The sequence below is a fragment of the Hippoglossus hippoglossus genome, chromosome 22, assembly GCF_009819705.1.
Source record: "Hippoglossus hippoglossus isolate fHipHip1 chromosome 22, fHipHip1.pri, whole genome shotgun sequence".
Lineage (NCBI taxonomy): Eukaryota > Metazoa > Chordata > Actinopteri > Pleuronectiformes > Pleuronectidae > Hippoglossus > Hippoglossus hippoglossus.
In genome coordinates, this window is record NC_047172.1 from 15,398,473 (window position 1) to 15,681,743 (window position 283,271).

General features: G+C 43.0%; 20 protein-coding genes and 2 long non-coding RNA genes across 33 annotated transcripts in view; 11 read left to right on the forward strand and 11 right to left on the reverse strand.

Annotated features, from left to right (window-relative positions):
• Window positions 1-3,942: 3,942 nt before the first annotated feature.
• On the reverse strand, window positions 3,943-13,434 carry zbtb42 (zinc finger and BTB domain containing 42). Of its 2 annotated transcripts, XM_034575616.1 has the most exons (3): window positions 13,240-13,434; window positions 10,995-11,336; window positions 3,943-9,682 (listed from the first exon to the last, which is right to left on the reverse strand). In XM_034575616.1, the coding sequence occupies exon 3, from the start codon at window positions 9,666-9,668 to the stop codon at window positions 8,073-8,075; it is 1,596 nt and encodes a 531-aa protein (XP_034431507.1). In that variant the 5' UTR covers window positions 9,669-9,682; window positions 10,995-11,336; window positions 13,240-13,434; the 3' UTR covers window positions 3,943-8,072. The 2 variants fall into 2 exon arrangements, with proteins under 2 accessions (XP_034431507.1, XP_034431506.1); XM_034575615.1 differs by lacking the exons at window positions 10,995-11,336; window positions 13,240-13,434 and adding an exon at window positions 9,991-10,980.
• A 94-nt stretch (window positions 13,435-13,528) lies between these two features.
• LOC117755642 lies at window positions 13,529-18,721 on the reverse strand. The gene is made up of 3 exons (XR_004612637.1): window positions 18,300-18,721; window positions 16,034-16,125; window positions 13,529-13,887 (listed from the first exon to the last, which is right to left on the reverse strand). It is a non-coding gene; the product is annotated as an uncharacterized LOC117755642 (long non-coding RNA).
• Window positions 17,925-53,322, forward strand: akt1 (v-akt murine thymoma viral oncogene homolog 1). The gene is made up of 13 exons (XM_034575617.1): window positions 17,925-18,193; window positions 23,597-23,773; window positions 37,977-38,105; window positions 40,107-40,218; window positions 40,543-40,669; window positions 41,590-41,721; window positions 41,851-41,916; window positions 43,203-43,271; window positions 43,392-43,517; window positions 49,227-49,441; window positions 49,541-49,628; window positions 49,837-49,939; window positions 51,302-53,322. Exons 2-13 carry the CDS (start codon window positions 23,728-23,730, stop codon window positions 51,379-51,381), a joined length of 1,293 nt encoding a protein of 430 aa, XP_034431508.1. The 5' UTR covers window positions 17,925-18,193; window positions 23,597-23,727; the 3' UTR covers window positions 51,382-53,322.
• Window positions 53,323-56,317: 2,995 nt separating this feature from the next.
• On the forward strand, window positions 56,318-76,451 carry cep170b (centrosomal protein 170B). Of its 3 annotated transcripts, none has more exons than XM_034575998.1 (19): window positions 56,338-56,610; window positions 57,938-58,075; window positions 59,889-59,978; window positions 60,804-60,882; window positions 61,588-61,646; window positions 62,535-62,691; window positions 65,716-65,844; window positions 66,628-67,122; window positions 67,782-68,698; window positions 68,909-69,028; window positions 69,500-69,638; window positions 69,757-71,391; window positions 72,100-72,346; window positions 72,891-73,023; window positions 73,365-73,499; window positions 73,602-73,690; window positions 74,184-74,277; window positions 74,381-74,432; window positions 74,699-76,451. In XM_034575998.1, the coding sequence occupies exons 2-19, from the start codon at window positions 57,971-57,973 to the stop codon at window positions 74,908-74,910; spliced, it is 4,887 nt and encodes a 1,628-aa protein (XP_034431889.1). In that variant the 5' UTR covers window positions 56,338-56,610; window positions 57,938-57,970; the 3' UTR covers window positions 74,911-76,451. The 3 variants fall into 3 exon arrangements, with proteins under 3 accessions (XP_034431891.1, XP_034431889.1, XP_034431890.1); XM_034575999.1 differs by having other exon boundaries at window positions 72,205-72,346; XM_034576000.1 differs by lacking the exon at window positions 68,909-69,028 and having other exon boundaries at window positions 56,318-56,610.
• Window positions 76,452-76,824: 373 nt separating this feature from the next.
• Window positions 76,825-80,881, forward strand: LOC117755859 (5'-3' exonuclease PLD4). Of its 2 annotated transcripts, none has more exons than XM_034576001.1 (11): window positions 76,825-76,956; window positions 77,089-77,169; window positions 77,265-77,425; window positions 78,012-78,195; window positions 78,288-78,408; window positions 78,498-78,625; window positions 79,308-79,508; window positions 79,677-79,816; window positions 79,889-80,054; window positions 80,151-80,247; window positions 80,398-80,881. In XM_034576001.1, exons 2-11 carry the CDS (start codon window positions 77,122-77,124, stop codon window positions 80,598-80,600), a joined length of 1,449 nt encoding a protein of 482 aa, XP_034431892.1. In that variant the 5' UTR covers window positions 76,825-76,956; window positions 77,089-77,121; the 3' UTR covers window positions 80,601-80,881. The 2 variants fall into 2 exon arrangements, with proteins under 2 accessions (XP_034431892.1, XP_034431893.1); XM_034576002.1 differs by having other exon boundaries at window positions 76,863-76,956; window positions 77,099-77,169.
• A 941-nt stretch (window positions 80,882-81,822) lies between these two features.
• Window positions 81,823-84,136, forward strand: srp14 (signal recognition particle 14). The gene is made up of 5 exons (XM_034576883.1): window positions 81,823-81,963; window positions 82,696-82,768; window positions 82,871-82,983; window positions 83,092-83,124; window positions 83,298-84,136. The coding sequence occupies exons 1-5, from the start codon at window positions 81,940-81,942 to the stop codon at window positions 83,385-83,387; spliced, it is 333 nt and encodes a 110-aa protein (XP_034432774.1). The 5' UTR covers window positions 81,823-81,939; the 3' UTR covers window positions 83,388-84,136.
• Window positions 84,031-93,385, reverse strand: xgb (x globin). Its single transcript, XM_034576882.1, has 5 exons — window positions 93,044-93,385; window positions 89,310-89,417; window positions 86,716-86,836; window positions 86,434-86,514; window positions 84,031-84,636 (listed from the first exon to the last, which is right to left on the reverse strand). The coding sequence occupies exons 1-5, from the start codon at window positions 93,226-93,228 to the stop codon at window positions 84,517-84,519; spliced, it is 615 nt and encodes a 204-aa protein (XP_034432773.1). The 5' UTR covers window positions 93,229-93,385; the 3' UTR covers window positions 84,031-84,516.
• A 725-nt stretch (window positions 93,386-94,110) lies between these two features.
• LOC117756617 (pleckstrin homology domain-containing family G member 3) lies at window positions 94,111-128,182 on the reverse strand. The gene is given in 20 exon segments (XM_034577201.1): window positions 94,111-95,032; window positions 95,034-95,548; window positions 95,697-97,149; window positions 98,529-98,633; window positions 99,329-99,706; window positions 100,046-100,056; window positions 101,091-101,123; window positions 101,265-101,366; window positions 101,600-101,630; window positions 101,731-101,817; window positions 102,427-102,519; window positions 102,728-102,910; window positions 103,494-103,625; window positions 104,019-104,169; window positions 104,273-104,319; window positions 104,498-104,567; window positions 106,170-106,270; window positions 109,619-110,160; window positions 122,266-122,333; window positions 127,755-128,182. Coding segments are annotated over 20 exon segments (4,308 nt in total). The 5' UTR covers window positions 127,868-128,182; the 3' UTR covers window positions 94,111-94,939.
• Window positions 128,183-132,897: 4,715 nt separating this feature from the next.
• Window positions 132,898-140,173, reverse strand: spint1a (serine peptidase inhibitor, Kunitz type 1 a). Its single transcript, XM_034577206.1, has 10 exons — window positions 139,318-140,173; window positions 138,641-138,798; window positions 138,404-138,545; window positions 135,994-136,161; window positions 135,231-135,278; window positions 134,747-134,878; window positions 134,583-134,633; window positions 134,258-134,428; window positions 133,396-133,455; window positions 132,898-133,132 (listed from the first exon to the last, which is right to left on the reverse strand). The coding sequence occupies exons 1-10, from the start codon at window positions 139,727-139,729 to the stop codon at window positions 132,945-132,947; spliced, it is 1,530 nt and encodes a 509-aa protein (XP_034433097.1). The 5' UTR covers window positions 139,730-140,173; the 3' UTR covers window positions 132,898-132,944.
• Window positions 140,174-141,879: 1,706 nt separating this feature from the next.
• zgc:162989 (uncharacterized protein LOC100037351 homolog) lies at window positions 141,880-149,791 on the forward strand. Its single transcript, XM_034577210.1, has 4 exons — window positions 141,880-142,910; window positions 148,348-148,428; window positions 149,112-149,144; window positions 149,234-149,791. Exons 1-4 carry the CDS (start codon window positions 142,731-142,733, stop codon window positions 149,300-149,302), a joined length of 363 nt encoding a protein of 120 aa, XP_034433101.1. The 5' UTR covers window positions 141,880-142,730; the 3' UTR covers window positions 149,303-149,791.
• Window positions 149,792-150,878: 1,087 nt separating this feature from the next.
• On the reverse strand, window positions 150,879-154,527 carry zfyve19 (zinc finger, FYVE domain containing 19). 2 transcript variants are annotated; one of them, XM_034577208.1, is made up of 11 exons: window positions 154,316-154,527; window positions 154,102-154,223; window positions 153,955-154,008; window positions 153,694-153,860; window positions 153,444-153,586; window positions 152,793-152,898; window positions 152,369-152,599; window positions 152,140-152,216; window positions 151,819-151,920; window positions 151,571-151,728; window positions 150,879-151,352 (listed from the first exon to the last, which is right to left on the reverse strand). In XM_034577208.1, exons 1-11 carry the CDS (start codon window positions 154,367-154,369, stop codon window positions 151,274-151,276), a joined length of 1,293 nt encoding a protein of 430 aa, XP_034433099.1. In that variant the 5' UTR covers window positions 154,370-154,527; the 3' UTR covers window positions 150,879-151,273. The 2 variants fall into 2 exon arrangements, with proteins under 2 accessions (XP_034433099.1, XP_034433098.1); XM_034577207.1 differs by having other exon boundaries at window positions 152,790-152,898; window positions 154,316-154,516.
• Window positions 154,528-154,606: 79 nt separating this feature from the next.
• bub1bb (BUB1 mitotic checkpoint serine/threonine kinase Bb) lies at window positions 154,607-159,104 on the forward strand. Its single transcript, XM_034577209.1, has 9 exons — window positions 154,607-154,715; window positions 155,662-155,826; window positions 155,942-156,001; window positions 156,097-156,241; window positions 156,350-156,546; window positions 156,666-156,829; window positions 156,920-157,113; window positions 157,206-157,306; window positions 158,209-159,104. Exons 2-9 carry the CDS (start codon window positions 155,684-155,686, stop codon window positions 158,495-158,497), a joined length of 1,293 nt encoding a protein of 430 aa, XP_034433100.1. The 5' UTR covers window positions 154,607-154,715; window positions 155,662-155,683; the 3' UTR covers window positions 158,498-159,104.
• Window positions 159,105-164,119: 5,015 nt separating this feature from the next.
• Window positions 164,120-182,401, forward strand: LOC117756618 (serine/threonine-protein kinase PAK 6). 2 transcript variants are annotated; one of them, XM_034577203.1, is made up of 9 exons: window positions 164,120-164,592; window positions 173,547-173,794; window positions 175,552-176,208; window positions 176,711-177,244; window positions 177,617-177,750; window positions 178,723-178,849; window positions 179,213-179,338; window positions 179,461-179,595; window positions 180,904-181,128. In XM_034577203.1, exons 2-9 carry the CDS (start codon window positions 173,591-173,593, stop codon window positions 181,069-181,071), a joined length of 2,085 nt encoding a protein of 694 aa, XP_034433094.1. In that variant the 5' UTR covers window positions 164,120-164,592; window positions 173,547-173,590; the 3' UTR covers window positions 181,072-181,128. The 2 variants fall into 2 exon arrangements, with proteins under 2 accessions (XP_034433094.1, XP_034433095.1); XM_034577204.1 differs by lacking the exon at window positions 164,120-164,592 and having other exon boundaries at window positions 173,591-173,794; window positions 180,904-182,401.
• A 91-nt stretch (window positions 182,402-182,492) lies between these two features.
• LOC117756619 lies at window positions 182,493-184,645 on the reverse strand. Its single transcript, XM_034577205.1, has one exon. It carries the CDS (start codon window positions 184,516-184,518, stop codon window positions 182,923-182,925), a length of 1,596 nt encoding a protein of 531 aa, XP_034433096.1. The 5' UTR covers window positions 184,519-184,645; the 3' UTR covers window positions 182,493-182,922.
• Window positions 184,646-197,809: 13,164 nt separating this feature from the next.
• plcb2 (phospholipase C, beta 2) lies at window positions 197,810-218,659 on the reverse strand. Its single transcript, XM_034576986.1, has 32 exons — window positions 218,576-218,659; window positions 218,235-218,312; window positions 216,869-216,937; window positions 215,705-215,845; window positions 215,170-215,249; window positions 214,970-215,023; window positions 214,782-214,857; window positions 214,532-214,632; window positions 213,601-213,761; window positions 213,350-213,496; window positions 213,031-213,188; window positions 211,801-211,883; window positions 211,568-211,652; window positions 211,020-211,224; window positions 210,838-210,920; window positions 210,643-210,739; window positions 210,433-210,517; window positions 210,136-210,260; window positions 209,731-209,882; window positions 209,060-209,224; window positions 208,421-208,520; window positions 208,135-208,239; window positions 207,843-207,907; window positions 207,657-207,747; window positions 206,468-206,905; window positions 205,513-205,696; window positions 204,840-204,981; window positions 203,556-203,620; window positions 202,886-202,945; window positions 202,593-202,650; window positions 200,142-200,225; window positions 197,810-198,737 (listed from the first exon to the last, which is right to left on the reverse strand). Exons 1-32 carry the CDS (start codon window positions 218,657-218,659, stop codon window positions 198,567-198,569), a joined length of 3,792 nt encoding a protein of 1,263 aa, XP_034432877.1. The 3' UTR covers window positions 197,810-198,566.
• A 2,580-nt stretch (window positions 218,660-221,239) lies between these two features.
• On the forward strand, window positions 221,240-222,638 carry LOC117756435. The gene is made up of 2 exons (XM_034576949.1): window positions 221,240-222,502; window positions 222,548-222,638. The coding sequence occupies exon 1, from the start codon at window positions 221,686-221,688 to the stop codon at window positions 222,394-222,396; it is 711 nt and encodes a 236-aa protein (XP_034432840.1). The 5' UTR covers window positions 221,240-221,685; the 3' UTR covers window positions 222,397-222,502; window positions 222,548-222,638.
• Window positions 222,639-227,337: 4,699 nt separating this feature from the next.
• LOC117755497 (coiled-coil domain-containing protein 9B) lies at window positions 227,338-247,027 on the reverse strand. Of its 4 annotated transcripts, none has more exons than XM_034575337.1 (13): window positions 246,759-247,027; window positions 242,592-242,699; window positions 242,357-242,461; window positions 242,052-242,210; window positions 240,811-240,963; window positions 235,222-235,400; window positions 233,536-233,585; window positions 233,383-233,433; window positions 232,495-232,591; window positions 231,079-231,112; window positions 230,365-230,977; window positions 230,194-230,276; window positions 227,338-229,850 (listed from the first exon to the last, which is right to left on the reverse strand). In XM_034575337.1, the coding sequence occupies exons 1-13, from the start codon at window positions 246,768-246,770 to the stop codon at window positions 229,824-229,826; spliced, it is 1,671 nt and encodes a 556-aa protein (XP_034431228.1). In that variant the 5' UTR covers window positions 246,771-247,027; the 3' UTR covers window positions 227,338-229,823. The 4 variants fall into 4 exon arrangements, with proteins under 4 accessions (XP_034431228.1, XP_034431227.1, XP_034431230.1 ...); XM_034575336.1 differs by having other exon boundaries at window positions 242,336-242,461; XM_034575339.1 differs by having other exon boundaries at window positions 242,052-242,207; window positions 246,759-246,931.
• Window positions 247,028-249,257: 2,230 nt separating this feature from the next.
• LOC117755499 (TATA box-binding protein-like protein 1) lies at window positions 249,258-250,282 on the forward strand. Its single transcript, XM_034575342.1, has one exon. The coding sequence runs from the start codon at window positions 249,559-249,561 to the stop codon at window positions 250,117-250,119; it is 561 nt and encodes a 186-aa protein (XP_034431233.1). The 5' UTR covers window positions 249,258-249,558; the 3' UTR covers window positions 250,120-250,282.
• A 2,022-nt stretch (window positions 250,283-252,304) lies between these two features.
• Window positions 252,305-270,359, reverse strand: mthfd1b (methylenetetrahydrofolate dehydrogenase (NADP+ dependent) 1b). Of its 2 annotated transcripts, none has more exons than XM_034575334.1 (28): window positions 270,119-270,359; window positions 268,185-268,269; window positions 267,895-267,954; window positions 267,734-267,787; window positions 267,518-267,654; window positions 267,230-267,330; window positions 266,862-266,998; window positions 265,531-265,642; window positions 265,310-265,437; window positions 264,735-264,832; window positions 264,373-264,546; window positions 263,997-264,133; window positions 262,625-262,671; window positions 262,424-262,531; window positions 262,261-262,335; window positions 262,068-262,170; window positions 261,738-261,814; window positions 261,259-261,399; window positions 261,090-261,158; window positions 260,735-260,846; window positions 260,423-260,562; window positions 260,048-260,089; window positions 259,567-259,667; window positions 258,873-259,050; window positions 258,503-258,610; window positions 258,235-258,387; window positions 257,534-257,640; window positions 252,305-252,353 (listed from the first exon to the last, which is right to left on the reverse strand). In XM_034575334.1, exons 1-27 carry the CDS (start codon window positions 270,154-270,156, stop codon window positions 257,551-257,553), a joined length of 2,805 nt encoding a protein of 934 aa, XP_034431225.1. In that variant the 5' UTR covers window positions 270,157-270,359; the 3' UTR covers window positions 252,305-252,353; window positions 257,534-257,550. The 2 variants fall into 2 exon arrangements, with proteins under 2 accessions (XP_034431225.1, XP_034431224.1); XM_034575333.1 differs by lacking the exon at window positions 252,305-252,353 and adding an exon at window positions 256,928-257,433.
• Window positions 254,556-255,627, forward strand: LOC117755500. Its single transcript, XR_004612603.1, has 3 exons — window positions 254,556-254,678; window positions 254,743-255,350; window positions 255,436-255,627. It is a non-coding gene; the product is annotated as an uncharacterized LOC117755500 (long non-coding RNA).
• An 800-nt stretch (window positions 270,360-271,159) lies between the features above and the next one.
• The window catches only part of LOC117755496 (kelch-like protein 28), a 14,046-nt gene continuing 1,934 nt past the window's right edge, over window positions 271,160-283,271 (reverse strand). The window contains exons 4-7 of one of the 2 annotated variants that reach the window (XR_004612602.1): window positions 282,716-283,159; window positions 280,697-280,905; window positions 280,214-280,560; window positions 271,160-271,182 (exon numbers count right to left, since the gene is read on the reverse strand). Coding sequence is in view for 1 of the 2 variants with exons in the window: in XM_034575335.1 (XP_034431226.1) it covers window positions 280,397-280,560; window positions 280,697-280,905; window positions 282,716-283,159 (817 nt within the window). In the remaining variant the exon portion in view is untranslated. Of the gene's footprint in view, window positions 271,183-277,070; window positions 280,561-280,696; window positions 280,906-282,715; window positions 283,160-283,271 lie in introns of those variants that run through there. The other variant, XM_034575335.1, reaches the window with a different exon arrangement.
• On the forward strand, window positions 271,271-277,011 carry c22h14orf28 (chromosome 22 C14orf28 homolog). Its single transcript, XM_034575341.1, has 5 exons — window positions 271,271-271,577; window positions 271,834-272,358; window positions 274,130-274,219; window positions 274,307-274,441; window positions 275,904-277,011. The coding sequence occupies exons 1-5, from the start codon at window positions 271,498-271,500 to the stop codon at window positions 276,085-276,087; spliced, it is 1,014 nt and encodes a 337-aa protein (XP_034431232.1). The 5' UTR covers window positions 271,271-271,497; the 3' UTR covers window positions 276,088-277,011.

Here is a 283,271-nt window from a genome sequence, read left to right on the forward strand (position 1 = left end):
CATGCTGTTATAGATATTAGCATGGATGAGTACACTTCCTGGAGCTTATTGCATATGCGCCTGTGAGCTGTTGAGTCACAGCCCCGGCGCAGCGGGCCAGTTGTGGCTCTGTCGGCCTTTGGGGAGCTCTGCAGTTGGTGTCCGAGGGCACCACTTGATTTCTGGCTCAGCGAGCAAGACAGCTGCTGGCAAGCGAGGCGTCAAGTTGTCTGCACATTTCTTGATAAGGCTTTAAGGAACATGGAGGTGAACATTAAACACTTATAAGGAAGACACTTTTTAAATTGCAAGCCAATTTGGCCTTTGGAGCCACTTTTTAAAAGGATATGAGTTATTGGCTGAAATCAATAGCTGATACGCAGAATATTAATCTGGAGCAGATTTGTTGGATTAGACTATCAATGGTTCTTTTTGGGTTAAATCACTGTAACCTAAAAATCTCTCTTAAACAGTTGGATCATACAAAATAAGATATTTGGAGATGTTATTCTGGGCTCTTTGAACTTGTAATAGGCATTGTTATTTTGAGTCATTTTTTTTTACTAGGGCTTGTCAGTTGTAAAGAATATCAATAGACTAACGGGTAATGGGAAAAAATAGACAGTATGTGCAGCCCCATTACAAAAGTTCCATAAAACTAGATGATTTACAAAAATGTGTCTTTATGTGGCCCTCCAAGTAATACCACTTCCAACATAGTGTTTACCTATAGGCTACTTATTATCCTATTTGCCAAGTATATTTCATATGAAATTTTCATGTGATATACTGTATATGCTTTTAATTTATCCTGCCCAGGATTTGCAGATGCATTGCAAGATCTGGCCGTTGTGTTGTGCATGTCACGTGTTAAGTAAACTAATAAACCAAATTAACAAGATGAAATTACAAGGAAATGTTGGAAATATCTGATGATCCGTCTTCAGTGGTGGATCTGGGATTTTTCAGCAAATTCTCTTATTCATTGTTAGTATTGTTAGTGAGTGACTAGTTTGTTTAATAAAAAAAAAAGAATACTGGCAGTACAGGGGCCAATTACATTTCAGCTAGGGCCAGTGCCCCCCTGGCTCTGCACTTGGATCTGTATTTTAATCCATTATTCCAGAATCACCTAATAATTAAGTAAAACATGAACAGATCACTTTTTAAAAAAAACTGTTTCACCAAATTAGGCTCGTAAACCGGTTAAAAGTTTTGTGCGTGAGTGCATATGTGAACAGAAAGAAACGAGTCGTCACTATTCTCTGCACCGGAGTCAGATGGAGCATCCTTCAAGTGCTTTTCAACTGTTTGTTGTAATGGTCTGAGTCACATACTGTGAATCTCGCTTTTGACGGTCTAACCGTTCAACTAGTTTCCTGTGACCCGTCGTTGTATCAGACCTCACATTATTACTCTTTGGGAAAGTAATTTACAGAATGTCAATGGAGAAAAGCCTGCTCCGATCCCAACCTCATGAATCACTCTTCCATTCATCCTCTTTTCCTTCAACTTAATCAATCAAGGCCATTGCATTAAAGCAGCAAATATCAGTGTCATGACTCCACTGTCTTGAGCCTCTCCTTATTCTGAAAGCAAACCGTTTGAAATTAGACTCTAGATGCAGGACATTGCACAGGTGACATTGCAGTATGTCATCCAAAATGTTCACTATATTAATTGTGGACTTATTAGAGTAAAGGATGCTGATGCGCAGCCTCTCCTCCCCCTCTGCTCTCGCTTAATAAGGATGTGATGTGTTTATGCACCTTCAGAAACAAGACAGCTGCAGCTGCCAAGGTTTTTCACCACATCCCCATCCCTGACACCCAAAGAAGAGAGAAAGAAAAAAAGGTCATGGTGTGCTTTCTCTCACCCCCCGCCCCATGAATGGGCCCTCCTCATCCTCTCCCTGCTGCATGCATGGCCCGCATGTCTGCGAGGAGAAGGGGGCCACATAATCGCCCACAGCGCTCCAGACAGGACCAACTGCGGCCGGCCAGCGGGAGCACGTGGCTTTGTCTTTCACCCATTCTTTTGGGGACCAGCTGTGGTCTGAGCGTGGCGAGCGTCAGGCCCAGTGATGCTGCTGCTATAAATATGCGTCAACGAGTGCGAGTAAGTGACAGCTGTACAGTGGACCAAGGACACACTGTCTTGGCACTGTCAGGGCGAGCCGCTCCAAAAAAGGCAAAACCCAGTATACGAGGGCACCAGTTGATATGTATTTATGCACATGTAGAAATTCAGACACAGTTCAGATGTGGCTTGCAGGTTGGGATTAAGGGCGTAAACGCTGCTTTACGTGTATGATTTGTAAAAGCTGGCTGTAATGGACGCTGGCTGAGATTTATTTTTACTCCAGACTATTAGTTTATTCATTGAGAATCCAATTATTATTGTTTGTTCTGGGCAGCAGCGTGATTTTCTGAAAGTCATAAGAATGGCTCCTGCAAAATTAAGTGGATGATAACGTATGCATGTGTTAATACACAGACAAACCACCCCTGTGTGTGTGTGTGTGTGTGTGTGTGTGTGTGCACGCGCATCGTCTGTGCACAGGCGCGCGTGTGACTGTGTTTGTGTGCCCTTTTCAAGTGTGACCACCTGTCTTTTGTTAAGAAATAAATAAATAAACACAGGCCACACCAGCTGTCCCTGGCAGTCCGTCCCTTCAGAGGTCAAGGGCTCCCACCGCTGGCCCTGTTGAGGTGGTGGACACTTACAACTTTCCTCTCAACTTCTCTCGAGTGCCCCTAAACGCACGCACACACACACGCACACACAAAATCACTCAAAGCCAAAGGAGCCCGGCTTTGAGCCTCAGAAAAGGAATGTTTTATTACACCATCGTGTTACACTGCACATATCCCAGCTCGTCACCCTGCAGCTAAGCTCTATCACATGGCCCAGACTTTCCATGTGAAGGTTTTGGTCCATAGCTAACACACACACACGCACACACACACACCAGGCCCCTGGATCCTGTAAGGCAGATGTGAGATGTTGCTGTGGATGTGTACAGTGTGAGGTGTCCACAGCACTGCGGAGTGGCCCTTATTTATCGTGGGCGAAGCTGTTGCCAGGGCTGCTCGGGGTGTTTATGAATGATCTTGGGAGGACATTGTTTTCTTTATGTTGGAGCTGCCTGGCCAGCGCCGCTGTGTCGTCTGTTTGTGCATAAAGTACGTGCTGGGGAGCCGCGCCAGACAATAGCCTGGCTGAACTACTACCCATGCACACAATGGAGTGGTGGGATGAGGCCGAGGTTTGGGGCCATGGTTTTGGGGGCTGTGGGGGTGGAGGTAGGATGGATGGGGGCAGGGGCAGTTGGATGTGGCCCATGTCTATATGGCGTTCCCAGAATGGGTGAGCTGGGCCTAGGGGGGAGGGTGGTGGGAACCCGAGCACATCCCCATTGGGATCACGTCGCGGAGCAGCTGGATTTCTTTCATGGTGCAGCGGGGAAATAATTAAAACTTCTCCCTATTGAAAATGTCCAGTGAATTGGCATCAATTAGACCAGCACCTTTCTAACATGTCTCTTTACGTACAGATAACACAAATCGTGTGTAGTTTAGTTGCTATAAGTTGAGTTTAAGTAATAATTACATTACAAAAGGCAGCTCTGTTATCCCCGGTTTATCTCTACTACTGGCATCAGCTATGGAACAATGGGAGCTCATCTTGAAATCACTCCGTCCTTGAGCTCAGTTTATGGTTTCAGAGGGATACGGCCTGCAACACCAGCAGTATTATCACATTCTGTTGTCTCTGTACACATTGCTGTGCTGCACGCACACACGCACACAGTCTGCCTGATTGTTGCTGCTGTGTGTCAGACTAGTCTCCTCTTAAGTATTTATGAGCGTAAGAACATGCTTCTCTTGTACCGATCATCATGTGTCGTAGCAGGTGTGAAAAGGAGGTTGGAATTGAATGAATGGAGTCCACACAAAGAAAGAAAGTTGTTCCATTTAATTCTATGCATAATCTTAATAAAGACCTAAATCAAGATTGTCACATTTCCACAGCACACACACACACACACACACACACACACACACACACATACATACACACACACAAGCACACTCCAAAAGCGCAAACAAAGAAAATGCACATACAGTTATAGATCAAATTAAATTGCCTCAATATCTAAGCAATGTCAATTCTGCATAAAGATTGTCCTCTAATCTCTACACCACTAACACTGAAGCAATTGATTACTATAAAATATACCTTTCTTATTAAAAAAATTATATTAAAATCTAATGGCACTTCTACAAATTCTATTAAAAAGATTTTTCGTTTGACATTTAGAAGCTGTTTGTCTTTTTTTTTTTTTTTTTAAACCAAATTAAAACGGAAACAGTCAAATGTTGCACAAGAAGCAAAATGCAATAATAAATATTTCTCATGATTATACACAATTTCACAGTTGTATCCTGCAGAGGACAAAATTCCAGTATCGGTAAAGTCATTTTTTTTTTTTTTTTACTTAAAAAGATCATACAGCATGAGTTAGGAGAGCACGGCCCTCAGTCGAGAGAGGCACCGTCTCCACAAAAGTCAACAATCAAATCTCAGTGTTTCACATTCAACAGTGACATTAACTCAGGAACATACTGTTAGTTCCCACTAGCACTGGCTTCTAAAGAGCCAAAACACAAATGCTTGTCTTCAGTTTAACAAAAATCCAAAACAGATTTAGTCAGACAAAAAAAAAAAAAAAAAGGTGAAATGAATCTCTAAACGTCGATGTAATCTCTCTCAAAGCAGCAAAAATAAATGGACTTCAAACTTTCAGTTTGTCAGGATTTACATTTTTTTGATATGATAGAATTGAAAAACAGGAACAACAGCTGCGAAGGGTTTCACATTAGTGGGCGAGCCACTGTAGCTGTAATGTGAACGTTGACACCGCCGTCTAGGGCAAAAATGTACAGTATTGAAAAAGGCCTTCTCCAGATGCAACACCTATCCGTGTGTCTACAAGGCACATGTGGCGATCATCCTGGAGGTATAAATAAAGACGGCAAAGAATAAAAAGAAAGAAAAGACCCTTTCACGTGTCATTAGTTTGTCTGATCAGCTACCTCTGTACACATGTACATTAGAGAATCAAGTGATTTTTAACTTGCACTTTAGAAGAAAGGAAACAGTGACAATCTACATTCCTGCGATTGGATTGAAATATACATTATTAACACTAATGCGGCATCTATGTATCCGACACAAGTCTATTGTTCTGATGAATAACCAAAGTCATAAATGTGTCGTGCGAACAACAGGAGTGTCTGTGCAAATAAACCAGGAGGAGTCAAATAACAACCTCCCTGACCGGTGATGGCAAGTCAGGTGGGCTGCGTGTAATAAAAAAAAAAGGGTCTGATTTCTTCTCGACTTGGGTTTCTCCGCTTGAAACCTTTGCAGACGCTCAGGAATCACATGTGAATTTATGTTTTTGTGTCCTGAAAGAAACCTTGAAGAAAAACAACACCTCAGGGTGTCTCTGCTGAAATGGACAGGTTAAGAGCACCTCCGTCTGACCTCTACCACCAGATATTCCGCGTATTCAGTCTCGGCAACTTTTCTTGAAAACAATGCTCTGATATTCTCTTGATAGATGTGTGCAATCAAATCACCGTGGTACTTCTGCATGTAGGGGAACAATGAAGCGTTTATCTACTACGTGCTGGGACGGGGGGGGGGGGGGGGGGGGGGGGGTGGGGGCGGGGGTCTGTTCTTTGATGCCTCCGAACAATACACCTGTTTACAGTCTCCTTGGTCTCCCTTTGCCAAATACATTTCTCACATTCCAAGGGCTCCATTCAATACAGAAAAGTGCAAAGAGAGACTTGCGCTGGCTTTTCTCCCCACAGCTCCGAGAGAGAGATACACAATGATCCCTTGAGAACTACCTGGGACTTGGTAGGGAGGGAGGTGGTGGTGGTGGGGGGGGGGGGGGGGACAATGCCTGTATTGTCTCGTTTCTATAGGTAGCCGATGCCGTATCAATGTGGCTGTGCTTGTGAACCGCTGTTTCCTGTGGCCGAACAGCAGCCGGAGCGCTTACTCACTGCTCTGATTTGTAGCGAGGCGGAGTCCAATCAAGTCTTTAAAAAATGGAGGAAAAAGAAAGAAGGAACCAAACCCCCTCTGGAAGACGTGACACTTTTAAGAGGCCGTGTCGCCTCGATAAGACACCTGACTCTCCTCGACGCGTGATGTCACACGGAAAAACAAACAAAGTCTGATAAATAGAATATATATTTACATTAAATATACAAACAGTAAGAAATAGCAGCCTAGACAATAGTGTTGAAACTATATGCATGCTAAAAACAAGTGCTTCTCTATGTTCCATGTGACACATCATAAACACTCGACAGAGGTTTCTACATGGTGTATTAAAAATACAATTACAGTAACTTGATTTGCACAGAGAAAATAAACAGACAGCCCCCAAATACCAGTTAATGAGTACCAAGATCGCTATAGGCAAGACGTGGCGTCTCTCAAGCTCATAGAAACAAGAACTACAGCTACAGTAAACCCTGAACCAAACTAATAAATAAAATTCTGATCAAGTCTTCTCAGGACAGAATAGACAAATATCAGGAACTTTTAGCGCCACACCTCCTCTCGAGAACGGACGGAAGAAAAATCCACTTCCCGCCCAAAAGATTCTTTCGAGGACGAGCGCCGCTAAAGGCTCCAACTTCATCAGTAGTAATTTAGACACACGTACAGTAAGAATAAATGTGGAGAAAGTTAATTTCGGAGAAAGAAAGGTCAGTAGGTTTCGGCCAAATGGCACATCTTTGACGAACAGACGGCGCCAACAACTGACAAAAGCACCGAACATCCACCTGTCTCCGTCTTTCCCCGCCCTGCCTGCGGAGGGTTGGCCTCAAACACCACATCAGCGTGCCCTTTAGATGCCATACCAGGAAATAACAAGGTAATTTACTGGCAAAAATTTGCTTTTAACCCAAACACGCCAATAAACATTTAACTGACAGGAGCTTGATTTACTTTTATTACATTCTTGTAAAAAAAAAAAAAAAGATTTAATTAAAGGACACGCTTGGATCATTCCAGAGCAGACGATTACCTTTGTTATGACCTGGTATAGGGAGTGTGATCCAGATTTGAAGGCATGATAATATATATATCATTCTTGTTTTTAGGTTGAGGACATCAGTAGGCACCAGTGTTACAGGCATCAGCTCCCAACTAGTTCTCCATCCCTCCGCTGCTTATACAACTTTTTCTTTTTAAGTAGCAATTACAAGGCCGTGTCATCGATATGTGCTCGCTTACATTAGTAACTAAAAGAGCTGTTAACTCTCCCCAATGCAAAAAAAGAAACATGATGATGTAATGGTCTGGGCCTCTTGTTCTAAACAACATAAAACTGTAGTTGACTTCATTTCAACCAAACATTAACTGTGAACAATAATATTAATCATACTTCCAGTAGTCAGACTTCATTAGTTTTGCTGCCTTATGATAGTTTACTTGTTAGAGGACTAAACAAATCCCAAATAATAAATAATAATAATAATAATAATAATAAATGTAGAAGCTTTAAAAACAAATCATATATTGCTACTCACGGACGGTTCTGATCTCCCATGTGCACAAAAGTCTCACCTACTCTAAAGATTGTATTAACATATGTTAGCATTAGACATCATTACCCAGAGGGTAAAAACATAGGATGTTTTTTTTTTCTTTCCTCTCACTAAATAAACTCAACAGATTGACTTAAACAGGGCAGAAATAAACAAGTGCATCGTCTGATTTGTTCATCGTCGCTCACACAGATCCAGCTTGAATTTCACAGCACCCATGTTGATCTGAGCAGCCTGTGCACCTTCAACATCGTCGGCACAGTAAACAGCTCCAGTCTCAGAAGTTGCTACATCTTTTCAGACTTGAGACATGGGGTTAGAATCCAAAAGATATGTCTCCGACAGACGGCCACAAACGTGTGTATACTAACAGGAGAATGGTTCAGTAATTGTATTCAGTGTATGAAAAGACATTTTCTGTCTTATGCCATGGCACTGGTGAGAGGTGTTTTATCCGATGGCGAGAGTCTTGACAAGGCCACAGTGAAACTTCCTGATGTGGCGGTAGAGGTCCCCGGACTGGGTGAAGCGCCGCTCACACCACTTGCAAGCGTGAGGCTTCTCACGTGTGTGCACTACAGCATGCCGACTCAAGTTATGAGAGTATTGGAAGCTCTTGCCACACTGGCCACAGGTGTATGGCTTCTCGCCAGAGTGTGTGCGCTCGTGGCGCTTAAGGGTGTACATGCAGGAGAAGGTCTTGTTGCACTGCATGCAGGTGGGGACCGAACCGTCCGGGGACAGTTTGGAGCGAGCGCCTTCCTTCTCGCGGAAGTGTGAGCTGAGGTGCAGTTGCAGCACATGGGGGCTGGGGAAGACTTTGCTGCAGAGGGGGCACACACACACCTGTTGCCCCGGGGGCAGGAGCACGCCGCTGGAGGTGGAGATGTCTGAAGAGGCCAAGTCGTCCTCCTCCTCCTCCTCGCTGTCCCCCAGCAGTCTGCCCCTCCGCTCCTCCAACGCCCTGCCCGGGGCGCCCTCCCTCCCTCTGCAGGCCTCCCCCTCCTCGTCCATCAGGTCCTCCTCCTGGGAGAGCAGGGCGGCTGTAGAGCCGTTGTTGCCTGGGAAGAGGGCAGCGAACCCTGTCACCACCGAGCTCCTGGCACTATTCCCAAAGCGCTGGCTCTCAGGGCTCATCGGCTCACTGTCCTCCTGCTCTGACAGCAAGTCGTGTTCGTCTTTAACAAGTGGCTCAATGCCCTGCTGCTGGCTGTCGAGGGCCAGCTGTCCCGAGACGTAGGAGGGGTGTAAGGGATCTCTGCTAGACAGAGGCTTGAAAGACAAATCCAGTGCACAGTCCATGTCATCTGAAGCCCGGGACCTCTGGGACAGCAATACGGTGGAACTACTGACATCAGCTTTTGTTTTTCCAGCTGTTTGGACGCAGGGCTCGGCCTCTGCTGACACATAATTGACACTTACAAGGTCCGGGGACCTGCCAGAGTGACCGTTCGCCTTCTGCCTGCTCCGTGTAGACCTATCACAATCTGTGACAGCCAGCCTGAGTTCGCTGTTGTCCATGTCAAACTCTTCTGCCGGGGGGGCCCTGTGAAGCCCCAGAGACTGTGACTGGAGCTGTCGCCGGAGTAGCTGCTTACTGTGCAGCTCGCCATCCGAGGAATTTTCCCTGTCCAGGCAGCTGAGTCCCAAACCCTCGCCCAACTTCTCGTCCAGGCACGAAACTTCCTTATCCTTAAGCTTGCCTTTACACACTTTCACTATATCATACATGTGGAGGTAGCTGGCTGCTGCCAGGACATCCTCCACTGGCAGAGTGTTGAACTCCAGCTTCCCCTCATACATAAATTCAAGGAGCAGACTGAAAGCAGGGGCTGTCACAATGTCACTGTTGAGATGCACAACGTCCCTTTTGTCTAGCTGGTCCCTGTAGAAGAGATGGAAGTACATGCTGCAGGAGGCCAGCACGGCTCTGTGCGCTCTGAATCGAGCCTCGCCGACAAGAACAGTGCAGTCACAGAGGAAACCTTGGTGACGCTGCTGACTCAGACACTGCAGCAACTGGCGGCTATGGTCTGGGAACTCCATTCTTCCTTCATAACCTGGTGAAAAACAGGAAAAACAGGATGGTGGATGAAGGAAATGGAGCCGATCGGAGGAGCTCATACATCGGACACGAAAACAAGCTCGAAGTATAAAAAACCAGAGAAATGAACTTCATCCGAAATTACGCGTGATTTTAAAAGTACCGGAAAACACAGACGGCATGCTTTAGATACAACTTCAGAAAACCCTTCACAATTTTAAAACTTGATCCAGAAATATATTTAAGAAATGTCTACATCAACAACTTTATCCAACTTGAGTATCCCCACAGTGATGCGGGGCACTCCGCGCTGCGCTCACCCACCCATGGACCACGGCTGCAGACGGATCCGCTGATCCAAGTCGGATTGGCCGTGGAGGCAGTCAGCCACACTTCTTGCGCTGCGCCTTCAAAAAATGTGATCGGATAGTGACGCACCGGTGCGTCTCCGAGCGCACACAAAACAGCGGTGTTTACAGAACAAGCAAGAAGCGGGACTGGGAATGATCCGACTCGTCCATCGCGGGGGGGGAGGGAGGAGGGAGGCCGGCGTGAAGAACAGGAGGAAAAAAAAAAATAAGAGCAGCGCAGAGTGAGTGAGTAAACTGCTGCTCTGTTTGCTAATTACACTGCAAGCTGTGGAGTCAGCTGCTCTGACATCACCGCAATGGAAACGCTACCTCCAGCTGTGCTCCCCTTTATGCCATATGTTAAACTCCGGAGCCGTGCGCAGTCCAAAAAGGACACACAACTCTCCAAACGGAGCGAGATCTGTGAGTGATAACACCGCCAACTTTAAAAATTATAATAATCCAACCGGGTCGTTTATTTATCAGCTGGGAAAAGCTGCACTTCGATGGTCGCGGATGAGAATAGAAAGAAGAAAAAAAATCGAGCCGCGGGGCCTTTTTACGCACCGCTCGGACACACGCACACAGCTGTGGGTGTTTCTTTAAAAGGGGCTAATTCAAAACAGAAAGGGCAGATGGTGAGAAGACAAATAAATAGTGGATTTGAGTGATTATTAAAAGTTTGATGGCACACACACGGCGCGGGTCGTGTTGCCGTGCGGCGATTTTTACGCACAGAAGTTGGATTATTTTTGAAAAGAACCAAAAAAGAAAAGTTGGTGGACGGAGGGGTCCGAGGGCGCAGTACACCGAGCTCCGTGTCCGTGTCTGGGGAAACGCATTGCTGGGATCCTTTTTCTAAAAAAGCAGCGGAGGAACTCCCAGCAAAGCCCAACTGCGCCGAACGAAGCGACGAGGCTTACACTTTAACTTTCGCTTCCTGCGTTTTAAAAGCGCAAAAAACCGCACCGTACTCACATGTATCTCCGCCCGATCCGTCGTGCTGTTCCCCCACCTACAAGCCCCGGTCTCCTCTCATGATGTGCGGTCCAGATGTTTTCGCTGCTCCTTGTCGTTTCTTGAAGCTTCGGTCCTAACCCTGGCAAGGCAGGCTGCACTCAGCGCTGCTGTGTGTCAAGCAGGTTGATAATGGCACAAGTCTCGCGATAACGCGCGGCCACAATAAAGTTCGGTGGCGGCGGTGGTGGTGTCGCTCCGTGAATTCACACAGCAGCAGATCACTGGGAACATCTATTGGCTCTTATCAAAACACCTGTCCCTCCATCGGGGGGTGGGGGGGGGGGGGGAGTGTGGTCAACCCTGAAGTGTGGCAAAGTAAGGGAGGAACACATGTGGAGCAATGATAAACAGAGTCAATCTTATCCTTCCTTTTATTTGATCTATTTATCGTATTACTCATTGTATTGCAGTATTTTTAAACAACTTGTACTGGAACTTTGCATGAAATGTGTTATTGATATAAAGTCTGAAATCATTTGAGAGATTTTAGAACAAAGACAGGTCGTTTTTTAATAGCGTAAATAGTTAAAATTGCAAGTTAAATATGACTTTTCCCTTTTCTTCAGATCTGTTTGAAGATAATTGGATATTCAAAGTCCACATCCAAGTTCGATTACTTTAAAAATCCCCTCAAAAATATAGTTTTTTTTGTCTTAAAATGGCTTTAATCCAGACTGATAAAAGAGCCATAAATCATGCTTTGTAAATTGGAGGGCGTCTCTTGGTAACTTTTTAAGGCCTCTAATCCTGCTTTGGGTTGTGGAATTCCCTGGTACCAAATCACCCAGTGCCTTTGTGTTTTTTTTTTGTCTTGAGACAGGGAGGGTGATTTCTGAGAACAGACAAAAAAGGGCACACATTTTGCACATTTTTGAGACTTTATTCAGAAAAAAAAAAAGAAAAAACCACACACGGTCCTCAGAGTGTGTTCTGCGATTGTTAAAGCCAGGGATGGTGGCACGGTGGAGAAACAGGGGCTCGGGGCTGCAGCTGCTCATCTCGTGCCCCCCCCCCCCCCCAATCACCCTCCCCACTCCCCCTTCAAACCCCCCCCTTTCCCTCCCAACTGCCTGGGTCACCTTTGCCCTGTGTTCCAGCTGTCGTGTGTTTTGAAAGGGCCATTTGCAGCTCCTCACAGCCTTCTGACACAGAGGGGAATGAGCAATGTGACGGGAGGCGGCAGACACTGGTCAGAAGGGGCCACCGGCTAGATTCTTATCCACTTACTGCTTTATTCCATTTTTAGGCCGGTGCTGTTATACTCTCACAGAGGTTGGATATCTGCACCCTGGTCATGTCCAGATGATCATGACCAAGACTCGGTGTCATGCTCTGAAAATAAAAACTCTCTTTATTTGGTCTAAACGCTGGATGCAAGGAGATAATAGTGTCTTCCTGTAAACTAAAATAAATACACAAGTGTCCGATGTGTGTGTCACATAAAAAAGCAAATTACCATTCAGCACTGACACACATACACTATCCATGCAGGAGCGCCGATGTGGATAAGAATAGGAGCAGTGGCCCTGTGTTTCACTGGCCCTGGCAAACGTAGGCGCCCAGTAGAGGAGGGGTGTGTGTTCACAGGGCAAGACAAAGCAGTGGTTGTGCCTGGGGACCGTGGCCTCAGAGAGAGAGGCTCGGCACGGTGAAGGTTCTCACACGCAGAAAAAGATAGAGGAAGAGAGAGACGGAGAGAGAGACAGAGAGAGAATGAGAGTGGGAGAGTGGGGGAGCGGGGAGAGAGAGAGAACACTTCCTGGAGGTTCATTCTTCCTCTCTGCAATCATCAATGGCATTCTCCCCCTGACCCACTCCTCTCTCAGACAAACAAAAGAGCCCGCATTCCAGTGTAGCCTGACCGGCCAACCGGCCAGCCATCCAACCACAGTCGAACCACATCACTCTCCCCAACAGGACCCAAGTCTCATCATGGGGACGGGCTTAGACTTTTGTCTGAGGACACTTGCCAAGCATCCTGATGCTTTCAAAATCAAAGGAATCATCTTCCACAAGTGTAACCCACAGCAGATGTTCAAATAAAGTATCCCTGTGTGTTTGTCCTTTAATAGTTATTGTCGCTTACACATCTGAAGATGCTGTATGTCACTGTCACATTCCTTTATTTGCACAATAGTTTGGATTTGGAAAAATACATGTATCAACCAACTCATTAAAAAATTAATTTATCTATAACACTCACATCTGAGCAGAGAACATGCAGGTGGACCCAGCAGATGATTAGCGTAGCCTAGCAATAAGACTGGAAACAGGGGAAATAAACAGCTTGTCATTTTTACACTTTGCCTTTTGTGCAGGTAAAACAAACAAGAAATAACATCTTAATTAATGAAGTTCATGCTAACTGTTTCGTGTCTTATTAAACTAGGCAAACTGGCAGCTGGTTTCATATATATATAGATATATATTTATATCTATATATATATTTGTTTTTCCCCTCATTATGAAGTGATCTCTATTTATTTAAGTTGAACTTTGCACAAATTGTTGTTGACTTTGTCTTCATGTATAAAAAGTATCTTTACTCCTCTTTCAGGTATTTGTTCTCTACATGAGACATAAAGAATGTAATTGCACGAAGATGCTCATTCTGTGTGCATCTGAGTCTTGAATCTTTCATGCTGCCGCTGCAGAACAGCTGGACAACACATCCTGGGAATTAATGTGACATACAATCAACATTTTTGCTCTGCAGTTTCTGCAGAGCAAAAAATCCACCGCAGCCTCCTCTTCCCTATTATGGCCCCTCTGTGTCTAATTGTTGCGACTGCATGTCATCTGCTCTCCTTCAACATCCCCCTGTTCAGCTCGGCCATATTCTGGACAGATGCTGCAAGTAGACAAGAAAAGAGATCAGATAAGTGCACGACAAGAAAGACATTATCTCTTCACTTTGACCCTTTGAGCCTGTTACTTTTGCTTTGAACCTGAAAGACAACAGGGCAGGCGTTCCCGTCACCGGACCAGAGACAGTTGAGGGGGAGGAGGGATCCCCTCACTCAGCCCTGGTTGTATGACAGTAGCAGCTCGGCGAGGCTGACGCATAGTAGCAGTGAGGAACACGTCACAGTGTGAGTGACAAAGAGGGGAAACAACAGCAGCGGAGGCTGAGCGAGACAGAGGGCAGGGGCCTAAATGTTTTTCATCACGGTGGGAGCGCTGCAGCTGTCCTCCTGCCTTCCGGTTCTCCTGACATTATTCTTTTGTTGTTGTGCAACTTTTCACAACAATGGTCTTGCATTTTTCATGTTTGACACGTTTGCAGATCACTGCACAACACTGATTAACCTGATGAACTGGACTGTCACGCTCACAGATGACATTTTATTCCGAAATCTTATCTACTATCTAATATTTACAACCTCGCAAAGCGTGACATATCTTGCAAGTTGATAGCAGTGATATGGAAATATGAGGGTTTCCAGAACCTGTTATGTGAAGGACCTCCCAGTTAGATTTTTTTTTTTTTTTAAACACATTGGCCTAATGATCTGAGGGCTTCATTTGATACGGAGGATCTCTGACTGAGCCGGCCTGTCTGTACCTGTCCTGAACTGGTTTAATCCTGCCTCTCTGCCAGGAAGTCTGTGGCTGTAGATGACTGTTTATCTCAAAATAATCTGGTATAACCAGCAGAGTTATAATCTGATATAACCTGATATTAATCTTAATGCTTTTACATTTCCTTTTACTGTTTAATCAGGACCCAAGCTACATTCTTAATATCTGTCCTGGCTCTTTGTACCTTTGTGTTGCCGCATTTCATCTTGCGTCAACTGTCGTGACCCATTAACATTAAGCAGGGAAATTAATTATTGACCCTGGGAACAATACTTTGACAAAACAATGTCTACTCAAAGTCCACTTACTACTCTCTTTAGATTTTTTGGGGCTTATCACAGTGATTGATCTGTTATCGCTGTAGTGATTTTATTCCATCTCCTGATTAAGGCAGTGTGTTGGAAACCTCTCGAAAAAAAAACACTCCACCAAGATTAAACAGAGGTAGAAATCTAAAGGTTTGTAGATTACATGGTTTTCATTGGAAATGTCAATGACCCTTGTAATGTTCTTCAGTCAGGTGTCACAAATAAAGCAGCAGAAACATGCAGCCAAGTGCTAACGACATGCAGCATCACACCCATGACTGCACCATTGACAATGGTTACTTGTCAGTTTCTTAAATACATTTTAACACCATTTAACTAGCCTATACAGGGCTGTATGCCAGGTCCTGTAGTGACTTCAGTGTTTTCAAAGTGCGAGACAAAAACCTTTGCTCCTTGACAGCTGAGCAGCTTTGATATGAGTTTAAGGTTCATGCTTTAGTCCAACATTTACTTTTTTATTTGAGTAGTTTACAATGTTTTATTCTTTACTTACAGTTTTAATCTTAATTTTTGTAATGCGAGCCACTTGGAATGGTTTCATGGTGAATGTTATATATATATATATATATATATTTTTTTTTAGATCTCAAGTAGTCTGTAACTTTAACTGTTTTATTGTTCTCATCTAAAGAGTCAGCAATCGTCATTGTTCTCGTCATTAGTCAACAATTATCAAGTGCCTTTACTTAATTTAATTTATACATTTGCTCTGCTGTATTTTTGAGTGAAATATTACACATTTTCTCCATAATATTCATGTGCAATTATTACTAGATTATTTGCAGATACTATCACTATCAATGATTAGATGACTTTTGCTAGTGTGTTAGATATAATGTAATTTGTAAGGGTTATTCATTTAATAGTCACTGATTCCAGCTCCTTGAAGGTAGATATTGTTGGTTTACTTAGTCTTATCTAATTGTAAACTGAATATTTTGGGATTTAGGACAACTGATCAAACGTAACAAGAAATATCAAGTGAACTTGGGCACTAAGGAATTTGTTCCTATTTTCTGACATCTTGGAGACTTCTGTGTTGGTTTGCGCAGCCTACAAAAGAGCTTTAGGCGTGTTTCCTCATACCTGCGGAATCTTGGTTTACAGGAGCTGCTTTAGCGAGAACATTCATCATGACGGCTGCAAGGTAGCTTTACTCGGATACTGTGATGGAACTACTGTGGGCAAAACAAAAAACCTAGCTCCGGAAGTGTCACTCAACAGGAGCCCCATAGGACGTCCAGATCTGAATGGCTCATTTGAGCACACATTTTCAGAAAGGTGGAGCAAGCAAAAGAGAGGGTCTGTGTCAGAAATCACTCACTTATCACTATACAGTCCACTATAAAGTGAATTTGCCATTTTGAAAGTGCTATACGGATATTTAGTGAAACTTTTATACCCTATACCGTGCACTCATTGTTTCCCACAATGCATCAATGGTCACTAACCGAGCAACATATACCATAATGCATTGTGCCCGTGGCAGAGAGATAAGGGGAGAGAGGGCAGCAGGAACAGCCCAACATGTCGTACTTATGTAAATACGAGCAGGGCAACACATCAGAGCACAAAATGAGACAAACATGTTTATTTCTCCATTTAGAGATGGTCATCCACCATGTTTTATTTAAGTATTTATACCAAGTAGCAGAGAAAACTTATTTTCCTTTGCTGATGAGCTCACTATTGCCGCATTCCATTACACATCGACCCTCGGAATGACGTCACACCCGAGTAACCCGAGTTGATAGCGTTCCAGTTGCACAAGAACAATGTGTACGTTAGCCAGCTAGCCATTGTTAGCAAAAACAGTTCATAATAACGCACTACGTGGCATTTAACGCATACTAACACTGTAGTAAAGTGTCATCAGACAGTAATTGGACTGTACTATGCATTCGACACATGACACACGTCACATATTTATGTTTAAAAACCATAAACATTTTTTGGAATAAAATCGAAACAATTAAGAACTAGAATCAGAAAGTAGACTTGCAGCCAGACGAACCCTTAAAGGGATGATTCCCACAAAAATGAAAATTCACTCATTATCTACTCACCACTATGCTGATGGAGGGGTGGGTAAAGTGTTTGAGTCCACAAAACACTTTTGGAGTTTCAGGGGTAAACAGCATTGCAGCCAAATCCAATTCAATTGAAGTAACTGGGGATCAATTCTTCAAAACAGAAAAATACAACAGAAAAAAACAGTAAATGTCCTGTTATCCTCACATTTAGGCTGAAAACATGGTGTAAATGGCGCCGTTTCGAGTCGAATCTGAATGCCGGGGTCTTGGATGACACCACAAGAACAGTATGGAGACATTTTGTGTTTTTTTCTGTTGTTTTTTTACATTTGAAGTAGTGGTCCCCAGTTACTTCTATTGTATTGGATTTGGCTGCAACGCTGTTTACCCCTGAAACTCCAAAGGTGTTTAGTGGACTGAAACAATTCAATCGTGGTGAGTAGATAATGAGTGAATTTTCATGTTCGTGTGAAGAATCTCTTTAATGGAACACTGCATATATAGTCGTCTACATAGAAGACAGTGCTATGTGGTAAAGTAGGGTTTAGTGGATGAGTGGCTGATTTCAGACACAGCCAGTGGGTCTCATATTTATGTTTAAAAACCATGAACACTGTTTGAATAGAAGTGGACCCAAACAATTAAGAACAAGAATCAGACAGTGAACTTGCAGCCAGGCGAACCCTTAATGAAAACAACCAGTGGTTGCATCTCTCCACTTCCAGCATTGACTTTTTAAAAACAAGTCTATGACCTCATGTGATTGAGGAATTGTAAAAAAAAAATTAAAAAAAAAAAAAAAAAAGTAGAGAGGATCCCCCTGGAAACCACACAGGAGTGGCTCCCCGGACGCCATTGTGGCTCCAGATAAAACAGCGCGGGGTTCAACGGGGCCAAGTGCAGAATGGGCGCCTATAGAAACACTGCAGGGCTGGGTTGTTGTTTTTTTCAATGGGGGGCCGCATGAAAAGCCTCCACTACTACACCAGAGCGAGCGGCGGTGAACAGGGAGGGCGCTAGGACCCGGGAGAGCCGCGGGCGCCACAGAGGCATCGCAAGCCGGAGCGTTAGGGAGGTGTAGTGGAAGAAAGGCGAGAGAAACGGAGTCAATGAGAGCACTTTTGTCCAGGTTGTTGAAGGACCGACCGACTCCCAATACCGACACAACCGCTCCTATAATGACACGGACGCACTGTTGAGCCCCCCCGCGCAGGTAAACACGTCCGCGTTCTCCTTCGCATGGTTCACCACGAGAGAGGTCGACAGCTAAGACAGGGTAGGTCCCCATTGTGCTTAACATGGGATGCGGTTATTCTCACCCGAGCTGCCCTGCTAGGCCCCATATCCTTTTCTCTGTCGCTAGAGCCCGAAACGAGGCGCTTTGCTCACCTCGCTCCGCCGCAGAAGGAGGAGAAGAAGAAGTTGTTGTTGCTTTTCTCTCTCTCTCTCTCTCTCTCTCCCACACACACACACACACACACACACACACACTCACACGCGCGCGCGTCCCTCGTAGTGAGTTATCGTAACGCGTTGTTTTTGTTTCTCTCCCCCCCCCCCCCCTCTCTCCGCCACACAAACAAACATGTACATGCTAACCGTCATTAGCTAACCATCATTGTTTTTGAGGGGAGGGGGGGGGGGGCTATCACCACCACTTCTAGGGCAACACAGACCCCCCCGCCCGCCCGCCCCCCCCAGGCCATAATATCTGCAGTCCTGCTACTTTAATCCATGCTAGTTGTTTTTGATTCATGGAGCCGGGAGGTGAATGAAAACAAACAGATGAGCTCAACTTCAATTACTGTTGTCATCTACCGCAGCGTTTGTTTACTGGTTCGAGTGAGTAGATGTGAGAAGCAGTCACTCAGTTTACGCTTCTGCTTCTCTGCCTGTTGCTGTAACACTGCTGCACCCACACACACACACACACACACACAGTGACACACATCTGTTGTTGTGACTTGTTGTATCACTCCCTTTAAAAAAACCTCTTTTCACGCACTAGGGAGGTCATAAGGGGAAAGAAAACGTCACATTAGTGCTATTTTGAGTCCATTTGGACCGATCATGTGGTTTCCAGTTGTTGTGATAAGGCTCACCCTCTTCACTGTGATCGTCCCACTTCCAGTGATGACAGTTATGCATGTAAGCGCTAAATCAGGTTAGCTACAGTGGTTCTTTATAAAGTGGCTTCGTTTTTCGCTGGAATCTTATGAAATAGGCGCCTGTTACGTAAAAGTATACTCATGTGGTAAGAAAAAAGAGCTGACATCTCACCAGAGCAGTTGAGATAAACCCCCCCCCTGTTATTACTTATGTTATTGCCTGTTTGTCTCCATCTCTCAGAGATTGCATCTGCATGTACAGTATGGGAAAGGGAACATTGTCCCCAGGCATATTGTACCGGTTACGCCTTTACTGTCAAACTGTTTATCGGTCATGAGACTACATCTGTCCAGTGTGTGTATGCAGGGGGACTTGCCATGTGACCCGTGGAAGACGCAACAGGGCTGGCGTAATGATGCAGCCAGTGACTGCTTGGCTGTCCCTGTTCTATTTAGAAAATACCAGTCGCCTCCCACCCAATCCCCTCGCAGCTCCATTGACGCAAATGTGCCACCAGTTGCATGCAGTATCTGAGGAATGTTGTTTGAAAGTTTGTCCCTGTACACAGGCAGACTTATGGTGACCACCAGCAGCCCCCCAGCCCTCTGCGTGTGCCTCAGGAGTTTAGATTGTCACTGAAAGGCATGCGCTTCCGATGACGGTAACCCACCGCGTCACCATCGCATCACGGTTGTGTTCTCGGCCTGTCTCACGAAGCTGAGGAGACGTAAATACTTTTTATTTCATTCATCTTGTTTACTGGTTGCTCCACGCTGCTAAACGACCAAGTGATTTAATTTGCAACAGAGCAGGACTTCAAAGTCTCTGGAGACAGAAGGAGGTTGTTACGACTGGTGTATATTCATATAAGTCCGACTCTAGCTTGTCTGAACAGCTTGGAAACAAATACATTGACATGATTCGTGTTTGGGTTTCTGTTCGTGTCATCACAGGATTAAAGCAGTGAGCCCTCTTGGCTTTCAAGGTTACAAGAGCCGTGGTCTGGTTTTTTAGCTGCACCTACCCACAATATTCTTATCATTGGTGATGTGTTTTCAGGGAACTTGAAAGAGGAACTTGGCAGTGAGTAGTAGATCTCACTAGTAGTGGTTCCATTGTCTCATTACGACACAAACCAAATGTGGCTTCAGGAACCGTTTTACAGCAACAGGTGAACAAGTTTGATGCTCCTGTTTCCTCGAATCTTAAATATCTGAGTGTAATGTTCTACCTTTTATAGCCTCAAGCCAGCTGCTGATGTGGTTGTTTAGAGCGCCTGCAGAAAATAGAGCAAAAACTGTCTTGTATCTTATTGATCTGCAATGAAGGAAGTGTGGGGATGTTGACCTGAATTTCTGCTTCCTGCCCTAAACTCAATGGGACTGTCTGCTCTGGTCCAATGACAGGCTCAGTGTGTGGCATCTTTTCTGCATGACACTGATTTGCATTGAATGGGGTGGCCCCTGGAGCTGGAGCCAGAAAGATGAATGATTGAGAGCTGCACTGACAGCAGGGCGGGCAGGCAGGCGGGCAGGCAGGCGGTGGCCCAGAGGCCTGAGGACCATGTGACCCGCTGTCAGGGTATTGGGTTCATTCAGTGGCTGCTGGCTGCAGCGCTGGCAGCGGCCCAGCTTTTCCACACAGGCCGCAGTAGCAACAGGTCGCTCCCATTAAAACAGCAGTGCTCTGTTGTGGCTCCAGAGCCGGTCTTGTGCATGTGTTGCTTTTTTGGCTGTGGTGCGCGTGCTTAGGTTTGTTTGTGTGATGTGTCCCAATGTGTATATTATGTGTGTGTGCCTGTGTCACAGAGTACACACCAAGATGCCGAACGGATCCAACAGTTTGTGTGATCCTTGGTTTGAATTGCATTCAGTTTGCTTTTGCTTTTTTTCAAATCCCTCGCTCCAAGATCCTTCCAACGTCGAATGTGTGACACAAGCACCACGACCCCAGTGCAATAAGCAAAAACAGTGAGCAAAAATAAACCCCTGCTCTCCTAAACTCACTTTTGCTCATTGATAGAAGCGGGCAGAGGCAGAAAAAGACGTGTTGATCGCACACTCGCAGACAGACACACTCGAGCCTGGAGCTGTACTGATATGACTCGCAGCCTGTCAATAGTCACATCCACTTCCTGTTGTTGTCCCCACCAGTAGGCTGGATGGGGGTCACTCAAACAGAGCTCCCTTTTGATGGCTTTACTCTGACGGAGCAGCGGCAGGCAAATTGATTTCAGTTGATGGTCAGAGATTGCCTGGTGCAGTATGTGACATTTGTGTGAACAAGCGGGGCAATTGATCATTCTCCTGCTTCCCTCCTGCTCTGAAAGCTGTATTTATATCATAAAGAAGCACTGAATTACTGAAAAGGTCGAGTGTTTTGGTTACAATAGCCTGCAGGTTTCTTCGTATGTGCTGCTGCTGCTGCTGATGGAATTCCGCCCTGTTTGGTTTACCAGATGACTGTCATTCCAGTGTCATCCCGTCTTATATCATACACTCTAACAAGAGTGTGAGCAGGTATACAGATGAGACGGCTGTAGTTTTTCATTTGTCTCTCTGAAGACCTTTTGACACAGTCACTATAATGTGACGGCAGCTTTTTTCACGTCTGTTTTGTGTGAGAAGATGAGCCCAAGTTGTTGTTCTGGACGCAAACTTCCGCACCACTTCCACCACAGGTCATGCAGGTGTGAATGAAAACCCCAACACTCAGGGTTTGCGGTGTGTAAAAGAGCAGTAAACAGTGCACTATCTACACACAACTTCTTTAAATCATTACTCGAAAATCACACATTCAGGCCCATTTAGTTGCTGTTCTGGAGCTTTTTATCATGTGATCTTTTGCCTGGTTGAAAAAACAAAAATTTGTGATGTAAACTCATTATGTCCATTTTACAATTAACAGAACAATCTCTTCTCATTTAGCAGCACTTCTGGAGGTCTTGATTTGGGTTTTAAAAAATTCCCCAGGTCAGTGGTAGTACACATAATCTCCTGAAATTATCCAGAGGAGCTGTATGTGACAATGTAAATGTCCGAGTTAGAGTTTCTGGCCAATATTTTGAAGTTTTTCCTGCCTGCCCCCTGGTAAAAACTCTGGAGAGTCTCTGAGCAAACCCATGTGAGAATACAGTAGGAGATAACTCGGAGGATTCAGCATGAGCGAGTGGCGTGTTGATGGCGGTTTTTTTTTCTTCTAACATGTGATGGATGTGAAACTGAAAAAAGACAGAAATACAAACCTTTCAGAATGTGAAAGAGGTGTCAGAAGACACTGACGAATGACGCCTGCATTGATGTGCTGTAAACAAAAACACATGATCTCTGCAGCATAATTTATGTCCTGCAACCTGCACGCTGAGCCACCCGTCACCCGGAGATTTCTCTAATGTTGTCAACGCGTCTAATTAGAGAATACCTGCTGCATTCTTCATATTTGAAAAGCAAACTCCAGAGATTGTCTGGACATTTTCCAGTGTTCATAGAGACTCATGACAGCAGCATTCCTAGTAATCTATAATGTGTTTCATTATCAAGTAATTGTTATGCACATGGAAATTCAAATCTTAATTAACATGACTTAAGTGATCAAGTAATATGAATAACTTCATTTGAAACTCCATTTCATAATTACAGAAACATCTGTATCTTTACTAAAATATATATTCTGAGCAATATGTAGAAGCACAGGTTGACGAGGTTTTATGTTTGGAGGCTGCTGAGCTCTATCATAAAGATTAAATATGGTCATAGGGAAGTTAATCAAAAAATGTGGAATTTCGCTTTGCGGTGGAACACTTGAGTGTTGCTCTGATCAGGAAAAAGAGCGATTGGAAAATCCTTTTGTGTTCAAACATTTTACGTCTCTCGTCCAGTCTCGTTTGAGTTTTAGCCAAAACAAAAGTCTACAAAGTCTGCTGCCCCCCCTTAGAAACTCGTATACCTATAGCAGAGACATCACATTCATCAAACTTTTCCAAATCCCTTACATTTTGAACATTCTTGCCACTTATACCTATAGTATAAAAACGCAGGAAAAAGGATTTAGTTACAGAATCAACATGGCAACATTTGTATATGATTTTAGGATAGGATCCAACCATAAGCTGTGCAACTGCAAAATAACTTCAATCATTTTGACATTATTGGATGACTTTATTTTCTAACTCACTGCTGTTCTCATCATGAGTAGAAAAAAAAAAGCTCAGTCTTTCAGAAATGGTTGTGTTTTGTGAGAACAGCATGGAATTTTCCAATACGGGAAACTTTATTGTAAATGCCAAAAACCGCGGCCTTACACAGATATTTGACCTTGCAGTGGTGCAGGTTTCACATCTGAAAGGGACGGCGCTGTGGTTTTAGCATGTACTCCCCTTACTGGGCCATAAAGCATGAGGATCTTCTTAATTCCACTGCCTGTTGACCCGAGGGTTAATATTCAGACAAGTGGAAAGAAATCTTTTACCTCAATACGGGGCTAATTTTTACTCCTCTTCAACTAATAGGTTACCACCATTGAGAAGTCGGCTATAAACCCCAGGACCCCGTCTCCAGGCTCCTGCACAGGGCTGCGTGAAGGAAGCGAAGCTGTGTCTCTTCCTGTGGGAAACCTGGATCCTCAACCCTGCCCACCAACATGACCAATGTGGTGATCGTCAAGGAGGGATGGCTCCATAAAAGAGGTAAATAGACAGATAGATAAATCTTTTGCGATGCAGTTTGATTTAATATCTGCTGTTAAGTCTTGAGTGTTTGGTGTTTTGGAATACAGCTGCACTCGAACCTTGAAAAGATAACTGAATGCACCTCATAATTTGAAGTACTTTATGTGATCTGCTTTCTTTTGTGTTGTTTACAATTCAATCAAGATGTTTTAGAGTCATAATCACCCTTTGCACATGAAACCACAACTCAGAAATCTTCCGGGCTGACTGCAGACAAAGAAAGACCCCGAAATACGTTAATAATGTAAATTCTTTTTTAATTCCTTGTCAATACCTGTCTGACTAATGTATTTAACCGATTCTACTTGGTTTATGCATTCAGCACATGCATGGAAGGTTTTATCTACAGCGCTTTTGGGGCGTTAATTGGAATACAGTATAATGATTAAAATGTTTCGACTAGTTTATCTTCATTCCTGGCATTCTTGGATTAAGCAGCAGTTTACTGTAGTGTGTATTATATCAAAATAAAAGCTGCAGAAATGCCTGAGCTCAATCACATATGTCCAAGGGGATTGATTACTAGTTGAACCATATTTTAACAGCCATAGATCTAAAGAGCCATCCAGTTGTGGAGACCCCAGCGGGCCCCATTCAGCTGCTCTGACAGTGCTTGTGTGGCGTGGTGTGGCTCTGTGTCGGGCGTGAGTCCTGTTGTTTGGACGAAGAGGCATTCCTCACATACCTGCTGGCTTTGAGCAGCTTAATGTGTTCATACTAACTCTGCCTTTCGAACTGCGACTGCCTCACGGAGCCCCACACCACCACCACCACCACCACCACCAGGGGCAAAATAGGATCAGGAATTTCTCCAAAACCGCTGAAGGCGCCCAGGCCCAGTGCCAGAGATCCAGGCTTTTACTGGAAGAGGGGAAACCGAGGCTCTGACTGAGGGGATAAGGTGATGGGAGCAGGTCACCAGGAGAGTTCCTTGGGACTCTATGGGGGAACAGAGTTCTGCTGTGGTGTGTTAGCCACCCACCCACCCCCTCCCTCCTTGAGGCCTGGGCTAAGAGCATAACAGTCTGCTGTTTTAGGAAAGGGTCAGTCAGCCTGGTTCGACTCAGTCGGTCGTAGGCAGACACACCCTGGTCATTCCAGTGAGCGTACGGACTAAACATTGGTTGCTGTTTGTGTCTTATCAGCAAAAGTTCTATTTAGTGTTGACCAATGATGCAAAGGTAGAAACCTTATTTAGAGCTTTATCAAATCAATAATCCTGGATTAATGATAAAACATCTGCATCTACCACTAGAGCGAAAAACTCTCAAAATGTGTGTTCTGTACCTGAGGCAGACTCTGTTATTACATCCACCAAGGAGGTTATGTTTTTGTCTGCGTTAGTTAGTTAACAGGATTATGCAAAATCTTGGGGAGGGGCTGGGCACTACCCCAGGAAGAACACATTACATTTTAGTTTTTCACTTCCTTTAACATAGTGAGATAATGTGTTTTTCAACCGTTTCTTTGTATTCTCAGAGAATGATCCATGGATCTTGTTTTTTAAAAAAAGCTCAGGTGACTGATATTCCTGAGTGTGTAAAATGTGGTGCAATCAAAATCCGGATCTGGTGAATTTAAATGAGGTTTCATAAGGAGACTGTTGGGCCTTGGTGGAGGTTCGCACTCTACTGAGTGTCATTGTGTTGAAAGGGGAACCATCACTTCTCTGGAAGAAAACATGTAACATTTTATTCGTTTTGCATTACAGTTGAAGGTTTAGGCTCAAATGTCATTCATTCTTTCTGTTTTCTATACCAACAAAATTGTCACTTTTCCTCATTTTCAGCCGATAAAAGAATTTTGATAGAGCGCCTGTGTTAAATGTAACTATACCAGAAGTCAAATTGTGACCGTTAGAAAAACAGTTGTTGGCTTGTGTGGAAGTACATGTGCGTACACACACACATACATACACACACGAACTGCTAGCAGTGATAGCCTTCTAGTTGTGTCACACACACACATACACACACTAAACAAACAACCCTTCAGGAATAGTGAGTTGGCATGCTGTCGCAGCCCAGCAGCTGTGCCCTGTGAAATGTCACCCAGAGCCGCAGTGTTTTGATTGGAGGGCGTCCGCCTGCCTCCTTGACAGGAAGGCTTTTAGTGTCGCGTCACTGTCACGCAGTCTTTGCCCCAGAGTCACTGCACAGAAGGTGAACCTGCAAGTAGCCCTGTCTCTGTGTCCATCACCTCAGCCAGGCAGCCCCCGCGCAACTGCTATCATCCCATGTTGAACCTTTAGTGGGATTTTGTGTGCGTGCGCGCGTGTGCGTGTGATGCTTGTGTGTTTGTGTGTGATGGCGCCACCCAAGTGACTCACATCACCATGTGGGCGTAATAATAAATGGCTTATACCACTTCCAAGTGTGTTCAGCATGCTCATTACTCCCATGTGTGCACTCAAAACACAAATTTAACGTTTTAAAAAGGATGTCCCTCCATATTTCCATCAACATTGTACGTGCGCTCCATGGCGATGGTCTCGCTCCAAACCATGACTTAACAAAAGCGAGCACAGTTGAAGTGTTACGTCGTCCTCGAGTGATGCCTCGTTTAATGGTTTTATGGTGAGCTTGTCACCGGCACAGAGCGCTGCAGCCCTGGTGCCACAGCTGAGCACATCCGTGCCACACACACATACACACACACTCTCACTTTCGCTCTTTGATTCCTGTCTGATTAATCATGTTCAGAATGCTCGATAAAGAATCCGTAGCAACCATTGTGCCTCATTATTCCTGTTAACCCCCCCAGTGGAGCGACTGTCATTAGAGCTGCAGATTCTTGGCCTCCGAGTGCTCCGTACATTTGTTCCAGACAGACTGCACTCAGTGAAATGATCTCATTCTGAAGGACACACCTTGATATTTTCTCTTTAAGCCTATGTGCTGCAGTAATGTGTCTGGCTCATGGACACTGTCTGGGATGTGTTGTTGTGACGGTTATCTTGGTTATCTGTTTTGGAAGGACAATTTTTGGAATGCAAGACAAAGCCGCTGAGTAGGACGGGAGATGTGTGTGTGTGTGTGTGTGTGTGTGTGTGTGTGTGTGTGTGTGTGTGTGTGTGTGTGTGTGTGTGTGTGTGTGTGTGTGTGTGTGTGTGTGTGTGTGTGTGTGTGTGTGTGTGTGTGTGTGTGTGTGTGTGTGTGTCTAGAAATGCATATGCAAATAAGTGACTGTGTATTGACAGTGCAAAGCATATTTATTCAGACGTTACGCTGCCAGCAGGACGTTACCCAGTGCCCTTTTACGCACAGACCACATCGCAAGTACAGCCCTGCATAAACACTGTAACTCTGTTGTTACTATCACAACCAGTTGTTATATGTCCCCAAATGATACTTCCCTTTTAGATCCGTCACAGTGCACCCACACGCTTTGAATGTGCCTACGGCCTCTAGTGGCCACAGAGGCCGAGTAGCATGTTATTTCTTTTTGCTAGTGTGTTTTTCCATCAAAGCCTGAGCATCATCAGACATCAAAGAGGCAGATTGTGGGTTCCCTAGTTTCCAGGGAAGCGCTGCGGCCAAGAACCCAGTGAAGCTCGACAGAACAGCGCTCGCTTGTCCTCCCCTCTTCCCTGGCCCTTGTTTGTTTGACTCATTTGCTCCCTGACAAGTATAAAGAGCCGGCCCCCTCGTTAGGCTAACGAAGGCCACAACAACTGTTGGATTTGGGTAGCACGCTCAGCTGGCTCTGACTCATGAGAGGAGGGGTGCGGTGAGAGAGGGAGGGGAAGCGGAGAACACAGCAGTATGAGATAGCGAGTGGGAGATAAAGGTGGTGGTGGGGGGCAGACACAGAGCGACAGAAGTTGAGCAGCGACTTTGTGATATTCCCAGAACATTGCTCAGTGACCCTGTCGGCCTCAGCAGAGTGGATGGATGCTGTGTGCGACACGCTGCACAGACCCTCTCGTGGTTTGGTTTGGAGTGCATTCGCTGATTTGCTCCTTCGCTGGTCATGCGACTGAAGGACACCCCATGCTCTGCTCCTCCAAGCAAGACCTTGTTGGTGGTCCAGGAAAGTGCATGAGACGCAAAGCGGGAACAAGAGAGTAGGCCGGGGGGTGCATTGGTTCTGTGAAACACCAGACACAGTGGTCGATGTAGGTGAAAAAAAATTTCTTTCAGCTTTTGAATATTTGTGCCTTGTGTAGTTTTGTGTGGGACGTCTCCGTAAGGGAATATGTTGCGTGTTTCAAAGTAACAGACCCACCAGATTAAAAATGTCTCATGATGCTGCAATGCTGACGGTCTCAGGATCTCAGCACTTTGACTGGCTGCCAGCTCTGCTGCTGGGCTCGCCCAGGCTCCTACACATCCCCTCATTATGGCTGTCATGGGCCACACACTGCTGCAATACACAGACACACATACACACATGATATACTGTGGAAGTGGAGCAGTAGCTCATCCCTTTTGCTGATATTTTCAACTGCAATGTCACAAAGTGCACTTCAAATAACACAATCCTTTTATATAATACAAAAATGTTTGTTATTTATCATCTAAATTTGTGAACTAAATGTTAGAGTAATTACAAACAAAGTTCATTAGTTATTTTTAGTCATTTATGTTTTTAGTCCATATAGGCAACACCACCAGGCCGTTATTTTGGGCAAACATGACCAATTCTCTGTGTAAATGAAGGGGGAGAGAATCATAACCAGTTCTATACTGGACTTAATCCCCAAATAAAGGTCAAAACCCTTAATACTTATACTACACATGCACAAGGTTTCAATTGCATCAAGGCATGTAAAGATGTACACATGACGACTCCCAAAAAGTGAAACCGCAGCCTCTTGATTGCCACCGGGTGGCTAGCTGCAGTATAAGTAACAAATTCGGTCTCCTCCATGTTAATAGAGGGGATATAGTTGTAGAAGAAATATTTCTGTACTTTGCACGTTCTTTGAATGGCCACTAAATATTATATACATTGTGCCCAACTTTTCAAAATAAACAAATAACACAACTTATGAAACTACATTTAGCCAACGTTTCATCTTTCATTTTCATGTTACTGCAGTCAATCATTTATTCAGCGATTCTTCCCTTTACAAGCTGCTACTAAAACATGTAGAATCAAACAATTAAAGAACAAGAAGGGTATTTAATGTTCTTTTATCTACATGTACAGTGAATACATCTATTAACATCAGAGCTTACGAAAGAGAATTTGAAGAGATCAAGTAAACAGGTAAATTAGGATTTAGTAATCATTTTCATTAAAGTAAAAAGTGAAACCTTCCTGGAATTTCTATTTTTATTTTTAATAAACAGCCAAAACGTTTATGGAAAACAAATCAGATGTTGGTAGCAAAGTAAACTGAGCAAACTTGGTGATGAAAGTTAATTTAATAGTTTGACCAAAACCAACAGACGAAGCATGTTTTACTTTTTACAAAAGATAACTTTTCAACAGTTAACCCCAAATTTTCTGGTGAAAATTTCATCTAACACCAAACTGAATAACAGCAGTGGAGGCTGAAATGCTAGACAGCTTCGGTGATGGAGCCCCTGTAGGCAGCGTCCAGCAGCAGAGGGTGTCACACCGGGACGCCAGTGCTCTGGTTGGGTGTCTGGCCGTCAGCACAGACCCCCTGCTCTGGGTAATGGGAAGCAGTCTTCCTGCTAAATGTGGTGGAGAGAAGTAAATTACTGGGGTGCAGCTGTCGGCAGGCAGGCTGGCTGGCAGCGCCGACGGGACCAGGAGGCTGAGGGAGGTGGCACCTTCACCGCTCGTCTCCTCTAGCGGCAAGCCCGCTGTGTGCTTACTTTGCTGTGCAGAGTCCGCCTGTTCGCCACAACTGTGGTGCAGTCTCGGTCACTGTCCTCCCCTCTTTTTGTCTCTGTTGTTTCATCTCTGTCCTTCCTCTTGTTCTTGTCCATTCTTAACTCCTACATTCTTCCTCTTCTCCTCATCCCTATTAACTCCCCCCTTCCCTCCCTGCCTGCCCCCAACAGCTCACCCACTTTCGATCCTCCCCCACTTCCAGCGCACGCTCCCCACCCACCACCCTGTTGCTAGGATAATGACCCCGCTGACAACTCAAACCCACGGCGGAAGCAGCTATGGACCAGCGAAAAGCTCCCAGTCTCCGACATCAATCACATCACTGGCTCCTCTTGCCGGTTTAGGGCGGGTAGGGGAGATGGAGATGAAGGGGATGCTCAGTCTGCAGACTGAGAGCTGACTGTATGTTAATTTATGTGATATATATCCTCCACATCAGCTTTCTCTGGCACTGAACATTGTTTATTCAGAGGTCATATAGAAAGTTTCATCATGCTTTAAAGAGGAAGTTGGTCTTTACATATTTGAGCAGCTGGAGATTGTCTTCCTCTACAAAAATAAACAGGATCCTTTATTTATTCTTTTTTGTTCGAGAGTGTTAGATCTTACACTGGTCATTGAGAGTTCATTGGCACTAATTTGCTCTAAATAATGTGTGTTTATTTGTTTGCCATGCAGTAACCCAGTTAACTAATCCATGGACTGCTTGTTTACCCAGGGAGAGGGGGCAAATCTCAGCCCCAGTGTGGCAGGGGGGAACTTCCCACAGTGTCTCTATGGTAATCAGCAGGTGTCACTCACCACGGAGAAGAAGTGAGGGCTTTCTTATGAGCGTGAGAAAGAGGGGCAGCCTCAACCGTGCCCCCCCATCCCCCTTACTTTTTTTTTTTCCTGTTGGGGTAGCAGCAACAACCGCAGTGACAGAGAGAAAGAGCGAGGGATAAGGGCAAGAGACAGAGAGGGCTACATTGGAGGCCAGGGTGGCCCTTCCCCGCAACCTGTTGATGCCGCTGCCAAAGCCCTGGCAATGTCGTCCCCCATCCAGCTGCATGGAAGAGAGAGGGGCTAACAAAAGAGGGTTGGACAGGAGGGGAGGAGGGTGCTGGAAGACATAAAGAGACTTGGAAAAAAATTAAGGAGGCCGAAGTCCCAGACAGTTTAGGATGGCATGTCAGCCTGATGTCGCCTTATATGGTCACAGCGAAATGGGGCAAATGGGTAGTTTTGGTGCCCGGGATGCACGGGAAGCCCAGCTCTGAGCTCTTGCGGCTCATAGTAGGGGGTTTGGTGTGGGGCGGAGTTTGTGGTTGCTGGGGCTCAGCAGTGACCCCCTGCATCAGGGAGCCCCCTCTCCTCTGGAGCGGGCGGACTGTGGCTCATTGAGATGCAGGGCACAGGGTGGCAGGCCACAGCTGCAGCCTACAGGCAGAGCGCGGCAGAAAAGGGCCGAAGGGATGGCGGGGGCGGCTGAGGAAAAACCAACAAAAGGCGCAGCCCCCCACTCCCCTCCTCCCTCGCTTTGGAGTTCAGATTCCCTAATCCTCAACCTCCGTCTAACCCCCCCCCCCCCTTCTCATCCGATTCTCACCACTCACATGCACAGTTCACGCAGTTACCACTCGCTCCCTTCCTCTCATCCCCAAGCTATGAATGGCCAGACAGGGACAAAACCCAACAGCAGCCCCCGCAGGAAGTCCAACCACTGGGTGTAGGCACTGAGAGACGCGTTTTGTCTGACCCTCTCACTGTGTGTGTGTGTGTGTGTGTGTGTGTGTGTGTGTGTGTGTGTGTGTGTGTGTGTGTGTGTGTGAGACAAGGTGCGTGACGACTAAGGTGCAATACTAAGGGGGGGGGCCGAGATGCAACAGAGCTGTTGGTTTGTCAAGACACTGTGATGATGAATGTTGAATGATGTGTGTTATTAAATCCAACAACCTACAGCAGCTGGGACCTCAGCATTCCCGACGTTGTCATGTAGAGACGGACAGAACGAAACGCTTCTCGGAAACAGCCACTAACCTCTGGCATTCTCTGTCGTCTTTCTCTCTCTCTCCCCGATGTCTAAAGCATTCCACGTTTTTCTCCCTTTTGTTTATTGACTCCTCAATGAGGCTGCCTCGCCAGCCCGTACTGTTAAAGCCTCTTAAACCAAGTTGACTTGCAAATGGCTTCAGTGTCAAAAGGAAGCCCAAATATAAATTTGCATTGGATGTTTTTCTAGCTATTTTCTCTTTCATCAGGTAAAACTCGTAGGTTAAGCTAGTTTCACAAACCTTAAAGACACATACCTGAGATAAAATGATTAAACTAAAGCTAGGGTTTGTAATCCTGGAAAAGCTGTCAAGAGCAGGCTACACTTTGAAAATATGCAACCGATACATCCCACACTCGCTCGCTAACTTCTGGCTATCGTCTCTGCTTCAGCAGCCTATGTCCCTCAAACGGCAGAAGACTCCGGTCATACACAGTGAGAGCGCAGGTAGGGTGTTCGCAGGCAGGTCGGTGTGTGACAGGTACACCAACTGATCATTTAATTCGGTCCAAGTGAAATGATTGGTTGTGTTTATTACAGTCCTATGAAGGCCAGACACCAGCATTTATTCTTTTTTTTCTTCAATAGACCTTTTTTATCGAGGTCTTATCAGGATATGGAGAGGATTTCAACGAACCAGATAAATAGTGTTTAAGAAATCACTTACAAACCCAACCTTTAAACACAGTTCTACAAACAAATCTGATATTAAAACCTCTCTGGGGGATACCATTTCTGATCACACACCAGTATTTTTACAAATAGTGCTCATGCATACGTAAACAGACATGCTCCACTGTGTACAGCTGTGGTTGAACCTGTTCTCTCAGCGTGTGTGTTAAGGGTATAGAGGGCGCGTCGACGGCGTGCTGGAGCTGTCCACACATAGGGCCCATGCAGCAGTTGGCAAATAAAGATGAATTCTGTTGTGTTTGGCAGCGGTTCTCCGTTCATTATTTTCCACTTTGCCCAGCGCGCATCCCAGACCTCAGCAGCTGCTTGTCATGTAAAGACACTCTATCAGGCCCTGACAGCTCCTCCCATACACACACATATGCACGCACACACATTATGCATTGCTCATACACACTTCACTTGCGCTCGCACCCCCCACGCGCAGTCGTACATATGTGGGGAACATATGTAGTGATCTGTCTCACTACCGCTCCACTCAGCACAACTCTTTGCACACTGTGTAGCTTTCTCATCCCCTCGAGTTCTCTCATCTCTCATCTGGTGTCAAATCAGTCTTCCCGCTCCGCCGTCCTTCCCCTAATTTGGTTGAGTTGAGTCACATGTGCGCTGTCACACTTTACATGTATTAGAAAAGCATTTGATTCAGGGACACACCTCATTTAGTGGATGCTTCCTCGCAGCAGAGTGAGTTGACTCTGTTGCAGTCGAACCCGACACTTGAAGCAGGTTTTATCTTATCTAGGTTGTGGTCAGTCTGTCTGTTGGCTAGTTTCCTGTTTTGGAGAACACGTTGACATCAAAAGAGTTTAGTTTACTGGAACGCAGTGTTGATGAACTGACTTAAAAGCAGAAGGCTCTCCTCTGTTGTTTTGTGGCCCCATTGTCTTTTGTCAGCAGTCTGCACTGTTTCTCACTGTTCACAGGATGCATTGGAGTCTATTCTCCAAAGCGTCAAAGTCAAGTCGTATCGCCTGTCTATCTACTTGGAGCTACTATAAGGACTGGAGTTTTGAAAAATATTTAGTGAATAGATTGATTTATTATTTGTGCATAATTACCTTAATAATAAATTCTGTGCTCACATTTAATCTCCTGTTCTAGTCATTAATAGAAAATTACAGAACGCAAATCTGTCAGTTGTGGGTTCTTGTCTTGTTGGCACTTATGAAAGACAGAATAAAAGGAGAAGAAGGGGGAAATCGGTGTAAATGGGAAGCTGACAAAGGTCATCTTTGTTGCTTACTCTCTAAGGGTAAACTGTTTGTGTGGGGGGTTGAGCTTCAGAGTGGTGGAGACAAACACACACACACACATACACACAGACAACCGGATATAGCTGCTTCCACTGTTGTCATGTGACCAGTTTGTGGTCGCAGACGAGGAAGTTGCAGTGTCTAGAAAGAGGAGGCACTAGCTAAGAATTTAAGTTGCAGAAGTGGATTTACATATCTGTGGCTGTCATTTATTTTCAGATGTCTGTCACAGTGCTGAAAAGGCAGAAGACACACAAACATTTTTTTTTACAACCACATGTGAAAAATGTGTGTTTATATCACAGTGGGGATGAAACGGTTACCGGTTTCACATGATCCCTGACTGTTAGTTTAACAGTTCCAGTCTTTAATTACCGTGGTGATTTGGTTGATACTGTAACAGCACAAGCTAGCAACCGTTGGCACCCACTGCCACCAAATTGCGAACCTTTTAACGAACGCTGATATTTTGTCCTGAATCAAGTGTGAGCTATCAGAGTGGTGAGCTATCATTGTCATCTCCCCCGGCATCCATTTGCCAGAGGCCGCCTCAGTTTGGAAAACGTCTACCAGCACAGTACATGTCACACCATGCGCTGCTGCGTCACAAATGAACACCCATGCTAATTGTGATGGGTGCTGTGCGTCACTGGAGCTGGCAGGCAAAGCTCACCGACTTCCAAACTGGATGTTGATTTAATCTATTTTACACACAAACACCTCTCAGTTCCTACTAGGCGCGCACACACACACACACACACACACACACACACACACACACACACACACACACACACACACACACACACACACACACACACACACACACACACACACACACACACACACACACACACACACACACATTTATGGACACACAAGCACATACATGCATACACATCTCTTGAGATCAGGATCTGCTATAAAGAACATGAGGTCTTTGCTCAGTCTGGAAGTGATTTGCTGCATTCCTGCTGAAACCAAACCAAAACTCGAGTTTCTCGTCTCTCAACCGATGAGAGTGCACGCTGGAGCCCTTTGTGTGGTGTCATGGTGTCAGGTAGGGGCCTCATTATGCTGCCTCTGCATTGTGCACATACTGTCCTTTAGTGTGTGCTGGCATGAACTATAGCTGGGGGATATGGGTCAGCCAAAACCTGACCACAGAGCGAGGCACCAGCTGGGGCCAAGCTGAGGAGAACAAGGCTCAGTTTGTAGACTTTCTAGCTTCACCCGGAAGGATTTAGGCAGTTTGTGATTGTGTCAAACAGGCTGTTGGTTTAATTCCTACCTTGCTGTTGTATGACTGCATTTGCTCTTAAATATACAACATGTAACAGGTCTCCATAAAAATGTCTAAAAACGACCTATGACATATATTTTATCGACTTGTGAACTTACATTATCCAAACTGTTTCTAACAATGTTCAAACCCAGAGAAATCCCCAATTTTATTCAAGGCTTTAAAATCAGTCATATCCGCTTTGCCCGTTTCTTCCATAACTTCCGGGGAAAAGAGGAGGAAGGGAAAACACACTCTGCGAGCCAGTGAGCCAGTCAGCTGTTTTTTCCCTCCACTGTGTTGGTCACTTGTAATGGATCACGATTATTCATTTACCGTTTGCTGCAAAACATGGATAAAACTTGAATCCGTTACCTCATCAGCGAAGGTAGAATCCCACGACCCCACGCTGCTTCACGACATCATCAAACTAGGTCTTTTGTTATTGTTTTGATTGAGAGTCCCCCCCAATGCCCAAAGTTACATATCCTACTTTTAAAATGAACCTCTTTTGTGCTTTGATTATTCTGTTTTTTGCACCAATGATGTCTGGAAGCTTCCACTTTGCTGAAGTGATGAAGTCTGGTTCCCTTGAAGGCTTGGGATAAATAACACTAAGCATGTGGATTCTCTGGAGACCGGCGTGCACGTGTGGGTGACTGATGTGTAAGTTTATTGGTGAGGCTCGTAGTTTTAAACGGACAAACAACTCATCACGATAATTACATTACATTGAAACAGGCGTGAGGGAAATGCACCAAACGTACTGCTGCCTGTGTGTATTTTTTTCAATTAGGAAGGTACATCCAGTTGATGGGAGGTAGCAAGAGTGGCAATCCCACGGCTGAGGAAGTTGAGCTACTTACTAAATGAGCTCTGTTGTGTGTGTGAAAATACTTAGTCTGCAGATAAGTAGATGAAAAATCTACTCCAATGCCATGATGAAAAATGTAATAACACATCAGACATCTGCTGTGGATTGAAGACTGTATAGTATATTGTTCTCTGGGGCAGATGTTTCCTACTACTGTGGCAATCGTAGCCAGCACCTTGCCAGTCACGGTAAATCAGGTATTTTTTACACTTTGGAGTTTGCTATGGGTTTAATGGCTTGATGCCCCGCTGGAACGGGATGTACAAACAGCCTGGTTCATGCTGCTGCTGTGTGTGGTCAAGTTTGCCAGAATGAGGGTGCTTTTCTAAAGCGTCCTTTTCCTTTTCTTCCTGCCTTTTTATCTCAACTGAGAAAAGCCATATGGAGGATGTCCCATTAGAGAGCAGGAAGGGGAAGTTCATAATTCTGACATGTCTGGAGTGACAAATATTGAAAAGTGACAATGTAAAAAATTTGCCATCACTTTAAATATTTTATAGTAACATACACTAAGCTGCTGTTTGGTCAGACTGATCTGTTATCAGTTTCATCAGTCACAAGTGAATGTTTGAAGGAGGGTAACAGAAGCTCATATTGACACCTCTCCCCTACACACACATCACACACACATCACACTTCTGTGTTGGAGGAAATGGGGCAATTAAGGACAGCTTGCCACGACTCTGCATGGGGTTAATATGCAGCTCCGTGATTAAAAATAAATTACACTTTTCCTGTATAAATATTCAAGTCCCACTCCGCTGTGTGCCACTGCCTTGTTATGGTATGTAAGCTATTTTTTTCTCCCCCTCGTCTGCACAACATCTGGCACAACATTTCCTGAAGCATCACCGGAATAAATTGGGTTTCGTCTGCCTAGGAGAGTTTTATTTGTGTGATGCTGGTTTGTGTAAGTGAACGGGACGGACATGCGTGGCTTGAGGTTATGGGTGTTGTCTGGAAAATGGGAAATTGTGGAAAGTTTTATTGGAAAAAATCGATGCAACTTTGGCAAACATGATGGTGGTGGTACAAAATAATTGATAGGGAAGAGACAGAGAAGCAGTTGTGGTGGATAAAAGTACATTTACAGTTCTAGCATCTGTATTGTAAAAGGGGGAACTCAACCAAATACTCCTGCATAAATGGAAAATAGTGTTATAAAGCCTTTTGTTGCACCAGCTGTGTGAAGTCTGATAAATTGGCCTCAAGTGGTGTCACTTGAGTCAGCATTGCTTGGGGCTGAAGACTACAAACTTGAAAATTAAAAGAAAAATCTGTGGGTGTGGAATTAGAAAAAGTGATTTTAACAGACTTTTTAAAAGATATTTTCAGGATATGGAATGGGGGTCCCACCAATACGTGCATTTGACCAATCCTGAGCCAGTCTCAGTTGTCTATCATGACAGTTCACCCTATTTTAAGAACTACCTAAAATAAAAAAACTTATTTGGCATATAGTTAGACTTTTTTTAAATGTCTATGTCCCGTCCACTAACATGAAGAAGGCTGTTCATATGACCTATACTGCAGCCAGCCACTAGGCGGTTAGGTTGATGCTTTGGCTTCACTTTTGGGGAGCTGGCATGTCGTCCATCTTTAAGACACCCAAATATCAGACTGAACTGTCTGCAGGCTAGTTGCATTGTGAGTAACCTAGACACCAGGAAGAAGAATGTGTGGAATTAAGAAAAACACTTTTTTTTTCATTGTTTGTCTCTAGTTCAACAATGTAATAGAAAGATGATGCTTAATTGTTGTAATAAGACTTTTTTTAGTAGAACTTTTCTTTTTTCCTAGGAACCTTCATTAACTTGGATCTTAAATTTGAATTCACCAGTTCAAGGAAATGTTCTGAGAAAATTTTCAGACAGTTTGAATGTTACCCGAGAGTCTACTCTTTCAAGTGGCGACTCAACTCAACCAACCATTTGTCGTGCAGCTGACCTACACTAACAGAGACGGTGACAAGATGGTCATTTTAGGGAGCGCCACTGCACAGCATAGTAATTAGACTGCAGGAAATGGGTTGCAGCTCTGGGAATTAACACAGAAAGTAATGGAACGCCACCGCTTCGCCATTAATCATGAAACCACAATATAAACAAAGCAGTTGTGCATCGGTGTGAGGTCTCTCAATTACTGTGTGATGAGTTGTTTAATTTTGCCTCCTGTTTCTCAATGGTCCTTTCTCAATCTCTTTCTCATATCAGGAGAATACATCAAGACCTGGAGGCCAAGATATTTTCTCTTGAAGAGCGATGGTACGTTCATTGGCTACAAAGAGCGGCCGCAAGATGTTGACCAGCTGGAAACCCCCTTAAATAACTTCTCCGTAGCACGTGAGTATCTGCTTTGAAGAAACCTTTCTCCTCCTGTTTCTTGGCAGCTTGTTCAACTCTTGTTTTGATTGTTGCGTTCCGGTTTTTACCTGCATTGCGGTTAACAAATATGTTCACCTGCTTGTTTTGATTTCGTATGCCTCTTGCATCATTATTAACAGAAAAACAAAAGTCATGCCAATGAGGTAAAAGAATGAATGTGAATCACCTATAATATTATTTAATCACTCTATTATTCTATTACATTATGAATGAATATGAATGGTGACATTAGCGAAGTTATAGTTTTATCTCAGCAGCCTCACTATGGGTTTCTTTTAGCACCGCTCCAAGGCAAAGCTCTGTGCATGTAAAATGTCAGTGTCCTGACATTAATAAATTTGAATGTCATTCTTCTTAGTATAGCCGTTTTCAGAAATGCATAATTCCACATAATATCCGCATGATTTGATCCAGACTGTCTTTTTCGGGAGTTTCACTTTAACACATGAACAACGGAGCAGCAGAGTCTCTGCTCAGACGTGTTCACAACTAAACAGATATTTCAGAAGCGTTCAGTTGAGAGGTGACGCAGGACTTGACTTATTCATTCGACTGCGGAGATCACATGTTTTTGTTTAAATCACATCGACCGACTGTTATCACCAAAAGCTCTCTTGACATCTTCATCTGTGAGATGATTTGAGATATTTTTTTTTTTTTTTTTTTTTGCTTCAATCAAATGTTAGAAATGTCATCAACATGCCCACTCGCTGGCAGTGAATCGTGCGGAGGGTCTTTGGCTCTGTTCTTACATGGGCTCATTCGGACATCATCCAGAGTTTTTACTAGGGGGCTGGCCAAAGAATCTCAGGAGAATGTCCGGGGACTTCACTTGTACATTTGCGTTAGAGCACCTCTGGAGAATGTCTGGAGATTATCCGAAGTTCAGTGCAGGTCTGAAGCAGCTTTAGTCTTCCCCAAACTCTCTGTTTCTGCACTGTGACAGAAGAAATGCCCAGAGCAGCCGTGCCCACTCCGTCTTCACATCAGACAAAGTTGCTATGATAAGCTGTGCAGATGACTGAACACAGCAATTAGACGGCATACTGTTTTGTTTAACAAAACGTTTCCTCCCCGACACTCTTGAGTTATCGTGGTTATTAGCCGCCTCATTTCAAGTATTCATCTGGGCTGCGTTCTGAGCCTCTTTGCCTCCATCAGCAGTGGCTTTGGGTTCTTGTCACCACTACAACCCCGCCACAGAGGACGCACATGGCGCGTCAGCCGCTGACGGAGCCACTGCAGCTGGATTACATATTCACCCACAATGGAGCCATGTTGGATCTCAGTGGTGGTCCACTTGCCTGTCCTCCATCTATCAGACAGAGGCCATTTTGTGTCACGTTCTGACATATTTGCTGACATGTTTCATTTGGGAACAGATGTTAATGCGAAGGAGGTGCAGATGGAAATCTCTGCTTTCTAAATTCCATTATTAGACTGCTGTAAGGAATTGTTTCACGAAACTGATTACAAGACAATTATTTCCTGAGAAAAGTAAGATAATAAAATAAAATGTTATTTCAATAAGGAAAAGTAAAACTGTCACTCATTTGTAAAAAGTGTGACTTAAATAATTTGCAGGCTTTGCAAGTTTACCCATAATGTTTTAATAAAACAAAACTTCAATATGATAAATATTGTAAATTTGACTTATTTATTTAAATATAGTTTTATTTAGACATTGTGTCTAAGCATATTTGATATTTATTTAACATGACACAGATTTGATATTAAAAACCCATATTAGCAGATTTTATGTTTTAAAGAAGATGACAAGTTAAGGATCTGAGTTGTTTTCCTCCACCAAAGTGCACCTGTTCTTTTCCAAATTGGCCGACAGTGTCTGTTAGGGTGGCAATAAAGATAAATGGCTATAACTGTGGGTCTGTCTCTCCCTCTGCTCCCCTACACACTGGTCTTTCTCCCCCCCCTCCCTCCCTCCCCTGCTGTGGTCAGAGTGCCAGCTGATGAAGACGGAACGGCCCAAGCCCAACACATTTATCATCCGCTGCCTGCAGTGGACCACTGTCATCGAGCGCACCTTCCACGTGGAGACCCCTGAGGAGAGGCAAGCGAGGAGCACACACCTCTCAGCTCACAGAGCAGCAAAAACACAAATCATTTACACTTTCTCCTGTTGCTACAAAACAGTTTAGCATTTTAAGAGATTATCTGTTTTTTTCCCTAACATGTGGGTTTACACTCACAAACATACACATTTAATCATTGTTATGCACTCGCACAAGGTCTACTGGCTATTGGCAGAACTCACACACTTGAAATTGCCTTCCTGTTGATAAGAAGACAATTATGTGATTGGGCTGCGGGGCTCGCATGATGGCAAATGGGCTGATGTAATCTTTTTTTCTTCTACTGCCCGTGTCTCCCTCAGGGAAGAATGGACTAAAGCCATTCAGACAGTTGCTGAAGGTCTGCAGAAACAAGAGGAGGAGATGATGGACTCCTCTCCAGACCCCATGGACATGGAGGTCTACCTTACCAAACCTAGACTAAAAGTGGTACGGACCAATCATGCTTTCCTGTTTGTGTACTATGTTGTCCTCACACTGAAGCTTTTTTCAAACACAAACTCCTAAAAATGTCAATAAATTGAGTCTGGACTTTCTCCAGTTTGTCTTTCACATGTGAAAAACGTAGCAGGAGATTGTTTATGCCAGATGCGTTTCCAACAATAGGAACAGTCAGGTGAGAGTTGACACCTGGATAGAGCATGCAAGAGGCAGAGCTTATGAATTCCTCTGCAGAAATCACATGTTTTTCATCAAATTGACACCTGCGTCCCTTCTTTTCTGCAAAAGGTCCAACATTTCTCTCAGAATTTCTCCTTTTCATCCTGAGATTTTGGTATTGTTCCAGTTTCATGTTCGTTGCCTGATAAAAATGTCATCAAGATGAGATGAGATTACACTTTATTGTCAGAATTATGTTTCCCATAAATGAAAAGCTCCAACACCTTTATGCATCCTCTCCCTGAGTATGTCCTTCTCCCCCAGGTTGAGCATTTATCTTCTCCGCCACCCTACTCTGCTTTATTTGCATTTAAACCACTTCAGCCCACCAACTACCTTCTACTTCCCCAACATCAGCCGTGGGTGGCTTAGCACCAGATAGAATGTCCATCTTGTTTCACAACCCCCACACGTGTCATGACATAAAGGTCCAAGGCCACCGGATTGGATGTCCCTCGCACAACCATTTTCAACATTCTCCTGAGTGCCAGGGTCAGAGGTTAACTGAGACATAACCACATATAGGCCAAACCATTAGAGGAATGGAAATTGCATGGTAGGTGAAATAGTGCCTTAAACGCTTTTGTGTTGTTGTCAGTCGGATTATGTTTCCTGGCTAGTTAAAGGATGAGGTTTGTTCATGCTTCTGTTTGTAACCAGATGCCACTTTCTTTCCTCTTGCCTACCAGACTATGCACGACTTTGAATACCTCAAACTCCTGGGAAAAGGCACTTTTGGCAAAGTTATCCTGGTAAAGGAGAAGGCCACAGGACGCTACTACGCCATGAAGATCCTAAAGAAGGAGGTCATCGTAGCAAAAGTGAGTGGAGGCCATTGAGCAAGTTAAACACTATTGGGAGGGGGACATCAGTGGTGTGTGCTGTGACTGATAGCTAAATCTTTAGCCATTGTGGGAGTTGTACAAACACTGTGTGGCTTTTTTTTCCAGGATGAAGTGGCGCACACACTCACAGAGAACAGAGTCCTCCAGAATTCAAAGCATCCGTTCTTGACAGTAAGGAGCTCATCCATATACCTAAACCAAACCTTATTCTAACTCACAGAAATCCTCTGTAGCCTCTTCAACACAACCCAGCAGCATCCTTTAAGAAGAAAAAGGGCATTTTCACCAGGAATGTTGTGAAGAGCTGTTCTTACAAAGGCACTCTGCAACACTGGACGTTCTTTTCTATCTGTTAACCCTTACTCTAAGTCTTGAATTGAAAAGCTCCTCCAAAATGTTAGGTACAAGTGGTGGGGGGAGGCAACGCTTAATGCAATGTGCTCAGTGCAATGAAGTGGACCCGTGTTTGCAACACAGCAGTTGTTAAAAAGCCTCAGCACACTGGACGCACTCTGCTGAAGTTTTCATATTTCGCTATTCATTTGATGGTTGTGTTGAATTTGTAGCTAAAAGTGCTAAACAAGGATTGAAATGTTCCAAGTTACCTTTAACTCAGCTGTTTAAAGCAACACAATGCTAGATTTGCTCTCGGGTATACTCAAGCTCCCCCTACAGGTGGAATGCCTAATTCACCGTTTTAAACATGAGTAGCGATCTGAGTCTCCCCATACACACCAAGCTGTCAGAGAAGAAACCAGCATCTTCTGAGGCCAAAGAATCATGTTAATGAAGTAAGCATTTGTACATTCACCGCAATCAGTAGAACAGTAGCATACAAGCTAACACAGCAAGCAAGTAGCCGACGCAGTTATCCATGTCCGAGCACGATGAGTCTCAAATCGCATGGAATTATTTGGCTAAACCTCTATCGAAATGGAATTACCTGACTTCTGATGATAGACTAGCGAGTAGACAACTTGACTTACACAGCCAAACGTCAAGCAAGCAGATCAGCACAACATAGCAAACAAGCCAAAGTTGCCATTAGCTCTGATATTAATTATTTTTCAGTTTCTTACTCGCTCACTTTCTCTTTTCCTCCTCTATATTTCCTCTGACATTGTCCTCAGAGGTCTGCCATGATGTCCGCACTGAGAATGGCAACTAGGTTTTCTTATAGCTAGCTAGTGTGTGAATTATGCTGTAAAGCAGGTCGTATTGTTTCAGCACGGTACACCAGAGTTACATAGTGCAGCTCCAGCTGTCCAGGGAGCGCTCTAACAAAGACACATATGCCATTCTCCCTATTATACATGTGTGTACCATCAAATGATTTTGAAGCTGTTATTTTAAGGTATGAAAACTACCTATAGTGTTGCTTTAGAGGACATTACTCTTGACTTTGCTGGAAACATCGGCATGTTCCACTTAGAAAGTTTTTTTTTTTCTGTCGGCAGGGACTGAAATACTCCTTCCAGACACATGACCGCCTGTGCTTCGTCATGGAGTATGCAAATGGTGGCGAGGTAAACCATTTCAACCATTACTACATTCGCACATCTGCAAATAGTCTTGAACAGATTTTTCTCTCTTCATTGGTCCTCTTTATCGTTATTGTCAATCTCCCCTGTTTCTCTCTCTTACAGCTTTTCTTCCACCTGTCAAGAGACCGGGTATTCTCGGAGGAGCGGGCACGGTTTTACGGTGCAGAGATAGTGTCGGCCCTGGACTACCTTCATTCTGAAAGAAACGTGGTCTATCGAGATCTAAAGGTAGAAGGGACTTTCTCTCATCCTCGCTGTCAGCCTCTTTTGCTGCTGCACCCCCCAACACACATTCAACCTCAAACAAACATCACACACACACACACACACACACACACACACACACACACACACACACACACACACACACACACACACTTCCTTTCCTTCATTTCTCCCCTGGCAGGATATAAATAGGGTTTGCCTCCATCCAAAGCAGTTGCAGTGGCCAGGTCTTATTGATCTGCCTCCCCCAGATCGGTCTCCAGACCTCACTGCAGCTGGAGGGAGGCTCGGCCCGGACAACTCTAACTGCAGTTAGGCAGAAATAACCACCAGTCCTCTTGAAACAGATCGCCACGGCCTCCCTTTATAGTACGTCGGGGGGAGGGGGGGGTGGTATTTGTGAATGACGTCATGTTATAAGCTGGCAGTTAAACACTGTTAGTTGACTGGGAGTAAATGATATCAACATCTGCTAAGCATCAGAGAATAAAAGAGTTTCCAGGTTTCAGCTGCTTCTTTTTCAATATAAATCTATTTATATTCTCACATCAAGATGATATCAAAGATGGCTGCTGCAGACTGATAGGGCATGATTGGGTTTAGGAGGACTATAGGGGGTTATCAGTGTTGCAGTGGCATCTGTGGGCCTCCTACTTCCAGCTGATAAAACTATACCAGCCAGGTCAGCACAGCACTCGCTCCCTCCCTCTGTCCCTTGGGTTTACGAGGCAGGCTCCCAGCCTGCTTGGGTTCTCCTGAAAATGCCAGGGTAGCAGGAATGGAGGATGTGCTGACTCTAGCCGGGCGCTGCTGGCCACGTGTGAGCTACAGCTGCCAGGTGACTTTAACTGAGAGAGGGGGGGAGGGAGGACAAGCTGATATTAAAAGGCCATGCAGCCTCAAGTCATGACACTGCATGATGCACATCCTTTAGGCCATTAGGTCACATTGCCTGTACTTAAGTTCACTAGGCAGATTTCCATTTACTTGTGTAAATGCAAATTTTTTTATTTGTACATAAAGTGGAAGTGCCTGAAATACAGAAGGCAAAATAGGTTAAACAATTTTTTTAGATGGAGACAGAAAAGTTTGCATGTCGAAAAAGGCTGATAGAGTCAGACTTTTCTGATTGAACTCATGGTTCTTACATATGCTTTTAAGAATACTTTTAATGATGTTTTTTTTTTACATTGTTACATTTTTACACAACTGAAGAAATTCCCAGAAAATAAAGAGAAATAGATGGACTGGTTATTTAGGTTATTTGCACATGAAGATCACTTTCTTTATCTAACTATATATAAAGGAATCTCTGTCACTGTGTATTTATTGAGATTTTCTTGACAAATGCTTATCTGATTGGCTTCAAAGGTTGTGAGTGTATTAGTGAGGACCCACGGAAGTGCATTGTCTTCCTAGTTACCCTCTACGCTGTCACCCTGACACTATTAGTGCAGCAGAGAGGGGACATTCTTTGTAGATTAACAAATGTATATTCCCTTCACCTCCCACAATTATTTTCTTGTTAATTCCCATGAGCCACTGATTTTATTCTTCTTCCTGTTTTCTTCAGCTGGAAAACCTCATGCTGGACAAAGATGGACACATAAAGATCACAGACTTTGGTCTGTGTAAGGAGGGGATCAAAGATGGTGCCACCATGAAAACGTTCTGTGGGACGCCAGAGTACCTTCGCAACCTGAGGTAACCACAGAAGTGTTTCTTTCTCTATGAGAAATGATTATATATCTCTCTCTTACATCAAAGTCAGTTCTCTGTAGGTTTGAACAGATCAGTGACAAATCAAAGGGAAATTATACAAGCTAAGTGATTTGCCACCTTGAGCCAACAGAACAACTTAAAGGTCCCATATTCTACACTTTCTGGTGTTTTTGTTAGAGCCTGATAAATTTATCCTTGACTATTAAAATTTACTTATCAGTTTGGCATTTATGTTGCCAACATGCAATGATATGAAAACCATTATTTTACAGAAGAAGCAATACAGAAAAGATATGCATTTATTGTATGGTTATGTAATAATTCAATTTCTATATATTTGGTTGTATTTTTTTATTTTTTACTTATTTGAAAAATAACAGGAAAAAATCTAATATATATCGGCCGATGTATCGGAAATATTTTTCTCCCTAATAATGATATTGTCATCTTTAATTTTTTTAATATTTATGAGAAGATAGGGTACATTTTGCTTTGAAGTACCAAAAAACCATCTTAATGTAGCTTTACATGTCTCTCATGTGCAAATGTGTAGTGAATATCATGGGTCAAAGTTCACCGTAGTTGAGCTCCACGTGAAGCCATGCTGCGTTTCCTCTGCAAAAGAAACAAATGTTTTATTTGCCCCCTCGCTTGCACAGATTGTAAGTGAAGGAAAAGGTTTTCCACTGAAACATTTGCGTATGTGATACAGGTTCCTCATGCTTCTCTCTGTAGCTGTGGCAAGAACAGTTTAGTCAGCCAATCAGAGGAGAGGCTAAGATCGAATTAAAGGATTTGCAGATAAACACCCATAGAAAACCAAATTTTATAAAAAGTTGGATGGTGGGTCGGGATGAGCTGGGGGCATACCTGAGGCTGGTGACTATCACAGCTTTACAGAAGTTATTTAATATGGCATGTGTGTGTTCTACCTTGATTGAGCACTTTTATATTTTAACAGTATTTGCACAACACCTTGTCTAGCATGCAGTATGTGTTCTTGGACCACAGTGGATAAGAAGCATGTGGAAGAAAGGGCAGCTGTCCCAGAATGCCTTTCTAATCTCCATCTAAAGTCGAGTTAATGAGTGTGCCGTGTGCCGAGGGCAAGGCAGCCTGCTCTCGTGTTTGCTGTATGGGGATGGGTGTGGCGACTCCCTGTTGCGTGCAGGTATGACAAGTGTTGGAGTGGGCCGTGTAACACGATATTTCATTGTGAGTATGGTCGGTGTGTGTGTGTGTGTGAGTAAGTGCGTGAGTGTTTGTACGAGCCCCTTTGCCTGTTGCCATAAAAATGTTTTCCGGGAGAAGGGTGTCCGTGTTGACACAGTTGCCGCATCGTTGTTTTTAGCCTCCATTTGGAATTTTCAGTTTCTGAGAGGAGGGGTTATTGGTTGGCAGCGCCTCAGGAAATGTGAGCTTCTGCCCCTGGGGGGGGGGGGAAGAAAACAAACATTGCTTACAGCTGTTGTGTGGCACAAGGAGAGCCACAGCTCCCACTGCTGCCCAGGGGATGCTTCACCTGACCTGGGCAGAGCTAGAGCACACAATCCCACTTCCTCATAACACATACCTGTCCTTTTCATCAGTCAGTCATCAGCACCAGGCCATTAACGCTGGCCTAGTATGTGAATATTTATCTCCTCACACCTGGACAAACATAAAAAAAAGCAGTTTATTCTCTGCACTTGTATAAACCTTTTTTTATTTTTTATTCCTGAGTCCTCCACCTGTCCACGCCGCGCTCTCCCTAGCCCACTTTGCTCCTCCACAGAGAAGCACAGTCGATGACACCTCCAGCCTCCACAGCAGAGAGCAGGGAGACATCAGGGGGCGTTACCATGGCAACAGGGTCGCTGGCGAGCTTCTCTATGGAGTGCGGGCCAGGCAGTGTTACAGGTTGTTCTGCAGTAAACAATGACCTTGTTGTGTGTGCTGCACAGGAATGCTGTAACGTCTGGGAATATTCCACCCAGAGCAGGGGGGAGAGAGAGGGAGAGGGAGGAGAGACCCAATCTGCGAAAAAAGGCCAGACCAGTTTCCCTCTGGAGGAAGGAGAGGGACAAATTCACTTTGTCACATTTATTAAGCAGTTACAAGAAGAAACCCATTATTGGCTGAGCGAATTGGCTTTTAGGGAATATGTTAAAACAGGTTTAATCTAGCCACTGAAACTGATCTGGATTCACAAGCTTGGAAGATTAATGGCTGTCAGTGTGAGAAAAAAAGTGCAGTGTACGTAGTGGAGCTCTGGAGCAGCAGCAAGTGTTTGTGCTTTTATCCTCTCTTCTCTCCTCCCTCTCTCCTCCCCCTGTGTGTGCTCCTTTGGGGCAGTGTAACAGTATTTGGGGCTGGGGCCCAGGCAGACAGGGAGGCAGGCAGGGAGGCAAGCAGTCCTGGTTACGTATATGAGGGATGAGCTTGGCTCCTGCGCTCCTGGCAGCTTCACAGCTGTGGCGCTCTTCTACATATATGGGGCAGCTGCAGGCCCAGCTGTCGCACGGTGTGAATCACACGACAGCAGCGCTGGAAATAGAGCCGGCCCAGTAATCCTAGCCCCACACCGGCTTCACGTTACTCTCCCTGCCCTCCTAGTCCTCCTCCTTGATGCTCACCACTCACCGCAGCGCCAGGACAAGTGCCCACAGACACATGCACAGCTGCGTGCACATGCACACACAGTAGTTTTGTACCTTTTACGGACACGTCCATCTGTTTTCCAGGACCCTCTCTCAGCCTGTGCACTGTTGTGTCCATATCTCATTCTATTAATCCGCCCACGTCTTTTTGCCTAAGCGTCTATTTTTAGGTCTAAATTGCTTAGCATCACGCTGCTGGAGGTTTGAGAGAACAGACTGTTCTCCTTGTCTTGATTTCACCTTCAACATCCGCCTGGCAAGGTAGAATCCAGTACATGTCCCCAGAGACCTTGGGACAACTCAGCTCAGCAGCACATTAGTCATGCAACAGGTTGCACTGTTCAGTGAGCACAGCACCGGATAAGTTTTTCTCAGTAAGGACTGCCAAGAAAAGTCATCCTATGGAAATGATAAGACTAAATATTTTTCTGACTCTGGTTGTGTTCATGAAGTGGTTTGTTTCCAAGACCCCAGTGTGTGTTTGTTGCCACACTGTTGCTTATTGAAGTGACGCACACCTCTGCTGCTTGTTGATCTGTGTCTATGAATGTGTGGAGAGGCCTGCGGTGATTAAATATGCAGGGCTCCAGGGGAAACTCTATCCCAGCTCCTAATGTGAGATGTGAGTCAGTGCTGGCTGTGGCTGCCTCAAAAGACCAGACCAGTGGGGGAGAGCAGGTGATTCTGTTGGGTGGGTGGGGTGATGGGGCAAACCAGTTGCTTTAGGGTTTGTGTGTTCGGCCTAAAGAGCTGCTTGTCTGCACAACGTTATAATGCCCAAACACAAGCTTATTGCTTGAATCATATCAGCTTTTTCTTCACCTCACTTCGTATAATATTACTTCAAAAATTGTATTCAGGGTTAGAGATTTTCGCCACTGACAATGTTGCCTCAAGAAGGTTCCTGGTTCGAATTCTGGTTCAGCCTGGGTCCGTCTGTGTGGGGATTGCATGTTCTCCCCGTGTCTGCGTGGGTTTTCTGCAGGTACTGTGGCTCCTTCCCACAGTCCAAAGACATGCAGTTTGGAGTTAGGTTAAATGGAGATTCTGAATTGTCTGCAGGTGTTAATGTGAATGGTTGTTTGTACGTTTATATGTTAGCCCTTTGATGTGCCAGTGACTTGTCCAGGGTGTCCCCGCCTCTCGCCCAATGACAGCTGGGATTAGCTCAAGCTGCCCCCACAACCCTCAAAAGGACAAGAGTTATAGATATTGAATTAATGGATGGACTTGTGTATCATAAATAATTGAACACCTTCATTCTATTCCCCTTCAACAAGAAGTTAGAATAGCTCAAGAGCAAGCCAACTGCTGCACCGAATAAACTTTCACCCCCTTCCTTGTCCCCTAGGTGCTAGAAGACAATGACTACGGCCGTGCTGTGGACTGGTGGGGTCTGGGTGTGGTGATGTACGAGATGATGTGCGGCAGGCTGCCTTTCTACAACCAGGACCACGAGAAGCTGTTCGAGCTCATCCTCATGGAAGACATCCGCTTCCCACGGACGCTTGGACCCGAAGCGCGCTCGCTGCTCTCTGGCCTTCTCAAGAAAGACCCGATGCAGAGGTGAGGAACATCCGCCACGTTCCTCTCCTGTAGCAGATCACAAACCTGAGAGTCAGTGCAGTGGTTAAACAGATTTTTCCTTTTGTACGTGTCTTCCAGGTTAGGTGGAGGGTCTGACGATGCCAAGGAAATCATGCAGCACAAGTTTTTCGCGGGAATCGAATGGCAGGACGTTTACGAGAAGAAGGTCGGTTTCTCAAATCTTCGTGTCGCCATGTTTCTCACTCCTTGTCTTGTGATTGTCAGACTCCAAACTCAGATAGCCGCCGTCCCTCAAGGGATCAATAAAGTTACGTCACTCAGAGAGCCACAGCCGAGACAATACCGATTATCTTTGCCAAACTAAGGGACTGTGCAGATGTGCTGATATGTTTGTCTTGTCTCCTCTCCAACAGCTGGTCCCGCCATTTAAGCCCCAAGTTACCTCGGAAACAGACACGCGATATTTTGACGAGGAGTTCACAGCACAGACCATCACTATCACACCACCCGGACAAGGTAGCACCGCACTTCCTACTCAGACAAACAGAATATCAAACCATCAAGCGGTGCTTCATAGCAACATGTGACAGGGAGCCTGCTACATGGACTGAAGATGAATTGCCATCAAACTTGTATGATACATTTCCCTCCTCCTCCCCATGAGGCTTTATTAAAAATGAGAGATTACACTTTCAGTTCACTCAGACAGAACGCAGACTTTATTTTTGATACTCAACCACTGATCCTTGAAAAATTGCTTACTTTAGTCAGTGTCACTGAATTAGATCGTAGTTATTTTAAAACCGCCAAATTATATCCTTTAATTTCAATTTTACATTAAAATGTCAAGTGTCAGGTTCATGAGAGAAACAATTAAAACTCAGAAAGTTTGGGTTTTTCCCTCTGTTACAAAAATATTCCACTGAATGATTTTATCATGTGAGTAAAGAAAACATTCTGCTGGTTTACGTGACTCCCCTGAGAGCAGTCTGCCCTCTACTGGAGAGCCAGCGCCACAGACCTCACAATGTAACCAAATGCATGTGACAGCCACTATCTGTGGAGAATACATGGTTACAGTGAGATAGTAAAATATATTAAAAGTAGTGGGACTACGTGATATTGTTAAAAATATTATTCTTGAATGAATATTTTGATATCCTTAGAAAGTTATAGAAGTCACAGTAACCAATGTGGATATAACGACCAAGCACACCAAGCATTCACTGTTTAATTCTCAACTAAGATGGTCTTTGAATAAAACTAAAACTGTATAACATGCTGTTACGGTGGTTTCTAGCTGATTCAACAGTTTGTTCAAAACATTGCGTCTCCTGGGTCTAGAATGATCTAATTTAACAAGTGCTTAAACTCAGATTAGGATATATAGTTAAAACCTGTCCAGTTAAATCCAGTATCCCAGTTTGCATTCAATTACATTTAGTTTTATTTGTATAAAACCAAGCGCATCGTGTGTTATCTCAAAGCACTTTACATAGTAACAGGAATTCAAAAGAACCAGAGTTAGTGTGAGCAGCGTTGACGGGAGAGAAATGGGAGAGACCACGAACATCCGTGTACCTAAGATGACAAAACAAGTTATAGATATAATAATATTAATAATAATAACAGCAGCAATTATAGAATCATATATCAATAATTGTGATAATGATTTTCATTCTGATAAAGTCTCGAGTCAGCTGTACCTGCAGACCACAAGTTAATTAAACGCAGTACTTTGATATAAATACATTGGAGGGGGGGGGCTAAATCAATATATACTGTAATTATCCCCAAAATCAATTGAGAAGTTGGTTATGAATAAATTTCAGCCGCCCCTAAGTTCTGCTAACTGCTCTTCCTGTCTGTCCCGTACAGATGACAGTATGGAGTCCTTCGACAGCGAGCAGAGACCCCACTTCCCCCAGTTCTCCTACTCTGCCAGCGGGACGGCCTGAACAACTCTCAAAACATTCCTCTGGTCCCACCGTCGCCCAATCCCCACCCCCCCACCCCCATCAACCTCACCCAGCAACCCGCCCGACTGCACTCTCGAAAAACACCGGGGGGCACAAACACAGCCCGGCCCTCCCAGCGTTGTCTGCAGATGCCGTCGTTGGACGCAACACTTCCAGTCTGAAAGTTGTGTTATTTACAGAGGAGGAGATTGAAAAAACACCAATATTACTGTTGTTATTGTGCGTGGCCTCTGAAGACTGATCCCAGAGAGAGAGACAGAGTTAACACTATCCTGTATTTCCTGGTTGTTACGTTGTATACTGAGCAGGCGTCCATACACCATAATGACATGGGAAATGTAGTCATTATGCACAAATTAGGCCACTGCTATTAATTTTTGAGAAGGGCCATTTTATATCGAACACATTGAACAGTTTTAAATAGAAACAGGCATACTGTGGACCAAAACCACCATGTGAGCAGAGGGTTTGTGTGTGAGTGGGTAGTTTCCTCTTTGCGACTTCTGACCAATTCAAACACCATTCAAACAGACCGAGAACTTTCTGGTTTCTAACATGAATGTACCGTATCAAAATAAAGTCAACCTTTCTGCCGACACTTGCATGTTTGATTCTCCTAAAGAGAGGAGAGGATTTTTCTGTTTCTTTTTTACTTTTCTACTTATCCGATGCAAAACTCTTCCACCAGTCAGTCGGTCTGTTGTATTATCATCGATGGGTCTGATCAATCAATTGTGCAATACAGTCTGATGTGAGGAGCGACAGACACGCAGAGAATGCAGAGTGATTAATCATTAAGGTAGAAAGCCGGCCTGCAGTGGACGCCTGTTGTTACCTGTTCAAACATCAGAGTCCCTGAGAGACAGACCTCCCCCCTTCAGTTTCCTGGTCAGTGTAACAAATACACCCCCCCCCCTGAATTAAGTGCTTATAGTTCCTGATGCCTTTATATCTGGACGTTCTGCTGCAGACGGGGCCATCGCTCAGAAACTCTTCTCCTCTGGGTTTCTCCTCCATGTACAGAACAGTATTGGGTGTTTTTTTTTTTTTTTACTCTCCACCACCCAGTGCATTCGCTGCAGCCTCAGTGAGGTCACTTAAACAAAATACACTTCTTTAGGAATACTGTGCAAACAAACTGGGCTTTACGGGGGTAAACACACACACACACACACACACACAGTCATCTTTTTGAGTTGCTTCTTTTCGGGGGGGGATCGCCGCCCCCTTCACGAGCTTCTGAGTTTATTTATATGAGACCAGCATCGACTAAAATGAGTTTTACTGTGCCAATGATATGCACTTTGCTGCCCTAAAATGATTGTATTTGGACTCTTTATTTGTACTTTATGGTTGGTAAAGACTAAATTAGCTTCTTTTATAATGTAAATTCAAATGTGGATAAAAAACAAATAAAAACTTGTTTGTTTGAATGATTCTCCCCTTTTTACAGACGGCCCAGGCTAAACTGAGACTCATGGGAACTGAAACTGTTTTGGTTTTTTTATTATTATTATTATTTCAAAGTGTACTAGGAGGTTTCCAAAAGTGCTTCAGTATTTTTTACGATGACAGATAATCATTTTTCAAAAGTGCATCATACGTTATTGAATGTAATGGTTTTTACGATTTTTGTGTTCACTTTCAATCATTTTGCAAACATCTTGTTCAGTTTTATTTTATTTTATTTTTCAATCTGATTGTTACTTATTCCTATGCACACTCACCCTTTGCTGCCACCTTCTGAAAATAGGGAAATGCATTTTATACTTTTTATTTCAACCTTTTTTGTTTTGTACCTGCCCTCCCGTTTTTCCTGAGACTGAGGACACCAGCTTTAGTAAAACAAATAATATAAACTTTGTACACTGTTTTTACTTGTCTCTTTCAAATTGATGAAATAAAATGGTCTTAACAATACACTGCGTCCACTCATCTTTTACTGTGAAAGATGAAACCATTATCTTTACCACTTAGCCTGTAAGGGTCACAGGGGGGGCTGGAGCTGTGGGGTACACATTGAGCATTATCTCACCCATAATTTACTTTATATTATTATTTAGCTGAATGAGCAGCAGAGTGAGACTTTGATTAGATTCTGTAAATTAACATGTTTATTAGTTTATTATACAGCGATTGCAAGGAGTGATAGAAATATCCATCTCTTGTGCAGCCATGTATTCTTTTTCACACAAACTTCTTACACCTTCTTTACACCTCCTCCCACACTTCCTCTTTTTTTCCCCCTTGTTAGTACAACCCATCTCAACAACACCTTGAGGGAATTTCTTTAATTTATTTGGCCTAATAGAGGAACTGGTTATAATTTGGTGGTCAAAGGTCACGATGGCCTCACAAATCTCCTTTTTTGCATCGTGAATGCTTGAGAATGCATTTGGTACAGATGTTCACTGAGACTGGTGGATTAACTGATTATGTTTGGATGGTCAAAGGTCAAGGTCACAGTCGCCTCACAAAACACACAGCACTTTTTGACCAGAGTCACTCAAAGACGAAGTGATTAGAATATAGCGGTCAAAGGTCAAAGGTCACGGTGACCCCATATGAGTGGCATACAATTGCAGGGTGTTTTTTTATGCAACAATAATTTGAACTTTATTGTCTTGATATTTTATTTGAGTTTAAGCATGTAAACACGTCTTTGCAAAATACTTTACATCTGTAGCCTGGGCCTTTCCCCTCTCTCGTTAATGTGAGAGTCAACTTTGTTTCTCTAAACCAGACTGTGATCACACCCTGCAGACAAAACACAGCTAAGCGTGTGTGAGATGTGTTCCAGCATTCAGGGGCTCTGACTGTGTCTTGGCCCTGCTCTCCGCCTCTGCAGGACTGCTCAGGTCCACGTGTGGGGCCCTGCAGCTGGTCTGAGACGGGGAGAGATGTGTCCCCTGGGCCCTCGGGCAGATGGTACAGTCTCTGGAGCAGATGTTGACACCAGTCTGTCACTGGGCAAGCTGCAACGCACAGCGCCACACAGCGGGGCCGAGGTTTTTGGCTCACCTGACAACCATCCCTCACCTGACTCCAGCTGCACTGGCCAACACTCACCACAGAGCTGGGGCTGCAGATCTGCCACCGGCCTCCCGTGGGTGATCTTGTGTTGTGCTGCGTGGAGAAAGTGTCACTCACACGCAGCATGCAAGCCAGAGCACTTTTTCTTTTTTGCACTAGATGCATAAATATTTCCTGTTACAGTGTTACATCAAAATATAGAGTTATTTATATTTAAATATACAGTGGATAACACAAGTTAGGCACTAGTACTCCTGTTTCCAAAATCAAATATGCTTTTTGAATCTAAAGAAATCACAATAGACACATGAGATACTGTAATTATTATGTAAATGGAGCAACTCAAAATCATTAGCATCTCCCTTCTGTTTCCCTCTTTCAATGCTATATGATACTCTTGTTATCTTGTATATTTTTACATTAAACTATAGAGAAATATTCATCTTTGTTCTCTTCTGTCACAGATGTAAGAGTGCAGGATCAGCTGTAAGCAGACAGCTGTTGTGCTCATGGACTTTTCAGCTTGATTGATCCTCACTCACTGCACTTCCTTTCTGTGACTGCAAGAAAAATGCATTTACATGTCACGGAGGGGAATTTACAGGCAGAGGAGAAACAGAGATACAGTACAGAGCAAATTGTCTTTGTATTTCTTCACATCATTATACGCACAAAAACACATGCTGGAGGAAATGTTTTTTCTCCCTTTATTTATTTAATCTTTAACTAACTACTAAAGCAAAAACATTAAGGGTGATGAATAAGATGGGTGGGGGGATGAATGGGGACGATGGGAACCTAATATAAAAGACACTGTGGCTGAATTGAAATGACCCTCACTTTAAAAAATGTTACTTGTGCTGGCGATAAACGTGGTAAATCGGAACTAGAGCGCCATCCAGCGGTTATGTTGTGTGGATTCATGTAACATCCCACATCTGACAGTAGAGGTTTTGTTTGGCTGTAAATGGGAGCAGAGAATTAGACAGACTGAGCAGGCCTTGTGCAAGATGCATTTAAATATACATATAAACATATTTTAATATAATGTAACAACTGGTGTCAAACAACAATAAGTCAACACTATTTGAATCTCAAACTCACTCTAACCACTGTCTGGTTTCATTCAAAGGAGAAGTTCGATGAGTATACATTTGATTTCTCTAACTTTAATTTACACATGTTTCTGTCTGATGACATGAAGCGTGAAATAAAGATAAAACCCAAGATAGTCTATAGAGAAGATGAACCACCAGAGCAACCAATTCTTATACCAATAGTAATATGAATATTCATATATTCCAACTGCTATAGAAGACGTGTATCTATATATTTCACATGCCTCACATGTTTACTCTCTCTCTCTATATATATATTTTGTATGTATATGATTTTATATTTTTGTTGTATCGTTTTCCCCTTATAGCTTTCTCTTTTTGTCGTCAGTTTTCATAGAACAATGCCATTGCTTTTAACATGTGCTGTTTATTTCCCATAATTCATTTTTATTATTGTGTTTAAATATTTTTGTTTTGTTTATGTGTGTGTGTATGTGTGTCTTCTTGTATCTATTACTATTATTAGATATTGACTCTCAATGGGACCTACCTTGTTTTTAAAAAAGAGGAAAATAAAAGTAAAATAAAATATTTAGTACATTGTTTTTAACTTTTCTTTATCGTTATTCTTCCACTTACTATGTGACCTATGAAACAAACACACGGCAGATTCGCTGTTGTGTAAATATATATACGTGATTCTTTCTCGAGTTTTATTTTTTAAATGCACCGGGAAAACCAGTCAGAGTGAGACCTCTCGCCCCGCCTCCCTCCTCCACCACCTCTGTGAGCGGTCTGACAGGACATGTCGAAGTGACGTCATCGTGTCGGGAGGAGGCGACGGCGGAGTTACGGCCGCTTGACAGAAGAAGAAGAAGAAGAAGCAGCAGCAGCAGAAGAAGAAGAAGAAGAAGAAGATGATGATGAAGATGAAGAGGAGGAGGGTGTGAAACAGTCTATGGGTGTGACCAGCGTTTACCTGTCCGCTGTTTCACCTGGAGCCGTCGGTCGTGACTCTACCCGCCGCCCGTCGAGTGTCCTCCTCCGGCCGTGAGACGTGGAAGTGTGGCTTCCGTCCGGAGCGGAGCTGGACCTGGAGCTGAAGCTGAAGCTGAAGGTGCGTCCGAGCTTTTCTTGTTTGTTCAGCGAAACAACGTCACTGTCACCGACGTTTACAACAATACTGCTGCTACGTTCACGGGACGAGACGTAGCTTTGAGCCCGAGTCACCAAGTGTATTTGTTTCGGCTGCTGTGTCTCTGGAGGTAATGTCCAGGTGGCCAAGGTTACAGGAAGTAAAACCCTGTGGAAGTTTGGAGTTGTTAGCTAATGTAGTGTTGTGTGCTAGTCCCTGTTGACATGTAAACCTGTCTGTCTCTAACGTGGCTGACTCACCATCACAAACACACAATATCTCCAGAGGGGTTGTTTAGCTATATTACGTTAGCAGGAACTGAATTGGTTGGATAAACAGGTTTAACTGAGGTGACATCACGACTTCCCCTCTCTAATCCCAGCATTGAAGCACGGGGGAGGACACAGGTGTTGGACTTTGGTCACTAAAAACAATATTGAGGTTACTACTACATATATCCATCCATATGTTGCTTATGCATTGTGTAAACACAGTGAGGACGTGTGACACATAATTGATCTACTTCAGGTTTCGCTGTTTCTAAAACATGTATTTGCTCTGCTGATAAAGAAGAGTTTCAATCAATCAATCAATCAAATTGTATTTGTATAGCCCATATTCCTAAATCACAATTTCCCCCACTGGATTTTAACAAGGTGCGACATCCTTTGCACTTAACCCACAACATAAGTGAGAGAAACTACCTTATAATAGAGGAAAGAAATGTAGAAACCTCAAAGAGAGCCGCAAGTGAGGGATCCAATAGATTAAAACCACAACATTCACTCAGGAGCAAACATCCTCTTTTGGACTTAAAGGAAATAATAATGTGATATTTAGGAATGTCGACGGATATGAACGTTTATCTTTATTACATTTTTAGCCCTCAAGTCCAGCCTTTCATTCAGGTTTTTTAAATTTGACATCCATCCCTCTATTATCTGTATCACTTATCCTCTTGAGGGTCGCGGCTGGAGCAGGAGCCAATCCCAGCTGACACTGGGCAAGAGGCAGGGTACACCTGGGACAGGTCGCCAGTGTATCAGAGGGCCAACATACACAGACAAACAACCATTCACACTCAAATTCACAACTGTGGACAATTCAGAGTCTTTAACAAAACTAATCCCACTCTTTGTGTGTTTGGACTGCGGGAGAGAGCCAGGGTACCCAGAGAAAACCCACACAGACACAGGGAGAACATGCTAACTCCACACAGAAAGACTCCGGCTGAACCGAAGTGCAGTGCTGGCCACCACACCGCCCTTTAAATTTGTCTTTGAATATTATTATTACTGTCTTTTCCCAGGATGCTAAGAAGATCCTGACTTGTGGCCCCAACATGAGTGTGACGTCATGGTTCCTGGTGAGCAGCTCTGGCACACGTCACCGGTTGCCACGAGAGATGATCTTTGTCGGCCGGGATGACTGCGAGCTAATGCTGCAGGTTTGTGTGAATCTGTACTTTTAAGGCAGAGCGTGGAGGGAATGTGTGCGCTCACTTTCGTGAAGCCTGCGTTTACACAGCAAACAGCGGCACGCTGTCCTATGAACCCTAACAGGTCTTCGCTGTAATGTGTGAAAAGATGCCATGGATGTGTAGCATTGCTCCTCACTCATATCTGACAGGACAGCTCATCACATAAATAGGTGGAACACCAGTGGGAGGTTCATGGCATTCCTTGTGTGCATGCATTTCTCAGTGTGTAACCTGGTGACAGCTCCTCCACACAAAGTTGCTCCTGACAGCCTTTCAAGCAGGGACCTAAAACATAGCCAAAGTAGTCTTGTTCTTGTGTGTAGCCTTCCATGCTTTGTCAGTTATAAACACAATTACTTTGTGGTATTTGTATCAAACTCTCCCTCCCATTTTCTCCCCATGCTGCATTTAGGCCGGTGAAAGAGGAATGTTGCCTCAGAAGCGGTTGTTTATGCTCTCCTCATTCCGTGCGTTATGCTCAGAAAAGCCCTGCCAACCACAGCGGTTGGTCAGATTGAAAAGTTGCTCACGTCCTCAATAGGCGTCGCCGGATTCAGGAAAAAAACCTCAGCTTGTTCCAGTCTGAAATGATGATGCACTGTTGCTCTGCTCAAATGCTTAGGACAACTTCCTGACTAGGAACACTATTAGGTTTTGATCCAAAATAGTTTTTAACCCTTTAATTTGTAGGTTTCTCTCTGGTTTGTAGCTCTGTGCATTTTGGGTCCATTCAAACCACAGTTACATGTCTGTAACAAGAGAATCCTGCTTGGCTTGAAAAGCAGAGATTGAGTGTAAATTGAGTCATATCAAATGGCATAGCTATGGGCCTCCACTTAAATGTTTGGACTTTCCATGGCAACTGGTGCCGGATTAGTGTCTGTATCTCCATGACCAATATCTATTCTTTAGTTCAGTGGTGTATTTATTGTTTCCCAGTACCAGAGCCAATGTTTTCTTTCTGATAAAGGAGGCAAAACGCAGCTAAAGCCTGTCGAGTAAGGAATGTGGAATTCTAAAAAGCTGTCACTCAGTTGACCTTATCAGTTGAGTAAACAGATTGATAAATTCACCACTTCAGGCAGGGCAATATTCTCAAGAAGTTATTTGGAAGTCGACTGATTGACCAGGCCACTGCTAACATCATTGAACCATTGCTGAAGACCCACTTCTTCCCACTGGCTTTCAAATCGAGTTTGAGACCTTCATTTCATCTGTTATTGTCCAGTATTTGAATCCTCAATTATTCATTATGCTTGTTTTTTTTGCTTTTGTGTTTCTATTTGTTCTTTGTTTTTATATAAATGTTCTATTCTTTATACTTTGACTTGTTATACTAACAGTGCATACAGAGTAACAGTTGTAATTTAGTGAGTGAGTTAGGAGGTCACCTTCACTCTTTGTGATTCTGGTGTGTGACAAGGACACACTAATGAGCAGAGAGGAGAGAGTGAGTCAGCCTGAATCATTTGCTCGGTTTAACTGATATGAAAATTGGAAGTCCAGCATATTTTTCCTCTATTTAATGGCTTGGGCGTTAGTGGATAAGCACCATCCTCACCATCATCTCTTGCTTTGTTCAGACGTTTACATTGATCTCAAACAGAGAAGAGTAGTTCATTCCTACACTGGAGAAACAGACAGTGCTTGATGTTTTGCCTTGAAACATTATTTTAAACAAATCCAAAGAGAAGCCAATAGATTTTCTGTCCATCCACAAATAGATGAATTGACTAACTGTTCCAACTTTAATGACGTTTGCTTTACTCTTGTCTCTTAGTCTCGCAGTGTGGACAAGCAGCACGCTGTGATCAAGTATGACACGAACAACGATGAGCACATGGTGAAGGACCTGGGCAGTTTGAATGGGGTGAGTGAGTCCATCTCTAGTTTCAGACAGCCTGCCTCAGACCAGAGTGATAAAAGCTCCTGAGCTCCCTGAAGGCTCCAGTCTTTGTGCCAAAGACAAGAACGGTTGGTCAAACAGTAGAAATCAGGAGACTGGATTTTCCTGCCGGCCTGGATCCTCTTTTTTTTTTCTCTCTCTTTTTCTCCCTCACATTCTTCCTGTTCCATGCTGTAGCCCCCAATCCCTCCCTTCACCCCTCTGTTGCCACCTCATTGCACCATTATCCCAACGAAATCCAGAGTTGAGCAGTGGGAGAAACCGTGCATTGTTCCCACAGAGTGTTTCTTTTGGCCTCGGTCACTGCAGCCAAATTAATCAGAGCAGAACAGTGCACGGACCTGTAACTGAAATCCAACATGGGTGTGTTTTCTCCTCAATTATCTTCATTGAATCTGGGTACACAAAGTCTGTTCTTCAAACGTTCAGCTTTGTCTTTCTTGATGTTTACAGATCTGAAGATAAAACCTAGAATGCCTGTCCTACCAAATACAAGTTCAGGCAGAAGATGATCAGCACCGTTGCATGTTTATTTACACCTGGCCATTAAGCATTCTACAACAGCTGAGACAGCCATTACATAACAACTTAATCTCATCAGAGATTTAATGGGTTTGTGGATTAACTTTCAATGGGGAAAGGGCCAATTGCAAAGCACCTTATACCACAGTACGTGACTGCGTGCCACAAGGAATTAAGAGAGCCTGTCACCTGTGAGTCAACGCGTTTACTTCATTAACAAACAGTGAAAACGATTTTGGCTTCATGTTGTTTGTCTTTCTCTTGCAGACGTTCGTGAATGACCTAAGAATCCCTGACCAGACATGCATCACCTTGAAGCTCTCAGATGTGATTCGATTTGGTTACGATATCCTTCACATTTTATGATCATTAAAATTGTATTCACATATTTGGTTTAACTGTGAAATGATCTGTGTGTTTCATGTAAAACAGACGTTCTGCTCTTTTGGTTGAAACAGTTTTAGTTGGTGATTAGCAGCCCACACTGGAATGAGCCAGTGGTCAGCAGCTGTTTCACTCGCAAATGTTTTGCATTGTTTTCCTCCTCTGTGGTCTTTCAGTCCATTGGCATGTTAATCCCCTGTGGGTTTTCAGTCAGGGGTTTTAGATTATAGTCAATTGTGAACAGAAAATCTCCTGCACCCTTTGACCCCACGAAAGCAGAAAAAAAATGAATGGTGAAATGCAGGTTGGATAACAGGGGGAGAGCTGTTCAGACTGTTTTCAGGATAGTTTGTGATCAGAACTGAACACACAAATGTGGGTCGTGTCATGTGATGCTGCACATGTCAATGAGTTTGTGCCTTATTTGAAGTATAGCAGGTTTTTACTGGTTATCTTTTTTCCTCTCTTTCGGAGATGAACATTTGACCACCTTGGTAGAGAAGGAGTAGAGTAGACATCAACGCAGATTCAGTAAAAGAAAAACAAACTTCACAAGTCTCTTTGTCAACAATCTTCCCTTAACCAGATACAATGAACTGTGAATATATAAATAGACACATTATCACATTGTTTTATAAAAAATGGTGTTCTTTAACTCATCCTGCACATGCTCATGTATATATCCTGGAGAGGAGTCAACACAAGGTCCCAGAGGAAGCTCTTAAAGTAAGTATCACTGACAGTCTGTTCCTTTACTCTCGGCTGGCAGTGCCGTAATGCCTTTTAGGAGAAACACTTTCTATGGATCTCCGTTTAATGATAAAGTACAAGTCAATAAATCCCATCATTAACAATATCTTTCTTTAAAATCTTTCCCTCTTTGTCAGATAAATAGTCAAGAACACGAGGCCTTTAAATTCACAATGAATGAACAAAAACAAGCACATGCTTTAAAAACGTCATCGGGTAATCTGGGGACTTAATATTTCCGTGTTAAAAGCTTTTTTGATTAATTTTCCATTTATAATCGAATGATAGACATGTTATGTAATGTGTGTTGACCTCAGTTGGTTGAGCTTCTGTGCCGGCAGTCTTCACTCCTGTTGATGAGCTCTGTGCTTTAAAACTAACAGGAGAGCTGGAACAGATCTCATTTACTGTGACATCAATTTACCTATCTTGAATGTTTTTGTGTCCTCTCTGCAGTTCATTATTCTTCCTTGTGTGTTTGATAAAAAGTGTGTTTAAAAGCCAGATTTATCTATATATGACTACATCGTGATTTGTTTATCACTGCTAAAAAGTTAAAGTTCTTCTCATTTCTGTCAGTTGAAAACATGCTTGTTTTTACAAATTGAAAACAAAAAATATAATGCAATTGTTTCCATTGAACAGAAAACATTGAACATTTATAACTTCTCAATTAAAGGACAAAACACAGTAATTGACATGTCTGTCAATGTGCCAGTTGATTTTCAAATGCAGCTCACTTAGAGGTCCCTGTTGAAACGTCTTCCTCATACTGTGTATTGTGTGTCTGAGGGCAGTTCTATCTGTAGGGATTGTTGTCAGAGGGTCTCTCACTTCCTGCTTCCCTCCTGTGTCTTTGTGCAGCATGAGAAGTACACCAGCCAGTTGCAGATCGGTGTAAAGGACCTGGAGGCCAAGACGAAAGAAAAACAGCAGCTCCAGTCTTCAGAGAAGAGCAAACACTCTCTTTTCAATGTCAAACTGCAGGACAAGGCTGAGCGAAGAGCCCAATCACTCACAGGTAAACAGTTTCCATTCATACACAAGCAGACTCAATCAAAGCCAAAAAGAAAGTTTTCTGCTTGCACAAATACATTAATTGTTCTTGCAGCCTCAGAGGAACTGATTTAACCTAAGTGGATTTGAATTCCCTGTTCACACACACTGGGAAGAGTCTTTGTGGCTTCGTGTCCTGCATGACTTTGGCTGCAGATCTCTTGATAAGGCCCCTGTGGCTTCTTTTATTAAGAGCCTCCCTGGTGTGAGATTAAGACGCCATGTGAGCTGAGAGGCTAAAGGTACAAGCCTATGGAGTCAGTAAAGAAATAGATCTTGAAATCCCAGAGTTGGCAGGATGATTGCACATGACTAAGGGCTCGCCAGACAGGCTGAGGGGTGAGGAGTTAAGGACAAACGGTCTTATCTCTGTCAACCATTGCTGATTGCTGACATGAGGTGGGGTGCTGCTGACATTGGTCCACCACGTGTCGTGTGAGAATTAGAAAGGTGTGTGTGTGGGGGGGGTTGATGCCAACTTGGCACTTCTGTCCTTGTAGGCTGTGGTGGATTTGTTGCTGTTTATGTTTACAGTTGCTCTTTCACACTCTTTCTGCCCTGAGCTGTACTGAGTAAATCCTGTTTTACAGTTTAGGGGAACAGTCGGAGAATTGTTAGTCTGAGGGAAGCACTTTGTGAATGAAGCTCATTCACAGTTCCCATTCCAGCTGTTGTTGATTTAGCAATTCTCGAGTTTTCTTCTCCATAATCGCCCCTTGTGAGCTTAGAGGGAAAACCACAACTTGTGCTTAGAATAGGAGATTCACTGTACTCGGCTCTGACTGCCTTATAAATGTGTCTTTGAACTGTTGAAATAATTTGCCTTGTTTTTAGTAATGTGTTTCCTACTAGGATGGTTGTATCTCCTGCAGCTTAGAGCTAAACCACAGTGATCCACTAAACCTGTGACCGCAAACTCTTTGCTGGGCACAATCACGGCTGCAGCGTGACTGCAGCCTTGCCCTGTGTTGTTGTGACCCAGTCCACATGTGAGATGACGACACTACCCGCATGATAAATGTACAATGTCAACAAGATAAGGCAGTTTTCATAGTATGTGTGTGAAGATAAAACACGACTTGGTTTGCACACTTACAATAAGTGGGGTGTGTTGATTCTTTTTTGCAGATAACAAAAAATAGACGCTGTCCCTCACAACAGCAGCCTTTGCTCTCTGTCACTTTTTTTACGACTTCATATCTCTGTGGACTTCGTAAAAAAATGGATTCTCTTTGACTGAATTTGTTTGGCTGGTACCCTTGACATAAATGTTTTGTGTACTCTGGATTGGATGTTTTATGTTATTTAGATTTTGTATTTTTATATTTGTGACCTTTTATATTTGTACAGGGTTTACCCCTCATAATGTCAGGTGGAATTGGCTCCGGCCCACCAACCCTAACCCAAACCCCTCGATCCTCAAAGGATTAGTGGTGGAGATGATGAATGGATGGGTTGATTTATTTTTATATTTGTGCATGTTTTCTATTCCCAAACTACTATGCAATGGACGGTGCAAGGATTTTGAATAATACATAGAAAAAAATACCCACCAAGTTTATAACTGAACTCAAAGAATATCTTTTTCGGATTAATTTTATACCGAAATCTCCGAGTTTTTTTCTTCGAATATTTACCCCTCCCTCACCTCTGTAATTTTTTTGGTGTACACAGTCAGTGGCCCTAATGCTCGTATTTCTTTCATTTCCACAAAACATATACAATCCTATCACTGCTGCAAGTGCTGTGTATATCTCATTTTGTGCGATCTTGTTTTTCCCTGCAGCTGGACAGGATGTGGACTGAGTCCAGTCCTCCAGCTGTCCACAGGGCAGTGACACTTCACTTGTACAGAGTCTGACTCAGTCAGTTCCACCCAACTCTGCCAGGACCTGGGGCTATTCAGTATTTACTAAAGGGGCACTGAATGTATAGTTCAGTTTTCCATACATCAGGACTATATGACTTAAAATATCCCCTTTTTGAAGGAATTGCTCGCGTTGTCACCTACTGTACTTTCATAATATCAAGTTTCTGTACAAAGCTTACCCCAAAAATATCTAGTGTAGAATGGCCATGTATTCAGTAAAGATAACATATTGGTTAACTGGTATGTTGAGGAGTATGTCCCATAGTAAAAAGTACTCATGGTCATTTCACCTTGTTCCATCTTGGGTCCTTGTGGTCGTCTTTGCTCATTACCAAAACAATAAATTCAACATAAAGCGCTATCCTCAGTCCACTGACACTGTGACGCTCACTCGTGTTTTCCTAAGCTAAAAGCAGAGGCTTGGGTAAGGGGAAAGGAATTAGTAACGTGCCCTGCTGCTCGCCCCCGTCACTCTGTTGATGTCTTATTGTGTGTGTCCAAGGCAACAGTGGTGAAGTACTGCTGATGCTTAGGATTGTGGAGCGTCCACATTAAACTCAACAGATGTTGTTTAGCCGAGCTACCAGCAAACCAGCTGCTCGACACCAGTTCAGAAACCTTATCAGGGAAATGAGCCTTCATTACCCAGGTTGCACCTGTACAGGAAGTTGAGTATATACCGAGGTCAGTGCGCAAACTATGTGCAAACTACAGTATCACTGTCAACAAAAATCCTCAGGTTAGATTGCCTGGTTATCCTACTGTCTGTATTGTATTTTTTTTCTTTGAAGATTAGGATTAGCTTCATCCCGACCCACACAAGGAGGATTATGTTTTGGTGGTTTGCGTGATACAGTGTGTCCCTCACTACTCTCTCTGTGTCATGGGAATGTGTGGGAATTGTAAAAGGCCCAAAGGCTTTTGATAGTGTAACACTTTACTTTTGAGCTCCTGTGTTGTGTTGGGTTGTGTTTTTGCAAGACCAAACATAAACACAACAATGTTTTATCGTGTGATTTACATGTATTTACATACAGAATTCTGTATAGATCCAGTTCCTCCTTGCTTTTTGTCCCTCTGCCTAATGTCTGTTTGTCTGTTTTTGTGTTGGTCTGTTAGCTACCACCGATTCTCCGATATCCAAGCCCACTCCTCTGTATGGCCAGCCATCGTGGTGGGGGGAGGATGATGACCCTGCCAACAAAAAGCAAAGCAGAGGTGGAAAATTGCCAGAACAGGAGTCTCCAGGTTAGAGAATGTATCTTGTATTTCTACTGTTATGTGCACAAGCCCATTACTAAATTATGACATTTATAATAAAGTGTTTCAACCTTTAAATCAAAACTTGTAATACAGAGTTATTTTTCTATAATTGTTTCAGATATTCCCATGTCTATGAATTAGATTCTAATTTGTAGTGACATGCTTTTCTATGGCGCTGCTATTCGCTGCCCTTTGTGGGTCACTGAGAGATGGATGGTGTTAAGCCCAAGGCAGGTTTCTGGCTGCCAGTTGTGGATGCTTAGCCAGGCCATACCATACCAGGGCATTGCTGGTCTGCCTCATGATGGATTATGAACCTCTAAGCTGCTGTGTGGGTGTGTCTGCATGTGTGAGTGTTTGTCTCATGTTGCCCTGGTTGATACAGATTATTCCTGCTCAGCTACCCTCCACTGGACTCTGAGCTCATAGTGATATTTGGCCTCATAGACCAACTGGCAGATTTGTTTTTCAGTCTAACAGCTGGATACAAATTGTCTTATTTATGGTTCCCAGTTTCAGGGATTGTGTGACAGTATCATCCCAATTGAGCTTTAAGAATTTTGTTTGTGATGATTTAGAGATTTACTCTGTGTAGCTATAAATATCGGCTTGGAAAGGATCTCAAAAACAACTAGAATTCACCTATTGTACATCTGCACATATTAATTAATGCTAAAAGGGTCGTTTCTATAATTAGCAGAGAGTAGATTATGTAGAGCCATCACCAATGATTGCTGTGTGTCTTATATTTGTGTTTCTTTTCAACAGAGCATGGTAAAGATGTGACAAAATATGAGGTCAACGGTTCTCTGTCCGAGAGTCACGCCAAGTCCATCTTCTCCTACCGCCGGGAGCCCAGCTACTTTGAGATTCCTACGAAGGAGTTCCAGCAGCATCCTGCCAAAAAGCCTGAGTCGCAAGTGCACGAGGTTCCCACAAAGGACACCCCCGATCCCACCCAGTGTGTCCCTTCCACCCCCACACCTCCCGTGGTCCAGAGCCATGCTTCCTTCACCATCGAGTTCGATGAATGCACACCAGGTAAAATGAAGATCAAGGATCATGTGACAAAGTTTTCTTTCCGCCAGCAGAGAAAGCTGCCCTCTACGGAGGTTGTTACCACACCCACTGAGGTGATGTCAGTAGAAAGCAAAGTTGCTGATTGGCTGGTCCAAAGCAATGCTAGCATGATGAGGAGGAGGTCACAGGCTGAGGACATGTACAGCACAATCAGTGACCCGTCATTTCTGAAGAACACCAAGGGTGAGTCCCTTATACAGGCTGCATCCTTACTAATATATGTTTTAATTTTAAAACAACCTTTTATAACTAAAGAGATTTTCATCCAAAAGAGTGTTTTAGCTCTGTATCAGTAAAAATCCCTTGACACTGGGAATGTGCATGCTGGTGTACACAGGATGCAAATTGTCTACTCTGCAGCTGGTTGCTTACTTACAGGAGCAAATACTACAAACAAGAAACAATAATGGTGAAAAGTAAGACAAGGGATTCACTTTTTGGGACCAATGACGAGGTGGCACTCTGACTGACTGTAAGTGTTTGCAATGTTATGCCTTCACTACTAGTAGTCGAGACATGACTGAGAAAAAACAATCAGGAAGTGAAGGCAGGTGGCCGCGTCATTGTTTCCAAACATCTCTTTTTCTGTCCAGCCATACGACAACGCAGCCCTGGAGTTTTTAAACTCAACAGGGCCAGCAGCGTTTCCTAACTTCTTTGTTTTAGGCTCTCAAAATCTCTACATCAAGTAGTGTGGATGGTAGGCATAAACGTAGCAATAGTGATGTGTTTTAAAACTAAGACGTACTAGTATGGATGTAGCCACAGTTTGTGTTTCTGTTTACCAACACTTGCTGTAGTTTCTTAGTGGGTGAACTGACTTGTTGTCCTTCCATCATCAGCAAACCCCCGTGAAGATGGCACCCACAGTGATTCAGGGGATCCTATAATCAATGGGAATGATCTTTTCCCATCAGAAAATCAAACGGGGTCCCCGGTTTCTCCACAATCTAAGAGAAGCCCGACCCCACAACAGCTCACCACCCCTGACTCTGAGGAGCCTTTGTCCTCCTCTCCTCCAGAGTCACAGTCCCTCTCCAGTCTTGACAAGACTGAGCCACAACAGGCTTATGTCATTGAATTCTTAGATGAGAACCCAAGAAAAAAACGCTCCCAGTCGTTCACCAATAACTCTTCCCCGCCTGAGCCCTCAGGCCTCAGGGTGCAGCAGGAGAAAGGAAAGAAGAGCTTAAGCCCTTCTACGGAGAGACAAGTCTCCACCACCCCACCAACCCAACGATACACTGTCCCCCTGAAGGGTCTCGCTTCCACAGGTCCCCAAAGAGCTGGCTCATTACGAAGGGAGAAGACAGAAGACCGAATCAGCACCAACTTTTCCTCCCGCTCTTCGCCTTCTGTCCCTGCAAAGCCCTTCTGCAGTGTGGGCCGGAGATCCAAACTCGCCCAGGAATTCACAGCTGAATTGCACAAACAGGCAAAAAAGGTCCTTTCTTCCAGCTGGGAGAAAACTACGTCTAGTTCCCCTCCAGCAGCGAAAACAGAGGCAGTTGTAAAATCACAGGCCAGTCCCCCTCCACTCAATTCTACCTACCAGCCACAGACTTCCTCTCCTATCCACAAGCCTATTCCCCTCAAGGTCCCTGTGATGCCCCCAGCGTCTCACCTTGTGGAAGTCAAGAGCCCCCTTCTCAGCCCCAGAGCCGAAGAGGACGACTGTCTGAGTGATGCAGGAACTTACACCATCGAAGCAGATATCCAAGATAAAGAGCTGGAAGAGGCACGGAACAAGATTGACCAGGTCAGTCTTTCAATCTATTTTGTGTTCATTCTAAAAGCAAATTGCTGTGGCTAAAGATTGCATCATGTTCCCTGAAAGGTAATAAAAGCTGGTATTACAATTCACCAATGTCTCATGGAGAAAGTCCCACTCAGTGTGAGACATAGACATTGACAGTCCAACTTTCTCCGTTCATACACTTATCCACTTGCGATGCTTTGTTCCTGACAGGTGTTTGGTGTTGTTGAGAGCCCAGAGCGAACCAACCAGAGTGAAGCAGAAACATCATCAGCATTTAGGCCTGTTATTGGGCAGGGCAGGGAGCAGCATAGTCTGAGTAGCAGTGGGCAGGTGAGGCCAGCTCCAGAGCAGGGACAGAGTCTGGTGAACAGTCCTGCTCAGGGTGGGATCCAATGATAAATTATGTTAATGTCAGCTCTAAAGACAATGGTTCAATGCGTTTGGTCAGTAAATCATAACTGTTGCACAAATCAGCGTGCACTGCTGTCTTGATTCACCCTCTTGGAATTTCGGTTCTTTTTGGTTTCTCTGATATGATTTTGTGATACCTTGCAGTTTCTGGGTTCCCTCTTTGGTTTTTCTCTCTGACCAAATACAAGTTTAAAAAAAAAACATGATTTTATATCACTTGTACCTCATAATTTCTAACGACCCAGATTGATGTTTGATATCTTCTCTGCTCTTAATATTAACATTTTTTCCTACTCAGGGAATCATATGGTTTTACCTGCATTTTCTTCAAAATGTTGTTCCTTCCGTTTTATCAAACATCTTGAATAAGTTGACTGTTTTCTCATGCAGGTTCAGCAAGCAGCTGCAGTGTTACAGGGGGCTCCTAAGTGGATGTCTTGCTGGGCCAGCTTGGCAGACAGCTACACAGAGTCTGGCCCCTCGTCTGGCCTCTTTGACATCCCTTCCCAGATGGAGCTGTCAGGAGGGGGTAAGCGCCTGATAAGATACAATTCTATTTGAAATGATAATGAGAAAACCTGATAAATATGAATGATCTTCCGTTTCAATACATGTGGTTAATATGCATTAAAACTCTTCCACTTCAGCACGAGGTACAATCATCAGCCAGGCCTCTCTCAGCCGCAGCTATGACAGTACAGACTCAAGGGCTCGACGCATCCTGCCCCAGGTACCAGTGGGGGAGAAGAGTGACTTTACAACTCCCAGCATTCATGTTCATTATGACCCCCATTCAACATTCAATGTAGAAGAGAATAGCCTAGTGGGCCGCACGCCAGAGGATGGCATTCACAGGTTGTTAGTGCAGGACGAGGTAGAGCCTGACAGCCTGAGTGACGCCAGCAAGTCCAGTGATGGTTCCATCATAGAGCAGAGGAGGAGACAGCTGTCGGACTCAGAAGAGAAGAAACGTGACGAGAAGTCCAGACTCTCAACCAAGCCTACATCATTCTACATCGAGTCAGACGAAGCTCCGTCCAAACCAGAATATGGAGGCTTCAAACCCAGCACGCCTAAGGCTGAGAAGAAACTTGCAAACAAAACTTACTCAACAGTCACCATGACCAAACAGAGAGGTAACCAGGACTTTGGAAAAGTCAAACCCAGCGCATCGGCTCCTATCCTGAGCGAGAGTGCTCAGAGTCCAGAGTACAAAGAGGCCAGGGCAGTATCTCCATTAATCAGACAAGAGAGCTTCACCAAGGAGCGGCCTAGCAACCCCAGATTGCCCAACATTTCTAGCCAGTCTGCTCAGAAGGATCCCGACCCTGAATTATTCCCGAGAGCCTGCAATCAGGACACTCACTCTTACCTGAAAGAGACGGAGGATGTTCTGGCTGTTCTGGAGGCCAAACTTAAAGCAGGACAATCAGGAAGCACTCCCTCTCCAGTAATGGACTCTCTCTCTGCGGAGTCTGATGTGGATACCTCCAGCACAGTCAGCCAGCATAGCAATAAAACCAAGCAAAACACACTGGCGAAAAAACCCTCTGTTATTGGCCTCCATAGGGATAGGTCTTCAGCCAGTATAGCGAGTCAGGACGCAAACCATCAGTCCGTGTTGTCAGAAAGGCGTCGTCCTCAGCGAGCTGACAGCAGCAGTAAGACTGAGTCTTTCAGGAGGCCAGTTGGACTGAGACGTAGTGTTGGGAAATGTGGTTCCACAGACCTGAGTGATGACCCTCACAGCTTACCTTACTCTGATCAGGAGTCTAACAACTACCAAGCCCGCAAAAAATACACCATGACCCATCAGAAGGAGGACGCAAAGCCCACCAGAGTGTCTCAGACCTTGAGTCGTGCCAACAGTTTGACGGCTCCGAGACCCACCAGGGCATCCATGCTGCGTCGCGCTCGCTTGGGAGAGGCCTCAGACAACGAGGGCACGGAGACGGACAGGCTGTCCCAGGAGGCGGCCAACATCCTGGCTAAGCAGCCGCAGGAAACCAAGAAACTCACCAGGCTTGATAGGCTGGCGATGCCTCGTAAGCGGACGGGCTCATTCAACACGACCAGCGACACCGAGTCGTCCTCCGTCCCACAGGGGGTGGGCAGGAGCTCAGGATTCTCCAACCGCAGCACAGAGTCTGGCAGCAGCTCTGTTCGACGGGCCTCTACTTCGGGATTAAAATCCGTGGAAAGGCCGCAGAAAGCAGTGCTCAACAAGACTCCAATCACCCGCGGACGTTCAAGCAGTGCCAAATATGCCAGCAGCACAGCAAGTGAGTATAACACAGATCCTCACACATACCTGTCTCATTTAAAGTCAAATGTTTTGACTGTCATAACCACTGTGTGGTAGTATAACTCATATCATAGAACAGAGGTACAAGGTCTGTCAAACTGTGGCCGTGGTGAATGGGTTTAATAAACGTCCTTGATAAACTATATTTTGGGGAAATATATCCTAGACTTTCTATTTTCTATACTCTCTATTTTGTGAAAGTGGGAATTGATTCTGGACTTTAATTAATAACAATAATACTAACATTAATACAATACTTTCAAATAAACTTAAATATTTCCCCTTATCTCCACAGTGTTCTCATGCAGTTTATGGTAATATATGACCTCACCTTTATTTACAGTCATACCATGAGGATATTGTGGACATGTTGAAAACTACACTACTACTACTAGCCCTGTACAAAAGGAATTACTGTGTGGTCTGGTACTCAGCTGTAGTACTGTGGAAGTGAACTGCTCATTTCAGTTGTTAAATTATTTTTGAAACATTGAATTGGTCACACTTGTAGTGATGAGGACTTCCACAGCACCTTACCTGACTCTTCTGGGAAGTTTTTTGGTGACAACCTGAAATACCTGGTGGTGATTTTCTTGCCTTTATTCTTTGACTCTCGCCTGTTTTCTTCCTCTTTTTCTTCTTTACCCTCCCTCCTCTGTAACTCAAACCAAATCACGACGCCAAGGCTCCAGGATGCGACAGCAAGGCTCTGACTATACCTCTACCTCAGACGAGGAGTACGACTCAAACCAGAGCACCCCTAAACACAAACGCTCCCAACCTTCCTCAGCTTCCAACAGTCCACGCAATCAGCCTCGGTCCCAGCCGGTGGTCGCCCTGCATCCGAAAGCCAGCGGAAAAGATTCTGAGGGGGAGAACCACGAGGGAGACGCCCTCCAAACTTGGTCCACACACAGTGCTGAGATTGCACGGTAAGACAGAAGATAGATTTAATTTAGTATAACAAACCCTTTTTTCTGTTGTGGATACTAATATGTTTTCTAAAGGTTATATCAGTGTGTTCCTGACATGAAAGGGGATTTCACTGCTGCAGCCTTTACAGCTTCATGTTTGTGTCAAACAAATATTTTATTCTGTCAAAATCAAACTACACAGTTCACAACATACAAGTAAAACAGAAGAAACCAAAAAAACTGAATCAATTTAGGATTTCACCTATACATGCAAAAATAAAAATATATAAAATAATACTAACTTTATAATAGCATATAACACAAATAAGATTCTCTGCAGAAAATAGATTAACTGCTGATACATTACTGATACTGATATATTAAATTGGCAGAAATACAATTTAACAGATCCCTCTGATGTTCAGTGCCTCTACATTTCGGGCCAATTTCTTCTGTTCCTGATATGGAACATCTTTGTAAAGAAAGAAAAGCTTTTACATTCAGTGGAAAATGTTCTTATTTCCGGCAGCCATCTTTCTAATAAATGTTTGCTCCCTTCTAGGTTGAGTCAAGACCTTGCTAAAGACCTCGCTATCTTGGCCAGAGAGATCCATGACGTGGCGGGGGATGGTGAGCCACAGAGCGCTGGAGCGGAGAGCAGCACGCCCATGTCCACAGTGACTGCTCACGAACAGGTGCATCACAGTGGATATCTCATACTTGTTGCTGTTGCTGATTAATGTCACAGAGGCATTAAATCATTATTGTTTAATTAACTCAGAGGAGGATTCTCTTTCTATCACAAGCTACACTACAAAGAGGAAGTCTCTCTCACTGCTTCAGATGCAGGTTCCTAAATTGCTACCAATTGTTGCTACACTGTTCCCCAAAATGTTCACTAATCCGTCACTTAGTATAGAGCAGTACATCGTGGTTTTATCTCTTTGTTTATCGCTTTATTTATGCATCGGCCATGAAGTCTGTCTCTTTGTCTGTCTCTCTTACATCGTGACACTAATGCCTGATTGTGTCGCAGCTTGTTCAGCATATTCCAGAGGCTGGTTTGAACTATCAGAGAGTTCCACCAAGTTCTGCCTCGGCGAGGGAACCTGAGCAGAGCTCAAGGGACCTGGAGCAGAACGGCAGGCAGCGAGCTCAGAGCCGAGACGAGGTATGACCCAACATGCTGCTCTGCCTCGTTGTTACCACCACTGTGATGTGAGCATGGACAGATCATTCTTTATTACGTTTTTTTTTTCTTTTTTTCCTCTAGCTCGTTGTGGACAATCTGATGCTGAACCCAGTGACTCAGATCATCGTGGCCATCAGAGAAAACACTGAACAACTTGCTGATAAAATTAAGTAAGATGTAAACAAACATCACACACGAACATCCTTCAGTCCCATGCTTAGTCCAGGTTTGATGAAAAACCTTATTGACCTTGTCTAACAGCCAGATGGCACTGAGCCAATAATCTTATTAAATTAGTATAACTGGGTGAGTCCACATACAGACTTACAGTCTAACTGACAGAGACAACAGAGATTTAATCTTCTAAGTAGATTAGTTGCTAAATAAACATTTGTCTTAGAAAATTTCCATCGTTTGCTGTACCCTGTTTTTTTTTCACCGAGTCTTTATTTGATCAAAAAATAACCAGACCTCAAAGAAGACAAATATACTGTGTGTTAAAGTCCCCACCACTAAAATGCTCTTAGAAGGTCTTGTACTAAGAGCCAGTATTCCTAAAATGAAATCAATGTGTTGGACACAAAAATGTGGATTGTCCCTTTTTTTTTTTTTTAAGAACTCTGTAAAACAACAGCTTCCTAACAACTGCAATTGTACACACAGGGTACTGTTCCAGGACAGGGCGGATATCTGGGAGCAAATTGAGGCAAAGATGAACTCTGACAATGACGTCCCTGTCGTCAAAACCTCCAACAAGGTCAGTGATTTTTGGGGGGGGGGATTTCCTTAGTACATTTTCAAGCAAAAAGCTCTTTAAATAATACTTTGTGTTTGAGCTAAGTCAGACATTTGTATTTCAGGAAATCACATCAATCTTGAAAGAACTCAGGAGAGTTCAGCGACAACTTGAAGGTGAGTGACACCATTTATAGACAACATAAATGTATATACAGTACATATAATATACACATATTTTGTATTTCTCTGTCATGCCAATGCATATGGTCACCACTAATTTACAAATCAGTTAAACTTCTTCTAGTATTACATTTTTAAAATGTGGAGAAAAGAAATCCAATAATAGAAAGTTTACATATTACATTTAAGACGGAAATAATCTTTATCTGTGTAAAACTTCTGTATAATAATTTTTTTGTTTGTTGCATTTCTCTGTCCAGTCATCAACACAGTCATGGAGCCCGGTGGGCAGCCGGAAGCATCGAAGGCCTCTTCCTCCTCATCTGGAGTTCGCCTCTCCAGAACTCCTTCATCGCGAGACTGGAGAACCGTCCATTCCATCTCTAGAAGAGGCGGCGGCCCGAGGCCCAGTGAGAGCGTCAGGAGAGCAGCGGTGACACCAGACGATGTCAGACAGGGATATTTAGTCTGAGGTCGCACACGGCCCTGAACTTCAGCTGTGGCCTCGCACACACAGGTGTTGGACCATTGTGTTCAAAATGAAAACAGGGAGGATGTGAGACTAGATTCACGGAACCGTACCTTCCTGCACATGCACACATACACACTACTGCACTATGAGCACTTCACACCTACACAGCACTGTAACACACGGTGCCTAACGCCCTTAAAATCTGCTCATTTACAGGCTGACATATGCGGTGATGATTTGAGGAAGTATCATACTCCCCCCCCCCCCCCCCCCCCCCCATCTGAAAGTCCTTGAATATAGACTTGATTCTCTGTTAGAGATCGTCCTCATTATTTACCAATGATATGACCAACATGGCTGATTTTAAAAGCTCTATGTTATTACTTGGTGTAATTGAAAACCGACCTGAGCTAAATCAACTCAGGGAAAGTTATTATCAAATCATACATTTGTGTTTAGTGATATTTTGAGGAAATAGAACATCTTCGTCACAGATGTTAGTGAACTGTGTTTGTTTACTCCGTAAACCCATTGCATTTCCTTTATATATTTTCTCCATTGACTTTGTCTGTGTTTGCCAGTTTTCTCTTTATAGACCAGATTTGTGGAAGAATGTAAAAAGTATTTATTAGGGGTGTTCTGTGACACACTGGTATTTTGTAACCGAGTCAACATGATTTTGGGAGCGAGCTGGTAGACCAGCTCATCTTACACTACACCGTTAACACCAGACAATCTATTGTGTATTTATTCCGTTATTTCCCTGAACCATCTTCAGTACATTGGCATCATCTGTTTTTGCTCGACTGGGGGTGAAAATCCCTCACGAATGTGTCTCCATGTGGAGGCTGTGGCTGAGTCCGTGGTTCAGTCACCTGGCAACCACAAACTCAAGTGGCTGTAAATCACCAGTAGTCGTTTTTTAAGCCCTCAAGTGCTTCTGAAAAGTGTGTTTTTATTGAGTTAAAACACATTTGGGGGCTTGAAACTTGTGTGTTGTTGTGTTGTCTTCTGTGACTGAAGAGGACAGTTTCCTTTGACAATCATAAAACAACCTTCTTTGATCGAACTCATCATACACTACATCATACACTACATACACCAATCAGAAGTGACCTCGTGACTCCGAGGAAATGTCCCATCTCATTGGTCCTGTGACAAAAGTAATGTAATGACAACTTGTGTGTAAATCAGATCATTAGTTTTGTTCTGTATGTAAATATCTGAAGTTTTGTGTAGATCAGACAAAATTACCTCTCAGTCTTTTGCCGTTTGCACTAATGTAGAACAGCATCATCCCCTGGACCTGATGTTCTGCCAAAGCCTTTAACTCTCCTGTGTGTGACAGATTGTAAATATCTGGTGCTGTGGGGGTTGAAGGGAGGGGGAGAAGGGTGACCCAGTACACCAGCACGTTTTTTAACTTCCCTCTTCCCAGTCCAAACTCTACATGTGATTGTAATTGGGAAATACCCACAAGTGCCACAGAGCTGTGTGGGGACGACGTTTCATGCAGCCCAGCACAGTGGTTGTTTACAAGCTCCGGCGAAACTGAATGTTTGTCCTTCCTCGCTCCAAGTAATGCTGCTCTTCATCGGTGGGATGGTGTTTCCACTATGTTAAACTTCATCTAAGCCACAGAATGTCAAAGAGACAAAGATTAACTCTGGGTCTCATGTTTTGATAGTAACTTTCTGTTTCCCCTCCTCCTCCTCCTCCTCTCAGAATGATTTATTGTTAGATGGTATTTATGTTTGGATATTTGTGTCATTTGTTAGATGGTGATTGCAGGTTTGTTTCTTTGTTATTTGAAAATAAATTTGATGAGCAGAGCTGCTTTCTCCGACTCTTTCTCATCTCTTCTATTTACTCACAACACCTTTTTTTTTTATATATATATATACGTGAGCGTGTCTCAAAGCCAGAAATGAAAATGAAAACGGGAACTGTGCAGCAATATGCTGAACAACAAAGGCATCACTTCAGCTCAGTGTTGGCTGAAAGCCGAAGAGGGAATAAGCTTATTGTTTTCAGCATCTGCTTTGTGTAAGTTGTCTTTTCTTTAAATACTTAAAAAACTAAACTTCCACTGAGATTTAAAACCATTTAAACAGGCAGATGATAATTAAATCTCAATGTTTTTATTTCCTCTCTGACGTGATAATTTCCTGCTTTCGATCTTTAACAGACGAGCTGTGCATATAAAGAAAGATGTCAACGTACAGAAGAGTTGATGACAGTGATGTTCAGGACACCGGGGTAGGGCTCCATCAAACCATCACTAAACTCTTTACTGTTTCATGTGATACTTTTCTTACTTAGAAGTGTTGTTCTGTTTAACGCCGTGCTGTTAGAAGTCGACCAGCTGTGTGGTACTTGTTGTGCTCCTGGGCTGTTTGTCCGTCCTGGGGATTTTAATCGCCGTTGCCGTCCTGGAGAGACCCCGGCCGCCTAAAGATCACGAGACACTTCCTAAGGACACTGGTGGGAGCAATTCCTCCACAGACCAGTGCAGGTAATGATCCTAGTGAAGCTGCTGAGTTACTGCAAACATGGCTGAGCACCAAGAACAGCCACCAGGGGCTGATTAGAGGGAGAGCCAAGGGAAAATACATTTGAACAAAAATACTTCTTTAAAGTGAAAATATTTAAGTATTGAAATACTCCATATTATAAATGCTATACTACATTCATACTATAAATGTAATTGTATAATATTTATTGGATTAATATTATTGGATAGATGAGTTCAAATTACTTGCAGTAAGGATAAAGGTTAAGGTTAAAAAGAAATGAAAACAAATAGGATCTAATATTCCTGATAAAATTGCCAATATCTTTAATGAAATAAAATTAAACGACTTTAAAAAGGACTTTAAAAGAATATATTAAAAATATCTCAGGTTTCTTCACTTTTTTTGAGCCAGTAAGTTCAGAGCAAAGAAATCTCCAAGTGAACCCACTGAATACGCTGCAGCCACATCTGCTGACTTCATGAGTCAAGATTAGTTTCTCTAAGTTGAACCACAATTTTCTCCAGTTCAATTTCCTGAGGATTCAAGCAAACACACACACACACGTCCTTGTCTTATATCCCTCAGCATGGCCCTCGTGGAGAGCATTCCCCAACATGTGGAATATAAATCCAACGTGACGCGTGGGATCCCTCTGGAACAAGCCTGGAAAGATCTTATCTCCATGGCAACGGAAGAGGTTCTCGTGGTCTCCTTCTACTGGACTTTAACTGGGGAGGACATCAACATTAACTCCTCCTCTGACATTCCTGTGAGTAATCAAACAAAGGCCAAGAAACGTGAAAACATCGAACCTTCCCCCAGGTGAGTGTGTTTTTAATACGCTCACTTCGTCCTCGGCAGGGAAAGAACATCCTGAGAGACCTTGAGGAGTTGCCTTCCAGGAACGTGTCTGTCCGGGTGGTCACCAGTGTTCCCACAGTCAGTAACAACTCCACAGATTTAAAGGTCTTAAAAGCGAAAGGTTTGGACCCGATCCTTCTTGTTCTTCCACTCTACATTCATTGCATTATGTGTTTGAGTTACAAAGCATCAACTTGTTGATCTCTGTAGGGGTTCAGGTGAGGAGCGTGAACTTTGGCCGCCTGACAAAAGGCGTCCTCCACAGCAAGTTCTGGATCATTGACAGGAAACACGTGTTCATCGGCAGCGCCAACATGGACTGGAGGGCTCTCACTCAGGTGAAACAGAAGAAGACAAATGTGACACGCCTCGCTCTCCACAAGCCCACACACCCGCCCAGTGTGGTGGTCTATCTAAACCGCAAAGATTTCCCATCACTCCCATTGCTTGTCAGTGCCTCTGCTGCCAGTCCATTCAGCCCCTCCACCACCACATTATATCTGGGGAAGTCAGACATTGAACTCTATGTTCTGCTGCTGCAATAAACATTTCAGGCGTTAGTTATCTGACTGACATCCTGAAATGATGGGGGCCTCTTTGGAACTCTGAAACCAGTGATGGAGGAAGTACTGAAACAATTTACTTAAGTAAAAGTATGAATAAATAGACAAACACGCACTTAAGTAAAAGTACCACATTAACAATAGTGAGAAAGTACTTTCTTTTAAATATTCTTAAAGTAGAGTGTATACTTTTCACTGGTGTGAAACTGTGATGTTGCTGCTGTAGAAACACTTTGCTCTCGTTGATTATATTTAGAAAATATAAAAAACAATGTGAACATGAAATGTAATGCATTGTAAAACTGTAGTGTTGTAGAAAGAACAGGAATTTGCTTTGAGAAAAAACAAAATAAGACATACCGACACATCAAACGTGTACTTGAGTACAGTAAATGGAGTAAATGTACTTTGTCAGCACTGAAACATTAAAGTGACAGTTTACTGTTTGACTCTGCAGGTGAAGGAGCTCGGAGCGGTCATGTACAACTGCTCCAGTGTAGCTCGGGACCTGTATAAGATCTTCCAGTCTTACTGGGTGATGGGAGGATCCAACAGCTCCCTGCCTAGACGCTGGCCCTCAGAGTATGACACTGACATCAACAAATATCACCCCCTCCTGGTGGAAGCCGACAATGTCTCCAGCAGGATTTACCTCTCAGTGAGTTTCCCTTCCTTATTCCTGGATACTGTTGATCTGATGGTAGGTTACTATTTACAGTGAAGTGACCACTCAGCTAAAGTTTCAGCCAGCACCACTGCCAAGACTCAAACTGTTTCCCTTCTGAAATAATGTTCAATAAAGGGAATTTTTTTGTTTTCCCTCCAGGGTTCTCCACCATCATTCTGTCCTCCCTCGAGGACACAGGACCTGGAGGCTGTTCTCTCCATCATCACAGAGGCCCAGCACTATGTAGATGTAGCTGTCATGGAGTACTCCCCCACCACACGCTTTTTAAAGCCCAAGAGGTAAAACATAAAGGAGACATCTATTCTCCATGCAGCTCTTTTGCTTGATTTTGTCTCTCTGGATTCGAACAGATACTGGCCCTTCATCGATGAGGCCCTCAGGACGGCTGCATTCGAGAGGAGGGTTAAGATCCGGATGCTGATCAGCTGCGGACGTAACTCTGACCCGGCCATGCTGCCCTTCCTTCAGTCCCTGGCGGCAATGGACAGCCCTCGCCATGGCATCAGCATTCAAGTTGTAAGACACAACGTGACATAAATGCTGAGGGAAACACTAAATCCTCACCGCTGAATTTTCTCTATCTCTTTTGAATGTGGTTTTGTGTCTTTCCAGAAATTGTTCATACTGCCTGTGGGAAACCAGTCTGATATTCCCTATGCCAGAGTCAACCACAACAAATACATGGTGACAGATAAAGTCGCCTACATTGGTGAGTAACAGATTCACTTCCGAATTTCTATTTCGACACACTTGTATTTAAGTGACTGAGTTAAACTCTGGTGCACTTGTGTGTTTAGGTCGTTTTTTTGCATGTGAATCAGTTAATCATTGACCAGATAATGTTGTGTTGCTGCCGCAGGTACGTCCAACTGGTCAGGGGACTACTTTCTCACCACAGCTGGAGTGGGGCTGGTCATTTCCCAGCATGCTCCTCACGCTGTATGGAGGACCAAGGCCCTGCAGGGGCAGCTCAGGGCGGTTTTTGAGAGAGACTGGTCCTCTGCGTTCGCTGTGCACCTCGACGACCTGGGGAACCACACAGACTGTGCACTGTCAACATGACAGAAGATTGAAGCTCCAAACAATACAATCATTAATGTTGTATTTTAACAAATCGCTTGATGTCATATCATCTATGTATCCAACTGTATGACTTCATAAAATGATAGACTAATAACTGTTAACACGTTTTAATCACTTAGCACTGTTTTTTTATTCAGCAGTCCTCCAGTGTTAACTGATTGTTCAATGTATGATTACTAAATGTACTTTTTAATTATTAACATGTGTAAATATCTATATGTGATTTCTGCAAATAAACAAAATATATTTGAGTTTCCTTTTGCTGCTGGCTGCACCTCACTGTGTGCTGAATGGTAATGTTGACCATGACAGGACTTTAAAACCAGACAGTAACACTAGGATTTGAACCTGATGTACTCAGCTGCAGCTTGAAGCAGAAAACGTGGCATCTGTGTAGACAACAGGTTTTGCTAGTTACACAAAGAGACTCTGTTACACTTATTTTGCATTGTCCTCATGCAGAATTCCCAGGGAAAGAAAATCATAAGATTTATAATTTTAAAGTTTTGTTTAAAAAAAAATACAATTTGGTTTTGTTAATTACCTCCAGTGAGAAGGTTATGTTTTCACCCCTGTTCATTCGTTGGTTTGTTTGTTAATAACCAAGATTGCACAAACACAACCGAATTGATTACCACAAAACGTATTGGAAGTATGTGTATAGGTCAGGGAGGAACACATAAATGTTTGCTACAGATCCAAGTCAGGGGGTGGAACCAGGATTGTTTCATCATTTTCTTTAACTTTGTGAGATAGGGTGTTTGTTTTTTTTGACACATTCACAGCTTTGCCTCTTGATGAAAACAACATGCATGTTTAGGGAACTGATATCTAGTGTGTGAAGTTTGGTGCAGTTTGATTGACTGCTGGGCCTCAGTGGACGTATGTGCTCTACTAAGTGTCAATCTAGTTTTTTATTATAATCTCCAATAAAAAAAATGACTTTGACACAATATGATTAATATGTGCTTCTTTTTGATGCTGTAAAAAAACAACTACATAAAATGTTTTGATCAAACAACTTGTTCCTCTGTATTAATCGTAGTTATGTTGCAACCACATATAATAATGTATAATTATATAAAATAATGTCTATATTATTTGATGTTGAGTTCACTGTCAAAAATCCCCCTCAGCAGTATGAAGCAGTATGATTGAGGCGTGTGCTTATTGGTCTTCCTCCCAGGCAGCAGGTGGCGCTGTGACTAAACCCCCTCCCCCGCTGTGAGGGCGCGGGGCGGGGCTCCGGCTTGTGTAGTACGTGTGCTTCCCAGCAGTTAGCTTGCGGCTAAGCGAGGCTACAGCTGAAGTCAGAACCATGGTGCTGCTTGAAAACGACTCGGTAAGAACCTACAATTCCCTGTGTCGACTTCACTCTACTGTGTTGACTGAGGGCCTCATATACACGGTCCGTGTTAGCTGTCTAGCAGCTAGCCGGCTAATCCCATCAACGGTAGACGAGCTAGTCGTCAAACCGACTCATTAGCCAGGTTGCTAACGTTAGGCTGAGGCTAACGCTGCTTTAGAGTTGGGCTGGAATCTGTAATGTTGTTCGGTTACTTGACTTCCTTGTTTATTGATAGTCTCGCGCTGGTGTTTAATGCTTTAAAGCTCAGTAGAAACTGCTGAGTCTCGTTTAAAGCTACAGTTTAGTACGTGGACATAAATGTAGCCATCGTCAGTGAAACTTTGAGTTGGCACAGGGACGTCACGTCAGCCAACCTCAGGCAGATGTTGCTGACAGAATAACTGCTGGGTTGTGCTTTTCTAATTAGCTTTCTTAAATATCTTAAATCTGTCTAAAACTGATACCTTCCTGTAACCAGTTATTTGGGGTGACTGTGACACAGCTTGTTAATAAACCATCATTAAAACCCCTTAAAACAGGACTGAACAAAGGGCTGTTGTATTAGTTTTAACAAGGTGTAAAAAAACTGGGTGATAGATGATTAAACGTGTCCTCTCTTTGTTCAGAGATCAATCACAGTACATGTCATCATTTGTTATATCTATATTATATTTCTGAAATGAAACTGAAACATTAAGATGAGCCTTTTTTCTCTGTGTTCCTCAGTTCCTCACAGAGCTCACACGACTCTTCCAGAAGTGCAGAACATCTGGCAGTGTTGTCATCACACTAAAGAAATGTAAGTGTGCTCCTCCTGGCTGTTGTCATACACCATTCATGTTTATATGGGGAAGGAAGTGGGATGAGCTAATGTTGCGTGATGCTTGTCCACTATGACCAGATGACGGCAGGACCAAGCCAGTGCCCAGGAAAGGAAACACGGAGTCGTTTGAACCCTCAGACAACAAGTGTCTCATCCGAGCGTCTGAGGGCAAGAAGAAAATTAGCACAGTGGTGAGCGAATATGTTTTTCTCATGTTTGAATGTGAACGCTCTTCATCTGTTGCTCTTAATGGTTTCCACGAGGTGTTAATGCTGAATTTTCTTTTCTTGTGATTTCAGGTCAGCACCAAAGAAGTAATCAAGTTTCAAATGGTAGGTTGAGCTCGTGTCATGTTTTTATTGTTAAGAGGCTATTACCCCTTGACTCTGTTCTCCTGATGTTATAGAGAAATGTATTGATCGTCGTCTCTTGTCTCCTAATTGTTTATCTCGGATGAACGAGCCACTTGTGTGACTAAATCATCATCTCCCCCCTCCACCCTCAGGCATACTCCAATCTCCTTAGAGCTCACATGGATGGACTTAAGAAGAAAGACAAGAAAAGCAAAAGCAAGAAAACCAAAGCCACCCAATGAGCAACAGACTCTTTAAAACATGACCTTGGTTAACCTACACTGGCCTGTACGATCAGTCGGGGGAAATGGGAACAGCCTCATTCTACACGATCACCCAAGGCCTCAGAATCACTGTTCATCCACCCGGTGACTGCTTTGATAACACGCCATTGTTTGCATGGTAACGTCTCATCCCTGGCGGTTCAGTGCCATCGCTGATCTGGAACAGGATACGTAAGGATGTCTCGAAACTCATAGCAAGACGAAGCAGGTCAACCGTAGTGAATCTCCGCGGCTCCAGCTTCAGAAACCAGGTCATCAGCAGCCGTGTCACCTCTGGAGGCCAATCCACGGAGCCTAATGATTAACTGCCTTTCATACTATTTAATTGTAAAACGTCCCTATTTATGTTGTATTGCAGGCTCACCTGTGAGCTGCCTTGGCATGTTTCAATTCGACTATTTCTTGAGAAGGATTTTAGATTTTCACGTTATTTAGATTATGTTTTACATGCTTTGAAATTTCAGCATGGGTCCACAGCGATACAGAGCTAAATTTAATCAGGTTTGTTTTTATTTTGACAAACTGTATTTCATCTGGCTTGATTTTTTTTTTTTTTTGGGGAGATGAAATAGTATTTTACGTTTTTATTTCACTTGTAATCAACCATCTCATGCCAAGCTTTCAAACTGGAGGGAAATAAAACGTACAGTATAGCTTCAGTTAATCAGATTATTTGTATGTATAAGTGTATGATATCATTATTGAGTTAAATAGCACAAAAAACATAAAGTTGTAGGTTTACTGAAAGTCCTTTTTGAGTTATGAATACAGAGACACAGTACTGGCTGTAAATCTAATAATAATTTCAGTTCATCACAATTAACAAGGCAGGTTGAGCCGCAGCCATGACACTCTGTTGCCTCGCCCTGCTCCCGAGTCCAGGTATCATGGAAGAGGACCGCAGCAGAAGTTGCGTTCAGAAATAAAGTGCATTGTTAAAACTCAACGTGTGATTATTGTTTTTTGATCGAATAGCAAACAGTGACTGTGGTAAACATGAGCGACGTAGAAAACGAGACAGTAAATACAGTATGTACAGAGACACATTTCTGTGCTGTGCTGAGTTGTGGAGGGAAGCAGAAGAAGCTCATAGCGCTGTGTTGCTCCTCTCCGGTCTGTCCCGCGGGGACAGTGTGAGCTGGCGCTGCCGGCTGCTCTCCTCCTGGTAGCCCTGCTTCATTAGACTGGTCACATACTGGAACAGGGTCTGGATCACAAACAACACACATGCAAATGGATCAGGCTTCACATTAGGGGAAAGACGCTCCTTCTTAGTGAACACGGATTTTAATGGACACTCAGTGCTTGTCTGTGTCCTCTGCTCGATTAGTAGGGACAGTAGAAATATGTGAGTATATGGTCGAGGGATATCTAGTGGGAACCATACGAGACGTGTTTAAAGATACAATATGTTATGATCAATTGAAATAAACGAAACTAGGCTGACAACTTTTTTTATTTATGTGGGATTTAAAAAATGTGACTCCTGGACTAAAGCCATGTTCTAAAGCCATGATTTCAATGAGCCTTATTGATTAATTAAAAGAGTGAAGTGGATTAAATCAAAATTATGAGCATTGAAGATGAATTTTATGTTGATGCATAAAGTTGTGAGCACATTTCTTCTTCTAACCAGCTGAGATTTTGTATTTTACCTTTTAATCCTAAAACTCCCCATATGAGAGAAGACTTGATTTGTCTACTGTGCCATCCGAATGGTAAAGAACAGCGATTCTCCATCTGGGGGTCCCGACCACACTCGTGAGATAAGTTTGTTGGTCACCAGATAGTTGAATCGGAAAATAAATACATATTCAAAATACATTTAGACTGGTAATTGATGACCTCCACACAGGAGGTTAGGTTTGTCTGTGTTTGCTTGTTAGTTAGCAGGGTTATGCAAAAATTACTCAAGCAATTGATATTCAATTTTGTGGAGGGATGAGGTTTTAAATTCAAATAAAATTCCATATCGATTGAAGTTTCATAAAAAGACTGTTGGGCCTTGGCTGACATATTTTTACCAAGATAAAAACAAATTATAATTTTTTAAGTTATTTTCACAAATATTACCATAAATATATTATTTTAAAGTATATAGATGTGTGAATAACAAAACAACTGCTTTTATTTTTGTTTTATATACAGTTTTAAATTCCAAGATAGAGAAACCACTAGGGAGCAGTAGAGTCCATTAATGGAAACAAAGAACCAAGACATACAGAAATGTAACCTTAATTCTAAACGTTACACACACACACAAATATATATGTAAACACTATTTATAATTGATAAACAAATATATAGTCTCATTCACTTTATTTTTAAACTATATATACAAATCTTATTTGACTCTTAGTCTAAGGTTTTACTGTTGATTCCATGTATTTATTTATTTATTTCTACTTTGTGGTCTTAATTCGTGTGTGTGTGTCTCCGAATTCACATCCACACGCTTGTTCCACACAAAATTGTACTTGTGCAGTGACTGTAAAGATCTGTTGATGTCTCTCTGTTGAAACTGGTCTTATAAGACAATTATAGATTATATACTCTTATATGCGTTTTCCAACATGTAAATAATGTCTTAATCCTCTAACATGTTGTGACTCCAGTGTTGTCCATTGTCGTAAATGAAAAGGTACATATCTAATAGTTGTGTGGCAGCACTGAGGAGCAGCAGTGTTCTTCCAGTGCCTCTGTATTAATAACACAGGAGACGCTGCAGTGACATGACGTGATGTGACAGAGCCATGTTCCATTTTCTCAACATGCTCATGTGTGGTTCAGTGGGATGGGGACGTTCAGTCAAACTGGTGCTGCGCTGGTTCCCCATATTGACGTGTCACACGGTGCATTACAGGGACGTGCACGGCTCTGATGCTGATGTCTGACACGAGCCGTCGCTGCTGACGCGCCGGTTGCACACATCAAGCCCATTTACCCAGACGTGCCTTGCTGAGGAGCCTGCGTAAAGGAGATGCACGGCAACGCCTCCACTTACCTTCCACGCCTCCTCGAGCTCGGCTGTCCACCTCTCCTTCAGGATGGGCCGCACGGCACAGATGAATTCTGCTCCGACGTACTGGAAAACAATCATCGGAGACACGTGATGACATTGCTTGTGCCGTGGTTACTAGGGTAACATTCAGTTACTCCATGGCTGACACTGTTATTTGTAAGAGTGGAGTGGGTTTCATTCAGCTGCTGTTTGCTCCCAGTAAAATAACGAGCTGCAGGATCAGATGGAATTCGAACACGTGTACTCAGGGTATCAGGGTCTTACACTGTAGTACTTGGGAGGGGCGTTGTAGTGATAATGGCTTTTCCCCAGCTCCAGAGCCAGAGCCTCCAGTCGGTCCAGCTGGTCCAGTCTTGCCACGCTTTTCTCGATGAACGACATCACCCTGGAAGAAAAAAACCATTCACAGCCTGATTGATTCTCCAGTTCAGCATGAAGGAGCTCACACACCACCAGGACTCTGTGTTTGCAGCCTCACAAACTCAAATGCCAAGAAAAAGAAATGAAATTGATTGTATATCTATAAGTCATTCTCCCGCTTAAGGCAAAACCAACTGATTGCACGATAATTCTCCCCTGAAAACATTTTTCTCTGCACAAAACACCACAGGATCAATTTCCTTTGTTGCTTCCCAGGTGTCTCTGTCCTCTGTCGGGTGTGTGTGAGAGTTTTGAAGATGAATTATTGAACAAAGTACAGTTGGTTTTTATCTCCCTCTTCTCTCTGTCTCCCTTCCACCATCTGATCGTGGCTGAAGAGCCGCTTGGCCTCTGAGCCTTCAGGTCCTCGGGCAGTAATTGACTATTCTGTCCTTGTGTGTGGAGGAACACCGAGAGGCCCGGTGCACCCTGGGAAACATCAGATAAGTACGTGTGACACTTGCTATGACCTCTCTCTGCAGCGGAGTGGTAAATAATACCCAAATCACATGACTAGCTGAGGTGTTTGCTCTTCCGCCGTGTGCGACATGGTTTTATCATATTTTGTTGTTCCACTTGGATAAAAGCCTGATCAATAAACTCCATGAGAAGAGTCGGACGTTCTTTTGTGCCGTAGAGCTCCACAAAAAGTAAAAAGAGAAAATCACTTTGCTAATGCACTGCATTATGTTCCTTATAAAGTAGTAGAGTAAATCCTGTGTGCACTCTCCTGTATCACCAGTGATTCCCAACCAGCTCTACCGGTATCCCAGTGTGCACAGGCGCAAATTTATTTTACTGCCAGCGGGCGCTCTGAACAACTGAATGCCTGATCCCCACACCGGAAATAAACCTCGTGCAAAAACCATAGCCCACACTAACTCTAACCCATAGGCCAGACAACTGCAAATTATTCGTATTGGTTTTTACTCATCTTTATCATTACCTCTGCCAAGAAGGTTATGTTTTCGACCCTGTCTGTTTGTTAGTCAGCAAAGTTACGCAAAAAAACAACGGTACCGATTTCCTTGGTGTGGATCCAGATCAGGGGAAGATCCAGGACATTTTTAATATTGCATGATTGTTTTTCAACATATTGCATGATTGTTTTTCAAAAATGTATGGATTTTGAAAAAAATTAATCTAGCTAGTTTAAAGGACTGACACTTTTTTTGTGTGCAATTTGTTGCAGATCTGAATAAACTGTGGTTTTATAAGTGGACTGTTGTGCCTTGGCGAAGGTAAACGCTCTATTGAGGGCTATTCAAGTGACCTCTTTATGATAGTAGACTGGATCTATAATATGCCAACTCACATTACTGACAACATCCCCTCAATTCATTTGTCATTGCTGCTCCCTCTATCAGACATTTTCTTACGTACAAATACTTAAAACATAGACACACTTTTCATTATGTTACAAACTGTTTCTTCTCATCATTGCTGTAAATGCTGTTGTTTTGTTGATGTTCTCCGTTACACGCTGGGAGAGGGATCCCTCACATGTGGCTCTCTCTGAGGTTTCTACATTTCTTTCCCCTGCTAATAGTTTATTTTTCCCTTACTCTTGTTGAGGACAGAGGATGACGCACCTTGTTAAGCCCTAAGAGACAAATTGGGATTTGTGAATATGGGCTATACAAAGAAAAAAAGAAAACATCGTCCAGAGCGACATTCTGATTGGTGGTAAGGGTTTGGAGCAGGTGACTCCAGATATCAAATCAATGTACATTTAGCCTGGATTGAATGCAGGGCCACACAGGGGCGCTTGGTGTCATCTGTGGTGTCGCCTATGCCAAGGACAGTTCATGTCATATTATGCTGTGTGCCTATGCAGTATTTAGGAGGAAATGCCCCCCGTGATGCCCCCGACATAAAAAAACAAAGCAACACATAAAAAAACTGGTTATAATGTCCAACTCCAAGTCCTAATAAGACAAATGAAATGTTGGCCAAGTACAAACAACTCCAGGATCATTGTCCTCTATTGTAACAAAACCCAATTTTATATAGCTTACAGTGATAAGTCAGAAAAGTCAAATTAAAACGTGATTATGTTAATGGGCGAGTACTTGTTTTAATAATGTCTGTTAAAATCTACAGAGCCCACTTGTTAAGGGAAATTATTGCACCTTATTTAAAACTAACAGAATACGTGATTGCTTCTAAAGATTTACAGAAACAAAGTTTCTAAGAGACACATTAGAAAACTAAAACAAAGTTGTTTTAAAGGATTTGGTAACAATAAAGAAAACATAAGCCTTGCAGTTTAAAATGTGCGTAGGGGCTGGATGGTCATCGATGACTGACTGTGACACTTTGACCTTTCAGTGTGAACGGGACCACAGGGTATTGACACGCTCTCCTGCCCTGTGCTCCCCACAGAGCTGTGTTTTCACTGATTCATTATGTGCTGTGAAATGCAGTCGCTGACTGACCGTAGGCCGTGCGCCCTCAGCTCCCGGCTGGTCCGCAGCCTCTCCAGATCCTCCACACCTCGGAACAGGAAGAAGACGTCCTTGCACTCGGGATGGGTCTCAAACAACCTGTTGCCAAGACAACAGCAGCACATCAGGCAGCCATCCGTGAGCCTCTGGGAGAGAGCGGCCTGTCACAATCAGTCCCAGTCGGAACAACAAACCTCCCCAGCCGAGACGACACACACAACCCCGAGAGTTTCACTCACACAACTGTCATCCTGAGTGTGAGTGTGGATGTGCACATTTCAGCTCATTAACACTGCGACTGATGGCCTCTCTCTCACAGCCCCACACTCTGAATGGAAGATCTGATTGTGCCGTCCTGATCTGATTCTGTTTCTTCTATTCGTCCCTGCCCTCCTTCCGCACCCAGCGGCTGCCAAACACCACAGGGGCCTCGATGAGAGAGGGTCAGGAAATACACATCCTGGAGCTTTGCCCTGTCTGAGCCGGGATGGAAACGCCAGTGAGATGGAGCCACTGCGTCTGTGAGCGCTTTCCTGCTCTGATTCTAACCTCAATCAATCTCCTGCCATCCAATCAGAGAGCCTCGGCGTCTCCAGCTGTGGTACCTGTGATTAGTGGAGCCACCGGGATGCAGTCGCCTCCTGTGGATGATGTGAGCTGCATCAGGCTCCCACTGAGACACTGAGGGCTCCTGGTTTTTCAGCAGGATGACGGCGTTGGAGAGAAACAAACGGAGGATGACAGGTGTCGAAGGTTGTGATGTGAGAACATGAGCAGCTTCATAATTTCAACCTGAGCTGAGAGCTGCTGCTGATGGCACTCATCGATTGATTGATTATTTCCCGCAGAGCCTGGTGTACGAAGTCAGTCACATCCAACACACACAACCTGACCTGAGCACCCATGATGCTCGGCTGTAACACTGAGCTGAACTGATCCATAATAAATCAGGATTTAAATACTCCAGGGTGATGCAGCTCATACAGAGGCTTATATTGGATAGGTGGATGGATATAAAGATGAATACATCGATGGATGGATGGATGGATGGATATGTACAGTAGTTAGATAGATAGATAGATAGATAGATAGATGGATAGATGGATAGATAGATAGATGGATGGATGGATAGATAGATAGATAGATAGATAGATAGATAGATAGATAGATAGATAGATAGATAGATAGATGGATGGATGGATAGATAGATAGATAGATAGATAGATAGATAGATAGATAGATAGATAGATAGATAGATAGATGGATAAATAGATAGATAGATAGATAGATAGATAGATGGATGGATAGATAGATAGATAGATAGATAGATAGATAGATAGATAGATAGATAGATAGATAGATAGATAGATAGATAGATAGATAGATGGATGGATGGATAGATAGATAGATAGATAGATAGATAGATAGATAGATAGATAGATGGATAGATAGATAGATAGATAGATAGATGGATAGATGGATAGATGGATAGATAGATAGATAGATAGATAGATGGATAGATGGATAGATGGATAAATAGATAGATTATTGACTCTAACTCAACAGGGCGTCCTCACCACGTTTGCACCTCTTTTCAGGTTGACTGTGTCTTTCTTTTTCTTCTTGGGCACAATAGCTGTGAAATGTGCTTTCTCACTATTCATCCCCCTCGCTCAGCACCGGCTCCATTGATGAGACAGAGGGGGAAATTGGCTGCTCTCTCTCTCCCTCTCCCTTTTTGTCTCATCCACATCTCAACCACTCTCAGCACGGAGAGCTCAGCTGTTTTGTTCCTCTTTGTGCGCGCCTCTTGTCGACATGGGCGCACATGCAAGCATGCGTAACATACTGTATGCAGACAATGTAGCAGCCTATATAGCTCAAGAGGAATTTTAATTGGCAGGGTTCAGATGTTCGATTTGGCACTGGTGAACGGAAAGCGTCTTGTATAGATTCAACAGAGGAACATCTCCTCGACAAACAATAAGGTCGGTGAAGTTGGGAGTGAGCAGCTGATGGAAAGCAGGTGATTCCCATTTGCTCTTTTACTATCCCAGTTCCTGTTCAGTCAGGGGATACGTTGCCCCGACAGCCAGGGGGTCTCGGAGTGACCCTGACCCACAAGAGGCCCATAGATTTCCAGGCCTACACACTAAGGTCACGCCCGGTCAACGTTTGGGTTCAGCTCGGGGACACATGGCATTAATTGGGCTCAAAGATACAGTATGTGCCCGGTGGTCTCTTTACTCAGCAGCAGCCTGAATGTCCGCCAGCCTTCTTTTATCACTAGATTCTCTCGTTTGTTTTATGTCCAGCGCCAAAGGGCCAAAGATGTTTACCCACATGCACGAACAGCATCATCAGCATCATCATAATTGATAAAAATGCCTTTTCCTGATGGCTATAATGTCTTTAGTTGTATGACACAACGGCAGACCTGGAGCTGTGTGTTTATTATGTAACGTTGTGAAGACGAGATATGAAGTGATGAGGGGGGGAGGAGGGATATTGTGCCCCCGAGCCTCCAATGGGAAGATGAGGGTCAGGAGGCGGAGCGGGGGGGACGTGGTGGAGGTCGAGGATGGAGGGGAAGGAGGGATGTCGAGGATGGAGGGGAAGGAGGGATGGGAGGAGGGGGTGGAGGTCGAGGATGGAGGGGAAGGAGGGATGGGAGGAGGGGGTGGAGGTCGAGGATGGAGGTGAAGGAGGGATGGGAGGAGGAGGTGGAGGTCGAGGATGGAGGTGAAGGAGGGATGTGAGCAGGTTCTGGTTTGTGCGTTAAGGTCAGGCACCGAGGCGCCGCAGTGGGGGGGGGGATCTGTTTAGACCGGAGGTTTCACAAAGACGAAGCTCAAAGGTCAAACTGTCAGTGGGGTCAGTGTTCTTGGTCCTTTTGCTGCTGATCAAAATGAGGAGACATTTAAAATCTGTCTCATAAAGAACAAAAAGACAATTTTTGTATCGTGAGTTTCTGCCACATCTCAACTTTTACACATAGTCACAGAAAGGGAGGGGGAAATGGATTTTTGGGCACAAGGTTTTCTCTCTGCTCACGAATTTTCTATTAGGTGTAGTATTATTATTCTTGCTCTAAAAATCATTTTGCACTGTCCACTTCTATTGGTATTGACTATTAGCACATCCTCCATTGACACTTTACATCCATCCATCTACCTTTTTGACTGCATAAGTTGTGTACTTATATGATGTGTACTTTTATGTTGTCCGATTACTTATATGTTGTGTTACATGTTGTGTTACTTATATGTTGTTTACTTCTATATTGTGTACTTGCATGTTGTGTTACATGTTGTGTGACTTGTATGTTGTGTACTTGTATGTCGCCTGAGTACTTACATGTTATCTACCTGTGCCTTATTGACTGCGTACTTATATGTTGTATTACCTACATGTTGTGTGACTAGATCGTGTGTTACTTAAATGTTGTGTACTTAGATCTTGTGTTACTTATATGTTGTCTACCTATATGTCAGAGAGAAATGGATTCAACCCTGTCTATTTCCTGTTCATATGGCATATCTCTCCCCCCCCCTCTCTCTCTCTCTCTCGCCCCCCCCCCTTCTCTCTATCTATCTGTTGAGACTTTATGGAAATCTATTACCACCACATGTCCTCATCATTAAACCACTAGATAAATATATCTTCCCTCGTGTTTTCCAGTTTGTGTCGTGAAACCAACCCAGTGGGGGTGTGGAGCTTCTCACCTGACGAACATGATGATCCCAACTTTAGCTATATCGTCCCGGATAACTTTCCACGACTCCTTGATCATCTGGATGTGACGCTCGCTGGGATGCGGACGCGCAGCAGCATCCTCCTCCTCCTCCTCCTCTGGGCTCCTCTCCCCAAACTCCGCTTTTGCTGCCAGACCTGAAATCGCGCAGCCCATTCTTCATAAAGAAAAACAAAGATAAACAACAAGTGAAATGGCACAATCCAGGGCAGGAAAAAGAGGAGGGGCTGATTGGTTAGTTGGTTCCAGAGGTAACCCGAGGTTGTTGCATCTGGTTGAAGTGCGCGACTCCACTGGGGTCTGTGACTGCTCCTCTGGTGGGTATCACTGATCAGTGAAGTCACGTCAGTAAACACACAGACAGGATGTAAGGTCGGGTCATTTCTTTCAAAATAAAAACCCTCTCCAATTAGCCACTTGCAGCAGGCACAGGTCTTTTTATTTTGAAGCGCAACCTACCCAACTTCCGGTATTAACATATGTGTTTCTGGTTGACTTGATGCAGCATTTGATTTGATTCAATTCAGACACACGCGCGCGCGCGCGCGCGCGCACACACACACACACACACACACACACTTTGTCTCTCTATTGCCATCAACACATCTTACACTTAAAAAAATACAATGTTTCATCAACTCAAACTCAATGTATTTTTTTAATTAAAGGTATCAATTCGGATAATGTTACTTGTTGATTTTTATTAGCAATTTTTTGTATTTTTCAGTGTGTTATTAAAAACAAAAGTACTGAAGTGCTAAGTCTTAAAGCAAACTGGCTTTGCTCGTTTAACAATATGCATTACTGTACATTTTAACCATGGACAGTATAAAAAGATTGATGACGCGTCTTCCATTTGAGAATCAACAGGGCACATTTCCTCCAAGTAATGTCAGGAACCCAGCAATGCAACACTCCTCATACTGTTTATTAAAAATATGGAAACATTGAACCAGTTTAATAAGGAAGTTGTAGATCTAACTCTACCGACCACAGGACAAATGGATGGAAGATTAAAGAGGACAATGACAATCCACGGACACTTGACCATTTCTGTTTTTATTGAAAATACGGGAAACTTCAAGTATGAAACAATCATTTTTTTCCTGTAACTGAAATTTAAAAAGTAAAATTGTTACTGCTCAGTATTTACACAAGGCCACTCTCTCCCAAATATACAGTTTCATAAATAATATCTAAGAAAAATATACAACATGTGAGAAATTAAAGCTCCTGTGACACAGTATGTGAGGACAGTTGTAGAAGCAGCTACAGTTAAAACGTGGAAGCCAGTTACCGCAGTGACGGCATGCGTTCAAAGTTGACAAAAGTTAAAAGGAAACTGTCTTTGGTGTTCGGTCAGAGACCCTCGTCAGTGAGACGGCAGTGTTCATGCTGGAAAAAAAGATCAGTCTGTGTTTGTCCACCTCCACTTTGCTTCCTGAAGCTCCAGCTTACAGTTTACGTGGTCACGTGATAATAGAGCTATAGTGACTATAGCAGGAATCACCAACAGTGGGTGCATATAATAATAAAGTAGGACCTAATCTTTTAACTGATACAGGAACTATTTACACATTTTTTACATAAAGTTGAAATTGTACAGTGCAGGTAAAGACCCAATGTACAAATAATGCAATACACCTTTTTAAAAACACACTTCCCTCTCATAAACCCAACAAATAACCAACAATGTCCCTTTCATGTTAAACACAATTCATCACAGAATGTCTCCTGTACTAAAACACTGTGCGGACAGTAAGCTGCATTCTTTTAAGGGACAAGATTGAAAAAGAGGATGTTGAGAAGCGTTAGATAACTGGCAGATGTTTCCTGATAAAGAAATAAACATGATTCACAGCGTTCATCAGCTTAAACTCTGGAACTTCTCCCGTAAGCTTTTCACTAGATTACTCTCCGACATCTTCCCTGAACTGAAAATGGAGGACTTTTCTTGCACAGCCAGGATCATCCTGGGCGAGGTGGTCCAGGTCTTGGAGTTTTCCTGCAGTGCAGCAGCTCCTCACAGGATCCTGGAGGTTCTGCACTTCGTGGAGGGGAAGAGACCCGATGTGGTCCAAGGAGCTCCACCTGCACAGCAGGGGCTGAGGCTGTGGCTGAGGCTGGGGCCAGTCCTCTACGGCTGGACCTTTTTCACAATGTGTCCTGTCTGTCAGAGCTTTGTGAAGGTCTGAGGAGCTGCTGTACTTGTGTGAGCAGCCGTTACACACACTGCTGCAGCACTCCAACATCCCCATTGTGCAGCTATCTGTTAGTTTGGAGGAGTGGGTGTATTTGGAGCGAAGTTCTTGCACGTCCGGCCAGTGGAATCTCTCCGTCTGTGAGCTTTGAGGGCAGGTGTCTGAGCTCTGGGAGATGGCACCAGAGCTGGGGGCCTGGACTGGGCTCGGAGAACGCACTTCATGGATGACCATCTGATCAGAACCAATCATGGGCAATCTCAGGCTGTGTTTACCTGTATACACACACACACACACACACACACACACACACACACACACACACACACACACAAAACAAAACATACAAAGAATCAGTTTTATCTACACGAGAACAAGTGATATGTTACTGCAAGAGAAAGCAATCAACTGCCTCCTGTTTACCCTTTTTCCTCAGCTGCAGCCTCTCCTCGTGGACAGCAGGCACGCTCTTCAAGCCCTGCTGATTGGCTGCGTCTCGGTTCCTCTGCCACACCATAGGCCTGTTGTTCTTGATGCGTTGGCTATACTGACGAGCCAGCTGGAACACCTTGTTTTTCATCTTTCCCATGTCTTGCAGGATCTGTTCCTCATCCAGACTCGCTCGGAAGCTGATGATCTTCGGCAGCTGGTTGTGGTTTAAGTGGTTCTTCTCTTGGGACGGAGGAGTTTTACTCGGTGTAGACCCGCCCTCTGTCAGTGGAGAGGTTGTGCTGGGTGATGAGATGGAGGAACTATCTGAGGCAGCGCATGTTTCAGACTCTTCTAAAATCGGAGGCGGTTGTTCGCTGCTTTTAACATCGGCAGTGTCGAAGCTCATATCCTGTGCTGCTTCCAATCTCGAGTCATTATCTTTCTCCTCTTCTATCTGCAGGACGTCCTCCTCCATTTCCATGTCTTGCCAAACCTTGATCATTTCTTCTGAGCTTCTGAACTCTTCCTCCTCTGTGGTTGAGGCTTCACTGATGCACTGAGGTCTCGCCATGGCCTCCGCTGCTCTCTTCGGTTCGGTTTTCTGACGGGTTTCAGCGTTTCGACTCTTTTCTAATCCAGGAAGGTCGAACACAGACCAGGAAGTGGGCCGGTTCCGAGAGAGGCCCTTCCTGTGCGCTGGGACGGCCTGCTCCTGAGGAATGCTGTTCAGCTGTCGGCTCAGGTGTTGAACCAGACCTGCCGGGATGTAGGAGAGACTTTCCCGGCGCTTGATGCTGAAGTTAGCATCCTGGTGCTCGGCATCCTCGTAGTAACTCCTGATCTTGTGGATGAGGAGACGATCTTGTTTGGAAAGTGTGGACCTCCGTTCTCCTTCGACGAGGACGTCCAGTGCAGGGTTGTGTGCAGGCGTCGACAGATTGACCTCTGAGGTGGTCTGAGGCTCCGGGGTTGAGCTCTCGAACATTTGGGTCTGTTCCTCCAAGTCCATGCAGGCCGAGGGGCTTTTGAAGACTTCGTTTTCTGCTGGAGGAGAGGGACAGGCGAGGGAACCCAGGTCCTCTGACACTAGGCTGCTCCGTCTGGACAAGCTGTGGATGAATCGCTCAGCTATCACGCTCGCCTGGTCCAACACGGACGAGGGAAGGATGCTTTTACAGTCCAACATGTCCTCCTCCTCCTCTGAGAGCTCCCCGTTTGTCAGTACACTCGCCTCCTCCACTTGGAGACCAGAGGAATCGCTCCCTCCTTCTTCTTCCTCCTCTCCAGTTTCTCTTGAAGTATCCTGAGTTTCTAGGGTGGTGTCGTCGTTTTTTTGAGGGGGGGACACAGGAGACTCGGGACACTGGGAGTGCTGCACCTCCGGCTGATCCCTCCTCTTCTCTGGAGGGATGCAGTCTAGAGGACAAATCTCCTCCACGTTGACCTGAAACACGATAGGAGTGTTTACAAAGTAGCATGTAATGAGCAAAAGAGACATAAGGACAGCAAGCACTCTCCAATCCCCATAAACGTAATGGACCTTTTCAAAGTCAACCCGACAGTTTAATCCACAGCAGCCACAATTTACGATGCATGTGTTTTATCCTTGGGGACCCACTGGAGCTTTATTACAGTGACCTGTTTCTATGTTGAACATGTACGTGTGGTAAAAATTGCAATGACACTGTGACTGCATTTACATTCTGGCTGCTAACACCTCCTCGCTGCACCATTTAGGACGCCCTTGGAGAGTTTAACGGCGAGCACGGTGATGTCAGCGGCCCTAACAGCGTCTGTGATATTGGCGCCCCCGACATTGCTTGCTGTGCTGATGTTGCCCTTGTCGGCCATTATTCTAAATGTGTTTCCAGTTGTTACCTGCTTGTGTGGAGTGCCTGCAATTTCTAAAAGTGCAGCTTGGGGCTGTGTGGTGGAGATAAGGTTAGAAAAGAATTACAAACTCTACTCTGTTCAGGTGCAGAGAATCATGAGAGCAGCACCTGGCCTCCAAATCAAATGTTGACCACAGAGCAGCGGTGTGTGTGTGTGTGTGTGTGTGTGTGTGTGTGTGTGTGTGTGTGTGTGTGTGCACTTATATCTTTGAGAGGACCATTTTGAGCTAGGAACCTTTGGAGTGAGGACATTTTAGCACTTTTTTCAAAGGGGTGTTTGAGGGTTAAGACTTGGTTCTAGGATTAGAGTTAGGGTGAGTTTGAGATTTAAAGAAAGTTCCACATTATAAAGTCCCTCATTAAGACCATAATTGACTGGTTTAAATCTCACCCTAAGACAAAATGAATCAATAAGTAAGCTAATAGAATAATTGAAGAAAAAAATAGGGAAGAAATATGTGTGTTAATAAGACAACAAATAACAATAAATCACAGCAACAATAAATATAATAGATAAATAATAAATTGTATTTAGTAGTATTCAAACTGACCACCTGACATTAAGGCGCCATTATGCCAATGAATGTCCTCACTAAGATAGAAGTACAATGCTGTTTGTACGTGCGTGTGTGTGTCATTTTAATTTAAATGAAAACAAACATACAGTGGCTATTATAAAAGCTCCAGGCATAATTCAAATAGGCCAAATAGAAAATAACAGCTGAAAACACACTGAAAGATTAATGTCATAGTAAATAGAAAATAGTCTAAATCCTTACAACACAGTTAGCTGTACAGTGGGTATGAGGATATATGGGCATAATGTAACACAGTGAATACACATTAGTGTCACATCTGACCTCAGGGACACGTGTGGAAATGATGCTGAATGGATGTGTGGACACTAATTGCGGACGGCTTTATTAACTACCTGTGTAGTGAGGGCTTTTTTAATAGCCTCGTCCACGTGTTTCTCCTCCTGCCTCCCAGTTTCTGTCTCAGCTTTCACTTCAGTCACAAATCTGTCGGGATCGTCCTGAGAGCATAAAAACAAATAGAAACTCAACAAACACACTAACGTTTAATGTTTGAAACAGCCACTACAATAAAAGGGTTTCAATTGAACCATCATGGATTAATGCATAATTCAGAATAAATACTGGTATAATAAGTGACCTCAACAAAGAAGGGAGAAAGGGGAAATATGATTATCAAAGAGCAAAGCTCTCGCCATAATAATAATCATTTAATCAGATGGCAACATTAAGCTTTGAAGTCAAATTACATTCAACAGGGCGCCACTGGTTTTATGCAAATGCAGGCAATGGTTTCAACAACATGAGCATCAACATCAATCATGTCCGAAAAACACAATTATGAAACACGGCACACAATTACTGGAACTACACAGATGAGGAGGACAGACACAGGAGCAGAGTGCATGCACAGAGGGACGACCTTCAGCTCCACAAGCAGACATGCACCAAGTTAAGTTGCAGCCATTCCTTCTTAGAGCAGATTAGGAAATTCCATGCACTTCAACATCAATTTGACAAGAGGTATTAATGTGCACAGGGCAAACGGTAGCAGGTGTTAGTTGGTTCTGTTTGTGAAGTAAAAATAAGCGAGAGGGACGTGAGCGAGCGTGGGAGAAAGAGTGGCAGGGAGTATTGGTAAGCCGGCGGAATGGAGGACAAAAATGGGAAACCCGTGGGTGGCAGAAACCCTCACCGTTGTGAAGTGAGTAGAAAGCAAAGCCCTGGCTCTAAAGTGCCAGCAGGAGATGGCTGCCAGCACTGAGTTGGCAAAGTCGGCTACCTGGTCATCTCCCATAAGTATATCTTCCTTGTAACTCTCCCCCTCCTCCTCATCCTCCTCCTCCTCTTCTGCCTTCTGCAGCTCCAGACCCCCCTCACTGCGTGAAGAGCCCAGTTTCGGGCCAGTGTCAGTGGGCCTTAGCTGCTCCAGAGAGTCCCTTCTGGGGATCAGATCGTCCAAACATGGCCTCTCAGCCTGAGGGTCATCGAGACCGGAGGCCAGCGTTCTGACAGCAGCGGCTGGCTGAAGGGTGCGCCTATCCCCCAGCAGTGTACCCTCACTGTCTGCATGCTGTAGCGTGAAGTCAAGGACATGTGGTTTGTTATCGCAAGGCCAGTGCTGGAGCATGATTGTGATTACAAAGAGCTGTAAATGGGATGTGAGATATGATTTGTCTTTGTTTAGGCCAAGTCAAAGTATGTTCTGTGCAGATTAGGTTTTTTCTACTTTCAAATGTTTTGGTTTCACTTCTTTTGGGATTAGAATGGAAAGTCTGAACTGCTGAATCAAAACTGGATAAACCATATCTCACCACAGCACACCCGACATAAAGTGTTGTGCTACAACAGAATAAACAAAAAAGCTTATCAGGGTTTAATAAAAGACAACATTTGGATTTCAGACGCTTACCTTCAGCACAGCTTCATGGAGAACAAAGATAAAGAAGAGGGGGAGAGATAAACAAATGAGAATGTCAATAACTCGAAATGAAAAAAGTCTGAATATCATAGGACAGAATAACCTGAATACCACACGAGTCTTATACAAGCTCCAACAGAAGGGAGTGAGTGAGGCGGTTGTTACTCTGGCCCAGACTTAAGGGAGGTCTTGTGATTAGATAAATACCAATTAGAAACATCTTCCTCTCAGTGGCTTAGACTGGACATGATTCAATTAGCCAGGATGTGATGAGCCACTCCCTCACCGATATGGAAGGCTGACGTGGACATTGTTTCTTCATTACACTGATTCCAAAAATTGATCTGGTCTGGGAGCAGAGAAGAACTGGGGACAAGGAATACAGAGGTTTTCTCTTTCATAATGGCCAATTATAGAAGATGAGAGCAGGAGGACGCGCAGATCTGAGGCTGAGTCGGACTATTGAAAAGAGCTTGTGTATGACAAAGCCTTGGGCCGATGTGCAATATAATTAACTTCATTATGGGGGAGGCCAGTGGAGTGGAGTGGGGGGGTGGGAGCGAGTGTGCGTGTCTTTTGATCTGTTCTCCAGGTGTCTTTGTGGGAGAACAAAGCGAAAGTGCAATGGAGATGAAAAAAGCTCTTTATTTCACGGAGACATAAAATAACCTCAGTTAGGAGGCCGCTGGATAGCACCATGAACGAGGATCAAACTGAACGGTGGTTAATACGTTTACATCCATACTACAACGTGTTCTTTTAAAAACGCATCCACTCTGGTACGGATAAGCCTGGCATCCACACTACTACTACTTTAGAGCCGCTAAAATTGAGAAGTTTGGAAACGCTCCTGGCCGCATGGGGCTGCATTTGAGGCTGGACAAAGAAATTCTGACGTAGACAACTGGTATAGACTATATAGAAAATGGCGTTTTCAAACAAATGAGTAATATGGATGTAGCCTAAATCTGCCCGTTTGTCCCCGGGATTCCTGAAACGGAGAATGAACGTCCACTGAACCTCACCATGTACCAACCTTTTGTGCTCCTCATGATTCGTTTTGCAGGCTCTGAAAGGGGAGAAATTGAAAATGGGACAGCTCACTAAAAGGTTTAGGTGACAATTAATGATCAACAAAATAACTATAGAACTATATTGAACAGATACAAGAAGGACTTTACGGATACAAGATCGGGTGAGAATTGTTTACCTGATCTCCTTCGCCCCTTTCGTCCTCCCTGATGGAAGTCGTCCGCCTGGCAGGACTCTCTTTTATTCAGCCTCTCAGGACTGTAGTGGTACTTTCCTAGATCTGCGCAGTAGAGAAATACGTCATTACACTTCAGAGCTGCAATTACAAAAAAAAATTTCTCCAAATAGTCGGATGTGTTCTGGGCTACGCCTTCCTGGTAAATTAAACAGCAATATATATTTACCACTGAAAATGAACCACCCTTTTTTATTGTCAAGCAGCATCTTCTGTTGCCATGGATACTGTTAAAGTGGTTTGTGCATGTCTAATGTTACCATATTTGTGACACTTACAGTTTGAGTTGTCCAGGATGGCATCTTTTGCCTTTGAAGAAAGAGACAGTGTGATATGATGAGAGGCAGATCTTTAGCTTTCCCTTTTTACTGAGGAGAAAGGACATCGTTTTGAGGGACTTTTTTTTTACCTTCTGGGGGACGATGGTGTTGTGGTTCTCAAGAATGAGCCTCTTAATGTGATGAGCCCAGAGACGCTTTTCCTCTACTGACTTGGCCTGAAACAACAAGCACTTGTCATTTAGAAAGTCATTTTTCAGCTTAACAAATAGAATAGAAACAAACTGGCACTCAGTGTATAGCTCCTCCGAGGCCCAACATTCTCCTCATGAAAACACATTCAAATTCACTAGATCCAGGTTTTGATTTGGATCTGCACGCAATTGCACACACTCATAAAACGTCTTTCTTTTTACGATCAATGAATTATTCTCTGAGAAATCAACCAAAATATTGACAAAGGTCCTATTCCACAATGTTTAATAACCCCCCTGATCTGGATCTGCACCAACATTGTAATGGCTTCTTCCTTTTCTCATTTCCCTCCACCAAATTTCGTGGTAATCGGTTGGGTAGTCATTTTTGCGTTATCCTGCTGACAGGAATGCAGAACTGACATAACGGTGGAAACCACTGTCTCTTAAGTGTTTAAGAAAAAAAGGTTTGGTTAACACCACAAATGGCGATATTACGGCAAACATCAAACTAATCAGGCCTTTGGTGGTTTTCTGATCATTCTGACCAGATGATTAAACTGCAGTTGTACATGTTGTGTAACTGTGCAGCAGAAGGAAAAAGGTTGACAGTTACTGGTGATCGACATTTACCTGCACTGTATGTGGCTGCTTGGGATGCTTGAAATGGATGACACTGAAGAGCAGGGGATCCTTGGCACTGTCAAGCAGCATTAGGGTGGAGCACTGCAACCACAATGAATGTAGAGATGAAACTGAGGCTTCAGTCAACTTAATTTGCTACTTCAAAGAATATATCTTTATGATATATATCTTAAGGTGTTGAACACAAGATATGATGTTATTTGACCTTCTGTTCAATCTATAAATCACCATTTACCTTCATCTACATTTCTAAAGTACTAAATCATTAATGAGTGAAAATGAACCCTACCAAGATGTGCGTCTTATAGACATAGTGTTCCCCTCGTTTCTTGGTAAAGAGGAGCATCTTTTCGAAGAGGAAGAGTGTGCGGGTGTTCTTCGCCCTCAGGACATGAAACGTGCCCTCCAGCACCAGCTCTCCATAGGTGGTCAGGTCAGGACCCTTCCAGTTGATCAGAAGAGACTGTATCTCCTGCAGATGAAACACACACACACACACACACACACATACACACACACACACACACACACACACACACACACACACACACACTCTTAGCCATGTTCCTTCACCATGAAAGAATATAAATGCCAGCACAGCATCAGCTTTTATCTGTGATCCTTATAAAAAAAAGATACAAAGAAAACTGAAGCTGCTACTTGATCAACGTCTCACACCAAGAATATCATTAAAAATCTGTAACCCTCACTCTAACACTAAATGTAAAAGCTGCAGATGTATAAATAGATATCAAATTGTGAAGGTTTGTGGATTTGCTTTAGAGAACATATGACTGGAGAGTCGTATTTTTAGAATATGTATATGTGCAAGAGATTGAAAAAAGTAGAGTTAAGGTATATAACTAATGCAATAAATCAATGGGAAAATTATGTTTCAAATGAAAATGTTTCAGAAAGAGTAAAAGACAATTTCATAATTTAGTTTGGAAAAATAACTTGACTGACTGTGTAGTGAACAGTGTGTGAGCACTTCATGACAATGACGTATATACACCTTTTAAAAGGATGTTTGAATGCATGTGTGGAGCTCTGACCTGAACCCTGACAGCATGTTCATGTTTCCTCTTCATGTCATTGATGTACCAGGCCACTCCGGTCATGGTGTCGATGGCCTCCTGAACCACCTCATTTCCCTCCTCGTCTGGGTCAAAGTGCTTCGCAATTTCCTTTAGAAGAGATCGGGGACAGTTACGACTTCTGACAGGAGGGTGACGCCACAGGGAACTAATTGAATCTCTTCCCAAACAAAGAAAGATGTGAATCCATATCAGTCTATTTAGCTATTTACCTTTGAAAATACTAAATGGCTTTTCGCCTCTGAGCCCTTAGATATTAATCAAATTAAAGGAGGGGAAAAGGAGACAATCACTCTTTGGCTGTATTGTTAAACACTCACAGGCATTTTTCAGGGTGCAGTTATAAAATAACATTGCCTCATCATCAAGCATCAGGGCTGTGAACTTCTCTCATACTTACAGGAACATAAATCTGAGGCCTGCAGGTGACATATTGAGGAAAAGTCATGTTAAAGCAGTGAAACCAAGGAGAATGTTGTGTACCTGCAGCAGCAGATGATATTTCAGGATCCTCTGAACTGGCTTGAGCAGGAAGGAGCCCAAAGGGAGCGAGCGCTTCAGAGCAGCTTGTCGATCCCTGAAGAACTTGGCTAAGGTTTTACTCCTCATGCAGTCGGTCAGTGCTGCCACAGAGCTAGAGAGCAGAAGACGATTACATTTATATGTTTGATAAAGGACGTTACATCAGATATCACAAGAAAAAGGTTATTTCAACTAAACATTTTCTAGCTACTTACTTGGGATAGTTGGTGCAATACTGGGTATAAATTTCAAAGTATTCACTCTGAGGAAACACAAAGCAAACAAACATTTTGATAACGTTCATTTCAGTCCATGTAAACACTTAACATCATAACTTTGATTAATTAATGCAATTAGGTAACATAGAATAAATAACAATATATTATTTTAAGTAGACTAAAAATAGTGTAACTGTAATGTTATGAGGAAGATATACTGACCTTATCTACAAAGCATCTAGCTATGGCCACAGGGTCGTTCTCACACATATCCAGAGACTGCAGCAGTTCACTGAAAAGCAGAACAGAACAACAGGGAGTTCATGTTAACTTAATATCTATGTGTAGAAAAACAGATGAAACCACAAAGGAAGGAATAAATAATGATTAGTGGCTGTTGTCAATAAATCAATGCTTATAGTCTTCTACAGTATTTATTCTTTTCCCCGAGTGAGATTTGACACAAGTTAAGAAATAATGCCACTAGAGGGCAGCATACACTGTTAAACAATAACCTTGACTTGGCAAGAAGGAACGCTGGAATTCTCCACTCTGACAGTGCCATAAAAAACAGGATGTATTCTGAAAACCTGACAGTTGTACGGTTTATTCATTATTTACTTGGTGTGACATCACCTCAACAAAATGTGCACAACTGGGTCACTGTGGAAAAATTACAATACAAAAAAAACTTGAATTAATCAAACACACGTCATAATCAAACACACTTCATCACACTGAAATGTGATGAAGTGCCACTTTAGATAAAGACTGTGTGCCTTATCTGAAAGCAATTACAAGGAAACATGTTAATAATACAATAAAAGAAAAGCACTGGTGTTGAGGTATGTTTCAGAAACAAAGTCAATATTTGTTCATACTGCAAGATTTACTTAGGTCACAAAGAATAAAATCCTGGCCTCCCAGCAATGACATTCACTTATAAATGTGAGTTTATTGAGTATCAAGTGCTTTTGGGGCAGCAGGGGTTGAATTACAGCAAAGTAACAAACTTCACTGTTAGTAAGACACCTGCAGTACGGTGATGGTTTACAATGATCCCTGCAATGGTGAGTAAATCAGGTGACTGGGTTTTTTATTTTTTCACAGACTATAGAAATATTAACCTCTATTACAACATAAATTTGGAAAGCCTCCTGCAAATAGGCACAACTCTGTAGCAATATTAAATAAACATGTGGTACCTATTCACAGGCAAGGACAGACACTTCTCCTCTGAAACTGCACTGTAATAAAAGCTAGTATCGCTGTCTGAACTGCTAACTGAAGGATGACAAAGCCTCTCAGTGCAACGTGACACAAAAGAAAAGCATTGTCTCTCTGTAAACCACAGTGCATGCTCCCTTGGATCCCAAATCTCTCTTCAGCTGACTTCAATTTTTAAAAAAAAAAAGAAAAAGAAAAAGATTCAGATCGACCTCATTAGTGGTTTGTACTGTACAATAGCCTTGACATTACCATCTGGAATGTTAATGTGTTGTTTTATCAAGCGGCACGGACAGCAGTGGGCACTTGCTGACGTGAGATGATTAAATGTAAGACTAACTGCAACCATTTCACCAGCGTGTTTACTGTGGAGAGTGTTGCCCCATAGCTCCTCCCTGCGTCTGCTTTGACTCACTGAATGGATCACAAGCAGCGAGTGAAAGAAAAGGAGTTAGACGTCATGAATTCTCCACATTCCTCATATTAGCTCAAATATGAGAACAACAACAAAGTACAAGGAAGTAAGTACACCAATGACTGACCACAGCCCCCTCTGCTCTGGGTATTGTCTCATCAGGTCGACTATACCTTTTAAGATATAAGCTACAAAATAAAAATATCTAGACGTTACGCTGGTTGGTGAGGGTATACCCGGGCGATGACGTACCTGTTGAACTCATAGATGTCCTCTATGTTTCCAAACAGGGCACACACTTGCTCTGGTCGTATGGGGAGGTTGCTCATGTCGATGATGTGAGCCAAATAGTCCTGGGAAAACAGAAAATACAGCTCATTTCAAATCACTCCATATGGTTTACTATCATTCAGGCACTTGCAGATTCCTACCTGCAGAGGGAGCATGCATAAAGAGAGACAATTCTCTCCTTCAAAACCATCACACAGTAAATCCTCTGGGATGAATGGTCACTTTTCACACAACAGTTGGTTTGTGCAGAGGATTTATACCATTCTAGGTCTGATGTCATGGTCATAAGGCTTTGACGTGAAAGATGTAGGTTGATTTATTCACAGCTACGTGATGTGTAAAGGATCCTTTTAAGGATTTGTTCCAGTGAATGGGGGGGGCAATGTGACTGTCTGGAGGAGGCCCCATTGTACCTTGACCATAAACATCAGCACAGCCCGTTCCCCTGCCAGGACCCAGCTCCCCCCGGACCTATTCAGTAGATAAAAACATCTAAAACCACAAATATTCTAACATCTGGATGGTTGCCCTGTCTCTCGGTCCACTGTGCACTCATGTGCCACACAAACCAAGACAAACAAGTGCAGGAGTAAAGGACAAGCGACAAACCCGTATGAACTCAGCGACTGTTTAAAGAATCTACCAGTAAACAGCTTGTACACACCCCCATGCTCCCAGACGATGTGGTGCAAATACACACACGCACACACAGAGACACAGACACACACATGCCAGGCAGCCCAGATTAAGAGTAGAGTCATCACATCGCACTGACTGAATGAACTGCAGCCGGTCATGGATGGAGAATTTCACTGCAGCTGGAGCAATGCTGACTTGCAGTCAGCAGGGCGCCTCATAGTCTCCTATGGAATAACTCACCACTGTTGTTACACCATACACGCGTGACCTTTAGCATAGCACGAGAGATTAAATGCTATATGTGGAGTCTCCCAGCTTATAGTGCGACAAGCTTAAAAACCCAGAAACCCAGCTTTACCTGCGCAGGGCTAATGTGGGACCAATTAGTCACATCCAAAATGTATAACTAATTAAAAATAAATAAGAACAAGAGTTTAAATGGTAAATGGTGCAGAAGTGCTTTACAGAACACTTCTGCCAGTCATCCACTCACACACACAGTTACACAGTGCATCTGACTGGGATTGAACTGCCAACCTTGTATTGAGTGGATGACCCGCTCTATCTCCTGAGCCACAAAGAATCAAAAATGTTGAATTTCAGCGGAGAATTGGCTCAATATGTGGGTAACATTAGAGACATCCACAAACTCACAAATATTGGGAAGATATAAATCGGAAAAACCTTTGGCAACTGTTTGCAAACAACTTTTTAAAAAGCTATCATGCTATTTATGGCAATGTGGCCATCACAAGAAATCGCTTGATACGAACACACTCAGACCTGAACAAGGCTTAGATATAGTACAGAAAATATATGAGATTGAAAATATTATTTATTGTTTAAGAGTGAAAGGAGATGTATTTACCAGAGAATTATAAAAATGTATTAATTTTAGTGTTAAAGACGTCAGTTTTGCATTAACAGCCTTATTAATTATTAAATGCTTTGGATAAAAATCCTGATAAAGGTGAATTACACTAAAACCATTCAAATGAACCCTCTCTACAGATACACATTACAGTTTTCCAATTTTTTCTTTTACTTTGTATTTTTTCATCTGTATGTTTTGTATATATGAATAGAGTAACATAGTCTAAAGTGGAAAAAGATAAAATAGAGGAGCGGTATGTAGGACTGGCTTTTTTTTCTGAAACCCAATAGCATGATTCACATTCTTTTTGAACAATTCCTCTGGGTGTGACTGGACCAGGTGCTGAGGTTGTATTAAGACATGTGAGACCAGCTGGGTCAAACAGCTGTTCTCTAAACTTTATTCTATGGATAGACAGTAAAGAGTGAGAGACTTCAGAGGGAGTGACTGGATTTGACAGCAGGGTGGACACAGCTTCAGCAGCTGTTTCAGACTTCAGTGTCAATATCAAGGGGAAGCTTTGAATTACAATAGTTTGCTGAAATAACAATTCCAAGATGAGGGAACGAGTTTCACACGTCTCTGTCAGATTCAAAGCTCAGTGTGAAATTAAAATGAGCTGCATGGAATCTATTTGACTGAAGCCATACTGTATCATAAAAGGACACATCTGTGCTGGACAGTGTTCCCACACTGTAGTCTATGGAAAAACCGATTGCTCCACTTTCATTATTATTCTCCGTTTGGTGCAAAGATGGAGGTGTTTGTATTGGCTGGGAGCTCCTGAGAGCTCAGGCTGGGCCGGAGCTCACTGCAGGGTCTGAGTGAGCGGGGCCAGACCAGGCAGGGGCTGCTGCTCCCGTCAGCTGAAATAGTTTAAAGCAGTGGAAGTGTTTGTCCGAAGAAAGTCATTAATCAAACCGCGACCAGCCGGCACCCCCTCGCCCCTGCAACTGCCAGACGCCAGCGCAGTCGGAGACAAGGTGAGGAGAGGTGCGAGCTGGTTTACTGCGAGTCAGCCTGTGAAATGCTTCACATGTTAAAGACATTAACAGCAGAGACTGTTTGACAGCAGCGTGCTCCTGTTTCTGTGCAACAACACGGAAGATTGAAAGCTGGGGAGGTTTCTTCGTCTGGAAGTTGTTTCCAGACTGCAAAAGGTAGAAGAAGTGATAAGAGATAAGTTTGTTATCTCTTTGAGTGGTAAAATCATTCCTGGCGGATTTTCCATGGGTCACATGTCTGAGATGAGGTTTCTTCTATCTCTGACGAAGATCATAGAGCCCAGGTTTCCTGCCATGAAAGACCTGCACTGTGTCCCAGTTTTGACTGTGTTTGAACTCCAGATATGAGCACGCTCTGTGGGCTACAGGCTGTAAATTTTCACTGCACTGTAAATATACAGAGTGCTTTATGCAAATCACTATGACCAGATCATAAACTCCACAGCCTTGGAAATCTATAAACAAAACACAATTGTCAGATGTCAGACATATATTTTTGTCAACCGCCCAATTAGTTTAGAAAGCAGGGAATCAGGATATATCCTGGTTATAAAAGGAAAAAGAGCAAAAATGTATTGGATGTTTTACAACGCCCAGACTCATTTTTTGGCCACAAACCGACTACACATTATTTGCTCTCCACAGCCGCTGAGCCCAATTCCCCCTATTTTGGCTCCAGGCTGTATAAATTCAGCAAATCACCTCCAGAGAGTTCTGCAGACACTGAGCCACAGCTGTCCATTAATCCAAGGCAAACACATGCTCCAAATGCACTGAATGCTGATGATTTACATTCTACAATATCAACCAGTGGCTCACAGTGAACTTGGCTGAAAACGGCAAAAGGAAAATCCAATTTGAGTACAGTCAGCTTAACCCTGACATCCACTCACCTCCACAATGCTGCGCAGGTCCTTGACGTACATGCGTTCTGTCTCAATGATCTCCATGACAACACGGTCCACGTAGGTCAGCTTCGGGTTGGGCGCCATGGCGTTTGTGACGACAGGCGAGGCAGTGATGTGAGGTATTTCAGCGTTCACCTTCCTGTTGGATGCAGCGTTGTTGTTGTTCCACTGGTGGCTGATCACCCGGGGCTCCAGCTTTTCCTGCCAGCGGCCCCTGGAGCTTGTGAAGGTGGGACTCTGGTCCCCAGCCTGTTCGCCGTTACCTTTGGCCGGACTCAGCTCCAAGTCTATGTCCTCCCCGCACGGTATGGGTGGGGTGTTGGAGGAAGGTATTGCGATGGTGCTTCCGAAGAGGCTGCGACTGTCGCGGGATGAGTCCGAGGACAGGGTGGACACAAGGCTCACTGGACGTTCACCCTCTCCATCCAGTGGCTCCGCACAAAGTCGGCTGTAACAGTCTTGGCCCAAGTCCATGTTTGCCTGGTCATGATTACTGGTGAGGAGAAGCGAGGAGAACTGAGGAGATTCTGGAACAGGAGAGAGAAACAAACGCAGAGGCGTCAGAATTTGAGAGACACTGTAGTCAGTGAAACAGAAATGGATATCTGTCTCCATCTTTCTGGAGACAATCTAATCTACTAACCTCATGGCTAATTGCAGAAGGTAAGTGCTTCATACATAAAATACCTCATAAAAAATACCTTTTACTGGAGAAAACGTGCTATGTCTGCTCTTTTCAATCAATGCCACATATGCATACTTGCCATGTAACCTGTCTTCCAAGAAGCGACTGTTGCACTAAATATTTAAATTTGAGATCATTTTTGTGATATTTGTTGTTTCCTCTAGCTTGCAGTTTCCTGGGCTATAAGAGACTAATTGGGGTGATGTATTGGTGCTCTCCAACAAAGCTGCTTCATTTTATTTTTTGTATTTTATCCTTCTGAACCAGATGCAAAAATACTTTGTATATAGAACTCTACAGTAAACATTAATGTTGTTTTTTCTACAATCCTGTTACTGTCCAGACACACTTTAGTGAATTGTCTTAATGGTGGTCTTCTCTCAGCAAGTGCACACATAGCAGCAAGGCATGACTGCATTAAGACACTGCAGAGGCACCAATCACGACGAATATAATTCTGCAAACGTTCTAGCTACATTGACCAGACTTCTATCCATGAATCAATAAAAGCTCTGCGCTTTGTGTTTATTCTCCCAGGCTGAGACACGGAGGAGTGGTTTACAGTAAAAGCCTCAGCTCAAATCATTACTGACATGGCCTAATTGCAACGCAGCATATTCTATGGAAAACCCAGCCATTTCCTCTTGTTCTTTTGACTGCTGAAGGCTGGGCCTTGGAAAAACAGAGAGGGAAAACTAATGGGAAGAAAAAAAGATTGGAGAAAGGCACCCAGAGCTTTGTTTATATGCCTTCATTGAGCTCCGTCTGAATTTAAGAGAAATGGAATCCATATTCAGTTTCACTTCCTTCCTGACCAGATGGGGAATTTTCCCCACAAACGTTTCCTAAATATAAGAAACCATGTCGCTGTGTGAGAATGGGCACTGAGTGCCCACTGAGAGGAGAGCTCTATTTCCTTTAATATTTACAGGGCAAAGGGGTCAAAACCATTTTACCCAGCTAAAGAAATGGGGCTTTGTGATGAAATTTAACTTCAGACTAATAAATAGAAATGAAAAAGGTAGAAGCCATCGTTAAGCTAAATATTAAGTTACATCATTCCAGTAAGTGCTACTGCTAAGTGGAGATGAAGAGCATAATTTCGTGTTGATAGCCAACAGATGTAGATTACGTCACAAGCCTGAAATCCACCGGTGTTGACAATCTTTAAACTAAGTAGATGTGAGTTAATGGTCAGGGGTCCACAGCTCATAATAAAAACCTGAAGCTGTAGTAAAAAGATATTTTGAGGGTACATCGACTTGGAATAGAGAGACTGGTGCTGCTTTCATTCCCCCTCCGCACCCTGAACGGATGTTCAGCTCAACACATTGATAGGTTTTGTTTTTTCTCGACATGAAAACCACTTAATCGCTCAGACATGGAGCCCAAGAAGTAATTACCACGTGTGGCTGAAGAAGATGCTGTTGTTCAGTAAAAGTGGCATGGTGTTGCTTTAATAAGCATACATAATTGATGTACAGTGTCTCATATATATCCAGTTTTATAGAAGACATACAGTACAACCATTTACAGCTCTCGTAGGAATAAAGGCATAATAAAAGCAAAATATATGATTTGTAAATTCTTGAGAAAAGTGTGACGTTCAGCTAGTTGATGGGACACACACAGACACACAGACACACACCTCTTGGCATCCTCAAACTTTCCATGAGTCAGGGCTGAACTCACGAGAGTCTTGTTCTCGCTGCACTACTTGTTCCACGGTCCAAACTGGGCTGCTCCAACAACACTGTTCCCATGCACAACCTCACGGGGAGTAAAGGATGATTTGGCAACCAAGAGCTGACCACTTCAGAAAACTCCGTTTACGCTCCCTGACAAAATCATAGGGTTGATCGGGAGTGTAATGGGAAGCTATTACCCTCACTACACCACTATGAATTTGAATAAAGCTTCCATATCCTTTGTCACTTCTGTCTTTACTTTTGGTTTTGAGCTTCCCCCTGTGTTTGGCATGTGAAATTCCCTTCCTCCTTCCTCCTCTTCTTCCCACCCATATCTTTCAATAATACCGCTGCTGTGCTGCAGACTGAAGTCCATGCCAAGTAAAAGGGGGGGGGAACAGCACAATGTGGGCTAAGGACAAAATCAACACCATACTTTCAGAATATAACCTCTCCTGATTGCATAGAATCATTATCTTATATCTCCTTATGCATATTTCAAAGTGGTGAAATAAAAGATACAATTAGCTGCTCTGAAATGACAACGTCAAACTTGAACATGCACTTGACTCCAGCCCCAGCTTAGCTCCACAGCTTTGTTGACCACTTCAGATACAGGCTCCACGGCTGACGTTATCTGTGGCCGATACCACACCACATATTTCAGGGGAAAACCACCACGGTGGACCACTCGCTGACTTTGTTGAAACGCGCGGTGCAGAGGAATGCAAATGACCTGGTCAACATGCAAGTCCGAGATAAGCCAAGAACACGGTCCCGTGTCATGCAATGCAAAGTTTTTCCATCCTGCCAGTCACAACGGACAAAGACTTGTGATCTGCATCCTTTGTGGCTCACGCGTTTTGATGCTGTTCTCTCAATATACTAAATACACAATCCTGATCATACAGACAGTGTAAATGTCACAGTGTCTGGTCTTGCTCAGTCTCTTCAGCATCTGCAAACACTTATCACCAATCTCTGAGGGATCTGAAGCCACTGTGGCAAGGCCATGCCCATTACTGTGCCACCCAGTTCTTAAATGTAGAGCATCGGTAAGTGTCTGGTATCAAATTCATCCTTTAAAAAACATACAGTACATGTTTTCACTTAAATATAGCAGAGTAGAGTGTATGTTACCTGGTATCTTTTTAAATATATAATAGTTTTGTTAATGTTTTTTATTTTAATGCGACCGAAACTACAGTGTTTACTTAAAGATATTTTTGTGAATTTCACATTTATTGATGGGATAGTATGCATGCAATTAAGAGAGAGAGCAGGGAAGACAAGCAGCAAAGGGCAGGGTTTGCTCCCACAATCCCACATGGTAGTGTGGGCAGCCCGGCAGTGTGTATTTCTTTGTTTTAGCCATTGACGGTACGTAAAGATGGATGACAGGACTGCATCCCAAAAGTGAAGCCAAAGGGTCACAATTGCCACCTCGCTGGATACTGTGTAGGTCATAAATCCTGCCTCCTCCATGTTATTTGAATTTGACCAAAGTACATGTTTAATACATTTTTCTCGAAGATGGTTTCTGTCATTTTAGGTCGATTTTAAATCACAAAAAGTGCTAAATCTTCCGGTGAGTTTGGTTTTATTTACTTGTTAGATGCTATGAAAACTAGGTGACCCATCACGATTGACAGCTGAGACGGACTCGTGATTGGTCAAGCGTGTGTATCAACGGAACCTCTTTACTGCAGCTCCATCTCCTGATCGCTACTGCTCAATGGTTAGCGGGAGGAAGTGGAGATGCATCGTCCATCTTGATTTACAGTCTTCAGCTGTCCTGATTTGTAGGCCTTCATTGGCTTTACTGCCATTGGTGCTTTTGCAGTGTTAACAGTCATAGCCTTGATGATAGAAATGGGAAAATGGATACACAAACCAAACGATGAACAGCGATTTTCTTTTCAGCAGAAGAAATTCATCAAAAGCTACAGCTGCTTTAGAGCAATTTGTTAACATTAATGTTAATGGAAGGAAAAATTGTTCTTGGGATTAATCCGTTAAAACCTAAATACCAATTTAAGTTTTGGCATAACTGCAGCGAATGGTCTATAAAATGAAACTACCGTACCAGGGGCAGTGAACAGCTCACACTAGTTTAAAGCATCTGTTTTCTGCACAGCTACCATTTGGCCCAATTGGCTGAGGCTGTCAAATATGAACTCGTGTTTTTCATGTACTCACTGCATCTGCCCTGTTGGTCGAGAGAAGAGAAGGCTACAAACTGTTCTTAATTCTCACATGTGAGGGGAGCATTCATTTACATTTACTTTTTCAAATTTTTTGTTAAAGTATGATCTGAAAGCATTCATTTACAAACTTGTTCTTGTGGCCCGTCCTTTCACACAGCTCAGTGGACAGACCTGTTAAACCACACCTCACAGAATAGTTGTGGAGACGGCTTTGTCCCCTTAAATATATGGTCCAGTGAAAAAATGTCCATTTCAGAGTCAGAAACCACAATTTTACAGCATAAGTACACAGCCTTGACAAAACACAACACTCTCTTTGTTTCACAACTGCGTCAATACAGTTGTTAACTCACAGACATAACCATTAACCAAGTCAAGGCTGGAGAGACAGTGTAGTATTTGGACTCAGTTAGATGAATTTTTAACCTCAATAACTCAAAGCAAAAGTTAATTTTGTCTCAACAAAGTCACCAAGAGTGTAGAGACCATTTTATCATTAACAGATTACAATACCTCACATTCCTGTGTGTGCACAGATTACTAATGTTGTTGCTAAAACAAAAATGGTTGGAATTCCAGTAAAAAAAAAAATCCCAACACCTCATTGTAATTCTTTGAATTCCAGTTTCCTGTCTGTTAAGCCGAGGTTAACATTTACAGACAAAGGTGTGTTAATGCTACGAGCATGACCTTCCCTTCTCTTTTGTTGACTCCCCCGAATCTAAATCCCCCGGACAGAGGCAGTGATGCTGTATGACAATACAGCGTTTGTAAAGGTAACGTTAAGTGATTTTATATGAAGAAAATTTCCAAATAAAATACTGTCATGCCAAGTCTGAGTGTATGACTTCATTTGATGAGAAGCAAATGTGTGTGACTAGTGTATGACAGGTGATTTGTGGAAAAGACCTGGATCTGTTTCCCTGCTGAAAAGCAGACAGGACGTTCTCTCATGAGGGGCTCGATGACTAAGCAGTCTAGAACTAATAATGTAAAGTCTACGCTTGCTTCCTTTTCAGTGTGAGCTTATCAGAGGGTTGACAATGCAGACAGTTCATAAACTTGTCCGCCTCTGACATCATTGTTACGCGAATGACATGCAGCGCCTAATAAGGTGGTGCCAGAGGTGAACAGAAACTCAGAAATGGATACCGCTGCACCTGGTTATTAACTTTTCCAAAAAGGCCACAGTCACGAGTATGACAGAGGTGATCTCTGTCTGTCTGAAGTTCTTCGTGTATGAGATATAAAGCATTCTTTGTGTAATAATTTTTTACATGCTTGGTTAACGACAGACACATTGAAGAAACAGTCTTCTTGCAGTAAGCCCTACAGATGCTGTCTGATTTGGCACACAATACTGATGCATCATTTTTTATAGCTGAATATCCCCACCTTCTCGAACATGATGAGCCCCAGCATGCAGCCGTGACGCAAGTTGTTCGTTGTAAAGCCTTGAGAGTACTTGACTGGCATTACCACATCAATTCATGCAAACCAGCTTCTATGCAGATGACCATGCAAATTCTACCCCGGACAAGCTATAGTTTTGTTCTTTCACATTCAAAACCACAAACTAAGCCTGTGCCTGGTTTATCCAACTTGTGTTTCATACTCTTTACAGGATGGAGCTATTAAAGTTCTTTATATGCAGTAAATTGGAGTAAAAAATGTAGACTTATTGGAAAAATAAATACTATAGCACAAGTTCTACACAGAAAGATAGAATTGTTATCAACAGCAGATTACAATCAAGTTGACTTTATAATACAAAGAAATCACAGACCTCTTTCCCATTCTAATGTGTCAGTCCAGCAGTGAGGAAATTCTTCCACCAAAGTAAGAAGGTGTAAAAGTCCAGGATTATTTCCAAATACAAATTTTCCAAGCTCCTCTCCGATCCCTCCTGTGACCAGACTTTAATGTGACGAATGATGAGTGTTCCATACACAGTTCAAGAGAAGCTGTTTGCCAAAGAGACACACCTGCATGAGTGTTTTTAAGAGAACTTACGCTAGGACTTGTGATATTGTGTCTGGCTGCTGACCCTTCGTGATCAAACCAGAAAACAGAAGAGAAACAGGAACAACACAGCGCATATTGATGTTCAGCATGCAAATACTTATCCTACAACTGCAGATTCACTTAGCATCTGAGAGAGAGTGACTTTCTCTGCAGCCCTTCTGAATACCAATTGATTGGTTTGCCTATAAAAAAAATCAGCCGACCTGAGACTTTCACAGACGTATCAGTTTTGGCTCTTATATCAGCTGATGTATCAATATTGGGAATTTTTGACTCCCGAATATTGTTATCGGCACTGGCCCCAAAAAAATCCATATCAGCTGGGCTCTAAAGAACATTAGATTATTTATATGCTGCCACTTGCATCAATGTTCAGTAATTTCCTGAGTGTGTAAAACAAACAATAAGAGTAGGAGTGTAAGCACTGTGGGCAGAAAATCCCACAAAAAGTACAAGCCCCTACCTGCTCAGTTAAGTAACCTACACAGCCGCTCCTACCTTCCTACCGGATTCATCCTGACGCACCTATCAAAAGGTGATAAATATGAACCCAGCGTACCATGAATCATATCTGACACAGGCTTGATCACACATGTACGATCAGGAATGATAAAACAGAGAAAATATTGGTAACTTCAGTGATATGTTTCCTCATGATGAGTCATTCCTTGTTTCCTAGGTGCCTGGCACTGTCTTGACAGCTCCAAACATTAATTCCAACACCTTGGGCCTTTTTCTTTTTTTTTAAACAAGTGCTGTTAATTTAGGAAAGAGCTACACAAAATGAAGTCTGCTCAGTACATTTTGCAACCTTTTCTTATGACATACCCATATCTTACTTGGCAAGGTCTAAAGCACATTCTTGCTGATTTCTCACCTGTTTTTCCTCACTATTGCTTGAACCTGTTACTATTTGTGGATTCACTGACCAGAGAAATTTCATCCCCCACATTAAGACATGTAACAAGATGGAAACTCCTTGTTCCTAATTGGCAGACAGAAAAAAAACAACTTCAAACTGGCTCTCCAGCTGACCGCTAATCCGCTAACTTATCTTTCAGAGCCAAGGGCACAGTGTGTGACCCTGTTTCCCTCGGGGATAAAGAGAGAATCATGTTTGCACTACATCTTAATAAAGGCCTTCCGCTCCTCAACATTCACTCCCCACTTCCTTCTTCCGCACCCCTCCACAACCTCAGGCCACTCACCTCCCCCCACAGGGGATTTTGGGAGAGGGAGGTGTTCTTGTGCTGATCCCCATGAGAAAAACTCCTCCTTACCTGGCATCGCTGAATAGCTGACCCCCCAGGAGGGCAGGAGGCGCAAGCAATAAGGGTGCCGCAGAGGATTAAGCCCAGAGTCTTCACAGACCATTATCAAACAGCATGAGTCAGAACACTGGTGATTAGACACTGAAACGTGGATTTACTTCTTATCCGTTGATGAAGGAAAGAATTCAGATCACTTCAAGAGTTTTCTTTGAACTTTCCTTGATACTGTAGGTACAGAATGATTTGATTTCTACCTGCGTTTAGCCTCACAACAAACCTTCAATCCTGTGTTAATAACTAGCCTGAGAGACGGTAAATAAATCACAGTGGACAACAAAGACACACACACACACACACACACACACACACACACACACACACACACACACACACACACACACACACACACACACACACACACACACACACACACACACACACACACACACACACACACACACACACACACACACAAATTGAACTTGCATTCCACACCGACAGTCAAGGTCAAACTGTTGTGCTGGGAAGTTTTGGGGGAATTCTGATGAGAGTCAATAAATTTCAGTCAACTGTGTGTTATTAAATATCAGAAATTCTTGTAAATGTTTTTGAAATGCTTGTGTAAAACTCTGAAAATGTCTGACAAAAAAGCAGCAAAAAAAGTTAGGCAAGTCTTGCAAAGTGCTCGCGTCAGGTTCTCGGAAAAAACACAATTGAATCAATCAACCTTTTATTTACGCATCAACAGAGACAGCAAAGGACAAAACCCCCTCTCAAGAATTAAACGTACAATCTGTAACTTTGGCCGCTAGGAGTCTCTCAATCAAAACAATAACAAAGACTAGTTTGATGACATTGTGAAGCAGCGTGGGATCATGGGAGATGTTGTCTACACCACCATTGCTGATGAAAATCGACCTGACTCAGGCGCAAATCATGTTCACAGATGAGTATTTAGGTTTTATTCACGTTATGCAACAAGCGGCAACGATGCATTATGAGTGACCAATACAAACATTGGATGGGAAAATAAGCCAACTGGCTAACTGGGTAGTAGTGTGTTTTTCCTTTGTCTTAGGTCATTTGCACTTTAAGTTATATAAGAGACAGACAAAGCAACAGGTAAAGAGGATATGATGCAATTAAAAGGCGACCAAAATGAAACGTCCCGTTACCTCGAATAAAATGTTGGATTTGTCAGGGTTTGAACATTTTTGGAAACCTTTAAAAAACGAGATGTTTCAAAGAGGCAGGATTCTTAATGTTACAAATGTACAAAACATAAAGCTCAGTTTTAATCCTGTAAACCTCCCCTGTGTCGGACCGTGGCTCTTAAAGGATCCAGCCGTGCCAAATGACCTCAGTGCATTGGCATGTGATGATCCACTTAAGAAACTCCTCCGTTAACAAGCCCCCCCCCACCACCACCACCACCACCTCCACCTCCACCAAGAACCCTTCAGGCTGTAGCAACACTGCCAGCTCGTGATCTATTCAAAAACTCACATTTCCTCTGGACAACACACACCATCTGGGCTCCGAGGTGCGAGTCCATTGTAAACTTTACCACCAGTTTGACAGTCTACAACCAAACTGCGCTCCTGTTAGCGCCTCTCTGCAGAGTCCACACAGGCTGGTGCGGGACAGCTGTGTGAAGTGGAGGGAGGTCGGAGGGGGGGGGGCACTTCATTTACTTCACATTTAGCTGTTTATCACATGCAGCGTTATAAAGGGTGTGATGCTGTTCTCCCTCTAGTTTAGGCCTTATTAACACTTACTTTATACTTGCTTTGGCACAGAGCAGTTCTGTTTTTGTCCTGCTATAATAAATTACACGCAAGAGCATTAATTACACAAACCATCTTCTGCAAAAACATGTAATTACCATCACGAAGCCATTATTGTGTGTAGCATCATTTGTGCGCTGCTTGCCTGCGAAACCATCAACTGAATGTTTTGTGGTGTTATTCGGGAAGACGATAAAGAGTTTTATAGACTCAAATGAGTTCCTAAGAGGTCATCGAACAGGAACACCCGCAGCAGAGAGCCTGTAACTAATGTGGGTAATCCACCTTAAGAGCTCTATAAGGAGGAATGCCATTGTAGGAGCTGTAAAATAATTTACATTGAAATAAATTCTTTTGTGACGGGAACGGGAGCCTGAGCTAAACAATGAAATGAAGCACAGTGAAGGTAGGAGCTGTATACATTCTACTACAATTGCAGCCATGTTATGTAATGACTTACATAAACCTGTGCAACTTGAGCAAGACGCTGCAAACATGGAGGACGAGGGACTCTCTGGAGTTTCAGCTGAGTGTCAGTGCATGACTTGAAAACTGAACAGGAGTGGATTCAGGCTCACCTGAGGCTGCTGGTAATTAATGCTATGGGCGATTAAGCAGAGAAAGAGTTCCAGTCAAGAAGTTCCATTAACAAGCCCACTCAGAGACGCAGCCATCCCTGCCATCATCTATCTGTGTCCACAAGCCTCTGCCCACTGGTCTGGAAAAGCTGCAGTGAATGGAGATGATCCCTCAGTCCCCCCCAGAACCCCTTTAAAGCTGTACAATCTGCACACGCAGCTACATTCCTGCCTGAGGTTAAGTAAGTCAGCAGGAACCCTTATCTTTGAGAGGGCCGCCTCAGGTCTACTGATGACTTAAGTCCCTATCACTGGATTGACAACCTAAGCTACATCCATACCACTTCGTTCTAGTTAGAAACTCATCAACTCCGAAACGGATACGCCTGGTGTCCACACTACTCCGGAGGGTTCAAGCCGCTAAAAGTTTGAAATTGCTGCTTGTCCTCACAGGCTGCATTTTTGTCTCGACAGGCAGAAACTGAGATGTTTGGAAACAATGACATAGACACTCACAACCGCTTGCTGATTGGGTCTATGCAATCCCGACGTAGCCTCCACGTAATTGTCAGGCCCCTATCACATGACCCCCTTCCAAAGGAGGAAAACAACCGGCATCAGCCTCAGCTACCAGTGTAGAACACAACATGGACAATCAGTTACAAGCGTTGCTGACCCTGTTGTTTTTGCTAACAGCTGTATTTAACAGCCGTTAAATTCTGCATTTGCCTACATGCATAGGAGATTATCTATTCTTCGAGCAATTCCTGTTCACACTGGCACACGCATATGTACCTGGGTGGTCACAGGATATGTGTTGGTATGGACGGGGATCAAAACTGACGTAGAGCTAAAAGGCTTCTGTGGACAGAGATGGTTTAGGTTTTAAAATGCTGTTTCCAAACAAGAACATATGGATGTAGCCCTAAACGTACATTTGTTTTGGTAACATTCATATATTTCACATGTGGGACACAATCATTATAATCACGCAGGTTCACATTCCACCATGGTCATGAAAGTTTAACTTTGGTGGAAATTATGATGGGTCTCATATACTTTTCCTGTCATCCAGATTGGCCTGGAAAAGTATTTAGAAAGAACAATGGAAAAAACACTTTCCGCAGCTGGGAAGAACACCTGGGTAGATCTTGGAGCACAGCCCAAATATTATCCTTCATGCTGGTTTTGACTGATCATGCCTTGCGATGCCCAAATCCTTTTAGTGGTAAAAATAATCAAAACACTTAACTTAAAAAATCCCTGGGCCCTTCAGAGAAATTTGAGCTGGACCACAACCGTGTCATTGTTTACCTTGACCAGACAGGGGGCTTCCTTTCACCATGTGCATTCCTCCTGCCTGTTAACCGATTCCAATCATCACCTCACCTAGATAGCGCACTACCAGCAGCCCTGCCCCTTAATTACCACCCATCCATCCAAAGCAGGAGAGCGAGGTCAGTCACACATTAACTCCAACTGGTCCACAAACAACAGCACTGAAAGCTGCAGAGGGTGTTCCATCAAGCCAAGGTGATTTCGTGCTCCACATCTGAGCTGCAAAATGAGCTGTGAGACTGTGATGTCAGCGCAGAATGGCCTTTAGAGGAAATAGACAAACAAATTTCCATGAGGGCGGCACACGTCTCCCAAAGCCAAAAGCTTCTCCCGGCCAAAGCTGAACCAAAAGGGACAGGCGTACGGGAAAAAGGGAACCATTGACACATTGGTATTCTTCAGCCAAAGTCGAAGCCCAGTGCCAAATGTGTTCAGTGGAGAGAGGAGGCGTGAGGGGCGCTTGGGGGTTGAGGGACAGAGCAGGCAAAGAGATACAAAGAGTCCCTGTGTCAATGCAGTGGCTCTGCGACTGAAGATAATGAACGCTAAAATAATATGTAATTTGAGTGGCCCCCAGCATACAAGGTCAGCACCGCTGGCTAGACTAACCATCTTGGCTGTCGGTGATTCTGACACATTCTGGTTGGATGTGCGAGTGTTCAGGAGTTTCAGTTGTATGAGGAGGGGGGGGGGGGGGGAGGGGGGGGGGGGGGGGGGGGGGGGGGGGGGGGGGGGGGGGGTATTGGCCAAGCTCCACAGACACACAAAGAGCCTCTCTGCCAGCTGGGACTGTAGGAGGGGAGTTCATTGCTCTCTCAGCTCTGCCTCCACATTTCCTCTATTCTTCAATTCCAGGGATTTTTCCATTCACTTCTACTGTACTGTGTTTCTTCTGTGTTTCTTCTATGTTAGCACAGTGTCCCAGCTTTCAACCAAACCCACCGTCATTGTAGAACTCCTGCTCATTAAATCCCCATGTCATAAAACTGGTCAATTCATAAACAGCAATTACCAAAGCATGGATTACACTGGTTATAATGGCATTGACCTTACCTTCCCCCATTGGGCCCTGGTGGAGAGCAGAATGGGACCCCTCTGGCATGGCACTCAGGCCTCTGGAGCTGACAAAACAAAACATAAAAGGTTCAAACACATCCCTAGCAATATATGTCCAGACTTAGTAGTGACAGCTTTGAAATACTTTTGATGATTTCAAAAGACACTTTTGGTTTCTCTACTCACGTTTTTCTTGACTGACCCGGCTCGTGGAGAGCAGAGACAAGGTCTTATATAGAGCTAAAAGGGAAATTCTTCTCATTCCCCTGGTTGCTGCTCTGCATTAGCTCATGCCGACCACTTAGTAATGTATAGTGTAAGCAGGTTTGAGATATGAAGCAGCTGACTGTGATATAAGCTCATGCTAATCGGTAGAAAAAAAGGGAAGGAGTGAGAGTGAGTCCAACTTGCCATTAATGGGCACTTAAGAGATTTAGCAGCTACAAAGTAAATATTAATGGATTTGGGAACCTCTGACATTTGAGCCATATAAAAACAATTGACCTCCACCAAGAAGGCTATGTTTTCACTCCTGTACGTTTGTTTGATGGTTTGTTTGTTTGTTTGTTTGTGAGGAAGAATATGCAAGAAAATACTCAACATAAACCTCCTTCATTGGTTTGGCAAATGTTCTAAACAAATCCACGCCACATCAAAACAAGTCTCTCATCATCAGTGTAACTGTCCAGTGAGATAACAGTTTCACGCCTGGTGGCATGTATTTTTCTAATCCCTCATGCCAGGCTGTGGTTCTATTAATGATGAGATATGTCCCCTCAGAGCCGCTATGCAGCCAGTTTCTCACATCACTGCCTCCCTGGCTCCTTAACATGAGAACTCGTCTCTGTGTGATTCCTGGTGAGCCTCCGGCCTTTTAGACATCACATTCTTGGGCCAGCTAGATCAGAGGAGCAGGAATTCTTCGGGGATTAGGATGGGCATTGTTCCTAGTGCGTTTGCTGGCCGCTGTGCCAGACTGACAGTCAGGCCAGCCGAGGCCAAGCAGAGTCCGCTGCCAAGAGGTTCGCCAATTAAGATGTGCAGGCATGCCAGGAGCAAAGTCACAGAGCTGGTTCTGAACATTAAGACCACTGGTCCCTGCAGCTGCAGCCTGGACTGACGTAAAACTTGTTTACTACACACGAACCTCTGCAGCCACAAAACCTATTTTTTTTCTTCAGTTTAGGGCAAAGCAAAGCACACGAGTCAGGGAAAAATCTGTCCAACGTATCACAATGACATGAGATTTATTTTTTGAACTCATACACAAATGATTTTTGGATTGCAAGGTCTCTTTGACTATTACTGCAAGCGTTTTCAGACATGAACTCTGGAAAATATCCAGAAAATTGGGTCTGGACACTTTTTCTTTCACATATGAAGAACGGAGCAGCAGATGGAGTCAGACGCGTTCACAACAACAGGAAAGTGTCAAGAACATTCGGACAAGGGAACGAGTGGCACCTGGCTAGATCATGCAGGACGCAGGACATAATGTATAAATTCCGCGGTGGAAATCACATGTTTCTGTTAACAGCAGATTGACATTGCTGCCGGCCATTATCACCTTAAGCTTTCAAATCTCTTCTTTCCAAGTTGACATCTTCTCCTTGTATGACGCCTCTTTTTCCTCCTGAGATACTGGTTTTTTTTTTTTTTCAGTTTTGTGTCACATGTTAGAAACGTATTGACATAAACTCTTAACCTTTCCTGCTGTATTCTCACATACATTAACATGGACATTTTATCTTTAAGAGCAAAAGGGATAAGAAATTACTATATGATGTTGATTTATGCTTCTGCAGGTCTTCCACGATGGAGATTCCTCAAAGCACCTTTGATTGAGCTTGGTTAATTGATTTTCAAGTGGTGGGTTAGTTTGGGAAAACCCTTGACAAGTGGTGTTCATGTTGAGGGGCAGGCTTTGAAATGGTCTCAATGAAAAGTGAACTCATAAAATCCTCTGATAATCCTTCCCACTATGAGCTCTGAGCTAACCGACTGAGCTTACTGACCAGACCCAAACTATGCTAATCTTCCTTTGGTCAATGAGAGACTAGACTAGGAATAATGGGCTCAATCCCAGATGCACTGTAGACGTCTGGGCCTTAAATGTGTTTAACCAATGTCTTATTGAAGGTTGCAGGTGGTAAAAAATGGTTTGGTTGGCGATAATGAAATGTTGAAAATGTCTAACAGGACATTTTAAATCCGTGAAACCAACAATCATAACACTTCTAGACAGAATTCAACAATCGTAAACCAACATTTTTCCCTCCTTTTTTGCTGACATACAATAATTCCAAATCCGTGTTTTCCTAGGGAGGGGGCACGGACAAATTTAAGATCCTAAAGAAAACACTAAGCACAGACTAACATTCATACCAAACTCACCACCTGTGCTTGAACTAGCTGCCATTTCACACAAATGGGGGAGCATTTGGTTCCCACAGCTGATGACTGCATTACCCGCAGCATGAACCTCCCACATGGGAATCTGCAGCTTGCCCATTTAATTGAAGGCAGATGCTGCAAGAGCCAATCTGATGGTTATTAAAAGACCTGCAATGGCTCACTTCTTCAGATGGGCTGATAAACCTCCTTGTTCCTCTAATCGCCGTGGCTTTACACTGATCCAGGCGGTCGAAGCCTGAATTCCTTTCTTTAAAAACACAACAAACAGATGATTTAGAGGAGGACAGATGCTGACCGAGATACTGCGCTCATGCAAATAAAGAGAACATTTATTCTGAGTCATCACCACGAACCTGTTAAAAGACAAAATACGCACGAACACACAGATCCCTTGAACCGAGACCTCAGGCCTGACACGTTCAAGGAAAAAGGTCCTCGGGGAGTGATGAATATCTGCAGTATTTTTCACCACTGACAGACTGTCAAGGTTATAGCAAGAAGTGAAACCACGGAAAATGTGTAGAAAGGAAGCGAGAGAGAAACATGACTTCTGCTATCAGGTAGACATGTCACTTTCTCTGTCTCTCCAGGAAGGGATATATTGTCACAGACAAGTTGGAAAGGATGTGAAATCATATTTAACCAAGAAGACTGCTGCCAATAATGGACTGTATTTACATTTAAACCCTGATGTGTTATTCCAACAGTCTCCAAAGAAAACACCTGTCCAGATTGAACTATTGCAAAGTGATTTATGTGCAAAACTGATGACGTACAGTTTGGACCCACAATCAGAATCCAAAAAAGGAACTGAATCAGCCTTTTGTGCAGCAATTAACAAGACAAAATGTTTTCTTTTCCTCATGCAGAACAATTTGATGGGACTAGAGGCTAAAAATAATCCATACAATTGCTGCTGCGCTTCTCTGTCACAGTAAGCGACCTACCGCATCACGCCGCATTCACTGCCTGTCCCAACAAGGCCCACGGGAGTCTGAGAGCATGACATAAGTCCTCTGGGACGTCTCTACTCAGACACGGTGGAGCGGATTTCTTTAGGGACACCGTCAGTCTGGACGGATGTTTATGTTTAGAACAAATAAAAATCCAATTTAGCCTGGCAGGCTGAGGTCCAGAGTCCAACGGGCTAACCAAGAAATAGAGTCTTTATTATTTCAGCACTGGTGCCATGTTTATTTTGCATGACCTCTCTCTTACCCTCTACCCTGACAGAAAATACCCCTTGACAAACAGCTTTTCTGTGAGTGCCCTCTTTCCCACATCACTGCTGCAGTTTGTCCACTGACACACAAGCCTTGAGAGACTAACAGCTTTTCATTCACTGGGGAAAACAATAAAGCCCTGACAGTCTCTCTTCATCTCAATTAAATACAACAGCTCCAACAAAAGGCGCTGCCCTAACCCGTGACTTCCCGCAGACGCGCAGAGTACGAGCCTCTTATTTTAGTCCGCTGCATTTTTCAGCACGCTGTTTAAGAGTGGACAATAACCGATCCACCCCTATGAACACCCGCAGGGCACTGTGAGGAGTTTTGCCCATATGGTGCACGTACACACCCTGGCCCAAATAGCCCGTAATGGGAGAATAATTGTTCCCCGCTGTGCTGAAAAGAAGGAAACAGCTATTTTCACCTCCACGCCAGTGACCTATAACCACCAGAATGCTTACCTGGCAAGTGAAGTTGGCCAGTGCCATCTTATTTGGGAGATGATATGAAAACAGTTCCAGAGTTTAAAAATCTTTAGTGCTGAACAACCGGGGGGTTCGTGGTCCTCCATAGAGTCCTATAGTGTTTGAAGGGGGGAAAGCAGACACCGAGCCTGGAAATAGAACTTTCAGTGAGCCTATTTAAAGGTGCATTACACCACATCTGCAAACAGCTCCCCCGTGCCTCCGTGAAAGCTCCTCAACATCATAACAACAACAATTTAAATGGCACTCTGTAGAACGAACACCTCCACCAAAATCCCAACAGTCCACTTACATTCAATCAAGCCACATCAAATTGCACACACTCTTTTCAGACACCCACCGAAGTCTGGACATTGCCCTGAAATTTTCCAGAGGGGCCACGCAAATGTCCGAGTCCATTGCTCAGGACATTTTCCCGAAATGTTCCTGCCAGCCCCCTATTAAAGCGTCAACAGGAGGATTTACAGTAGGCAAGTGGGAGTGTTAATGACTTTTCTAACACATGATGGATGCAAAACTAAAAAACAAAAAGAATACCAATATCTCAGGAAGAAAAAAGAAGCCATACAGGTAGAGGAGGCCTACAAAGATGTCAACTTGGAAAGACTGAAAGATTCGAAAGCCTTTGGTGTGCTATAAACAAAAACATGTGATTTCTATGTCCTGTCACCTGCATGCTCAAGCCAGACGCCAACCCGCATCTGAATGTTCCAGACATTTTCCTCTTGCTGTGTTCTTATGTGTGAAAGACAAACTGAAAAATTTCTTAAACCAATTTTCATGTGTGAAAACAGTCCCCTAAATATCAAGATCCATGCTTTATTCCCTGGGAAATTGGTGAAAATGTAAAAAAATAAAAATAAAATAAATAAACAAATCCGGCAAAGTGATAAATATTCCCAGATCCATCCCTTCTCCACGTCCCTAATTCACGCCAAATTTGAACAGGCTCTTTCTTGGCCCAGTCCCATCCTTCCACCAGTTTCAAATATCTGTTCAGTACTTTTTTTGTTTAATCCTGCTAACAGAGAAACAAACAAACGGACGGGGGTGAAAACATAACCTCCTTGGCGCAGGTAAACATTCTGACCTCCCTCTGGTGTCTGCTGAATCACTTATGGCACACACTCTCCACTGTCAAACAAACACACTGTGTATATGGTTCGAGGTTTAAAGCTGACCTTTAACTCTCACTGTGAAATCCGAGCTGTGACTTGCAATAGCTTGAACTTCACGGTCCCTTGAGATCCTGGTATCTCCTAAGCGGCATTAAAAGCAGTGTTAAACCGCTGCATAACAAAGAAAGTGACGCTCGGATTCTGCAGCTCTGGTAATTTTAATCACAGCTGCAGCATACCAAGACTCAGGAGGAAGAATCCAGGAGCCAAGTCTGTGATCCAAGACACACTCGGGCTGTTTCCTGTCTGGACCACCTGGAAGAGAGCGTTGTTCCTTGCGTCGAAGCAACATTTATCCTCAAAATGAAGTTCAGAGGTTATTGTGTTGACGGGTCAAGTGAGGTCAGAGGAGAAGAAAATGAAACTTTTCACTGGTAACTGATTGATTTCCGTGCCATTCTTCCCCAGCAGCTGGACGGGGCGAAGTCACTGACCTATGAATAGCCTGCATTTAAAACCTCACTGAGTCTCAGTGGGGCGCTCATTAGAAAAAGACAATCAGGGCTCCTGGGGGCCAAGTATGGACACCATAGGGGGCTGGTGGAGGGGGAAAGAGGAAATGGCAAAATGATTCAGCCGCAGCATGGAGGTGAGTTTGTGGGGGGGGGGGGAAAGTCTCATCCCCCTAAAAAAAAAAAAGACAGGAAAAGATAAACTGCAGCAGCTGATCAAAGTCCAGTCAACTGAGAGAGCAAAGTCAAACACAACTTATCTGACTGAAACTCCTGCTCTCTCTCTCTCTCTCTCTCTCGATCTGCCGGACCTGCAGCCCGCATGTCACAGAAACTACATAGAAATACTCCTCACATCCGTGTGCAGTGAACACGATGAGGCTTGTGGGGCTCATCAATGCATGGAGGTGCGTTTAAGTGCTTTGAATTTGCTCCAAAATGGACAAAATAAAAAAGGTTCTGTGTGGTTTCAATGGTTTGTTTTGGTGGATGTTCCTTGTAGTTAACGAAAAGCAACTGAACACACAGAGGGGACATCCACTGTGTGTAGCTACAGCACCAGAGAGCTGCTCGGACCTGTTATTTACCTGTTTTCACCGCCAACGCTCACTCGGCTAACTCTCGGGTGAAACTTATCAGAGGAACTTCACGTACCGAGATTCGCCGAAGTCTTTCCCCCTGGTCCTCGGCGGATTGAAAAAGGTTTTCCCCCGGTGGTTTTCTTGGTGTGAAGCGTCACGTTACTCCGTCACTTTGTTCATTTCACATGGTAGAAGCCGCTCACACACACACAGACACACACAGAAACACACGCACACACAGGTCAGGTCAGCAGCTCGGACTGAAACTCCGCTGCTGCTCCAGGATGATGCTTCTGCTCTCTGCTGCTGCTGCGTTCACGTCCCCGGGAAATATGGGAACTTCAAGTGAACGCCTCAGGAAGAAAAGCGACACTCCTGGGATTCTGAGTCAGAAAAGAAAAATATGTTGGTTTATTGCTCCAACTGCACATTCTGTGTGGTTTCTGAATGTATCATTATTATTATTATTATTATTATTATTATTATTATTATTATTATTATTATTATTATTATTTGCTGCCCTTTTTGTATTTGTATTTTACTTGTGTCGTTTAGACATAATACTATAATGTATAATTAATTAATGCTTCTTTTATTCCCTGTATTCTATTGTTGATACTGTAATCTTGGAGTAAGCTGGTACAAGAATTTCCTTTGGGATTGATAGTCTTATCTTAACTTAGCTGGTCTTGTCTTGTCTGGTCTTGTCTTATTTAATAATAATAATGATAATTATCTATATTGTTTTATTGCCCTATTGTGGCTCATCTGGACTGGAAATGACAAAGAATACTAAATAAAGATAAAGATCTTTATAGGGTTCTTTTATTACTTTACTTTCTGTCTAATGATAACACTGGTTAAATAATGATCGTTGTTGGTATAAGATGTATTAAGTTTAATTTACAATTACATTATTATTATTATTAGTAGTAGTAGTAGTAGTAGTAGTTTTACCATTATTGTTATTATTATTTATTTTTTAATCAGTAGTAGTAGTAGTAGTCCACTAGTCTGAAAAAAAGTCTACTTTACGAGGAGTAAATGAAGGCAACAAAGCAGCGCCTGTTTTTGACAGGCCAGTGTCATTTCAGTGAAAGACAGATGTGTTCCCACATCCTAACATCTGGATCACACCGCTTGGCCTTTTACTCCAGTATAGTTTCACAAACAAACAGAGAGCAGCTGATTATTTTTCACTATAAAAGTAACTTTCCATGTGTGTGCGAACCAATGACAGGCCTGTGAAAGGACATAACAAACTGTCACCCTGACAATTACATTTATGAGGGTCAGCTCGGCAGAATGGTGGAGCTCACAATGGTTGGCTTCAGTGAATCAATTGGTGGGTGATACTTTATATGCGGCTGATCACATAGAGAGGGGCGCCTTTGCTTTGGGGGTCTTTGCCCTCCTCCTGGAGATCCTCCCCATGAGGCCTGTGTTTAGAAAAGGCAATGTGCTGCTTGACTTCAGTCAGTGAACACAATGTGGAAATGGACATTTAATTGTTCTTCGGAGGCGTATAGGACTGAACGTACTCCAGTAAAATGTGCAAGTGAGATGTCTCGATGATTATATATATATATATATATATTTTTTTTTTCTATTAAATTGAAAAGAGCAACAAATTATGAAAAAGACAAAGATGTTATAATGAACGAAATGAAGTTTAAGTAGCTTTAGGTAATTTGAAGTGGCTGCTAAGGCAGAAGATTTGAACAATCTAACGAACCAATATCGCCGTCTGCTGGTGTAAACATGGTAATGCATGTGCCCTGTGTGTGGGTGGCGTCTTCCTGCCAGTGAAACTCCAATGTTAATGTTAAAAGAAAAAAAATATATTCATGTTTTAATTAATTAACAAACAAATAAATAAATTGTCAAACAAATAATTAAATATCAGTATCTGCACAGTCAAAACTTTTAATAGGGAAGTGGTGATGAAAGTCGGTATCAGGATTACAATGTTGTTCTGCTACTTGACCACATGGTCACAGGGGTTGTGAATTCAAGTTTTCAATCTATTACTTTAGCTGCTTTCGGGAATGAGCTCAACATGGGCTCTCAGACCTTGTTACTGTGTTGTTAGAGGCCACAGTTGAACCTGCAGCTGTGGTTTAGTCTAAATCCAGCTGCTGATTCCTGTAGAGGTCATCCACAGGCAAGCAGTCATAATAATCCAACTACTTTATTTTTGTTACATGTAGTTTTGTTGCTAATTTTGCAAATAAATGTTGCTAGTTTATTTTATTTGCTTTTTGTGCCAGACTAGAGGATTTCTGATTATCTGAGTGACTGACTAAAGAGATCACTAGTGACTCTGCATGAAACAAACTCACAACCAACAGACATAGAGGAAATGTGTAGGTAATGTAGGTTATTGTTAATGTCAACAGAAAGTGTGTGTGTGTGTGTGTGTGTGTGTGTGTGTGTGTGAGAGGGTGGGTGTATATAGGCTACTGGAAAAGCTACACTTGAAATTCCAATAACAAAAAACAACCTGTACTTATGTGGCCTATGAGGAGCTTGGATAATAGCTGTGTGTTACTGTAAATAAAAAAGGGAACTGTCGTCGGAGGGAGGTTGACGATGAGCAAAACAACCTTTAGCAGACAGGCTTTGTCTTATCTCTGTCTCGGCCTCACACAAAATGTGAAAACATCAGCTGTTTGAAACTAGACATGCTGAGCACAGACTCACGGATCAGTTCATGTGTCAAGTTTGTGCGCACATACTTACAGAGCGGATATTTGTGTTTTGGTTTGAAATATTAGAATCCCAGAGGTCACAGGAGAAAGAGCCTGGATGGTATCAGAGCAGCTGTCTTTTATTTGTCTGGGAGATAAGTGCAATTCGTTTGAGCTTAAGAAGAAAACATAATGAATCATAGCTAGACTAAGTACTGTTTAAACTAAGTACTTCTTAAAATACATGATAAACCTTTGTGAGGCCACAAGAACAAACAGTATGACTAATATAGGTAAGTAATAAGTGGGTCGCCACTAACCAGATGGTGGTAGTTAGACCCCAGGCACCTCCAGTCTGCATACTGAAGTGCTCCTAGGCAAGATACTGAAGCCCCGAATTGCTCCTGACAGCTGTGCCAACAGTGTACTATAGAAAAAGTGTGTGACTGCGAATTGTACTTTATTTGTATAGCACTTTTCTATACAAGTAAGAAAATGCCTTACAACAAACAATATGAAACTCAGAAACATTTAAAGTAATAATAATAAAGATTATAAAAGCCATAGAAATCATATCAGAAAAGCTTCTTTTTTTTTAATGAAAATATATCTTAAGAAGTGAGATAAAACAGGTAAAAATCCATTTAGTTGTAGCAGCAACAGCAATGAAGCTGAAAGTGTGTGAAGAACTGCGGAAGTTATCAATCACACTTAGGTGAATAACAACTTAAAACCTCCAGGAAAAAATGACCCTCAAGTACATTTTGGGTTAGATTTTTATTTAGTATAAACATCACAATGCTGCTTACGTCGCAGAGAATCAAATCAGGTCATATGTACAAACATTTGATAAAATGTTGAATAATCAACAGGAAGGCTGCTTTATAAATGTATCAATGTGTTCATCTTATTCTAAAAACACTTTTGAGAAATCAGACAAAAATAATCTTCTCATGTAAAATATCACTTTCTCAAAACTCTACGATTATGTACAACATTATGAATGAGCTGTATTTGTAAGCCAGTGTAACAGTGACGTATGAAACAGCAAAATTGAGAAGGTGGCGTGGCAAGACCTCAGTATATTGGAGGGATTATCATGTGTCATTATAAATTCCGAAAAACGCTAAATAATCTGGTCTTTTACTTTAGAGTAACAGACCAGCACAGACCTGCTGACAGTTCAGGCATGAAAACTGACTATTTTAAAAAGAGGTATTTTTCTGGCAACTATCAGATCATGTCATAGAAGCGACAGAACATTAAAATCAGAACCTATTGATGGACTGTATGAACTGTATGATATCCAGTGATAATCTAACTCCTCACTAATGAAAATCCTCCCCTTTAACCTGAGTACACACAGTTTCAAACAACTCACTCCAACAGGTCCCTGCATTGAATACAAGCTAAAAGTCAAATCATTAGACGTCACATTTCATCACTGACGACACTCTGGCTTCAGTGTACTTCACCCTTAAAAAAAACAAAAAAACATCCATTATATGGACGAAATAAAAACAGATCCCCTCCAGCATTCAAACTTAGTCGACGGATATCGTCTGAGTCTGTTCAGCTTATGACCGGGCTTCGGCAACCAGTGTCATTCTTCACCGGGACGGGGGGTCAAAGGTGAGGGCTGAGGGTCAGATGGGCTTGGTGGTGGCGTTGTAGACCAGATGCTCTCGGTCCTCCATTGAGGTGACCGGGGCGGTGTTGACGGGCACGCGGTGGCGCTGTACTGACTTCTTCCTTCCCTTTAAGAGGCAGTACACCAGGAGGCCTAGAAGGATGACGATCGCCAGACCCAGGACGGCAGCAATTGCAATGATAGCTGTTGAATGAAAGAGAGTGTACCTTTAAAATGGGTAAAACTAAAGCAGATCACTACATCAAAGTCTGCTTTGACCAACTCCGTGAACTGGAAAATTGCGCTGGAATTGGAATGAAACTTGGATGACATTATTGAACAGCTCGTACCCACTAGAAGTCAAACACCTGGTGGAGCAGATCGATTTTAGGTCGACTTATACCTAACTATTAAAGTTTATTTGACCAATAAAGGTGTAGAACATTAAAAAAATGAAGGTGGTATACCTGGCTCACTCTCAAACACCTGCTTTTCAAACGCCGCCTTTCTTGCGAATATGTCCTTTTCTGAAAGAGAAAGACAAAATATATATTCATGAGTTTTTCGCAGAACACCACATGTAAAAAAAGCAAATCAACAATAACGTATAATTGTTTGGGCCACGTTGGGGCAACAGAAACAAGCCAATATGGTTAACTTGTTCAGGTGCAGATTTCTGCGTCCAGAAGTCGTGGACCAGTGTCAACCTTCGATTGAACTCAAGTCCAGCATTCACCCTTTGGCTCCATTTTGTTCTCCACCAACTGGTGAGGGAAATATCAGGCTCAGCTAAGAGCTTAAAGTTCACCAGTGTGTTGTAAACTTTGTCTTGTTCCAAAAAACATCAGCGATAAAACCAGTGACTGTGAAGCAAAGGTGTGAGTCATGAAAAATAAACAGGTTCCTATAATCTCAATAGAGCTACAAGCAACTCCATTCCCATTGCATGTATTAATATGATCCATTATGAATAGGGCCTGTAAAGACATTGATTAAAGCAGCTTTATGTATTAATAACTCACTGCCTTTGCACAGGCCATAAAAGTAAAAATACTTTTTCCCGTGCTTTTCCCCATGCATTTTAAAACTTTGTATATTAGTTTTGTTTCTGTGTCAGAATATTTTTTTCCCCCCCCAGACATTATCCGGAGTTCATGTCTCAAACGGCTCGAGTGAACTCCTCGTACACTGTTTTTAAAAGTCAAGGAGAAATTTGACAGTTTGGAGAGGATCGGGAAAAAGATGCCATTGAGGAAACTCCTGGTAGAAATAGGATTTTAACTTACCAGGATACAAATATTGGGGTAAAATACCTTAATAACAACCCACCTGTAACACCACGGCAAACTTTCTTGCAGGCCTCCTTAGAGTCAAATCTGTTCTCAGTCCCCTGGCAGCCGCCGTAGTTGAAGCGGAAGCATTCCTTTTGAATGGGGTTAAAGTACCACTTAGTGATACTGTCCCTGCAGCTTCCTGTGTGGGGAGGCTCCGTGCAGCGCACTGTCAACGACAATAAAATGAACTGGTAGGGTGAGATTGTATGCAGCGCTAACAGCTCAAAAGAGCGTCTTTAATTTTTTTCAAATTTTAAGAAAGAAATTGAAACGTGAAATGTTGTGTGTGCCAGGGACAAATCTACTAAAGTTCAAATCACCTTTTTGCTCATCCACTGGAATCTGGAGCAGAACCTGAAACTTGTTGTCCACTAGAAGCACACAGGACACATTGAGAGTTAAAATCAGTCCCTTATTATTTCTACATTTCTAATTCCATGAGTCTGTATTAAGATAAAGCCTAGTTTGCAAAGTCGCTGCTCACAGTCTTCGCACTTCTGCTCATCTGAGCCGTCACTGCATTGTGGTGTTGCGTCACACTCGAGGCCTGGATCCAAGCAGCAGCCGTTGGAACAGGTGAATTGCTTTGTGGAGCAGGGAGCACCGCATTTTTCTCCTGTGGCACACAAACACAACAGGAAATGTCACTTCGGAGTGGCAACAATCAATATTTTTATCATAGCAATGTGCATTTCAACAACATTTCACCTCTTCACTATATCTGCATAAAAGAGCATTCCCTCTACAGAATGCTCTTCACATGCTGTATGATTGTCTGACCTTCCTTTCAAGGAACAAAGCCTACTTAAAAGACTATAGTTCTCGGATCTATTTTTTTCAGACGCCTCACCAGGTCAAATATCCATCACAGACCCGATGATGAGCATCATTAGCAACAGGAGATTTTCATCATTTGCTTTCTTCTTGTTTAAAAAAAGATGATGTGACAAATATCTGAATTCACCTACCCTTAGGTGCGGGAATTGGTAAACCTCGACCAGATATGGCACTTTTCTCTGAAAGATAAAACAACAAATGAGATTAAAATTCAATGATTTAAAAAAATGACATGTTGACACCATAAAAAAAAACAATAAGACTAATGTTATGTTGTCATTTTGTTATACATACATATATATGAATACAATTTATTAGATTAAAATAATATATATTTAAATAATAATATATATATTATTAAAATATAATACAAATCCAAGCCGTTTTGTTGTTTTAACAAAACTAGACTAGCTTTCCATTTCCCCCCATGTTTCCATCTTAATCTGGGGGTCCTGTCCGGTCAGCTGCCTTTTTTTTGGTTAAATAAATAAATAAAATAAAGTCGCTTACTAACAATAAATATGACAATTTGTTGATTTTCATTTCCTAAGCTTTTTTGAATGTGCTCGAACAAGGAACAATTTTCAAAATATATTCCATGATGTGTGGCTTTGCTCAAAGCTATAGAGCTAACAGTGAATAAGGAATGACTGAAAATGTGCACCTCACTGAATCAGGAGTTGTGCATGGATGTTGGACATATAATTGCCAGGCGCCAGAATGACCCCTGATTTAGAAAAACCCTAGATCCGCCACCTTAAAGCTATGCTACGCTAACCATCTCCTGGTTGTAACATTACATTTGACTTTACATACATGACGGTGGTGACGTTCTTCTTATCTAAATGCATACTGCTTCCCAGAGAGAGCTAAATAAACAAAAGATATAGATACCTGAGCCAAAGCAGGCTTTCGTGCACTCATCCATGGACAAATAGTTGTTGAGATTCTCCCTGCAGCCGCCGAAGGTGAAGGCCTCACACTTCTCCGAGGCGGCGTTGTAATGCCATCGGGTGAAAGCACCACGGCATGGTCCCATCTTCTTTGGGGCCATACATTGTACTGGTGAGACACAGAATAATGGATCAGAAATGCTGCTTGTGCTTCCTGAAAATCTGCAAAAATATTTTTTGACACATTTAACAATCCCTGTTTTCATCTGTTTGTTCGCAGAAATACGCAAAAACTGCTCAACCGATTTCCATGGCATTTGTTGGAGGTGTGGGGCATGACTCAAGGAGGCAGCCATTCAATTTTGGTGCAGATTCAGTTCAGATGGCAGATCCAGTAATTTTTTTTTTTTAATATCTTTTTCATTGTGAAAAAATTGTGTTTTGCAGCATTTAGTTGATTATTGTAGAATAGATCTTGGCGAAAATAATCAGCCCTGTTTAGGAGAGTGATATTTATGAGTGAATGCAATGTGTGTACAAAGTGCAAATCCAAAATGAAAAAAGCTGGATCTAAAGAATTTAAATGTGGTTTTAATCAGGGGCCTCTGCAAGGTAATCCTTTTACTGAGTGCCGTTCTAGTTCAGACTATTGATGTCCATGTAAACACGTCTAATTGTTTTCATGACCATGGCTCAGTTTGTGTTGCAACAAACTCAGTCTATTGAATTGTGAAATTGCTCCCTGGTGTTAATCTGACGCTAAAAGTTGTCAGCTAACTAGTTTTCCTCAGAAATGCACTAAAATACTAATGAAATATGCATCAGATATCCTCACTGGACACTTAACAATGCACCACAAATCCAAAACTCCGGTCTCATATCCGACACCAGCTTCAATGAGAAAATGATTTTGTGTTTTGTCTCAACTTCCTATTCTTTGTGTCTGTCTCACGAGTATCCAGACACATAATTATACATGTGGTTTTCGTGTATAGACAAATGTAACTGAGAATAAACAATATGCGATTCAGCAGAGAAGTTACAGAGGTACAATATGTACTGTTGATTGTCTGTATATGTGGCTGATGATTCAGCGCCCACATAAAGTACACATATCACAAGGCAACACAACAACTGGAAGGTGCTCTTTTCATCACCAAGTTCTCACATTACTATCACGGACTGTCATTTATGAATGAGTTTATTCAAACCGGTAATTATTGTGGAGTAAATGTGGCAGCTCCGCTGGCAGCCGTGCTCACGCGTGAAGTACATTCCTAACTCCAATAAGGACAAAGGCTGTTAATGGGTAACTGAAACACCGAAAGCTTAAAAGTCTTTCATTGTCCCTCTGTCAACCAGAAACCAACAGATACAAACTTGAGCTTAAGAAAGTGCTTTCAAAAAGGAAGAAACTTTAAGACTTTCAATCACGTTTAATCAATACTGAAGAGGATCCCCATGTGACTGGAGTTTTCCTGTTTGTGTAACTCAAGCTGAAACCAGACGAACAGGTTTTGTGGGGTCGGGGGTGGAGAGAGTGGGACCGCAGCAGGGTAGAAGTGAGAAGAGAAAAAAAAAAAAAAAACACACCACCGGTTGACTCAAGCTTTGCTTTCTGTAGAAAACGTGCCCAGAGACATTCGATGTGGATTTCTGGGTCGTGTGAGCAAGGGAAGTGAAACTGCAGGGACGTATAAAATAAATACAACAAAAAAAAAAAAAAACCCGCTCTTCTATGAAAAAGACACACTTGGTTCTAAAGTTCAGCTGTTTTTTTTTTTCTGTCAACAAAAGTCAGATCGGGTTCAATCTTCTTATAAAACAAGCTTTTATCTCTCCATCATCTTCATTTGCCGTTGCGACATTCAGGCAGTAGGAATTAGGCGAACGTGCCTTGACAGGTTTGAGGACAACTAACATGGAACAGCTCATGTGACAAAAACGCCAAACAATTCCAGGTAAACCGATGTGGTTTGTTTCCTTTCCAGCTAAATCCTCTTGGGGTAACGAATAAAACGTTTTGAAATAACACACTGTTTTTCCGGAAACTCCTATTTTAAACGTTAAGGAGAACATAAGGATTTTACAGCGTTTTTAAAGAAATCTAAGAACCACATGGAATTATCATGTCTTGCTTATGGCCCAACACTAAACATGAGGTGACTCATGTTTAATAGTGAAACTCTTCGGTCACATACTTAACTTTGAGTCTATATTTGCAGAGAAACTAACGAAACTACAGCAGCCAACTCTGATATGAGATTTGATCTACACGCTGGGATTTGCATGTGTGTTAGAGTCATATTACTCATGTCCTGGTCAACAAGACGGACGCTTTCAAAGAAAAATGGAGGAAAACAGATGAAAGAATATGTTCAGATGATGTTTCTATCAGCCTAGATACTCACGCTCAGACTGCTCAGGAGTCAGGACCAGAACAGTGACCTTGATCGAGTCCGATTGGCCGATAGTGTCCGTGACGGTCAGCTGGAACTTGTAAACCCCAGATGTCAGATTGGACACGATGATCTGGTCAGTAAAGCTGGTTGTCTACGAGGAATCAAAGAGGACAGTGTTGCAGAATTACTACTTGTCCAAACTGGACTGTAGAAAATCTGGCCTTGCACTGCGGTCCCGTCACTTACCTCAAAGACTGCGTAAGGATACGGAGACAGCATTTGCCATTTGTAAGACGCAATCCCGTTGTCATCTTTGCTCTGTATGCCATTCAGTGTCACACTGTCCTGAGGTTGCACCACAAGGTCCAGGCCTCCGTTGGCCACTGGTGGACGGTCGGATTCATCTGGGGTGACAAAATTGGATCAGCGCACATCACGTATAGACAACCTCTACGATAACTTACACACAATGAGGAGTAATTTGCGAACACAAGGTTGCAACACAGGAAGAGGCAGAGGTAGAAACAGAAACCTGAACCACTACACCAGGGGCCATGGCGGCCTGGCGTGTGTGAACATGCTGAAATGAAGGCTGTTGCCCTAATTCTGTGACCGGGGAACAAAATGCTTAAACAAAGACCATGGAAAGACAGGGAAATAGATTATTAGAAAACACTGACAACAATGACAAAGGATCTGAGCCAATATGATTAAATTAAGTGCTATGCCCAAAACATTAACTTAACTTTATAGATAACTGACTAGATACAGTGTCAAATCTTCACCTTTAACACATGTTTCTGCTGAAAGGAATGATTATAATAGAATCCACAATGATTCAAAGGGCTCCCTCCTGACAAACTTTGACATGCATCAATGTGGAGCTGTCTGGAAGTGTAATTTGGAACAGTTTGGATTCTTACTTGGAGGAGTATCCACTTCCAGATAGCTATCATACAGGGTCTCCAGGATGTAGTTTGTGTATCCCTTCTTCCTGACGAAGCGGCAGGCGTATTTCTTCTTGTAGAGGCAGTCAAACAGAAAGCAGGATTTCACCGAACCTTCATCGGTTGCCCTCTGCATGAAGGCGACGTTGCACCTCGGATCTTTGCAGCAGGCGCCCACACAGTCCCTGATTCGGTCCAGCCTCGGCGACGAGATGAACGTGGCTCCGGCTTTCACGGACTCGTCTGTGTCGAGGACGAAATCCTCTCGTCCGCCCTTGAAATTGGCCAAACACTCCTCTCCGGTCTCCTGCGCCCCGGCGAAGCGCAGCAGCAGCGCGGAGAGCAGGAGCGCACACGCGCCCAGGGGTCCCGTGGGCACCGGAACCATGGTTGAAATGGTCCTGTCTGTGTTGACCACACACACAAAGATCACCTGGAACAGCACTGGCGTCAGGTGAGGTAAAAAAAAACTACCGCTTAATATTAATCAACTTCTCTGTGGAGTGTTTAGGCCGCGAACGGAAAAAAAACAACACTTCTCCTCCTCTCGAGTAACAACCTTCAACTAAGTATGACGTGAAAGCGACTTCCTGAGCAGCACTCAGAGGTGATCGGTGATGTTCGCAGAGTCCGTCCACACCGAGCTGATCCTCAACAACCCTGAAACTGTCCCCGGGACGATCCTCTGCTTTGATGTCGACACAAACCTAAACCACCAACGACGTCGGCCCAGGTGACTCACCTGAGAGATACAGGAAGTGAAATTCCACTCCTGACATGCCACTCCCTGATTATACTGAGACTGGCTGAGGCTTCACACTCCGCAGCTTTGTGAGTGAGAGTCAATGTGTGAACCTCACTGTTAAAACACGGACATACTTACATAATTATGTACAGTCATGAAGTGTCTGTGGGCCTTTCATACAGCTTTTAATCTCCTTACTTTATAATTTTTCCACTATAGCTGTCATGATGTATTTCCCCTAGAAAAAAGTAACCCTGCACTAACAAATTCTATAAGCACAATGTAGAATAATAAAATGAGACAAAAATGTAACAGCTACTTGGGAATAATAAAACTGTTTTTACCCAAGGGAATAGTGGAAAACATGGTTTATAATAAGATTGATAAATATGATTTAATTATGTTGAATACTCAAGTGTAAATAAAATAAAATAATCACTTTGTTATACCAGATAGATAAGTACAAATTATTACCTTATAAGAAATGTTTTTAATTTTATTTACTTTCAAGCAAATAGCACCAACATTCTCTAAAAAGACAATGATGCATATGAAACACTATGATAATGAGGTAAAACAAATCTAATTTGAACAGAATTCTGACACATAGGCAAAACAAAGTAAAAGTACAAAGGCAGCATAAAAACTGGTGGGAAATCGAATTACCTGTAATCAGACAACATGGGAAGTTAGTTATTGCTGTTGTTGTTATTCGGCAACAAAACCCAAATAAAACCGCATTTATCTTGCTCGTTTAAACGTCTATTTATCATTTGCTAGCTTTAATCCAGAAGGTGGCAGTATAATCCCACCGACAGGTAAGGAAGAATCGTCAGGGTGAACAAAGTATGACTCATACTTTCGCCTAATGAAAGTATGTGTCATATAGTATATGTATAGTACAGTATAGGATCATTAACACAAATTATCACTCAGATCCTAAGAAACACAATGTTGTTGTGACAGGAGGTGATACTGAGTTGGTTAAGTAATCACATTGCAATCTTGACGTCACCCATGTACCGATCAACAACCTGGGGAGAGGCAGGAAGTGGTGGCTCTGATGAAATCTTGAACATTTGCTGTTGTTATTTAGAGTGAATCATATTTCCCAACAAATTTTGCCAGGTAATGATGCCTTTGGGGGAAATGAGGGAAGTAACCGGATAATGAAATCTTCACTCAACACTGAAAACAAACCACCAGACGTCTAACTCATCCTCTGCTTGTGTTTTCCATTCCTCTGTCCTAGAATGAGTCACCCAGCCAGGTCTGAGGTGAGAAGGCCCAGTCCACGTCCCACGTTTTAGACAAGCCGGCGTTGCGGAACCAAGTAGCCTCGGACGAGATGAATGAATTTGTTTGCCCGGAAAGGTGAGCTGCAGGAGCCACTCAATAATTCAGCGTTTGTAACAGACGGTGCATCAGTGGGTGAACACGCGCAGCTATGGCTGATTGATTGAGTCCCTGCCAAAACAAAAAGCTGAACCCCATCATTCATATCGTAATAGGATCTGTGGAAACTCTGCGGCCTGTTGTCTCTGCTGTCTCACCTGTGAAAAAAAATTGGCACTGGGATGCAGAACTATGAATTTCTGACCTTGGGTTATGTGCCACTGTTGATGTTTGACTTCGCAAACGGCTTCCAGACGTTAAATTGACTTTTTAAACAGCCATAAACAGTGCTCTGCTAGTCATCCATTATGGATGGGTGCGTAACGGAGGACGCCAATTTGACTTCAAGGCTTATTAAACGTACACCTGATAATGGCTGTTCTGAAAGGACGCGGTGGCTATCACACTAGAGGAACCCTGGCTCACCTGTCAGGGGGACCCAGCTATTGTTGGAAGTGTTTGCGAACACAAGAGCCCTCAGCATATCAAACCCTGTTGAGTCTGTCAGCAGATAAAAACTGAAGACCCTTTTACTGAGTAAAAAAGATATGGCTGGTGTGTTGGTATGCAGAGGTGTCTGATGATAGATAAGTCTTCAGATCATATGACTGGGGGGAAAAGAAAAAAAAGACTAATGCACTTATAATCTTTGTGATTTTATTCGGGCATGTTGGCATATCTCCAGCCAGAGTTATAACCATATCTAGATTGCAGTGGTTACCCTCCTACCCTTTCTCCACTTTTTATAGCTGCAATTGACCTACGCTCTCCCACCTGAAATAACACAGAGGAAGAGAGCAAAGCCTACACACACCCTGTAAGGTGCATGTGCACACACACACACATGCGTGCACAAACTGTCTCGCACAGAGCCATATCTCATTACCATCCTCCTGATAGTGCAGCCAGTGGGTGTTGCAAGAGGAGGAGGGAAAGAGAGCAAGACACTGAGCTTTAGAGAGAGAGAGGGAGAGAGGGGAAGAGGAGGAGGACAGGCAGAGAACCAGAGCGAGCGTTATCGAGAGGGACAACACTCAGCAACACAACAGGAGATCCGCATGGGAACAGCAGCTCACTGGAAAAGCAGAGGCATAAGAGATATAGAGGCAGGGTAGAGGAGGTGGTGTGCAAGACATACGTGTCAGAGCCTGAGGATCTGTAAGTGTGTGAGTGGGTGTGTGGGTGTGGGTGTGTGTGTGTGTGTGTGTGTGTGTGTGCGCGTGTGTGCTCTCCTGAGGCCGTGGCAGCCATGGCGTCAGAGCCCAGCGCCCAGTCCAGGGTGATGTTCCAGGCAAAGGACAAAACAGAGGAGCCGGCTCACCGCAAGCTGGGCAAGCTGACGGTCAAGTACAACCGCAAGGACCTGCAGAGGCGGCTGGATATTGAGGAGTGGATCGACGGACAGCTGCACCTGCTGTTTGACTGCGAGGTAGGGTAGGGCGGTACACTGTGGTGGGTGCCTGAGGAGGTGAGGTGAAGGGTGCATGGGAGGCAGTGAACTGCTCATAGATGCCCGTGGTGGTCCATCCATCATGTGTGAGAGATTACAGCGACCTAAAGGAGGAGTGGGTGGGAGGCGAGTGGCTGCTCTGTCGTGGCTGCCGTCTTTGGCTCACAAGCCCTCATGTGTCATCATCCCATCAGAGGAACAGTGTTTTCCCACACTGATGAGATAAGTCTTGCCAAGATACGATGTCTAATTACAGTCATTTGAAAGCCTGTTGCAACCCTCATGACTCACCTCTTACGTCACTTTATACACATGGTTGCCATATGGTTACATTTTACCAGAATTGAGTAATTTTGGTGATGGGTTTACACAGCGTGAGAAAATGTAATTTACATTCTAGGATCAGTAACAAACGAAACAAGCACCAGGACATTTTCACTGTAACTGTGTGATATAGTAATAAAGAAGTGTTAGAGAAAGACAGAAAAAAATGATATTTTATGTTTGAATGCACATTATATGTAGTTTTATAATGTTTTAATACTGTGTGTGTGTGTATACTTGTACATCTTTGTGAGGGCCATTTTGAGCTCAGAACTAACAGAGCAATGACATTTAGGTTTAGGCCTAAAATTAGGATTAAGGTTAGGTTGTGTGTGTGTGTGTGTGTGTGTGTGTGTGTGTGTGTGTGTGTCCTTTCTCTGTTTGCAGACATATACAAGTTACTATTCTTAATTGAAAATATATACACCTAAATACACCTAATAATATACTTTGATAGTGTCCCATGTATAGAGGATGGTTTATGATGATAGTGATTATTAGAGAACTTGACTGTATATAAACATATATGCTGTACGATAGGGTGTTGTATTAACACAGTACATGTATGAACACAAGAGTTATGACATGGAAACGTGCTCATTATTATTATAGTGATCTTATTTAATGGCCTTATTACACACATGGTTGGGTTTGTTACATATTTAAGGGGTTACAGCGAGACGTTAGCCATCTCCCACACACAGCTCAACTCTTCTGTATAGTGGGACTCAATCCAGTTATGTCAGAGGCTCCATATTGATTCGCTTGGCATTCTCTGAGGGGAAACCATGGCAACAGATGTCTCCTCGCCCACGTGAGGCAGCGCGGTGCACACAGAGGAATTAGGGGTGTCTGGTGAGGAGCACTAGGATTCCTAATGACGCTGCAGATCGGATGACAGCACCGCCTCCGTTTCATGGCGGAGACGACAAGAGTCAGAGTGTTTCTCAGTTATGTCTCAAACCACACGGAGGGGAAACTGTTTCATGGTCTGCAGCCACCTCAATGTCTGGTTCCCTCTTTCACTGCCAAGTTGCCTTTTTAAATAGGGTGTATAGTGTACTGGTGCTGCAGAGAGGGCATGCATGTACATTCATCTGACTGTGGTGATAGCTCCAGGGATTTTTTAAATATTGTGCACACTACTTATTTTATAATTGTAATTTATGCCTGTGACGGATAAAGAAGGGAGGAGTAAATCAAATGATTGGAAACCACGACATGAAGATAACAAAAGCAGATCTGATGTCTTTTCCTGTTTATTCTTTTGATCTTGACCCAAAAAAACGTGTGATTAGGTCCCATTTGTAGCCGTTCATGCTCTGACTCTGACATAAGTGTTAATGTGCAGCACATGCACAGCGCAGATAAAGTGAATGTGCATGTACAATCTACAAGACTTGATATTTGCATTAGTCACTTGTGTGGAATCAGTCTTGTCCATGTGCACTGGCCACTGTAATGAATTTTGCATCGGCTCAGGGCAAGTATACTCTGTGTCTTCCGCGTGGAAGCATTTATCAGTCCCTTGTGTCACCGGCTGAATTATTAAACCCCATCTCCAATTCAAACAAGTGCTGCCTCGGTCTGGAGCGGCCGTCCTCTTTGCAAACTTCACACCCTTTGAGAAATGTGTGAAAAACTGTTCTCAATAGACGTGTAAATGGTGAGCAACATTTAGACCTGTGTGTGAGGAGTAAGTCAGAGCCTGGATCAGTGTTTCCATAATCGACATTTTATTGAAATTATTTGGGAGAAACTTATACTATATATGATTAAATTAGCTCAAGTTATAGTGTAACCACAGCATTGTTCTGAGTTTTAGTTCTTAGAATTTGTCCAATACTTTCTATAATGGACAAAAGTGTTTGGACGGTTTGAAACCTCTTTTGCCTGTTGAAACTTTCCCATCTCATAGTGTACAGTTAATGAATATTATGATGTTTGAGCAGCTCGTGCCTCAGGCAGGAAAAGGGAAGGCTACGATAAGTCAAACACAGCTCGGGTATCTTCTCAAAACAGCAACACTTCCTGGGCATGGCTTCCTTTACATTGAAAATAACACAGATCCAACCTGCATGTGATGTTGATGTTTTGTTGATGAAAGGTCAGTGGATTAATGTGTATACGTAGAGAATAGATCTGTAAACCAAAGCCTTTATTGCTTCACATGTCTGGAAATAGCGTGAATTTGATCATTTCTATCTGTTAAGCCAGTTAGTTTATCTTAGCTTAGCATAAACACTGTAAATGGTGGGAAACTGCTAGCCTGGTTATATCAAAAGATATCTCTGAAGCTATTAAGCTAAAGGGGCTTTGAGACATGCACTGAACTCTGGAGATGCTCTGGAGTAATATTTGTATGTGTGGACACAAATGTCCAAGTGAGAGCTTCCGGAGTTTCTGCAGCGATTCTCTTTCTGGCCCCCTGGTATAAAGTTTGCAGAAAGTCTGAGGGAGCTGATGTAAGAAAACAGCAGGAGATTCCCTGTAGAATTCATCGTGAGCTAGTGGGGGTGGTGATGACGCGTCTAACACTCTCTTGAAGACGTCAAGAGAGTTTGTCACAAAAATGAATCCTGATTCACTGGGGGGCATGAATATAAATATTCAGTTCCACAGTTTCGCAGCACTTCAAGGGCTGATTGACTGCTCTGTCTTTGGGCAATTTTCGTAAACGATGGAGTTCCCTAAACAAAGTGTTTCTCCAGTGCAACAAGACAAAGTAGAATAACATAAATAAAATGTTAGGGGGTTGTGTAGGAAATACATTTAAATGATCACACTACTACTGTGAGGGCAGATAATCACTCCTCACACGACAATAAAGAAGTATTCCTGAATTATAAATTGCAGCGGAGGTCATCTTATCTCGACAACGTCCAACTGCTTATTATTTGGACTGCATCTGCACTGCTGTCTGAACCAGAGAAGCTCTGAGAACCACTTTGATATTCATGGATTCCAATATTAGTGCCAACATTCATTTTAGCTTCAGTCTGCTGCTTTTAACTTAAAAAAGTGCTGCTGAGACACTTCTGCCCAGAGGCCTCATTAAAATGCTATTTTCCTCTGACAATGAGGGTAAATCTCAACAAGCTGAGGATTTTGACTGCGTACATTATGAAACAGCAACTGGGAGGGTTGTGCTAGTGGAAATGTCTCTCATTGATATTCAGTGGTGCTCTGCATGGACCTGCAGTCACAGAGTGGGTTTAAGAGCAAAGTAGATATAGGAGCAGCTTGTATATTTTTAAGTTTATCAATTTTTTACACTTAGAGCTCATGTAGTATCGGATTTATTCTATAGACCTACTTACTAGACATGGAGCACTCTATAAGTCTGAATATCAGCCAAAAATGAAGTGAACACCACCACAATCATATTGCATCAAATGAGAGCAGTTATTTATATATTTATTGATATGTACTGCCAAGAAAATACATATTTTGTCAATAAGTCAGCGTTTTTGCAGTTAAGTATAAATGGCTGCCAATTATCACCCTACAAATGCTAATGTCTTATCTATAGATTTTAGATATCTATAGGTTTGTTTAATTTATTTTTAAAAATGGTTTCAGGATATTCTATTCTATTCTATATGATTCTATTAATTATCCTATTCTTTTGTGTCTTGCTCTATTATGTATTTTGTGTGTTTGTTGTTGTGTGTTTTCTCTTGTCTGTGTTTCAATGAGCTCGCCAAGACACATTCCAATCGGCTCAGGAGTTATGGGAATAAAGTAGTGAATCTTGAATCAAGCTGCATGTTCTAGACTACGAAAACACAGCATTACTGCTAAAATGTTACATAGGCAATGCTTCGTAGCTGCAACTGGAAAAGAGGCTGATAGACTAGAATATTCTGCACTTTATCGTGCACACAAAACCGTACAAGTATAGTGCTGTATCTCACCACAGCCCAACAAATCGGAGGTGGTAAAGCAAAACCCACACAGAACAGAAATGCACAGCATGGAGTGAAAAAAGAAACAAAGAGCCCTGTATGCATCCCACAGACATCAGCAGAATCACACGGGGTCCACTCTGGCAGCGTGTATCAGTTAGAGAGGACACAGGGGACTCTGAAGGTGGGTCCATCTTATTCCGCCACTCAGCACTCCAACATTGATTAGTTCTCTCCTCATCCAGAAAGCTGCTCCATCCTCAGCAGCCATGAAAACCCCCCAACCGGAAAATATTCCTCTTAAAAAGTGGCCCCGCTTGACAAATATATTAGAGTGCTTGTGCTGACTCCAGATATCTTCAGGATTCGTACAGTGAGCACTCCTCATTCCCTCTGAAAATGTAGTTGATAGGTGTGGATAAGAGCAAGCGACATTACTTTGCTATATTTGCTTTTTATAACTTGGGACTCTGAGCCCTCTTATTTTTAACAATCTTTACACAAGGTTACACAATCTTTGAGACAGAAACACAGATCACTATATCCCAGTCAATGCTGCCCATGGGTTTGTATTTGAATTCCCAACCAATCTGTAATTAAAATATTCTTTGTAAAACGTTTGAAAAGGAAATACACTGTCAGTGATGTCTGAGCTACAGTGTAAATGCCAGCAGGATAAACCATCCATGAAATGTGATGGTGGCATGTGGCAGATACGGTCTCCAGGAGCCCTTTTGCCTTCACGCCTCAGCGCTCTTCAGCTTGGCTCATCATCATCACTCAAATCATTGTTATTTGCAAATCTTCTAGAAGAAAACTGTATTTATTCCTGCAATACAACCTTCAGTAATAACACACACTGAGGTGATAAAAGTAAGGATTTGACCCTTTTTAAATTTGACATCCCAAATGCGTATATGCCGCTGTGCAGCAGAGAAATCCCTGTCATGTCACATCACACCCCGGATCACTTCTTTCACTTTCTTTTCCTTCTCAGTGACTCTGCTCACTAGGTCTTACCACCATGGGTGAATGGATGCCAAGAGGCCCACTTAATACAGCCTAATTTGCAAGAGCTTTTGAAGCATGCGGAAAGACAGGCATGAACATTAAAGTCATAGAGGATTATTGAGAAATATTCTGTTGAACTTATTTCTCCCTTATATTTACCTCTGCTCTCACAGGAGGAGGAGATCCCGGAGTTAGAGATCGACATAGATGAGCTCCTGGAGCTGACAGATGAAGGCCAGAGAACCCGGCTGCAGGTAAAACTGTGCGAGTGCAAGTTGCCCTCACATATTCATATATTCAGTCATTTACTAGCGGGGCTACTTAATGGAACTGGGCGGCAAAACGGCAAACAATTGACAAAGTCCAGGGGCGGATCCAGGGGCGGATCCAGGGTTTGGGGCCATGGGGGCACAGGCCCTAGCTGCAATCTGATTGGCCACTGTCTTGTCAGTAGTCTTTCTTTTATTAACTAGTCACTCTTTAACAAAAATACAATTTTGTTTGTTTTCTAAGCTGTTTTGAAGAAAACAAGGGAAGAACAACAAGGAACAATGTTCTAAATATATTAAGTGGTGTGTGGCACAATATACAAGGAATGACTTAAATGTGCACCTTACTGAATCAGGAATTGAACATGGATGTTGGACAAATAATTGGCCCTTCTGTGTAAATTGTGGCCCCTTAATAGCCCCCAATGTAGAACAAACCTAGATGTGCCACTGCCTGAGACCCAGGAGTCAAACATTCTGGCCAAAGAAGTTGCATATTTAATCATCATGTTCCTCGGTGACACTTAGGCACACACCTGACTATTTGCTATGTGGGGTAATAGCGTAACAAACACTTGACCCTTGCTGGAATCCCATGTTGCAATGTTTGCAGTGAAAAAGCAGTGTCCAGCGTTGTGTGTGAGCCTGTTTGTTTGTGTTTTTGTTAGGAGCTGTTGCAGGAATGCGGGAAGCCAAAAGAGGTGAGACCAAAAACATGCACGACTTATATGAAATAAAATAAATCATTCAACTGAACTAAAGAAATCTATTTTCTTTGTCCTCCCCACAGGATTTTATCAACGGCCTGCTCTACAGGATAAAGGGTCTGCGTAAAATGTCAGGTCCCTTGAAGAAATAATTTTAGGTCAAATAAATTATTGAGACAGTGCGGGGCTTCTGTATCTTCCCATCATCCGAAGAGGTTAACTGTTTAGACGGCAGTACGTGCGGTTCACGTTTGGGGATCTCTTCCCGGGTCAGTATCAGTCTGACACCAGAGCAGTTGGGTTTTGAATAGATTTTCTTTATTATTATTATTTCACTTTCATGTATGGACTGCTAAAACATTTTGTTTCCCATTAACCAATAATGCACATGAGATAAAAGCTGTTATGCCTATTACTCAGACAGACTGGGTTTTTTTTGTGTAAGACTGTACATTTTCATTTGCCTATTTATGTACATAAATATTTTTGTTCTGATGACAGTGTTGTAAGTTAAAATAAAAATTGAACATTTTCAAGACAAGGCTGTTGATGAATTGTCAAAAGGGTTAAGTGTGATTCCACAAGCACAGGCGATCATATGACTGGCCAACAGGTATCAGAAATTATTCATCCTCCATATACAAATAAATATTGACATGTCCATAACACCAAGCAGTTTAAAAAAACATTTAAATATACCGTTACTGCTCTAAAACACTTGTCTTTAAAGGAGGATAATGTCGTACAGTCCAGACTTTCAGTCCGATATTCCCAGAAAACATGGGTGTGTTGTGCTTTCAGCGGTGATGGAGACAAAGGGGACGTTGACATGTCAAGTCCAGGAGTAAACACAGTGCAATCAGCAGCAGGAGGGTCCATTAAGTATGCGTCCATTATCCTCCTCATCCATTTCCTGTCTGTGGTGCGTGCATGACAAGGCCAGAAAAAAAAAAGGCAAACACAGTAACGGCCTCCATGCAAACCTTAATGGAGACAAGCCCCTAGAGGAGAGTGTAATTATGGTTTCTCCTCAGCTAGACAGTAATGCATAGTGATGAAACTGCACTCTGGCCATCTCCCTGACATACACAGAGGGTCTCTCGGCCGAGTGGCTCCATTGTAGTAATTTGCTATGTCCGACCACCATTTCCACTTTTGCTTCTCTGACCTCCATACTGTAATGCTACACCTCTGACAAGACCTGCCAGACGGAGACGCTTTTGTCAAGTAATGATAACTTTAATCCCAAAAAAGAGGCTTCGATGTTAGAAATAAAACTGCTTCCTCTCAGAGGCGTGACAGCGCTCTACACTTGTGTTTCCCTCCTAATGAAATTACACACAAGGACAAGAAGGGGCGATACTCATGTCAGACTCACAGCCAAACATAGATTACAAGAGTGACTGCAGTGCCTGCCAAAAAGATAACAAAGCCCTCAGTAATCCTTTTATACCGACTCCTCTATGCTTCTTCAGTCTACAGCTGACAGTAGGTCTGGGACAGTACATCATTCCAGATGAGCTCATGACGTGTCTGCCTTCTCTCTCTGTGATGTCAATTACAAAAAAATAATGATAAAATGGTGACAAGTGCAAAGAGAGACTTAGATGAGCCTTTGTTGCTTTTAAGAAGTGGGACAAGTGACAGAAAAAAACCCTAAAGCTTCTTATTAAGTTGGACAGGTGAGAACTTTTCTGTGTGCAAAAGCTGAATAGTTTTTTTTTTCAAAAATACAAACACTGTCTACCAGCATCTGTAAGATTACTTACCTCTATTCTTATACATTACAGAAAAAATAAGAGCTATGTTCCACTTATTATATTTATATATATTATATCACATGTATATCCATTGTGTCTTTACCTATTCAATTAATCTAGATCAGTGTTTGCAATTACAGAAAACAAATGCTGCTTTCCTGTGTTTATACCATGTTGGACAGATAAGATGAGATACGTTAAGAGTTTAAAATTAGCCATTCTGCACTGCTTTAGATAACATGTAGTGTTTCTATCTCTTTTTTTTTTAACAATAATAGGTCACTTAAGGCTAAAGCACAGCTCTAAGGATGATGACTGACAAGAGCCTGATAAGGCAAAAATATCTGCAGCACAGTCCAACTATCATGTCTTCCTCTTCTTCTTTGGCGCAGTGTAGTTAGTGGTGCGATGCTCCATCCTGTCATACTTATCATGGCCTTCCCTGGGGAGATAATGGGAGTGTAGATTGATAATTCATCACAATAAATACTTCATAGTCAGGCTGCTTAACAGTATGGCAGCAGGTGGCCGACAATGTATCTGGGTCGTGGTATACATTCCAAATCACAGGCGTCTTTTCTTTGGCATTGAGGTTAAGATTTCCATACAAAGCTGAGTGGAAAACCAGAGCTTTTGCAGAGTTTTTTTTTGTCAGTTTACCTGAAGCATCGGTTGCAGTAAAGGTCTCCGTCACAGGTGTGACAGCGAATCGTGGCGTCATGGTTACAGATGCAGCACCATGGAAGATCCTCCTCATCGCTGTCTGATGGCTGATGTGCTACGGCCGCTGATGGAATCCAACTTTTTGGTTGTGGAGCCTGTGTTTTTAAAACACACCAGAACAACCAGGGATTAAATGTTATTCTGTCTAATAGTATGAATATTTTAAATTGGCTGTTGTTCAGTACCTGTTTCTTTGAAGTCTTCTTCTTTTCTGTGTTCTTTGGTCCACACTGTTCTAAAGGGATGTTGTAGCCACTGGCCTCATCCAGTGCAGCTTCTTCTGAGAGCTGGAAAAAATAATCTGAAAAATCAGTATTTTAGAACATGTGTGCAGTTCACATTACAAATGTGGCAAAATAGCAGCCCCTTGTGGTTGCCCTGATTGATTTGAGTTTGCTCTCAATGACCTTTAAAGGTGTCATATGTACTTAGTAACACATTCATTGCGTTAGTTTCGTTATCATCAATGTTAAAATATCAAGTTTATTTTTCCTTAAGCCCCACACCTGTTTCAACACTCTCTTCACAGCTTCCTCCTCAGTCTCCTCATCACTGTCTGGATGCTGGAAGTCCTCCATAGTAACTACAAATGACGTGGGAAAAAAACCGTGACAGGTTTCTGATACACAAGCACATTAACACTATAATCAATGCAACAATGATTAAAGATCTTATTGTATATTCTCATACTGGGTTACTATAAATAATAGATATGGTAAAGAGAGCAGTATGTACCTTTGTCTGGGTCCTGCCCCTTCAGCTGGGCCAGTCTCTTGGCCATGTGGAGGATCTGATCCTGGGAATGCTGCTCCGTCCTCAGCTCCGCCATGGCCTCCTCCAGCAGACGGGCCTTCTCAGCCTCCAGCTGCTTTTGCGCATCCTGGTGCACATCCTGGTTCTCCTCCAAATTCTCATCCAGTATTCCCCCCTCCCCCTTGTTGAGATCGTTCATACGCCCATCCACATCTGCAGGGACAAATATAGGTCTTAGCCAATTTGGAAGATCTACAGAGCAGCTGAACGAAGTGTCACATTTGTTGCCTGATTCAACCAACTGACAACGCAAAATTATTACAAATTGATGTGGTCATTGTATAAGGCCTGTAAAACGATTAACTGAATATGTGTGAAAACAGTGGCAAGAGTAAGAGCTTACTGCCCTCTGGATTTGAGTGCTGGTCATCAATGGCAACTTCCTCTGTCATCTGACTGAGCAGATCATTGGCTAGTTCAGTCTGAGTCCTGCCATCTGGAGGCTGGTACACCTGAACAGATGAGCACACAAAGTACGGTTACTGGAAAGCAATTATATCAAACTATTTACAGGGTTTATGCAGGTTTTAGAAGGTTCAATTTGAAGTCTTGGTAAGAGCATGATAAATGAAATTTATGTCAGCTATTAGTTATCAGTTCCATGTTGGTGTTGTTCGTAGTTTTATTACAGCGTGCTCATATCTGTATCATTGAGAAAGAACTACAACACACAGAGACATTTCAAAACTCAGTATGACTCCAAAACATTTATCTTAAAAAATATTTCAAAGCATGAAAGAAGTAGCATTTAATGAACATTTACATAATTAAGAACTACCTGAACATACTTGAGACCTAGTCAGAAATAATTTAATGTATTTAGGAATTTCTAAGACCTAAAATTCAGATTATTACTTTTTTATTTTTGGGACCCAGCACAAACCCAATATTTAGCATGCAGTTCCTTTTAAACAGCGTCAAATGCTTTGAGCTGTCACTGAGCCTTGCTGCAAAAGGCCTATGAAGTTTCAAACAAGTATGGAGGGGTTCATCTCACTGGTGGAGGGGCTTGAGATGGTGGAGGCTGACCCCTCAGAGCTGCCAAACGATCCTCCATCTCCTCTGCAGAAGGCACCGGCCGGCTGGGAGCTTTCAGAGCAGCGAGGCGAGACTCAATCTCCTTCTCAGAGGGGATAGACTCTGAGGAAAACGTAAAAAGGCAAAAAAAATTACTTAAGGTAAAATATTATTTCTACAACTGTGTGTTCAAATTAAAGTAGCAGCTGCTAAAGATCTGATTTTCTTACTGGGTGCAGTGTCCTCTTTGAGCTTCTGAAGTCTGTCAGCAATAGCCTGATCTTCTTTACTCAGGCCTTTGGTTGGTATGTGACCTGCTTTGCTGAGTCTACTGCCTCCATGTGCAAGAGGCTGCGACGACTGACCCTGCTGTTTGGCCTCAAACGCAGCAACACGTCTACGGAAGAAATATGATCCTTAAATATCACAAGACTGCTGTGTTGACAAAGTGTCTCTAAAAAAAAATAATAATAATAATCTCATGCACTGACTTTTTGTAATTCTCAGGAGGAGACCATCTTCCAGCACTGTTCAGAGACTCCCCACTAAATACAGAGGAGATGGTGGACAAGTAGGAAACTTTAAGCGTCACAAAACCACACTCATCTTATGTCATCCTGCATGGTTTCCTCCTTTACCTTGTCAGATTGCCATGGCACTGTTTACACACCTTCTGCTGGGTGTTGCCACAGCGAGGGACCACAGCGGCGAACGACAAGCAGCCGGAGCAGAAGGAGCGGCCGCAGTTCTTACAGCCCAGCTGAGGGAACAGCACAAGGTGAATCACACTGTCTCCTCTCCTGCAAAGCGTTTCACTGTGTGTGTGTGACTGATGGAAGCTAGCCACCTTACCTCCTTCTTGAACAGGCTGAACTTTGATGCACAGCAGACACAGCGGTTGTCCATGTCGACACGTGGAGAGACTCATGTGACAGGCGGTTTAAATGTTTCCGTAACTACTATTGTGGGTAAAAAAAAATGCGACCTACACTCTACGTACGATCATTTAGCAGCTAGCTAACTGTTTCCAACCTGTCAGTGTCGCTGCAATCAAACCCGGAATCAACCCGGAAGATGCGTCGCGATGCGTCAATATCCGTTTTCCGGTTTCTCCCTCGACCAATCAGCTTTCTCCAAATTCTCTGGCGGTCCCCGTTCAAAACAGAAGATCCGACCGTTCCAAAGCGAGTCGCGCTGCAGCTTTGTACGTGTGGTTGAACCCGGAAAAAGAGACAACAGAGGCTTGTAAACGGTATGAAAAGATATGATTTTATGCTGCAATTGTTTTATTTAGTTACAGTCGACTGGTAAATCACGCTGATGTCAAGAACGACAAGGAAACCCATCGAGCAAAAGCGCACGTTAGCTAGCTTGTGTGTTAGCTCCCCACGTCATGACCTCACGATCGTTAGCATCCCCCTCAGTCTCTGTAGTGACGGCACTGTTTTGTTTCTGTGCTGCATGTTATGTTATGTTATGTTATGTTATGTTATGTTATGTTATGTTATGTTATGTTATGTTATGTGATGTAAGAGTATGTCGTGGCAATTTCTCACTTTAACTACGAGGAACGAGACACAAGTTTAAACCCAGAATAATAACAATCATGACTTTGATAATGAGTGTATAGTAGACTATGTTTTTATCATTCATGAAAATGCACCACAGTGTGCTTTACAAACATAGTTAGACATTTTAAAAGAGGCTTCAAGTTAAAGGAAATTAAATAAACAACAACTTTAAAGCTGCTAAAGTATAAGTTTAACTCTGTAGGTCAAACCAAAAGATTTCTGTCTGAATAATTATGTCATTTTATTAAGACTTTTAATGTAATGGGAAGCTACACAAGTTACCAGCAGTAAGAACTATGACAATTTTGGGCTGTGAACAACAAGCCTTTATCATTATCAGTAAATCTGCAAATGATTTAATTTTTAATATTACAATCAGTTTTCTTCACTCTAAAATGTCAAATAACAATAAATACAAGAAAGGAGACTTGAAGTAATGTCTTTTGTGTGTCTTTCCTTCCCCAAAAAAATGTAGTTAATGCTTTATATAAAACATAGAAAATCCGCAAATCTCCATACTGGAGTAGCAGGGACCAAAGAACGGTCTTGTCTACTTGGTTAAATTGCTATAGCTATTATAAAAGGCACTTATCAAAAGTAACTGTTGCACTTGTTTTCTTTTTGTAGAGATCTCGTTTTAATTTCCACGATGGCAGAAGGAGGAGATGTGGAGTGGGAGCTGAGCAAAGAAAACATCCAGCCACTGCGGCGGGGCAGAGCCATATCAGCCTTACACCAAGCACTGAGTCAACAACAGGATGGACTCAGCTCGGCCGTCAACCAACAGAGACAGTATGGATTAGCTTTAATATGTTGCAACTGGGTTGGGTGATCATAACTTTTGTTGAATTACTCTCAACAGTTTTCACATAACAATGGAGATTTTGTGACTTTTTTGTCTCTCTAGGGCCTTTGAGGCTGAACTGCGGACGTATGAAGGAGATGATCCGCTTGATGTTTACGATCGGTAAGCGAAATATGGAAACAGTAGAGTGTAGTCATATGAGTTGCTTTGAAATCTGAGAGGTTTTATTTGTAATACTGATGTTCTGTCTTTTCCAGGTATATAAAGTGGACAGAGCAAACCTTCCCTCAGGGTGGAAAAGAGAGTAACCTCACCACACTGTTGGAACGGGTCGTGACCAAATTCACAGATGAAAATAAATATCACAATGACCCTCGATATGTTGACCTCTGGATCAAATTTGTAAGTGTGTAAAATGTAGTTAACCCTTGCCCAATTTTGCTACTTATACTTGACAAACGAATGCGTCAGTGATAAATGTTTTCGTGTATGTGTATTGCTTGTCTTTAGGCAGAGAACTGCACAGAACCATTGGACACTTACAGGTACATGCAGGTGCAGGGAATAGGAGTGACTCAGCCATCCTTCTACATTGCCTGGTCTGAGGAGTATGAGAATCAAGGCAATTGTCGCAAAGCAGATCTGGTCTACCAGGAGGGATTCAAGAAATGTGCTGAGCCGCATGATAAGCTTCTACAGTTTCACAAGTATGGATCAATACAATACAATTTGAAATATATAAAGGTCTAGGCCTGAAATGCAACTTTTTTTCCTTGTCCGTATCATGAGAGTTCACAATCCCAATTTTCTGTATTTTTTATCAAAGGGCTCTGCAGGCACGTGTGTCCCGACAGGTGATGATGAACGTTGAGGAGGGGGAAAGTGATGATGAGCCCAAAGAACCTGAGAGAGTTTCTCTGGTCGACCTCAAACATCGAGGGAAGAAAAGGGCCACTGCCCCCATCAACAGAACTGGGGCTGCAATCAGAAGTAAGCGAATACATATCTAAATTACACCTTTTAATATTATTAGATAAGATGTTTGATTTCAGTCTTTGATGGGGATTTTTTTATGGACAGATATTTCTGGAGGCCTGCAGTCACATGGAGCCCCAGTTTTGGGCAAAGCTTCAAACAGTCGCATGGTTGTCTTTGATGAAAATAAGACTCAAAGTGCTGGTCCATCAGAGCCTAGACACGAGTCCTGGATGGCTCCTCCCACTTCAAAGGCAAAGGAAAACGAGCAGAGACCAGAAAGATGGTGCGATGTCAAGGTATGAGACAAGCACATTTTACATTACTTAATTTAGTGAAGTATAATCCGGCCCTGTGAGTTTTAATACTTTAATGTTTTTATCCACCATAGATGCCCCAGAAGTCCAAATATGGACACACTCTTATGGCTCCACCGCCTCCCAAACCCACCTTCCAACCCTTTGTGGAGGAGTCAGACCAGCCTCCAACAATGTGAGTGACAACAAGAGTCTAACGTTTTGATTCATTTATTTTTGTACTGAATTAAAACATGTCACATGTGCAGAGTTATTTTTCTAAGCACAACAGCAAATATTCTAAATCAATTATATAATCAAAATGGCACAGTACTAAATACACTTTTTGACGGACAGGAGTCACTTCCATTGATTAAAAACCGAAACGTAGGTCAAGGTGACACCAACAACAACAGAAGGTTCACAACTCAACTCAAATGTGGAGACAGTGGTTTGCACTCAGAGCAATATAAAAAATCCTGTGGGGAAAAACTTTGGATTTTGTTCAGTAGACTGCAAAATCTTGGGCACTCAAGACTTGGGCAATCTTAAAAATATGCACCCAAGTGATCATGGCCTCATGTTCAGAACTCGAAACAGCCATGTCTCATCTCAAACCCATAATGTGAAGGTATATACATGTTTATGATGAAATAAATAAACCTCATTGCATCAGTTTGCCCTCTTGTGGACATTATGCTCAAAAATAGATATTTAAATGTTCTTTTGTGTTTGAAAGAATAATCAAATGTAATTATTGGTCTATTTTGAAGCAACTTATAGTTAAAATGGATTTCTAACACTGAAATGAATAAATCAACAATTTAGATAATTAAGTCAAGTACTTCCTGTTAAAATCTCCAAATTTTTATGATTTGCTACTTTTCTCTGTTAAATAAAAAATCTGATATTTTAGGGCCGATGTTTGAACAAAGTTATTGTTGTGAATTTGTAATTTTTGCCTTTTAAAAATCATACAAATCTTTAAAAGAATAATAAATAGATTATTCAGTAGCGGGAACATGTATTAAGCCCTCTTTGTGGCTTAATTCTGAGATAATTCTTTTATTTAAGTGCATAATTCCTTCCCTCCCTCAGGACTCCATGTAAGATCAATCCAGCGGTGAACACGGTTTTATCAGCACGTAAGCCGTGCAAAGAAGAAACTCCTCTAAAGAGGCTCCAGGAGCACCATCAGCAGCGGAGAGAGGCAGAGTCGGGAAAGCCACAGGAGCAGAGCATGTACTGTAAAGAGCTGCTGCTCAGCGGCGCCACTGAATTCTGCTTTGAGGAACTGCGTGCTGAACGCTTCTTCAAAAAGATGGCACAGGAATCGCAGGAGGTCAGAGGTCAAAAGGATCAAGCTATTGCCGGGGCCACAAACTGAAGCATCTACAGAGACTAACCATTTGATTGCTCTTTTTTTCACGTATTTTCCTTCATTTTGACTTTGTCTGTAACTGTCATGTAATTACTGTTTTGCATTTTGTGTGATCCTGTTGTACATATTTTGTGGATAGAGCTCCAGTTACTCAGAAAAGTAAAAAGATAAAAGGGTTTAAGATGTGTAGAAACCTTTCAAGCTGAAGATGCTATTTTGGTTGGGTAGGATTCATTAAATATAGAACAGGAAGACAAGGAAATGGAAACTCCTGTACGGTCTGAACTGCAGCAACACACTTCACGATTTCAACAAACATCTGCTTCACAGTAGTAACATGGAACAGTATAGAATTGTATTTTATTGTGTCTATCTGCTACTCTAAATACTACTCAGTTGTTCCTAATTTCTCTCTCAGTCCGTTTATCCTTTTTTCGCTGAGGCATTGTTAAGAACAGTGCCTTTTATGAATACTGCCTTTTTAAAGTTTTAGTTTTTGGTTTGAGCAGATTCTCAGCTCAGTTCCACCACATTACAAAGATTTGAGCTGATTCAGCTGAGCTTCATGTCTCAACGTTCAATAAACCTGTTACAATGTCTGCCTGATGACTAGTGGGATTGTTATTTGTCTGTTTTTAGGCCGAGGAGGATTGTAATAATGCACTGTCAGCAGGGGGCATGCAAGGGAAAGCGTGGTTTGCCTTCCTGGTAATGGTGGTTGGATTACTAATGGGGCGCGAGGACAGTTTGATGCTGGGTGTAATCTGTTGCTGAAATTAAAGAGTCAATGTTTGCTGCCAAGAGTGAAAATAAACTGCAAGTAAAAAGTCATAAATGCCATTATTGCTGTTTATTTTCATGGAGTTACTTCATTTAACTTTATCACTGTGGGCGACACTTGAGTCTGAAGAAACCCCAGCATTTGGCAGGCATGAGGCTTTTATGAACAAATCTTGCATTCAGCTGACCTGATGTTAATCATTGCCCAGGAGAGGTAACTTAGAGGCTCGTGACTTAAGTGGTGTGAATAAACCTTAATGGGTTGCGGAGACGGGATTCGCTTCATACACAGGCAGCTCACACTGACGAATGGCTGGAAGATAGGTGCTTGGCTCATTAGCAAGTGAAATCCCCCATTTGCAGTTGTGGGCAGAACAGGACTGCAGCTTTTCCCTAAGAGGCCACTATCCTGATGTACTAGGACACGGTGCTGCTGCTTTTTACGTGCACGTGGAGCAGCGGAGGAACAGACTTTAATCTCATACTGGAAATATGTCACAGCCAGCCAAGATCCGCTCAACTGGTGAGTTCCCAAACTGTCTACTTTAAAATTTGGGCTTAGCACTTAAGAGCAGCTGAAATTCAGTGATAAATGATAGGCAACATGATGCACTCACACCATAATAACACAGCATAACCACATCATAATGCATCCTCTATAGCTCGCTATTTGGCAGGACTTATTAAAAGCTCATCCCATGAAAGCAAGCAGCCAGTGTCTCCGATAGCGCGTCAGACGGAAAATCCATAGCTCTCTCTCTCTCTCTCTCTCTCTCTCTCGCTGCAGCAGAGAGATGGAAGGAGTGGGCTACCTCTCCTCCATGTGCTCTAGGCAGGCCCTCAGAGAAGAGTCCAGCACTGTTACTCCGATAGACAGGAACATTCAGTCAGTGCTGTTGACCTATTTGTGCAGCTTTAAACATGCACCAGTCAACAGAGCGTTTTCAGACCAAGCTTTGACTTCTTCATTTTGTGAAATGCCCTTTGCTGCAACTCAGTCCAACACATGATTTTATTGTGACTTTACTGTGTCCAACTCTGCAGGCAGAGAAGAATGAGACGTTTGTCATGATACTTGGTATGATATTTTTAGATGATATTTTGACATCATCTAGCGTATTTCTAAACTCTTTACCTAGGTCACTTCACACTTTCATAACCACAATGTAATACAAACCATTTGATTTAGGTTTTGTTTCAATTCAGTTTATCATGAGAATAAGGTGTATCGACATTTAGCTAAACACTTAATTATGTCACTTTAGAAGAGACCTAACACTCATTAAAAATTCCAGAGGCAGGACTGAAATGAGCTTGTGGCTGTTTTTCTTTTAGCTGTAGTAGTACTAGGCTTTTCGCTCTGTGTTTGCACCCTGTACATTTGACTTTAATACTCTTTTCCCCACCAGAATTAGTATCATGTGTTGCAGCTAAACTCACTAAAAGGCCGTTGACTCCTTTCACGTAGGCAGTAGATCGATAGTTTATCTTTCTGTTTGGTCTGCTGCTTGCTGCCTTGTACACCAGTAAAATGGATCTGTCGCAGTGGTGATCTTCTCAGTGACTGACTGACTTTACGTCTCATAATTTAAAAATAATGAAAGTTATAATTTACATCTCATTTGGTAAGTCATAATTTCACTTTTTATGATAGAGCTTTGACTTGATAAGTGAAAATTGTGACTTTCCATTTATTTATTGTGACTTACACTGTCATTCACATTTTTCTTCTTTATCAACTATGTTTTGTCTTATCTGGGCAGATGAGGGCTCCCAGACGTAACGTTATTGCTGAGCAAACAGGAGAATGATGCGAGTTTTGTTGTTATGTCTTCTCCAGTTGTCTCACTCTAACAGAGCTGACATAGATTTATAGGTCATCTGGAAATGTCAGTGGATTAAAGGAAAAAGCTGCATTTGCATCAGCTGTGTAGGCTGAGCCCTGATAACCCCTGGTGTAATCCTCACAGATTCACCCTAAACAATAGAGTGAATTGAAATGCAAATAATTAAGGCAGTTTCACTTAATGCATCCCCATGGCTTTCCTATTAATGACACTGTGGTTTAAAACTATTATTGTCATTGTAAAACCTTCTAGATCCCGGTTTTATTGAATGGAGTGGTAGTGTGTGTGTGTGTGTGTGTGTGGGGGGGGGGGGGGGGGGGGGGGGGGTCCTATGTGAAGCTGATCAATTTAAATAAACCCTGAGTGAACAAAACACATAGTTACAATGTTTCTCTAATGTGATACACTGTTGAACAATATACTGATCAGCCACAGCAGTAAAACGCCTGATATTACCACCACCCAAACAGCTCACACCAAAACAGCTCACACCCATCGAGGCATGCCTCTACAAGACCACTGACGGTGTATCAGTCGGTTAAGTCTATGTAGATGTTGACCTCATATCCTTTAAATCCTGTAAATTGCAAGGTAGAACCTCCGCAGATGAAACTGTTTTTTCCAGCACATCCCACAGCTGATTGATTGGATTGAGCTCTGGGGAGGTTGGAGGTCAAGGCAACTTGAACTCGCTGTCACGTTCCTGACCAGTTTTTGTGGTGAGACACATTATCCTGCTGAAAGATGCCACTGCCAACAAGTAATACTACACGTGGTCTGCAACAATGCTTAGGTAGGAAGGCACATGTCAACATAACATCCACATGTATCCCAGGACTTAACGCTTCCCTGCAGGACATTGCTCAGGGCATGGCAGATAAACAACAAACAGACCCTGCTGTCCATGGATGTGTAGGAAAATTATTCGTCAGAGTAAGTCACCTGCTTCCAGGGTCCAGGTCTGACGGTCATGTTTACATTGTAGGTGCTTTCGATGGTAGACAGTGGTCCTCATGGACATTCTGACAGGTCCGCAGCTACATAGCCTCACACGCAGGAAGCCGCAATGCACTGTGGTTTCTGACAGCTTTCGTGCTACAGCAGCTCTGGACCACATGGGCCAGCCACCCACACATCAATACATCAGGTTTCCACTGGTTAACCTGTTGACCTTCCATGGACCTTTAACCACGTTAGCGTCTAACTGCTGTTTGGGAGTAAGAACTAACTGATCACTTACTGCATAATATATCCAACCCCTTAAAAGGGTGCCAGTGTAACAAGATAATCATCTGTTTCTCACCACTTAGTGGTTTTAATGTTGTAGCCAGTCAGTGTATAAAACACACTGAATATGATGGACGACAAAATGGATGGGGGTCGAGGTGATAGGGTGGGCGGTGGAACGGGGTTTGTTGATCGGGAGGAAAGAGACAGGGAAGCAATATCTTTAAAATGTTGTAAAGACTGGAAATTATACATGTTTAACTTTGCCCAATAAACATAAAGTTGGGAAAAAAACACCCTGGATATAAGTAATATATATCACACACAAAAAACGAAAAAAAGAGGATTGATTTAAATTTCATCCCCAAATCAATACAGAGTATTTTAGCCAACGGTGCAATATTTTGGACAAGCGGTGCCCTATTTTCTCCAGCAAAGAGAAAAAAATATTGTATTTGCTGATTGTTTTGAAAGGAGATCTTGTCCCTCAGCGAACGTGTCATGAACGTCGGTAGAACTGGTCCATTAATTGACCTTTTGACCTCTGTCCACTTCTCCTTCACACTGACTGACCACAAAGTACATCAACAGCTCAGAACACACAGGACTATGATAACCACCACACTCTTGCATATGAAGACACAGATTACAGGATCGTTTACTGCTGCTCGCAGCCCTGAACTCAAAAGAAATCAGGACCATCATTCATGCGAGGCAGTGAAATAAAGCCACGCCAATAAATATCTGAGACAATAATGCTGAGGATTGAGAGGGAAAGAGAGGGACTGGTCTCATCTGCCACACCACCAACAGGCAAATCTGTCATTGTAATGCAGATTGGGTTCGGTGGAGCCTATATTCACTTGAGTTTTATTTGATGTGTGAGGACGAAGATCATCATTTAAGCCTGTTTAAGTGCCTGTGCCAGCATCACTCTCAAATCACATGCCATGTATTACATGTATGCCCCAAATCTGGCTCGCTCTGCAAGCCTTTGCTGCCTGACTTGACCCTAATACATTTTCCTGCTTTGTGTCTGGTCGTAGCTGCTGTATGAATTATTCAGGAAATGATTGTGGTGGGAAAGAGAGGGGAATGTTTTGAGTCAGATTAATGTGGATGTTGGACTAGGTCGTCGTGACTTCAGTTTCTTGTGCCCTCGTCCCCTCGTGGGGTCACGGTGGTGTCCCAAACAGGATTGCACCCTCTGCAGACATAGCCCCACACTGTGCACCCCCCCCCCCCCCCTCCTCCTCATGCAACACTCACAATCACACGCGCACAAAAATAACAACCCCTCCCGCCATCTGCCATCCCTGACCCTGTCATTGCGTGGATAATACATTTGACTGAACAGCAGCACACTGGGCAAATACAGCACCCTCGTGTTCTCCTGTCACCCGCAATGCACATGTAGAAGAGACAGGGGGGGGGCGGGGGTGAAAGGTATTCCAGGTGATGATGTGTAGAGGAGCTCTCCTTTCCTTCCAGTCACTGGAAACCAGCTCATGACACACGCACACACACACACACACACACACACACACACACACACACACACACACACACACACACACACACACACACACACACACACACACCCTGCTATCAATTCTTTTGCAGCCCAATGAGCGAGTGGGAGGAGGCGGAGAAGGAGAAGGAGGGAAGTGATAAAGAGAAAGAGAGGGAGGGAGGAGTGTGTGTGTGTGTGTGTGTGTGTGTGTGTGTGTGTGTGTGTGTGTGTGTGTGTGTGTGTGTGTGTGTGTGTGTGTGTGTGTGTGACAGAGAGAGAGAGAAGGGGGGATGGAAGGATCTGTGTGGGGCCGTGATATTCTCTCCTTGTGGATGCTGCCTTTCCTCTCCATGGCTTTGTCCCTCCTCTGTACGGTCACCCCGTGTCCCCGGGAGCAGGCACCGGCACGCGGACCGGCACTCGGCCACGGAAGCAGGGGATGAATCAGCCCCAACAAAGAGCCTTTGAGATGGGAGTGTGCGCTTTTGCCTGGAGGGAGGAACGCATCAGGCTTTCCCAGGCAAGCGGCAGCCTGCAGTGTGCGCTTGCTTGAGAGCCAGCCCTCCTCATCGTTGTGTGTATGAGAGGGGGAAGCGTGTATGTCCGCGAGGGAGTGAGTGCATGTGTGGATGTGAGTGAGTGTTGTGTAATAGTGTACGTGAGTGTGTATGTGCGCACCCTCGCTTCCAATCCTTCCTGGAGGAGAGAGGCTCCCCTCTTCACTGGACGGCAAGGTAAGGGGAATGACAGATACATATATAGAGATCTCTTCTCTTTTTTTTTATATCTAACAATGATATCCCCCCTTTCCACATCGAGGAGGGTGGGTTAGAGAGAGAGAGAGGGGGGTGGGGGAACGAGAAAAGGAGGCTTATCGTCATTGATACAGAGCTGGCTCGAATCTACCGTCGGTGGGCATCAGCTGTGGTGGAGGAGGAGAAGAAGGAGGTGGTGCTGATGTGGGGCTGAGAGACGGGAGAAGGGAAGTCTCAGAGGGTCGTATTCTGTGATGGACCGTCTCTAAAAAAAAGAGGAGCTGTCACCTTCTGCTCACCTCTTGTCCTCAAAAATCCCCACGTCCTGTTCCTGCCGCCTCTGTCCTCCCCCTTCATGTCAAAGGAAAAGGATTCAAACATCACCAACACGTCGTCTCCACACGAGATGCAGGCTCAGACTTGACGAATACAGACTGTGCCACTTCCATGGGCAGGGAAGCTGTTGTGCCATTGTGTATCTAGTGTGTGTGTGTGTGTGTGTGTGTGTGTGTGTGTGTGTGTGTGTGTGTGTGTGTGTGAGTGTGTGGGTAGGCTGAGGTCTCAGGTGATCTTTCTGGTTCTACTGGTGTATGAGGATTAAAGCTGCTGCTGCTGTGCACACACACTTTCGGAGATGGATGCTTTTGGGACATGTTTCTGTGATAACATTTACTTTCATTAAAAAAACAAGAGGCTTCGTTAATGTGGGATTTGATCTTTGAACTGAGGACTGTATTGTAGGTTTGCAAACTCTTACCGCGAGTTCCTCTAATAGATGCTAAATCCCCAGAGAAAGGGCTAAGCCAGATGTAAAGAGGTGTATAGATTTGAGATGTAGTTCACTCGTTGGACCCATTCGTATCATCTCAATATCCATGCATTTGCTACCAAAAACTATGCTTGACCCCTTGTTCGACTAAGAGACATTGCATCTTGCATTATCCAGGTATCTATCACACTAGTATCAGCACAGTCTGTGTTCTCCTAAGTCTGATGATGATGTAACTGAGGCTCTGCAAATCTTAAACTACTGTGCGTCTGTGTCTCAGGTTTATATTCAAGGAGAAGGAGGGAAAGGGTATATGAGGTGACAGAGAAGGTCCCTCTGGTGCACACACACGCACACGCACAGCTGGACATCTGCTTCACTGAGGGTGATGTGCGCACTCCAGCGTCCCCTGAAGTTGTTCGTTTTTTTTTTTAGGAGGCTGTCTCTTGTCGCCCATCTTGCTTTCACGCTCCTACGGGCTCACAGTGCAACACAAACTGGCAGCACTGACTCCGCCACATGTGCCGGGACACTGACAGGACAGGAAGTGATTGGAAACCTCTCACACACACACACGCATGAACATAGCACCCAGGCCTTAAGTGGTACAAAACCGCCACGTGTCCCCACGACGTCCATGATTGTTTTCAGGAATGCTTTTGTCACGTTCGTGTCTACGGAAAGAGGGGACAGCGTGCATTACCAGCTTATCATCGCCATCGGCAATGAGACGTCAAGCACTATGGATTAAATCAGCCTCTGAGTCCAAATTAGGGCAGCGTGCCATGAGTCCCACTCTCTCGGCTGAAACAGCGCCCATGCTGGGTGACGGAGGAGGACGGCACAGCCGGTGCAGATTGATGCTGTAAAGGATCGCAGGTTAAAAATGGTTAGTGATTTGTCCCTCGGAGAGACACGCTGAGGCCTGGGCTAAAATAACATAAATCAGAGCTTTCATAAGCACATGCACGTACAGTAAAGCTTGCACTGAGGCCTGGCGCATCAATAAATTAGACCCAAGAGAGTAGAGTTGGGCACATACCATTGGTCCAGGCTGATCATATGTCTCTATCAGCGCAGCATCAAATTGTTCAAAGCACTTGTGAGAGCCAAGAGGATCTTTAATTAAACAGAGTGTTGGTCAGTGCTGCATTTCCTTATTCTCCTGACTCTATCCTCCAGCATACATATTGTTACACTGCGTGGAGAAGTCTGAGTTAAGAGTGTTTGTCTTGTGATGTGTCAGCATCAATAGAACATCCCATAAAAGCCCCAGGACACTAGAAGCACTGCTTTTACAATGTCATTATGTTAAGGTGTTTGGAGTAGATAGAGACTGTAGCTTTTACGACGCATTAATGTCCCCACTCCTCACCGCAGGGAAGAACAAGCTATAGTTTCCCCGTCCGTTTTTTCCTCGTGCGGGAGAATCAGTGCCAATATGTAAGGTGACAGAATGATGTATGCGCTCCACTGATGCAACTGTCCTGTCCTCATTTCCCCTTTACCGTGGCGTGTTTACTGCAGACATCACTGCCCGAGATGATGGAAAAAAGACGTTCCATCTTCAGAGTGGAGAGAGGGCCACTAAATGAGGCAACAAGACACGTGGAACATTAATGAGAGCTTTAAAAACACCCGTTTACTTTTTGCACACTTCACTGTGTGTTGCAGATTTAATTCAAAATTGATAAAATTGCCATTTTTCCCATCATTATACACTATATGACAATATAATGACAATAACAGGGATCTGAATACTTTCGGTTCCTCTCTGTCCTCTTACCTTCTTCCCTCTCTTTTTTTCCGTCCACACTCTGATTTCCTCCCCCACTCTTCCTCCTCCCATCGTGTCCTCCCATTTCTTCTTTCCTCCTGTCAATATTAACTCAGGACTGATGTGTACTCCCGCCCTTGAAAAACGGACAGGCCACATTGTCGAGCACGGGCATCACATGTTACAATGTTCTTTTAATCCTCGGGCCTTGCACAAGAAAATGACAGACAAGCTTTTTGGCTGTTTGCTTTCTCAGTGCTCCGTGACTTCCAACCATTTCTGACTTTAAGTACTTCATACAGAGGCCGGAGTGAAAGCCTACACATGACGAATCGCTGCGAGTTACGTGACATTTGAAATACCCCAAGATATGTCACTTTCAATGAACTCTGTGTGTGAATATGGGTCATCCCTGCCCAACGTTCTGTTTATCTAACTGAAATGCAGAATATGAACATAATCGGCTGTTTTGTTGAATATGTTTTGCATCATATAAATTATTTTTATCATCCCTGCTCTGAACTTCCTTTGGTATCCTTCGGTACATGGCTGTTTTTAAAATCTAAAGTGAAACTAGTCCATTACACTCACTTCACTTGCCCTTGGGTATGCTCTACATTCTGTCCTTACCCCTGTGTGGAGCTTTTATCCGAGAGACAGATACAGAGCACTAAGGAAGCTGTTCTTTGACCACTTCGGAAAAGAACTGGCACAGTGCATCTTCAAATCCACTCTTCTCTTAGTGGCTCAGAGTAGCTCATTTTGCTTTGTAGGTACTGTATCCCATGTTTTCAGCGAATTGATTTCACAACAGACAGGAGTAAGAGTCACAAGAGCAATGCTAACATCCTGATTCTATGCAGGTATTATGAACAAAATCAATCAATCAATCTATCTATCTATCTATCTATCTATCTATCTATCTATCTATCTATCTATCTATCTATCTATCTATCTATCTATCTATCTATCTATCTATCTATCTATCTATCTATCTATCTATCTATCTATCCATTCATATGTCCATCCATCCATCATCTATACTTCTGATCCTTTGAGGCCGCATCGCTGAGATGTAGGCAAAAAATGTGAATAACAAGTAAATCTAGTAAAAACATCCTATGATGGGTGCTGGATCAACAAAACGTTTGAAAAAGAGAAACTGCACACTCAGAGTTCGAGATCAAGGCTCCTCCTCAGGCTTCACACTTCTGACATTTGGACACGAAATCAAACAAAACCTCCACACTCTCGTTTAGAGTCTCCAATCAACCAAAGCTGCATGTTTTAGGACATTTGGAGGAATCTATCATGCTAACATCATGCTAACTAACACAACATACAGCTGATTGGATGGGCAGCTCTTTACTTTTGCATTTATTTCACAACCAAAGTAACATTTTGTCCTGAGGAGGCAATGCTTGAAATGATAAGGGATTACCAAAGTGATTATAATTCACCCTGAGGGGAACATGAGTGTGAACCAAATTTCATTGCAACCCGTCCAATAGTTGTTGAGCTATTCCAACATTAGCAACCACATCTGCTAGCATGGCTGAAAAAATCCTCATTTACAACATGGGTGACGACAGATGTAGTAGATGCGTGCCGTTCTTCACCGATCCTCGTGTTCTATTCCAAGTGCTTTGTTGTGCATGATGTATCAGGCCGCTAGCATGAAATATGCATGGCAGCAGCGTGTTATTCCATGTCATTGAATGCAGCTTATTACATCAGTTGTCGTCTCCTATTGACAATCCCTCCATGTCTGCAGAGGTGACTTCAAAGAGAAAGCAGCCATCGACTTCAATCATAAACACTGCTGCTGTTGCACTGTCCGGTCACATCCAGCGCGCATGTACCTCTTTCACGCCTTCAGATGTGTGTGTGTGTGTGTGTTTCTTTACAATGCACGTGGAAGAGATGACCAACCAATACCCCCCCCCCCACCCCCACCCTTTGAAAGGCAGTCTCATTATACTCAAAGGGCAAAACGGTCATCATAATGAAGCTGAGCAATCTTCCAGCCCTGCAGACTGCACCGCAGAGTCCAAAAACAGCAGTTACGGCCTCGATACTATGCCACTATGAAATAGATGTCGCCCCCTGTAATTCAGAATAGCTGGATTATGCTTATACACACACACACACACACACACACATACACACACACACTGACAAGCACAAAAAGAGGTTTACCTCATCTCCATCGTCTCCCGCCCTCACCTCACTTTTTTGACATGAATCCTGTACAAAATAAACACACAGGAGCAGGAGAGGAGGGAGAAGTGACGGGTCCTAAAATTAGATCAGTGAGGGACTGAACACCGCACTAATCCTGAGCGCACTGTCACCTGCACACTTACTACATTTCTACATGCGCGCCAACGAAAAAGGTAGAAGCAGAAATCGGAGCAAATAGTGAGGAGGGAAAAAAATCATTCCACAAGGCTTGGAGCGCTAACGTCGAACAAATCCAATATCTCTCTTATCTCTCGATCCCCTCCCACTCATCCACAACTCCTGCTCAGGGTGATTTGAGCATGAGAGGAAGGCGAGCTTGTCCCCTCCTCTTCTATCATGTTGTCTGTGGGAAGCATATGGATCGCCTGGTTGCATTTCTGCACGGCATGAGAGGCCCGGTCGCTCTGCCAGGTGAAGACATTCCTTCCAGTTGGGGGGTAAGGCTGTGATTGGATCTTCATTTTAGCTTGGAATAGGGATGGGATTGTTTGAACACTCTGCAGAGACATCTATTCTCACATTTTTCACAATTTGCATGCTTCAGCATCTTTTTTTCATCATCAAAGTTTGCCTTTAGTCACATCTCACAACCGGATTTGCTACAAACAGCTTTTTACTCATGTGATTTTCCATGTGTGGGATTTTTTCTTTTTTGTCTCAGTGACAGGATTTGCTCGGTTTTTCAGGTCATGCATTTTGAGTTTCTGCTCCTGCAAAACAGTTGCAGAGATGTAAATACCCAGTGTAGCACTGTTTTTCAGAGTGACCTCATCCTCTTTGGCTCTTCATATCCCTGTCTACAGCTGGCTGATTTTTGCCTCAGCACTTTGATGGATTCAGGACGAGCCTCTGAAGCATGGGGTCAAGTCCCTGCAGTTTTGAGGGATGTGACCAGAAAGTGTAATGATTCACTGTGCAAGTTCGGCTCCGCGCATATGTATCGTACAGCGAGCTTCGGGATCAATAGCACATTGTTATCAAGACAGTCATAAGCTGGGCAGAGTCAGAGAGGTCAACATGAGGCCAGTTGCATGTGATTAAAGCTTGTAAATCAATAATTGCATCAACTTCTCGATTCATTTTGCCGAGGCCTGAATCAACAAAGTATACGGGTGCATGTGTTGTAATATCACAGTGGTTAGTTTGTATTTCTAGAGTCTTCAGAGGGGAACAGTGGTCGAAGATGAATTATGAATACTGTAATAAGTTTTTATTCTGCACTGCTCTGAACCGAGGAAGCTCGATAAAGTACCACACAAAGCCGTCGTCCTGTCTGTGCTGGTATCACCCCATTACCGTTGGCAGTGGAGGACTGTAGCAGTTTGCATTTCACTCATGAGTAAATATTGATTGATCTACTTGTAAAAGGATACATGAGAGCTATGTGTAAATATTTGTTCAGGCGATGCCAACATCTGCACGTCGAATAGCTATCTTAGCAGACAGCAAAGGAAAAATACAAGAGATCACAATCTTCTGTTTTGCAACTTGTTTTCTCAGGCATTCGTTCTTCAAAGAATCTGCCACGATAGGTGTATAGAAGCATTTCTGTGTAAACTAGGTGCCTGTCTCTCTAACACATCCGTGTCTGATTGTAATCTTGGCCCTGGTTCCCCTCTCCCCCACCTCCTGAGAGCCCTCACACCATAATGTCCCTGTCAGATAAAATTAAAGTCCTGCACAGCACCACGTTATGTATATAAGGAGAGCACAGAGTGATACCCTTATGCAACGCTTAGCATATTAGCCTTGTGACTGAATTATCCTTGGAGGGTGACATCTCTCCAAGCAGTAATCCAACCCCCATCCCCTCGATTCCTCTCTCTCTCTCTCTCTCTCTCTCTCTCAGCCTAACCCCGCTTTCTTGTAATGAGGCAGGTTTAGCTGACGTGACCAGCGGGCCTGACCTGCTTTTACCCTCCGGTGATGTGGCGATGCGATCGGCATGGGTTAGTCACCGATACACCTCATGAAAGGGGCTGCTGATGCCGATTTGAGCCGCGCTGGTCTGAGAGCTGAGGTGGAGGCAGGAGACGGCCGCCAGCGTGATCGCCTGCTGGGTTGCGGACACTTGCAAAACTCATTTTCTCAACTCCCACCATTTCACAGTGCATGATGGGAGATCTTATCTGATCATTCTCAGGGCACCTCTGCATTGGCCACCTACATCATGGCCGTCAAGTGCTACATGCAAGAGTCTACAGACAAGCTAGCCGCTTTGTGAAGCTGTAATTAGATTGTTTACATGCTCTCAATAATGCTGGCAATATAAAAGTTTTAGTTCAATATAGTTTACAGACTACATATAAAGATGGAAAACACATCGCCACTTTCTTCCACAGTCCAGAAATGACGCCAAAATGTCCTGGAGAGGAACACTGCCATCTTGCACATTTGGAGCCGGTCTGTGCAGCAGCGATCAGGGGATTAAACCGCGGTAGACAACAAATCAACAACAAACCTACTGAACAAATTATCACTTTAACAAATAGTGGTGTCATAAAAATACGTAAAAATTACAGAAATTACAGAAAGCATCTTTGAGAATACATTTATTTGACATGGACTTTACCTGTTAACTTTAGTTCATGTCCCATCCACTGACACGGAGGTGGTTGGCTTTATTAACTTTATGCAGCCAGTCACCAGATGGCTATCGAGAAGCTTTGGCGTCACTTTTGGAGAGCAGTCATGTGATGTCCTCCATCTTTATATACAATCTATGGTTAGCATGCTAACATCTGATAAAGGGACTACAGGTAAACACTTGGTGCACCTGCTGGTTAATGGTCTGACACTCAGTGGTGAAACATTAAAAGGAGTCATCCTTGAACCTGAAGGACGATTGCATACTGAAGAATTCGTATACACTGCCCCCTACAGTGTTGACATTGAAAACTGAATAAAGCAACAGTCCGTTTATTTGGGTATGCAAATTATTTTTGTATTTTCTGGACTCTTTGGTCTGAACTTTAGTCACACAGATCAAAGCAGAGGCTGAGGAGATTGTCATTAGATTTGCTGGTATCGGTCACGAACAAAAGTATTGTCGCCTGCTGAGGAAAACACAGTAGTTCAACCAGGCCATGTGAATGTATCCTTTATCAACTTAGAAATCTATAGCAATTTTTCATTGCAATCCATCTAAAGTCTGTCAAGAGATGAGGCTACATAGTTAATCACAAAAGTGCACCTCATTATGATGCTATGGAGGGAAAGTCAGGATTGCCAAAATCAGCAGGATTTATCATCTGGGAACCATGAATGTCTGTACAAAATGTTTGCTTCCAATAGTTATGGAGCTATTTCAGTCTTGAGGAAAAGTGGTGGACCCACCGACAGACCCACCAACAGATTGGCATTTCCATCCCTGGAGCCACGCTTCCAGCTCTGCTATAGCAAGGACGTCCCCACATTGAGCTACACAAAACAGTGTTAATACCAAACATGCGACTCCAATGTGAGGGATTATCTCCCAGTACAGCTGAGGAAATAAGATGTAATATATTTAATTATTTTCCGGCACATGAATGGAAAAAAAGCTGAACATGCAGTAAATACTAGTTAGTGGCTGGCCAAATACATGACCATCCATCCAAAGATTAAGTGGTTCTCCTCCCTGCAATCAAGGGCACACAAGCTACTAATTAGGATACGATATGAAGGGGTTACAGAGGGGTTTTTGAAGGATAGCCTGCAATGTTGTATTTGTGTTTGTATGCACATACATACGTGTGTGTGTGTGGGTATGTGTGTGTTGTACTGCTAATGCACTGAAAGCCTGTGGGCGCTGGCCAACCCAGCCACGTGCTCATCAGTAAAAGGGCTCCGAGAATGAATAAGCCTTAATTGACCAGATATCCTTCATTACACGTGCTTACAAATCCATCCGCTTTCCTTGGAGCGGTTCTCAGAGGCACAGGCTCGTGACAGCCAGCAAGGTCGCGTGGGACATACACATCCCATGTCCGGGATGTTGACATTTAAATATTTTCTCCCATGTGGAAGCAGATCATCTGTTGTCAGAGTTTCATTTGAATACAGTGGTTTTGCTTCTGTTCACATTTCAAGATACAGTCAGTTAAAAATACTTTATGTGATGTTGGAGGTGTTTTATTAAAAGCTGAATATATTTCTCTGCAGGGACATTTTGAAGTGGGCAGGCTGACGTCCTCGTGGACCTAAGGATGTTCCGCAAGAAGAAAAAGAAGAGGCCTGATATATCAGCGCCCAAGAACTTCGAGCACCGTGTCCACACCTCATTCGACGCCAAGCGTGGCTGCTTTGTGGGCTTGCCAACGCAATGGCAAAGCTTGATAGAGAACCTGCGCAGGCCCAGACCCATGGTGGACCCCTCCAGGATCACAGAGGTGGAGCTGAGGCCAAGGAAGGTACACTACACCTTTCATTTACTAATCCTGTAAGCTTATCTTTAGAAGAAATGTACGAAGCTTTTTATATCCTCTAGTGTGTCTTGAAGGTTTTTAGTGTATGAGAAAACACTGCCTCTGAAGCTCCTAAAAAAATTAATCAGTAGTGCGGCTGAAACTTCCAGGGCATCGTGATGTCATGTGACATCACAATGTCATGTGATATGACGATGCCCCGCATAATGCACAACTAGTGTCTAGTCTGGCACGTCCCTGCAAAGCCGAGTAAAGCAAGAGTAGGGGCCAACAATTCCTTCACGTGTTGGAAGCAGCTGACCAATCACAACAGAGTGGGCCAGCTTGCCAATCAAAGCAAACTGGACTTTGATGGTAGTGGGAGAGAGGAACTATAATTACAGGCTGAAAAGAGGAGCTATAGAAATGGACACTATGAACAATATAAACCTTGATATGAGCATAATATGTCCCCTTTAACTAATGAGAAATGACCTCCACACGATTCAACCAGGCCCCCACAAAGAGTGGTAATCCAAAAGCAATTCAAACAAGCTTTTATGATACATAAACAGACTGTTTGTTGCATCGATGCAGAAGTATCCCCAAGTGCCTCAGAGAGATGCTGCCGTCTCAGAAAAAGCCATAATCCTCAGATGACAGCGCGGGAGGAAGGCCGGCTCCCCTCCCCATCTTCTTTATTTTCTTATCTATCATGGGGCTGGGCTAATGACCCTGCTGTGTACACTGACTGTACAACGTTGAATGCTCAGAGGGGCCACAAGATTTATTACTTCACGCGGGCAATTAATAACAGTCCGTGGCGCCTTCCCAGAGACGTCAAGCAGTAAGGATAAAAAAAAATGCAGGTACAGCAAAGGAAACGCCAGTGAGTGATAAAGCCTGCAAATCTCAGGATTTCCACACTTCACAGAGCATATACTGCCAATGCTGTTTACGACCCTGCAGAAAGAAAAAAAACACGAGAGAGCACCAACATTTCATTAACACCACGATGTGATGAGAGCTGTGCAATATGAGAAGCATCACGTCAGCATCCAGATCACGAGACCCCTGTCATGCAAAAATGTCACTTCAAACCCTTCATTTCAAATTATTACAATGAATCTATCATGATATCATCTCCCAAAATAGGATTTCTCACCAAGGCCATTATCCCCCGTCGTTCTCTGCTCTCTGAGAGGTGCGACAATAGGTGAGATGTCATCTGACCTCTTCCCACTGTGACCGAACCAGGGAAACAGGAGAAGTTGTTGACTGGCTGTGAACTGAACATGACTCCACCCTGAGACTGACTAATGAGGCACCATGCACTCTCTCTTACAGTCGCAACACTAACACTGCTCTGGCAAAAGATCTTAAGGTTTTCTGATCAGGTTTATACCCTCTGCTTGCCTGTTAATGATGCACGTCACGTCAAGGTCACATGAGCACTTATCTATAATATCTGATGTTTGCAACATAAGCACATCTGCAGAGGCTGTGTCTTTGTTGTGCATCTGTTGAAACAACTTGCTGTATTTGTCAGTGTATTGTCAGAATTGAGGCCACGGGCAAAAATATTTAAAGTCTCTTTTTGAAGAATGACAAAGATGTCCTTTATAGATCCTCAAGTCTAAATTTACCAACCCTCTGAGCAATGATTATTCCAGCCTCATTATTCCTGTCAGTCGCAAATATTTCTATAATGTGATCATAGCATGCGCAGTGTGATAAAGAGAAAACGCCTCTGCCTCTTTCAGACCATTGTGCGTGGGAGCATGATTGGTCATGGAGACTACATCGCAGCTATGATCAGCGACATGAGCCGTCTGTCTGTGACCAGCTCCAACTCCCTGAGGAAGAGCAGCCCCTCGGCCCGGAAGAGGGCCCAGTCTCTGGGGAGGCTGGGAGAGGTGAACGAGGGAGAAACATACCAGTATGAGGGTCTGACCCAGGACAACGCAGACGATGAGGACGCGGACCAGGACCGGTGGAGGGAAAGGGCCAGGAACATTCACAGTGAGACCAACACCCCTTATCTAGGCATGAAGAAGAGCATCACGCTGCAACCCAATGGGATCTTGCCAAAGGCTAAATCCACCTACGAAGTAAGCACCATGGAGGGACCCCCGTATCCGGCTCCGTCCCATAATATGCCGGTGCCGAGTTACGAGGCCTACTTGAACTCCGAGGTGGGCAGTCCTCAGGAGAGAGTGATATGGAAAAGAGATTTCCAGCTGTCAAGGGGAATGCAACCAAATCAGAGACCTATAGCTTGTTTCTACAGTCCTGCTATGAGTGTGCAACAGCCCCACGGGGACCAAGGGACAGTCACAACGGAGCTGCGGCCCAATTTACCGATGTACATGCACCCACAGAACAGCCCCGGGAGGCCGTTCTCCTCCTACGACCTGAAGGTAGGCCATCACTTGTAGAATATACAATATATGCACATTCCGATAATCATATAATTAGAACTCGGCATGTTTTTCCATTAGCACTGAATACATTAAATACAAGTTTTTTTGTCAAGAAATCATCAGGGATCATTTTCATGCTTAGCTTGTGGAAACTTTAGAGAGGCAGCATATCGACTTTCTTTACATTAACAGTGATTAAAGCTCTGGGGTTGAGTATTTTATTTAATTCTGATGTTGAAATATGAAATCTGGGTTTAAAGTGCCAGTGGGGGCTGTAAAACTTGAGAGATGTTTGGCAAGATTTCAGCGGGATGCTTGTGCACATACAGCAACATCTTCGCACAGGTCACATCAGGTGAGGTGGAGGAAGAGTGGATGCAGAGTGAGAGCGAAGGACTTTACTTATATTCAGTTTCAAAGCAGGTCTTGAACCGCATGCAGGTGGCCAACATCCTCTCAGCTCTTAATGTCCCTCACCTTATTTCCTCTCATCGTGCAGGCAGAGTCGACAGTGAGGTACCACTCCGGCTTCCTGCCCACTGGCACCAGCAGTCCTCTCGTGGGCGGCATCCGGCCTCAGCGAACAGTGCGCTCCTCGGCTAGCTACACCCTGGGCCTTTCTCCTAACATGGGACTGCGACCCAGCGGGCCTGACCCCTTTCTCAGACACTCTGGATGCCCCAACCCTCCTTACCCCAGGCAGGACAGTCCCTCCCAGCCTCGACCCTCCCCTACAGGCTCCCTAGCTACAAGTCCCCCCGGCACCTGCTCTCCTGCCTTTAGACCCCCGCAGCACCCTTCGCCCAGGCCTCCCCCGGACCCGCCAAAGGTGACCCACGAACAGTTCAAAGCTGCCCTGCAGATGGTGGTCGACAAGGGCGATCCGCGGTCTTACCTGGAGAACTTTGTAAAGATTGGCGAGGGCTCGACGGGGGTGGTGTGCATCGCCACAGAGAAGCACAGCGGCAGGGAGGTAGCGGTGAAGATGATGGACCTGCGGCGGCAGCAAAGAAGAGAACTGCTCTTTAATGAGGTACAGTAGCCTACTAGGAACAACGTGACGCCAGAAAACAAGCACAAAGAAAAATATCAACATACAATGTGATGCATTCTCAATTACAGACATATCTGAAAGCTCAGGCCTGGTGTTTAGCTTCTGACGTTAAAGGGACACTTGATTTTATGTGTGTCTGGATTAAAAAGAACAACATTTTTACACATGCTGGAATGAGCTTTCCAAAGTCTGAGAAAATGAGACTGATGCAGCCATCTGGGTCATCATATCTTGGGGTTGGAGATCAAAAGTTTGAATAGCTAATCTGAATCATATATTTGGGGTATTCAATTTGAAACACTGATTATTTGTGACCGGTTTTAACGTGACTGTTTTGTGCTGCTGCTGCAGGTGGTGATCATGAGGGACTATCAGCACAGGAACGTGGTGGAGATGTTTAAGTCGGCCCTGGTGGAGGAGGAGCTGTGGGTCATCATGGAGTACCTGCAGGGTGGAGCGCTCACCAACATTGTGTCCGAAACCAGGTACGAGCACCACCCAGAGTCCCCCCATGGGAAGCTGCGTTTGGTGCATTCCAACTGGTTATGATATCATCTTTTAATAACTAAAACAACCACAAGGGGGTAGTGTGGTATCGAGTGGTGTTGATGATCCCTGCAGCACAAAGACATTACTCAGTCCTCTTTTGTACTCCAGACTCTGCTCTTCTCAGGGGAGGAAATAATAACAACAGAATATGTACAGAAAGCATGTGTTGAAGCTTCTCTCACATTATTCAGCAGAACATACTACAAACAAGGAAAGAGTATCGAGCAGCAGCGGGCGGGGGGGTGTTTCGTCAGGGTGTGATTGTTTGGAGCTATCACTGTCTTTTTATATTATTGACAGATGGCTGGCTCCGTCTCTAAAGGGCAACCTCAGGGTGAGATCACTTGACTCAAAGGGATGAAAAAAATTCTCTCCAGCCAGATGACATATAAAATGAGCCAGCTGTCACAGCCACTCCTTATCAGGGATTAGGATGGTCGGTATATTGACAGAACAATCAGGAGGAAGACTCCCCGGTTCCTTTGCTTTTCCTCGCAGTTTGTGTGCCAACAGCAAGGCAGGAAGTTTTTGTGTCTATATATTACAATAGTCATAGTGTGGGAGAACACATACTTGTATTACCTCGTGTTACCTTGTTTTTCAGTAGACGCCTGATCTTGTTTGCTGTTTGCACAAGGCCTCTGGTCTCCTGGCTCTTGAACCTTTATGTTACACTGACTCACATTAAAACTGTCGAGGTGTGAACATGTCTTTTTTTGTTAGTCACTCTGCTGTGTGGGAGTTGTTGTTGTTTTGAACCTTGCACTCTTTATCGTTCTCATTCAATGTGCGTGGTGATTCATGAATTTTGACTTTCTGAGCCGCCGATTTGGTTCAACTCGTAATGAGGAAAAAGTGTAAAATGTTAATGTAAATCTGTTTTTCTGTGTGTGTGTGTTTTCCTGCAGGCTGAATGAGGAGCAGATTGCCACAGTGTGTGAAGCTGTCCTTCAGGCCCTGGCCTACCTCCATTCACAGGGAGTCATCCACAGAGACATCAAGAGTGACTCTATACTGCTCACGTTAGACGGAAGAGTAAGACATTATCATCACTCTTTCTTTCTTTCTTTCTTTTCATTTCCTTCCTTCCTTCCTTCTTTCTTTCCTTTTCTCCCATCCCTCCTCCCTTCTTTCTTTCTTCCTTTCATACTTTCTTCCTTCCTTCCTTCCATTTTCCCTCCTCCCTCCCTCCCTCCATCCCTCTTTGCTTCTTTCCCTCCGTCCTTCCCTCTTTCTTTCTTGCTTTCTTCCTTTCATTCTTCCTTCCTTCCTTCCGTTTTCCCTCCCTCCCTCTTTGCTTCTTTCCTTCCCTCCTCCCTTCTTTCACTCCCTCCTTCCTTCTTCAATTCTTTCTTTTTTATTATCTTCACAGTAAAGTCTTCTTCTCGTCCATTACAGGTCAAGCTTTCAGACTTTGGCTTCTGTGCTCAGATCAGTAAGGACATCCCTAAGAGGAAGTCTTTGGTGGGGACACCGTATTGGATGGCTCCTGAGGTCATCTCCAAATCACCATATGGCACTGAGGTGAGGAGGCGCACATCCCACTCTCCCATTAACAGTGGTGTTGTGTTCTCTGTCATGTGTAGCATAAAGCAGCCAGCATTGACAGTCTGTTACATGGTTTTCTCTGTGTGATGGTGCACCAGGTGGATATCTGGTCGATGGGTATCATGGTGGTGGAGATGGTGGATGGAGAGCCGCCGTACTTCAGTGAAACCCCTGTAGCAGCTATGAAGAGGCTGAGGGATGAACTTGCTCCTACTGTTCGAAATGTCAGCCAGGTACGAGAACACACAACACCCACACACAGACACACACACACACACACAACACCCACACACAGACACACACACACACACACACACACACACACACACACAACACCCACACACAACACACACACACAGACACTTGCGGCCCAATCAATGAGCTGATGCAGGGCACAGACAGCTGATCCTCACCACTGTAAACACAGACACAGTCCAGCCACAGGAGGGATCTCTGGACACAACACAAAGTGGAGTCTCTTTCTAAATATATGTACACACACACACACACACACACACACACACACACACACACACACACACACACACACAAACACACACACACACACACACACACACACACACACACACACACTGTACTGAAATTGATGTATCAAAAATAATACGTCATGCACATTAACTGTTCATCTTAAATTACATTTTGGGACATTTTCTACTAATATAGATTCATATACAAACATTAGGATGTTTTTAAATCGACTAACGTCCTGTTCTCAGCGTTGACTCCTCCATAAGTTTACTGCAACATAAGATTCAGTGCCATGCGGGTGCTTGATTTGAATATATACCTTTGTAATTTTGTTTTTAAAGGGGTATCATTTAACCATTTTCTTCAAATGTAGCAAGTAACCTTCTTCTAATTGTGTTCAAGCTGATAGCTGATCATGATAAATTATTTCTATACATATAATGTAATTCAGCTTCCTCGTCTTATCATCTCACATTTTATTCATCTCACACACTTGTTGATCCAGGAATCCAACCCATATCATTCTGGCAGTATGATCAGTCAAATTTATCAATCAAATTTTATTTGTGCAGCCCATATTGGCAAGTGACAGTTTGCCCTGTAGACAAAGGGAAAACTTTCTAGAGGAAACCTGGTTTGGTGAGGAGAGACGGCATTCAACTCTCTTATCTAAGAATATATCTAAGTTTATTGAGCCAAAATGGCAACCCAGGGAGGGACTAGGAGGCAGAGCAGTCCTACACACCTCTCTGCACTAAAACCCCATAGAGACTGTGTCTGCCCCCTACAGGATTAAATTGATGAAATCTAGGAGAAGGAAAGAAGAGATATAAAGGCGAAAACAATACGAAAAATGGATGATAAGAAAAACTTATGAACGCCTCAAACACAGCATGCAGCTCTGTTCTGTATGAAGTCTGCTATTTTTCATTCTCGAAATTCCCATATCCCTGAATCATAATTCAATATAAGAAATAAAGTTGCAAGTAAGTAAAATACCCAAGATCTTTACATATTTTAAAGATATATGTGTCCATTGCTCTCTGGTCCAGATCTTCCCGGTTCTAAAAGACTTCCTGGATCGTATGCTGACTCGGGACCCTCTTGAGCGGGCAAGCGCCACCGACCTGCTGGAGCACCCTTTCCTGCTGCAGTGCGGCTCACCTCAGTGCCTGGTCCCACTGGTGGAGCAGTACCGCAAGCGCATGTCCCGCTGCTGACCCCCGTGGGGCTCCTGGTACACCCCCCCGCACCCAACCTTCAGTCTGACCTTTCCAAGCCCTGCACCGAGGTCAAACTCCTCTAGCACCCTAGCCAAAAGGAGATGCAGCTGCAGAGAAGCAGAGCCAGACAGCCACGATGCTGCCAGAGCGACGGTGGCAGGACGGCTAAAGGAAGGCTGACAGACAGCGCATGGTCTCGGGCATGAGAGAAGCACTTTAGGAGTCAGTTAACGGCAGCATGCAGTTCCTCACCTTTCAACACGATATTGATCGGCTTCCTGTAACATTCAGTGGGATTTGACACGACACAACATGGTGCATATCAACTGATTGCAAAAATCAATGTTCCACGTAATTATACAGTATGTAATGGACACGCACTGCTCTACAGATCCTTTATAGTGTTCATAGTGGGCATTATTGTTAGCCGTGAGAAGCTTATGAAGCTGGTGTTAGGCTCATTGTGACATTGTCATGGAAGGATACAGTTACCTCTGCACACTCACACACTCCGCTGTGGAAACTGGACGACGACCTGGTCGGTACACTCCACGGACACTGACAGTAGACTCTTTGCATGGCCAAACGGAGGCACACCTGGCCTGATGTGAATGCTTGAATATGTACCAAACTGGGATGTGAAAGACTTTTCTCCTTTATTAGCATAATAAATGGGTAGACGAAAACCCAGCTGCTACTAAGGGTCTTTGGAAAACCACCAGTACCACTTTCCTCTTTTTCTTATTTATTCTTTATTTCCAAAAAAAGGTGTTGTGGGTTGTTTGTATGATGTGAACTTGCAAATAAGGTTTCATTATTACGTATGGACTTGAAACATAATAATGTAGATATTAAAATACTGAATATTAGGGTCCTTACACCTGCTGCTTCACTGAAGTAAATTATATGAGATGAATTTTACTTTTCTTTACAGAAATGTGAGTGTACAGTTAAATGTGTGTGTATGTGCATGTGAGCACATGTGTGTGTATGTGTGTGTGTGTGTGTGTGTGTGTGTGTGTGTGAGGTGACATCTCAGTGTTTGCTTCTGACACGGCCCTATTTGTATTATTTTTAAAAATTACAAGATGTGTGTTTGTCGCTCCTCGAGAAAATGTGTGTGAGTGTGTCTGCATTTTGTTTGCCTAGATAAAGCACACAGGCCTGGCATGTGATGCTGCAGGACGTCCACCTGCTGAGAACCACTTTGCACATAATAGTCTTTGTATTCTGAACACGGATACATGTTGACATGTTTCATGTATTTCTATCTTCTTGTGTGGATCATTCATGGGAAAAGAGAATTACATATTTTAATTTTGTACAAATCAATAAATGATGCATATTGAATCTGACAATTCACTTCATCCGGCATTTCCTCCTACATGCATGCATGAATGCACGTTGAGTATGTTTTAAAGTATTTATTAGGGTATTCAGCATGAATCATACAGAGCACAGTCACTGAATATCTTTAAGCAAAATACGTACAATATTTCTTATAAACACAGAAGCAATATCAAATACAGTTGGTTCCATCCAATATAAATCTTATATATGTAAAACAAAAATAATTATTTTTAGCAGCTCACAGACTGATAGAATTCAAAATATGATTTCATATATCGAATAGTAAAATTGAATGCAACCCAACATTTAGCTTTAAATTTCTTGTTCCATTTATTAATAAATATCAGGAAAAAAAACTAATAAACTGCAACATTAGCAAAGGGTTGTTATTTGTCTCAATTGAATATATCCCCAAGCAACCAAACTGCATTATCAGAAATTTAAGTGCTGTAAAAATGTCACTACCGGCTGTTTCTGCCGCTCGACACTGTCCTGGCGCTAATCGAGGGTGGACTGAGAAGAGCAGCTTTCAAACTCACACTTGACTCCACTGATGCTGTCGACGCTCGGCTGGCTGTTGACCTGCTGGTGCGTGTGAGAGAGCGGGAAGGTCTCTGAACGGGACATCCTCCCTCTGCCGTTCGAGGAGCCAGACGAGCAGTCTATCACCATCCTCATGAACTCCGGTGCCGTGAATCGACGCATCAGTCTGGTCCCCAGACCGACGAACCCGGGCGTGCGGCCGGGGATCTTTCCCGACTCCATCTCCCCTCTGGCGAAGAGTAGTTTGTTGTTTCTGCCGCTCGGCCCCAAGCTCCCCCTTTTCTGCTGCTCTCTCCTGCTCGGCGGGGCTGTGTCATTAGCCTCTGCTTTCTGTGATTTGACATTCTCCTCGAGTGCTCTCGCGGGCAGACTCTTGCTGTTTGAAAGAGGTTTTGGCACAGAGACAGTTTTGTCAGCGTTGTTTGTCAGACCCCAGGTGTTTCCTTGACATTCCGTCTTGTCTATCAGGCATCTCTCATCCTGTAGCGAGGCTCTCTTTAATTTGCTGGCTGACAGGCTCATGTCACACACATCACCCTGATAGGACTGCTTTCTACTGCTCACAAGGTCCAGGTTAAACGACTTAGCTTTTCCCCAGAGAGGAAGACTCTCTGGTGTTCTCTTGGGGATTCCTTGGCTGACCGCTTTCTGGCTTGGCTCGGTCAGTGTTTTAGCCCCTCTTAGCTCCCATAGTTGGCAGTTTTGCAGTTGTTTGGCAGTGAAGAGAACGCTGTGATCCTCCTCAGTTCGGCTTTTCTCTGGCTGAGGAGGCAGAGCCCAGCTGTGCCGGTGGTTGTCTTCTTGCGATTGGCTCCTTGGACACTTGAAGCGGTTCCACAGCCCGCCGCTGTCTCCAATCTTCAGCTGCCTCTGAAATACCCCGGGCAGTTGGTTATCATTATTCAACTGCTTGGAGAATCTCTCCAGAACATGTCTGGGGAGCTTGTTGGGCTGCCGGCACTCTCCCTCATCAATGGTACCCACATCAGCAGGTGGATCATCCGTGCTTACACCTCTCCTGCAAGGAAAGTTCAGAATCTGGATGCACTGGTTATGTCCGAAGAAGTTGGCCACCTCAATTGCGGAATGTCCGGCGTTGTTGGTTCTGTCCAGCCTCAGTCCCAGTCTTTTGAAAGCGCGGACCAGGAACTCCAGAACCTGGCTGTGTCCAGAAAAGGCAGCGTACATGAGAGCGCTGTTGCCCCAGGCATCTGTGATGTCCGGGTCTGCGTTGAACTGCACCAGGAGCTTGACGACATCCAGGTAACCCACCTCGCAGGCATGGCTCAGAGCTGTGCGACCATCCTCATCCTGGCAGTTGACATCTGCACCTTTTTCCAGCAGCAGCCGGGTGAACTTGGCCCTGGTTCCAGGGTCTTGTAGGCAGACGGCATACATGAGTGGTGTGCGGCTGTTCTCTGTCTTGGAGTTGATGATGCGTCCATCCAAGGCATCCAGGATAAAGCGTGCAAGGTGAACTTTGCCACCGTGCATGGCATCCAGGAAGGTCTTGGTACCAGAGCCCTGGCGTAAATCTTTCGGTCGCATCATTCTCAAGCCTTCAAGCGCGCAGAGAGAGAAGGTGAAGAACGGGCTGAGAAAGTGTGCGGCAAGTTCTCTGTGGCTCGCCGTGTTGACAGTGAGTACGTTTACCTCAGAGTAAGACTCGGAGAGGAGCTGCCAGTGTTTTTATACCTCCCTCTCCACATGCCCTCCCCACGTTGCCAAGGAAACAAACGTCTGAGGACCATTATGCAGTGGCAGCATCCATTCAGCCAAAGCACTCCCTGCCTGGAGAGAAAAATATGCTATTTGAACAGAATAATTACTCAAGGAGAAAAACATGGCCAGTGTTTTTCATGTCAGGCCTGGCAGGTTAACTTGAGGGCATTTCTTTTATTTTTATTTCACCCAAATAAACCTTAATTTAAATATAGAAAAGGACAATACAGCATTTTGTGAAACCTATGAATTGTGCATAATGTTACTTCTTACAAGAGGAGAAGACCGGGCTTTGAGAGCAGTCTCTTTTTTCCCCCTTCCCTTTTAAATGCTGCATTCATCGTTCCTCCCATCATTTCTGCAGGTAGCTTGCTTCATCCACGAATCATTATATATTGCAACAAGTTTAAAAAAGGCTCTGGTGTGCTTTGCCTTTCTCAAGGTTTCATAATAATGACTCTGCCTCCAGGTCAGTTATTTTTTGTCATGGAAAATAATACACTTGATAAACTCCTATAAGCAAAGGGCAGACTTTGTTGTGCTTTGTTTTAAATTATTGAGTAAGAAAAAATGAATAATTCTTGTGTTGAGACGGCTCTTTGTTAAAAAGTCCAGTCCTCTCACTGACCCTGTAATCACCTAGATTCACAGACCGCTGTCTGCGTCTATGAGGATATCAGTACCATTATCTGCTGCTTGCTGGGGTCATAAGCAAACTAACGTCAACTGCTCATGTGATGATCCACTGCCCCTCTTTACATAACTGTTTACAGTGTAAACTATAATAGTGCTATGTTGTATTGGAGGATATACATCTATCCTGTGACAACGCCTGCCCCAGTGTCAGGGCTCATGTTGTTTTCACCTTGTGTGTCTGTGTGTCATCATGGAAATAATGTTGTCCTGGATACACCTACTGTTGCGGGAATTACCACTGAGGTGGATTTGACAGGTGTTTATGCATCTAAACTTTCCAGGTAGACTGTATATACTGTATATCTCAACAGACACTTCTGCAGTTTTAAAAACAAGAACAAACTTAATACTTATACAGCGAATTACGACTGGTAATTAATCAAAGCAGAAAACTAGTTTTACTTATCGCTCTCCAGCGAGGTGTTTGAATTACCATTAAAATCTTAAAGCAGTCTGTATTTATCTATAAATCAGTCTGTGTGATTCTACAGTATATTATGACCACAGTTGCTTTATACTCAATGAAAATGTTCTTTTGTTCAAATGCAATTGTCATCCTTTGAGCAGTGCCACATAAAAGGTCAAAGCCCTCGTAACCCAAACTTAAAGAGCTGCAAACTAAAAACAGACAAAAATAAGTGGACAGGGTTTTATCATTTTGCAGGATATTGCTTTTGGACGTCCAGTTTTTCCTTGAACAGGTTGGTTCTCTCCCCATTTCCTCCGACTCTCCTCTGATGCATCACTTGTTCTGTGTCTTTTTCAGTGAGCAGGTACAGGAAGTGTATGTTCCTGTTTTCAGTGACTCACTAGGAGCGCACATTCCTCTCCACGATGGCTCTCTGTTTGTTTTCCTCCCCCAGGATAACTTCTGCCTCTGAAGCCTTGTTTTCTCCTGTAAATTATGCTAAACTGCACTTTTGTTGTCTCCGTTGAATTGAAGTTGTCTAATTCAATTTAATCCAACCACAGCCACTAACTCAAATTTCTATGTATACTTTAAAAAACTAAACCATTTTTGTGATGACAGTGTAGTAAAATTATCAAATTATCTGAGAAATGCTGCCGCTTATATTTTCAGTTTCAGTCGAGTTTCTATTGGGTTGAGTTTGGTTTATTGTGGATTATTTTAAGGTTTTTAATCAGGTTTTTTAATCCAGTTATTGTAAAAACTGCTGAAGCTTTGGACAGAAATAGACTGGGCACAGTGACGCATGCAATTTTTTTTTTCTCCAGGTTAAATTTACTGACAGACCTTTGATATTTACTAAATTTACCAACATTAAATGTCGAAAGCACCAAATTTAAAAAGCTCTCTCATCGAGGCTTGTGTGTGAAATGCCCTTTCACGCAGCTGTTTCTCCTCCACAAGACCAGAATTTCATTTTAATTGCTAATATAAATCTCAGCAGGACCAGAACGGAGCGAACACGGTAGAGGTGAGACAAACATTGCCAGGGTTCCTCCTTCCTCACTGTTCAGCAACTGGCTTCATCAAACCCTCAGCAGGTCCTTATACAGCAGCGGCAGCCGTTCACCCAATTAAACATTCATCGGCAGACAGACACTTTCACCTTCCGTCGTTCACTGGACGGAAGCTGATCTGGTAATACAGACATTTCTTTTTTATTATAGAATCAGACCAATGCCATCTTTTTATTACAGGGGTATATCACAACATCACTCTGGATTTAGCATCCCAACGCCTGGATCCACAGGTGTTGTGTCATCTGATGTAAAGTCCTCTGCCAATTTATATATATATATGCACATCAATGGATATTAACGATTATATTTAACTAATTTTAATATCATATAGAAAGTCACTTCCAGTGATTGATAGATGAAATAATTACTTACTTTTCAACGTTCTAATTATCATCCCAGGGAGCATGTGGTCCTTTAATTTATCAATGTATGTGTTTAAAGTGCCACATCACACGTTTCTGACTATGACCCTGGAGATGAAATGAAAATTCACCTTTGCAACTATAATTAATACATGACGGCTAGTTTCTATTCCTTGGCAAACTCAAAGTCTCTTACATTCATGTTTGATGGAACAATAACTGAATCTCTTGACCTTGTTTGCAAGAGAAGTCTTTTAAGTAAAATGAATCATCACAGAGAGCATGTGGTCCTTTAAAGTTACGTTTTTAACAAATATCTATTGCAACCAGTGCAAAAGGGACAGATACAAATATGAGTCACAGAAAATTCGGCCTCTACTAGTTGTCAGTCACTGCACGCTCATGTGTTCTAGGGGTGTAGCTTTGACGAGAAACCCGTTGGAAGGGTTGTGATGTATCCGCTACATGTATCCAGTGTAGCCTGCTCTTGCTAGCTTTTCCAGGATTACCAACCCTAGCTTTAATTGATACATCACAGTGCTACATCACATGTTCCTGACAACGATCCTGGAAATGAAATGAAAGGTCACCTACCACAATTATAATTAACACAGAACACAATTACCACTCCAGTGAGGCAGTGCTGTCATTGTTACTCTTTATATCCTAAAAAAGTTTGATTGGACTCTTTCTTTCCCGTCTGATAAACTTGCCAGTGCGCTGATAAAACCGTCTAAAAACTAAGAATGAGTCGGCAGAATTACATGAATCAGCTCGGAGGGTAAATATATAACAAATAAGAGGCCACCTGTGAACAGATAAAACAGTCTCTCAAGTGCTGCACAGAGCTCGATAACACTTCTTACCAAGTGTTGCAGTTCGAATGCTTGAGGCCTTTAGCTGCTTTTTCAGAGGATGGTTTATCCACAAACAGCCTACATGCTCACAGGCAGGCAGGAAGTTATAGTGTTGGCCCCAAGACTTCAGGCTACACTGCTGGTTATATGTATGTAGGCGACATTTTCTGCTGCGACCTGTAAGTTCATAGAGTCCAGGTTCTCAAATCTGGTGTGGCTGTCTCTGTGCTATATATAACTTTATCTAATCATTATTTTTAGCTCATGGTGAGCTGGGTAATTATATTTTATGATGAATATTACTTCCCTGCTTAGACTGTGTGGTCTGAGTCATTTGCATCCATTACTTCACACCCAGGAGTGACAATTGATTTGTAAGAGTACTTAGTTATTGATTACAGTAATAGCAGTATATTGTCAAAGGCCCAGAGAAATCATGATCAGCATGTTTCCGTGCTTGACATAAAACCACTCCGCCGGCCGCTCGCTGACAGAGGAGAATGGACTTAGCAGGGATGCGGATGAAATATTCAGAATGTGAACCAGTCGGTACCATGAGACCCGCTAATTGGACACATGTATGCAATAAAGCAGATATGTCATGGTAAATACCTGATCTCCCATTCATTGCGGGCCAGGAGCCACTTTGAATGTCTGATTAGGAATTAAAGCTCGTGTCAGGTTGAGGTGTTATCCGTGGACCGAAATGCCTTAATTAGCCACCAGGGAAAATGCACTTTCAGAGCCACAATATCAGCAAATCTCTTAAGGTTCATTGAGAAACGAAAAAAACCCTCATAAGTGGAAACAAAACATTATGCTGTAACTCCACTTAACTAACACCTGGGACAAAATTAGCGTGTGAGCCCTGGGTAGGAAATGAAGTTCATTTGGGACCAGAATCAACAAGGTCCATTCACTGTAACTAAATATGTTTTCTTACCGGTGACTCAACATGCCCTCATCCTCCACGGACTACTTCATCTTATTCCCCGATAATTGAGCACACCTGAGAATGACGCAGTTTAAGCCATCGCCTGGAAAAAACAGGAAGTAGCTCGTGGCCATCTTGGTTTTCCATTCTGTGAGCACATTTGCGACAAGGAAAATATCGGCAGCTGAGGCTGAATTAAACTAATCATGTTCGTGTAAGGCGTTAAGACGTCCTAGTTCATCAAAAATCGAATCCAAGGTTTTGTGTCCTTGCAGTTATGTCACGTTTCTAACACAGGTAGCTCTTTCATTTGAGCAGCGGAGGAGGGCGACTCCTACGGGGACAAAAGCACCGAATTGATGCATTTGTATCATAACAATCATGTGTCTCTGTGTCCGTTCAGTCCCTCTAATGCCCTTTGATTTGATATGCAGCAGTTGTTAGGTTGAATGGGGATTCGCCTTCCGTTCCAGGAAAGAGGCCGCAGCTGGCCCGCTGTCATCCTGTAACCATGGTGTGTTTGTATCATCGCTGAGGTAGATGCGAGGTCACTGTGGTTGTCCCACAGAGGAGAACAAATGTCATGGCAAACTGTTGAATCTTTAAATAAATGTCCCATCTTAATTAAAGCCGCATTTCTGTTGTCCTCTGTGTTCGTCTTCAAAGGATACTGTGATATTTATCTTTTGTGTCACCCGACTGGAGGACAGAGAGCGGAGGCAGGCTGGAGATCCTGCTGGGCAGAGCTGGACGAGGGAGGATAATTACACAGAGTCACAGGGTTGCAGCTGAAGACCCTGACAGCACGCCATGAGCTGCCACTGATATGCTATTGGCCATGAGGCGGACCCTTCAGTGCCTTTGCTCCCTCTTCCCTCATAAATTATCACCCCCGCTCAGGCAGGCTTCCCGCAACCAGATGGTAAACAGGAGGCTGCTCTGGATTTAGGGGGATTTAATATCAGTGCTCAGACTCTGACAATTTTGGACAACAGGGAATTAGCACCTACACCGTGACTGGTCTGTGTCATTTATGGTAATGACTGAAATTTGGGTGCTATTGCTCTGCAGTAACTAATGACAACGAATTACTTGTTTAAAGAGAGGAAAAGCAAATCTTATCTGTAAACTGCACAGCTGATCCCACAACTTTATTTTGGCAAATGTTTTTAGCCACAGAAACGGAATGGCAACGATGGTCAGAGTGTCGCTCCACTGAAAATATCTCAGTTGGATGAGTTGTCATGAAATATGCAGACATTTATTTTTCCATGAATTCTAACCCCTTTGGTGACATTTGACGATACTATCTCTAACCATGAGCAGGTTAATGTGTCAGTATATTTGCTTTAAGATCAAATACCTGCAAAACTAATGAGATAGCCATAAACCTATTTTTTGTTAAAGGTCAACTACGTAAAACTAGAATAGCACTCGTCAAGATCCATGAATTATTCTCTGAGAAATCAAGGAAAATGTTAATACATATTCTACTTCACAATGATCAGGATCAGCACCAAAATTGAACAGTTTCTTTCCTGACCCATATTTCATCCTTCTACCAAGTATCACAATAATTTTTAGAGTAGTTTTTTTGTTAACATGCTTACAAACAAACGGACAGGGGTGAAAACATAACCTCCTCGGCAAACATAATAATCTAAGATAAAACTGGCTTGCGACACTTTTATCTGAAAATACACAGCAATGTCCCATGTTATCAGACATGTCACTGGTTTCCTGTTGAACAAGAGGACTCGGATCATCAATCGGTTTTACCGGGTTGAGCCTTCGTGCTGTTTCCCATGAGCCACCTGTACCCCCTCCTTAATCTGTGTGGTCTGATGGAAATTCCTTCCGTGCAATGATGTGGAAGAGATGGAGGACCAGCGAGCTCCCTCTCCATCTCCCGTCTGACAGGCCCCGTTTGTGGCCTTGCGGGCACCGTTCAACTCTGACAGCTCAATAAATTGTACAAATGGATAACAAATGTATTTGTTTGACAGCCACATTGTGCGGAGATGGGTAACACTGCAGCTGCACCTGAGTGAAGTTCTGCTACGTGGTCAGATATGCAGGAGGGACAGCAGCAAACGCTAGGTTTTCACAAAATGAAATTATGAAGTCGGAATTTGATGTTGTTTTGATGTCGAAACCATGATGTGGCAGCAGAGTTGTCTGTGGTAGGGAATGACAATGTAAATAAACTTGTATTGGCAACATTACGTATAAAGATGGATGACATGACGCCTTCATTAAAAGTGAAACCAAAGCATCTTGATCACCCTCTGGCGGCTGGCTGCAGTACAGGTCATAAGCCCCACCTCCTCCATGATAGCAAATGGGACATGGGCCAAACAAAAAAGTCAAACTGCAAGTCATAAAAAAAATGTATCTGAAATGGTTTCTCTAATTTTAGGTAGTTCTCATCATATTGTTTTTCTTTAGTAAAGTTTGGTTTTAGTTATTTGATGCTACAAAAATATGGGGAAACGCCATGATCGACAGCTGAAACTGACTCACAATTGGACAAGTATCAGCGGAACCTCGATGCTATGCCTCAATCCCCACTGCACAGACTCTGGCTAATGTCATTGGCGAAAGATGGCAGCTTTCGTATCTTTGGCATAATTTTTGTACAATGGGAGGAAGTGAGGTTGTGTCATCCATCTTTATATAGGCTACAGTCTATGGTTGACAACTGCAAGTTAAGGGCTTTGTCACTCGGCTGGTTTTTAGTTTCAGTTTTAACTAACGCTAGTGTTTTAGCTGCAGACTAACAGCTCATAGTTAACTAGCTGAGTGGGGTAAGAAGTATTATTTGGACTTTACATGTATGTTATGCATCTTCCTGATCTTGCAGCCATATGTACTGTAGCTGCATTTTCTGGACTGATCTATACTCAGCCGATCAATGCTTGCTGATGAATAGTAGACGGGTTTTTTTCAGATTTTTCCCATTTAACTCAAGTCTATGTTTCAGTTCATTGAATGTAACCATGACTTATCACGATGTCAGTGGCAGAGGAAGACCACATCAGTCAAACCTCAGGATACAAAAGCTGAGTAAGTGACAAATCTCTCCTCTTCCTGCATTTCTTTTTAAACAGCCCTGAAGCCCACAGCCATCTGTTTTCTCCCACACACGCTCTGCCACTCATGTTAGCTCTCGTGGCTCTTTCTTTACTTGTTTTAAGCTACACTCAGTATACAGTAAATGGAGCCCTGAGTAATGGGTAAGACTTATTGCTTTGCAAAGAGGCACTTGGTGACTCACCGGCCTTAAGTGCATGGCATAAAATGCATGTCGGCATTGTGGGTGTTAGTGTGGCTCATAGTCTACACACCCACTGCTCTTGTCAGTGGCTGTCGCATGGAGTAGAAACAAAAGAAAAAGAAAAAAAAGAAGTGGGGATTAGATTTGGTCAACACAGAAGCTACCTGTACGAAAATGAACGCATTCATATAGATGCATTCTCAGATGCAAATTGTGGGACTTCAAACTAACTGACAAAGCCACTGGGGGCATGACCTCAAGAATGACCTTATCATTACTATGTTTGGACATACCTTCACTGTAGATTGATCTATACGCAGAGTTGGACCATAGACTGTATATGAGGATGGACGACACTCAACCAATCAGATGTCAGTGTCAGCTGTCAATCATGATGGTTCACCCCAATTTTATAGCATTAAATATCTAATTTAAGACAATCTCGAACAAACACCAGTGTGATAAGAACTATGTGAAATGACGGGAACCATCTTATTGAAAATTTTATTTGATGTGAACATTTACTTTTTAGTTTTCTGCAAACATGGAGGAGGCGGGGTTTATGAGCCAGCCACCAGAGGGCTATTGAGACGTTTTGTCGTCCATCTTTATTAACAGGTTATTGGTTATCTCTCTTCTCACTTTATGTCTCTACCTGTAACCTTGTTTTATGAAAGAACCATTCATCACATTTCTATGAATACAAAAACATGTCTGGCGAGGATAAAAGTGAAATGATGGTCCATGAACTGTTGGTTTCAGGTCAAACTTTTTTATTCTTTTAATAAAAATACTTTTAGCAGTTGTAAGAAAAATGCTTATTCTACTTTCTTGCCAAGACGAGAGAGAAGATTGACTCTCTTCCTTCTGTTCAATAAACATGAAGCCAGAGCCAGTAGACACAGTTAGCTTAGCTTAACAAGAAAACAGGGGTAAGCTAGCCCAACACGGCAACATGTTGTTTTTCATACTTCACTTTTTGCACGAGTTTCAGAGATGCCGATTTTTTTGTCATCTGTAGACAGATCCACGCTAGTAGTTTCCTTCTGCTTCCAGTCTTTGTGCTAAGCTAAGCTATTAGCTGCAAGCCGTAGCTTCTTCACTTTACAGTTTGGCCATTTTTCTGGGTGAATAATGTTTTCATTTGATTGGAATATTCAATGCCTGACATGTAATGAAATTGAACAATGTTCCACTTCATCAACAGTGCAGAGATGAGTGGACCATATAGATCACAATGTACTGTGCAGCCATTTGCAGTTCAATCCAGGAATCCTTATGATTACATAATAGCACAGTCAGGGTTTTGATAGGACTCTGTCACAGTGAGACCGATGCTAGGTGCATGTGTGCAGGTGTATCAGCGTAACCCTGCAGTGCAGACCTGATGGTCCCAAACCTGTCTGGGAAACATGACAGGATTGGAATTCAAGTGTGTTCAAGTGTGTGTGCGTCTGTGTGTGTCTGTGTGTGTGTGTGTGTGTGTGTGTGTGTGTGTGTGTGTGTGTGTGTGTGTGTGTGTGTGTGTGTGTGTGTGAGAGAGAGAGAGAGAGAGAGAGACAGAGAGAGAAAGAGAAAAAGTAATGTTTCGCCTCTAATGGAAGCATCGTATCCTTGACACATGCAGGTAGATAAAATTTGCATCCCTGAGAAGATGGAGGAGCTTCTCTCAGGCCCTCAGTGCTCATGTAACTTGAGGGGGAGAGGGTGACTGACTGCAGGGAGATGCACCTCCAGGAAAACTCATCAGGCTGCTAATCCCATGCTAAAACCTCCACTTTAATGGGATTGTGCAATGCATCCTTGAACAAAAAAATAAAATCCTGCAGCCTGGTGACAGCATGAGTGGAAATCACGTGCAAAAGAATCGCTATTTTATTTCCTTTGGCCATGGCTTTTACCTCTGTAAAGGCAGTATAAGTACAGTCTGCAGCCCACAGAGCGATCCAGTACACACACATCCACGCATGCAGCCTGTGACAGTGTAGCCTCAGCAGGTGGTGTGCATGTGGGCGGTGTGGGGGCGCTGAATCTTCATCCAGGATGGCATCCACTTCAAGCCAAGATGGACTATAGATCATGCCTCCCCTCCTCCTGTGGGTCCGACCTGCTTCCATACACAGGAAAGAACAAGAGGAAGAGCAGAGTGAACTCTGGGTAGTTCACTCCACAGATGGAGCCCACTCTACTTCACAGTGTCCTTCTTCTTTGTGCTTATCTGGCCATAAATACCCAGTTTCTATTCTCCGCTAATATCATCGTAATTTTGCAAGGTAATTTAGAACACTGTGTTGGATTAAAATAGACTGGCTATGTACAAAAGCTAATTTCTTTTCTATTCTTCTGCATTGTTAAGATTCACTAAGCTTTTGGCTCCGCTTTGAGTGAGATCATTGTGATTTTTTCCTATTGAGATGAGATATATGGTGCAAATTATAATACAGCCACATATATGCAGCACATCAACACAACACATTCATGCAATTTATTAGAAGTTCATTTGTTTTTTGATATGTAAAGTCTTATGACTGCATTTAAAACACTGGATTTAAAGATTGTTTTTACAGACATGTTCACTTTCATCTTCATGCACATTTGAACTGAATCTCATTTGAAGTTTTTCTCTCTAAACATGCACTGAGAGCTTCTCTAGCTATCAATGTTACATGTTCCATCTGAACATCTGCTTCAGTGCCCACTCTTTAATTTTATGTGCGTGTGTGTGTGTGTGTGAGTGTGTGTGTGTAATTGGAGGCCCTTCCTTCCTTCCTTCCTCTGTTTTTCCGTCCACGTGTCAATGAGCAGCCACGGGTTGCCATGTGGTTAAAGATCCTGCTCATCCCTCTCCAGCCGGTCAGAGACGGAGCTGCCGGGGTAGTCCTTGTCTTATGTAAGATTATCCACCCAGTGATTCAGGGCTGACTGGTTTCACACTCTGAAGCTCGCGGTTCATCAGTGTTGTGCATGAGGTGGCAGCACTCACAGGCACAAGCTGTGTCTCGCAAACAGAGTTTGTCCAGATCCTCCATTTTCAAAGGTCACTCGTCATTCGCTTCAGAGGAAGGGTGTCGCACCATTAAGAAAAAATGAGAAGTGGACAGATTGCTCTGGATGGTGAGTCAGGGAGAGGCTGTTTTCATTAATAAATTCATCGCATCTCTGTGTAAACATGTTGGGAGCTGAAATTAAGTTGGAACATTTCCCTTTAGTGAGTTTTCTTTTTCAATCCAAATAACTTCTCTTTGGTCCACGTGCCTTTATTACAGCTCCCTTTTAATAAGAGCACTTGATCCATCGCAGAGCTCGTATAGAGCTCCAGAGAAAAGACGGCGCAATTATGTGTTATTATGAATCAGTCGTAGCATAATGTACCAAATTACACTCAGCAGTGTAGAGAGAGAAACAAAGAGAGACATCATCACCAGCCTGCAACAGCTTTTCACTCACGTTCCAGCCACTGACTGAACCACGGGACTCTGACATCATGTCACCGCTGCCTCTTCTTCTCTTACTTTAGTAATCATGTGTACCTACTCGTTGTATGTCCATCTATCGTAAAAAAAATATTTTCTCACACACACTCACAAAGGGTACTGAATACACAATGTCCCGTTTAAGAAGTAAGAAAAACAAAACAAAATGATTCTATTCAAAACCTTCATAAAGTTTGAGGCTTTTTTTGTTGAAAAATTACGGTGGCAGAGACGTCTCAAGTGCATTAATGGAAAACACAACTTTAAAAGCCACACAACGGAAACACAACCACAACACTAGTACACAACAATGGATGTCGACAAGAAATGTGCAGAGTTAAAACTGCGGACAAGTATGCTGTCACACGGTCAAGCCAGCCACCACTTAAAATTTGATGCATGTCTATTTAATTTGTTTAGTTACAGGTGCTTTCTTCTTTTTTGGGTGCTCTATGCGTTGTGGTTGTGTTGTGTCTTTTGCGCTTGTGTTTTTCTGTTCATGCACTTGTGTGAGACGTCTCAGCCACTGTAAGAAATGTTCTATAGCGTTACAGGTTTAAGTCCCTGAATGTTGGGAATCATTGGCTTCAGATGAGATAAACAGGCTTGTAAACAGTGGGATGTCAGTTCTGGGCCAGTAGGGAGGCGTTAACAGTGCATTAAGGTCCAACAGATCACACTGTGGATGCATTTGGCAGCTTGCAGGTATGAACAGTGTCAGTTCATTAGAGTCTAAATTACATCCTGGACATTTTTTTAAAGTCCTATCCTGGATATGATATCTGGACTATGAGCTGCTGATACTATTTACTTAGGCTCTCCTCCTCGTTTACTGAAGAGTAGAGGAAGTCCAGTCAGACAGAACCAGGTTGTAAATGTGATCAAAACACACCTGCAGGTTAGGTCAGTTCTCCCAAACTCTAATGTGCATGTAAATGAACCATAAATGAAGTCAGGTGCCAGGAACTGCCATTGAGAAGAAAAAGAACAAAACATGTAAGTTAGAGTCTATTTGGAGCTATTGATTGACAATAGCAATTCTGACCGGGAATATTTATGTGTTGGTTCTGCATATGGTTTTATGCCTCTGCACCAGTTGGACATATCAGGTTAACTCGTTGTGATATTCACCTGGAAGAAGATCAAGGGTCAAGGTCAATGTGACCTGACAAAACATGTTTTTGGCCTATATATATATATATATATATATATATATATATGAGATTATTGTATGCCACTTTATATTAAAAAGGTCCACTTCACTGTGACATCATACTGCTCTGCCCATTATTCAACACCTTCACTTGGGAACCTAAGAGGAGATCATGACAGTAGCTGTGTCTCAATTCAGGGGCCACATCCTTCTGAAGCTGCGTTTGTAGACCAGTGACATCACAGTGGCGTGACTGGGCTGTCTCGATTCGAAGCTTCCGTCAAATGCGGCAGACAAATGTGTCCTTCCAGCCCCGGGCAAAGGAAGCTCCACCAGGTGGATCCTTCTCGATCCAACATATCCCATGATTCATTGTGCTTTAGTGACAAACTGTTTTCCAAAGAGGTAATTATTTAAATGTAAGCACTGAACTAAACAGCTAACGGTAAAACATCATTTTTTATCAAGCGAATAAAGTTTTCGTCCTTAGCTCTGTTGCTGGGCGACGGCTGCAAGGGCGGTACAAGCTAACCCTGGCCGCCTCATTTCAGTTCGACCGACGCGGTCTACGCAGCCGTTGGAGTAGACCAGGTCCTCCTAAGGATGCGGCCGATGAGACACAGCTCATATTTCCCTTTTGGATGGATAGTGATAATGACAGTTATGGAGTCCACATTGAATCAGTGGTGTTTTAATATTTTCTGTGCGGTGAGGCTGAATGTGTCGGTGAAGCATCCACACCTTAGAATCTGTGGCTTGTTCGCAGCAACATGCACCTTTGAAGCATTGTCTATCGTCATGTCTACAACACAGTGTTCACAGTGGTCAGGTGAACACACACAAGGTATCTCACAGGGGAAAAAAAGCTCAACAAGTCAGTCAGTTAAATTATTCTTTTATATGTCCCTTTATCATAAATCAAAAAATATATTTAGAACCTTTCAATTAATTACTTCAAAGTCTTCACTACATATTACATGAGTCAGACAAACATGGATGTTAACTGGCTATTGGTGGCATCCGCACACAAATCGAGTTTTTCTTTTGTATGGCCTCATCGGAATGTTTTCCTCGCCACAGATTTTAAATTATCTTTATTCTGCCGAGTTTCCTTTTTGTATCTTCAACACACCGAAAATTCTCAGCTTCATTGTGGCTTCATGGTCTCACACAGAAAATCAAGCTGCACTCAAGTGTCACAAATAGAGTCATTGTCTCGATGCAGCCTGCGGACTCAGATAAACCGTTTTCCCTGATACATTTATTCTCATTCAACTCATCAACTGTGCTTTTGGTGATGGGCCTTCGTCTGGAAGATATTTGTCCCTGAGTAGCCCAATGGAATTTGTTTTTTCATCCAGTGAGAAGCAACTAAAATATAGAGTTAAAACTAAAATTTTAAAAAAAGTTCAAAATCATCCATAACATCCATAAAAACATGATTATCACTTAAACACTCCTAAAGATATACCCTCTCCATGAACAGCACCTAAATATAATATTGAATTTCACACAGTTTCCATCATTGAATAGTCTACAATGCAGTAGTAGAAAAAGTGCAGTAAAAAAAACATGGAAGTTACAATAAAAAATTTAAAATTAGGTGACACTGAGGGGTCAGGGGTCAAAAGACGAGTTTAACCGAGGAAGACATCTCCATAGAAGCCGACTCCCTCCACCTTCTTGTCTCCAGCCTGGTCGACCAGGTCGGGGAAGTGAGCACCCACGCAGACATTGACAGCGTCCTTCACCTCCGCTGCCAGAGACCTCAACTTCTGCTCGTGCTCCTTCAGGGCCTCCTGATTGAGCTGCAGACACAGGGGCCAAAACTCCGTCAGAGATTAGAAGGTTTATCAAAAGGTCAGATTGGCACTTTTAAAGCATTTTTCTTTGCCCGCCAAGTGCTTATCATAATCTTTAGAGAATAGATTTCTGCATTGACAAAGGTTTAATACAGATCAATGCTAACCTCAAGCTGAGGAGTTGGCTTCAACCCAACGCCATGGATTGACTTTAAATGTCAGGATGTTTGATAATGTGGCAACGTTAAGGAAAATGGCTCAATACTGAATCGGGGATGTTAAATACATACTGCATAGATTAGTGTTCAAAGAAAGTGAGTTATCCTTATTTGTCCCTTTGTTTTTAAGGCCTGACTTGATTTCTCCCACTGCTTCCCACAAAAAAACAAAGACTGTATTTGTAGGCTGATACTACTGCTGAGACAAAAAACACAAACAACCATCTGGAGCTCACACGTCAATATCTAAATTCTCTAACACCTCTTTCCGCAATACCAACCGCCAACATTTCACTAAGTCAAAGCAAAGCATTGTCGTAGTGAAGTGCTCTGACATCATTTACAGTTTGTTTTCTCAATTCGCCGAACTGGATGTGTCACTCAGCAGCTCTGCGTGCAATCACTGAATGGACAGATGGCCACAGTTGACAATGCATTTGAAAATAACAAGGATTTGTTTCTGGTGCATGTGTTGTGTGTATATGCACGATTGTGGTAGAATCTACATTTTAATTATCCTGTGGGGGGGGGGGGGGATCTGTTCAGACTGGCAACATTATGGGAAAGCACAGCATACTAAAGGTAAACCATTATGTTTTAGGATTAAGGTTAGGTTAAAGGTTTGGGGTTAGGCTGAGGGAATAAATGTAATAGAACATTTCCACTGCAGGAACTCTCCACAGGAAGCTGGAACCTTTTGAGGAACGCAACATTTCCATCAGAGCTACTATAGGGAAGTAGTTTTACATCTCAAAAGTCCCCTGTTCAGAGGAAAGTACTTTGTGAAGGTTTAGGAACAAATACACATTTCTGACAGTATTGGTACACGCTATAGATCGCATATAAAGATGGACGACATAACAGCTCCTCAAAAGTCAAACCAAAGCATCTTGATCGCCACCTGTCTTCTCCCTGTTAGCCGACATGTATCAAACAAAAGGTCGAAGTATATACGTCAAATCATTTTTACCCACACAGCATTTTTAAGAACCTGCGACTGCAAACCTGTTTTTTATTTGAGCCATGTGAAGAAGATAGTTAATACCAGGCTTTTGATATGTCAGCAAACTAAGTTGCTGAATATTTTTCCCCTTTGTGGAAACGTGCTGGAGATTCTTTATTGGTAAAAGATATCATTGATAACTGTTCATTTCAAAAACTTGTATATATATCGTGGTGTCAGTGTGCGCACCTGATTGGTCAGGGTCTTGATTTCGTCCAGTGTAGCCGCCTGTCTCTTCATCAGAGCCTCTTGCTGTGGGCTGTGATCTGAAGACTGTAACATGATACAGGAAATACAACATGTCACTACTGAGAAACACTATCGATCAGTGGTTTACATCTGAGTGCAAGTGTGTGCACATGGGGGATAAAGTATGTCTGCTTGTCTGTGTGTGTGTGTGTGTGTGTGTGTGTGTGTGTGTGTGTGTGTGTGTGTGTGTGTGTGTGTGTGTGTGTGTGTGTGTGTGTGTGTGTGTGTGTGTGTGTGAGTTTCTGTGTTTCTGTGTGTGTGTACAAATATCTAAAGAGGAACGCACCCACGGGATGCAACCTGAGTGGGAGAATCAATAGAGTTAAGTCACAACAGGTTGTACTTGTCCTTTCCAGTTACAAAGCCCTTATTGCAGCTTATTGCCAATGCAGTAATGAGGCTGGGCTGATTAAACAAGTAGTTGTGTTATAAGTATTTGTGGTAATTAATTGGTGAATGCTGATTAAGTAGATCGAAATGAGGCTGTTATGTGACTCTAATGTGTGTGTGTGTGTGTGTGTGTGTGTGTGTGTGTGGGTTTGGAGAGGCCGGGATGGTGGTAAAGTGGGTGTTTGCTGCCATACCAAGGGAAGTCGATCGGAGAAGGGCAGAGTGAAATGTTCGAGTCTTTAACCCAGATACAGCGGGTCTGAATCTTGATGAGCCAACTTGAGGAACAAGAGCAGAGCTCAGTGAGTCATCGACCATGGATTAGCCCGCTCCCTGTAAACAGCTTCTGAGTAATGGACAAGCCCAGGCTATGGTCAGGGCCTGCTGCACTTTACTCAGTATAGGAAAAGAGGTGAATGGGTGTGTTCATGCTCATGTGCATGTAAGTTTGCCTACAGCTCAACAATGTGTGTGTGTGTGTGTGTGTGTGTGTGTGTGTGTGTGTGTGTGTGTGTGTGTGTGTGTGTGTGTGTGTGTGTGTGTGTGTGTGTGTGTGTGTGTGTGTGTGTGTGTGTGTGTGTGTGTGTGTGAGGTTATATGTAGGTTCCTTTGTGATGATTAAAGTTAGAGTAAAGGACTAGGGAATGCATTATCCCAATGAGAGTCCTTACAACTAATATGATATGAGTGCATGTGCACATGCATGAGTGTGTGTTTGTCTGTGTATGTGTGTGTGTGTGGTGTGTATGCTTGAGTGTTAAGGTTATATTTAGGTTATGGTTAACGTAACAGTAAAGGACATGCATTTTGCTGATGAGAGTCCTCACAAGTAATGTAAGATAAGTGTGTGGTGTGTGTGTGTGTGTGTGTGTGTGTGTGTGTGTGTGTGTGTGTGTGTGTGTGTGTGTGTGTGTGTGGGTGTGTGAGCGTGTGTGTGTGTGTGTGTGTGTGTGGGTGGGTAAGCAGCACGTGGGTGTGTTGCATGTGACCATGTGTGCAGATGTATGAAAGTACTGTTACATGCCTAAGGTGATTTTTGTTTCATGTTTTCTTCAAATCTTTAGACACTTGCAGCCTCTCCGTAACCATAGTTACGCTGTTAAGTACAATAGGTGTTGAACAGACCAGTAGATATCTCCACTTTTATTTTCTCTTTCTTTGGAGTCTTGTTGTTCAGTCACTACAACAGTCGTAGCTCTTCAAGCCACTCACCATTCACAACACACACTTCTTATTTCTTCATGTGCAGACAATGTTTTGTTCTTTACCAAAACAACCCTCTGGATCAGTCTTATATTGTTTTAAAATCTTTGAGGATTTTGGTGATTTCTCTGGAAACAAACCACTACAATGAACATCTACAATGAAGTTCTAAAGAGTAGACTCCCTACCTACTGTCAGAGTAGATGTTCATTCTTTCAGATGAATGTACTGACTCGTTCTATCAGCTCGTTGTTACTGCTAGTCCCACGGTTAGAAGAAGAAGTTACATTAAGTTGCATGTTTTATATCAAGAAAGAGTGAAAATAACAAAGATAGAATAATGAGAAGAGAATTTCCATTAGTTTGATGTGTGAATATTTATAATCTGTAGACAAGCAGCAAGATCCTTGCACAGAGCAAAGGAAAAACGCATTGACGGAAATGCATCGGCCATCATGTTTTTAATTTATCTGCATTCATAGAGATTAGCCAAAATGTGGTATGGACCTAAAACACCTCCAAAAAGCATCACTGTTTGAGTTTTTGTGCTGAGAAACGTTTGATGTGATTAAAGAAACTAGTTGGACTGTAAACGGTGTATGGGGAAGAAGATTCTTCTTATTTGTTGGCAGCTGATTGGCTCCGAGATTGGTCAACAGTTAACACAGTCCACCCATCAGTGCCGGTGAAGTTCATTGAATACAACGTCAGAGCTTGTATATGTGACAAATACTGTTGTACGTGTGGTTAGGTGTTGGACGATTTCAAGTAGTTAAAAAAAAAAACGTCTATACTTACAGCACCATCAGATTGACTGGTCTCGTCCAACAGCTCCGTGCTCATCGCCCTTTTCAGCCTGAGAGAAGATAATTGTAATTTTCAATTAGACCCACACAGCGCTGAAAATTCATCGAATAATTCCGGGCTTAATGTGCGTGGCCACGTGGCAGAGAAGTGAAGAAGCTGAGCTGCTCCTCATCGTCTTTCTCCTCACACCCCCTTTCATTTTAGACAAGGAGCGGAAACACAGTGAGAGGAATGGCAATGAATGGAAACAGACATAGTAACTCAAGGCCGTGGTGTGAACTCACTTTGCTTTCTTTGAGGATGAACATTTTGAGAGCGTTTTCTTCTTAGTCTCTTTGGCTTCACTGCAAAATAAGGCAAAAAGGAGGAAAGGAAAGTGAGGAGAGGGCTCCTCCTGCTCGATTTAAGATGTGGCCCCATAAACAACCATTTTTCCTTCAAAGTGGAGTTGCGGGGCTGTATGTGCCTGATGTGACCTTTTGTTCACAGTTAAAGGCTTAAACACGAAGTTGTAGTCTCTGTGTGGACAGGTAGAAGACCAGGGCTGCCGCTGTTTAAACACCTGTTTGATAATGGCTGTCCTGAGATAACCATACGCCAGCTGGGGACTTGGGATAAGGCGCACACACACACACACACACACACACACACACACACACACACACACACACACACACACACACACACACACACACACACACACACACACACACACACACACACACACACACACACCATAAGCCAGCCAAGGACATTGGAAGACCTGCACTGAGGTGAATCATCCATTATCTGAGGTATTCTCTTTGCAGAATGTCAAATGTTTAACCTCAGGTGACTCACACATCGCATGAACACACACACACACACTGACACACACACACAGGCCCAGATCGGGTGGACTCAGCACTCAGTGTTTACATCATGTCCCAGATGTGTTCGTATGGGTGCTATCACCTGTCCAGGGTCTTCACTTCACTGCTGTGTCTCTCTGTGGCCGTCTCCATCAGTTTGGCCAGTCTCTGTCACAACGGAGGGAGAAGGGGACACACTCAGAGAAAATGTGACTTTGAATAACTGTTTCTGTGCTGTGTGTGATGGGAGTCTCTCCTCTGTGAAGGTCAGCCCTCTGGTTTTGGGTTTGACCGGAGCATCTGGCTCGAGAGCTGCTAAGTGAGACGTTAACTGTCACCTCGCTCCGCAGCACTTCTACAGTACGCACTACACTCTGTCTATTGAGGTGGCAACCTTTGAAAAATCCCCTGATTGACCCCTCAGCCTCATGCAGATTTAAAGCTTATGCTAAGAGCACCCCCTGAGCACTTAGGTCTGATGTGTAATCAATAAGGCCTCTAAAGCGCTGGCCCTTTGCCCGTGAGCCCAGACACATGGCAGCAAGAGAAAATTAGGTGATCCATCAGACACGTGAATTCATCCTGGGCGATGGAAATAATAATCCTATTTTGGGAGTTTAATTATTAGATATGATGAAGGCAGCCAGGAGCAGAGTGTGAGGCGTGCACGATGGAAGAACTATGTTAGGACAAGGAGCTGATGTTGACTTTCAGGTAGCTATTAAAAGTACTATTACTAATACTACTAATATTTTTTAAATGAACAAAAATGAGATATCGAGGTCATCTTCTGCTACACAAATGATCCCATTTCTGTTTAATACTATAAATAACTGATGGAAAATGGGAATTCATAGTTCCTCAAATAAGATTTTTTTTAGTTCATGTTTGAGGAGCAGAACAATTATATTTACAATTATAAAGTATAAATTATAGAGTTTATAAAGTTGTTGACTTGACATATGTACGTAATGCGTGATTTCCTGTTAGCTCTGTTTTAATCTCTGACAGAAACTTGCTAAAATTACAGAAAACATCTCTGAGGAAATTTATCTGACGTGTACTTTGACTTTTTAGTTTGGCCCATGTCCCATCCACTAACATGGAGGAGGCGGGGCTTATGACTGTAAACAGCCACCAGGAGGCGATTGAGAATTTGGCTTCACTGTTTTGGGAGCTGTCATGTCATCCATCTTCATAAACAGTATTTGGTTTGTCCACCTTCATATATATGAAATGATGTGTTTGATTGTTAAATATGAAAACTTTACTTTATGATAACATTTTGTTACTTTTATCCAGCAATGTATTTTACCGATTTTAAACAGAATGCAAACATTTGTTTATCTCTGAGTGGAGTTTCAATCTAAATCTTTATTTGACGAACCTCTGTAGCAAACTGCTCTTTCTTCTTCTTGAGCTGATCGCCCTGCTCCCTCCACAGAGCCTGCAGCTCCGCCTGCATTTTCTCCTTCTGCTCCTGCACCCGCTCCGTCTGCACACTGGAGTCAGGGGTGCTCCCTCCTTCCCTGGAGGACACATCATAGCATGGCACAAAGTAGGGCATAGAGTTCATCGAGTAACTGCTGCCGACCCTCCAAGTACAGAGATAAGGCTACAACCATGTAGTTACTGGAAGTCCTCCACAGAAATGCTCATGTGGTCTTGAATAATACATGTTTTACCCTGAAAGCTTGGCGTGGAGGACTAACATCCATATTCATTTAGCTGTTCTCTTCACCCTCTAATACTCGGCTTCAGCAAGAAAAACACATTAGCTGAGGAATATTCTCCGTGCCTCTAACTATAATCTCATTAATAACACTGACCAAAACAACAACAACTTCATTAGTGGGTCGGTATTAATATGCTGCAGAATTCACCGCTACTTTACGGGAAGCAGAACAGTGTTTGGTGAATGGCTACAGGAGAAACAATTGGACAGAGGGGCCTCAGTCGACACCAAGCCTGTTTGGCAAACATTTTTCATCCGTCCATATTTAAACTTGACAATGACTCTCAAAATGTCAACAAATAGGGAAAAGAAAATCTTCTCTCACTCTTTTTTCTTCAGCGAGGCCTTCTTCTTTATAGCCTTGAAGGCGTCGCAGTATTTCTGAATCTGATCCTCGGCTTTTTTCTGATATTTCTTCTCCAATTCTTTCATCTCTCTCTCCTGACGCTTGATGACCCTCAGATAATTCTTGTGCTGTGTCAGTTCTTCAATGGTCACAGTCGAGGGATCTGCAGGATGAGCACACAGGAGCGCTGCTGTGAGGAGACTCACAGAGGTTATGCATTCATGATGAAACTCTCAAACAAAAATTAAAAATTGAAACTGGTCTGCTTTTTATGTCTCAGGACATTACCCTGTTGTGTGTTCAGAGAAAACGGATGACTGCAGCAGATGAAGGTGCATCAATCCCAAATAACCTGGTATATTTATAAATGTGATTTGACTGTACTTCAGCAGAGAGCAAACAGTAGGTTAAAGGAGCAAATGCCTCTGCTTTCAGGATCCTGCCTTTTATTTTCAGTTACGCAGTTTCAGATCAGAGCTGCGAGACATAGCTGCCAAAAATCGCGTGAAAGAGGTTGTTGTAAACTCAACAGAAAGCAATACAGCGAAACAGTGACCGCCCCCTTTTCGCACAGCTCTGGTTCCTGAATTTCTCATTTAATATCTTCATTGACTTCTCAGAAAATCATTTTGGAAAGACAATTGAGTCGAAGCAAAAACATGGGCATGATCCTTTTCTGATGACTTCCAGCGCCTCTTCTTGAATTTAACCTTGTTGTCAATATAGTGTTGCAATATAATGTAGTTAAAAAGGGAATGCTGCAGTTTTGAAGAAGGAACAATTTAATACAAAATAATATTAGCATAGAATGGATTTTATAATTATATCATAACATTATGCAAGACTTCAAAACTTTCAATGATGCAAAACCTTTTCGTCATATTTTAAGCCTTGCAAGCCTTTTTTCCAGTATGTTTCCATTTGTCAGCGTTACCTTCGCTGCATGTCGGCAGCTGAGGGGATTCGTCTGATCCTGAGGACTCAGGTGATGCACTTTCTGGACAGGGCACGACCACAGCAGCAGTTTTTCCTGGAGCCTCCTCTGGGGCAGCTTTCTCATCTGGAGCAGACTCAGAGTTTGTGCCGGACTCATTCACTGGTTCCTCTTTGGTATCAGGAGCTGCCTCTGGCTCCGGAGCCGCTTCTCTCTCAGGGTCAGCTTCCTCGGGGGCGGCTTCAGGAAGAGTTTCGGATATTGGTGCTGAATCTTCAGCAGCAGTATCAGGAGTTTGAGGAGGCTCTACTGGAGGCTGTGAAGCATCTGTTGTGTTCTCTTCTTCTACTATAGCTTGGTCTGGACTTGTCTCTGGTGGAGACTGGGATGGTTGGTCATTGGTGTCAGCAGAAGGTGCAGGCTCAGACACAGCCTTTTCTATGGGTGGATGCAAACAGTTTAGCCATCAATTACATCTTCCAAACCTGGCACTGACACCTATTAGAAGAGTACTTTTTTGCCTTAAAATAGCAGCTTTAAAATTAGTTTTATGTTAGACTGATTAAGAATAGGAAGAATTCCCACTCCTCACCCTAACACCTGTTCTTGTTCTATGTAACGGTAACGATCTCTTTTGAGAAGTGTGTAACTGACTTAAATTGTCACATCAGACCCAGAAAGTTAAAGTGTAATGCTGAACTGTTGATCAGTTAAAAAGAATTAGAAGTCATTAATTAATCCCTGATAAATGATTAAGGAAACTTTTAAAACATGAATAATTCTAAATGGAGTTTGGTGTATGTGTGGGACTTCATGCACCGCAGAATAAATCACCACATGGGGCTGTATTACTTTCTTACTGGTGCAACCGCTCATTGAACGAGCTCATTATTAGAATGACACTCTCAGCCAAGGCCCAACAGTCTCGTTATAAAACCACATTTAAATTCTCTAGAATTGGGGGATTTGCACCAAATAACACAAAGATTTTCATCAATATTAATGGATTATTCTTTGAGGAATCTATGAAGGAATCCTGGATCCGCCCCCAAACTGGAGCAGCATCAAAATTGATTCTGTTCTTCCCAAGATCATGTCTCACCCTTCCACTAAATTTCAAGGTTATCAGTTGTGTAGTTTTCGCTGCTAACAAACAAACAGGACCTCCTTGGGGATTTTATCAAATTACCTGTGACAGCGGGTTCACTTTCCTTTGCTTTGTCTGTGGCGGCTTTGACCACAAGAGGTAACTCATATGGAGAGATGAAGTTCGAGGACGACTGTGTTGGCACAAATAGAACAGCAACATCAGCATCATCATCACGTATCACTGAGTGATGGTTGAGTTAGATTTGCTGTAGCAGCTTTTCATTACCTCCTTCTGGGTCTTGCTGGTCTTCTCTGTGCCCTTTGTTGGGTTAAATAAGGCGTCGGTGAAATCTGAGGGAGAATAATATACACCGGTGTGTAAATAGTACAAAGTAATTTGTTATTTAACATTCACCAAATTGAAAAAGCAATATGCTTCTATATGAGCTATATGAGTCCCACACGTCCAATCTAGATCTAATCAGAGTCTTGTCCCTGACCGTCACGCCGGCAGCGTGAATTCAATTACAGCAGAGGGTTTTGTTTTTTTCTTTTGCAAAAAGTGAAAAGCCAAGGACCTGCAAAGGCAGCAGGGATGTAGTCCTTGACCTCAATGTACACAAAGAGAGCCGGGAGCGTGAGCGGCAGGTTGCTCTCACTGTGCAGGCAGATGTGATGGAAGCCTGCAGGTCACAAAACAAACCCCTGTGAATTAAAGACAAGGCTGCAGCTCTGCCCAGATCCAGTGGCTGAAACAAGTTAACAAGCGCTCCTGAGGCTTTAGATTACTCAGTAAAGTTTTAGATGATGCACATTAGATGAAGCGTGAAATGGTAAGAGGATAATTTTCTGACTTTCACTGACCTGATAGGATGGAATCAACTGGGATGATCCTGTGTCCCAAGAATTTGCCGTTCTCCTCATGGACGACAATTCTCAGAGAAGCCATTTCTGGGAGCAGGATCTGTCCATGATGACAAAAACAAGCACAACAGGTTATAATGGTCACGCTCTCGTAAACACAGTCATCCTCATATGAATCTGTGCATATTTACTTCTGCCAAGGAAGTTATGTTTTCAACCCCTTTTGTGTGTTTGTCTGTGGGCTAGATTAAAAAACTATTTAAATGGATTAGCATGAAACTTGGTGCAAGGATGTGGTATGGGTCAGGAAAGAACCCATTCAATTTTGGTGCGGATCCACATCGGGGGTGGATCCAGGAAATATTACTTTACTTTCTTTATCATTTTGAAATAGGGCTTTTATTTTTTTTTTTTATTTATTTCGCTGTTTTTCCATTTTTTTCCCATATATTGCTCTTTATCTCATTGTTTGTCTGTATGTCTGTGACCCTCAAGGGACAAACGGTATAGACGATGGATGGATGGACATGAGTGTGTACAACTTGGTGCATCTTGATTGAGTTTAAAGGGACTGTTGGGCCTTGGCTGAGGTAAGTGCTCTACACAATGTTCTCTTGTAGTTGACCACGTTTCCTGCACCTTCTCAAAAACAAAAGGCTCCTCATTCCACACCGGGTTGATGGCGTTGGGCGTGGTGGACCACTTGGTGCGATGCTTCTTTTTGGGGTCCCCCGGCAGCCCGATCACCTCCACCTCCACCCCCGTCTTCACGCTCTTATCAGACAGAAACTGTCCCGAATAGATCTGGTGAAGAGGAACGAGGTTGTAAGGACACACACATATATGAATCTGGTTAAGTATGGATGGGCCCTGTTGTGTGGATCCATGTTCAGGACACGGTGGATATAAATAGAGCTCAGGTTTTTCACTCATGCCGAGTCTGCTGAATACCAGGAACTATGTATCAGTCGCAGTAGGGAGCTCATATTATTATCACTGCATTCACAGTACAGAGAAAACCAAGTGGCTGCACACACACACACACACATAGACTTCCCAAGGCTATCGAGGGCAATTTATTGCTCAATTTAGAAGAGCAAAAAACAGCTCTAAGCTCTATATATATTGTATTGTTAGTTCATTAGTTTCTCTACAATGTGCTGTAGTAATAATCATAATAATGTGGGTTTTAAAGTCATTATTTGCACCTTTGAATTCTTTTTTTTTTTCTATTCAGATTGCACAGATCCTCCCAGGACAAACACACTGTGAGGATGCTCAAATTGAAGAAACCAAGGCCGTGAACCTGCCTTTATGGTCAGTGTGCTCGCCACCACCGTGTCAATCCTGTCACAGAAGGGGTCAAACTTCTTGTCACTGCGTCGCAGAACGTCGTGCTTCAGCAGGTACCCCGTCCGGCCGTTGAACTCAAACAGAGCCATGTTCAGCTGCATGGGGAAGTCTGGAAATAAAGACAGAGACAGCAGCAACAGTCATGCCCCCTCTCTGCAGCACACGGAGGAGCAGAGCAGAGAGCACAGCACAGGCCTGTGCAGCTCAGAGAGGTGCAACACTGACCTGCTGTGGTGAAAAACTGAAACTCAGCTCTTAAAGAATAGAAGCTCATGATATTTTAAACATGTCACACTCAAACAAGAAGCATAAATGGTGACATCCTTTAATTTATTGTAGTTGCACTGAGGGTGCATTTCTACCCATTGTCTGGTAGTTGAGCGCCACCATCTGGCAGCCCACGTTCCAGAAAGGCTGGGGGCTGTAGTTAGATGAGTCCATTCTTGTTCCTTTGGGGTAAATCCTGCTCATCTGCCTCTTATTGTATCTGAGAAAGACGATTTAAGAAGCACAATTTTAAATCTACTTGCAACAGCTTGAAGCAAAAATATTTTGGTCTCAGGGTGATTTAAAATCAAACTCAGCCATGTTGAACACAGATTTCCATTTTTGTATTTTTCTTTTTGCTGCATTCATTTTTCAGCAGCCTTAAAGGATACTCCACAAATTCGACGCCAGTCTTGGAAATCATTGCCTCCCCTTTGGTCTCCACGAGAGACGAGATGACATAACTCCTGTTTTTCTCTGTGAGGGAAAGAAAACAGCAGGGAAAATTACATGACTCGCACCAACTCTGATTTGTTTACCTATGATTGCTTTAAGTAGATGTTGTATAAAAGAAAAGTATTTTTGTCTGGGTCTGTATTTACTTCTGGCGTTGTCAAAAGAGATGAATTTGTTGGGCTGGATGTAGTTGACCAGGGATGACATGGCCTCGTAGGATGTTACTTCTTGCCCAGCTGTGCCCTGTGGGGGATTGACAGGAAGTTAACTGAACCGTTTCTTTGCCCCGACACCGGATGATGTAACGCAGTAAAAGTGTCATCGCGGCTGTCGTCCTCCACCTCGTCCGATGTCTTCATTTTCTCCTCATCCTGTTCATCTATCTCCTCCTGCTCCTCGTTGTCCTCCACAGCTGCGTCCCCTTCTGTTTCAACATGCAAACATAACAAATAGATAAACGCTAATAGTATAAAATAAAAGGCCTATTTTAGGAGTGTAATCAGATTTGGCTCGGTGCAGCCACCTTGGTTCTCCTGGGTGCTGGGCGCAGGATCCTGGGAAGTGTTGCTTGTGACCTGGGCGGGTGCGGCTGTGGCCGTGGTCTGTTCTGAGGCTGCTGTGGTGGTTTTCTTAGTCTGGACTGGTTTCTCATGGCTGCCCTTCTTATTCTTGATGAGGATTTTGCCCATGAGCTCAGAAGGGCTGGGGATCTGCTGACCTGGCTTCAGCTGGAGTTCACACACACAAATGAGTTGAGAAAACTTAGAAAACTGACGAATCAGTGTGTGATCAGTGGAGACAGAGTACACACAGCTAAGAGGAAGGGTATGGCAGCCTATTAGGGTCATGTCTAGCAGAGATAAGAAAGAGGACAAACATGAAACGTGGACATTGACATTCGTTTCCTTCATGCTAATGTGGTTAGTCTGCAGCGCTCAGCTGAGTCGCACAGTCTAACAGGATATTGCCTTATCAGATTTATCAGACAAAGTGCTCTGTTTAACATATCCCCCCCTGTGTACTAACTTTCTATTGCTTTGACAGTGCGCTGTGTAGCAGCAGTGTACTCACAGGGTATTTGTCCAGCGGCTCTGTCAGCAGGGCATCACCAAATATGGTTTTGCAGTAGTTGGCCATCTTCTCCTGCTGTTTCACCCTGTAATAAAACACAGCCACACCTCTTACTATTAGAAAAGGTTCAGCTACATCTTTCAGTATTTCCCATCAATACTCCATTTGGGATAATGGCTTCAGAGCATTATTACATTGTGTTAATGGGATGAGTTCTTGGGGAAAGCTCTTACGAGTCGACGTGATTCTCAAACGACAGGATGATGGGGTACTGCGAAGTCTTGAAGGCGCTCTCAGCAATGGCCTCAATCACATCCTGTTCCACACATGAACAATGTGTTTTGTTTATGCATTTGACTAGTGGATGACTGAAGAGATGCAACTGGCAGGACAGCACAAACAGGCAGCAGAAAAACAAGCAGCAGAAATAGATTCAAATCATTCAAATCACAGACGAGTATGACAGACTGAGCCCATCACAGCCGTTCTCCCAAAACATGATGAGAGAAGTGCTGGCAAACTGCAGAACTACTGCGTCTATGCAGAGGCCCTGAGGTCAGCTCCGAACCCATCACATCCACAGTCTGACATTAAACTGAACTGAGGTGTTGTGTCAGGGCCCCTGAGACCGCGGATCTGCGGCTGCCCTTAAATGGAAGTGTTGAGTGCAGGAGGATGACGGAGCGTATGGTGGGGGGGAGGCTGCACCCCGCACAGCATGTTGTGTGTTTTTGTGTCACTTTTTCTTCACACACCTTTGCCCTTTTAATGTGCACATGGACATGAATCAAAGGTAGTCGGAGAATTTATAGGCTTATGACTATTTACATGTACCTATCGATTCTCTGTGTCTCGGCTTTAGCTGGTGCAAAACGCTGCTGCTCCCATTTTAACCAACACCAAAAGTAGAGGCCCCATGTCTCTCCCATTCTTGCCTCCTTTCATTGGCTGCCAGCAACATCTAGGGTTGATTCTACAGTTCTAGAGTTTTAAAGCTCAGCACAATCTGGACCCCAGTTATGTTACGGAGCTCCCTATGCTCCAAAATGTAATCTAAGAAACTTCATAGTAAATCAAGGCTCTAGATTTCCTTGGCTGACCTGTTTTTTAATCATCACTTTTTTTAACGCCTGATTTGTAACTTGTTTTAATGGATGTTGTTTGTTTTTAATATTTTCTTTTATGTTATTGTTCTTTGTTTTGGTCTGCATCATCTGATTCAAATGTATTTCGTAAAGCACTTTGTAATCTTGTTGAGAAAAGTGCTGAACAACACAAATTAGAGGTTGGCCATTTCCTAGAAAGGCCCTTGATTAGTATTCACTGGAAGTGGGAGATGCATGAAGTAGGGAGTGATCTTCATTATCTGGATTGTTTTCTACAATAAATTAACGCAAAAACTACTGTAAAAATATTTATTGTTCAAATCGGTTCATATCCGAGTAATGTTTTCGTTAACATGCCTTGAAGAGGATCTCAGTCGTCATGGTGAAGCCGTGGGTGATGATTGGCTCTTCATCCGGAGGTTTGCCCTTCCAGCAGTCCAGCTCCAGACAGCGGCAGCCGGACAGCAGACACTGTCGGTACATCTCCGGGGAGGACACACCGGAGAACTGACCGGCTGCAGGGCCACAGACAGAGAGAGAGTCTCCAAACATGTATCCAAAAATCCTGTCATATCATTTGTCAGCCTACAAATATACGGATTGATTAGGGCCACCTCATAGGAATTAGGTACAGCATTAGCATTTTCAAAGCTATAATAACACAGCTGCATGTGACCTGTCAGGTATGTGTTGTGGGACGACTTGATGAAGTAGTGCGGTATGGGTTGGGTCATGTCCTGACACTTAGCCAGCCTGTCCTGCATGACAACCGATGTCTCCGGCCCCATCAGAAAAAACAGAAGACCATCTGGTGAAATCAGACCTTCGGGTGGAAAGAAAAAGAAGCATGTAAACCAAACATGCGATCACAAATCTGCATGAATTACCAGCCGTCCATGTAACAAACCGATCATCCACTAATCTCACCTCTGTTAGTGTTACTTAAACAGGGCTCGTATTTGTCGACCAAAGCCTTGATCTGGTCCGGCCGCAGGCGTGGGAAGATCTCCTCATTGAGCCGAGAGTCTCTCTGTTTCTCGTTGATGAACTTGCTGAAATTTTCCTTCGTCATGGTGGGTTTTGTAGAGCTGGGGGGGGGGGGGGTCACAGTAACATATGACAATCACATCAGAACTGTTGTTCATGTTGACTGTCAGGTAGCTAATGCTTGAGTAGGAGAATCCGATTGGCCAAGCATGAGGCGGTCCACAATGTCATTAGCAGCAGACGTCTCTGGCTTTGTGCTTCCAAATCAGAAAATGTAAAGAAGCATGTTTATGTCTTCAGAACCATTGGATAAAAGAAATAACCTCACCCTTTTGGAATAGTGTATTTAGATGTCAGATAACAGGTGATGATGATGATGATGATGATGATGAGTGTGTGTCTGTGTATGTCTGTGTGTGTGGAAATGTTTTTTTAAAGTAAATAAATTGTTACAAGAACTAGAAGGATACTCAGTACAGTGCATTCCTCCACCAAGGTCCAATCGTCTTATGAAACTATTTAAATTCACTAGGTTCAGATTTTTATTTGGATCTGCAACAAATCGCACTTACTCAAAAATATGGGTCAATTTAACATGTCCGATTTTTTTTTTTATTAAGATCTATGAATTATTCTTTGAGAAATCAACAAAGATTTTGAAAAACCAGCCTATCTCTTTCTGAAAGTGAACAAAAATTCCAGGATCCGGGTCCTGTACTAAATACCAATTACAAATACCATACTAAAAGACTTCCTTGTAGGAGGTGATATTTCAGATTCAGTGGATGTGAATCTGGGAAATCTACAGGATATACAGTGATATGTGTGATTACCCTGAAGATAATCGTCAAAATAAAAGAGGTCGACTCACTAAGAATTGAAGATCTCGTAAATCTCAGGCCGAGGGCAGAGATACGTCATGAAGGCCTTGAAGGCAGCCTCAGTGAACACATCAGGCTTCATGGTGTCATGCTGAAATGTGAACATGTGACACCCACATCATACAACTGTGACAGAAAGGATAAACTCACAAACCTTTGGTTTCATCTTGAAATAATCATGCAGCTAGAGTGTTAAAATACAATAAGATATTTGCCAGGGGACAGAATGTAGCTTCTAACCTTTCCTTTAGGGAGATGTGCCGATGCTAAGGCACTTTCCACCCTCTTCTTATCCGCAGGGAACATCTTGTAAATACTGAGAAACACACACACACAGCGAAACATTGTGCAGGTATCATGGGAATTCACTGTATAAACGTACGACTGTGTGACATCCTGCATCCTCACATGGCTGCACTCTAACCTACTTCTTCACTGGGATCTTGCCGTCCTTGTTGGTCTGAAGAGAAACGCGGATGTATCTAGGATTGAAAACACAGAGGGGTCACTGTTTCTGTGCGATAATTCTAAACTGTGTTAAACATGATGAAATTACATGGAATTAAATGTTATTGTGTTCGCTCAGCATCTCCAATCTGAAGTGACGGGCCACATGATGTGCACTCACATTTTGTCCAGGAAGACCTGTCTGCAGGCGTTGTTTCTCGCAGGGTTGTAGGCAATTGCAAGAATGTCATTAGCCCAGTTCTGATTGTGCATTCCATTAAAAAAATAAACAGCAAAATTACACTTGAGTGCCGACATGAATTGTGCCTGATATGCCCCATAATAATTAGAAAGGCTCTTAAATTACACACAAATTCACCACTAGAGGGCATTAACATAATGGTACCTCAGGAAATGAGAGTGGTGCATGTTGCGTTTGAACAAAACACAACTGTGATTTCATTACAGCCGATTAAATCCGGATATTGGAGTCATAAAGTCTAATAAAGACAAAAGGGAAGAGAGAGAGGACGCAGGAGTGGAGAGTGTGTGTGTGTGTGTGTGAGGGGGGGGGGGGGGGGGGGGGGGGACGGCCTATGGCTGCGGCTTCAACAATCAGAGAGGATCAGTGACAGAAGGAGGGATGATGGTAAACAGCAAAAGAAAGAACACGGTGCCAGTAACACACAGACTCAGTGTATATGGAGCTTTATTACCTGTGTCACTTTCTCCTTAGAAGCGAAGAAGTTATAATAGGTCAGATTCACCGTGTCCGGACCTGAGACGATGGTCAGAGTTTTGGCAAGATGGTTGCTGTCTGGAAAGTCCAGGTTGAACACGTTGCGAACCTTAGGGTGCTGTTAAAAGTCAAGAGAGAAGGACAACAGTGGTTATTATTATCATTAGTATTATTATTAGTATTATTAGTAATAGAAGTAGTAGTATTAATAGTAGCAGTTCTAGTGGGAGTAGTATATTTTGTATGTTTTGTGTTTGTGAATTTGCATTTTTGTGTTCCTTTGAATCAAAGAGAATTGTTGGCAAATTAGATTAGTGGCTCACAGTATAATGAAATTTAGATAGCTGTTTTATATCTTTTCTATTATCTATTTTTTCATTATTTGTTTACTTAAAAATCATGTCAATACACTCTCTACACATTAACCGAAGCAAGACCGTATCCCTATATATTTTACCCCTGAACTCTGCTGTCATGTTTATGATATTTTATTATGGCATTCATTTTAAAAAGGCCTCTATTCTTTTCTATTCTTTTCTATTTTGTCCTGTTCTGTTCTGTTCTGTTCTATTCTGTTCTGTTCTGTTCAAAGTGCAGAGCTGACGTCAGCACTGGAACCCAAATCTCCCCAGGAGCCCTGAGAGTAGAAAATGTTTCCAGCCCCCCCCCCACTGGGAGGATGTCGTGCTCTGTGATCTTTGCTCTCTGAGGAGGCCGCTGAGGACTTTCAACTTTCGACTGACAAAACCAAAACACAAACAAGCTCGCTCACAGAAATCTCAGATCATGACTCAGAGTGTGTGTGTGTGTGTGTGTGTGTGTGTGTGTGTGTGTGTGTGTGTGTGTGTGTGTGTGTGTGTGTGTGTGTGTGTGTGTGTGTGTGTGTGTGTGTGTGTGTGTGTGTGTGTGTGTGTGTGTGTGTGTGTGTGTGTGTGTGTGTGTTTCTGCAGTGGGGGAGTAGCCTGGGCTCATGTGTCCATTGCCATGTTTTTTGCAATGCAAATATGCCTCTCATACTAATGGGCAAGCTAAAAGGCCTGACACCGTATTTGCATGCCAGCAGAGATTCTTACACAACCAACATATGGGCTGGACTTAATTGTCAAATCAGAGTGCACACACATCATCCTACTGTACTCACTTTGGGAAGTTTTGCATATTTTCCTGTCCGGGTATCTCTGATGGCAGCAACATCCAGAAACGTTGTCTCCTAGAAACAAGAAGCAGAGAATCATCTCTAATACAACATGTAGGTGCTGGTCCAAATATGGATTGAGATACAAGTCATCCTCTGGCCAAGTGCAGAAACTATGGGATTTACTTTGACTAGAACGTCCTGACCCAGCAGCTGTGGTGATATACACATGAGACATTTATAGTCAACAACAGGGTTTTTACTGTCAAAATAAGTTTGAATACTGGAACAATCAAAACACATAAAATAACATTTAGAGCATGTGGCACAAATACAGTACATTGCTGTTATTTTACAGTAAAATCTCTTCTTTATCAAGGATGCTTAGAATTTAATAAAAAATAAATGTAAAAACACAGAAGAATATCACATGTTAAGTGGAAATATATATATTATGATCCATCCCTCCATTATCTATACCCCAAAATATTTTGAGTGTCGTAAGGAGAGCTGGAGCCAATCTCTGCTGACATTGTGCGAGAGGCAGGCTTCACCTTGAAAAGTGGCCAATCAATCATAGGGCCGACATACTGAGACAAACAACCATTCACACTCACATTCACACCTATGGTCGATTTAGAGTGTTCAATCAACCTCACCCCAATCTGCAAGTCTTTGGACTGTGGGAGGAAGCTGGAGTACCTGAAGAAAATCCATGCAAACACAGGGAGACCATGCAAACCACACAGAAAGAACCCTCCAGCCGAAAGCACAATTTTCCTCATTGGCCTGTAACAATCTGTACAAGGTGCAACCTCCTCTGTCCTTAACCTTCGACTAGAGTTAGGAAAAGGTGCAAAAACAAAGAAACTTCAGGGAGAGTCACAACTGAGGGATCCCTCTCCCATGACACACAGAAGTGAAATAGATATCACATGAAACAAAACAACAATATTGAAAACAGTCATGAGAAAAGACAGTGTCAAACATAAATGGAGAGGTGCATCAATAAGAGAGAAAGAGAGCGGTAAAGACAAACAGTTCTCTCTCCACCGAGTGCATCACGGTTCAGCAGCACAGTGCAGCGGGATGGTGAGCCCACAACACAAACCAATCAATAACCTCCACAAGCTGCCGGGACCAGAAGGTGCAGCGCAGCTCCCGGCCATCTCACAACTCTGACACATCCTAATTACACACACTGTGGGTGTGAGTCGCTGAAACATGACCACCTCTGTTTGATGTATGTTTTAATCTGTCCGTTAGGGCTCGTCTGACGCACACACGAAAAAACTATTTTATTTCAATATCACCCACTGTGCGAGGGCATTTTTTTCTTTCTTTCTTTTTCCAGGATCTTCGTATTGATTACCTTGCTTTGGTTGATCCAGTAGACGTAAAAACCTTTAGGATCCATCTTCATGGTGACAGGGACGGTCTTTGTGGAGTCCTTGATGGAGACGAGGGAAATGGACATTTATTGAGTTTAAACGTCTGAAAAAAGAGCTGCTTGATGGTGATGTGCTTATGTTAAATAGGATCTTCTCTGGATATTTTCCAGAACAGTTAAACAAGGAAACATCAGTGACTGAAGTTCAATAGGACAACAGTTACAATAATGGTATTAAACAAAACTTCTGCGAGTTTACAGATTAGATTCATGCAGTTATTAATTATGATATTCACCAGCTCTGATTTATTGTATCCACTCACCTCTGACCACTTGGTAAACCTCTCTCCTTTGACCAGGCAATCTTTGACCTCTGGAGGATCCAGAAAATATCTTTTCTTGTTCATTTTGTCCCCCCGGTGTAGCTCTTTCTTCCAGGTAAATGTTATTACTGAACAATATTCACAGTGTAGATGTCCACCATGGTGACATCAAGCGCCTGACTCTTTGGAGGTTTTAAGTGCAGAGACTCTGACTGTACCCATGACACACCAGGGGAAATATGCCTTGCAAATTAAGCTGAACAAACAAATAAGCAACTTGACTCAAGGTGGGTGTGACGCCTCCAGAGTCAGGACTATGGATTGGGATGATGAGAGAATGAGAGAAAACACAGGTTTTACGCTGATATTAAATGGTTATTTCACCCAGTTTACGAAAACAAAACATATTCTTTATCTCATCCCACATGTAGCCGCGTAACAGCTTTAACTTAATGTGGAGATGAAAGTTATATTTGTTTTTGGTGCTTACAGAAATGTTTCTGTAAGCACCAAATTTTTTAAAGCAGTGTCTTTTTCCAAAAAACACAGACATCACCACAAACATAATTGGAACTAATTCCTGATGTCACTATAAGTTCTGACACTGTAAACTGGGTTTGGACTAAATATTACATTTTAAATATAAAATATAATTTTGTGGAATAATAATTCTGTTCACATCCACTGTGTTGGACTAGAAGCAAAAATTTCAGACTAAAACTTTGGCAAATACCACCAAAAGTAAGACTACTACATGTAAGTAAGAGGTTTTTCTTGTAGTTGGGGTGAACTGACCCTTTAAGTGATTTTTATTTATCACTAGCTGGTGTGAGTGCTCATTTACCTCATTTGTTTCCTTGTTTAGTGTAAATAAATGATCCATACACATTATAATTTACAATTACAGCAAATCACCTGGAATTAGAGGACTCATCAGCTTATTGTTTTTATCAAATAATGCCACAGCCACCTGTCTGTGGTCATAACACAGTGTTATTTATTACTGTGGTCCTTGCCCTTTCAACAAAGCACTCCTGGTCATTTGGATAACATTCAAACAAACACTCAGACCATGTCCTATCTAATGCAAACTTTCAGCCGGACAGGGACCAGAGGAGAGACATCTGGTGAACAACCACAGGCTACATTCATTTAACACACTCGTGTTTTTAATATTAATACACTGTCATTTAGAGATAACAGACAAACAAATCATGCCATATCACTGTCTTCCTCCCATCTCCCCCAGTGTGTTTGTGCAGTGTGTTTGTGCAGTGTGTTTGTTTCCTCTGCCACATGGAGACATGTACAATAAGATAGGCAGGTAGGCAGGTAGGTAGGTAGGTAGGTAGGTAGGCAGGCAGGTAGGTAGGTAGGTAGATAGATAGATAGATAGATAGATAGATAGGTATGGGTATGTAGGTAGGTTTAGGCAGGTAGATAGGTAAGTATGTAGGTAGGTAGGTAGATAGGTAGATAGGTAAGTAGGTAAGTAGGTAAGTAGGTAGGTATGTAGGTTGTAGGGTAGGTAGGTAGGTAGGTAGGTAAGTAGGTAAGTAGGTAGCTGGGTAGGTAGGTGGGTAGGTGGGTTGTAGGGTAAGTAGGTAGGTAGGTAGGTAGGTAGGTAGGTAGGTAGGTAGGTGGGTAGGTAGGTAGGTGGGTAGGTAGGTAGGGTAGGTAGGTAGGTAGGGTAGGTAGGTGGGTAGGTAGGTGGGTAGGTAGGTAGGTGGGTAGGTAGGTAGGGTAGGTAGGTAGGTGGGTAGGTAGGTAGGTAGGTGGGTAGGTAGGTAGGGTAGGTAGGTAGGTAGGTAGGTAGGTAGGTAGGTAGGTAGGTGGGTGGGTGGGTGGGTGGGTAGACCGATATTATGTAGTGTATAGGTTTGACATAATGCAATAGTAGAATAGACTATTGAGAGGATACAAACTGTGGTAAATAAATGATAAATACCCATTATCAATAAGCAATGATTTTGCAAACCTTGTGTAAGCCATTTAGATATGGAGGATTATTTAGTGTCAGTTTTTTGGCATCAGAATATCTTTCAATCTTCGTGGGGACACCACAACATTTTATGGAGGATTTTGGAAATTGGAAACATTAACAGTGTATACTTATATAATGAGTATATGCTGATGTGAGCCAGTATAAGAGCATCTTTATGAAGGAGAAATGTAAATTTATGCATAGACAAATGTACATATATATATATATATATATAGTATATATATAGTATATGTTTTACTTATTGCTGTGAGTTGTGTTCATCACTGGTCACATGTCCTGCTTAACCTGTTTCATATCCACACCTTCCCACAGGACATGCGCTGTGAGAAACCCGGGCGCTGTCCATTGTGCTGAAATGACGCACGGTGCCAACAGGTAACAAGAGGTCCAGAATGATCCAGAAGCAAAACAAAAAAAACTGTCATACGCACTGTCAATCTGTTTATCCACTTTCCCGCGTCACCTCATCCCAGCTACAGCATCCTGCTGCTCTCCATGTGTGTGCGTGCGTGCGTGCGTGCGTGCGTGTGTGTGTGTGTGTGTGTGTGTGTGTGTGTGTGTGTGTGTGTGTGTGTGCGTGCGTGTGTGTGTGCGTGTGCGGCTGCTGCACACACAGCTGCTGCTTCTTTAAGAGCCACCGCCCGCCCCCCTCTCCTGTATTTTTAGCTGAGCCAGCCACTTCATTCTCTGGATGAGACGGACAGCTGTGTATCGTGGGCTGTGGCGCTCACTTAATCGTTTTCAATAAATGACATCAATTGCCACACACTGCGGATCCGCCGTGGGCCTGTAGTAGCCACCTGGGGGAGGGAGACGTTCGTCCCGCCGCTGTCGAATGCTGAGGCGCGCACTCAGCCCCGTGGATGTGCCTGATGTCCATTATGAAACGCAATGGTGCACTGTCGAGTGTGAGGCGCAGCGCTTTTGACAACCAGTGAATCACTAGAAATCAATTGGGCTGCACTCAACGCTCCTGCGGTGCGAGGCGGACCAGCATCCCCGTTGTGCTCATCCCTGAGCCTCCCGTCTTCTCCTGGACTGTGGAAAACAAGAAGCCTTCAAGACGGAGGGGGCGGTGGAGCATCGAGGGAAAAACAGGGGCAACATGAGAGAGCGGGACTTCATGCCCAATATGGAGAGGGGCAAACCTGCCACTTACACGGGGGACAAAAAGGCTAAGATGGCTGCTAAGACGAACAAGAAGTGGGTGAGACTAGCCACCGTGTTTGCATATGTGTTGTCCGTGTCCTTAGCAGCCATCATCCTGGCTATTTACTACAGCCTCATCTGGAAACCAACTAGTGCGTCCTCCTCCGCGGGGAGGCCGGGGGTGCCAGAGGAGGTCACCCCCAGCGCCAACATCTCCACTAACGTGTCCACGAGCGTCACCGTGTCGGAGTGGAACTCAACGCAGACGGGGCTGCTGCTGTCTCTGAACCACACCACCAGGCAGGGCACCACCGCGGCAGCAGCAGCCCCGCACAGCCGCGCATCGGCGGGGTTTCAGTGGGACGACATGGCCGAGAGCGTGGCCGTCTCGCCCGGAGCTGAAATTGCGCACTCGCAGCGGCAGGAGGAGGGAGGACTCTACGCATCATCCACGGAGAGATCGGGCACTTCGGGGAGACAGACGCAAAGCAAGTCCCAGCCCCGGGTGAGCCAGCACATCCCGACAGACACCGCGAAGACAGAGGGCGAAGGGGAGAAAGAGGAGGAGGAGAGGGTTGCGCGCAATGGGGGTGATGGAGCGACTGACCCGGAGCAGGCGCCTGCAGATTCGGCCACCGTCCCTCGGACGAGCATGAGAGGAGAGTGATCAGGCCCGGATTCCCATCGTCGCCATCGTCACCCCGCGCGCACACACTGACCCATGGAGGAGTGTTTTACAGACTCAGTGCCGCAGGTCGGATAACACGCAGGTCTTCTTTCATTTTGCAGATCCTCTTGTGGATGCTGAACTGCTCGCGTGAACTCATCTCTTGCTCTTACGCCTGAGAAAAGAGGAGACATCCCTTCTTCTGTAAACACTGTTCCCCCCCTTCAACACTAACTATGCTTCCCCCCCCCCCCCCCCCCCCCCCCCCCCCCCCCCCCCCCCCCCCCCTTTTAGGCCATTTGTATGCCTTAAAAATCAGTGTGAGTCTCCAGCTTCTGAGGCCACTAACCTGCCTGTACGTGTGGACAAGACGGCTCTAGATATTTTTGTTAAAATGAATGGGACAAAGGCTCCAGAGGTTGTTTTTATTTTAATTTTTTTTGTAGGACATGAACATGCAAACATGCAGCGCTTAACATCACTGCCATTCATGGGCTGGTCTAAGAATCACTAATAGCATTTTAACATCTATAGGCTGTACTCTTCCCTTTTTTTTTCATGGATCAAACCTGGATTCCGAGTAGAAGAAAAACTGCATTGTTGAGTTATGCTCAGGTATGTGCATACAACCATGTAAATGTACTGTGGATTTGGTTGTGTACATATATAGGGAAGGCATAGATCTTTTTTGGCCTTGATGAGCTTTTAGTGTAATTAGATACATTTTTATTAAAGATACATGTATGATAGGTATAACTATATCACAAGGTGCAAATAAACATCCTTAGAAAAATGACTCACTTCTATGGTTTTGTATAACCCGGTATGTTAATGACATTTGATCTATGCAGAGCCAGAATGGAGGGTGATGTTGAAAATTGGCTTCAGAGTGCAAACCCCACATTTGATATGAAGGAGTAGCTTCATCAGAAATCCCATCAGTGCACGCTCAGCACACGGAGCAGGCAGTTTATGGTCAGTCTTGTGATCATGGGCGTTCAATCCAATTCTGATGGGGGGGCCTTTTTAATTGCTCTAGTGAACTGTCCACTGTGATCAGAGGCGACTGTCCCCCCCCCCCCCCCTTGCAGAAAGAGCGGCATTTATCTCCCAGTCCGCCACAGCTTCACTCGCTGCCTCTCTCCCTGAAACCACTTCAGTCACATGTGGTCTGAAGTGGAAATAAGACCAACCGCCCCGTGCACTCTCTCAGCAGCATGTGAGGGAGGTGTATTGATTCGAGGGCTCTGTTGTGTGCACGGTACAACACAAGAGAACACATTACACAATGCCGCTGCTGCTCATGCTGCTATTTTTGGTCCGGCTCTCTTTCTGAAAGGGACTGTGTTTGCTGAAAGGTTTGTGTTTCTGTGCTGGCGGTGACGAGCATCTTTTACTATCACGCTGACAAATAAAAGCCACTCTGTCTCTGCCGGTGTGATGTAAACGGCGGCGACATGCACGCGTTGTGTCAATGTGACAGGTTCTGTTTGGAACCGGAGCCAAGGTATGCGCGTGGTGGGCCAAACGGGAAGTCAATTCATCAGGGGAGACAGCGCTAGACGCAAGCATCTCCCATGTGTGCGACAGAAATATGTAAAACAGAGCGTCCATAGAGCACAGTGACAGGCCTGTCAATGCTGCGGGGGCCTCTGTTTATGTAGAGCAGCCTTGACAGATGTAGTTCCAGTTCCTCTTGCGGCCCATTGTGATATATGGCGGGAGTAATGGCCGATCTGTTGATGAGGGACTTCATCAGCACTGACAGTTATTGCTGGGAGCTGCACCGGACTCAGGACGCAGCATCTGACCTTATGACTCTTGAACTCAGTCACCCCGGCAGATGATTACATTATCTAGCGGGGAATTATTCATGCGATACATTAAAAAGCAGAATGAGATTAATTTGTCTTGTAGTCAGGTCATAGATCAAATTAGATCTTAAAACAGGAAATTTATCAAATCATTAAAGAAATATATAAAAGTTAGTTTTTAGTATTTTTGTACTACAGTTGTTTTGGTATTGCAGCTGTACTGGGATGTGTCACCCATAGAATGTATAAGGCAACACATTAGTGAGAAGGGAGGTGGGAGTTGTGTCCGAAGCAGGGAGGACAGAGGTGTGCTTGTGCTGGTGAGACAGCGAGTGGTAATTAATATGGTGTATAACATATTTAAAGCTCCACTCCAAATAGGCTTTTTTAGACAGACAAATCTGTCCTATTTGTTTTTCCAAACGTTTGATTAAAGCTAGGGTTGGTAATCGTGGAAAGGTAACAAGAGCAGGCGACAATTTGAAAGTATGCAACCGACGTCCCACCCCTTACTTTCTTTACTCTCGTCAAAAGCTACGCTCCTAAAACACATGAACATGCACTGACTGACAACTGCAAGAATCTGACTTTTCTGTGACTCGCTCGCTAACTGCTGGCTATCGTCTCGGCCTCAGGTGTAAGTCTCGCCGGCTGAAGACTGAAACGCAGGCAGGCAGGTCGGTTAGTGACAGATACACGCCGACCAGTCATTTCATTCGGTTGTGTTTTCCCCCCGCCGCCCTAAAGCATGCAACAACATTAAAGGGTTGAGGGAAGATTATTTCCCCTCCAGCTTTGACGTATTCAGGGTTGACTACTACTACAACCAGGAGACCTTTTCCACCAAAGCTGCAGGGATTAAAGGCCTTCATTGTTTGAGCAAGACACCATTACAAAATGTATGTTCATATTAGCACGTTGTCTGGCAGCGCCGGTGAACAATGTGAAGGCAGTGAACAAAAGCTTTTTCAATTAACAAAAGGGCAGTGGTGAGGAGTTATGCATTTTAAAACAAAACGTGATGCTCTGTGCGTCTAGGTACAACGTTGTCAGCTTTGGTGTTTAATAATTATGTCGTTTGACCTTTTGAAAAATTCATGGCACAATATTTCTAGTTTTCACAACTGAAACAAAAAAAAAATAGATATGATGTAGATGATCTAAAAATATTCAGAATATTATATATTATTATTATGTAGGAAGCAAATAAAATGTTGAATCTGTCAAGGTCAAAAAAGGAAGAAATATTGAAATGATTTTAAAGCTGAGAGGTGGGACAAGATATCTGACCCATTTAACTGATTAAAATTAGCTTCACGTGTGGCTAACTAAGCTAGCCTTTACAATTGTTACCTAACAACAATATGTCAGTGTGATTATAATATTCATTTTTAAGCAATAGAAATAAAAACTAAATCACACGTTTCAACAGAAAACTAAATTAAACACTCAAAAAATAATTATGTCCAAAACATTGACTTTATGTATTTCCATGGTCAAAGGTATTTTCTATCATGTTGAGTTATTGTAAAAAAGTCAAAAAACGTATGTACTTAAGTGACATGCAAATTTAATTGAGGTCAACGTTTTAGGATTAGTTATTTTTTGAGTGAATATTTCTGCTAAGTCAGAAAAGCAATTTCTTTGTTTATTTCTTTGGTTATACTGACCTCATTTATTAGATGATGCGACCTAAACCAAAATAGGGCCGACCCACGATCACCATGGCAGACAGGGCACATGTTCACCTTGTCAGCCCGGCCCCCTGTCTCCTCGGCGTGGGGATGAAGGAGGGAGGATGGTGGTGGAGGAGGGGGGGAGAACACTCCCTTGATCATTGCAGCTGTTGAGGCGTGGTTGTTACATCCAGAACCATGACAGGGTGGGGATCTGGGGGGGGGGGGGGGGTTGTTACGCACATGCTCAGTGGGGACTGCCAACCTGCCTGTGTGAGGTGCTGTCAGGGTCGCATGGCCGGCCCATCGCCTCCACTTAACCTACATCCATCAACGCTAATGAAACAGAGAGGCTTTTGACTGTTAGCTCTCCACCTTCTATTATCCCCGTGCCACAGACACAGGGATGACATAAGGCAGCACAAACCTGCAGGAACCATATGCAGATTTGAGCTCAAGCATTTTAAGAAAATACACATTTTTGCTTTCTCGCAGATCGAGGAGAAGGTTGATAACGCTCTGATATCAATCTAAAGCTACTGTCGAAGAATCCCTTCTCCAAGCCGCAAATTTTCAACCCAGCACAAAAACTAAAAAAAGTCTATTGATGCACATGAAAACAGCCCCCTGCACTGTGTTGCCCAAAAGTTCAGTCTTTTGATTTGTTTCCCCTGTGAAGCTTCCCCTCACTGCACAGAGCAGCTGACATAATCCTACACTGCCCTTCAATCCTTTAGTACAGCCTACAGCTCTTATTTCCATAATATCAACACCCCCACTGTAGTGCACTATTGCATCAGACACTCCAAACTATTAGCTTCGCACCAAAGTGAACCGGCAATGTGATAGACGGAAACTGTGTGTGTTATAATCTCATAAGCAGGGATCGAAAAACCTTTTCAGCTTGTGTAAAAAAAAAGGACAGCTCAACATTTCTGTTGATTTTCAAGGAGAGTGAGGATGCTGTACAACAGGTCACAAGTCAAATCAAATCAATTTCATTTATATGGCACCAAATCACGAGTTATCTCGAAGCTGTCTTCACACAGAGCAGGTCTAGACAGCTCTCTACAATAACACACAAAAGCCTGAAAGCCTCAGTGGCAGAAGGCTGCTATGGAGACAGCCGCGGGAGGAGATAATTAAAATAGTAGCACCTACGGGAGGTCCCACCTGTAGGGCCGAGAGGCTGCAGCTTTCAATTCAACAGCCCTGCAGAGAGAGCAGAAATTAATCAAATCCAACATGAAGGCAGAGTCAACGGACCAAGGTCAAACTTAACAGGCTGGTAAAGCTACAATTTCTGCCCCTTTTTCGTTCCCTCTGAGATTCACTGGAGTGGCCTTTGCTTTTCAAAGACTCTCCAGAGGATGAATTAATTTGCATCCATGGTGTAATAGCAGGTGGCAAGGGTGATATGAGAGGGTGCAACAAAATAACGCCAGGCGTGATTAGAGAATTTGAAATAGAGAAAAACTTTATTGATGTTGCTCGTTCCTTCCACGTTGTTCTACAGTAAATGAAGCTAGAATTAAGTTATGATGAGCTGAGGTCACACAGACACACACACACACATTCATTCCTCATGAGTGTGTGTGTAAAAACATGGAGGACAGCAGTGGTGGAGCAAGACAGTCACTTACTCCTCCTACATTTGTCACTTCAGTGAGCTGATGATGCAGATGTCTGAAAACTAAATGAACAAACTAAACAAGGACGAGCTGCTGTGTGGTTGAAGGTCCGAAAATCCATATCACTAATTTTAATCCCACAGGGATGTTTTTATATTTCAGAGCTCATTTTACCAACCAGCTTTTTAAACTTGTTTCTTTTACCTCTCGTTTAAATTCCATATATAATACAGAATAAAGCCCCGACTCAAAAACAGCATGTATCATCGTAACGTGTTTCTTCGTTTTCCCAGTGTGCTTCTACTACATTCTGGACTATTTGTATTTTATGTAACCACAGTTGAGGCTGACAGGGCCCAGCAGCTCAGAGCATATCCACTATCTCGTCTACTTACGGTTACATAACCGTTTACTAAACTGAAGCATTGACGAACGCCAAAAACCTTCTTTGAGGACAGAGTTCTTGTGAGGCATTCTTACTATCACTGATACCAAACACACAACAGTAGACTGGCAATAAATAAAAACAAATCCATACATGTCACAGACAATAAAAACAGCCACTATAATGCACATACAGTTTTAGATTTGCAACAATCATTCTAGTTATAACATTCTCTTGTCCGCTGGGAGAGGCAAATAAATAAAATCAATACTGACACTGCACTGTTACCACAGTACATTTAACACTACAGTATGTTATGACACAAACCATGAAACACCTTCAGTATTGAAGAAGCCGATATGCAAGGCACGACAGCAGGCTAAACCCTTTTAAAAAATATTAGCTGTTTTTCATGATTATAAAAGAGACCAAGTGGCAGAACAGTGTCAGGAGGGAATTACAGCTGAATCCAGGGTGTCTGTGGACTAAAGGCTAAATCCTAGTGGACCTGGATAATGTTCTTTCATTAGAACGAGTCTGTCCGTCCCACGGGGGGGGGGGGGGGGGCGAGAGCCTGACTCTGTTACACTCTTCTGCTCCAAGACTAAAAACAACTTGAGCAAAATATTCAAAAATTAGTTTTTGATTCACAACTTTGACTTTCATGTTTGTGCTGACCATTGTTTACATTTGTAAATCGTATGTTATAATTCCATTAAGTGTGTAAAACATTACATTTGTGGGGAAGAACAGCTGATTGGGATTCAGCTGTGACACTGTGCTGACTTTAAGAAACAATAGCAATGTGTTTAAGGGCAAGTTTGAGGTTTTAATTCTACAGTGTTATTGATCACCTGGGAAGACTGATTTTAAAATTGCAAACTTTTAGGCTGGTAACTACCAGCTGACCATTAATAACAGCATTATTGGATACTTAATATTAAAAGAATACAGCAATGTTTTAGACCTGTACTTCTATGAAGTTTGGGGAAAGAATAGTCTGAACAGATTTCCCAAACTGAGACAAACTTAACTATGACATCATCGGGGGTTTTCTTTTTCAGATTTTCACATCCGGAGCCACAGAAGACATGTTGCAACTTTTTTCACACTGTGTCGCACTAACACAGATGACAAAACTATGCCCCTCAAGTAAAATCAGTGGACATCCCTTTTAAATTTCCTTAAAAGCAAATACCACAGCGAGTGGTAATATTTTGGAAACTTACCAGTGTCTTGGTCAGAGGCCAATAAGACAATAAGTCTCAAATGTGCCCTTCAATAATATATTGATTTCTAAATTCAGGTAAGGACATTGACCCATGCTGGAAGCAGTAAACAAATAATTTCCACTCACTCAGATGTGAGTGTAGATACACAGACTCTACTCTGTAGGTCTGTCACGACTGCATCATCATACACTGTGATACAGACTTTATTCCATTATTGAAAATACCTCTAAGGCAGATTCAGGCACTAGACAACATGGGTGTGGCTGAAGTTATCTTTTCGAGGGCTACCTACGATGAACAGATCAGCTGGCCTCCTGATGTGTACCTTGAAATGTTCATCCACATGTAAACATTTAGTGATATTGCACTTGAGCAGCATACCAACATACTGTTTAAGGTGTCAGGACACGTACTTTTATGTTCATAAAGTGCTTTGATCCAAAAATATTTGAGCAGGGAAACGGCTCACCATTCCTATGTCAAATCTTAGATGTTTGAGAACTTCAATGGGAGGCCACGCACCAAAGCAAAATCACTAACCACGGTTTCGCGTGTGAGCCGTAAACTTGACATCTCGAAAAAGAGCAACCTGAAGCGAAATGAAGCATCCGAATACAAAGACACGAGAGCTTTGTGTCGCTCTGTGTGGCTGGGTTTTGGTTTCGGTGTTTCCATCCTGAAAATTTCAGTCAGACAATCTTCCCGTGTTCTCTCGCCTGCAAAAAAACAAAAAACATACAAAACAAATTAAGCTTGCAAAAAGTAATTTAACTTGTACGATGCAGAGTTTGTTTATTAATCTCAGGCCCGTCACGTTATTTCCTGTGGGGATGATTTAAGGTCAGATACTGTACATCAGCTGGCTGTTTCCATGCTGGATGTTATTTCTCCTTAACTCGAAACAGGCCTCAGAGGTGGTAAAAACACTTCAACTGAAATTGAATATTACAGCCCGTCTCTCTTCATCATTTTAACTGATCATCCATTTGCACTTCCCTCCATCAGTGGATTTACACATCTATTGATCCTCCCATCCCTCATCCTGTCTCTCACACTGACCTTGTCGCTGCTGGTACAATGCGTCGGGTGTGTTTCTCCTGACTCCAGGCTCAGGACAGACAGACCAGAGTCTATTAGCTCGTCTGTGTGAGAAAAAACCAACAGTATCTCAGGTACATGTCATCCAAATGTGTTGTCAGAGAAGTCAGGGCCACTGAGAATATTTCATACCTGCGTTTGTGTTGCTGATATTGCACTTAGCAAGCTCTACAGGCTGGAGAGAGGCCTTCTCTGGAGAGGCACAGGCTTTTTCGGCAGGGGGCGAGTTGGGAGATGTGGGGGGGTTGCTGTCTTTTTTAGTACATTCAATTTCATAAGACTCCCACTGGGCGACAGGAGGAGCAGACGGATCATCGCCCTGATCCTGAGGACTTCCGTCATCCTGCTTGGCACTTTCGAATGGCTGCTGTGGCCCTTGCACTTCCTGTTTGTTCTGTTTAGATGATGGTGATAAAGCTTTTAAGTTCGATTCCGAGCTGGCAGAGTCCTGAGAGCCTGCGGTTTGCCTCGTACGAGCTCCCTGGATGAGCTCCTCCGAGAAGCGTACTTTCTTCTCTGAACTCCGGGGAGACAGGGCCTCTGGGTGCCCCTGAGAGGAGGCGTCCTCTCTCAACGTAGCAGCTGACACGGGTGCTGCGGATCCACTCACTTCCTCAGACACGCTCTGCAGATCTGAGCTGGGCGACAGCTTTGTTTTTGTGTCCTGACCTGTCTGATCCTCTACGTCAACATCTGTGAGGGCATCAAGTTCCTCCAGGAATTCCTCCAATGTTGTATCAGACATCTAAAGGATGAGATTAGAACAACAAATCAGGTACTTTTGATTCTTTAGTAACCTTTATTAACCACTGCACAGTTCATATTGAAACAGGTTTGAGTTCTTACCTGTAGGTTCTCTCCCTCTTCACCTGCCTGCCATCTGAAAAATGAAAATGTAAAAATGTAATGTACAAGCAACTTCTATCAAGTATCTCAGTAACAATGTTAGAATAGTGATGCTATTATCATTTCATTTCCTTTTAGCATTATACCATGTCTGTAAGGCAAAGATGAAGCTAAAGTCAGTTAGCTTAGCTTGGCACAAAGACTGGAAAGATGGGGGAAACAGCTAGCCTGGTCCTGCCCAAAGGTAAAAATCTGTCTGTGATATTCTTTGTTTAATTCACACAAAAAACAAGCAAAGGAGTTGTTATGACTGGCCACAAATTGTCCCGCACATAGCCACATGCAATTTTTTTTTATTTTGGGGCGGCTGGGGATCAAGAGGAAGAGGGTGTCTTCCCCTGCCCAGCAAGTTGGTGGTTCAATCCTCGGCTCCTCCACTCTGTGTGTCCTTGGGCAAGATACTGAACCCAAATTGCCCATGACGGCTGTTCCAACAGTGTATGAATAATGTGTGATTAAAAAAAGAAAACAGTGTATGGATGCACTGCATGAATGTGTGTGTGAATGTAACATGTGCTTTGAAGTGACCCTTAGTAGAAAAGCCATTCAGTCCATTCAGTCTATTTACTATTCAAGCTAACGATCTCCTGCTGGTATACAGCTTCATATTTACTGTACAGACATGAGAGTGATATTTTCTCATCCAACCCTGGACAATAAAACAAATAAGCATATTTCTTTCTATTGTATATTCAAATAAAAGCTCAGCTAGCTTTGCTCTACCAGCTGAGTCTTTGATCTCAGCTGTTGTAGAATCAGTGGCCTGTGGGCTGCCTCTCACTGCACCATGATCTACTGCCAGCTGTGACAGAAGCACATCCTGATACCAAGAATTGGTCTGGATGCAACTGAGAGTTGGTTTCTACGTTGTTCCCTGACCCTTTTACCTACTGCCACCACAGACACACAGATACAATAGATCATCGGGTACATTTTCACACATCCGGTTCTGTGGTCGCATGGCTTTTTGAGATTATGATTATTTTGAGCAACACTTGTGTAACTGCGCAGCCTGAACGCCTCGTCAACAGGCAGCACAGTGGCTTGTTTCACAACAGAGGAGCTGGAGGAGAAAAATAAAAAGTGAATGCAGTGAGATGTGAATCAGGCCTTCTGGGTGATTTAGTCAGCTGCCACAACTTCTAAATCATGTCTCATGACATCCAGGGGAATTTGTACATTCGGGCAAAGTGCGGGAAAACAATGTGCCTTCACAGCCAATTCACATATTTCATTCGTCATAGTAAATTTTTCTCTTAACAGTTCATTGAGGCTGTGGTGAGAGACACTCCAATCAAGTTTAACATCAAGATGTTTTTTTGGTGTAGCACTAAATCATGTTTCACTGATACTGACCTCCTGGCCCTCCCAGTCAAGCGATCTTTGCCTTTAGCGTTACTGCTCATCACCAGCACTTTTTTAGCTACCTTGTCTTTTCCTCGCTTCTCACGTCCTGTATGACAGGGGAATACAGGAAGTCACAATTAGCACACAATAGCTATCACCACTGCCACATACGAAACTACAATCGAATCAGTTTATAATGCAGAGGGACAGTAGTGGCAGGGTAACAAGAGCAATCACCAGGGGGGGGCTGTGTTGTGCTGTACAGATGCAGCAAGTTTGGGTAAACAGTCTTCTCAGTCAGTCATTAACTATGGGAAAAGTTTACATGTTCAATTAAAAAACAGTAGACATTAGCTAACATTTAAATTTGAACTTAAGATATGGCTGAAAGCAAATTGAACTTGTAATCATGTGTAAGAATTCCATTTAATCTCATATGATTTGATGGTGTTGTGCTTTAATCGTAGGTTATTTACTTGTTTTTATCAAGTGTAAAGTTTTAATCATGAGTTTATTGTACAGTTAGTTTAGATGTTATATATAACGCACATGAATTATGCATAGATATTTGTAATTTTATAAGATAAGGTCGTTATTTTTTAAGTCAGGTTGCCTTGTAAGAACTGTCTACGAATGGGAGATGAAAATTAGCCTATACAGCTAAGTCACGTTCATTTAAAAAAATGTTGGCGGTTGTCATTGAGCACTGTCCCTATCAAATAAATAAACAAACAAAATTTTTATAGTTTCTTCACTCTTTGTGCTTGAATTTGTTTGAATTGACAACAAAAAAACTACACGTCTCACAAAAAAGGGGCTTTATTACCTTTTCTGTACCCTGTATGATTATCTTAAGGGACTTATCTGATAAATACACAATAGTTCAGAGTGGGATACCTCTTGGGTCCACATTTGCCCTGGGTTGTCCTCTTTTAGCACTTCGTCCACCTGAAATTAAAAATAATAAATAATGAATAATACAAAAATAATACAACACGAACATTGAAATCCATCTTTTATCATGTCTTATTCTCATGTTTTCGGTCTTACCTCTGCTACAAGTCCCCCAGTCTCTATCAGGCAGGGATTTGTCTGAAAACCTAAAAGCAAAGGTTGAGATACACAGAAAAACAATTTTAATTTCAAAGTGACATAACAGCCCCATCAACATTCTCTTTTAATATTTGAGTATCATCACTGCACATTTCTGACAGGCCTTTATGCAGAAGCAGTGAGAGGTGTTTTCTCTCCACGTGTCACACCCTTGTATTGTACATCCACTGAAACCACCTAAATAGTTGAGTCAAAAATACATTTCCTCCTCTATTCTGACTCAAGGGTCTTGTTTAAGTGTCGCCAAATAAGGCAAGGCATTCCATCCCGTAGCCCTGGCTAAAAATAGCGTCTCCTTCCTTGTCTCTTTAAATTTTGAAGCTTCCTTAAACAGCACATTAATTTACTCAGCCCGTTTATTTATTCTGCGGGTTTCACCCTTTGTATTACAGCCCAGATTGTTTCAAATCCAACAACTGTTTAAAATGAATGGGTTGTGTTTTTCCCTCCAGTTAGTCGGAGGCGCTATCGTGTGATTTCACAAAGGAAAGTGAGGGCAGGCTCCAACATACTGCTCATCGACTCATTTTAGAATCAGAGATAGTCTGCAACACGTTATAGTAACATAACACATACAATGACACAATTCACTTAAACAGTAATTACTTTGTGATGTAATCAGTTTTGATTTAATCCTGTGACTTGATATAGTCTTGTGATCATGTGGCATAAAATCCAGACAGCTCATCTAATAGATGCTTCTACTGAATCATCCCCCTAGAAAGAAACAGGCTGTTCTTCAAGCTTAGTTTTGTTTGTTTGTTATCTACACCTGCACTGAAAATTAAATTTAGCTGACTTCAGAGGTAAAAGAAGAGGCTTTAATTTTTCACTACAAAGCCTATTAACTCAAAGACAGTTAGCAGAGCACAACAACTGGAAGCAGGGGAAATTAGCTAGCCTAACTTTGTCCAGTGGTTAAAAACACCTAACTACCAGCATGTCTGAAGCTTACAAGTTAACTGTCTCTAGTTAGTTATCAATTTTGTAGCCACAAAATTATGTCAGCTCCATTGCTTTTCTGCCTGTGAAACCCCGAATTTAATCATGTTTACATTTCTATTTGTGCTGGTAGGTAGGTTTATGTTTTAACCTTTGGGCAGCTAGCAGTTTTTATGCTAAGCCAAGTTAGCAAACTGCTGCAAACATGAGTGGTTTCCATCTTCTCATTAACATGATAGGCAAGACAGCACAGAATAATTTTTGCAAAAATATCACAATAAAAGATAATTTACATATATATATATATATATATATTTAAGTATTACTTACAGAAAACAGAATGTAATTTTTGAATTTCATTATTTGATACTAATGGAAACCACTATGAAGAAGCATCTGATTTTAGAGGAAACTAGAGGGATAAAGATTTTTTTAATGTTTTTATGAGATTGATTGAAGACCAGGAGTTCGTGACTATTTCTAACTGGCCAAATAAAGCTCTACTCTCCTTAAACAACCACCGCCAAGTGTCCCTTCATAAGCCAATTCTGAAGAAGAATAAAGCTACTCAGTTGAAATTTCATGGAAATAGATTGAAAAAGATTTCTCTGAGAGAGATCTACTATCACAGCTGTGAAAAATCAAAGTGCCTCAGGAAAAGTGAGTGCTAAGAAGTCTCACATGTTCTCAGTCTTGTCCACGTCCCATTCCCTTCTCCACTGGCCCTTTGCGTTTTTATGCCGAGCCACTCTCTCCTTGTCGATCTGCTCGCGCTCTTTCTTCCACCTCAGATACTCCTCCTGCTCTTCTTTCAGTGTGGGGATGTCCAGGTCTGTGCTGGCAAGAGGGCTTTCTGGCTCCTACGTGAACACAAAACATTTCAGTGGGGTTTAATACATAAAAGCAAGTGTCTTTCTCAATGTAGATGGATATCATATACTGTATATAGAGATGGACCATAGACATGAGTGCTCATGAAAAGGGAAGCCAAAGCATTTTGATCGCCCCCTAGTGGATGGCTGCAATATAGGTTATAAATTTCTCCTCTGTCATGTTCATGGATGGAGGTCAAAGAATGAGTTGATATTTAATAATTTAATAATTTACTCGTACCCATCAGTGTTCAAGGACACTAACATAGAAGACAAAAACTTAACTTTAAACCCTGACTGACATTTATAAGAAAAAATAAACTGAACAAACTCTATAATGTTGCAGGCAGATATACAGACATTTGTGTTTAATGTGTATGTATGTCAAGGCATTTATGAAGACTGATGACTATGGTATATTATATTGTTACAGTGGTGGCCGGCTGCAGTATAAGTCATTGATCCTGTCTCCTCCATGTTAATGGAAGGGACACAGACCAAACAAAGGCGCAAGATGGCGGCCTTTTGGCTTTGTTGCGTCGTCCATCTTTATTTACAGCCTATGATTTATATCACAGTGCTATCCACTCTTCGGTAATGAATCACTGGCATTTACTAAATTAAATCACCCGCACCACTCTGTGTCTCATTATAATATATTTGATGCATCATTCTACACACTAACCAGAGCAATGGAGGAAAACAGCTAAACAATAGCCTCCCATTAGACATGGGTGGTCATAAACAAGAGCAGCTTCTCATCTGTAAACAAATAATTTCTCAGTGGGTCAATACAGATCAACTGGGATCAAATAAAAAAAAGGGAACAAACAGAGGTATTGTAGTATTTTCGTGCATTCTGCATATGCCAATCACTGCCGCACTGTCAAAACTAAAGGTTGCCGCTGTGCCCAGTGAGCATCCATTACAAAAAGCTTCTTGTTCGTCAACCGTGCTGACTGCGAGGCAACACAATCAAACTCTCTGAGACAATATTCCAGACAAAAAAATGCAGTGTACTGCTTTGTAAATGTAATTAGGTCCCCTTCCTCCTTCTTCCCCCTCTTAACCTGTTTATTGATTAGTGCCATTAGAGCAGAAAGGCTTGTTGGCTAATACTAAAGGGAGAGGAGGGAGATGTGATGCAGGCTCTTAACACATCAAAGCAGACAGAGGCTGTGGGTTCTCGCTACAAACGCCTGGAGTAAATCCGGTCTAGAAACAGTGCTGTGCTTTGAGGGACATTATGTAAAAAAAAAACAGCAGTCTCTGAGGGACAGTGCCTGTCAGCTTTCAATTTTCTTTCTCTTTTACAGCAAGAGGGAGATTACATCGATGTCTAGAGAAAATGAAAATTTTGTGTTACCAAGGGAAAAAAACCCATCTACTGTACATGCTTCTCCTCTGCATATTATGTCTCACAGCTACAGAAACAAACTGTCAGAGAAAGAGACATAACACAGTTCCAGTAAAAAAAGAAAAAAAAAGAAAAAGATGGGTGATGTTTTCCCCGCAGGTGTGGACCAATCAGAGTCAAGTAAACATGTTGCCTTTCTGCTTTGTACATAGCATCTGTGCTCATCCCTGTGTTTTCAATTTCCTCTCCTCTGGCCCCTGGAGAACATCAGTGGACACAAGGGACAGTGCTTCTCACATGTTCCAACAGGCCGTCTCCTGCTGCCACCCCAGCCGCCCTACTAATAAGCACTTTTCAATTGGTGGCCTCCACAGGGCCCAACCGGGAGGTTATCAGGGGCCAAGACAGGTAATGTAGACATCACATGGAGTATGGGCAATGCAGTAGGACTTTTAGATGGTAAAAATTGCTAAAGAGGGGGACAAAATGAAAGGTTTGCTCTCATTCTGGAATGTCAAGCCTCCAGAAGCTGCCATTGTTTCGGCCTAAATACGCCTGCAGAGGTTTACAATTTATTTTATTGACCAAAACAGTCACGCTTTCGAAACACATGCAAAAAACACTGCACCTTACATCCTTTTTTTCACTCGGCTCAGACTTTAGGGCAGGCGACGGACGGAGAGCCGAAGGGGCATGAACGGCACCATTTGTCATGTGGCATATTCGGCGGGCCTTTGAAGCCCGTCGTCCCTGCCTCCCTCGTCAGCCTGTTTATCGCAAGCCTGATCTGTGAGACATCTCTGAGCTACTCCAGTGATGTGACCACGCGAGCTAGAAAAGGAGGGTGTGGCTTTCTGTGTGTTGGTGATGAGGGTGCAAACCTGGAACGACAACCTTTTGGCTTATGAGTTATCTCAAACCTGAGAAGAGGATGTTTTAGAGATACAGCATCAATATTCTCATTTAAATATTGGTATGTTTGTGTGTCTATTTTGGAAACCATGGCACTGTGCTGCTCCTCTGTGTGCTTCTGCCCCAGTTTAACCTCGTCCTGTACGAGAGGGGACGTAAGATTAACATAACAAAAACAAGGGTGCCACAGCTGCTTATTGCCACTGATTTCACGTGGCTGTAAAGACTCACATTACTGCTGCAACAAACTGAAAAAGCAAATCAAGCAAGAGCACACACACAAAGATTAAGAGGCTGACACTGCCCCCAAGTGGACTGAGGAGGTTATAGCATGCCCTGGGTACTCTGGTTTTTAAATGTCCACTTTGCAAACAGGGTGTCATTGAAGCAGAGTGCAGTTACAGATGGCTGAATGTCAATGTTACTCACCTGACTGCAGGTAGAGAATAGTGTGAATTTTGGCTCTGGTGTATTTCTGACTGCAAGTTGTGCTTGTGTGAAAACAGTGCATGAGTCACGTTGCCGGTAACAGCAACACTTGCATCAACAGACCATCGGGGAAAAGACAATAAATTCTGGGCAGAGTGGTCTAGTATAACTACAGACAATGACACACACATACACACTCACACACTCTCCTACCCACTCCCGAATGAGGTCTAGCACATACGCAGGAACAAAGAACCCCTGGCTTCTGTGTTTCTTTTCTTTCTCCCTCCTTACACGTCTTCTTCCTCTCTACTCTCTGACCCTTTCCTGGCACCTTGCCAGGCCTGTCTCTGTGGCAGCATAATGAGCCTTTTTACAACGAGAAGGCAGTCGAATGTTAATTAGATCAAATCGACCCCTTTCAGGATGGTGGGAATGGGGAAACAATTGTGCCACAGGAGGACAGATCACTAAAGGATCCAGAGATGAGAAACGGAGGCTGGAGACAGACAGTGGGCTCTGCAAAGGAGTGTCTCCCCCTCTTTCCTCCCTCCTTACTTTTCCTCTCACTCGTCCATTCTGGACTTCCTTTCGCCTGTCTCTCTTTCTCATTAGTGTGAGATGACGTCTAGTCATGAGGCACTTACAGGCATTACGATCTGCCTGGGACACTGCCACACAACCACACCCCTGTCACAGAGTCATTGTTCATTTCCAGCATGTCTGATGAACACGCTCATTAGAAAAATATTGCAGAGGTAGTCTGCAGTTCATCATGGACCTTTTACATACACATACTTTTCTGAGACCACATAGATACATGAGATTTCCTCCTCCCGATTCACCCTTCAGCAGCGTTCATCCTCTTTGCTCTCTTATAAGCCATATAAAATGAAAATGGTTCTGCAAACAGCAACCACGTGGAAACCAGGTCTCTGGGATTCACTGGCATGGTGCACTGGAGCGCTGGCTACTGTTCAACTGCTGATTCAATCCACATGATAAATAAAAAAGAGGACAGACCAAACGGGCCAGAAATAAAGGCAAGAGAACAGCGGGTTCAGCCCCTAGATTTAGTGCACATTAGCACAGGCCAGTGAGCAGCGCTGCAGCAGGACAGTTTGGTCCTCACTTTTTCAATGGGCTGTTTGAGGGTCAAAGGGATAGTTCAACCAAAAATGAAAATTCACTCATTATCTACTTACCACTATGCCGATGGAGGAGTGGGTGTAGTGTCACTTCTGTAGTTTTAGGGGTAAACAGTGTTGCAGCCAAATCCAATAAAATTTAAGCAGAGGGTGACGACTTCTTCAAACGTAAAAAACACAACAGAAAAAAAACATAAAATGCCTCCATACTGCTCCTGTGGTGTCATCCAAGAGTCCCTATGCCTCGACATTCAAATTCCACTCAAAACAGTGTCATTTACATCGTGTTTTTAGCCTAAATGTCCACTCTGATCCTCCTCCGGAGCCACGTTCACGTTCGCACCCACACACTGAGTTTTCATTTTTCTGTGAACTATCCCTTTAAGACTTGGTTTTAGGGTTAGGGTTAAAATTTGGTTAAGGTTAGGGTTAGGCATTTAGTTTGGATGGTTAAGGGGTAAGGGTAAGGGGCTAGGGAATGTATTATGTCAATGAGTGTCCTCACCAAGATAGAAGTACAAACATGAGTGTGTGTGTGTGTGTGTGTGTGTGTGTGTGTGTGTGTGTGTGTGTGTGTGTGTGTGTGTGTGTGTGTGTGTGTGTGTGTGTGTGTGTGTGTGTGTGTGTACATATATTTAGAAAGAGACTCCACTTTGTGTTGTGTCCAGAGACCCCTCCTGTGGCTGGACTGTGTCTGTGTTTACAGTGGTGAGGATCAGCTGTCTGTGCCCTGCATCAGCTCATTGATTGGGCCGCAAGTGTGTGTGTGCATGCGAGTGTGTGTGTTTGTGTGGGTGTGCGCATGCTTCAGCCTGAGGCAGAGCAGCTGTTCCAGACTTGCTACATACCCGGGGGGGGGCTAAGGTCAGTGATAGTGTGGCATTTCACATCCCTGCTGGGGGTGGTGCATGTCTCTCTGCCTATGTGTGTTAAACATAGGATCTCAAGCATCCGGCATATGGTAAAGCTATTGATATTAAAAAGTAATTTCTCCTGTCTCATTATATTACTGATAACGCAGCCTTTTGTTGAGCAGTTATTGCATCTATCTGTCTTCAATTAGTCTTCATGGCACTCGAGGGGCTCTGTGAACTTTACAGCCTGTTCCACACACACCCAAAGGCATCTACACTCAGAATCTACGATTTTTTTTTTGTTCTAAAAAATACAACAAAAGATTCCTCAGAGGGAGAAAATATACTGAATAACCATCAGACATGAGTGTGATCACACCAAAGAAGTCAGAAGTTACCCAGACGATGCTGGATTCTTTGAATTTTTGGTCCATAGCTCTGTTAGCAGCCCCCCTTTCACTAATCCCACAGCAGTCAGCCACAGCCCCAGCACGCCTCCTGTCCACAACCATTGTGCTCCATCATTGGAGGGCTGTGGCCAGCCGACATGTCTGACATCTATGTAAAACACGTCCGTGCAGCCCACGGAGGACAAACAAAGGGGGTGTGTGAGAGTGAAAGCGGACAGTAGGGTGCGTGCCGTGTTTTTAACGCTGAAGCATGTGATCGCTGGAGTGTTCAGTGTGTCCCATTCAAACCTGTGCTGCTGATGTGCTTCTCTTGTTCGTGTGAGGTGGTTGCTTCCCCCTCCCAGCTGACTCTACGCCCCTCGGCGGTCCATCTTCCGTAGGGCTCTTGACGTCTGCGGCGTCCGGCCTCTTCTCAGGCCTCTCACTCACCACCCTCTTACCCTGGAGAGACGGTTACTCTCATTAGTGTCATAACTGCCACCAGGTGCATTGAAATACAATGACCGAATTCTGCATAATTCTTATTTTGAGGGTGCAAACACATGTCATGCTTATGCAGTAAAACACATATACTCCTGCTGGACTGTATACAGACCACTCATAAATAGAGGATCTTGACAGCTCAAATACAAATGTAAGCTTTTTATACAAAATTACATATTATACATTACTGTTGGGTTTCTCTATAATATTGTAAGGTCTCTACCTTGATATGTAAAGTGCCTTGAGATAATGTATGTTGTGATTTGGTGCTATACAAATAAAATGTAACTGAAATGCAATGAAAATGGAATATTGTACCTCCACCAGCTGCACATTTTAGCCATGCTAGCTTCATGTCTCTTTGGGTAGCTATGTCAGTCCACCACTTGTGTCCACTTCTGACCCAAGAATGAAAAACAATATCTGTATAAACATTAAATGTGTTGTCCTATAACATGGTACAGATATCAATGGTGCCCAGAGAATGTAATAACTAAAAACCTGGTGATCCCCAGACTAATATTTTAAAATTTACATTTGGCTTGTGACCTGACAACCATATAACAAATGACATCCAAGCCTCATGTCAGACTCATCCCTACCTCATGTTTAAACGTTAGCATGTCAACATGCTAATCTAAGATCTTGAACATTGAAAACAATGCACTTGCATAGCTGATTGCTAGCATGTTAGCAGGCTGTAGATTCCTCTTTTTGACTACTCATAGCTAAGCTGAGCATCAAACAGGCATATTTAGCCTGTTTTGATAACTAACTACATCATTAGTACATAGTTTTATTTAAGTTCCAGTAAATAAGTGTGCTCAACTGGTTAAATTGCTCGATAAGAATTGATCCAATTCAAGCTGCGACACTATGCAACTTGTTTTCTTCCTGAAACCTACTGTTTGACTGCTTTCAGCAAGGTGTGCTTACTGATTTGAATGAATGAAATTGAATGAACTTTCATTATTGTCAATAAAACTACAGGGGTTTGGGGTTCTTTATTTTTTTCCATGTCACTTCAAGTGGAAATTGGCGTTTACCGTTTTTCCTGCCATGGTGACTGTTAACTGCTTCCTGTGGCCCTGGGCAGCGCTCTGCGAGGGACCCTCTCCCCCCCTGTCAGGCCCGGCCTCCTGCTGTCCTTTACCAGCTGGTGAACCACCGCTGAATGGCTTTGTCACCACCACACGACTATCCTGCTTTCAAACCGAAGAGGGGAACATGTTATAAATTATTCATATTATATAACTTGGACTATATTATGTCTTCTATAGAAAATCTGTCTTTACCATATTGTCTATACAGCATTATAAGCAACAGTCACCTCATTTTCTGAGACACTCACACTGGAGGACTTGTTGATCGTGATGGTGAGATCCTCAGCTTTGCCCTTGCGGCTCTGCAGTGCCATTCCGTCCTCCTCTGCCCTTTTCTTGTCTTCCTCCACCTCCTACATGCAACCCAATGAAAACAACCAATCAGGAAGCCTGAAGGAGACCCCACACAAAGACTTGCATTTCTACTCCGGAAACCACGTCTGAACATCACAGGTACTTCCCTGCCTGCAAACACGTCCTCACCTTGTACCTCTTCATGAGCGCCTCATTCTTCCTGCGGAGAGCCTCAATCTTCTTGTCCAGCTCCACGTCCCTGCCATGATCCCTCTTGGGCATCATGTCACTGGGGCTCTAAGAGGAGACACATCAGACCTTTGATCATAAAGAATTTGCTCAAAATACTGCAGTCTGCTGGACACAATATACCAATATTCAGCAAAAATTAGGTTAGAATTTTATATTTTGAGCTTAGTTCCAGTAATCCCATGACATATTTCTTGAGCTGATTTGTGACCTCTCGACCGCTAAGATCTGCAGATTGAGTCCTGCTGGTAACTCCCACTTTGGAACTCTCTGCCCACTGAACTCAGACACGCTACCTCTGTAGCTTCTTTAAAAAAAATTCTTAAAACCCTTCACCTTCTGAAAGCTTTAGGGAATGTTTGATTTGCATTAATCTATACTGTTTTTACTTGTTTTATTTATTTGTACTAGTTTCTCTCTTGTGTGGCCAATGTCCTTTCAGTAAACTGCCTTGTCTGGTTTTAAATGTTTTGCTTTTATTTCTTCTAATTTAGTACTTTGTAACATAGAGTAAGCAAAGTATGGAAAGTGTGGTGTAAATTAAGCTTATTATTATTACTTCAATGCTGATGTATTTTTTTGTTTCACTACAAAAATTATACTTTTTACACAGACAAAACAGTTGTGCAAGAACTTTCCCAACATAAAATAGTCCAAAACTGGAAAAGCTTGATTTCAATCAGAAATCATTTAACAAGAGAATAAGTAAACAACAAATCCATTCTGATATTTTATGCCAACTCTCATTGCTGGCTAGATTAGCACACTTGTTGCTATAGAAACAATTTTGTCTGTACAAAAACAATGAGATTCAATACTCAGCTGTTGTTACCCTATTATATTCTAATGTATTCTGTATATAAATAAATAAAGGTCCCCATTAAACAAGATTTAAAATAATACAAGCGTTTGAATAAAGTCTGCCTATAAACAGAGTGACAACGAGGTGAACTAGTTGATACATGGTCATACAATCTGAAAATTTCTTGTGTCCACACCACTGCATGTGCTGCGATAACACACACCGCTCACACCCAACACACATGGAGTATTCATCATGGAGCTCAGTTACAAATGCGGCCAGGATGCATATGCAGAGCATCTTAAACATGCTGATGCAGTCAGCAGGGCATTCCTCCTCACACGACAAGAGGCCCCCATAATGAAAGTCTCTGCAGAGACAGCTGCCCCCGTGTTTGAGCGCTGCAGCCGAGCTGAAGAACACGCAGGTGAGAATAAATGAAACAACAGTGAAGACACGATCACTGGAAGTTCAGGACATATCGGAGACGTCAACAACCGCTGAACTGCACAGCCTGTTATAAAAGACAAGTTGGACATCTTTGGAAATACGCTTATTCGCTTTCTTAAGAGTAAGATGAGAGGACTGCAGACCTGTGGCAAGCAGCAGAGTAACCTGTAAAATCACAACTTGTCATTTTTATAATAGATTTTATTATGATTAAACAAAATACCTAATTTGTGAGATTTAAATGTGCTAGTGGATGGATTTCGTTGCCTTTGGACAGAACCAGGTTAGCTGCATCCCCACCGTTTCGTATCTTTATGCTAAGTTAAGCTAATCAAGTGCTGATTGTAGCATCACTCTTAATCCACAAATGTTCCTTCAAACATTCCTTTGAATTTATCAATAGGTGCAATTGAAATGGCCAGTCACAAGGAAGCTCATTCATCATCCAAAATGTAATATTCTGTCATGTCCCAATGAGATGATACAAAAAGAAAACAAAAACTTCTGATCTGATGCAAGCTGCCTAGAGGAGAAACCACATTTTTAACAGTAGTAATCTAGTATTATTATTGTCATTATTATTATTGTTAGCTTTTATTTAACTAGGTTAGTACCTTTGAGATTTAAAAATAAGGGAGACCTGGCCAAAAATAGCAGCAACACAGTTTAAACTAATAGATAAATAACATAATTTCCCTATATTCTGTCTGGACTTTGGCGACAATGAATCTCAAATACTACAAAGATTATGACTTCCAGTTTAAAAAAGAAGTTAAATAGGTAGAAATTTTGTCCGGGTTGCTTTTATACATGAATCAAATACACACCAATGACTGAGAGAGCACACACATAAGGAAGATCAATTGCTATGGAGTGAAGAACTCAATGGTGAGTATAGAGAATGACACTTCGTAATAAATCTCAGTGCCCCATGATTACATTACATAACATTTAATTTAGCTGACGCTTTCATCCAAAGCGACTTACAATAAGTGCATTCAACCATGAGGGTACAAACCCAGAACAACAAGAATCAAGAAAGTACTATTTCTTCAAGAAAGCCAAACTACAAAGTGCTATAAGTAAGTGCCATTTAAGTGCTACTAAATTGTTAGTTTAAACTTTTGTTCAAGGTATAGTCGGAAGAGATGTGTTTTTAGTTTGCGGCGGAAGATGTATAGACTTTCTGCTGTCCTGATGTCATTGGGGAGCCCATTCCACCATTTAGGAGCCAGGACAGCAAACAGTCGTGATTTTGTTGAGTGCTTAGCTCGCAGGGAGGGAGCAACAAGCCGATTGGCCGATGCAGAGCGGAGTGAACGGGCTGGGGTGTAACGTTTGACCATGTCCTGGATGTAGACTGGAACCGATCCGTTCGCAGCACGGTACGCAAGTACTAATGTTTTGAAACGGATGCGGGCAGCCACTGGTAACCATGATAAATGCTCTCCAGCATGTGAACACACATCTCTGTAATCAAATCACCAATTTCTTTTTCACACGGAAAAAAAAGGCAGGATCTAAAGTTTGTTGGGATTTATAGTTAATGTGTCGGGCAAATATCTGCCCCAACTTTAAAACGATGGAATCAGAGCTATTAGAGTTTGCTGCTGATTCATCCTTCCCTCTTTTTTTTTCATCAGAAGGATTTCATTCAGCACACAAACAGTGCTCAGATAATCCTCAATGAACAACAGTCATTCAACTCAATGAGCTAGAACCAGTGTTTTCATCCTCTGTTGTCACTCACAGCAGAGAAGTGTCAATAACACCGACTAATAGGAAAAGTTACCACTGGTGCTCATTGAAACTGTGAAGCAACACAACTTGTTTAGACGGATCCCACTCTCACTCCCACTCCCAAATTATTTCCGAGGGGTCAGACCCTCTCGACAGAGGCAGCAAACAGCTGTGCCAAAGTGAGTCAGTCATCCTCCACTGTTGCCCCAGTGACTGCTAGAACGCTGAAGCCACTTCTGTGTTATATTACTGGCTCGGAATGATGACTCACGGCTCACAGGCACACCAAGGCCGTCACGTTGGGACTGCAAGAAATTCTTCTGTGCTGTTTCAATATCACCGCTGCTGGTACGCCTGCAGAGACTGGCTGCCACTGAGAGGATGAGTTCAACTACAGCACTTAAATCCTGCTGTCAGAGAGATCTGCCTTTTTGCACTAAAGTTGTCAGCACAGACTTTAAAGCGAAATAGCAAAGAGAATACATCCTGAATCCATATGAGTCTTTCAAACCTGTAGAGTCAAAGACAGCATGAGAGAAAAGTTGGGACTCACTCAAAGAGGCGGCCGGCTGGAAAGTGGTTACCTCACAGCTTCTAGTTGTCAGGGTATCCAAACACAACACACCATGAGGACATGCCACCAAGAATAGGCGCAAGGGAGAGACAAGCTGCTAACTCTGAATCTCAGTGAGGCCAATGGCGGAGACTGAAGTGAGCACTGGCCTCTGCAAAGTGGGGGAGACTATGTGTGGGGACGGTACCCCTCCCGGGTTCAGCAGTCCAGTTCTTTGATTGTGCAGCAGCAAGGGTAACATACGCACATAGACACACACGATCACAAAACACACAGAAACGCTGTGGGTCTGCCAGGGGACGGTACCCATGCCTGGACAGGCAGGCGAAAGGGGGAGGAGGGGGGCCTGCAGAGAGAAAGCTGCCAAGGCTTCCTCCCTAACCAGCATTCCTGCCACCTACAGGAGCTACAACGGAGGACAGGAAAGAGCCGGAGACACAACTGAATCGCAGCTCAATCTGCGACAGAGCAGGAGAGGAAGCGAGAGAACCTCAAACTGAGAGAGAGGGATGAGAAGGGGAAGGAGAAAGGAGACACTCACGGGTCTTTCCATGTCAGCGGGGAGAGCTGGGCTGAGTCCAGGCGCGAGGCTGCCGAGGCGGCAGAGAGGGCTGCCTGGAGTCGACGATCATGCCTCGATTACAATGAGCCAAGTTGGGCAAGCAGCCAAGATGTCTCACAAATGCACAGAGCTCCCCTGTTAACAGATTTCACAGCACCCACCCGCTCGTCCACCCTCTCTCATTCTCTCTCTCCCTCTCTCGCCAACCCTCCCACCCTACTGCACATATGCTCTCTCACTCCCTCTCTCCGTCTCTAAAGCACTTGCTCTTTCCCCCTCCTCACTTATCCTCCGCTCAAAGCATGCTGTAGTTAAATCCTGTCACCCTCTCTCCACACGCACACATTTTTGTCTGTGTGTATATATATACAAGTACATACAAATTTCCTTATACTTTTTCTTTATCACTTTTAAATATAACATTTAACACCAGATAGATGTGGGTCTGCCAGGGCACGGTACCCATTTATTATTTCCTTCTTTTCTAAAAAAGAGAGAAACATTTATTTATATCATTCCTTGTATTTTTTCGTCAAAATTTGTAACTGTTACACTTAACATTAGAAAAATTACTGTTTCTTAATTTATTCTTTTCCTCCTTTTCTAAATAATTTCCGTGTGTGTATGTCTCCTCGCATGTATGTGTGTATATCATTTCATTATCATATCATTTTCAATAGCTACATTTAACATTCAAGTAAACTTAGGCCTATATACTGTTTACACCTATATATATTGTAAAGATATATACAAAATAAAACATTTTGTCTCAGACTTGCACTTCATTATTGAATGTGTATGTGAGTGTGTTCAGATCTTTTTGCTACGTATGCCACTGTGTCCCAACTAACTAAGACGGTTCAAGAAAAGAATTAATGAGAGAGAAAAAAATATATTTGAACGCTTCTTAAATGATTCCATTTCTCATGGGGCCTCATTCACATCTATAATGAAACTATATAAATGCAGAAATCACAAATGAGACAACAGCTGCGTCTCCTACGAGCTCCAGACGACTTGTTCAGAGCACTAATGAAGCTTCCTAAAGACTGCAGGGTGGATGGGTTGGTAAAGGGGTGGGAGGGTACTGGCTGCTGAAGTTCCCACAAATCTCCATGCAGGACATTTTGCATCTGCCAGAGCCCAGTGTGAGAGCTGATGACAGGCAGCAGCACACAGGCGGCACACAGGCAGTAGCAGCAGCAGACTGATGTCACACTGATAGTCGGTGCACAGTCTCTGCAGTTTTAAGATGCCAAAACATACACATAGTTTACATTGTACACAGATCAATACTGCTGCTAATGAGCTAAAGCCCTTTACAAACACTTTGAGTCTGGAACATATCTGAGTTAATTTATGAATAAAGTAAGAAGTTAGTGTCTGTAGCATCGTCTCTAAACTGGCCATCTTTCTGTATGAGCCGGGCTAATGTCGGGTCAAAGGTTATGCTAGGTGGTGTTTTCTAAACAGTACAGTTGTGGTAGTTAAACGAATCAAAACACATTAGCAATGTTAACTATTGGAATCTATGTCATTTATATGAGATTAACAATGATGTACGACCGGAGGAGTCTGCAGTCCAGTGCACTGCAATGTCAGCTAAATTTGAAGGCCAGCGAGCTAACATGCTAACACGCTAACATCGACATCGTTAGCAAACTGATGTTTAGCAGGTGTAACGTTTAGCATGTTAGCAAAACTCAAGTGACGACTAAATAAGAGATTATAAAATATATATTTTATGACATTAGCATTTTTCTTATTGATTATTTAGTTTTCAGTTTTTAGCTGTGATGACACCAAGCAACTCTATTGAACACTTACTTTTTGCCTTAACTTAAATCAAAAGTTTGGATGGATGGATGGATAGATGGATGGATAGATAGATAGATAGATAGATAGATAGATAGATAGATAGATAGATAGATAGATAGATAGATAGATAGATAGATAGATAGATAGATAGATAGATAGATAGATAGATAGATAGATAGATACCTCTTCCAGCTGGATCGTCGAGGTAACAGCAGAAACAGCAACTTCGCACCATATCCACTAGTCTGCGCCAAATCCTTTGTCAAGAAGAGTTGATCTTCACAAAACGATACCGTTACCCACAGTTATGGTCTGCAGGAGGAGCCACAGAGACAGAGTGGAATAAATAAATGCAATAGAAACAATGGGGGGAAATTAAACCACTTGTTTGGCACACTAGATTCTCAGTCTTTTTATCACACTTCAAATTTTGTTCCCTATTTGCATTTCACACTTCCCTCTGTTTCTTTATCATGGTAAATGGAGAAAATGTTTAAATGCCACATATGCTGCAAATACACATAATTTTGTTATTTAACGTTCATCATTAGAGACTGATCACAATTGAGGCACAAAATTATAAACTTCTTCTTTTTTGTTCCGTTTATTGGCAGGTGGAAACCAACATCAAGGTGCATTACCGCCACCTACTGTCTTTCCTTCTTCTTTAATTTATTGAATAAATAATTAAATTAGTCAATTATCAATTATATACTGCATCAATGACAATATCAAAGACATCAAAGTGGCTGCTAAGTAGAGGACAATGGAATGTAAAGGAACTCCTTTGATATATATATACACCTTACAACTTGCCACCCACCATTAACTGCACCGAAGGCATTTTGAAGAAGAAAAACATTTAACTAAACAGGAGCTTCATTCACTTTTTGGCAAGAGGAAAGGGTTTTTCAAACATCCATAACCATCTATTTGCTCCTAGTGCACCACACACTTCGGCATGGATTCCGGCAATGAGGCAATCGATATCCTCGTCACCAATGTGGTGGCGACTTTCACCACCCAGTGTCCCCTCATCTTACGCACCATTGCCTTAAATGGATTCAACGTCATCTATAAGCGAGAAGCTGGACAAGTCCAGATGAAGCTTCGTAAACCCAAGATAACCGCCTCAATTTGGTCATCAGGGAAAGTCATGTGCACTGGAGCAAGAAGTGAGGATGAGTCGAAACGTGGTGCTCGCAGGGTAGCGCGCTGTCTGCAGAAACTAGGCTTCAACGTGAGGTTTTCAGCCTTCAAAGTCGTGAATGTGCTGGCAGTTTGCTACATGCCCTTTGCAATCAACCTCATAGACTTCACTAAGAACAACTTCCCCAATGTCAGTTACGAACCAGAGCTCCATCCATCTGCCACATACAGGAACAAAAAGATCAAGGCTACTGTTCAAGTGTTCTCCACTGGCAGCATCACAATTACAGGACCAAATGTGAAGAATGTGGTCAAGGGTGTGGAGAAAGTCTACCCACTGCTGTTTCAGTGTAAGACACCCCTACGCAAATAAATGAAATGCATTCCGAAGAAGACAGAAGATGTAAGTGAATGGGAAGACAAGACTGAGGCAGCACCTTATCTGTGGACATTATTTGCTTGATTTTATCACTACATGGCAACAGCCCATCCACAGATTATTTTAACATAATCAACGGAGCATATTTAATTACCTGGATCTTGGATTTAAAAAAAACCTCAGCAGCCCCACTTAAAATCTCACCAAAATGTCAGTGTTGTTGTGGATTCTGTGGCTTTTGTGACTCATGCAAATGTCTTCCAATCCAGAGACTGCTCCTCTAAACCTGACTCACACTGGAGGGTGGTGGAAGTATTTTGTTCTCGATCTTTACTTGTTCTTTGTGCTTTTGTGTTCAATTCAAATAATTGTTTTCACACATTTGTTTTTCTCAAGTTGTGTTTACTGTTTTATCCATCACCTTGAGAGCACCCTCACCTGCACCACAGAGGATCAATCAGCGCAGGTGAGAGCTGTTAGCTGATTGGTCCTCGTGCTTAAAAGGCCGCGTCTGCGCTGCCTCGCAAAAGAACTCAGAGACTCAGACACTGGAGAAACTCTCTGACACTCTCCGAGAGACGCCCGGACTGAGCTGCAAAGCTAGTCTACTTTAAATTGAAATTTATTTATGTTTGTTAAAGGTGTCTGATTTAATAAAGAATGTTAAAAAGCGAATGGTTCGTCTCTGGTTGCTGTGCAGAGAGCCCCGTGGCGAGGTCTACTGCCACGCAAACCTTTCCAGCTTGAGTGACATTGAAGTTTTTAATGAGACCTGTCTTGCAGTGTTACTGGACAGAAGCATTCAATTTTACAGACAAGTACAATAAGGTAATGCAGCACACACACACAAACACACACACTGATCCAATCTGTCTCACAATAAACCAGGTTAGAAAAGAGCTCAGGAAGATAAAGGCAAGAAAGGCGGTGGGTCCTGACCGCATCGGCTCCAGGCTCCTCAAATCCTGCGCTGACCAGCAGTGTGAGATTATGGAGATCGTCTTCAACATGAGCCTGGCGCTGGGGAGAGTACCACTGCTATGGAAAACCTCCTGTGTGGTACTGGTGCCAAAGACTCTGCACCCAAAATACCTCAGCAGCTACAGGCCGGTGGCACTAGCATCCCACCTGATGAAGACCCTTGAGTGGCTCGTCCTCAAAGATCTCCGCCCCCTGGTGAGACCATCGATGGACCTGCTGCAGTTCGCCTATCAGCCTGGCATCAGGGTGTATGACCCCCGCATCTACCTACAACACAGAGCTCTTTATCATCTGCAGAAGCCTGGGAGCACAGTGAGGATCATGTTCTTTGATTTCTCCAGTGCTTTCAACACCATTCAACCGGCACTTCTGAGAGACAAACTGGAGCATGCTGGAGTGGACCTCCACCTCACATCCTGGATATTGGACTACCTGACCAACAGACCCCCAGTATGTGAGGACCTGGGACTGTGTGTCGTGTACGGCTGTCTGCAGTACGGGGGCCCTGCAGGGAACAGTCCTGGCTTGTTCCTCTTCACCCTCCACACTGCAGACTTCCTCTACCACTCACCCTCCTGTCACATGCAGAAGTTCTCTGATCACTCTGCGGTTGTCGGCCTCACCACTGACGAGGACCACAGGGAATACAAAGGACTGATGCATGACTTTGTGGACTGGTGCCAGCGGAACTGCCTCCAGATCACTGTGGGGGAAACTAAAGAACTGGTTGATTTCCACAGGCGCAGACAAACATCCAGGGAATGGACATAGAGTTAGTGACTTCGTACAAGTACCTGGGTGTTCACCTGAACAATAAACTGGACTGGACCGATCATGCCAGTGCACTCTTTAAGAAGGTCCAGAGCAGACTGTATCTGCTCAGGAGACTGAGGTCTTTTGGAGTGCAGGGGGCGCTCCTGAAGACCTTTTATGACTCTGCGTTTGCATCAGCCATCTTCTTTGGAGTAGTTTGATGGGGCAGCAGGATTTCCACTGCTGACAGGAAGAGACTGGATAGACTGAATAGGAGGGACAGCTTGGTCCTGGGATACCCGCTTGACTCAGTGGAGGTGGTGGGACAGAGGAGGATGATGGCGAAGCTGTCTTCTCTGATGGACAACCAGTCTCACCCCCTGCAGGACACCATCACAGCACTGGGCAGCTCCTTCAACGTCAGACTGATACGCAGAACATTCCTTCCTGCAGCAGAAAGACTATACAACCAGCTCTGCTCCCAGTGCTATAACTTGCACAGAAGAAAAATATGCATAAAAATCATTCAGGTTTGTGCCTCATGTCTGTGAAACTCACATGAGGTATATGCCAAACTTTCAAGATTTCTTCTTGATCACCTGATATGACATTTAACAGAGTTGACATGAGGACATGTGCCTCACCCACAGGCAGTTGAGAGAAAAAAACATGTAATTTCAGGTCATGATAAGATGCGTGTGTTCTCCTCAACCCCTCCTTGGTCATTAGCTATCCTGTTTGCCATCTCCTTGCACCTCACCTGCATCACCTGATGTGACATTTTAGATTTAGGTCAGTGTGAATGATTGAAGACAGTAACAGGTGTGTCTGAGGTGTGATATATATAATTATAGAAAAAATATACTCAGACAGTGGGAATGTGTGTCACTATTGATGTTTGAACGGTTCCAAAACCAGCGTCAGGAGGACTGATTCAGTCATGGGTGGTTCAGCTTTTGCATTTTGTTTTTTTGTTTTTTTCCACTAAGGCTGGACTTCCTGCCTGGATTAATATTCACAAGAGACCACATACCTCCGCCACGGCCCAGCAGTCGCCTCATGAAACCACATTTAACTTCCCTAGATCCAGATTTTTATTTGGATCTACACCAAATTACACACACTCAATGTGAAAAATGTTTCCTGGATCCGCCTCCTGATCTGAATCATCACCAAAATGTAATGGGTTCTCCCCTGACCCATAACCATAACTCTTCACCAATAGCCATAACCCATAACCCTTCACCAAGTTGCATGTTAATCCGTCCAGTAGTTTTTGCCTAATCCTGCTAACTGACAAACACACATAAACAAATGCAGACGGAAACTCGAAATTCAAGGACATGAATATTCTACTGCTCACACATTTGTGGCCTAGTATTTTAAGAAGTGACAGCTGGTTTTAGGAAAAGATCAGAATATTTCTTCCATAAATAAGAGCGTTTGGTTTGACCGGGTCCAGTTGAAACTCTGGATTTCCTGTCGCCACAGGTACATATACGTTGCCACTATTAGACACTATTGGATCTATTGTACCCTAGAGAAACTGTTTCCATGAAACAATTTGGCCACGAATCAAAAAAGCATCCATCACAGAATCCTCATTGTAATATTTCTGTCAGGTCTAATTACTGAAACTTGTCGCACAAAGACTCCCTTAAAGCAGATCATTATGGTAACATATCAAAACAGCAGCAGCGTGAGAAGGGACAATGCCATGAAGGAACAAATGTTACCCCCCCAACTCACACAAATTGACTCGTACATTGAATGCCATGCTTTACTTTATTGTTGAAAAACCTGATTTGCATCTTGACTCATGAAAAATATGTTCCAGTACTTGACTTGTTAAGATTTGTAAATATAAACATGGCTGTGATGTTTTCATCTAAACCATGTGATTAGCATATATGTTGAACATTGATCACATGTATAATCAGAACAATACAATGACTGTGATTATTTGTCTCACATGTTCAATGTTTTTACTGAGATGTGTTTTGATGATTCAGAGTTGATGTTAAGAGTGGACCAGCTTCATACCTTTCTGCTTACGAGTCCTTACTTTTTTGTTTTGGAGGTAGAAGTGACCACACTAGCAGTTGTTTTCCCAGCGACACCCAGTCCATACCTGCTCTGCAACTATTAGTCACATTTCATTGCATGAGAACCTACATCGTCTCATGCAGCACCAGTGTATAAATAGAGAATGAACACACACATCAAACAAGTCAGTTTGATTTCCGCACCAGGTAGGTTGGGACTGTCTTTGCTTTTTTCTACTGACTTTTGCAGGTTCAAATATTTAAAACGTCTGTTTCAATCTCCGTGTCTCAAGGAAAAGATTTTCTACCGCAGCCATCAACCAGACAACATGTGTGACAGTAAGTCTCTTTGATCAACTGTTATATCTGTTTACAAAAAGTGCTTTGTATTGTTTTTCTGTGCAGAATGTCTAAATATGTTTATTGCACAAATGAACTAAAATGCTGGAGTTCGATTGCTTCAAAGCTCACTCTACTTTATTCCACTTTCATGCACACATTTTGCTTCATCTTGTATTTGGTTATTGACTGTATAGTTGAGAATTGTATTATATTTTAATGCAATAATTGCTTTTCACTTTTAATTAGTTTATTAGTTTATTTTCCAAAAGAAGCATTCATAATTGTGCAAACACGACTTGCATATTTAAGTTGTCCCTAAACTTGCATTTTAAAGAAAAACTGTCTATTTATTTACACATCTTATACAGTTTTACCGATATACCCTTTTATTCTTTTTTATTTATTGATTATTTTCTTATTTTTATTTAATGAGTTTTCCCTTAAATACCCAGAAGTTTTCACACAAATTGAAAGTAGAAAATTCAATGCTAAAAAGTTATTCAGGTCATTTCCTAAACTGTGCTGATGAGAACTATTTTCATTCCATGATGCAGTTTGCTTAAATTCAACAAAGATTGTTAGAATTTTTTTTTTTTTAATATTGGTTATGGTCAAATTTACTGTGTGTGCTAGATATGACTACTGGCGTATGTACTCCCATGTGTAAACACAGTAATAAGCTGATTGATATAACAAATGATAAATACTAAGAATTAAACAGTGGTTAGTAATTTAATCATCCCTGTGTGGTTACTGTCAATAATTATGTAATATAAATTCAGTCCAGTAATAATATATATTTTTCAATTTCAATTATTTTGTAACTTTTTTTTTTCTTTTGTGTTACCACCACAGAAGAGGAACAGGTGAGTCTCTTACTTTCTTCACAGTTCTTTAGACTAACAGCACGAAAACATATTCTTATGAAGCCGTTTTCTTGTCTTAGAAGAAGAGTGCATCTGACTCAGACGGAGGCTCTGGATCATCTGAATCAGACGGAGTAAGTCATTCTTAACGTGCGCTCACTGCAAGATTCAATCCTTTTCTAGCACCCTTATGTTAATCTCACATTATCTTTTGTAGGATGGAGGAAGGTGTAAAAAGGTAAAACTCTGACAACCTTTTGAATTCAAAATATACAGCCATTTATCTTTGTGTTTTCAGTCATTGATTTCATGGTTGTCCACAGAACCGTGGAAAGAAGGGAGATAAATGTAAAGGCAAGGGAAATGGAAATGGCAAAGGCGGTGAAGGAAAAGGAAAATCGGGAGAAATGAAAGGTGGCGGTGGCGGTGGCTGCAAAAAATAAGGAAGAAATCCTTGAATCACCATTTTGTGATTTGCTGATTGTAAAGAATTTACACATCTCTAATAAACTAATCAAAAAAAAAAGACAAGACTGGTTTGTTCATTTTCCTACATATAAAGTCATACACATTCAATAAAAATGTTTCATATTTAATAGTGGTGATAAATTAATGATTGTTATTATTAGTAGTAGTATTATATATAAAAATAAAGGACTAATAAATATCTAAACTCATAAATTACCAGATTGGTTTGACCTAATCTGCTGCTAAAAAAAAAAAGAGAAAAATGTATAGTACTATATCTTTGCCTCATAGCAAGAGGTTCCTTGGTTGGGCCTTTTTTGTTTGGAAGTGTGTGTGCATGTTTTCACCAGTGTGTAAATCAGGGGTGTCCAAACTTTTTTCACTAAGGGTCACATACAGAAAAATATACTAAGGCCTGGGCCGCTCACTAGAGGTGAGGTGTATTGCCTACTCTCTAGTGTATTAAAGTTAGCAAAATCAATCAAATGTTGGTAAATTACGCTTGATAATTGAATATGCTTAAAGAAAAAGAAAAAAAAGCCTACATCACAGATTTCAATAAATGTTTTTTTTATTTATTTTGTTACAAAAAGGGTTGGCTGCTCATTCTGAAAACAGTAGCCTCAGATTGCTTCTTAGTCAGGATGGTGATTCCCCCTTCACAGCCCTGTATAAAGGGGGGGGGGGGGGGGAATAAGGGGAAAAGGGGATGGGTATATATATATATCAAGATTGTTATGCAAATAAATAATTGGGCTAACACATGAATACTGTGTAATATATTTTGAACTGACCTATAATGGGAACAGCATTGCACTCAGTGGGAGCAGTGATGCTGCGCTCTGGACTGAAGCATGGCTTGCAGGTGGTTGAGATGCGAAGGGCATCACAGAGATGGCTGTCGGTCATTTTGCTTCTCAATCTGCTCTTGTTCAGAGTCATCAGAGAAAATGACTATATCGTGACCATCGAGTATAAATTGTCACGTGAATGTTTTAAGCAGCATGAAACTGTCTGCGTTTCTACGAGGTGCAGTCAGGGATCGTCGGAAATGCTAACATCCGCTAGCTTAGCCTTCCTGTGGACCATTCCATTATATTTTTAGAATTTGCTGCAGGCCAATTTAAAATGGACCACGGGCCGCAGTTGCCCATAGTTTGGACACCCCTGCTCTAGACAGCTCAATATGCTGATGGTCTGAGGGCACAATGAAAATGACTTACTTCAGAGAAAGACTTGAAACTGTAAGTACATAATATTAACAGAATAAGTAGACAACAAATCATAACATCTAAGTACAAGGATATACATTAAAAGTTTTAAAAAAAAACTCAAGAATTGCTGATATGTGTCTTAAAGTCAAGAAGACTTTATTTGATCTTTCCTGACAGCAATGCAACTTTACCACATTTCACTTTCACAGCAGTGCAGATTGGTCCGGCAATATTAGACAGTATTAGAAATATTCGTTTAGAATATGGTGCAGCAACACAGGACACTTGACAGATATTAGTAATGAGATCAGTCAAACTGAGAAAAATGATTTTCTGAAGCCCCTGATGTACGAAAAACATACACAGGTGGTAAATGCTCAAATCCAGATGTGCCACCACTAAGTTATTGGTAGTTCTGGAGACACGTCCCTGTCTATCACAGATTGTCAAACTTGAGAGATTTGATTAATTCATCAGCAGCCCTCTGGGAAAAGCAAATCAATTATTTACAGATGTCAGTGTGTGTTTAAAAAGACAAAGAAAAAGACATCTGCAGACCAGCTTGAGACACAGTTATTAGTCCATCCTATTTCGGTAAGGCTCAGTGGGGAGAGTGGAGGGCTGGGCCACGTCTATTCACTGAGAAATAAAGCAAACAGAAAGAGCTAAATACAGCTGAGATCCGCAACCACCCAAGAGATGCATGAGATGTTTACATGTGTGTTTTTTAACTCATTACCATCGTACAGTCCTGTTTTAGAAGAGCCCGTTGACCTGTTCAGTCTCAGGATCCAGATCAATGTCATAGAAACAAGGCCTGGTGGGAAGACCGGGGATTGTAGGCATCTAGGGATGAGGACAGAGATTAATGACTCATTCTTGATGAAAACAATATCCAATGAAAGATCAGGCCATTCATCACATTCATGTTCTGTACACACACACACACACAATAGAGCTTGGCCTCAAGCTGACGAAAACTGATGTGGACACCTGCTGACACCTAGAACCCCCCCTTTCCACAGGTCCAAAAACCTACTAACATCTTATCTTCTGTCTGAAGTAGGATTGGATAAAATCCTCATTCACTCTTGGGTCAAATGATTCTGCAGTCGACATGGTTTTTATTACACCCTTTTTACAGTGATGGAAAAAAGGCAAACTCCTCTACTGGCAATAGGAAAGGACTCAATTGCTTATTTCTGTACACTGCATATATCCACTGCCAAAGTCGTAGATCACTACTGAGTATTTATGATGAGAATGTGTTATGACAGTTTAATTGAGTACTTCAAGTCTTATTTACATAGAGTACTTGATGAATGAATGTTATCATGTGATTTGAAGGTGCAGAGCTGCAGAGCAGGAAGGTGTCACACCCCCGCTCTCCCACTCCAAAATCTGGAAAGCCCCAGTGTCCTCAAGTAAACTAGAGCGTACCGTGCCAACCAGTGGGAACAGAAAGCCGGCGCCCACACTGGCTCGGATGTCTCGGATTGGCAGGATGAACCCCGTAGGCACACCCTTCTTCTCAGGCTCATGCGAGAGCGATAGGTGCGTCTTCGCCATGCAGATTGGCAGATTGCCGAAACCCTGAGGGGCAAAGAGTACACAAGGAAATGTATTGGATCTTTCACAATAGGCCAACAATTACAGTTGACTTACACTGACAGACGACAGAAACAAGTCAACACTGAGGTTCACTGACCTGTTTGGTGTAGAGCTCCACCTTGTGTTGGGCCTCTGGGAGAAGCTCAATATCATCTGCACCGTAGATCTTCTGGGCAATCATTCGAATTTTGTCAGCAATGGGGAGCTGAATGGGAATTAGAAATATAAATATGGCCGTCAAGACAGTCCTTTAGTTGACATGGCTATGCACCAATAGCATTTTCAATACTAGACTGGTTTTTAGGGCCCAAATAAAGGATTGCAGTTCCTCGTGGAAAAGAACATTACTTTTTTAAATATCCATTTCAATTCAAAACGGTAAAATAGACTGTTTAGTTAGTCTAGATATTCAGGTATTATATTTAAACCTAATGCTGAACTTCAGAATTCCAGTTTAGAGCCTATACCTCCAAATCATAAAGGAACTTGAAGTTGCTGGGGGCCCCGGAGGCTCTCTGGACGGCCTGACCCAGGGCCAGAGCCCCGGCTCCACCCTCGGCCCAGTGGGAGCATATCACTGCATCGAACGCTCCAGCAGCTTTGGCCATGCTGCAGACCAAGTCCAGCTCAGCCCCAGTGTCTGTCCTGCAGGAATCAGCACAGAAAATGCTTGAGGGGTCAAACAACACAAGAATTTCCCAGTACACAAAACATTTGCATCAATATTTATCATCTAATCTCATTTGTCAGGCAAGGGTATTATAATTGTTATGGAAATTAATTGATAAGAACATAGATTCAAAATCTTGATCCTGCTTTAAAAACCTAAACTGAATTAAAAATGTAACCACCTCAACTTAGGAGCAGCACAAACAAGCTGTAAAGACATATTAAGTTGTTGTCACTCTTTTTTTAGCTCTTCAGCTGCTCCACAACGTTCACCAGCCAGCTGATACATTAGCTTTTTTGCTGTTTGACAAACAGTGATGATGTGAGTTCCAAGAGTGAAGTGTTGCTAAAATTCTCTGGATCTGTCAGTGTAAGTGGCATCGTTCATATTGTCATTTGATCCTTTGCAAGTGTAAAAATATTGATTGGTGCAGCTTTAAGTGGAATTTAAAATAATGTCTCTTCCATTTCTACCATGTGATCAGCACTTACTTGAAAGCATTGACAGCGACCACCACAGGCACACCAAAGTGCTGAGCATTCTCTATCTGCTTCCTCATGTTGCTGCAGCCCTTCTCCAGGAGCTCGAGGTTCTACACACACAGATCATGCACACACAAGCAAAAAGGCTGACTTCTGCTCCTCCGTAAAGGTTTGGTTTTAAACTCTTCTTTTTGATAATAGAATGACAAACACTTGATAAAAAAAAAAAAAAACATTTTATAAATCTGAGGTTGATCAATTATCACTTTGATTACAAAGTACAGAAGCATTAAATTGATACATATTAAACCTTAGCTATATTGCTATTGATATTTAATTGCCACAATATTGTTATATTCTCCAGCCCTAATGCTTGCTGGACATGTGTTAAAGCAACTGAGACTGTGGCTCAGATGTTTCATACAAATAAAATAAATACACAATGTTGATCTACAGAATATCATTTAAAGTAAAGCATATCCTACATTACCTCCTCAACATATTCCTTTGGCAGTGGCATTCCAGCAGTAACCTGAACAACACACACAAAAAATGTGGTAGTTAATTTGATCATTCCAACAACTGACACAATGAGATTGAGCATTCTATGTTTTTTTTTTTATCATGGAGCTAAAGTGTTTTAATTAAGTGAGAGTCAACTCAGCAGCATATAATGACACTCCCAGCAGTGCACCGTCACTGACAGAGGGTGAAACATTCAGTGCAGATGAAATCTTTGTGTGTTTGAGGATGAGAGGCGAGATTATTATGTAAACTTATACACAAATTTAAAATCATTTGTGGAATTTCAAAATAAAGCCAATAAACGAATCATCTTGTAATTGCAATGCTGCAGTAAACTCACTTTTGATCCTCCTCCATGCATCTTCAGGGCTCGGACAGTCGCCACTAACACCACCACCTGCGGCCTCAGGCCTGAGTAGCGGCACTTGATGTTGAAGAACTTCTCCATGCCGATGTCGGCACCAAAACCAGCCTCAGTCACTGTTGAGAAACAATAGTGAGTGGTTGTGAGATGAAGAGAATAGTAACAGAAACACAGTCGTGAGGAGTACAGAGGAATATCTAACTTTAATATAACATCTGCTGCACAATCACATGTACAGAAGAAGCAAACCATCGACAACAGCAGCAGTATAACTATTGCTCCCCTTACCTACAAAGCCCTCAGGTCCAACCAGCTTCAAAGCTATTTTATCAGCCAGGATGGAGGAGTTGCCGTGGGCGATGTTGGCGAAGGGGCCCGCATGTACAAACACAGGAGTTCCCTGTGGATTTATGTCATACAAAAAAGATATCAAGGCACATCAGCATCTCTTAAGAAAACACTAAAAGTTTTAGTTTTAAATATATATATTTCAGACCAACAACAACAATTAAAACAATGTGTCAAAAGACACAAACATTTGGAAGCTTGTAGGAGTTTATTTCCGGTAAGTCTGGTAACTTAAAAACATTTTCCTGAAAGAAAATCTCAGTATGAGTTAGTGTACGTGCTGTGTTTCACCCACCTCCAAAGTCTGCATCAGGTTTGGCTTTATTGCATCTTTCATCAGCACAGTCAGAGCACCACTCACACCCTGAAAAATAATGTAAAAAAAACATTATAGCAGCCTAGTTTTACCAATATATTAAAAAATATAGCAGGTCGGGCTGTGAAGAAGACACCAGGGCACAGACCAGGTCCTCTGTGGTGATAGGCTGTCCACTGCGGCTGGTGGCCACCACCATCTTTGCCAAACGCTGACGCATGTCCTCCAGGCTGCTGGTGAGGGCAAGCACGGCCATGATTTCACTCGCCACCGTGATTTCGAACTGGGCCTGTGGGAAAGAGGAGGGCACAGTTATTACATGGGTCCTTATCAAGAACACTACAGTCTCTGGCTAGACATGAGGAATCCCCTATGTGTAGAATCTGTATGTGATCACAGCTTCTTCTTCTTTGAGGTTTTATGGCAGCTGGCATCGAAAGCGTTGCATTACTGCCCCGATCACAGCTTCTATCTTTACTTCTACTTATAACTGCTTTCAGACATGCACTGAAGTCCGGACATTTTCCTGACATAATAATAATAAAATGCCACTGGGGGGCCCCAAAGTAAATCATTTTCATACATTGCATGTTATGGCCCTTACTGAATAATGAACTACTTTTTTACCTCTCTTGTGAATCCCTTTTCAGTTGGTGACTGGCCAATGGTGATCTTCCTCAGGAATCGATCATTGGTATCCAACACTGAGGTAAGGCACGAACATCATATGAACATCACACACACACACACACACACACACACACACACACACACACACACACACACACACACACACACACACACACACACACACACACACACACACACACACACACACACACACACACACACACACACACACACACACACACACACGTTAAATCCAATGGAAAGCAGACTACTAAAGCACAAGACATCAGAGTGACGCGGACTAAGAGTCATGTGAGATGTTCATACCTCTCTGCCAGGTGACAGAGCTAGGCTCCATGTCCAGACGGGCAAAGTGGGTGATCTCTTCCTCAGTCAGAGTGGAGGGATCCGTCTTGTCTATGCCCAGTTTCTACACAAATACATAAAACCTCAGTGTTAAAAAGCGACAGTGAGTTGAGTCAAAGCACATGTAGGTTTTGATCAAACTGTAATCACTTACCTTCAGCCTGTTGATCTGGATGGGGGAGAACTTCCTCTGTCCTCCACTAAGTGGGACCAAGCGGTTGTACAGAGCCTGCAAAGGGAAAGATGACACTCATTCATTATCTTATAATAAGTATTTTTATATTTAAAAAATAACTGTAAAAGAACAGGACACACACCTTGTCAGTTTGTGTGGCCTCGTGGAAAATGCGAGCGTCAATGGCAGCAGCTACCAAGTTGTTGGAAGCTGTGATGGCGTGAATGTCACCAGTGAGATGGAGGTTGAACTAAAACGAACAGATTTATTTATTTAATTGTGCGCTTTCTTTGTATTGTTATATCATCTGCAGAGTTTCTAACATCAAACAACAGTGCAGTACCTCTTCCATTGGGATGACTTGTGAATATCCACCTCCTGCAGCACCCCCTATTGACAGAAGACATAATTACAGATACATGAATCAGTACAGGACTTTACAGTTTTTTTCGATTGCATAAACACTAAAATCAAAAGTATTACACAATTATCAAAACCTTACACTCAAGGAGCAAAACAACGGCCCAGATTTGCACCACTATAAGCACAATGTCAGCTTCACACTTTTTTGCAAAACAATACACAGTATTTGCAAAACACTAAACACACTTGTATACATTAAACACAGAAGTATATCAAGATGTCACTTCCTTGCAATTCCAAAGCACTGACTGTTAAATTACCACCCCTATGAGCCAATTGGTTCAACACAGCCATCAGGTGCGCAAACACATGATTGCTAAATTGTAGACACACCAATCAGGTTTAAGCACTATAAAAATGCAGCAGGTGAGTTCACCTGTCTTCAACCAAAATGGAAGGAGTCAGAAGAAGAAGAAGAGTGAGGGTGAGAGGGGGAATTCACGGAGGAGGAGAAGGAGGAAGAGGAAGAGGCGTGGCCGTGCCAGAGGCTGAGGTGGAGGTGGAGGTAGAGGTAGAGGTAGAGGAAGAGGAAGAGGAAGAGGAAGACCTGAAGCAGGAGGAGAACGTGCTCAAAGAAGAAGAGGACCAAATTTATCAAATGAAACACTAGTTGACCATGTCGTGAACCACGGATTGACGCTGAGGGAGTCTGGACTAAGAGTTCAGCCAAATCTTAGCAGATATACAGTGAAATCTGTCATTGTAACCTGTACTGCAAACAGAATTTTCAGTTTGTCTGATATTTGCTGAGCTTACAGTGTTATGCACACTAGTGTAGTAGCGTGAAAACTGGGACATGTTTTTTTGTGATTCTCCATGTTGACATTTTGACTGATTTGGGAATATGGAGAGAAATAAATTATAATTTCATCAGTCTGCAGCATTGGTCTTGTGTAGTGTTTGGTGAATTTATTGTATATTTGCACTTTCTCTGTGTACTTCACTTACAGTACTCTAATCACTGAGAAGTAGAATTGCTAAAAGTGTTTTAGGTTAGCAACAGCAGTGTGTAACTGGTTCAAACAGAATTAAGTCATATGAAACGTGTGTGTTTCATATGGTAACAAAATATGGTTTTGATAAATTAGTGTATAGTTTTTACAAGAGTGTTTCATTTTGCAAAGGATCTGAGGTGTTTTGCTAATTGGGTGTGTGGTTGTGCTAATTGTGTGTAGTGTTTTGAAACACCGGGCCCTGTTTTGAAAATCGTGCTTAAGCAATCGAGAAAAACTTCTAAGTGTCTGTATGTAACCTGTGCAACCTCTGTGACTGTGCATTATACTAAAGCTCACCTTTTATGCCAAAGGTGGGTCCCTGAGAGGGTTGTCGCACACATGCGAAAACATTGAGGTTCATGTGGGCTCCCAGGGCCTGCACAAGGCCGATGGTGGTGGTGCTCTTTCCCTCACCCAGAGGGGTCGGTGTAATGCTGCAGTTAGACAATACTGTCAGCACTGAACATATTCAAAGGATAATGTGTAACATTAAGCAATAGTTTTAGGAAACTTACAGTTTCATTTTCAACTATCAGTATTCTTATGTACAAATTGATAAAGGTCATTAGCATTACCCCATAAACAGTTAACATAAGCAACTACACTCCTGTAAAACATGCTATAGTCCAGGGAAGAACAAACAAGGAAGAACATACAAATAATGACATCGTACCCAGTGACAACCACATATTTGCCGTCTGGTTGAGCCTGCAGGCGTTTGAAGATATTCAGCTGGACCTTGGCCTTAGTCTTGCCATAGAGCTCCACCTCATCAGAGAGAAGGCCCACCTCTTTGGCCAGACGGTCAATGGGCTTGGGCACACAGGAGCGAGAGATCAGAATGTCGCTGTGGGAGAAACACACAATCTGAGCTAAAGGAAGGAACAGCGAGGAAACAACAAGACATGGAGAACATTGAAAGTTTTCTACTGGCTACTCTGGAATGTGGTTTGTTGAATTCGACGTACTCTCCAGCCTCTCAGTGACAATTAACAACACACATGACTAAGAGGATTGGAGGATGAGGAGACAAACCTTGGCACCGGTTTCTGCAGATTGAGTTTGGTGAGAGAAATGTTCCATTTTCCTGGTTGATGTCCCTCCAGGAAGCGCTTTGCACTCAGCACTGTGTTCTACACACACACACACACACACACACACACACACACACACACACACACACACACACACACACACACACACACACACACACACACACACACACACACACACACACACACACACACACACACACACACACACACACACACACACACACACACACACACACACACACACCCAACTGATGTGGATTTTTGAGGGCCGATGACAATTTTAGGTAATGAAAATACCTAAGATACCTAAAAATATATTCATATAAATTGGCAATGATTCCTAAGATGAAACCCTTATGACAAAGACATGTAATTGAAGCTTGATATTTTAACCATAAACATTATTATAAATAACTATAAATAAAAAGAACACACAAATACAACCAAATATATAGAATTTCTATAAAGATTTTTTTCTTGCAAACATAAATGCACATCTTTTCTGCTATGTTTATTCTGTAAAAAAAAAGTTTCCATTTTATGAGTGAACCCTACCGCCATCAGCATGGCCACAGTCATGGGTCCTACTCCACCAGGCACAGGAGTGATGAAGCCAGCCTGCTCCTTAGCTGAGGAATAGTGGACGTCACCTACCACCCGCTTCCCACTGGGTCTTGTCTCATCTGAAATGGACATAAACTTCAATATTACCACCGACATCCACTGAGTTCATTCCAGAGCACCACGATGACTCAAGTAGACAGAATCAGTCAAACCTGGAACGTGGTTGATGCCACAGTCGATGACGACTGCTCCCGGCTTGATCCACTCTCCTTTCACCATCTCTGCTCGGCCGATGCCAACAACCAGAATGTCTGCCTTTCTCACCTACACACAAACAGTGACAGACACAAATGAACTAATCCATAAGAAACAGAATATCATGTGCAACACTGATTCTTTACATACAGTATATTACATTTACCAGGCTCAACACATCATTTTCTAAATAGGTTTATAAATGACATTACAGTTCCACTTGGTGGCAGCAAATATTTGTAATTGCAAATAGTACTGAAGCGTGAAAGGGCCTGTTTGTTATGGGCTGTTTGCCTGGCCTGTGTTACTGGTCCAGAGCTACTTTAGAATTATTCCTCATCATTAGCAAGTCCTCCTCAATCACTTCTACAATGTAATGTCACATATTTTTATTAACAGCCTATGGTGTAGAGTGAAGTAAGTAAAGTTCATCCTACCTGGTTTATCCGCAATAAAAATTTAAGAGTCAGTGCTTTTCATAAAATGAGACATAATTTGCTATATTTTACTGTTCACGTGGCTTATATACAAGTTTGAATGATTTATTTAACTGCTGTTATTGTTTCATAAGTTGCATGTCATTGTCTGTTAAACTATCGACACAATCTTCAGAACCACAGTTCATGTTTATCAAAAGCTTGATAACTCAGCTCCATGAAAAGCATTATAGTATCGAAATAAATGTTGTGCGTTTACTTTGAGGACAAATTGCCAAACAAGACTTTTATGAATGTTGCTGCACTCGTGACCTGAGTAAGTCCAATAAGGTCAATTAAAAATAATTTAATTATAAAAATGCCCTAGCATTGATTTAGACCCGCGGTTTAACCCAGTTGCAAACCCCTGCTGTAGTTTATCCGCGGACATAGAAGAAGACATGTTCAAATCTGTTCACTGACTGAGGGCACGCTGCCCGGTCCCACTGCCTGCTACAGTATGCTGTTTATCTGTTATTTCTAATTGTATTAATATTGAACATATTGTGAAGCGAATAAGATGAACGGTTTGGGAGATAAGTGCTCCACATACAGGCAGAGAGACGGAGGTTTGTGGAATTGGTAGGTAGATTGATAAATTGCATTAGTCTCTTAATTTGCCACCTTCCATATGTCAACTCATCATCATCATCATCATCATCATCATCATCATCACTACAGAGAAATGCAGAAAGCAGTTTGCTTGGAAAAAACAGAAACCAGCCAAGATAATCTGTGTGCGCTGGTGTGACACACATTATGGTGATATCTGACTTCCCTCCCCGAGTCGGACAAGAGTGATGATGTTGTACCTCTTCAGGGAGATCGGTAGTTTTAGAGTGGCAGGTGGTGACGGTGGCGTGGTTCCACAGCAGCAGGTCATGCATCGGCGCTCCCACGATCTTACTGCGGCCAATCACTACAGCTCTCTTCCCTGCCACGGACACACCTGTAGAAAAGCAGACAGCAGGATTACACACAAAAGAACTGAACGGATTTCCAAGAAACCTGGTGGAAGGATGGAGCATAGGCTGTTTATTGACAGGATAGACAACATGAAACATTTATCTATGCACGTGTGAATTTGCTGCAGCTAGAAATAATTTAGGGGCCTTAGGGGAAGTATGAGCTCTGTTTTCACGATGTTTTTAGACTTTTGCTCAGCTGTGACTGTGTTTACCAGTTTGTCTGATCAACTCCATGCAGCCATTTGGTGTGCAGGGGATGAAGCAGTCGCCCAGGTCCCCCCGAGACAGCTTCCCTGCATTTATGCTGGTTAGCCTGCAAAACATACAAGAATACATTAAATATCATAAATAATCAACGTCTACATGTCTAAAAGTAGCTGAGCTAGATCCTTGTTTTACATTCACTGAAAGGAAGCAAGGAAACACACCGACTCGATCCAGAAAGGAGAGTAAGCAAACCTTCAAGATGACTACATCTACGGTTTCATGCGTGCTCTTACCCGTCTACGTCCTTCTCTGGGTCCACGGCATTGGTGACCTTCTCTGTGTCCATCTTGTGGATGGAGTCTAAGGGCAGCTGCACAATGAGGCCATGGATGGACGAGTTCTCATTCACCGCTGTAATTTTGTGAAGAACCTAAGGACAGACAGAACTTTACACTCTCTGTGCACGTAAAGTAACTTGGGAGCTTTATTATGCACAGCCGTAACCTCACCTCCTCCTCTGTTGCCGTCTTGGGAAGTTTCATATGTGTGGCATTTATTCCAATCTGCATTAGAAATATTAAAGAGTTTGAGCCTAAAGTTAGTCAGTGCAATTAAATACAGGGTAAATGCTGCATGTAATCTCTTGCATATCAGAAACGACTCGTATTACCTCTGCTGCTGCCTTCAACTTCATGCTGATGTACAGATTTGAATCATCACGGTCTCCAACCTGCAATGATATGAAGTATCACTTTGCCTGCTCGTTTGAAAGAACGGGCCCCTTTTGCCCTACAGATCGAGCACTTAGTGTACATAAACACTTCCATCTACAAAAAGAGACACTCATAAACTTTGTTTCCATGCTGCAGCGCACAACAACACAAGCTACACAAAAAATAACCAAAATCCAAATATGCCAAGGATCTCCAGAGGTGGGTCATCATCCCATCTTGCACGTACCTGTAAAACCACCAAACCAGGACTGAAGTTGGGGTCCTGAAGCTTCATCTGCGCCACATCATCCTTCAGACGCTGCCTCACCTGCCTGAGAACCCATGATAACAGAAAAATCACTGTGCATGCTGAATCATAAAAAAGAAGTGTCAAGATACTAAGCAACATATTTCTTTTTCTACCAATTTTGTATTCAGATATAGCAGCCAGCAGGTTTTGTATTTTGAATCTGGTAATCATTTTCCAGTCCCCCCGCAGATGCAAAACCAGGACACCAGAATCAGATCAAGAGACTTGTCCTATCTTTGGTCTTTGCTTTATCTTTATTCATGTTGTGTAGACTTTGTCTTGGTTGTGATTGATCTCTTCAACTCAACATAAAGATGAGGCTGAGCCAATCAAAGACAGAGCGACACAAAAGTGACTCACGGGTAACTGGAATTTAGAAATCCATGATGAGCGTGATCATGGATGCATGAGGCGAAGGGGTGACACCAATTTGAACTTCCTTTAAAGTAATCTCAGTGGCCTCAGTGACCTCAGTTTTTAGACCAAATTACCATTCTGTGCTCAGTGACAACCCTCATTCAAACCGATCCTAATGACTTTCTACTAAAGTTTTCACCCGTGTTCATTTGTTTGTTGGTTTGTTTGTTTATAACAAGATTACACAAAAACAACTCGAAATTTTGGTGCGGGTTCAAATAGTTTTCTCTGTTATCCAAGAGAATAACTCGTATCTTTCTTGATGAGAACTGATATCTTTGAGTGTGTGAAATATGGTGCAGCTTGATTGAATTTAAGAGGACAGTTGTTGGGCCTTGGCAGAGGTGTGTGCTCTACTGCTCTAGGGTGAATCAATGACTAAAAATCATTCCCGGACTTCATAAAATCTGTCCTAAATATATTGCATCATAATAAGATTTCTTATTACAATGATGGGTGATAAATTCAATCCTGGTCACTGATTAACTATAGTGCTATAAACCAATATACTATAAAAGATGCAGTGCAGTAGATCTCCTCATTGTTCTCCCCTGTATTTGAAAGAAAACACTTTTAAATGAAGGGACGTATAAAGCTACAATTCCTGAAAGAGAGAGGCAGCCTCGTCAAATATAAATGGTCACTTGTTCTGCACAATCAGTTGTATGTGGGCTCCTGTGAAGCTTCAGAGAAAACTAAGAGACTGCAGATCAGTGGAGAGGCGCAGGCAATTTGTGTTGCACATAATAATTTAGCTAATGGGCACAGTGAGGGGAGGTTAACAGGGTGCATGCTGTCATGTCTTGTGACATGCACATGCAACTAAATGACGTGCACTTTCATTTTTTGTCTTTTAGGCAAATATAATTGGAACTGCAAAAACTCTTTGGGTAGGGGGCAATATGTGGATTCATTTATAAACAACTTTATGAAAAACCTAAAGTTAAATGAACAATTGTTTTGTTTTTTTAAAGTTCCTCTTGGATTTCTGAGTTTGAGGTGAGGTTACTGTCAGCACCTGATCTCACTGGATCAATAGAGCAAAGATCAGAACACACCTCCACTCCATCTTACATAACACTGCATGTCAGATCTGCAATCATTCACTCACTCAACACGATCACCAAATCACAAGTTTGACAATCGCGTTTCCTCGTGCAGCTTGATAAAGAGCACACTTGATTCACGTGGTCCGCACCATGTCCAACCAATTCATGCCGAGGTTTGAAATCTGCTGCACACCAGGGTCTAAAAACGCAGCGGCGGCAGCGTGTAAAATCAGCATCACACTGGGATAAAGCACATGAGGCGTCTGTGTGTCACTTTGGCTGCTGAGTTCACTTCGATAGCTAGTTAGCTGCCATGTTAGCTAGTGCACAGACACACGTTACGCCAGGTTCCCCCACATGTGTAACTGTGCATTCAGAAAGTTGCAGTAAAAATAAGGTACTTACGCAGAAACCTCTTTCCCACTTATAATTTGAGCGGACATCTTTTTGTAGGAAGTGTGTTGCTCCGTGATGCTGGGACCTGCCGCTCTTTCACCGCCTGACAACAAGAAGAGAAGAAGCGCAATGAGAACTTCACCAAACTTCGTCGGGGAACACGTTTATGACGCAGGCGCCGTTCACACAGGAGGTGTAGCCGCAGTAAAACTAGCATGTGAACTTTCAGGAATAGCGTCGGACGTAGCCCACGCATGGGGGCGTGGCGACAGGAGGAGGGCGGGGCATGTAACGCTGTCAACTCCCGAGAGCCAATCAGATATCCATAATGACGGCCAGTGGAAGCTATTGACCAATAGCATTACAGGGGTGACTGCACAGTCTCTTAAAGCTGTATTACCTGGTTTATAAAGCTTTATCAGACACATAACTTACCCACTTAGTTGTATGTCCCTGGTAAAAGTAAAAGTGTGTCTCTGTCAAATCTGTTTTACATTTGGAGGTTTGACTTTAATTAACATGATTTATAGATGAGTACAAAAGAAAAGCAATTACCTCTTTGCAATTATCCCTGTGCATTATTCTACCTCATGCAGGGAATTTTAACTATTTTTATTAGTTTAAATATATTCAAGGCAACAATACAACTCATAAGTCAGTTTTCCACTAAAAGGCTTTTCAGCAGACAATAACTATCTATCTATCTATCTATCTATCTATCTATCTATCTATCTATCTATCTATCTATCTTTCTATCTATATCTCTCTCTATCTATCCATCTCCCTCACTCTCTCTCTCTCTCTCTCTCTCTCTCTCTCTCTCTCTATACATATATATATATATATATATATATGTCTATCTATCTATCTATCATCTCTCTCTCTTTCTATCTATCTATATCTCTCTCTCTCTATCTCTCTATATCTCTATCTTTCTATCTATCTATCTATCTGTCTATCTGTCTATCCATCTTTCTATCTATATCTCTTTCTATCTATCCATTTCCCTCCCTTTCGCTCTCTCTCGCTCGCTCTCTCTATCTAACTCTCTCTCTCTCTCTCTCTCTCTCCATCTATCTATCTATCGATCGATCTATATATCTACCTATCACTCTCTATCTATCTATCTATCTATCTCACACAGAATAGAGTGTAATTGCGCAGAGAGCCAGCAGGGGGCAGCACTGTATGTCCACAGCCCTCCTATGACCTGTCAGCAGCAGCAGCAGTGTTTATGTTCCTGGGCCTGACGTGACGTTCACTGCAGGTTTGTTTTGAGGCCAGCGGAGGTGTCATCATTCACACTGTCATTAGAAAGAGCTAGAAAACACTACACTCGTTTATCTGACGTTCACTCCGACGTGAGACATGAAGAAACACCGGGAGCTATGGAAAGTACATGTTGTGTCCTGAGCGACAACGAAGAGCTGCAAACACGAAACACCGAGAACAACCCCCACTCCGAGAGGTAAGTTGGTAGCAAGATGCTAATTGGTCACACAGGGAGGTTTGGGGGCTCTGTGTATTTCCTGGAGGATGTGTGGGCGTTACTTGTCCCTGCCAGGGCTTTGTTTTGTCCCTGTGAGCTAACTCCATGTAGCTGTTTGCACATAGTCTGTTTACGTTGCTCCGCCCACTCTCAAAACTGCACCAGCACTACACCGCTGCTACAAACTAAACCTCATCCACATTTAAGCTAACTCGCGTGCATCATGTGTCTTTAGGTCCAAGACGCTGTTTGAGGAAATCCGAGCCTCCATCAACAACAATGACAAGGAGGACCGCTCCTTCTGGAGGCCCGTGCTCCCCTGGGGCGGCGTCTTCACCATCAAGGCGGGACGAAAAGCCATATCATGCACCCCCCTGTACGTCAAAATCAACCTGAAGAACACCTGCACCATCGACGGCTTCCTCATGATCCTCTACGTGATCCTGCGGGACAACCAGGGCTTCCCGCGGGAGCTGGCTGTCTTCCTGGGCAAGCAGTTCGTGGAGTGTTTCCTCTACCTGATGGACTCTTGCGATTACACCACCGTGAAGATGCTGTGGATCTGGGACAGGATGTCCAAGAGACAGTACCGCTCCGAGGTCCACCAGGCGGCGTTGGAGATCGACCTGTTCGGCAACGAGCACGAGAACTTCACAAAGAACTTGAAGAACCTCATGTCCACCATTCAGGAGAGCCTGTGCACCAACTGGAGCTGCCCAGCGCGCTTCCAGGAGTTCATCAAGACCACCATCAACATCAGGTATACTGCACACAGACAGTGTAATATAACATCAGGTATACTGCACACAGACAGTGTAATATAACATCAGGTATACTGCACACAGACAGTGTAATATAACATCAGGTATACTGCACACAGACAGTATAATGTAACATCAGGTATACTGCACACAGACAGTGTAATATAACCTCAGGTATACTGCACACAGACAGTGTAATATAACATCAGGTATACTGCACACAGACAGTGTAATATAACCTCAGGTATACTGCACACAGACAGTGTAATATAACATCAGGTATACTGCACACAGACAGTGTAATATAACCTCAGGTATACTGCACACAGACAGTGTAATATAACATCAGGTATACTGCACACAGACAGTATAATGTAACATCAGGTATACTGCACAGAGACAGTATAATATAACATCAGGTATACTGCACAGAGACAGTATAATATAACATCAGGTATACTGCACACAGACAGTACAATATAACATCAGGTATACTGCACAGAGACAGTATAATATAACATCAGGTATACTGCACACAGACAGTGTAATATAACATCAGGTATACTGCACACAGACAGTACAATATAACATCAGGTATACTGCACAGAGACAGTATAATATAACATCAGGTATACTGCACACAGACAGTATAATGTAACATCAGGTATACTGCACACAGACAGTATAATGTAACATCAGGTATACTGCACAGAGACAGTATAATGTAACATCAGGTATACTGCACAGAGACAGTATAATGTAACATCAGGTATACTGCACACAGACAGTATAATGTAACATCAGGTATACTGCACACAGACAGTATAATGTAACATCAGGTATACTGCACACAGACAGTACAATATAACATCAGGTATACTGCACACAGACAGTACAATATAACATCAGGTATACTGCACACAGACTGTAATATACCATCAGGTACACTGCACACAGACAGTGTAATATAACATCAGGTATACTGCACACAGACAGTATAATATAACATCAGGTATACTGCACACAGACTGTAATGTAACATCAGGTATACTGCACACAGACAGTATAATGTAACATCAGGTATACTGCACACAGACAGTATAATATAACATCAGGTATACTGCACACAGACTGTAATATACCATCAGGTATACTGCACACAGACAGTGTAATATAACATCAGGTATACTGCACACAGACAGTACAATATAACATCAGGTATACTGCACAGAGACAGTATAATATAACATCAGGTATACTGCACACAGACAGTATAATGTAACATCAGGTATACTGCACACAGACAGTATAATGTAACATCAGGTATACTGCACACAGACAGTATAATATAACATCAGGTATACTGCACACAGACTGTAATATACCATCAGGTATACTGCACACAGGCAGTATAATATACCATCAGGTATACTACACACAGACAGTACAATACAACATCAGGTATACTGCACACAGGCAGTGTAATACAACATCAGGTATACTGCACACAGGCAGTACAATAACCTGATGCTACAGTCACAAGATGGACAACGTGTCTACACTTCCTCCCATGGTCCAGAAATTAAGCCAAAAGATGCTGCCATCCTGATTTTTGTCCCTTGATGTACTAAACTGTAATAACCTCAACCTGGATGCATTCCCTGCTGCCTCACTTTCTTTTAAAAGAGATATTTTCCTTAGGTCAAATCCTGAATGGAGTGTTGTTGGATTTACATTTCTTTTAATGTCATTCTCACATTTTTCCACCAGCCCTCCTCATGAGCTGCCTCACAGAGACCCCATTCAGTCGGCCGTGGACGAGTTCCTCTGCCCCAAGCTCCTACTCTGCTCAGAACTGGGGTGAGAAGCGAGGAAGACGTTCGTGACCCTCTGACTCGGTTCAGTCTTATTCCACTTCTGTGACCGATTGTTCGTCTTGTGTTACAGGTGTGATGGTCTGAGGGAGTTCTCTCAGAGGGTCTTCTGCCACGGACCCCCACCCTTTGTCATTCTGAACATGCAGCGGTGGAAGTCAGAGGAGTTGTCCTACGTTCCATACCACTTGGCTCTCTGTCAGCACAGGTATGTTTGGTGTACAGCAGCGTGCGTCCGTCTCACTGTGGCGCAAATCACTATCACATGAACTCCCACTGCACTGACCTAGTATTATGGCTTTGGCACAGGGGCCATGTTTTCAGTTTTTAGGCAGAGATATAAAAACTATTTAAGCGTCATAAAAGGAGGCTAAAAACAGTAGTAAATGGTAAATGAAAGCGCATTGATAGTTAATTTTTGAAAATATTTTCATGTTTTTAGGAGTAATAGACAAAGAATGATTGCATCAACTATGCTGGGGTTCCTATGGACTTAAAAGGGTTACCGCAGGATCTTGGAAAGTTCAATAATCTGAATTCTAGGCCCTAAAAAATACCTTGAATATTTTAAAATGTTACATAATAGGTTATGTTAATTATGTAAACATTCATTTAATGCTACTTCTGTCATGCTTTAAAATAATTTTCTTCTATTTATTCATTTATTTTGTGAGAAATGTTTTGGCGGCCTGCATAGTTTGCAATATCTCTCTGTGTTGTTTTAGTTCTTTCTCAACTGATATACAGATATTAGCACTTACAATTACAGCTATAATAAAACTACAAACAAGACCAACATGGAACTGATAATTGAGTCTATAAGCACCCTGGTCAGAAAACATCTGAGTACACTCTGCTTGGCTGTGGTAAATACTATGGATACCTACTATTGATATCTGCCTGTAGTTTGAGAGATGGCATTTCGAGGTTTATTGTTACTTCACTTTATTAACCTTTAGTTACAGGGACGTGCAAGTAATTCTGGGACCCCGATGTTCCTTCTTATCTGTCGTACATGACTTAAACTTCATGCATTAAGGTCTGAAATCTTAAATCTAACTTGATGAAACCTGTATAAATATTTTTGAAAGACAGTGTTAAAATAATGGTTAATTAAAACTCTTGCTAATTAAAGTGCAAACTCCTTTAAAAAAAAAAAACTACTACGTTTCTAGCTGCTGGCTTTGGACTTAATAATGTGAAAAAAAGATGCAAGGATGTTGAACACTGTTGTGATAGTGTTGCAGCTCTGGCAGCTGAGGTTTTTGTGGAATAAATCTCGGAGGTAGATGACATGGGGTTAAATACATGTTTAATGCATCAAAGGATGCTTGATGTTACACCAAGCAGCAGCTGCCACATTTGTAGAGGACTTCAGAATCCATTGTGTGCACTGCCTTTATAATATGGCGGGGTTATGTACATGTCACCGCAACACCTCTGACACACCCACCAAACGAAAGAAAATGTACCTCCATTCCTGTTGAATGCTGTTTTCGAGTAAACATGTCGCTCAATCCGGAAAATCATACCAAAATGGTGTAAAACGTTTTGATATTGAACGTGCCCCAGCTGTCATTAAACCAGAGAGACCAGATGCAGGTAACTTTGATACCACCTTTATCACAACATTAAAGAGAAAAACCTCCTGTGTCCTCTTCTCTTCACAGGTACTTACTTGAGGGCGCCACACTCTTCAACAAGGAGGAGCATCACTACTCTGCAGCCTTCCAGATGGACGGCTGCTGGATGCACTATGACGGATTGAGGAGCGACAATCTGATCTTGTTACACAAGCCCCCCGAGCTCTTGCTGCTGTCCTCTCTGGTCTACATCCGTGCCTCCGAGAAGTGAACTGTACGGAAAGATGGATGATGAGCAGGAGAAGCACTAAGCATAAGAGTGAAAGCATTCAATCACCCTTCCTATGATTATTTTGATATGACCCCATGTTTGGCATTACATGATTGTAGCCATTTCCCTCTACTTATCGCATCATTTGAATCTTTTAGTATTTCCCGTCAGCATTTGCTTACTGTTGGCTGTGAGAGTGCTGAATGACATGCTTCATTTCACCTGAATGCTTGCAGCAAGCTCACCGTGCAAAATGAAAGTTACTTAACTCTTTTTAGGGGCATGCTTGGAATCCAAGAATATAATGGACTATAATAGTTCTGGGTTGATAATCATAAATGACCATATCGATGAATAATGCACATTGTGTGAATTATCTGCCACAAACAAGGGACTGATTTGATTTTAAAAACATCATGGCTGTTAAATTCATCACATGAGGGTGCATTTTCTATTAAGGAGATTACATTAGCCGTGTACCACATTTGTACAGTTTTGTAAGTGTTTTGAACTCTACATTTATGCATATCAGCCCTTGCTCAAATTGAACTGGTGCTTTTTGTATGTACACTGTGGTGTGAGGGTCAGAAACAAGGTGAAGGTCCCTGTCAGGTTAACAGGTCAGCTTTTGTTTCTTACCATGTTTGGGTTGAGTGAATGTTAAAGTACAATTGTACATTTAAATGTTACTTGTTTGGCTTCCAGGCCACTAAGCTGGCAGCATTGACTCAGCATATACTGCATTCTCCTCCACAGAAGATATTACTTTTTATAACTTTAAAAAGAATTGTTGGTGTCACACGGTGCCTCTGCCAATGAGAGTTAGTATGTAAGTGAGCTCTGTTGAGCATAATTCCTTTATCAAGGCAATTTTTTCTATGCAAACGTTGTCTTTAAAATGAAAAATACAAATATTTTGGCCTACGTGTGTATTGATTTATTGTGTTGCATGTATGAACAGAGTGGATGAGGATCAAAAGAGCCACATAACAGCAGAGTACCTTTTAAGGCAGGCATTTTATTTTTAAACTGGGTACAACTGCACCACACAAACTGACTAGAATGTATGTAAAATGTCTTCAATCAAAAACATGGTCAAAATGTGAAAAGCTACCGTTTTTTCTACACCTAAGGTTATCTTGTACTTCCAGTATTAATCCACAGGATATAAAATTCAAGATCGCCGTCACCTCACTACTCCGGACACACGATGGGGGGGGGGGGAAATGTAAAAGAAGCAGAGTGGTCATTTGGCTAAACATTGACATCAGTTTCAAAAAGGATTTTTTTTTTCTTTCAGACACAAACATTAAGAGTGGCAGGCCGTCGCAGACCAGGTGTTAGTCGTCGTCCATCTGCTCTCTTTGAACAAGCACTTTGGTGAGAGTGGTGGCAAAATTAAACAGGACATTGGTTAGTTAGGCCGTAACAAAAAAATACACACACAAACTCAACTTTAAACAGGCCTTCCTTTTGCAGATTAACGTTTGCAGCTTTTCATCAGCCTTACTCTAAAAGTAGTAGTTAGTATACACCTCAGATGATCATGACATTACACGTAACATTGACGCTAGCTGAACCATGGCGGCAGCACATAATCACGCCTGCATGATTTGTGCTGTGATAAAGAGACGTAACAAAATCCATTACAGTAGACAAAAACAAAAAATCTGGTTACAGAACATAAACAATACAAATCATAAATACGAATAGAAGTCATTCACATCTTCATAAAATAATTATGCAGGAACATACATCAGTTTGCTTATACTCCACATGGTGATGCAAACAATCTGCGACAGACAAAGTCTCACCAGTGACACTCTGACCAACATACAAGGCAAATGTCATTAAAGTGGAAGAGCACATGACCGGTACATGGTAAAAACTGCTGATTATCAGTATTTTCATGTGTATACTTCAGTTTGGCCACCAATTCATTAAATTGTGAGCTATCCATTAGAATCTAGATAAATAAACATATGCCTTGTACAAAATTAAACAGCATGCACAACAAAATGACAACACAAAATGTCTGGTAAGATGAGGCAAAAATCAATGGTACCAAAAGTGACTGGACAGACATGCCATGTGGGGAGGGGGTTCAACAATATGAAATGCCTTGGCTTTTTAAAAGAGACAAACACAAAACACACTCGCCGTCCACACACGGAACAGGAAATAATATTATTGCATTTTCTAAATGCCGTCAACCTAAATTATAAAACATGTACAAATTACAATATGTATCAAATAGTTTGGTAAGTGCAATGCAGAGCTTGGTTTTAAGTTTCCATGTATGTGCAAACCTCAGTGCACAAAGCAACTCAAAACTAGACTTGAATGTCGACAGTGACTCAACAAAGTGGCACCACGAGTAGTCGTTTCCTAGTCTGGCACCCCCTCTATTGCTGTGCGTCGCTTGACCTTTCTGTCAGTGGACCCCGAGGCTGCACAGAGCGACACCTTCAGCCAGCCTGGGGTCATAACACACACACACCCAGACGAGCACTCGGAGTCGGCTAATCAGGTCTCTCTCCCAGGACACAGGACTGGTGACAGTGACGACTTGGCCAATACAGCCCATGGTGCTTTGTCTTCCATATCCATGACAGTATGGAAGAATGTGATGCTAATCCATTAGCAATAATTAAGTGTTTCAATTCAAAGAGGGATGCAGTTTCTGCCCCTAGGGGTCAGACAAACGGAGAGAAAAAAATAAGAAGGTGCATGTTTTGGCACTTTACATGAAACTGTGAACCAATGACCTCAAACCTGATCTTACACGCGAGACCATTGCCACGTGTTTGGTAGCAGGTTGGCGAGCATAAAGACTACTCACACACCTGATTGGAGGCGAGAGCTGAGAGTGACATTGTACTGGCAACAGGTGTTGAGACAAGGCAAAGCATGCTCATATCCTGCATTAGGGATCATGTGAAGAAAATAAATGCCTATAAAAACATAATAAATAATACAAAAAAAAAAAAAAAAAAATAGTGTTGATTTTTTTTTGGGGGGGGGGGATTATGGGGGCAGAAGTTTGTGGTTGTCCAACCAAAGGACGTCCCTTTCAGTACGACTTCATTTTATTGCATGGTTGGGGGCCCATTTAGATTTTTAACGCATTTAAATGCACATAAATCAATATGATTAAACATGTAAAGCTGTAATGATGCAGAGATTGACCTAATTGTGTGAGGCAACACAGACAAACAGCTGAATCCTGAATCCTAAATATAGCACCAGTTGGTATCGTGTACAGACCAAAGGGTGAACATAGGGCCAAGGTCGAATACAACTATTGTGAAGAGTAGCAAGTGCATGACCCGACCTCAAGAGGCTGTAACAGAAGCTAGAACATGGGGATTCTTTTTTTTTTTTTAACATGGCTCCAAGAATGACAGAGACTAGTGGCAAACACCGAGGAGAATTCGTCATTCACCTCTAAATTGACCCTTGGAATCAAACTACACACATTCACACACGCTAGTGACCCAGTGCAGAAAAAACATTTACAGGCAATGCACTAGAGGATATATTCATCTATATATTTCATTTTGACCATTTACAAGAGAGGAAAAAAGGCAGCCCTTTTTGAGAAAATATAAAGATTCCAACGTTTGTTTTGTGAAGCACTGATTTTGATGCAGAACTCGTGGGTCGCTGAGCCCGAGCATCGGTTCTGCACGTAAACACTCAGCAAAACAATCCTATCCGACATGCACTTACTCCTCGAGCATACACACGGACATACACACTAACATGGCCGACAACCACATATTTCATACAAGTACACAAGCGGTGTTCTACTAAAGTTTGAAGATATGGTTCCGTTTTGCAGCAGGGAAATTAATGAGAAAAAAAAACTATTTAGGTGTTAAATGGTATGAAGGAAATAAAACAAATGTGTGCTGACGTAACAGAATAATGAAGAAAAAAGTGACAAGATTTTTCCCACAATCCTCTGGGAAATGGCTCAGAGTCCTTATTGTGGTCCAGCAGCAGTAGAGCGGTCGTCTCCTTGTGCCTGTGACAACAGCCGTCCAACTCTCTTCCTTTCACATCCACGCAACTTCGTAGCTCTTCATCGCCGCAGCCATGTCTGTGGTCCCCCTCTCTCTACAGCCAGCTCGCCCAGCACATTGATCCACCCAGCAGGCTCTCTCACTCTCCTCTGGTGTTCCCATTGCTGTGCAGCGCTACTCTGCACCTGGAGGATGAATGTGGGACGGAGGAGGAGACAACAAAAAAGAAAAGTCTTCGTGTCTAAGTTCTCTTATTGGGTCCTAGCCGGCTGGGCCATGGGTCAAAGGGCAGTCAGGCCAAAGTTACAACGGCAGTACAACATGCCGCTTGAGTCCAACCAGCTGTCTGAGATGGGGTCATAGCGCTGGACAGTGTTCAGGTAAGACGACCCAGAGTGACCTCCCACCACATAGAGGTAGTTGTCCACAATGGCAGAGCCTACACCTGTAAAACAGTGATGTCACATGTGGCCAGTTAGAGGCATCATTCTCCTTGTATTCGATGCAATACTACCAGCAGATGCATTATATCCTCCAACAGTGGGTTTAATACTATAAGAATGAATAGGGCATGAACTCACCTGTGCGAGGTTCGTTCATCGGCCGACAGGCTGTCCACTGGTTCTGGTGTGGATCGTACCTCTCAATGCTGGACAGGTGTGACACTCCATTATGTCCACCAACCACAAATATGAAGCCGAGCATGACGCCTACTCCAAAGTTGATCCTCTTATCTGCCATGGGGGCTACCATTTCCCAGGCATCCTTGCTGGGGTCGTACCGTTCCACGCTGCGCAGAACAAAAAATAACACAATGGTTAAAAATAAACGTCAGTTCATTCGAATAAGACATGTCACTTACAACTGGTAGTACAGAGCTGGGCAGACAGTTGTGGTTTTATGGGCTTTACATTTTTTAAGCTTTTAACCCTTATGTCAGATTATACTTTAACACATCAAGTTGTCAAAACAAACAATATTTACTCACATTGCATTACCACACCTCAAATCATGCACCATTAGATAATACATCTATCCATTATCTATACAGCACATCCTATGAGGGTCGCAGGGGGAGCTGGAGCCAATCCCAGCTGACATTGGGTGAGAGAAGGGGGACACCCTGGACAGATCTCCCAACATATAGGGACAAAAAACATTTAACACTCACATCTACGCTCAATTCTTCAATTAACCTAACATCAATCTGCTTGTCTTTGGACTGTGGCTAGCCAGAGTACCCCGAGAAAACCCACGAAGATATGGAGAGAACATGCCAAATGCACAGAAAGAACAAGTCAGGATTTGAAGAGGGAACCTTCTTGTCTTGAGGTGACACACCCGCAACATATTTGAAAATCTGTCAACAATCTGCAAACATCAGATAAGATACCATTACAGGGAATGAAGTTGCACATTTTGATTCAAGGATTTACTTAGATACTAATATCTTTGGTTATTCAGTAACTTGCAGTCCAAACAGTAACTGATATATTTCACAGCTCCCTGCAATACCCCAGCTTAAAACTGTAATGGACTTCCTATCATTGTCTGACTTCAAGTTTCTACAAACAAAATGTGTCCAAATATATGAATGTACAGACATGTACTGAAATAACAGCTGACGGAAAATATAAAAGGATGTGCATGTTTTGGAAAAGAGGTGTATATTTTAAGTTTATGAAATTTGGAGTAAATTGGCTATGATAAGCAAAAAACATCTGAAAACACTTCAAAAGATGTTTCAAGAGCAGGAAACCTACACACGCACATTTTTTCAGCACTGTACTACATAAAAAGCAATAATTACTCAAAAGACTTATTTCAAACTACAGAGGGTAAGTGCTTAGTTTAGATGGTCTCATAACAAACACAGTCAAATGAAACCCTGGCAATGTGGGGTTGTTTTGCAGTGTGCTAGGACATACAAGCCACTGGGGGAAGAAAAGAAAAAAAACAGTCCCCAAAGATTGTTTGCCCAAACACATTCTCCTGAGGAGTTTCAGGAGTCAAGGAAACGAGCAACAGAGACACGGCTCTCTAGAGATCTACAGCAACAACAGAGGTCTGAACTGGCAGCACACAGTCAGGCAGCCTCTCAGGGAAACTTCAGCAACCACTCACGCTCCGACTCCTCTTCACTCATTAACAGGTTCCTGGTCATTTTCTCAGAGACACTTGACATCCTTCACTTGATTGCCAGTTCTATTAAATAACTACAAGACTTTGAGAGAGAGTTGGATTCGGAGATCTCAGAGGGGTGACAAGCTTTTCACTGGGATCAAGGTCTATTTAAAAAAAAAAAAGGTGCACCACAACCTTACAAAGCGTAGGTCAAATGTCATCTGTAGGATCAAAACAACAGTGAGTTGCAGGTTTTGATCATATATGAAGAAACTGAGCTGCTACAGAATAAATGATTTTCACTTTTGTTAATTTTTTGGGGAATATAGTTTGCAGCATCTTCTCACTTCCATACAGGTTCATTAAACTCGTAATGTTCAGAACATCCCTACTGTATATTTTCATAAAACCCACAAGCAGATGACATTAATTTCAGCAGATCAAACAGGCATCATAACCATTCTCAGTGGATTTACCTGTTCATGTGGGCTGGGCCATAGCCTCCAATAGCATACACCATTCCATCCAGCACAGCAGTGGCGAAGCAGCTGCGGGACTTTGTCATGGGTGCCACCGGCTGCCACTCCTTCAACTTAGGGACGTATTTCTCCACCGACTGAAGGTAATACTGCCCGTCATAGCCCCCCAGGGCGTACAGCTCTCCGGCCAGCACCACCACCCCGAGGGTGCTGCGGCACTCGGCCATGCGCTCCACCGAGGACCAGGTGTTGCTTTCGGGGTCCCAGCTCTCCACTGTGCTCTCGTGTCTCCGATAGCTGATGCCCTGTCTCATGTGTGTGGCAATGCCTCCCACCACATATACCTTGTGGTCCAGCACTGCTACACCAAACTCATATCGTGGCACGCTGAGAGGGGCCAGTCCGATCCACGAATCTGTCTGAGGGAAATACATTTCCATGCTGCAAGAGAAAGGCAGAATCTGATTAGTCTGATCGCTTTTAAAACAGATCATACCAAAGGCTTAGACAATACAGAAGTTTGGAAAGTTACCTTTATAACAGTGCTTAAATT

What these genes read in the sequence shown, in the direction of transcription:
- akt1 (XM_034575617.1), top strand. Translation starts at nt 23,728, where the DNA reads ATGACCAATGTGGTGATCGTCAAGGAGGGATGGCTCCATAAAAGAG. An exon ending in AAATAACTTCTCCGTAGCAC is followed by an intron (nt 38,106 to 40,106) that starts GTGAGTATCTGC and finishes TGCTGTGGTCAG; the next exon opens with AGTGCCAGCTGATGAAGACG. An exon ending in CCAAACCTAGACTAAAAGTG is followed by an intron (nt 40,670 to 41,589) that starts GTACGGACCAAT and finishes CTTGCCTACCAG; the next exon opens with ACTATGCACGACTTTGAATA.
- cep170b (XM_034575998.1), top strand. Translation starts at nt 57,971, where the DNA reads ATGAGTGTGACGTCATGGTTCCTGGTGAGCAGCTCTGGCACACGTCAC. An exon ending in ACCTGGGCAGTTTGAATGGG is followed by an intron (nt 59,979 to 60,803) that starts GTGAGTGAGTCC and finishes TTTCTCTTGCAG; the next exon opens with ACGTTCGTGAATGACCTAAG. An exon ending in AAGAGCCCAATCACTCACAG is followed by an intron (nt 62,692 to 65,715) that starts GTAAACAGTTTC and finishes TTGGTCTGTTAG; the next exon opens with CTACCACCGATTCTCCGATA.
- LOC117755859 (XM_034576001.1), top strand. Translation starts at nt 77,122, where the DNA reads ATGTCAACGTACAGAAGAGTTGATGACAGTGATGTTCAGGACACCGGG. An exon ending in CCAGCAGGATTTACCTCTCA is followed by an intron (nt 79,509 to 79,676) that starts GTGAGTTTCCCT and finishes TTTTCCCTCCAG; the next exon opens with GGTTCTCCACCATCATTCTG. An exon ending in AGATAAAGTCGCCTACATTG is followed by an intron (nt 80,248 to 80,397) that starts GTGAGTAACAGA and finishes TTGCTGCCGCAG; the next exon opens with GTACGTCCAACTGGTCAGGG.
- srp14 (XM_034576883.1), top strand. Translation starts at nt 81,940, where the DNA reads ATGGTGCTGCTTGAAAACGACTCG. An exon ending in AGAAGAAAATTAGCACAGTG is followed by an intron (nt 82,984 to 83,091) that starts GTGAGCGAATAT and finishes TTGTGATTTCAG; the next exon opens with GTCAGCACCAAAGAAGTAAT. An exon ending in AAGTAATCAAGTTTCAAATG is followed by an intron (nt 83,125 to 83,297) that starts GTAGGTTGAGCT and finishes CTCCACCCTCAG; the next exon opens with GCATACTCCAATCTCCTTAG.
- xgb (XM_034576882.1), bottom strand. Translation starts at nt 93,228, where the DNA reads ATGGGCTGCGCGATTTCAGGTCTGGCAGCAAAAGCGGAGTTTGGGGAG. An exon ending in GGGATCATCATGTTCGTCAG is followed by an intron (nt 89,418 to 93,043) that starts GTGAGAAGCTCC and finishes TCTTGGCAACAG; the next exon opens with GTTGTTTGAGACCCATCCCG. An exon ending in CTGAGGGCGCACGGCCTACG is followed by an intron (nt 86,837 to 89,309) that starts GTCAGTCAGCGA and finishes TTTTTCTTCCAG; the next exon opens with GGTGATGTCGTTCATCGAGA.
- spint1a (XM_034577206.1), bottom strand. Translation starts at nt 139,729, where the DNA reads ATGGTTCCGGTGCCCACGGGACCCCTGGGCGCGTGTGCGCTCCTGCTC. An exon ending in ATCCTTACGCAGTCTTTGAG is followed by an intron (nt 138,546 to 138,640) that starts GTAAGTGACGGG and finishes GATTCCTCGTAG; the next exon opens with ACAACCAGCTTTACTGACCA. An exon ending in TCCAGTGGATGAGCAAAAAG is followed by an intron (nt 134,429 to 134,582) that starts GTGATTTGAACT and finishes TGTCGTTGACAG; the next exon opens with TGCGCTGCACGGAGCCTCCC.
- zgc:162989 (XM_034577210.1), top strand. Translation starts at nt 142,731, where the DNA reads ATGGCGTCAGAGCCCAGCGCCCAGTCCAGGGTGATGTTCCAGGCAAAG. An exon ending in ACCTGCTGTTTGACTGCGAG is followed by an intron (nt 142,911 to 148,347) that starts GTAGGGTAGGGC and finishes CTGCTCTCACAG; the next exon opens with GAGGAGGAGATCCCGGAGTT. An exon ending in GCCAGAGAACCCGGCTGCAG is followed by an intron (nt 148,429 to 149,111) that starts GTAAAACTGTGC and finishes TGTTTTTGTTAG; the next exon opens with GAGCTGTTGCAGGAATGCGG.
- zfyve19 (XM_034577207.1), bottom strand. Translation starts at nt 154,369, where the DNA reads ATGGACAACCGCTGTGTCTGCTGTGCATCAAAGTTCAGCCTGTTCAAG. An exon ending in GCACTCAAATCCAGAGGGCA is followed by an intron (nt 152,600 to 152,789) that starts GTAAGCTCTTAC and finishes TTGTCCCTGCAG; the next exon opens with ATGTGGATGGGCGTATGAAC. An exon ending in GGGGCAGGACCCAGACAAAG is followed by an intron (nt 152,217 to 152,368) that starts GTACATACTGCT and finishes CGTCATTTGTAG; the next exon opens with TTACTATGGAGGACTTCCAG.
- bub1bb (XM_034577209.1), top strand. Translation starts at nt 155,684, where the DNA reads ATGGCAGAAGGAGGAGATGTGGAGTGGGAGCTGAGCAAAGAAAACATC. An exon ending in TTGACCTCTGGATCAAATTT is followed by an intron (nt 156,242 to 156,349) that starts GTAAGTGTGTAA and finishes GCTTGTCTTTAG; the next exon opens with GCAGAGAACTGCACAGAACC. An exon ending in TCAGACCAGCCTCCAACAAT is followed by an intron (nt 157,307 to 158,208) that starts GTGAGTGACAAC and finishes TCCCTCCCTCAG; the next exon opens with GACTCCATGTAAGATCAATC.
- LOC117756618 (XM_034577203.1), top strand. Translation starts at nt 173,591, where the DNA reads ATGTTCCGCAAGAAGAAAAAGAAGAGGCCTGATATATCAGCGCCCAAG. An exon ending in GAGAACTGCTCTTTAATGAG is followed by an intron (nt 177,245 to 177,616) that starts GTACAGTAGCCT and finishes CTGCTGCTGCAG; the next exon opens with GTGGTGATCATGAGGGACTA. An exon ending in AATCACCATATGGCACTGAG is followed by an intron (nt 179,339 to 179,460) that starts GTGAGGAGGCGC and finishes ATGGTGCACCAG; the next exon opens with GTGGATATCTGGTCGATGGG.
- LOC117756619 (XM_034577205.1), bottom strand. Translation starts at nt 184,518, where the DNA reads ATGATGCGACCGAAAGATTTACGCCAGGGCTCTGGTACCAAGACCTTC.
- plcb2 (XM_034576986.1), bottom strand. Translation starts at nt 218,659, where the DNA reads ATGAACAAGAAAAGATATTTTCTGGATCCTCCAGAGGTCAAAGATTGC. An exon ending in CTCTTTTGACAACGCCAGAA is followed by an intron (nt 210,518 to 210,642) that starts GTAAATACAGAC and finishes TTTCCCTCACAG; the next exon opens with AGAAAAACAGGAGTTATGTC. An exon ending in TCATCCTCAAAGAAAGCAAA is followed by an intron (nt 202,651 to 202,885) that starts GTGAGTTCACAC and finishes ATCTTCTCTCAG; the next exon opens with GCTGAAAAGGGCGATGAGCA.
- LOC117756435 (XM_034576949.1), top strand. Translation starts at nt 221,686, where the DNA reads ATGAGAGAGCGGGACTTCATGCCCAATATGGAGAGGGGCAAACCTGCC.
- LOC117755497 (XM_034575336.1), bottom strand. An exon ending in TGAGTGTCTCAGAAAATGAG is followed by an intron (nt 242,211 to 242,335) that starts GTGACTGTTGCT and finishes TCGGTTTGAAAG; the next exon opens with CAGGATAGTCGTGTGGTGGT. An exon ending in GTGGACAAGACTGAGAACAT is followed by an intron (nt 233,586 to 235,221) that starts GTGAGACTTCTT and finishes CTTTGCTTTTAG; the next exon opens with GTTTTCAGACAAATCCCTGC.
- LOC117755499 (XM_034575342.1), top strand. Translation starts at nt 249,559, where the DNA reads ATGGATTCCGGCAATGAGGCAATCGATATCCTCGTCACCAATGTGGTG.
- mthfd1b (XM_034575334.1), bottom strand. Translation starts at nt 270,156, where the DNA reads ATGTCCGCTCAAATTATAAGTGGGAAAGAGGTTTCTGC. An exon ending in CTACCGATCTCCCTGAAGAG is followed by an intron (nt 265,643 to 266,861) that starts GTACAACATCAT and finishes GTTTGTGTGTAG; the next exon opens with GTGAGAAAGGCAGACATTCT. An exon ending in AAATATGTGGTTGTCACTGG is followed by an intron (nt 264,134 to 264,372) that starts GTACGATGTCAT and finishes GTCTAACTGCAG; the next exon opens with CATTACACCGACCCCTCTGG.
- c22h14orf28 (XM_034575341.1), top strand. Translation starts at nt 271,498, where the DNA reads ATGGAAAGTACATGTTGTGTCCTGAGCGACAACGAAGAGCTGCAAACA. An exon ending in AACAACCCCCACTCCGAGAG is followed by an intron (nt 271,578 to 271,833) that starts GTAAGTTGGTAG and finishes ATGTGTCTTTAG; the next exon opens with GTCCAAGACGCTGTTTGAGG. An exon ending in CTACTCTGCTCAGAACTGGG is followed by an intron (nt 274,220 to 274,306) that starts GTGAGAAGCGAG and finishes CTTGTGTTACAG; the next exon opens with GTGTGATGGTCTGAGGGAGT.